At 40.3% G+C, this 234055-nt stretch overlaps 4 protein-coding genes and 1 long non-coding RNA gene across 13 annotated transcripts; 3 read left to right on the top strand and 2 right to left on the bottom strand.

Moving 5' to 3' along the window:
- Positions 1-5021: 5021 nt before the first annotated feature.
- On the bottom strand, positions 5022-87883 carry CNOT4 (CCR4-NOT transcription complex subunit 4). Of its 8 annotated transcripts, none has more exons than XM_065044487.1 (13): positions 87526-87883; positions 51092-51335; positions 43493-43690; positions 41414-41500; positions 40769-40870; positions 39850-39975; positions 34702-34835; positions 31075-31230; positions 28378-28435; positions 27842-28091; positions 25450-25947; positions 7209-7421; positions 5022-6434 (listed from the first exon to the last, which is right to left on the bottom strand). In XM_065044487.1, exons 2-13 carry the CDS (start codon positions 51263-51265, stop codon positions 6133-6135), a joined length of 2298 nt encoding a protein of 765 aa, XP_064900559.1. In that variant the 5' UTR covers positions 51266-51335; positions 87526-87883; the 3' UTR covers positions 5022-6132. The 8 variants fall into 8 exon arrangements, with proteins under 8 accessions (XP_064900559.1, XP_064900569.1, XP_064900580.1 ...); XM_065044497.1 differs by having other exon boundaries at positions 34711-34835; XM_065044508.1 differs by lacking the exon at positions 31075-31230.
- An 88-nt stretch (positions 87884-87971) lies between these two features.
- Positions 87972-91457, top strand: LOC110356861 (uncharacterized). Its single transcript, XR_002410178.2, has 2 exons — positions 87972-88093; positions 88660-91457. It is a non-coding gene; the product is annotated as an uncharacterized LOC110356861 (long non-coding RNA).
- Positions 91458-105668: 14211 nt separating this feature from the next.
- Positions 105669-153809, top strand: NUP205 (nucleoporin 205). 2 transcript variants are annotated; one of them, XM_065044316.1, is made up of 43 exons: positions 105669-105830; positions 111263-111405; positions 111969-112140; positions 113089-113233; positions 114142-114301; positions 116179-116407; positions 116575-116739; positions 117520-117695; positions 118374-118490; positions 120055-120192; positions 121191-121341; positions 122134-122339; positions 123428-123610; positions 124780-124830; positions 125416-125625; positions 126470-126569; positions 128185-128322; positions 128575-128764; positions 129840-129960; positions 130481-130562; positions 130971-131135; positions 132759-132883; positions 133814-133928; positions 134954-135103; positions 136108-136182; positions 136912-137069; positions 138563-138643; positions 139499-139690; positions 140663-140933; positions 141375-141473; positions 142792-142940; positions 143757-143948; positions 144139-144260; positions 145407-145545; positions 145759-145885; positions 146844-146920; positions 148451-148579; positions 149112-149238; positions 149950-150116; positions 150511-150634; positions 151358-151486; positions 152172-152245; positions 153450-153809. In XM_065044316.1, the coding sequence occupies exons 1-43, from the start codon at positions 105803-105805 to the stop codon at positions 153600-153602; spliced, it is 6045 nt and encodes a 2014-aa protein (XP_064900388.1). In that variant the 5' UTR covers positions 105669-105802; the 3' UTR covers positions 153603-153809. The 2 variants fall into 2 exon arrangements, with proteins under 2 accessions (XP_064900388.1, XP_064900396.1); XM_065044324.1 differs by having other exon boundaries at positions 105754-105830; positions 111263-111506.
- A 1983-nt stretch (positions 153810-155792) lies between these two features.
- Positions 155793-162054, top strand: ARL1 (ADP ribosylation factor like GTPase 1). Its single transcript, XM_065044337.1, has 6 exons — positions 155793-155963; positions 158182-158319; positions 159668-159749; positions 160728-160839; positions 161326-161504; positions 161666-162054. The coding sequence occupies exons 1-6, from the start codon at positions 155960-155962 to the stop codon at positions 161694-161696; spliced, it is 546 nt and encodes a 181-aa protein (XP_064900409.1). The 5' UTR covers positions 155793-155959; the 3' UTR covers positions 161697-162054.
- A 534-nt stretch (positions 162055-162588) lies between these two features.
- On the bottom strand, positions 162589-228005 carry UTP20 (UTP20 small subunit processome component). The gene is made up of 62 exons (XM_065044305.1): positions 227843-228005; positions 227215-227295; positions 225379-225445; positions 225055-225187; positions 224397-224585; positions 222426-222507; positions 221235-221372; positions 220677-220832; positions 218943-219089; positions 218316-218450; positions 216816-216893; positions 215890-216068; positions 213768-213923; positions 213200-213288; positions 210979-211084; positions 209614-209764; positions 209128-209187; positions 208646-208804; positions 207535-207611; positions 206610-206689; positions 205682-205925; positions 204508-204714; positions 202663-202753; positions 201228-201313; positions 200526-200651; positions 199803-199969; positions 199087-199295; positions 195981-196124; positions 193326-193405; positions 192238-192464; positions 191116-191260; positions 190589-190676; positions 189076-189219; positions 188391-188441; positions 188146-188298; positions 187499-187654; positions 186971-187111; positions 185911-186048; positions 184488-184627; positions 183921-184000; positions 182661-182950; positions 182150-182289; positions 181544-181700; positions 180667-180765; positions 179919-180086; positions 178335-178501; positions 177281-177422; positions 176880-176996; positions 175899-176069; positions 174986-175114; positions 174320-174430; positions 173454-173533; positions 172647-172716; positions 171408-171590; positions 170338-170469; positions 168745-168877; positions 167385-167584; positions 166977-167048; positions 166274-166546; positions 165493-165619; positions 163712-163857; positions 162589-162910 (listed from the first exon to the last, which is right to left on the bottom strand). The coding sequence occupies exons 1-62, from the start codon at positions 227885-227887 to the stop codon at positions 162755-162757; spliced, it is 8388 nt and encodes a 2795-aa protein (XP_064900377.1). The 5' UTR covers positions 227888-228005; the 3' UTR covers positions 162589-162754.
- Between the last annotated feature and the right edge of the window lie 6050 nt (positions 228006-234055).

Raw genomic sequence — 234055 nt, 5'->3', positions numbered from 1 at the left:
TCTCACCACATTACTCAGTGGTTCCTGTTGGAGCCACCATCTACCCAACCTTTCCCTCACCAGAGCAGCACGAGATGCTGCCCTCCCCACCATTTATTTCCCCCTTGCAGACCATCAAAGAAACTCCAGCTTTCTCCACGCTAGGGAAGGGGTTTTCCAGCTGTCTTAAGATCCTGGCCTCTGTACAGGGAAGATGAAACTCCAAGAGGTTTCATTGTTAATGTTTTATGCTACATCAAATGCAATATCCCACTATGAAATAAATTGTATAATATACTTCTATTTATTTTGTATTTAAATTATATGCATGCAATATCCAACAGAAAGGCAGGCCCTGGAACTGGAAGAAACCACCTGAAGAGGGATGGAGATGGCTGCAAGGCCAGCTCATTGCCAATTCTGTCCCAGGCAAACCTCATAAGCAGTCGTTTTCCACTCTGTGTCTGAACAAAGAGAGAAAGCACTCTTAGGGTTTTTTTTTTTTTAAACAGGACTTTATACTTCAGACTCCACACTAGAAACCTCAGCCTTCATGCTTCTCTAGAAAGAGCTAAACCAACTTTAAATTCTTCAGTGAAGCTCAGCGTACCAGGCTCCTAGCACTGTCGGTACCAACTGAAAAGGTTTCCGACCCTCCCTGAAGATCTGGGCAAGGATAACACTGGCACCTGTAACATTCAAATGCTAAAGCCATGAAGCTCCAAAAATATATTGTGATCTTGAAAAGAACAGCCACCTCTGCCAGTACAAGCTTTCTAGACCACCGCATTAAGCATTGCTCTGCTGGTTGGAAGAGGAGAGAGCTGAGTGTGTCCCACCCTCTCTCCAAGCATCTCTGAAATGGAAATCTGCCCAATTTGTGAGTCTGAGGACTGGGGGAAATAGTGATCCAGCAAGATTTCACAAGACAAAACAGCACCTGCACAATGACTGTGTCCTGCTGAAAGCCTCCACCTCACCTGTGCTGCAGGAGATGGGTCCTCCTGACCACCACAGGTCAGGCAGATCACTCTGCCATCACATTTACATTAATAGGGACTTTGCTGTTGTTTTCCTCCACAGTGACACCACCCCTGTTCTGATGACTTCCACACCTCGTACCACTGCATCAAGACTACCCTAAACCAGTGCTTTTCATCAGCAAAGCTCATAACAAATCTCTTGCTGTTACGATCACCCAACTCACCTCAAACCTCCACCATGGAGCAGTGCAGGCTTCTGCATCCCCACAAGTCACTCTAACTCCCTGTACTTGCGAGGCAAGAACTTCATTTGGACATTTCAGTCTCAGGAGCCTTCACTTTGCCATAGAAGCATAACAGCAGTAAGCCTAGGGCAAAGGCAAACCCCAGAAAGAAGGGAAGATGAAGATCTTGCTCATACAAGGCGCTCTCGCATATAGATTAGAGCATGCTGGGGCTACACAGTTTCTTACACTGGAACCTGAAGCTATGACAATACTTCACCTTTTTTTTTTTTTTTTTTTGCCTCTTTAGAAGCTTTGTTTACAGTTCCAGCCATAAACAGAAGAGAACCTGAGAGCTGTTTCCCATCAGCGAAATGTCCCAAAATAGGGAAAAAGAGAAGCTGGGATTTGGGCAAAGAGGAAGAAACACAAGGTCCTACAGATACTACATCTACAGTCAGCTTGAACAGATAATAATAAATCAGAGAAGCAGAAAGCAGTCCTATAGTTAATCATATAGCCACACACTGCTGGAAGATGTAAAGCAACAACTACGCTCAATGCACGGATTCATGTCAAACAGCACTTTATTTGCTCTGTGCGCGCTAAAAATTCCTGTCACTGGCAGCTTGACAAGAGGACAGTTCATTCCCCTCAAGAAGTTACGAGAACTTACAACCCCTTCAAGTAGGGCTGGTGACAACCCCAGTGCCCTAGCCCTTCCAGCACTGTGCCACCCTCAGCCTCTTGACATACCTCAGTTTTGAGCAGTAAGTTTTTATGCCAGCACTACAGCTTTCCCCAGCAGGAATTAGTCCCAGGCAATACAGCACCTGCCACAGGATGGATTTACATGTGCTGGAGGCCAACACCAAACCTAAGCTCCTCTGGAGCTTCAAACATCTTCCACGCGCCCTGAGAGGAGACACAAACAAGAAGCACCCAGGCAACTGTTCTACAATCTTCCCAAGTGTATTTTTCTAAGCCCCCTTGCAAGGGTGAGGGAGGACATTCGTGCATGACCCATTCTGTCCCCAGAGAAAAATAAAAGGTGTTCAAGCCAAAACTCTACACAGCTCTACCAAACTGTAAAAAAAAAAAAAAAAACACAATCAAACCAAAACAGAACACCCCCCAACCCAAACAAATTAACAAAAAACCCCAAAACACAAAGCCAAAAAGCCCTAAAACCACCACCACAAAAAAACAAAACATGCCCAACAAAAAACAAACTACCCCCCTAAGAAAACTCAAACACCCTGCATCTTCCCTTAAATTCAGCATCTTGAGTGCCTATGATTAAATAAGCATCTCAGAAGAAAACCTTTTTTGGACAGAGTCCATAATGGAGGGAAAGGAAAACAAAAGTTCGGAGTTCAGGAACTAGGATACAAACCCAACTTCATGATTAAAACCTGTCCTGGAAGCTGGCAACATTGTCTGACATGTAGTTAGAGCAGCCTTGTCAAGACACTACATTTATAAGGGCAGACACCTGCTCACTCTTGACTTGCAAGTAGAAAACAGAAGTTATAAAAGGAATTTATGCAATGGCTCTTCATCTTACCTAAAAGGTAACATTATACTCCTTGCTGTAATCCAGAGAAACATAATTCCCTTATTAGATATTAAAAAGGAAAAAGAAAAAAAAAGCACACAGTATCAGCCCAGCACTGCCGACCCCCAATTACTATGCTTGAATTGAGAATTCTTTGAAAGTGCAACACAACTTCTTGTACCAACACATTCTCGGCTAACAACTCTTTTCCTTCCCTCAACATGCGTCTGTATCCGTTTTGCAGGAGGAGGAGTCTGGTCCATCCTTCTCTAGTTTCATCTCCACCAGACACCACCTACCTGAGTCACCAGCCTTTTAATCAAGGACTATTCTGCACTTAATGCAAAGAAGAGCTGCAAGTGTCCACACAAGATGTAAAACAAGAGGCCACGCACTGAGAAGATCACATGGACACTCTCCTTTCAGTAAAGGTTCCTGTACAGAATTTTTGCTGCAGGAAGAGCCCATCAACAACAAAATCCTTAGGAGAAACTAATTGAGCTTCACATGATTGGACAGAGTGAAACACCAGGTTGCTTCCCAACCTGGGAGGGATGCAAGAATCACCATCAGACAGCACATAAAACTAGGCTAAAAGAGGCAGAAGCTGCACCCACACATATCAACCTGAACATGGATGTATTTTAGTAACACCAGCATTACCTACCCAATAAGTCTAATGTGGGGGGGGGGGGAGCACCCTAAAGAGAAAAATCATTCTAGTTACAAACCTTTTCCTGAAGGCTGAGTCTGTCAGTAGGCCAACCACACAAGCTGTTGTATGGCAGCAGGGAATAAATGCTCTCCAGATCAGCAAAAGCTTATTTTCTATTGGTAGCAGACCACAGGCACAGGTTTCCCTCAACATGTCCTACACTTCAACAAAGAGACACATCAAGAACCAACGAAGGCGCAGCTTCAGGAACTGCTGTGGTACAGAGGAAGCAGTTACAGCTTGCTTGGGAAGATAGCTTATTTGCAGGGTTAGGAGGGGTACCCTTCTAAAAGAGAAATGTTAGAAGTCAAAATATGTCTGTCTTTAACAACTGTGGAAGGACGAAAAGAAACCAAGCCCATTGCATCTTCCCCAGCACCTTCAGCAGACTGTTCCCACTGGACTGCAGACCCAGTGCTGGGTTAGCAGCAGGCACTGGTGCAGGGGAGGACATTCACAGTCCCAGTGATCAGCACTTCTCCTTCCACCACCAGCAATGGCAGCGGGGGATCATGCAGGGGCTTGACTGGGTGACAAAAACTTCTTTGCTTTGCTGGGGAGTGTTGGCATCAAAGGGTGTGCATGTCCTCCCAAGTAATCAGAGCACATGACTGACCTGCAGCAACGATACCTGTCCAGAAACAGTTCCTAACACAGGTGGTAAATACAACACTACACAGCAACACAGGTAAGAGCAGAGCAAAAGCAGCAATTGTCAACAAGTGACATTTTACAGTGCAGCATATTCAGAGTCCCTTCACGCAGATTCAGTGCCTGGTTCCCCTGTCCAGCAATCAATTCAGGACCTGCTTCCACCCCCTGGACTGTGACAGGCCAGTCCCCAAACCCCAGTTAGATGCCCACAGGTCAGCGGTGTGAAATCACTTCCATGGCCCCACCAACAGCAAACAGGAGGGCAGCCAGCCTGAACCGCACAGCTTGCACGGGGTGAGATGTCCTCCTGCACCGGCACCCCTAGGATTTCAGGCACTCTGCCATCCTCGTGAGCTGCACCAGCACAGCACCCCAATCGATCACAAGGTTGCTGGTTTTAAATATCTTTAGTTGGAAGTATTTGAGCTTGCCAGAGGCCCTTCTGTATGTGAATAGCTCTTCACCCCCTGTTGTGCAGTGACAATATTTTACAGCTTTAAGCGAGGATGCTGACAGAAACAGAGTCATAAGTAGAATTCTCTGCCACACTTTCAGACACATTTTTGCATGCTATCTGTCCCAAATGCCATGGCATTTAATTCGGAACGTACAAAGTTGTTTTGCATGCTTCAGATTAAAAGAATACCACCACTAAAGAGACAGCCAGCCTCTAGCTATTGCCATGAGTAAAGACAACAGAATCCCTTTAAAAATTTTAACATGTGAAGTGTGTATGCTTTCTCCACTCTTCAGTATAGAAGTCACCATGCAAAGTAATATTTCCATGAAAAAGTGCTCCAGTTTAGATAAACAGGAAAAAAAACCACAAAACATGCAATGATATACGGTTTTACCAGATGCAGTCATTAAAATTCCAAGTTTTTAAAAAAAATGAAAAGCAAACAAAGTCATCATCAAGTTTTCTGTTTTATTTAAGATTTTAGTTTTAATTCTGAAGAAAGAGGTACATTTCCTTGGTTTTAGTTTTAGCATCAGGTTATAACCATGTTTATTTATCTGTTTCTCTTTTCCTGTCTTTTCAATACTGCACAAACGTCCAGAAACTACAGGGTTAAGTAAAAGCTGCAGGCAGAGGAGGTCAGAGGTTGCTCCTGATGGTGATCATGTGGCCCCAATGCAGTGCTATCCCAGAGTGCCCTAATCAGGTGAATCTTTGTTTTTTTGTAAAAAAAAAAAAAGAAAGAGAGACTGACAGAGGAGACAGAAAGACTGAAGTAAATATCACTCGTGTTTCAGCTGCTAATTATATTATGTATATGCTAGGTATTAAATCTGTGAATACTTTTAAAACATTAAAGTTTACTTTAAATCTAAAGCCAAAATTAAAGAAAAATCTTGTTCTCCCCTCTTTAAACCACTCTTTAGCAACATGCTGGTTACTCTTAGCTATAAGTGTTTTGTCTTCCAACACACTTCATGTCAAACTCTGACACAATAAAATCCCCTTTTCAAAAAAAAAAAAAAAATAAAGAAGAAACGTAGCAATTTCCCTGTGTAGTGCCACACTGAATGCAAAATAAATGCCAGGCCACTGCTTGCCCCACGTATTCAGTAACTTCATTTAAATTAGATACGTTTTTCATGTTTCTGCATTTGATTCTGCATTGCATTTTTCCCCTGCTGCAGATTGACTCTTTCCCACTAGGCAGAAATACTCATGTGCAAAAGACATAAGACAGTAATATTCTCCTTAAGCATTGAGACTGCATTTTGATTTCTCTCTCTCTTTCTTTTTTTTTCCTTAGAATGGTCAGAAGATATTTCGAACAGTGCATTTCAAACACTGGCTCAGCAGAAACTTAACGAAAAGATACAGTCATGACCCTGTGATGGCATTGCATTTGGGGGGGAGGTTTGATCAGGAACTGGATTCTTCAGAAAGAAAGATATGACAGGGAACAGTAGGTGGGCATGGGGAGGAGTCAGGGTGGGACACTTCCTGCATTTCTAACGTTTTGGGTTTTCTTTTTTTTCTTTTTTTTAATTTTTCCTCCTTTCCTAATGACGATCCAGCGCTGAGCTCTGTAGTAGATCTGTGGGGGTTTTACTGGGGGGTCTGAAGGCTGTCTGAAAGCCTGGAGGTGGGGAATGGAAGCTGGCGGGGTTTGAAGGAGGAGAGTAGGGATTCCAGCTGGCTCTGTGCAGAGGGATCTGTGTGCCGAAGGGGTTACTGTGGTGCGTCTGTGACGGTGCTGCACTGGGGCCGTCCACCTCTGTAAGGGCCTGAAGAGATTTTAGCCAATGTGGAGGATTGTCATCTTGAAGGGTGTCTAAACTGTTTCCTGTGGATGCTGGGATACCTACGAAGAGAAGAACAAACAAAAACAGGGATACAGGCAAGTCAGAGCAGAAGCAGTAAGCTGAGCACAAAGGAGGTCAATTTAACCTTACAGAAAGCAACAGTGAGAAAACATGATTAGTTTGCACAGATAATGCATTTTACATTATTATAAGTAGTTACCCTGCCCGCAAAACATTTAACGTTAAATCCAGATAGGAAAAAGTTCCCCCTCTGAGCACTTCTTCATAAAACACACATTTTTCTGTCAAACATCCTGTGCAAGAGTGCAGCCCTGTTAACTTGACCTTACAACACCAAACTACCAGTACACTACTCTTCCTCTGCCTACTTAAATCATGCTTCAGCCTCCCTATCAGGGAAACACAACCAGACAGCCTTATAAAAGAGAGCTTTATAAACAAGTGGAGTACGTCCCTTTTTAAATAACAAAGTCCAGTGAATGCCTTCAGTGCCTCAGGACCAGCAGCGCACATACCGGACATGCCACCCAGCAGAAGGGACACCTAGGTTGACCCTAGAGATAAGCACTGATCCACCTGACTGCCTGCCAAGGTCCTGGGCATGCATTGCAAAGGCCTGAGTGACGCTTTGTTACACCTAGCGGTTCCACAAAAATTCCTGGACCCTCGAGGTTTTGTGGATGGAAGCTGGAAGAGACCACCGCATACTGACTTTTTTTTTTTTTTCTTTCTTTTCCAGGTGTAAATCAGTTTGTGCCAAATACCCATTTGTTGGTTTGCCAGCAGAGCTTGAAGGAGTGAGAAACAGTTACCTGTGATGATTGCGGGGTCCATCCAGCTGCCAGGGCTGTCCCAATTCAGGCTGTCGGTGGTGGCAGTGTTGGACGTTGGTACACTGTGGTTGGCGTTGGAGGGGGAAGAAGCATTGGGCAGTCCACCAAAGTTGATGTTAATGTTCGGTAGAAGTGCCCTTAGCCCGTCCTGCCATTCCTTCATATTTAAACTCTCTACAGAACTGCTGTTGTCTAGGAGATTTACCAACAAAAAAAATGAAAGATAAAAAAAAATAAAAAGCTGAAGTTAGAAACAGATGTCTTTCTTTGGTGGGGTACGGGATTTTGTTTTTACTTTTTAAGCTAAGCATTTAAAACTTTCCCTATCAAAAAACTAGGGTCAATGTTTATATGATTGATGAATTACTCAGAGGGACTGGCAGGTTTTAAACCAAATGTAAGGGAGTGGGAGAAAGATTTAACTCCTCCCCCAATTCATATTTCCCCATTTTTTTTCAGTTCAGAGGCTTGAATAATAACGGGCACAGCCGCTATTTCCCCTATTACTAATAGGGGAAAACCTACCAGATCCTTTATGAGAATACCTCTGTTGTAACCTAAATAACCCAATTCAGCTGCATTATTAATGGGCAGCAGGCTCGAAAGGGTTGTTTTCTTTGTAGTATATTAAAATGAAGAAAGGCTAGGTAGGGCTTTGCAATAGAAACCGAACATGAGGAACCAAAGAGGCGGAGGAATATCACAGAAGTTTTTTGTTTTGTTACAGCTTGCTCATTCACAGCCCTACAGATGTTCTTCCGAAGGAAATGGTAATTAGGTTCTCATGAAGTTGGAGGGAGGGCAATTTCCTCTTGCAGTTGAAGAACAGTAGCGAAAATTCTTTAGAGACCTTTTGGAATAATTCCCGACAGCAACATCCTCAGAACTTTGGTTAGAAGCAAACCAGCTGGACACCAAAACAGTCAAGTCTCAGCTATTTGCCTAAGTGTTTCAGGGCATGTATTGAAAAAGGACAACAGGATAATGTGGCTATTTGCACTACAGAAAATGAACCCTGAATATAAATGTTACACCATGCTGTCTAGAATAGACTATCAGGTTCTACAATCCATTTCCTGCTTTAGGTATCTCAAAGCAAAACAAACCAGACACAAGCTTCCTAGTATTTAACATCCGATACAGAAAGTCATAATATATTTGAAAATAAAATGTTGGGTAGTAACATTGCCAGTACACTCTTTTTGACAAAAACCTGGCATACTTTTTTTTAACCATCTCTGGCTGTCCTAATTGAAGAAAGGACCTTAATGTCAATCACAAGTGTTACAGTGGTATACTTATATAACGCTGCTACTTCATCAGTAACGGAAGAGACTTAAGTCTTTCTGTAAAGTTAGAGAATATCACTAACTTGCAACTCTGTGTGTTGGAGAATGAAGAAAGCAGCTTCACTTGCTATCAAAACCCGCCTCGGCCATTTTTGTAAAGCTGAATGCTCAGAAAGAACTGATGGCTCAAGCAATTACCTTTTTGTAACCGGAGGGGAGGAAAAAAACCACCACACAAAAACCAAAACAACCAAACAACAAACCAAGTTCTTGAAATCCTGTGCTTTCATGCAGAACTTCCCTTCATCTGGCCAGAGCTTTTTTAGAATAAGATTCTGCTTCTGTACAGAATTACAGCAAGCAACTTCAATCACAAATCACAGCAAGTTACACCTCAGTCCACGTCACCAGCTGAACTCCAAAACAAATTACTATGCAAATCTACTATACCTGCTTTGCCTACGATGACTGTTGGAGCAAAGAATTCATTTCTAATCTAATGCAGCTGGTTTAACACAAGCATCCATCTGTACACATAAACGTCCCTATGTAGCAAGATGGCAGCTGACACCTAGAACATCCGCAGCCAGACAGACTGATGCTGTGCACGGAGCCTGCACATGGATAGCAGCACAGACACAAAGAGTGTACTAGGAAAGATCATCCTCTGTGCCCAGGCAAGTTTGCAGAATACATTTGACCACAGACTCTGGGAGGTTTGCAGTCAACTGCTGTGATGCCCACTCACTGTCTGGGGCTGGGGAATTGGTCCTCAGAGGTTACACCTTGAGGTACCTCCATGGGGACGACAGACAAACCCTAAGCGTTCCCATAAGCAAAGAAAAAACAGCTTAAAAATCACGTAGTGGATGTAAACCGAAAAGCCTGTCCATTACAACATGCATCATGTTACATCTAAAGATTAAAATTTTAGGTGCTACAAGAGAAAAAAAAAAAATAGCAATCACAGAACTGCAGCTCTGCCTCGAGCAACTTCAGATGAGCTTTTTCTTAGCAGCTCAGCACACAGAAGCAACCACGTCTTCAGACATGAGTGTGACTGTGTTCACACACTGTGCACAGCAACGTGCTCTACAGGGCCTGCTGTGCAAGTCACTTTGGGTAAAAAAAAGACCCAACAAGAATCAGGCTTATCTGTGATTTGTTTTGTGTTTGTTTAGCATGAAGTCATAGTGCATACAACCAGCTTTCACTTCTACTTCATTTCTCCTACTGTAAATCAAAGCTACTTCCTGTTCCTTCCAGAGCTCCTACTTCTTTATTTGCAGTCCTAATGCACACAATAAATAGCTTTAGAGAGTTTGGTACAATACATTTTTCATTCAAAACTATAAAAAACTTCTATTTAAAAAAAAAAATCTAGTTACATGATCCTGGGGTTAAATAAATCAAAGTTTTAAAAAGTAATAGTCAGAAATATTCTTAATAGATATTTGCTCACAACTCTGATGAACATCCATAGCCTATTTGAGACAAGTTCTAAATTCATTTTTTTTGGAACAAGAGTAGCCAGCTCACCATCACCAAAATAACTGGGCAAAAGATTCTGCATTGAACACCACCAGCTTCCGCTTTATTTTCTCACCGCTGCTTCCAACAGCTTGTGCAAAGAAATGCAGCTGTTTAATTACTTGCTGCTACTACAGGGCAAAAAGCACACACAAGATGCTGACTATGACCATGCATTAGTGAACAAACTTATCGCAGTGCCTGCGAGCTGGGGACCTGTAAACTCATTATGATCTTAATCATGGACATTACTGACCCCCAATGCGCCCTCAAAGCTCATGTGCATGAAAATAAACGTGTAGCAACGTACACACCCACAACATGTCATTGATGAAGTCTAATGAAGACAGAGCCAGCAAGATGTGGTGACTAATAAAATACACATGCTTTTGTGATGTTATTCTCCATTTTAAAGGAGACATAATACAGCATACATGGGAGTCCAGAAACACAGCAAGCAGTTGAGATACAAGATTTTCACAGAATGGAAAAGGCTGGCACTGTTTGGTGAGGAGACAACCTGTAAGGCAGCCATAGAGCACCACTGCTGTGTTGTGCTAACATGGAACAAAAGAAAGTTAGGAGAAATTGAGGAGGACTGCCCTTTATCTCAACTATCAGTACAAAATTCACTTGGAATCACAGAAAAGATGAAAGGCCTAAAATGATTCAGTATCTATAATACCTGTATTATTTGCTAGCAATAAGAAAGTTTATTTATTAAAATCTTGTGCTTCTGGGTACAGAAGTGACAAATTAAAAAAAAAAACTTACTGTCTTTTCCAGACAGCTGGGTTTGTGGGGCCAAAAGGCAAAAACATTGCCCTCTGACAGCAAAGAAAACGGAAGCACCACATTACTTGGGTGTCTCTAACAGGGTTTTCCAACTTGGCCAATAAATGCAGAGAGTTTAAAAAACATAAAACCAAAGGAAAAAAAAAAACAACACCACAAAACCAAACAAACAAAACCACTACACCAACCCAAACAACCAAAGTTTCATAGCTTTGTCAGATTCCCAGCCTCTGAGGAGAAATGCTGCAAACAAATTATTCTTGTAATATGGGATGTGTTAAGGGATTAAAATCACAGAATCACAGGATGTTAGGGATTGGAAGGGACCTCAAAGATCATCTCGTCCAATCCCCGTGCCGGAGCAGGAACACCTAGATGAGGTTACACAGGAATGGGTCCAGGCGGGTTTTGAATGTCTCCAGAGGAGGAGACTGCACAGCCTCTCTGGGCAGCCTGTTCCAGTGCTCTGTCACCCTCACTGAGAAGAAGTTTCTTTTCAAATTTAAGTGGAACCTCTTGTGTTCCAGTTTGAACCCATTACCTATTGTCCTATCATTGCTTGTCACCGAGAAGAGCCTGCCTCCATCCTCATGAAACTCACCCTTTATATGTTTGTAAACATTAATGAGGTCACCCCTCAGTCTCCTCTTCTCCAAGCTAAAGAGCCCCAGCTCCCTCAGCCTTTCCTCATAAGGGAGATGCTCCACTCCATCATCTTTGTTGTCCTGCTCTGGACTCTCTCCAACAGTTCCCTGTCCTTCTGGAACTGAGGGACCCAGAACTGGATACAATATTCCAGGTGTGGTCTCACCAGGGCAGAGCAGAGGGGAAGGAGAAAGCAGACGGGATAAATAGAGAAAGCCATGTTCTGCAGCACTACCTGCACTGCTCTCAGAGGCCTCAGTTACTGGCTATGACAGGTAAAACACCCAGTCAGAATTAAGTCCTAATGTAACCCAGTACATGAGCAATCTCCAGGCTCCACACAGTTATACCCAAACCAATTAAATCAGCATGTCTGTGCTGGAGTCTGACAAGTTTTAAACCAGAGGCTAAGTGAAAATGTAAGTCCACCCCAGAAGCAGGAGTTACTTCCATCCCCTGAAGAACATAAGTATCTTCAGAAGAAATTACTACTCACCCCTGAGCTGTTTTGTTCTTTTTGTTAATTATGTTTCACCTTGAAGTCAGTACCACAGTTAAAAATGAGAAACGGTTAGCTCTCAGTTAATACAGATCTATTAAAAAGGGCATTTGCCTATTATCTTTCCTTACTTCTAAACTTAATTGGCCGAGGAAGTAATTTTTTGACAAGCTAGCAGACTTCTCAGTTGGATGTCGTAACCCAGGAATGTGAGAACCAACACAACATGCTCTCCCTCTCTCAAGTAGTGGGAACTCTGTCTCCTTCCATAGCCTCATCCTAATTTTAAGTAGTATGTCCACAGACAGTGGGAAAACATAGAAGAAAACAAGTTAAAACCCAATTGACTGCAATTAAAAGATTTTTACACATCAAGATAAACTGGTGATTCCTCCCCCCATGCCCCAGCCTTTCCCCATTGAAAGCACCTCTATTCACATGAAAAACACACTCAAATACACATCCTGATCTGCAGTCTTCCCTTGATGTGCATTTTATAACAATACCTGGCCTGGTGGAAACTTGTGTTTCCAGAGGTGAACAGATCCCACAGTTCTAGCACTGAACTTTTTCTTGTGTTTAAGGCAGTATGTCAACATGAAATAGAAGCACTTTTATGTATGAATACAAATTTTCAAAGTCAACCACCGTATTAAAGTGAGCAAAGGGAAGGAAAAAAGCTTAATCAGAAACTTAGCTTGTCCACCCAATTTAAATAAAAAATGCTTACAGTTACATTAAAATAAAATATGACTGAGAAGACTGAACATTCATCTGGTCATTTAATGGATTTCTAAATGAAGTCATTGCCCCTTCATGACATTGCACAAGACAATCTGGTGGTGTTACTTCAACATCCTCTACCTGCAATGCCTTAATATTATTCCTTCACATCAGGCAAAGCAGCCTGTGTTTGGGGGAGGGAGGGCAAAGAGGATGATGGCCGACACAGAAACACTGTTCTGTTGTACATAATCAATACTTTAGAAGGTGTCTGCACAAGCATCGGCTGTATATTCTGTGACTTCATAAATTCCAAGAAATTACACCACAATGTAGACCCAAAGGTGTTTCAGATCTGCCTGCACCACCTTTGTGATGTTGGCACGCTTGATCTCTTATATTGAGGGTAATGGGGGCATGTCTTACCATTTACTTAGAGGTAGACAAGCCCACTAAAATGAATGTCCTACAGAGACTGGACCATTCCAAATTATTGCCCCAATTCTGATACAAGTCTATGATCAAATCAATATCAAAATTCATACAGTACCTGCTTAAATGGACTGAAAGCAAAGCTCACAAGACCATCACATTAAGTAAATGTAAAGCAAGTATAATTCTTTACTCTGCCAAAATTATATTACAAGTTATTACAAGAGCCTGATTTGGTATTAATTGTGTAAAACCATTAAACATCTTTATGGCAAGAGTCCTAAATATTATAGTCCTGCTGAAAAGCAAGCAGTCCTGCAAACCTAGGTTGCAATTATTTCTTTTTTAAAAAAGACTTATCAGTATGCCATGTGTGTGGCCAAGGCACACAACAGTGCTACAGGAAAGCTTCAAATAAGCAAAATAAATTCAGCAATTCAGAGGAAAACCATTGTATAAGAGAAAAACCAAACTTACTAGCAATGTCACATACCTGACTGCACAGAGTAGAAGCAAAGAGACTATCAAGGTGTATTTGGTAATAGAATGGTTATCACAATGACCTGCTTATAAGAAGACTCCTGCGGAATCCCACCAGGAAGAGTTTACCAGGAGTCTTTCAGCTCTATTAGAAACAAATAGGGCCACCAGAGAAGCAGATGCTTTGCAGCAACATCCCTCTTAGTCCCAGCCTGTACTTTGTGCAACCATATTCACAGACAGCCTGTGCTTTCCGTGAAACAGCCCATTACCCTATTCTGAGAAGTCACCAGGCCTTCCCTATTTTCATCTGAAAAATGACATTCCACTATGGGTATTCCGGTTTTTCAAAAAAGTTGTCCAATATTTCATTCTGAGGGGGAAAGAGAAGGAAAGGACTATTTGCCACATCTTAAAATTGAATGATGCCCATCACATTAGATAAACTCAAAAAGCCTTTCTCCCAAAGCTTATATACTTAACCAGGAACAAAACAGTTCTGATAAAAACTGTACCTGTGTCACTTCAATATGAATAATAAGCTTGTTTGCTCATGGAATTTTTAACACCATGAGTAAAATCCCATTTAAATCGTTATGGTCTGAAGGATTTAACTCTCAGACTTCATTGATTCTGTGTATCTACGATTTCTAGGAATCTCACAATGCTGAAACTAAATGATGCAGTTTCACCCATTCATGGAGGGCTGAGAATGTCACCGGCAGATTAAAGAAGATTGAATCTGTCCACATTTAAACAGCAGTGCCGCCCATCAGGAATACAAGTAGCAATTTTGTATTGGGGCGACATCAAATGACAGGAGCACGAGAAGACAAAGCTGCTTGAAGGGAACATTTAAAAGCCGCACTGACGTTCTCTACACACTGGAAGCAACTTGGTGGCCCATGAAAACAGCTTTCTAAGTGTCATTCCACAGCGTGGATTTCAAATGAAAATCTTATGGTCATGAGCTCTAAGAGCCAGAAAACAAAATATATATACATACACACACCCCTCTCTGCACATATACACACACTTAAAATACTGGCTTCAGTAGTCAAGAGACACCAGTTCGCCCTCCACTTCAAAATAATGCAAGTAAATCAGCTTTTATCTTGATTTCACATCGCTTTCTATGGTTATATTAATTCTACGTGTATCAAATTAAAAAGATAGCCACATGAACAAGCCACTCTTTTTCAGTTTAAAATAATTCAAGTGCAACTTAACATGCCAGTAGGTCAAGCTGTCAAGTAGAAGAGGAATATATCACATTCTAAAGTATGCTCTTCAAATAAGATTTGTTTTTCTAAATAGCTTGCCTTTTTGCTGAAGATCTGACAATGTAACTTCTATGCTTTCTGTGGCTAAATAAGCATAAAGACTCAGAAAATTTATTTTCAGAGGAAATCCCTTTTACATCATCAGTGAGGGAACAGCTCATCTTAGATATTCAATAGGAAAATTCATATTTGCTTGTATGTACAGTATCAGAATTTTATTAGGTTTGAGAAAAGCAGTTTTACATTAAGTATTCTGCAGAGTTCTTGTGATTGACTTACACTTACCATGGCTCAAGAGACCAAATCTAATACATAGTTATAGCAGACAGCCAGCCAATTTTAAGCTAGAAGTAAATTTCAAATTAAGATCCTAACTGGCTTTGAAAAACATGCCTGACTTCATATCAGATGTCTCCACAGTATCACACCTTTTTTTATTACTGACTTTTTAATCGTTTATTGCAAAAAAAATGTATTGTGGTCAAGTGCAGGACCTCAATCAAGTTGGAATACACTGTACTGCACACAAAGACGACAATATGCACTGTAATGCTTCCATCTTAGTCAATAAATAACCTTTTTTTTGTGAGAGCTAACAAGACACTTCCCATCCAGAGAAGGATCCCATAGAAAATATCCAGTTCTCACCACTGATTATCTTGAATATTAACATAAACCTAAACCGAGCACGCAAAGACTGTTCAGATACTGAAACAAAGGAAATGGATACCTGAATCCTACGTATAGAAGAGTTTGATTAAAAAGCCCAGAAACACATGCAATTCCATTCAGCTGAGAAAACAAAGTTCGTCTTGAGTATCCCTGCTGCTTACTCTTTGTTCCTGCATCAGGGTTCAATCTCACCACATTACCCTGCCTGTCAATAAAAAGGCTTTGACCTAAAATGAAAATCCAAAAGTGTATTCCTGGGACATGCATATATATGCATAAATAAAAGCAAAACATATGGAATTTGCCCCACAATCAACACAATAACTAGAACTGGCAAAGAAAAATTAAATCTTCAGAGATGTATCAACAATTACCAAGAGCCTATCTAGTCAGGTTCTGGATTCCAGGGTGTACCAAACCAACCCTCTGACAAAATCATTAGAATATGCATTCAGTGTACTGAGAAATGATAAATTACTTTTTAATTTTTCCACATTTGATTAGATACTTCAATCATTCTGTGGGAAGATTAGATAAACTGCAGGAAAGCTGAGCAGAAAAACAAACCTTCCATGACAGTAAATGAATTCTGATTACTAAATGCTGTATTCCAATAAAAGTGACCCACTTTTTTAATGCTTTTGTTTTTTTAAGAAATTAATACCTTTGGGAACAAGCTTAAGTTCAACTGAGGTTATGATGTGGAAGGAACCATGAGATAGCAAAGGAGAGAAAAGATCAGATTCTCTCCCTCCTCTCAAATGTGATTTGGTATCACTGGGAGGAGAGAAACATTTTGTAAAGCTGCTGTTTTAATTGCTGTTACCCCTTCAGGATATTTCATTTACACTCCTCTCCCAGTACAATTCTTAAAAAGCTTATGTTTGACCTTTCAAGTTGGTGCATTTAAAAATGCATTTAAGCAGAAAGCCTATGAACTGTCTGCTTTTTGCAAAAATTCAGTCATAATTGATATTTTGTGAAGTGGACCTCACCCAGAAGAAGCCGAAGTTTCAGGTCTGTGCCTTTTGTTAGACACTGCTCCTAAATGGTGGCACTGCCAAGTGTACCAATTTCCAGTCTTTAAAGGGAAAACACCAGGTTTTTAACATCACCAGGTCAATTACATGTTTTAACTCATGCTAGCAGTTAACTACATGTTTTGAAGTACCAGTCTGTATTTTGGAAAAGCATCCGAGGGAACACAGCAGCTTGAGGAGAAGCATCTGCTAGCCAGAGGAGGGAGACAGATGCTATGCCAGCCCACAGAGCTGCCTCTGAACTACTGCAGAGCCCTCCTGAGATCTCACAGGTTACCCGTGAAAGGAAACACCCTTTCTAACTATTGGTGAACCAGCCCTAATGAGGAAGGGAAAAGTTCTTGTTCTATAAGCAATAAACACAGCCCTCCAACCTAAAACACAGGCAACGGCCCAACAGGTAGTACCCTTGAAGCTCATTTGGTGACACTACTACAGACATGAGCAGACTGGAAATTCGATGTGAAATACCTCCCATGTGCTTGTTACCTTGTTTCTGGGGAAGAGTTACCCAAAAAAGCTGTAAGGACTGATGGTCCAGCCTGCAAACTGGGTCAGCCACTCAGGCCACCTATTTCAGCCAACACTGCATTTGTTTTCAGGTCTAGCAGTGTTAATGTGCTTAGTAATTCCTCCAATGTATCGCAGCCAAGAAGAGTTAGAAGACTTTTTTTTTTTTTTTTTTTACACTTTTTTCCTTTATATTTTTTGTCACACTTTATTCTTTCAAAATAAAATTACACGTTTAAAAAATAGGCATCTTACTACTCACAAAGGTAGGATGTCTGTCTTTCATTGCCATCCCTAATAATCTTACAATCAAAGATTTTAAAACATTCATAAGAGCTCCAGACCAAGCTCCCAGAAATGAGGGTACAGATATTTATATATAGAGCTTTGTATAGGAGATACTGTCCCAAATAATCATAATAAAAAATACCACAGGGTTTCAAAAACAGTTGCAATATTAGCACTCAAAAAGCACGGGGAGAGAAGGGTGGGTGTGTGAGATGAGATTTTGGAACAGATGGAGAAGTAACAGGACATGAAGGACAGGTGCTGTGGATGAAGTTCTCTCAGAGATTGTGGCAACATTACACTAAGGCAGACAGGCATTAATAATAAATGTAGAAAGTGTATGGAGTTAAGGGGCAAGACACCAGAAGTAGGACAAGGAATGTCCATAGCAGATTTCAAACAGTGTGACTTCAATCTTGACACTGATTTAATATTTTATAAATTACTCCAAAATCCGAATTCCATTTACTTTATTTTAGCAGCAGCAACACCCAAGGTGCATTAGAAAACAAAACAAAAATAAAACCACCAAGACCTCCAATGTGACAGAAGCAAGCAAGCCAAAACTTTATTTTCAAATTGAATTTGTTCCATATTGTGAACACTTCACATCTTCACCCGTGAAACAGAAAATTAGTTATGATTGGAAATAAAAGGAGAATTAATTTTGGGGGTGAGGAATACACAAAAACACAAAGCACCTCCTAAAGAAGAGGGGACAGAGGCCCAAGAACCTCCATGGAAAGAAATGGGATGCAATGGGCATAAGGACTGAGAAGAACAAAATATTCAGTGGCAAAGGCTGCACTAAGAACTTCCCTCATCTTTGATGAGGAAAACAGGACACACAGGGTCTATGCAATGGTGAGGGTCATTTACAAACAGTACTTTTCACTTTATGATTTCAAAGCAGTGTTCAGGCCTTCATTTTCAAATAAGGATTGACCTTGGTGTCAGGGTAACACATCCACTTTCTGCACTCTGGAAAGATATGGGCCTTTAGAGGTGCCACACATAGCACCTAAAACTAATAGTTGTATCAGCCAAGATTTTTGCCAAATTTCCTATTTTCCATTTTTATACCTAATCAGAAAAAGACTTCAGCTACAGGCAGCCACAGAAGAGATGATGCTCAGTTGCCACGCTTTCTGTCCAGCTGCTGTTGGGAAGCCAAACATCAAGGAAGACCATCAAGTGATCAAGCAGTCTTCTTTACAGGATTGGAAAAACAAATAATTGACTAATGAACCTCTTACTGTTAAAAGTAAGGCCATCAATACTTAAAACCAGCATTAAACCTTTCACATATTGTCAGGTCAAGAGGAAAAAGTGTAGCAAAATGCTCTTTTAACCGCTGCATCCAAATAAAGGGATGTGAGCAGTGCTTAAGTCATATTGACTGTTGCTATGGTATGGGATTAAATGCATTTTGTACACAGCATTTGGAGAATTAAGTTTCACAACATGCTGAATTCAACAGCCATACCACATGGGTCAGACCCTCTCTTAAAAAGGCATAGTAGCTGTGGTGGCTTGAGCCTGGCTAGATGACAGGTGCCCACCAAAGCCACTCTATCACTCCCCTCCTCACCTGGACAGGGGAGAGAAAATATAACAAAAGGCTTGCAGGTCAAGATAAGGACAGGAGATCACTCAGAAATTGCTGGCATGGGCAAAACAGACTAAACTTGGAAAAACTAATATATTACCAATCATATCAGCATAGGATAATGAGAAATAAAATCAAATCTCAAAAGCACCTTCCCCCCACCCCTCCCTTCTTCCTGGGCTTAACTTTACTCCTGATTTTCTCTCTCTCTCTCTCTCTCTCCTTCCCCTGAGCAGCACAGGGGGTCAGGGAACAAGGGTTATGGTCAGTTCATCACTCATCATCTCTGCCACTCCTTCCTCCTCAAGGTACAACTCCTCACACACTCTTCCCCTGCTCTGGCATGGGGTCCCTCCCACCAGGGACAGTCCTCCATGAACTTCCCCAACATGGATCATTCCTACAGGCCACAGTTCTTCACAAACTGCTGCAGCATGGGTCTCTTGCATGGGGCGCAGTCCCTCAAACAGACTGCTCCAGAGTGCAAGGCCACAAACCCTGCGAGCAAATCTGCTCCAGTGGGGGCTCCTCGCTCTCCATAGGTCCTGCCAGGAACCTGCTCCAGCACAAGCTTCCCACAGGGTCACAGCATCCTTTGGGCATTCACCTGCTCCAGTGTGGGGTCCTCCACAGGCTGCAGGCGGGTATCTGCTCCACCATGGACCTCCATGGGCTGCAGGGGAACAGTTGGCCTCACCATGGTATGCACCACACGCTGCAGGGGAATCTCTGCTCCAGCACCTGGAGTACCTCCTGCTGCTCCTTCTGCACTGACCTTGGTGTCTGCAGGGCTCTTTCTCTCACATATTCACACTCTTCTCTCCAATGCCGTTTCCACAGCAGTTTTTTTCCCCCTTCTTAACTATGTTATTCCAGAGGTGCTATCACCATTGCTCACAGCCTTGGCCAATGGCAGGTCCATCTGGGAGCCAGTTGGCATTGACTCTGTCAGACATGGGGAAGCTTTCTGGAATCTTCTTACAGAAGCCACCCCTGTAGCACCTGCTGCTACCAAAACATTGCCACACAAACCAAATACAGTAGCAGAAGCAGAACCCCCACAAAACCCCACAGTAAATTATCCTAAGATCACAGAAAAGTGCTAGCTACTATGTTCTGATTTCAATTTTTTGGGTTCTATGACTCTGTGTAAAACAAGCTGTGTTTTCCTTTGTTCAGTAAACAGAACCAACTATTAAGAACCAACCCGGAGAGAAGAGACAAAGCCAAAAGGACAAGGGTCAAATAAGAAATGTGTACCCCAAATGGAAATGAGGTTATGTTTTAAGAAAATACTAAGATAGATAAGGACTCTTAGTATTAAAGGCAAAGCACGTCAGTACTAATTCTGATATCTCACCTTTTGCTGTGGTCCAAATAAAGTCTTAAACAAGATGATCATAGCAAACATGTAGGGATCTTTGCTTGTTTTACTAAAATGTTGTCCAAAAGGTAGCACTGGGCAAGAAAGGATTCGATGCTCAACACTAGTACAAAAGCTGGGGGCACAGAGACCAGAAAATTGAAAGTGGGATAAGATGCAACACCATAAGTTGTTTCAATATGTAAGAGCTCAGGGCTCAAGTGTGAAGAACTTGGACCTTCTTAATATAACCTTAATTGCTTTGCCCTCCCTGCTACCAGTTGTTGCTTCACAAAAACTAAAATGCAGGCAAGACTCAAAAACATGCCTGCATACTCAGTGTCTCGATAAAGAATGCAAAAACACCACTAAAATCATTGCTGGATGGCACCCAAACTTAATATAACTGCCTACCTATTTATTGCCTCAATCTCATCTTTAAATACACATAATCCCATCAATTAGGCTGTGCATATTCAAGAGATAGAAGCCACAACATCAAAACAAATAGGTATTGAGACAACAGTTTTTGATTTGTCAATTATATTTTAACTACAAAGACCTACAACATTCAAGCCCCCTGTTTTGAAGTTTCAGGAACAGCGCACAGAAATCTACTGCAATCCCCACATCAATGGGCTTCATGGCTAAAATAATTTGATGGATTTTACAGATGTTATCTTCATGAACAACAAGTAAAACTTTCTTCTTCCTCTACCCTACGCAGGATTTAATTTTTCATGCTTCCTGTCTGCCTCTGCGTCCACTTGACTATTTCCTCTTAGATTTCTGATACATGTACAATATACATAAATTGCCTGTGTTCAATAAGCATTTGGACAACGCTCTGAGATCTACGTTTTAATTTTTACGCTACCCTGTGCAGAGTCAGAAGTTGGACTTGATGATACTTGTGGATCCTACCAACTCAAAGGGTTTCAATGATTTATATAGGAAGAATATACACACAATATTTTGTAGCATTAGTTTTGGAATTCCGAGTTCAAATTTCAAACTATCTCATTATTATTACTGAATTGATAAGTTCTTACAATTAAGTTCTCATTTGGAATTATGTTCAGGATAATTATGAAATTAAGAAATGAAGTAACAGCCGGTCTTTGAAAATGTCAAGTATTTCATCTTGCATAGAACTGACAGGAAAGGCAGACTAACAATTTACAACTTTTTCCTCATACTTTTAATGGTGTAAATTTGTTCTTATACTTCTTCTATGTAATAAAATCAATAACAATCAACCATTCAGTAAGCTCAAGAAAACACAATTTAACCTTTCTATTTTCCCACTCTTAATATGCATGACCCTCATTTTATAAGCACCTGTCTCAAAACACACTGTTAATGTAAGACCTGCTTTACTCTATGATTCAATACTATACCTACTATTTTAAAACACAGTACCAGGCAGTAGGGTAGCAAAGATGACAGCGTATTAGCTATCAAATTACAAAGAGTTTCCTGCTATCCTAAAGTAATATAAAAATAAAAGCACCCACCCACACTGCTGTCAGCGGATCTTTCCTTTGGCATTATCTGCAGAATAAGGACAGCCACTGTCCTATATTCTTAGTACAGATTGCCTACAACCTGGAATAAGACTGCTTTTAGCAACAATCATGCCGTCCATAGTTCTCCTGAAGCACAGTAATACAGTTATAACCACACAGTAAATCATCTAATCCATCCCATGCCAGAGAACAGCAACAAGCCTAAATTGTCCTTTACAATGAAAATGTGTAACATCTGTGATGGTTTGCAAAATCATACTGTGGGAGAGAAAGAAATTGCTAGTTTGAGAATCAGTCAATCAGAAAGTTCATTTAAATATGGGCTGGGGACAAACGTATGCATGATGAATATGACACATTTCAAGTCTCTATATATATAATAAAATTATGAAGTCAATCATGTGTCATACCACTGGCAACTGCAGAATGAGTTCAATAAATACTACTTCCTCTGAGAAACAGGCTACTAAACTCCATTCAGAAGTTATTTTTAAATGAAAGCTTAAAAAGAAAAAAAAAAAAAAAAACAACCAAAAGGTAGGTAGTGCCTGTGTCCCTCCATTTAAATCTGATGCACATCACAAAAGAGCTCTACCTTGAGCTGTGTGGTTATGAGTACAGCACAACAGCTCTGCTTCTCAACTAAACAAAAGTTAACTTCAGAACATTACATTTAAATATGTCTCATATCAGCATTTTGAATTCATGTGAATACTAATGCCCACCTAAAGCAGAAGCAGCAGCAGCCTAAAAGATGTCATTTTCTTCATACAAGCTTCCAAAACACAAATACACCTGGTGAAATCAACTAAAATTGGGTTTAGAAAGCCTAGAAAATATTATACTATCTTCATATGATATTATAAAAGTTTGTAGATCTGCTTGTTTTCACATAAATGAAATAGAAAAGTTGAAAAGGGTTGATTAAATAGAGCAAACACACAGAATGAGTGGTGCTTGCTTTGTGTGTTGGGCTTTTTGGTAGTTGTAGGTTGTGGGTTTTTGTTTGTTTTTAATTACTTGTCCACTATTATCTGCTTTTGGAATTTCTAGTCCTGGAAAAGGTTGCGATCAAAGATATTTGGAAACACGCAACTTCAACAGCAGTTGAGAGTCCCTACTAAAAGACAGACTGAAGCTTTACCTGCACTAGGTTTATTTTGCTGTTACATCTGAAACAGCTGAGTTGATGACATTTTCTAACACACCCTAATACAGACTGACAAGAGAGCTAACAGAAAGGAGGTTCGGGTATACTGCAACTAATCTCTCCGTACTGCTGAACGGCTATTAGGGTACACACCACCTTTCCAGCAGGTCAGCTAGAGTCTGTTATAAAGCGCTGTAACAGAGTCCCATCAACATTATTTCTTTATACACCACTTTCCTCTCCCAACCCCACCAGACAGCTCTATCTGTAAATCAAATGAGGAAACTAGTAAAATTCTGTAATTACATACCTCCTACTGATAGATTAAAAGTAAGCATAAAGAACAGGATTTATTCTTTCAAAAAGAATATAAAAGGAATTCATTGAGACACCTGTACACTAGATAGGGATTTGAAAGACGGAATAATCAATAAAATGGTAACTATTAAGTCACTACACTTACATACAAAAAAGGTATGAGGGCATCTCCTGACTTTCAAATTATTTGTACTTCTGAAGCAGATCACTAAAGAAAACCCTAGGCACTAAATACCAAATAAACGATAGAAATCCATAACCCATCAAACAAAACGTGAACTGAGACTTCAGCTGATTTCTGACAACAACAAGAAGTAGTCTGTTTGTGCAAATGATTCTTGTTTGAAGATATATCAAAGCCAACACGTAGATTAGCTGAGAAGCGTTTGCACTGCAGCAACTGCTATCTAATTGTCAGCCAGGCAACTCACAATGTTTTCTATGAGAGATTAAGACCAGCTCAAAGGAACTTTCCTTAGAGACTACAGCAGATGTTTATTTTCTGTTTTTAGCACTGTATCTGCCAAAAATATTTTGAGATTAATTGGTTCTAGCAGTCACATACAAAAAAGGATATACTTAAATATCAACTCTGTGTTGCCTTAAAACATATGGGGGAAAACACAGCACAGGCTGTGCATCAACCACACCACGTAACTGGCTCTTCAGGAGTTATACCAAGGATCTGTGACACAAAGAGGTCCACTTTCAAACTGCGGAAGGCAATTAAATTAATGCTATTTAAAGAACACTCTTGCAAACCTAGAATCAACCTGTACTACAAAAAGGTCTTTTTCAACACTAAAGGACTTTTCAGGTGTCTGTAGTCCACAAGATAGTCTTGTTACTGGCCCCCTGAACTAGCAATTTTTAGAACTAAGTGGTAAAGTTGAAACTTTATGTCTTGCATTGTTTCTGGAAATTCTATGTAGTTTAGGGGAAAGTGAGCCACAATTTGCAGCGCTATGTATGCTGAATTTTTGATTCCATCTCAGTCATTTTAGTCTAAAAACTGCCACTGGCAGTATAAAGAGCTTTGAACTATTTGCATTTGTAGTCTGGACCAAGTGTTTATACGATGAATCAGCCTAAGGACCCTACAGCAGCACTGTAGCTTCAACAAGTCTTCAAAGTGGACAAAGTACAGGGAAATAACATCCAAAAGTAGCTCTGGTACTAGAGCATCAAAAACACAGTCACTTTTTCTACATAATTTTCATGTACTATGGCTAATACTTCTCAGGACCATGAAAAGAAAGTAACACTGGCAACATTTCAAGTAGTCTTCTCCATCTCAAGGCTACAAAGAGCTTACAAAGACTTTCCACCTAAAGTGCATTATACTCATATTTTTTTTCCCCCTGTTAGGAAAGGAAAATCTGTTTGGGCCAAGCTAGATTGGAAGCATGGAAGTACTTCAAACTCCAGAAGAGATTTTAATCAAGACAGTTATTGTTACAGTTAGCTGGCCTGACTGCACATTTTCCCCCAACATCACAACCTTCTTACACACGTTGCAAGCATCCATTCAGTGAAAAATTAGCATAATATTAAGGCCATCTGAAGTAGAGAAATGAACAGCACTGAGTGTTTTATTGTGCAGCCATTTGGTTATGCGCAAGAGGGAACAACCCAGCCAAGACATCTGGCACAAATTACCATCATTACAATTTTTTGCACAATTTTAGGAACTCTGGTCAGCACCTGCATGTTGATGAGGAAGTCACAATGCGCTTCCAAGGCCTACTCTTAAGGAAAGCCAGTCTGGCAAGACTGAAGAACCAAAATATCAATCTCCTTTGGCACAAAATTAAGCGGGCACAGAATACTCCACCTTCCTTATAAAGCTCAATATTACAAGGCTAAGCATCCAGACACAATTTTTAAAAAATGGAAAGGGGTTATTTAAAACAATATCCCTCCCTCCCTCTTCTCAAACTTAGTATGACAGTCAAGAGATACCACTCTACCACTTGTAACTGGCTATTCCCCCTTTTCCTGTCCTGGCTCAGAGAAGCTGAAAGCATGAATTAAGTCATATTCAAGGCTGTCTCGATTCACCTACCTGATATAGGGATCCCTCCCAGACCTGTGCTATGTTGTGGTGGGAGATTCAAGTCCAAGAAATTACTATTTGAGGTGGGATTTGCTGTGTGGTTCAAGTGCATGATGCTATTGCGTGGGAAGGCCATCCAAGGATAGCGAGCTGCTTGGCCTGGAAAACTGAAGGAGTTGTAAACTGCTCGATGCTGTTGAAACTGTGGAAACCTCTGTGGCATGACTGGAAAGGTGCTACTGAGAGAGTTGGCATTTGTGGGTGCAGCAGGATGCAGGAATCCAGAGCCTGGCCCTTTGGCAGTTGTAGTGTGTGGGTTAGGGTTCTGAAGAGATGTGGGCGAGAGGGAAGGTTGGTCTTGGACTGACAGTTCCTTCTCAATCAGGTCTGCTAAGGCTTTGCGGGTGATGTCAAAGGGGTCAAACCCTAGGTCGTCCTCTTGCTGTTTGGAGGAACCAAACCCAAAAGCTGCTTGCCAGTCTGTGGAGGAGGATACTGGTATAGTTTCTGTCAAGAGGAACACGATTAAGAACGAGAATTAGTAAGTATTTATCTATATAAAATTTCAGCCTCAGTGTATCTGAATCTATGTTGCCAGTTATCTTTAAGCTAATACTTTACACATTCCCCAAAGACACCTTATTCATCAGCTTAGAATGCCATTTTCAGATCGAGCTGTCATCGATTTCCACTTAAGGTGAAGTGGCAGAAGTAAGAAATAGTATTTTTACTGCAGAATTGCTCTGTTCCTGAACTGAAGAGAAGCCTTGTCAAATAAGTAGTTTCAGTAATAGCACCAAGTAGAAAGAGCAAACACTTGCTTAGAACCTTCCTTACACCCATATTACTTGATGTAATTACTTGAAGTGTGACCAAGCAGACTTGAAATAAGGTTGTTATGCAGTTCAGTATTTTGCTTTCAGTATTACTGCTGTGTTTCAACTCTGCTGTACATGAAAGGTGGAGAGATGCTTCCTCTCAAAGAGGGATCCTCTGAGTAGCAGCTAAAAAAACCTAAAACAACAACAAAAAAAAAAGCCCCAAACACCCAACTGTCTACCATTAAGAAAAACAAGCCAAATTCTTGAGTAGACACTTCGATAAAACAAAAGGAAATAAGGAACTGCTTTACAAGATATTGCAAAAGGCAGTGTTTGCAAAAAAGGGTTATCAGGCTTTGCCTGCAGTTTCAATTACTACTTCATTTCATTATAGTGCTTAAGTTTCCTATTCAGGTTCAGTGAATGCTGGGTCTAGTTTCACAGTATTTTTCCTCAAAACTGCGGTAACACAAGATGGTAACTAGCACAAGGTAGCATCACTCACAACACTGACTCCCTCTGCTGGCAGGGAAACTAGTCTGCTGCTTTAAGTAGTTAAAATTAAGCTCAGTATCTCAGAACAGAAACCTATACTTATATTTTCACTCTAATATCCATGACAATAGATAGAGTTGCTAGACAGGCAAAAACTTGTAGTTTGTATTCTTATTTAAATAGAAACCATACAGTTGATATTAATTATGAAACAAACAAGATGATCTCTACTACCTGGAAATTGTCTCTCACTGCTATTTAATCCTCACAAAATTGGCGCATACAGTACCTTAGCAGCAGGTGATTTTCTTGGTAATAAATATTGTTTACAAACAGGATTATGACACCCAGAAGTCAGATAAACATCAAAAGACGACTAACCACCAAGTAAACTGTGTCCTAAAGTACTGTTTACATTCTATTTATTACTGACAGTTTAATTTTTCTAACAACTCTCTCAGATTTAGAATTTGTGAGTTCTTAAATACCATTAACCATTCCCAAGACTATATAAATACACCTTAGATGATGTTTCACTGATATGAAGTGGTATTCTACAGGAAAGTACCTGGAAAGCACAGGTATCTTTCAGTTGATACAATTTAATATATTTTTATCTCTTCTGAATGTATATAGTCTCACTTCAGAAAGAGGAATATTGGGCACCTTCAGATACTAAAGAAAATTCTGAATTCCACTGCATATCTTCTAATGTTAGAATTATAGATTGTAATGGATTATTACACTGACACTGTATATTTTCCCCACTCTCCCCTCACCTATAACATTAAGCATACATGTCACATCTTAATACTTAGATAGGCACATGGATAAGAAAAACCAAAATAAGCACTTTGATAATTTAGACACACAGCTGGAAAACTAATGTTTCTTTTAGAAGAAACCCTTACATCAGTGCAATTCATTTGTAGTTAAGTGACAAATTTTAATCATCAGTGAAGGGGGGGGGAAAAAAAAATCCCACAAAACAGTACAGAGCAAGTCCTAGAGTTTTTTGCTCCACGCAGTTTTAGAGATGAGTTGCAAAAGCAAGCAACACCCAGCCATGTAAGATGTGCACATACCTGATGTGAAGAGGCTCTGTGGTTCTGGTGCTGTGGGCCAGTCATTTGAAGTCTGTGGAGAGCTGGGGAATGGAGGAAGCCCACTAGGGATGGGGTTAGGGTGCCGAAAGTTGTCAGAGAAGAGCGACTGTGATTCTGTTACAGCCCCTTCAAAAGGAGACCGTGCACTGTGATTAGATGAACTGATGGGTATGACTGGATTTGGTTTTGTTAAACCAGGTGGTGGTGAAGGTGTGTCACTGTTTGTTATCTATAGGCAAGAGAGGAAGAGAAATAATTAGGACATGAGTGTTTATATATAAAATACTCTTCACTCATACTGTTGAAAAAATTCTTAAAAACTTTCAGCTGCAACTGGGTTAGTTAATATGTAGCTCAGTACAAGGTGAAATATAAAAATCAACTTAGCAGTAGCATTTTTTAGTTTTGTTTAAAATTATGATACACTTCAGAAAGTACTTGCTTCTCCAACTGCAAGTTGCACCAAATCCTCAAATTCAATTCTTATTTTCATAGATTTTATCTTTATGTCTTACCTGCTGGGAGCTGTCACCATTTCCTATACTGAGGGAATCTGAAGGTTTGTCGACAGGGCTGCAAAAGTGGGAGGGGAAAGAGACATTGAGACGAATATTCAAGTATTCCACATGAAAATCAACATTTGCTTTTGTAGTGATAGAAAAGCCTTGATATAAAGACAAAGCAAAAATATTTAGGAGGAACAGAGAAGGAAAACAAGTCCACTTATTTATGAGTAGTTTATTTAACCATAAGCATTCCATTAATTTGTCATAAACTGTAATACTTCTTCCCACCACTCTCCATTCTGCTTGTTGACTGCCCTGTTAAGGAGCAAAAGGAAAGTTTAAAATGTATTTATAGTAGCTCTGTATGATTCAAAAAAACAGGAGTTCTGTACTATAGCAACATTTAGTAGTAGTCAGTTCCATCTATGCTACTACTGGAGAGAAAATTTGGATCAGATTTGTTTCCCAAATACCTAAATTGTCAGTTCCCACACAAGTCCTAAATAAATCTGGGGAGAGATTAAAGATTAAATTAAGTATTTAGACCTGGTGGCAAGTTAAGCTTCCCACTAGCCTTCAAGCTTTAACTAGCAGAAATTAGCTCTAAGGTAAGAAAACCGAGTTGAGATGACAGAAGGGGAAAAACACAGAAAAAGATATAGCATAAAAAACTGCCAAAAACTGTAAAGAAAACAGAATATAAGACACAGCAGAAAACCACCTCAGAAAGCTATTCACTGAGAATTAACATGACTCAGCTGAAATGGCACATCTCAGGATTCAAGATTCTGACACACATTAGTGAGTTGCCCCAATTACACTAAATACTAGACTAATGAAACTTTGTTAGTTCAAGTTGAGATTAAAATCTCCACTTTACAACTTCAAGGTACTTTCAATTTTTATCTACCTATAAGAGAAGATGCACAAGCATCAGGCTGCAAAACCCAAAACACCAGTCCTACAAACAAGGACCAAAAGTAAGAACAGGAATTTCAGTTCCATCAAGAGGCCAGAATGTAATAGGAGTCAAACCACAGGCATGACAGGCATAAGGCAAATACATATATAGTAATTATTTTAACTGGGTGCAACTTCAGATTTTAGCTACACCTTGTTATCAAACACCCACCCCTTGCTGCTGCAAAGTTTAAATATTGCACAGAGCCACATATCGAGGTCAAAAATTCATAAGATCGCTTCCCTCATATTTGTTCTCCCCATCCCAGAATAACTAGAGTCAAAACCCAGGAGAACGAATTCTTCCCCATTCTAAAGAAACTGTATAAGAGTAATCCAATTTTTGTGCAAAAGAACACTGAGTCAGTATCTCAAAAACATAACTGAAGTTCAAGTATTTATGACTATAAAAGAAAAATCAGGGAAATATACTTGCAAACAAGCATTACTCCAGTGATGATTTAGAAATACTTTCTACTCAGTGGCTGAACAGCATGAATAAAGTACTTGCAGCTGGAACAAACCGCCTTGGGTTAGTAATTTCTGAGTACCTATAGCACAAAACTTGGCTGTAGACACTTCACTATACAATCATTTTGACTGTCAAGTTGATGTTCCAGCCAAATTATTTTCCCAAAGCTGCTTACAGAAAGTCACAATGCTGCAGTTTAAAAAGCTATGTGTAAGACAAATTTTAATGACAATTTAAGTGCTGAAAATGTTTAATACACTGGAACCTGCCTAAGGATGCTTACATTGTAGACAGGCACCCAGCCCTTGGGAATAAACAAGAACCATTATCTATTTGGTACAATATTTTTACCTACTTTTAGTACATCCTTTTGAGAAAAGATACAGAGGCTGAATGTCAGTACTGAGATGCAACCATAGGATCTCTGATCACATCTCAATGGTACGGCTTTCAACAGCACTCACAACATTAATGCACTAGCATCAACAAAGATCAGCTACCTAATCAGCAACACCACCTCTTTAAATATTACGGTTTACCTTGTTATTTTCCCATCCAACCTCCGCATGAGCCCAACAGAAATTACCTAAGGAGGTCCCCAAACAAAACCAAAATGCCATGACTACAGACTACCATCAGAACTGCAAATAATGCTTACAATGGAAGAAGACCCCAGTTCTGCTCAAGGAGGGCACCAAAAGAGGAAGAAATGTTGGTTAGCAATGAGGAAGCTATTGCAAGCAGATCTTTACTTCCTCTGCTCAAAGAAGCCTCAGTTGAATCTGCTACCCTGTTGTTCCTGCTACTGAGTGATAATCAGGGAACCTTTTATCTCTGCAGTTGTGTTTCTGGAACACACCACTGTAAAGAGATGACATATACTCAGCCCTAACATTCAGTTTCCTTCTGTTGAAGCTTTTCCAAGTGACAAGCCTCCTGATGTATAGCAACTAGCATGTTACTTTGTGGAAGCTTCTGTATAGAAATGGTGGGCTCAGCTCTGTGTCTGGGACCGCCACAGCTATATAAACTGTTGATCCCATGATTATTCAGTTCCCCTCAGCCCTTAAGTGTGCCATTACATTAGGGTTTTCCTGCACAATCTGCCAATCAGTCTTTTTGACATGGGATAGGCTAAGCCCAGCTTTTTGTGATTTGATCAGGATTTGAATCCAGCTCTCCCACCAGAGAGTGAGTCTGGAAAATCATTCCCTCCACACCAATTAGTGAGAGAGAAAGCAAGCTATCTGAAGTATAAAAGGCAGCACAATTACCCGAAATCTGAGTCTGCACCATCTGGAGTCATGTGTTCTGGGTCTGTGCCATTTTCTAATATAGGAGGCGTTTTCCTGTGTTCCATTGTTAAACCGTTGGCTGATTTACTTGAACTCTGTAATGATGGCCAGGCATCTTTGTTATTACTGTTGGGTCTGGAAAAAGGCAAGAGCAAAAAAAAAAAAAAAAAAAAAAAAAAAAAGAAGAGTTCAAGTTATGAAGAAAGTGTCTTTAAAAATTTTAAGCACTGAGGAAATGAATCCTTGTGCCAGATAATCCATAAGGATAGATGTATCTGGATATTCTCAGATTTTAAATGGTGATGACTTAAAAAAAAAGAATTAGTAAGGTAGGGAGAGGATTGAGAAAACTGGGAGGTATAATGTTTTCTTCACCGAATATATAGCTGCTCTGCCAATGCTGAAGTCCAAACATCCATTTGGAGGATAGGAAAAAAAAATATATTAAAAAAAAAAAATCCATCAACAGCTTCAAGTATCCAGACCTACACACACCTCATTCTAAACTCTTTGCTTTATCCTGTAAGCATTTGCAAGTTCTGAAAATCATGGACTAAACTTCTTTTTTAATAAATGTTTTCTATCCGAGGCCCTATCAAGACTGGCCCCAACAGATTAAGTTTGTGTTTTATGTCTACACAAGAGTCCACAGTTTTACTAACAGATCATGAGACCAGTCAGACCAACACACTGTTCAGGCAAGTTACTGCTCCCTTCATTTCTAGTTTAAAGCCACAAATACTTCCCTTTTATAATGCAACATGAAATTTAACTTCAGAGTTTACATTAGATCTGAAAGAAGTTCAAGAGAGGGCTCAAAGCCCAATTTTTTTCTGAAAATAGTTAACATCTTATACAAATTGAAGTGAGCTGGGATGTAATATCTATAACTCAATGCATTCAAATACAATGTCATTTGCTAACCCTATAATCTTACCGTAAAATATTTGCCTTTCTGTTCTCCAGTTCCTTCATATTAACTCTGGCTTTTAATTTTTCAATTAAGATGCCATTTTTAGTGTCCAAGTGCTGTCTTCACAAGATACAAGCTTTCCAATTTTTTTTTTAAATACCTATGTTCCTCCTGATGCCCCGTTCATTAATATGCTCTTATTATATGGTCCAACATGTATTTGACATCTCTAGGTCAATTTAGTAAGTTCACAGTCAGAATCTGGAAGTTCCTATAGCTGCTTATAGCAACATAAGTGTTTCCTACACCTATTCAGAAAAAAGCAGTATTATTAGCTACTATCAAATCTCAATATTGCAAGATTTTATGTTCTACCTCAATCTTTTCTCATATACCTACTCAATATGTACACAGATGAGAGCCTTGACCTGACTTACAGATCTCCGCTTTGTCCACAATTGAAATAAGTTGGAGAGTTGATCAGATACTGAACATCAAGGAATAAAGACACATCATCATCAGTGCAATGCCAGCCATTTAATATTCTGACTCTCAGAAAAATGAGCTGTAATCTAGATATAACAAGACTTTCAATCCATTAACAGATGGGGGCGAAGGGGGGCAGGTTTTTGTTAAGTTCGAAGCTGCATATTTCTGAAGGGCTGTCCTCTAAAAGACCAGCAAGTGCTTCACAAGCATTTCCACTTATAGCTTAAGAAAGCATCCATTTCATTTCTTCAGGAAAAGGAAATAAAAAAGAAAAAAAAAGAGCTTGATCTGTTTTAAATGGGGAATATACCTCTAATTGTAAGAGAATGTACCAAGAGTACCCACATAAATCAAGTGGCACTGGGGGATTTTAACATTCACCTTCAGGAGCAAGAAAAAAGGCCTGACCTTTCAAATTAGGACAAAATCATGAAAAACCATTTATGTACAGTTTAAGAAACTGTTATTCACTACTGGATATTTATAATTAAACAGCTACTATTTAGAACTCCTGTTCAAATTCCTGAGTGAAACTGAAATCCTGCACCCCAGAAACACAAGAACCACAAAACCGTCAGAGGCTCTGACAAACTGCCAGAAATATTAATATTATATCAACAAATCAGAAAAATGAGAACTCGATTGGGTAGGAAGCTGTGAAGAACACACATTCACTGCTCACAAGCTACATTTTGTATTGATGAGACAGGACTTGAAGAAACATCTAAAAATCCCAGCTACAAGAAATTCACTCTTCAACCCAAAAGGTGGTGCTTAGCCATTAGCAAAGAACAGCGTCTATGTTGTGATGATGCTGTTCAGCTGACAAATTAAGTCCAGACCACTTGTTGCCTTTAGAGTAATATGTTAGCACCACAGACTTCCCAAACTCCCATTCATAATCGCATTCTGAAGGCTGAAAAGTTTGCTGCACTTTAAGACAGAGCATTCTTTCCTTACTGGTATCATTTGTTTTACTGAGAGTAGTTCAGACTTAGAACATAAAATAATACCCACATGCAGGAAGTAGTGTCTTTTCTTTACTTACTGCACTTTACCTTCCAAGTCCATATTGAACCAGTGCCCAAGAAATAAGAAGTGGCATAGTCCTCAAGAATTAAGATCAAATAGGAGATCCTGACCCCTTGCAGTCAAAGAACATAACACTTCCTCCAGAAGTTAAAGAAAATAATCCCAGTCCACCAGCTGGGATACCAGTTTTCAGAATTATATTGTGCTAATTCAAGCTTCATTTGCAATATTCTAGGTACAGTACCCACTTCCTTGCTTAAACTGTTGTGCAGTGATGCTGCCAGTGGCAAATTATTGTCTGAAAAAATTCAGCAGTGGATAAAGCAGCACACAACACAAATCCTGATTACAGAAACAAGGTGCATGCAAAGTGCAATCTAACTTTTACATTCCACTCTGCACACCTCATTATAAAAATCCTAAAACAGGAGTGAAGGAAATTGTTCACATGACATTCTATGATTTGAGTGCATAATTCACATAAGGACTGATGACCTTAGGCTTTCATTTAACTTTGTATGACTATGTACTCACATGGACAGAAATCCTTTCATAACTTACTGAACTAACTACTTCAACAGTAATAAGTGATATCTGCAATTACAACATGGTGAAAAATACGTATTTTTTGTTTACTAGATGAAAGCAAGAAGTCTTTTATTCATATTTTATGAATTCTCACACAAAAGAAAAACTGACTTTACTTTCAATTTCCAAGGTCCTTACACCTAATGTAAGGCTGCACTTATAAATCATGATCTTAAAAACACAATAAAACACACATAAAGACTGCAAGGTGTCTCAGCTGTGAGAATACAGACTGCATTCATCACGATACCATACCAAGAAAGCTGATATCTCCTCTTTATTAAATATGTGTTTATGCAAATATAAAATACAAAGTCATCTTTCAGAATAGGAATACCTTATTCTGAATGAGTGATCCAAATGCACATAGCAGAAAAACATTTATTTACCAAGACTCACACTCGCTTTGTATTAGAACAAAGTGGTGCATATGTCTATGAATGAAGAAAACGGATGTAAGAGTTCATCGTAAAATAGCCACTACAAAAAGAAGTCAACCCACGCAACACAACACGAATAAGAAAGTTGTCTTTGAGAATAACCAGGAAGAAAGCATATTCAGGCAGCCCAGTATCAGTACTTACGTATCATACCTCTGCAGTGCTGTCACTTTGTTTTTGTTCTTGTCAACTGTACCCGTAGATAATTGGAGAAAGTTGGGGTTTAGTTTGTATAATTCTTGCAGTAGTTTCTGTTCGTATTCCTGGTGCTTACCCGCCTAAGGGAAGAGAAACTCACGGTGAATAAATACTGGTTTAATATATATTTTATAGACATTAAATATATATTTATGTAAATGTACATATGTACTTTCCAAAGCTTAGTAACTGAGCTTTAACAATTAACAGGTCACAGTATCACAGTATGTTTGGGATTGGAAGGGACCTCAAAAGATCATCTAGTCCAATCCCCCTGCTGGAGCAGGAACGCCTAGGTGAGGTCGCACAGGAACATGTCCAGGCAGGTTTTTAATGTCTCCAGCGAAGGAGACTCCACAACCTCCCTGGGCAGCCTGTTCCAGTGTCTGTCACCCTCACTGAGAAGTTTTTTCTCAAATTTAAGCGGAACCTCTTGTGTTCCAGCTTGATCCCATTACCCCTTGTCCTATCATTGTTTGCCACCGAGAAGAGCCTGGCTCCATCCTCATGGCACTCACCCTTTATATATTTATAAACATTAATGAGGTCCCCCCTTAGTCTCCTCTTCTCCAAACTAAAGTCACTCCTGACTGAAATTCAATACAGTGCTTCCCTGCTCAGCACAGATATGATCTCAACCAATATCAAGCCTGCCTAAAAATCAGATGTATTTACCAATTTATATATTTAAGATTTCTAAAGCAGAAAATTTTTAACCTTATCAGAACTTGCTCTTCAGTTCTAATCAAGAGCCTCACGATATACCTTCTAAATCACACACAGCTAAATCCCCAAGGCAGTCTATATTTGAAATCTCAACCATACTAAGCTTTTCAGAAGATGGGAAGGAGCAAAGAGTCTCTCTTTTAAACCAAAAGTTTAAAAATTGAAGTAATTTTGGTTTAATGAAAACACCTGAGGTGATTTGAGCAAGTACCATATGACAAGGAGTATATTCTGAGTGATAACTGATAAATCATATTCTTTTTAATAAAATAGTATTTCAAATTTTCAGTTAACTAAATGAATTAATTGAGAACAACTTCTTGTGTTCAGAAATTGAGGAGGCCCAATCCAGCTCCAGAATATAGAATCTGGTGAGTGAAATAAGAGTATTTTTCAGTCTACTTTAACTTTCTATGGCTAAACATTTAAAACAAAACCAGCAAAATCCACCCCCACCCCAACATTTAAAGTAACATCTGAAACAAACTCAAGATGAGCATTCACATTTTTTGAAGGTTGCTATGCCACTCCAACCTAAGAATTACTATTTGCAAGTTCAGTATTGCAATGAGTTGAATTAAGGTGAAAAACCGAACAGGGAATTTGAAGTTGTCAATAGCTTTTATCTAGAGTTTCCAGATACTGAGAGATGTCCTTTAGCAAAGGAAACAAGTGCAAAGACTTATGGTGAGGCCTTCCGAATCTAAAGTCTGGAACATGTATATTATTGTCTGTCACATCTTCAGCATCGATTTTAAAGCTCTCAATATACTTGCACACTTAAAAATTAACATTTTTACATTACTTAATTCCCTTTAGAAATGTTTTGTTGAGACAGGAATGGAATTGATGTATAGGCAATATTGTCATCTTCCTAGAAAAATATTACAGTCTAAAAGAAAACTATTACTTGCCTTTTTTAAAAAAAGTGGGAGTATTTGTCAACATTCAAAAAACAGTACTGCTGAGAAACTAAACTCCCTTACAGGCTCCTTTAGAAGAGCAACTGCATATCCCATTTGCATACACCAAGTCAGTCGAACACTGTAAATATCCCCATTTTTTTGCTACTTAACTCTCCAGTTCTCCATTACTGGTTGATACTAAACTGTCTTCCTCTACGTAGCCAAGCTACACAACCCTCAAAAAAGGACACAGAAACACTTTTGTCAGTGTCTACACCCAAGCTACCACCTACAGTAGAAAAAAAGCGTGGTTCTGGAGTGTGGTTCAGCTATATGCAACTTTATGAGATATAATGCACCTTGGAAATGCCTTTTTTGCCATCCACTATGAACACAAGTAACTAGCTCAATGGCACAGATCCGCACTGCAAACATTAGGCAGCTGACTACGAAGAAACCTCCTCAGATATCTTAACTCGCTTAAGACTTCAGTGGCAAAAGACTGAACGTCATGGCCAGAAACATCAGGCCAGTCCTAAGCTTACTTGCCTGTCACAAAAATGTGGGAAAGAAATAAGGTTAAAATCCCATATAGGAGCTTGCAGTAATCGTATCCTATAAAAAGCAGTCCAGGGGCCAAACTTGGCATCTTCAACATACCTTACCTAAATTCCAAACTTCAGTTTCAGGGACTTCCTGGAGCTCTACCAGTTCTATTCAATTTGTCACAATGTTTAGGTCTATTAACAATTACTGAACCTAGAACGTAAGTTCATCCATTGACAATTTATTTTTTTTTTTATTTTTAAATAGAGACAAAGCCTGTGACAATGAACATTCAGTCTCAAACTGACCTGTAAATTCACTAACGCAAAAAACTAACCCAAACTCCAGAAGGCTGGTGCACTGAAAGCACAATACACTTTTCAATAGTTATGTAATTTCCAATGATTTCCCAGAAAGATATGAAATCAAAAAGAAAACTTAAGGAATGTAACAAGAAACAGGACAGGAAGATTCATTTAAGTCACCAAGATCAACTATAATCCACTGAAGACTTCTGAAGGAAGTCATATGTGAAACTGAACTCCTGACCAAGGCAAGTGGCCTATCAACTTAAAACTGGCAGTTAGGCCAGAGAACTGACAGATTGCCATTACTTTCTACAAAAAGGGATGTAGAAAAGATCCTATCTTTTAAATAAATAAATAAATAAATAAATAGAGAGAGAGAGTTCATGGATAAACACAATCTGCTGAGAACAAACCTGAACAGTAAAAGGGAATCCTACCTCACTAACATGATGGAATTTTATGATAGTCTCAACAAGCACAAATAAAGAAGATCCACAAAATCTTCCAAAAAAAGCCTTCAATAAAGATTTCACACCGGAAGTTATTTGCAAAGCTGCCCTGGGATAGAGGAAAGGTTCTTGTGTGGACTGAAGCTGGTTCAAAGACAGAAAAGTAAAGGTATGACTTTCTGGTCACTTTTAGGGTACAGAAGCAAGCAGTGAGGACTGACGACTGGCATCAGTTTTACACAACACTGCCACCATGCATGAGAAATGAGTGAAAAGCAAGTTCTTCGCTAACCGTATCAAGCTCTTTGTGTAGTAAACTGCCCTGCTGATAATGAACAACTCAAAAAGAACCCCAGAGAACTCAAACAGGCAAAAAGGTAGCGAATAAGTTTCAGAGACATGTCAGGTAACACACCAAGGGTAAAGTAGCCTAAACCATACTAACACATTACTGATCTGTGAACTGGATCTTACAGCTCAGAGAAGAGACACTGAGGTTACTGTCAACAGATCTTCAAAACTGTTGGTTGATTATACACTGGCAAACACACACAAAAAAGTGTGCTGGGCATCACTAGGAAGGGCACTTAAAAAAAAACCCACCAACCACAGACCACACTACACACAAAACACTGAGGAATACTAAATTAAACTCTGCTTCCCTGACATCATGAGTGTGATGCATCTGACCTCTGCATCTTAAGAAGGGCACAGAAGGTACAGAGAAGGGCAACATAAATTATCACAGAAACTAACTACTTCATAAAGAAACTGTGTGTGATTTGCAGAGAAGGCTGAGAGAGAAGGAAGATCAAGTTTTACAATACCACAAAAGTAACAGATAAGGAGAATAAGAGTTTTGCTTTCAGCAAGTATTACAATGCTAATATTAGCGTACACTTGACAAAACTAGCTAGAGATCGGCTTAACACAGGCAAAAGAAGCACTTTACAAAACAGCTGGTGAACTTCTGGGGCTTGCAGCCACAAAAGGCTTTAGGGCTGACAGTATCAGCAGGTTCAAAATGGATTAAATAAACGCATGTCTGACAGCTCTGTAAGAAAAACTAACACACCTAGACAGGAACTTACCCTCAAACATGCATAACATAACAGATGTAGGTAGTGAACAGGGAAGGTGGCCTGGTTTGCAAGTTCTCCTTGAATTTTACCTCCTATTGCTATTAATTGTGACAAAATATATACTACAGGGACTCTTCATCTGAACCAAAGTACTTTTTTAATTTATGAAAATGTACCCAAAATCCTCAGAAATAACCTCTAGTTTGTGGAGATGATGTTTTTTCCTCATTCTCTGGCTTACATCAGACCAAAACATGAAATAAAAATCTACTTGTACAGCATTTGTGTTAGCACTAGGGGTGGGGACCACCTGCTTCATGGACAGACCACGTGGAAAAACTACAGCAGGGATGCAAGGCTGCCATAGTTAAGAATGAGTTTAAAAGCTTTACCATACTTCATGTAGAGGGAAAGACCCAGACCTAAAGACTTCACAAAATGCACTTTTTAGAGAGTAAAGCTACCTATCTACTTGCTTCCCTACTCTAGATAATAAGCATTTTGATCTTGAAATAGTAAAAAAAAAAAAATCCTGCATCAGTATTTATGCACTATTACAGTCATCTTTAATATTTTATTTCCAAGTGGTTTCTATACCCTTCACAGGGTAAAAGAGATATCAGAATTCAGATAGCATGGCCAAACCACAGTGCAATAGTTAAGTCACGATAACTGGCCACACACACACATACACACACAAAACCTACAGGAAAACACTGATCTGCACTAACTTCTTCCACAGAGATTTAACATTACATATATTACCTTGTATCAGTATGAACAAAGGGCAAGTAGCAAACTCAAGGTTATTTGAATTCTTGCCTAAGAGTTTCTCTCCATCTCTTTGACTCATGAACACTCAGTGGACTTTCCAGCCTTTAAAAGCAGCATGTAATGAAAAAAAGTTCACTAACTGTCCACTTCGAATATTCAACTGGTTAATCACCGTTTGGATTTCGAAATTCCTCTCTGCCATAACATTCACCAAAAGGCTACATTATACACATATTAGACTAAATTATATACAATAAAATATATACATGCTACATTTTATATGTTTCCCATTTATTACACTTACCTGCATTTCCTCTTTTGTGAAACTGGCTGCTTCATCTCCCAGTTCATGTAGATACATGCAGTCTGGTTTTGGACACTGCATATTTTTTAGAAAGTAACTGCAATATTTTGTTGTACCTAATGATGCCTGAAGAAAAGAAAAAAAAATCGTTACTTAATAACTGGAGGCTAAAAATGCCTTTTATAGTATAAGAAAAAAGCCCTATGTGCAAAAAAATTTTCATTCCCAAGATTTGGAGTTCCATCATAATGCAATTTTTGATGCATACAGGCTAGGAGGTCCATTTTTAAGAAACCTATATGCTTAACAATTAGATAATTGGGGTGTATTTCTATTTTAATCCAATCTAAATAAACATCAGAGAACCTCAGTAAATATTTGCATTCATAATCATAAGCCAAATAAGTGGTTGTGAGTTTGTACTAAATGAAATGGGTTAATGTACTGTAGCAGGTTCAAAAAATTAATATTAACTAGATGATTTTCTACAGCCACTAATTTGGTCAACTTAGCCTGAAAATCTGTTTACACAGCTATCAAAAGGAAAAAACAACTTTGCAGAGAACCTTTGAGAGTTGTGGTGTTTGGACTACAGAAATGCTCTGTAAAAGTGAATAATCAGATTTTCACACTGTGCTATACAGCAAAAAAGCCACTGTGGAAGGGGGAAGGTGGTGCATCTCTTTCTTTGTCTTAAACTTTTGCTCTAAGAAATTACCTGCTAACCCCATAAAATATTGCCTACTGGAAGCTCACTGAACTTCCATGTTGTGATTAATGCTAGGAAAACAGGTCAGAATTTAAAACTGGACATATTTATTCATCAACACAAGCATATGGATAAAAATAAAATGTTATACTATACACTGATCTATTAGTGTCCTAGCACATACACATAAGAACATAAAAATATTACCACCTTAAGCGTTCTGCCGTCTACCACCACATTATTGACGCACTGTATGGCTCTGAGAGCATCTTCTGACCGGATGTAGGTTACATATGCACTGGCACTTGGACCCTGGAAAGAAAATATACCTTTTTTTTTAAATCTCCAAATCAGATCTGACCATTAAGTTGCTTTTTTAGCACCTCACTTCATGAACTGGTATATTCACGGCTAGATGCTTTTAACAGGAAAACTGACAAAAATTGTAAAATTCATAGAAATTTAGATGTGATGCATAAAGAATGAGGAACAGAAGAAATGCATCTAAATGTTGCTTAAAAGTTTTTAAAATACTTAACATATTTTATCCCTGAAATGCAGATCAGTGTATAAATACGACATTACTGCTTCTTTGAAGGTTCTCATCCTGTCTCCCAGTTTTAAATTTTTCTACTTTGCATCTTACATCCAGCTCTGAGCTTGGTTGGACAATGTCTCAGTAACTTAACAGCAATTTGATTTTTGTCATGGTGTTTTTTTTCTTTTTACTTCTATAATCTATTGGTTAATCTGAAATAGGGAGCCCCAGATTCACTCCGCACACATGTATTTTCTCTAAAGGAATAAATAAATAAATAAATAGAATAAAATAAATCACAAGGGCCTCTTACTTACCTGTGAGCCTGCATATGATGTGCTGTTATTAATGACAACTTTATGTATTTTACCAAATTTTCCAAAATATTCTGGTCGTTTCAAAACCTACAAGAAAAGAAAATTAATGTGGTATACTGGAAAGTTAATTAATATAGGGCTGTACTTATTCTTCTGTGTAACTGTGCAACTAAAGCCTTTAAATAGTAAAACCCATCTCTCTTCTACAAAGAGGAGGAGAGAATGTAGATGTAGATTTGTTTTCCAACATAAAACATGGTTACTTGCAATACAGAGTACACTGCCACTGCAGTAAAGAACTTAAATGAAGGATATTCCACATTTTATGTTGTATTTTTCAAATTTCTTTCAGTACTCAGATCACTCAAACCCTACCCTGGCAAGATACAGGAATATTTCATGCTGAATGGGATATATGTATCTATCTATTTTATAATCTGAAGGAAGGGGGGGGGGAACAAAACAAACCACCACACCAAAACACACACATTAATTCCAGTTTCAAAGTAGCCATGTTAAACTTGCATCCAGACATATTAACTACTAGGAACAATAGGGACAAAGCTGAAACCTCAGTCACTTGCCACACTGCAGAGAGGAAGAATAAACAAGTTAGCTTGAGATAGCCTCAAGTTTTCAGAAGACCAAACTAAGTATGGGAAGACAATACACAACTCTTCCCAGGGCAAGAAAAAAACATTTCAGAAACACCACCATGCTGAAATGAATGAGCAAATATCACATCCCTAAAGAAAAAAAATACTCCTGTCTTGCTCTTCCCTGCATCAGCTAGTAATAGCCCACCATTTAGGGACCCTGTGCCAAGCAGAAACATCTCCAGCATATTAAGCAACTCTCTTGAATAATGGTTACCTGTGTGCCAATGGAATTGGCAACGCATCGGACACATTTGGTACCAAAAGCTTTTATTTTTCTATCCCTGTGATGGAAGGAGGTGCAGAAATACTGACTACTCAGACTAAAGCTAGGTAAGCTAAGGGTATTTCCAGCTCTAGACAATAAGCTGAGAGGTTAAAAAGGAAGATTTGTTTCCCCAGCCCCATCTTCATACCACATCAACACCAGACAGTACAGCTAAACTATACTGATCTAAAAACTTATTTACCTAACCACCTCCTTTCCCTTCTCAAGGGAACACCAATGTCTTCAATACCTAACTGCATTAATCACATCTGGAACATCCTGTAGAACCACAGGGCACATTGTATAAACAACCAGTCACTCACTGGTCTCTTCTAACTGCTCTTCACTTGATCTACAACCTCTTGAAAGATCCTACAACCACCCTTAGGCATCATTCTAGAGGAGACTACAATCCTGAGTAAAGCAGAAGAGTTCCTTCAAGGGTCTTGCAGATTATACTCCTGATAAGATATGGCAGCATGGCCTTCACAGTTTCCACAAGAACATGCCAACACAAGAGGATCCAAAACACTTTTACTTACTAATTCCATTAGCCACCTGCAGCTCACTGGTGACAGAAGCAAATAAAACATTCTAAACACAATCAGATTTCTGAAATTAAAAGCTTATTTTTTATGATGCAGAGTGGCAACCCAACTCTTTCCTGGGTTTTCCTCTTACCTTTTTTTTTTCCTTTCATTGACATCACCCTTACACTCCTTCCTAGTTACGCTACAAGTATTAGCTTTTTTCTTCTGTGCCTACAGGTTTGTGCTCCACTTTATATTTGTTCTTTATAATCCAACCAAGCTCTCTCATTTTAGAATTGGTGGTGCCTGACCCAGCTATATAGTGGCAGCAGATCCAGCCTAGAAAACTTAGTACCTAAAAAAAATCTTAGGCTTATTTTCAGCTTAACAAGTCATTTTTAAGCAAGCATCTATACTCCCAAAAGCAAAGGCAAACACTAATTGAGATTATTTTGGAGGAGGAAGCTGAGTGGGTTCCTTAAGAGGGGGCCTCAGCAGCAGTGAACCTTTTCAATGCTGCTTTGTTTTGTACCCATCGGGGAAACAGACAAGGGTGGCACAAAGGTATTCCAATGGTTCCTTGACAGTAAGTTAAGAGCAAGATCTGCAAGTGCAAACCGCTCACCTCCGGATCTGCTAGGCGCTGAGATAGCCCTACCACGAAGACAAGGTTCTTCTGTACAACCCGTACGCTGGCCAAGTGTTTGCGATTCTCTGATATCTTCTGTTTCCTCTCATTTTGTTTCTGTTTCTTTTCATTTTTTATCCTTTGCAGCTCTTCCTGGGAGAGTGGTTTGTACACTGCTGGATCTTCTGGATATGGCTAAGTATAACAAACACCATTAAAAAAACATATAAGCAACAACATATTTGAAAATCATAAGTCCTGATGTTTTAATGCACAAATTTATTTCTTCGGTTATACCATTCTGATTGTTATGGCCAGCCACATCATAGAAGTAGCATAATCAGTCCTTCGGGAAAACTCAGCCTCTTGCATATTTTCATGGAATTCTCCTATTTATAGACATAATATTGATTTGGGCAATAGCTACATACTAATCCAGCTGCCTTGTCAATTTGGTAACACTACAAGCAGCTGCAACATGACAGCCAACATATCCTGTCGAGATTTCACTACTATAGCATAGTAAGCATAGTATAGCATGCTTTTGCCCTGCATGTTCACTTGTGTGATACATATTTGGATATTCAAGTGTATTAACAAACAAAGTAAAGACCACAGGATAAGAAAACAGAATACAAATGTAATTTCAATGACCCGCCAAATTCAAGACAGTAACACCATTACACAGCTCAATGTTTATGTGGTTAACTTCTCCCAGTGAAGAAGCAGATCCCAACACAGTTACTGCATACTGATTTCATAGTATTCCTGCCATGCTTTTGTACCAGTTTGAAACTTGGTCTTTTTCTTCCCTGGACAAAGGTGCATTTTTAACCTCAAGATTATAATCTACAGGTAACTCTCCAAACAGACGTAACACTGGATTTTAATCTCAAAAGTATACAGTAGAAGTACAAGTGTCCTCAGAGTTACCTAGAAAGATTGCTCTATTCATGCAGGGCATTGCTCTAAAGGCACTATTTTAGCCTGGTCTTGTAGGCCACAGTGCACATCTGACCCAGATTACTCTTCAAAGCAGTCCCATATTCCTTACCTGTCCCAGTTTTCTCAGATTGAAAAGTTAGATTGTATACTTTATATACAAAGCAATGCTAAGCACAGAAGCAAGTATATAAAAATATATCTCAAACAAAAAGAAGTGTTTTTAAACACTGAGATGAAGTAAAAAATAAGAAGAGTACAAGAGATGTGCATTAAAGACTTTAAGATAAAGAACATAAGATCACCAATATGCTGAACCAAGTTCTTTGCTTGTACTATGATAACCAAAGGTTTCAGGGTGCAAGACCAACAAAAATGAATTTAAGTTTTTCCTGACTGTCCTCTGTTAATAGTAGAATACAAAACTAGTTGCCATACTATATGACCTGTGAGAAATCTACAGCAGCTGATCAAAATAAGGTTAAAAGCATATATTCCTCATACTTGCACGATGCTACTCAAAGAGCCACTAAGTGCTCAGACCTGATTGTCTTCAGAGTTCATTCACAAACAAAAGAAGAACCATTTTACAGTTTAAAGTTCAGCATCATTGTGCTATACATGAGACATCTCCTGAAAACATGCTGCAGTCAATTTCAACAGATGGCATCTCATGGCTAAACAAGAAGTCCCCCAAAACACACTTTTGGTATCACAGGGAAATTTAAACTTGTAAGATACTTTAGCAATAGTCGAAGGTACACAACTCTGTTCTTATCACAAAAACACAATAAGGATTCATATTACCCTTGAAGAACTGTTAAAATGTACCATTTCTTAAAAAGTTATGTTACTCACAAGTAACACTGAATACCTTATACAGATATCACAACGTTCTTCATGAACAACAATGACATGTTAGTAAGATCATCTGAGATTAGCCACACCCAATGATTAGCTTGAGTTTTTAACACAGATACACATGAGGACTTCTAAGAATAATTCTGCAAGGCATTTAATTTAAAGAGCTTCTCAAAGTCTGTGTTAGTTAATCACACAGAATAAAGAAATAGATATTGTTTTGTTTAGGGGACAAACTGCTCAGTAAAGAGAGAGTTAATTCAGTTATCACAGTCAAGCTTTCAGGTAGGAATGGGAAGAAAACAAGTGCAGCAGTACAAAGTAGATAAAGTTCCAAAAATAAAACTGCTCGCCCTATATGAAGTGATGTGGTGTCATAACCACAATCCATCCTTTCACAGATTAATTCCTTTTTCATATCCCATACTACGCAAGGCAAGCCTTGCAAGTGTGCTCCTCTCTGGTACTGTGCAAGAAATGAATTAATGGTTGTCACTAGGTTTAGTATGACCCCAGAGGTCCAAGAAAACTAGAACAAACAGTGTTGCAGTCCACCAGCTTCTTTCTTGACAAGTATAGCCACATTTAGAGCATATTCTCAAATGAGAACTAAGACAGTATGTTCCTTCCCTGTACAGCTATTTGCTACTGAAGGTCCTGAACATTAGTCAGGAAACCTTCCAGGTAGCTCAAGCATAACCCTGAGCAGAATGTTTGTTTGTCTACAGTAAAAGCAGCAGTTTGTATTTGGGCAGGAGAGCACAAGAACTGCTGAGAGGCACACACTAAACAACTTAAGAATCAGGGAAATGTCTTAATCTCAGGAGAAAGTATATGCTTGAATAAGGACTTCAATCATTTAAGAAGCAGCAACAGTTGATTTGTCACCAAGGTTAATAGCACTTGTTTGAGCAACAGAATCATCAAAAGTTCTTGCTAGATACTGTGGAGCTGTATTACATATGAAATGTTCCATATGTATGCTTATCACTCTTATGAGATGTTTAATGCTTCTAAAGAATGAGTAGTTGGATATCCTGACTCGCAGGACTTGTAAATGAATCTGTGTGTACCTCTTGAATCCCAAGAATAAATGAGAAACCCAATCCTAAGAAGCAGTAGATGATTTTCCTATCCTTATATAACGCATGGCATGATGACTGACAGGTAAGAGATGTTGCACATGTAAGGAAGTAGAAAGCCAAGTAAGCACAGCACAAACATTTCAGAAGTTAATTCTAAAAAACAGTATGAGAAATTCTGTTCCTTTCAATTAAGAATGTAGAGTCAGTATACAAATACAACAATAAATTATTTCGTCTTCAGAGTGCTTGCTTCCCACAATGTTGATATTCATGAACTCCGTTAATAGTTCCACTACAGATGGAACATATGCAGGGAAGGCTGGTGGAACATGGCTCTGAAAGCCAAGCAAGGTGGATTGACTGCTGATGTATCTCACAGTACCATTTCATCTGTTGTCTACCCTGTCCAACCCTACAAAACAGGTCTCAGGTCTTGCAACAGCCAAAGAGGCAAGGCTACTGACATGACCACTTTTCTTTCCCCCCACCTCAAGAAGCATAAGACACTTGTTAAACCTGCTGTCACGGATTTCTTATCTGGTAGAGGATTTGAGATCCAAGCAAAGTAGCTACATCAAGTGTTATCAGTATTGTGTGTTTTCAGATGCAAGACATTAAGAGATGTCAACATTGCTGATTCACTAAGTTTAGCTGACACCCTCCACTGAAGTTATACGAATTCTCTTTAGCAAAAAGCACAGAAACCATCTAAAGATGCACCAACACCGAAAGTGACCAGATTTTGGTTACACTAACTGCAAGTTGCTGGTAGTCCTACAAGAACTTCATCAAAAGTCCAAATGTCTCTTCTGTAGCCTCATTTCTTTAATCAGAGATGGCCCTTGATGAATTCTCAGTCTTCCTGACTAAATTTGTCTTGTTGTTTATGCTTTGCTTTCTTTCAGACTTTCTTCCCCACATTTTCCCAACTGTCGAAAGCTGAGCTGGGATCTATTAAGTATTTTGCTTTTGTCACTCCCAGCTGGGTCACATTCCTTCCACACAATGGACGTACCAACATTTCCCAGTTGTTGCTTTTCTACTGAATAGGTTCTGAAATGAGAAATAGAGGAAGTCAATAAGGTTTATGCATAGTATACACCATACTACTTATATCAAGAATAAAAAAAATAGCAATTTCCTAAGTATTTCTAAATATCAATTGTTGCACCAAACTACTCAGTTGTGGCACTAAAAGCAGCAGAGAAGACAACTGATATTCTGAGACTGTGCATTAAGACCAGGTCTTTCTTTTGCACAAAAGCAGGACTAGGAGAAACATGGACAAAAACATGCTTAAAGAAGTTGGTTGCTTGGTCATAAATGTAATATCTCTCCATCTCTAACACAAGGTACCAAGAGGAAAAGCTCACTAAATCAATGAACTGGAGAATGAGGCAAAGTCACACCACAGTATCAGCTCTGTATCAAGTTATATTATGCGCTAGAAGGGCAAAGCAATTAAGAAATGCAAAGGAGCCAGGCTTCTTTATTGTTGGATTTAAAAATTGCAACAAGTGACACTAAGGTCTGAGTGTGCTATGCTGTATTAAAGCAACGCAAGGGACTGAAACAGTACATATATTCGTATGACAAACAGTACTTCCTGAGTTTTCAAGAAAACAAACAAGAAAAATCACTGCAAAGATAAAAATTACTGGCTTTACAACCAGAACCAGTGAGTCTGGTGACCTGTAAACCAGCTTTTGGCTACAGAAGTCTCTTTTGAGGACAGCATATTTTCGTTCTAATTTGACTAGTTAGCAGCTATTTCACTCATAGTTAAGAAATCAATTGACTGGAAAAAACAGGAAGGCTTGCTTAGCATCTTACAATTGACTACACCTACAACTCTGGCAGGTACCAGGAATTCAAAGCTGGTCAGTTTTATTTTTTAAAGAATTATTTTTTGTAGTTAATTAAACACAAACAATTTCCAAGTCTATTTCAGAAGATGCGGACAAAGTTTAGAAGGCTTTTAATGTCTTAAGACTAAGAAGTACTAGTCTACAACGAGCAATCAAGTTAAATTCATACTAGCACCTTACTTTCACAAATGAAAACAAAGCAATTGTTGATCTAGTACTGTTACTAGCAGGAGGGAACTTAAGACACATTAACTCAATTGACTACAACAACATGAACATATGCTGCACTTGCAAATGTTAACGTACATAACAATTCAAGCATGTGGAAATACCTTCCCCTTGGTAGAAAAAAAAAAACCTGCAAGCCAACCTCTTTTCAGTTAGAGATAAATTTAAAAAGGTTAGGAAAAGAATGGTATTCACAGTTAAGACCTATCAAACCACTGTATAGCCAAACTATCTTATCACAAACTTTTCCAAGATTTCCCCCAAGCCTTTCAACGAAAAGCCCTGGATAATAAATGTCTTCATTGCTCCTCTCCACAGACTAGTGATCAAGTCACTGGAGAACTTGCAATGCATTCAATCCCACTGGCATAAATAGCAGTTATCTATTATGTAATTGTGCATAACATACTCAGCCTTGCTTTAATATACATTTATTCATAGTCCATTTTGCAATAAGCATCCTGCCGTGGTATGTATGCACATTATAAACTTGCCATACCTGCTGAAACCATAGTACATACTATAAACTCTCCTGCAAAAATTTTGTTGCTTTGCCATTTTCTGTGCTTCAGCATTTTAAGTGGTCACACCCAATACGTACCATAGTAGATATAAATTAGAAAACTGCTTAGATCTTTTGCCCACAAACCTTACTACACACTGATAGGAACTGTTTAGACACAAAAACACATACCTGGTTCAGAAGGTCCAGTACACTTCAAGAGGTGGTTTCTTCAGACTTAGTTGATGCTGCCATCAACTGTGTAGCTCAAAATGATTTATTCCCAAGATCTTGATAGGGTCTCTGTGCCACAATGTCTTTGTCTATGCCACGAAAGGAGTGTATTCCTCAGCCTCCTCCATGCAAATCTCCTATAATCCAGCGATACAGCTGCAACTCTACTCAAGAGCATCTGGCAGTCCACGGATGAAGAAAGTACCAAGAACATAATTCTTGCCCACTGCAAAAGAGGAGGTCTCTTTCCCCTCCCAGAAAGGTCAGTGTGCTTCATGCTGATGGTAGCACTCATTCCGGCTTTTCTCCCAAAACTGTTTTTCTAAGCGAACTGTATCCAATTCAGCAAAATATCTGCACATCCAATCATATGCCAGGCTATTCCATGTTTAAAAGCTCAGCTGTGGCAGCATCCATATTTCACAGAATTCAGATACCCAGAGGCAGCGAATAGCTTGCTGATGTGATTCTTCAGATAAATTCCACAAATTTCCAATAATGAGCAGGCACGGACGAATCGAACAGTTGTTGGCAAAAAGCAGTGTAATAAATCCAGGTAAATGAAGCGACTTACACAGACAATGAAATTCCAGAAATCTCATGTTGTATCAGAAAAGCAGAAGTCGTCTTGTACTATGAAAATTACTCTACAGCATGTGTCATCTACAGCAGGTATCACACACATGGAGACTAATTGGGATGATGTCAGGTGGATCTTCCTTGTAAAACATACAGCTCAAACACTGCAGCAAATTTGCACCCTTTTTAATAAACGTATGCTGCTGTGGAATAGCCTTCAGGCTTGTGGGGACGTCCAAACAGGTTAGTAGTGATAGCTCCCACACAGCTGAAGCCCAACAACAAGAAAATGTGACTGGAAGTGCTTATAGAAAGCTGTGGCAGTGAATAAAGATCATGAGACCAAGTAAGATTACTTGGGGTCTGAAAAGGGAGCTATAATGAGACAGGAAGCCAACAAGGACATACACTAAGGATAGGATCACAATTAAATAGCAGGAGAACGAAGGGACATAAGTAGCTGTGATTAACAAAAAGAAGAAGGTGAGGCAAGAAAGTTATAATCCAGGGAAGTCATTACAGAGAATACGATATTGAGAAAGAATTTTGTTAAACACTGAAGATAAGGAAATAATGAGGTTAGGCAAAATACTAAAAGAAGAAAAATAATTCAAAGATAGAAGAAGACAACTTAGTGAAGCTGAAGTTTATAGTTGTGGGCAAAGTTATCAGCCAGACATCAATTAAGAGACAGGGTGAAACTGACTTTCAAAGGACTACCTTGAAGCGTTTGGCAACAAGATCAGAATACTAGACAAAAAGTCTTAGCCTCTGTTTTGAAATGCTTTAAAGTTTAACACCGTTGGATATATCTTCTAAAGGTTTTACACGTTTAGTGTCCAGAAAAATATGGATTAGAAGCTCCAGTGCCACAAACAAAACAAGCAGGTGCTTTATAAGCTTGCCTCAGACAGCTCTGACAGTTTAGCTGAACCTTGGCCCTCAGCAAACCCCTGATGCTGGAATCCTCACTTTCTTTCCTGAAAAGACTTTGTTAATGGGTGAGCACCCCAACTCAAAGGATTTTTTTTGGCAGTTCTCCTAGCATCAACATGCCTTGATTCTGATCCACAGCATTCTCTATTAATCTAGTTCTGAATTTAACAAACCAACACTAGCCATTGCACAACAGCTTTGAGACATACGTAGGCAGAATCTGAAAGATCCAACACCTCACCCTTGATCTAGGCCATAATTAAATGAATGCTTCCCTGAAGGAAAAGGATGTCTTTGGTACCAATACAATGCAAGAACCTTGTAATATGTGCAAGACAAGCTGCTGTTCCAGGATATTTACCTTTCTGCAAGCAGGACAAAGTCCATTCTCGTCAGTGCGGATACGATGCCAACAGAAACGACAAATTTGGTAGCCACAGGTGCAAGGAAAAAAGTTGATGTCATCAATTTCCAGAGGCTCCATGCAAAGAGGGCATTCCACAGGGTCTTCCTTAGCATCAGGGCTGCGAGACATCTTTATATGTTCGCAGAGCAGCAAAAGTTTATAATAACTTAATAGACCAAGAAGGTCAGCACTTGAAGGTCTGTAAAAAAAAAAAAAAAAAAAAAGTTGTTAGTACTTTTAACAACCTTTCTTTTGTACCTTTTAATATTTCAGTTTTTCATCACTTTCCTTCTCCCCACACATTAGCTACTAACACACACGCTACTCCCTAATAAACTTGAGTGTCTCTTCCTACTTACGAGTCATACAAGTAATACGAAAGATGGCACTGGTGATGTACATTCCGACCTAGACAGGCAAACACTTCTTTGACAGTTCACTAGCCTGTTTGGGTTTCAAACTATATAGTTGCAAAGAAAGGCTTAACAGTGTACCCCATACATTGCTTTTAAGTTCTGTCAGCTCCTTTAACTATTGCTTTCTTGGCATCTTCCAGAAATCCAAAGTAAATCCTTGAATGTAGGACTTCATGTTTAAGGCCCATTTATTCCTTCGTTCAGAGACTTAGAATAACATTTAGGCCATCCATTCAGACTTTTCAGTAGGGTTACAGAACTACCAAAGAAAAACATGGAAAGCTTCTTACTCAGGAGGATTCATTTTTTGGTCATTTTTTTTTGTCCAGAGACTGATCTCTGAGATCAGCCTTAGGACTATTAGCCAAGATTTGTCAGGTAAACACCTTTGCACATGTGTCAGACAACTTTAATAAAGCCATTTATGCTTTTCACCAGCCCTCAATTCACACCAAAGCCCAAGTTTATACATGTGGTCAAACCCATCCCCTACGTTTTAAGTTAGAGTGCAGCTACAAAAAGGTGTTTCTGGATCAGAATTTTGAAGAGAACCAAAATTCAAGTCACCATCTTTTAAACTAATTTCTTCACCTCAGTCATTTGAGTATGCTTCTATTCTGTCAGTTTAAGAATGAGGCACAAGGTAACTTCCAGACTCAAAACAAGGAACATACAGTCATCACTGAGATACTCAGTTTGGGGTATTTTTCTTCCTTTCTTTCTTCATTTAAGTACCACTCTGGATATTTGAAGTTGTATCTAATGTCAGCAAGCTGTCTCCATCTGCTGCATGGGACACATTTAGATGGGACAGAATAAAAGGGCAGGAGTAGAATTTTTAGGTGGAGCTTTTAGAGGTAACAAAACCCAAACAAACTAGAAACCCACTGAAAAAGATGTGACCAGAATTGATAGTTGGATGGTTATACTATCTGTAACAAACTACACCACTTCCTTACAAATAACTGAGCTCACAAGTTTTTTAAAAATCCAAGATTCTTTTCACAACTATGCGACACACACACAACCAGGAATCCCTTCTGCTTTCCCGGAGAATTTTCCCCTTCGTTTCTAACAAAAAACTACTACATCATGTACCATCCAATCTTTCTCCAGGCTTTTAGAAGCAAGTCCAGAAACAAATTCTCACATCCACCTACTTGAAGAAGAGTGACATTTACTCCTGTCCCTGGAAATGAGATGACTGAATGTTTTGAGAAAACGCTTGCTCACAGTTTTCTCTATGTTGTATTATTAACCTAATGTATTTATGGTTTGATACTTCAACAAAGACAATAACAAAACAGTCCTGTTTATAATCTTCCACACTCAAAATCATACTTCCTTGCATAAAGTCTCTCTCAAAGCCCAAGCGGTTCCAGCTCAAGGATAGGATCCCTCTAGCATCAGTCTGTAATACTTGTCCCTGTCCTGCACATGTCATCAGGGATAGAAATTCCTCTGCAAGCTGACAGGAGAGAACCCTGAAGGTGAACAGCATACACACACACACACAACCAAAGCACCATCCAAATAACACAGCAGAGAATATATAGCTTTATACAGGAACAGCTGCATTGTAACTAGATTAACCTGCGTTCACAGGCTGATATCAGGAGCCATGGGTAACTGCAATTTTGAGTAGTTTGGTAGGGAGCGTAGCCTCTAGGCACAAAGTGCTGTTCTGGTAAACATGTACCACTGTCCCAGAGAGAGAAAGTTCTACTGGATACTCACATAAAAGTAAGGATGAGAGAGAAAGGATTTTACATGTGCTAAGCATATTTTCTTTTTATGGCATGCACTAACAACACTGTCCTCTTTCTGACCTTCACAATGATTAAAATCAAAACGTTAAAACTCCTACAATACAGCAGCTTTTACTTCATTATCTATGTTTTCATTAGTGCTATAATTACAATAATTTTGACAAGCTTAAAACTAGGTTCTAGGACCTTACCAGTGTTTTCTACAGAGAACACTAGCAGAATCTGACCTGAAGGAAGGAAAGTATTAGTTTGTTTGGGAGCTTTGTCTTGTTAAGAACACATTCCCACTGGCTGAAGAGTGGGAGGAACTTTTATAAGTCCACAGCAAATTATTTAATTGCTTATTATGCAGATAACTTAACACACATTTCTATAGCAACCCTTACATTTCCTGTAAACTTCTCACACTTGTGTAGCAGTAAAACCATCACAACATGGAAGTGACATTAAACTGAAACATAGTATAAACTCAACAGATTTTCTGCAGTTTAGATTTGGAATTGACTTTGTCACAGATCTCCAAACAACAGGTCAGTAAACAGACACCATATTCCCTTCAACCATGTACTCATTCCACCACACGCTTAGCAACTTTGAGCCTACTGAAACATGTCTAAACAAAGCCATACTAGTTAGTGCTAGCAAAGCTGTACTTAAAAATGCAGTTTGGAAGAAACTTCAGCCACCACAGTACAAGTACTGAATTATGAAGTTACTGTTTGGAATCTCCACTAAGAAATATCATCAGTTCATGTGGAAAAAAAAAAAGTGTGACATATTAGCAAGTGTCTCTGGGATATACAGACAAGCTCTAACAAAACTGCAACATGATTAACATTTATGAGCTGTTTAACACTAAGGGTTCAGCAGCTGCTAGCAATAATGCCAATAGCTTGATTCTGTTAGCAAGTGGCCTGTTATTTTACAACAAGGAGTAAAGAGCAGCTGTGTGCCATGTTTCTTGAAACCAAGTAAGAGGCAATATTTATTTATTTGGAAAAAGACCATTCAAGCATCCCATTTAGAAATCCTCCACTGAAATGCGTCTCCATTTTAGGAGGGTTTATATACCAGTGTCTGTGTTTCAACTGCATCAGAACAATGCTTGTTTTTTTCAAAACTGGAATAACATGCACAGTAAGGCATCATTAATGCATTGTTCATATGGCAGTACTGAGAAACAGAGTAACTAGTCAGCTCTAAAGCTGTTCCAAACAATTCAAGATTAAGGTCACAGGGAAAGTAATGCAGCCATGGTAAAAAAAAAACAAAAGGCAGTTTTACGTGCTGTGTTTAATCCAGAGAACTTGGTCTTTCGGATCAAATTCAAAGAGATAAAATTAATAGCATCTTAGGAGAAGAAAGGAGGAAGGTTGCGCACATGTGCACACGCGATACAAGCAGCTAGAATTTGTCCAGTCACTTTCCAAAACACCAATGACTGCAGCCAAACGGGGCTCCGACAGCTCCACATCCTGTTTACAGCAGCCTCTGCCAAACCGTTCATGCACACAGGGATGCAGCCGAGGTGGGCAACGTCCAGCAGCATCTTTCAGATTCAGTGAATTTGTAATAGGTTATAACCAAAATATAGAAATATATAGTTGTGTGTCTTATCTCCTCCACCACACCAGTTAAGTTCCTTTCTTCTTCAAATACATATGCAAAATGAAAAAAAGATAATTTTTCATCAACTCTGAAAAGTGCTTACTTAAGTGGATTTGACAGCTGTGTCTAATCAGCTTCACTGTACAATTGTTTCTCTTGATGAAATCCTCCAAATATTGCAGCCAGGGAAAACAGATCCTACTATTTGAGGGTACTTGCCTAAACACAATTTTACTTTTAATATAGCCAGTGATTTCAGTCCATTTAGGATGCAAACGTTGCCTTTCCCTTTTTCAATTGAGGTGAGCAAGTTTAGCTTCCAGCAGTTTATCTTCCCTTCTCAATTTTAAAAGGATCCATAAAAAAAACGGGGGGCACGGGAAAAACAACTAGCTTCTTATCCATTCTTTTTCCTAAAATGTACCAGTTAGAGACTTGGCACGCACTCCTCCTCATCTCCTCACAGCACACACCAGAACATCTCCACTTGCTAGCAGTTCGTTTTAGTAAATGTGTCCCTTAAAGTTTAAGTCCTGCCCCAGGAGGGCAGACACGTTCTCCCCCTCACATAATGGACTGAATCCTGCCTTGTTACCTGCTTTAAGACACCAAAAGCATCACAGCCAAAAGTTGTCAGAATTTAGTCATTAAAAACCTGAGCAAAGGACTTGCATCACAGAAAAATATTTGGAGACTTAGGGCCTCTTGAAGGAAAGAAATCCAGATGTGTTAGCTAATGTTTCACTTAAAGTTCAAACATACCTGACACTTGAAGTGAAACAGGTCAGAGTCTATGCACCAAACCTTTAGTAAGGGCTCATTAAACTTACGCAAACAGAAACTCATACTTTTTTTCACGGCCTTGTATCTTTTGGAACTCATCAGCCCCAACCAGTCTCAAGAATATGCTGTGGATGCTGCCTGTCTAACACCATGGGGAAGGCAGCTCCTACCCCGAGACCCCCATTCCAACCCTGACAGTCCCCTTTCCACACTTCACCTGCATGGTGATCCCACATCCAAGCTGAAGACCAAAAGGCAAGCAGACTACAAGCAGCAGCTGTAAATGGGTTATCTCTCCCTTAAATCAGGCAAGCACAGCAGCACAGCGGCACCCACTTGGACGATCTCCTCCCACCAGTGACTCTGCTGAAAGGAAAGTAGCCTTCATGGTCTTGGTTTCTCAATGTTTTTAAGGCTATCACCTCATTGCATTGCAGTGACCACTGGATGGTTTACATCAAAACCTTTTCTAGGCAGGCTGCAGAGAAGAGTCCATTTTTACTTTTCTAAGCATGCAGAACTGAGGGAGATGCAGCAAGTTAATCATTCAGGGCCCCACAGAGAACCAATATAGGAGAAAGTTCATATACGTGTGTCCCAAATCATGGACGGATCGTCTAGTCATTAACACATCTAGTCCTGGGTCTTAATTAAGTCATCCCCATAATTCAGAAAAAAATGGGGAACTTCCCCAGATCACCTCTGACATGCTACCCTCTACTTGCCTGTCTTTTTCTGAAGTACTACACAAGGAAAGTGATCCCCTTCTCCAACCAGCCCTTCACTCTCATCAAAATACAGTGATATTTTACAATCATCTGGTTAGCAACACTGACACGGGAGACAGCACGAGTGCTGAAAATGGGCTACGCTTTTCTGAGTTTTATGGTGCTGTTACTGAGAACAAAGACACCTCAGTAGCAAGCAAGCATGCCCTTGAATTCATCCAAGTTAATTTTCATTTGAGACAGAGGGAAAGTTCACTTCCTACTTCTTTTTCCTGACTGTGCTGAACATTTAAAGCAAACTGTACTTCTAATTGCAAAATCACGCCCAGTAACTACATGATCTGTTTTCTCTCAGGAATAATGTTTATTAATCCGTCTGAGGCCTGCACCTACATCTTGGTGACAGTACAAACAACATGTAAGAAAAGTAACAAGTAGACAAAGTCCCAAATGTTTAGAAAGTATGACCAGAAATCAGGTAGCCAACTCAGTATTTCTAAAAACAGTGTTAACACTGACTAGGATTATCCCCAAGTTACTTAGCTCAAAGAGGTCAAAACTGAAGTCTCTAGAGCCTCCTCTGCTTTAAGCCTCCCTGCAGATGCTTGGGGAGCTCACTCTCATGGTTTCAGACTTCGAATTCTGCCATCATAAGCAGTTGTAATGTCACTTGAATCAACGAGACTAAAACATAACTATTATTGCTGGGTCATATTTTACCTAAAGCAATCCTCCATCCAGCTCATCACACAGCCATGCAGAAGCTCACACCAGCACAGGGAAGACTTAGAAACAAGCACCTGGGGGTAGCAACTGTTCAAGCAGCATATTCAGCAACAGTGCAAAAAACAGCCAAAGAATTCACTAGATAAGTTTGAACTTAATGCCCTGAAGGCACGCTAATAACAACAATAGAAGAGTCAGATGCCATCTGCTAAATGAAAAGGGAACTAATTATTCTTTATAAATCCAGTGTGAACATGAACTATTTCAAGACAGTTATGTGGCAAAAAAAAGATTCTTTTTACTCATTTAAACTGAACCAAGAATTGGTCACTGTAGGCTTGTTACAGGACTCAGAGCTTTCATACATAAACAGTTACATTCTATCAGTGACAAATAAATGCCAAGATGTTATTTACTCAAACAAATTACTTTCTTACAAATCGTGAACAGAACCAAGGTGTAAAATTTTATTTGGAAAGAGAGTAGGCCACATAAGATTCTGACAAGCTCATCCACAAGCACACAAAGCGTTTGACACAATTATTGAAGACCACCACACTGTCTTAGCATCTAGGTCAACTCATTAAATGAAATTAAAAGCATAATATTGCTATATAATTGTCCAAATTAATTCTCCGCATTCATTCACATCAGAACTTGAATGCTAGTTTCCCTGATTTTCTCTTTCTGCATGTCTCAATTTCATTTTTGTACCTATAGCACAACTATATATAGACATAATATACCAAAAGCATTTGTATAATGAATTAAAAGTGGGTTATACAACTATCAGTTTAAATATCTTAAGTCTATGTCACAGATAGTGACCATCTCATATTGGTATACTGATTCCAGCATGATTATTTCTGGCTTGTCAGGACACAAGCACAAGATGCTCAAGGAACAGGTGAAACAAAACAGCCATACCTATATAGATTTGTATATAGCAAATTATAAATCACAAATTGTTGTCAAAGAATGTTGCAGAGACCATAACTTATCATGCAAAAAAAAAAAGTCAAAAAATAGATCCAACTGCTGTTAAACATTAAATACGTTAAACCTGAACTATCCTTATTACTGGGAAAACGGGTGCTACTCCACTTCTTGTACTTTTTCTTCAGAGCATCTGCTACCAGTCACTATCAGAAAAAGGATCTAGATAGATCAGCTTGCCAGTCATGCAGCAACCACAGGCAGCTATTAAACAGACTATTTGGGGAATGGAGAGTCTTTATTCTGTTCACGCAGCACTGTAGCACAAAACACTCATTCTGCAGTCGGGGTACCTACACACCAGCGTACCATAGTTCAATTTTTCCATAATGCTGTGTTCTATTTAGTCCTTAGTAAGGTAATGCATGCTCAAACACACACTTGTCCTCCTTGTAAATCTGTGAAGCACTTAGAGCATTGGAAAACCCCTATTCTTTCCACGTCCAGTTTTCTCCTTATCTGAAGACTAGCATATTGATTTTCTTGTAGAAGACTCACATTCTAGCACAGCAGCATAATCAGACAGCTGGAACAGTGTTTTGTAAAAGACAGGCAGCTTAGAGATTAAAAGTTTTGTTAATGCATATACATACAGTAATTTATGATATGACAATATTTACTTGTAAAGGCAGTCACTAACATAATAACACGTACTGCACAACAGTGCAGAGTACCCCAGTAAACTGAGTGCTTACTGGTAATGAAATGAGCGAACGCTGTGCAGTCACTCGCACTCCAAAGGCACAGAGCCCAGGTGAGCAATGGCAGCTCCACCTCACCGACCTGTGCTTCCATCTGTTTCACACAAGTTTCCAACCCCTAGTTTCTCCAGTGCTTTTACCTCCGCAGATTAAAAACTCCAGACATAGATGTTTCACTGGTGCTATCCTGCGTAAATCTGCAGACACGGGCTGGAACAGCCCATGTTAAAACCTCTGAAGCATGACTTTGTGCATCTCACTGTCCTGGTTTTGGTAAAAACAAGTATCTCTTTCAGTGAATTTGCCTGTCAGCTAAAGCCTTCATATTGGCTGTATTTTCCTGGAGAACCAGACACATGTTTTGGTAAACCTAGCAATGGAATGCAAACTTATTGATAAGCACAGAGGGACATCTCGCAAGAGGGGCGACGAGAAGAAAGAGACCAAGAAACTGACCAACTGTGTATAACATTCCATTCACGTGAATACTTCATATAAAAGTGGGAGATCACGAGGATCTCGTGTGGCTTTTTTCCCTTTTCCCTTCTGCTTATGGCCGACATTAGGAGAGGACCTTGCTAGTCGTCCCTGCGAACTGAGGCCTAGTGACAGACTGAATCCAGCTCCTATTGGCTGCGGAGTCTAATCCAGGACTTTGGTTGCCGGCTCTGCAGTTGCTGAGACTTTCAAGATTGGTTTTGTATATTTTGTATTATTTTCTCTATTCTTATTAGTAGCATTAGTAAAACATCTTTAATTTTTTCCAACTCTCTTCACTCTGTGCTTCTTTTCCTCCCAGTTGCCTCTCCTTAGTGAAAAGGGGGGAGAGGGAGGGGGAAGTGTAGGGAGTGGGGGAGAGGGGATTAACAATACATCTGCCAGGGTTTTATTGTCACCCCGCAATCTTAACCCTCGACACTCACTTATCTATTAATTTCTCATTTTTCTGCTGCCTTTTACTCACTAGGACTTAAAAACCACCTATTTTAAGACAGACTGCAAGTTAACCCTATTGCCAATTTAAGCCAATTTTTATTTTTCAACTATAAAGTATATTTTCTTCTCTAACTACTAGATATGTTGATCTACAACTAAATAAAGTGGTTTTTTTTAAACTCAGTCTCTGCATTACCCATACTTAAGTTGGTGCTGTTTCCATACATAACATGTTCCTCTAATTTTTAGGGGTTTGTTTCTTAACTCAGTATCACTGGTACATTTAATAACTTCTTTTAGGAAAAAAAAAAAATCTACACAGACTTTTAAACTAGCAAAGCATACAAAAGTCATATGAACTCTTAGATATGCTTGTAATATAAGACAGTATGTTCGCAAAACTTGAAACCAATTAAAAATATCTAAAAGTAGCAATGTTAACAGTAGGTTATATCCCCAAATCCTTCAAGATTTAACTAGTATAGCATATCCTCATTTTCCTTTCCTGAGGGTAATACAAGAAAAAAGCTTTTTCACCTTAGGAGAATTGTTTCCTCCGGTGAAAATGAACACATCATTGAACGAGTAAATTAAAGTGACATGGCATGACCACCTTTAAAAGGTGGTACAGCTGGTAAACAGATTTCAGTTCCTTGGCTAGTGAACTCCACTAGGGTAATTAATGCTAGAACTCAGTACTAGTATCAATCAATGAGTATTGATTGTATGTTGAATATGATGAGTACTAGAGGAAATGCTAATTTATGTGACAAAGATCACTAAGTAGTAGACTTGCATTATAACACCTGTCAAACTGATTTTGATAGGGGAGTTAAGCAAACAAACTTATTTTAAGAAACATGATCTACAGAGCAATTTAAAATTTAAATAACAAACCACAAAACACACAACTCAAAAAGAACGTGCTGCCCAAGTGACCACACCAGTGCCACCCTTCCCCTTTGCGCAGCAGTCCAGGCTGCTCTCCTTCAGCTGTGCCTGTCTCCTAGGCAGCCCTCTCACCAGCTCCCACTTTTCACCCGTCCCTCTGGTGTCATTCAGCCTATTCATATTTTCCTAGGATGCCTTCATCCAAAAGAGGAGAAAACCAGTGTCTGCTCCAGGCTTTCGGCTACCATAGCTCTTATCAGTCTGTTTCTTTCTGCACTGGAGAGGTAAGAACGTGCCATACTGTAACAAAAACTTCTTGCGCTAGCTTGTATTAGATTGCATACTTAATAGTGAAGGCCAGTATTCCCAGGCCCAATTATAAAAAAAAGCTCAGCTCTTAAGAGTTCCACAGCCTTTAAAGAGAGACAACCCAGAAATTCTCTCATACACCAGGGAGAGAGAAAAAATAAAAAACCACCTTACTTGACGTTGCAAGGCTGTATTTGAATATAACCCAGTTTGCAACATCCTGCCAGCAGCCATCACCTTCTGGATAATTCACCAGAAGGACTTATTTTTGACCTGCTGCTCCAGCTGCATTAGTTCACACACACTTAATACCACAACTGGTCAGATCTGAAAGGATTCCTGAAGAACAAGAGCCATACGTACCATCGCTGAAGTACAATCTAGCACAGAGCACCATCAATGCAGTATCCTCCGAAAGAAGCATATGCAATTTTTTTAATATACTTGCATTAAAGGGCAGCTCAGCTTTTGCATTGAAAAACCTCTCATTTGCATTTTCATGGTGCAGCACAAACAAGACTGCTGCATCTTTAGAAGCCCTAGCCTGCCTATCCAGCTGTACTCATCGATTACAACAGTTGTACTATCCAGTGCAAAAACCCTGTAACCAGTTTTCTTAAGAATTCCTGGATATTTATGTTATTCAAATGAAGGAAAAAGAATATTCAGTTAAACCTCCTGCAAACAGATTTCTGGAGGTTTTTTTATTACCTATTAGATAAATATCTTCCTCTATAGCAAAAAGATTTTTTGTGATCTGCCACTGAAGAAGCAGTTACAGAAACTTTACCTTCCACAGAATGCATAACTAAGGAAAATGCCTTGGAACCAAGGCACACTACACATGAAATTTCTCTCTTTGGATTTTTTATTAAAAAATCACTGATCTTTAATAATTAAAAATGCAACACTACCTTTTGCTCTTAGTGAAACAGTATCCAGTAGTTAATACACACACAAAATCCTGAAATTATTTAAGGAATAATACTAAAAGTTAGAGCTGCTGGGGGCAAGGGGGTAGCAGCACAGAAAAGGTGGATAAAAGGTGATCACACCAAAGAGAAACACATTCTAATTTGCATTATATGCATTATAAAGACACACACATATTCCTGTGGCCCATAAGAATTATCAAAATGACGTGTAGAAAACGAGACGTAAAGCAAACCAGGACCTGCAATCAGTCTTTTCTTGTTTCTGTCTGTTAAGTATCTCAGGAACCTTCCAAATGTTGTTGAGACCTCACAGCAATATTAAGTGATAACGAACTGGAAAAGTGTATCAGTCACATCTTAGTACTATTAAAAAACCCTCACACAACACACGTGGCAAGCAGTAAGTTTTCTGCTCATTTATAGATGGGGAGGATTGAGTACCCCACCTGCCTTGCCTCTAGCTGAGAGCCCCCTTGAACATTGTTCTTAATTCTACAGACTGCTCAAGATGCATTTCTTAAACAGAAAAAGTAAAAGTGAATGTACTAGGTAACTCTCTGTTACCAAGACATAAATAAGCTTCAGAGTGAATAATTGTTTTAATACCACAGCTGAATACACTTCAGATTTAGCAAATGGGAAATCCAAGTCAGTGTTCGCAACAACCCCTCAGTTCCCTTCAGTAACATCCTTGAAATTAGGAAAGCATAAACTAAGACACCAGGAAAATCTAAGAACACGTTTTAAATAATTCTTATCAAAGCTCTTTATGTAAGTGTTTAAAACTTGCTTAGAACAACCTTCAGAAAATGGATGATAAAATACTTATTGCTGATTTGTTTTCTCCGCACCTTCTCAATTAAGGTGTATTTATTCTACGCTTCAACTCCTGCAGTTATTCAACATTTCCAAAAGAGAACAAAAGGATAACTTGACCTTTAAGTATTACAGACCTATTATGCACTTTTCCAGTCATTTTAAACAGCAAACACGAAAATATCAGCCTAATTATTGTTTTCTTAGCAACAACAGTATTAGGTCTCCCACGTTTTTCCATAATCCATGAAAGAATAAAGACTACTTAGCTGGGCTGGGGGGAAGAGAAGTACCAAAACAAGTCTAAGACTGAGAAATGTGCACAGAGAAAGCCTTATACAGCTCATCTATAAGTTCTGGATGAACAGTGATTCCAGCTTGAGTGCTTCTGCTAATCAAGTAATAATGCAAAGCATTGAGCTCAGAAGAATAAAACTCTTTGTCAAAGTCCATGCACTCCTCAGTGCCCACAACTCTATCGTGAAACTCTGGCAGCTGATGCCAGAGATTAGAGGGCTGGCATGGAGTACACTGTGTGACACATTGATTAACAAATCAACAGCCACATACCGCACTGAATTGAACATGCCTGATTATTCTTATACAAGTAGAACACAAACTTCATCACTTCCCTGGTCAGAAACTGTGAAGCACCTATGCCAGTGCCACCCCTCGCTTGTACTTTAAGTGTAATCTTAATTTATGAAAAAAAATAAACCACAGCAATTCCTTATCTTCATTTCATGCTGGAATTATGCTTTACACAGATCTCAAAACATCTTCTGATTCTCCAGGCTACAGCTTTAATCCTGACTACTTGAAGTGTCCTATTGGATGCCATGAAGCAACAAAGTCTTCACAGGATTTATTTAATAAGAACTGTGATAACCAGAACAGTCTGCATGGTATAGACACAGTATCAACAGGATGCATGCCTCACTCCTGAAAGTTTCTATAGACCACAAAAGAAAAAAAAAAAGAAAAGAAAAAAAAGCAAGGGAAGGCAGCACAATAGCACAATCTTACATAAAAAAATCTACATTCTTTGAAAAGAGTCACAAAACAATGGAGAGAACTCCAGAGACACCATTCCTCCAGAGCTAAAGCTGCCCCTCTGGAAAGCGAGCAGTAGCCACACATTACCTCTCTCTTCTCAAGGCAGAAGCTTCCACACCAAGGTCGGCCCTATAAGCAGAACCATCAGCACATGGCCAACTAGACCTCGGCTTTAACTGGAGAAGATAGCAAGAGAATAAGAAAGAAGCAATAATATGACGAAAAATCAACTGCTCATTGTCATACAAGCCATTCTTGAAAAGCTCAGGAACGAAACCAACAGTTTCTGGATCCAGAGATATAGCGTAGAAGCTGTGATTCTGTGTGCTGCTATTCCACTGTATAGGAAAGAGTGCAAGGAAAACTGCTGGAGCAGTAACAGCCTCTGACAGGTTTACTCTATCAGATTTTTTTGTACTATAACATTCAAAATACTTCCAAGTCTGAATCAAGTACTCTGCCTTTTAATGACTCTGGTTACACACAGTCAAACCAAGATGAATAGCGAGTCTTCCTCACCCTTTTCCTTTTTTTTTTTTTTCCAAGTCAGGTAACTCAGCCATAATTTTTCTTCATGTACATCACATTTTTTGAATACACTGTGGTCTAGAGCTCACTTGTACTGAGCAGACATAACACGCACAACTGCAATATATGACAATGTGAATTTCCAAACTCAGGTCTGATGGGAAAATAAGCCATTACATTTTGTACAGTCGTTTCTTGAAACGGGGCTTAGGAAGGGCAAGGGAGGGAAAAAAAAAAAAAACCCAAACAAAACACACAAAACCACACACAACAAACCACAATCAAACCGATCCCCTGGTTCAAAGTGTTCCTGACTCAGCACAGGAAGAACAAGCCAGAATTTTCTCTTTAGGAGCATCAAGCCAAAGTTAATGAAGTTGCATTTTGAATTTTCAAGGAAAACACACAGTTTTGGAAAGATCGTGACAATCAGCAACCAGTCACAGAATGCTGACATACAAATTGCCATTCCCAGTCATTAAACATCACAAAAATCTTAAATATATTAAGCAGGAGTCTAGAATTGGGATTTCTTGCCTCCATTTACTAGAATATAATTGAAAAATGCCCAGTGTCTTAATACACATAGCCTGTAAAATTGGCAAAAATAGTTTTTCCCCTCAATCCCTGCACATTCATTCTTTAGCTGATAGCTCTTTTCAATATAGGCTCTAATTGCTACAAATGAGGAGTGCAAATTTATAAAATCAAATATAATTAATGCTTGATTAGACAATTTTGAATCAAACTTCAGTGGGGTAAAGGATAAATCTCTTCACAAACATTTTATGCAAGAGAGCTATAAACTCTAGTTCACATTTATTTTTAATGCCATTTTGCTTAAGAGTTTGGCACGCATTTAGTTTAGAAATTATTTGCAGGTTTACTTTCACAGTCTGGTCAGTCACATATCTTGATCAGGCAGCCCAGTCCCTACATACCGAGCCTGTACTTCAAAACTTTTGCTATTGAGTTTACACAGATGCTTTTTAATGGGTAGCTACAGTAGCATATTTTTAGGAACAGGAATTGATAGTAAAAACATCTTAGAGGAGAGTTTGCATACTCATCCTTTACCGAAAGGGAATGTTTTGCTTCAAAAAGTATTAAGATACTTCAGAGAAAATAAGTACATTGAATTTCTTTGCCTCTCCTCCTATTGGGTTTATAGAATCAGAGGTACACTGGTACTCTCAGTACTGCACGTTAGTTCAGCATCTAGCCAGGTATTAACCATCCAAATAAGTATCCATTCATAAACAGAAACACATCAGATTCTGCAGGTGTGAACAAATACCACAAAGCCTGTAGCTTTTAAGATTTAGTCTATAACCAAGTCCAATGACCATGCTAGTTAGAGCTCGAGTTAGCAGACAGAACAAGAAGAGGAAAAAATATCCAATTGTCCACAGAGAGACATGTCGGCCCCATAAATAATTTGAGTAAAGTCAGAATATGTGGACCAGAACAATTTCGTTTTCTCCTTAAATTTAAAAATGGCTTTCAATAGGGTTCTGCTGACCTCTCTAAAGGAACTAAGCTGCCATAAGAAGTGTCTGTCCTCTCATAGTTTAAGAACTGATTTTAAAAAATTGGGAAAAAAAAAAAAAAAGAAACAACAAGGGAAGTCAACCATGGGATTCTCTGGTATCACAAACATAAATAATTCTGTTTATTAATGACTGGAGAAAGCAAGCAAGGGGGAAGTGGACAAAAGTTACTACACCACAGGACTTGCCATTTAAGACTAGTATAGAAACCTGAAGGATCTAATGAGATTGATGAGTGATAAAATAGTATGAATTATATTTTGCTAAATGCCAAATGATGCAACCAAGGAAAAACAACTTCTAAATGAGCACAATGACGTGCCAATCTACTTAGTAGTTTTAAGTAACAAGCTCTCCAAGCTGTCATAAGTATCTCCTGTAACATCATCTCAGTAATCAGTCATAAACTAAATACAAGGAACTATGAGGAAAAAACTACCAAACAATATCACTGTAGAATTCTACAATGCACCTGCATCCCGTACTCCAAATAACTCTGCTTTCCTCTCCCGACATGCAGAAAGAACTAGCAAGTACAACAGAAATAACAGGAATTACTAAATGTATCATAAAGAACAAAACTGACTCACTGGAAAAAGGGTACTGTGGGTACACAAGTAAAATGGAAGAGGTAAACAGAGAATATGCATATATTCACACTTATATATGTTACATTATATATGTGTATATAAATAAAACACTGTGCTTGGTTAAACTGTGAAACTCCCTGCTATCAAAGGTGGCAGATGACAGAATTTAAACTGTTTAAAAATAATCAGACAAGCTGAGCAGGGTGGAAGATACAGTATAAAGTGAGTAGTTCAAATACCATTAAGCAGAAAACACACTGCCAAGCAAGTGGCTGGGCTGGACACTCCTGGGCTGTAGAAGCTCATAGACTTAGGGACTGTTACCAGAAAGCATCCTAGAAAGTATCACTATGTTCACCTTGATCTTAAGAGTCTTTTCTAGAGCATCTGCTGCTGGCCACTAATCACAGCAAGATACTGCGATAGACAATTTTATTCTGATCCAGTACAACGGTTCTTGCACATGGTATTGATCTAATTTCTTACAAAGTTCCACACTTTTTAGAAGCCTAAAAGGGGAAAAGAACCATTAACATATACCACTGAGTTTGAGTGGTTTTGGACACTGGTATCCTTCCACATATTTTTAATTTTATTTCCAATCCCCAGAGCTGACTTGAGCATTTTGATAAGCATGCTTTTACAGCAACTAGAACCTGACAGAGCACAAGCAGTTATTCACCTGGCATCTGCTAAGCAGAAGGAAGTGAAAGAAATGCACCACACAGAAAAGACAGTGTGAGTACAGAGATTTCCATGTTTAATTTAAATCAAGAAACTTTCTCCTCCAGTAACTTCATCAGAAGTCCTGAAGCTGGTTACCAGCAGCTAGCCAGGCAACAGATACACACAGCACAGTTTTATCCTAAAGAGTGACTGAAGTGTCTCTGAAGGGAAAAAACAAGAGCAGCTACATCAGCCCAGTTTGAGCAGCCTCCAGGAAGGTTCCTGCTTATCACCTGCTGGCAAACCTTATCACATCAACATTCCCACTAGGTGGAGAAAGATCATCCTCAAACACTTTCTGCTTGTATCCTTTCAGCTAGTCAACATAACCAGGAGTTTGAATATGTGCATTTTCACTTTGCCATGGATACGGTTTCTGGGAAGAAAATTAGTTAATCATGTATTTGTTCAGATTAAGAGTTCAAGCCCACTTCTACCAATAATTTAGGGCTGGACTGTACAGTAATGCTATACTTACAATAAAGTAAATCACAGCCAAGTTACAAGAGCCTGTATCCCAGTGCTCTCCCTGGTTTAACTGCCAGAATAAGCTTGTTCTCATTGTATTCTGCCCTCATAGGTATAAGACAGAGGAAGGAGGCTGCCATGAATCAAAATAGACTACTCAAATCTTAAGGATCCAAAACATGTGGAATACTCCACAACGAACCAAAAAGCCATGGGAAAGACTTTATAGGAGTTCTGCTGTAATGGGAAGCATAGCAGACGTATAGAGTGCATCCTCCAACCAGAATCAGGAAACACAGACAATCATCATGTGCGGTCTGAGCAGGTTAAGAGAAAGCCCGTATCTCCTCAGCAAGGGCAAGCATCCCAGGGAGCTCAGTATCACAGGGAAGAAGTGTGAAGAAATTCTTCGCTTCTTCTGGTGAAGATCAAACATATAACAATAACAACCAGGAATTAGAGATAAGTCGCTAGAAAGACATTCACACAGCCAACACACAAGCATCTGATCATCTTTACAAAACTAGTTCTATCACAGGAATCTGAGAGAAGACTAAGTCAGTTCCTTGGGACGAAAAACCATAATCACAACACAGAGCCACAACTCAAAGAACTAATTCAATGTGTTCCAAAACTTTTCATTTACAAGAAAACCCTGCAAAGAAGTATCACAAAATTTCTCCAACAAGGGAAGGTAGTACACAATCATTTTTTTTTTAACATTTAAGAGTTAGCCCCACCAGCAAAATGGCACCTTGCATCAAGGTGAGGTCTTTTCCTTGCCTTTCCACAATACACCTATCCTGGGAAATGGCAACATTAAACCTTGCAAGTCAGACATATTACTCTGAGTTGTAGGCTGTTTACACAATTTGTTTCACAGAAGAATCAGTCACTTCTAAACAAGGTCCATTGTGCTCAACCATTGCATTAGACATACAGGAGATATCATTCATCCATGTCTACAGACCATGTCTTGCAGAAGGGAAATTCAGAGGGCTGGTGCTAACACCAAAGCTGAGAGGACTGTAGTAACATTCCACCTCACAAGAAAACCTCACAGGTTTTCCCCGAGATAGGGCTACATAAGATTTCAAGAACAAAGGAGGAAAAAACATTTGCTTGTAAGGAAAACATTCTCTATGGTAATTGAATGACTAGACTGTTACTGAAGCAATTAATGTTCAAAACTACAACGGAAATCTCACACCCATGTCAGGTACCACAAACCTAACATGGACAGAGTGAACTTTCAGAATACATTAGCAAGTATGTTAGAGACTGATGCAAATAGACTTAGGAGGCCAAAAGTTTAGATCGCTAAAGCCTGAATGCACTTGTAAAATATTTATCTTTCTACAAATTAGGCTGAAAGAGTTTGCCTCGTACAATTCCCCAGAAGTCGAGATCCTTGCCTTTGCAAAAGGTAGTTTACTGCATTAAGGTTTCACACTATTCAAGCTACTATAAATGAAGACTGTGGAAGCATTAAAAAAAAAAAAAAAGCAAGGTGGGACGACTGAATAAACCCACAAAACACCTACCCACAAACCAAAACTCTAGTATGCTACCATGACTTCTCTGAAGCTCCCTTTGAAAATCCTTAGCTTGATTATCACTGCCCTTTTTCACCCTACGGGAAGAAGCACAAGAAGAAACACAGCTGTCTTCCACTACTAATGGTGCAAGGGTTTTCTTTTTTGTTTTGGGCCAGAGATATGTCTCAATTTAGGAAATAAATTTTTTTGGCCTATACCCTTATATTGGCTCCAAATTTCTCCACTCTCAGAGACCACTAAAAAGCAAAAAGCTTTGTTTATGGTGATCTGTTCCAGCACCAGACCCTACACAGTCAGCAGAGTGATAATCAAAGTCCTCAGTGCAAAACAGTGTCAGAAGCATCATGGTCCTGTCTAGATAAAAAGTAAGGAACAGAGATTCAAGAGAAGTCTCAAAGTAGTTGGCCTAGAAGATTAAATGCAGCAAGAATACCTCTGTTTCTTGATCAGTATAGCAATCCATCATAAGCCTTTGAGCAGAACACTCTCTTTCAAGACACTGGTCAAAGCAAAGAGGCCTCTATAAGCTCAGGGAGGCTCTCCTGGCATTCCTTCCAGAGAAGCTGAACCCAGGCAAACATGTATCAAAGCAGCCTATCAAGAAAGAGTCACAAGCTTCAGGAATTTCTTCATTAAAAATAAAATTTTAAAAAGATGCAGGTGATTTATTCTGAAAGTCATTAGCACCGAACAGCAATCTGAATGAGCAATATATACCAAACAAGCCTCATACTAAAAGTAGCTGTATAATCCATCACACACATCTGAATGTTAATTCCTGAATTCAAGCAATCCAGAACCAAGAAGTGGCTGCACCCTGATTTCTTATTCTTTTAGCAGCCCAGGCCAAGTACAGCTGGTCCTCAGGACAGACCTGTTCAGCACATCCAGACTCAGATACAAGACCCCTGAGAACAGAATCCACCAGGCATCAGAACATCATCCTTTTCCCTTGCTATGATCAGGCATTTGAGATGTGCTGTTATTGACTCTCAGCCTTCAATTTTCAGAGCTCAATCATTTACGACTACTCTTCCGACAACATCATTCTCTTTTCATTAGGACATTCCACCTAGTAAGTTTTATGATATTTGAGTCTTGGACTTAACTACAGCATATATCCTAGCACATATCCTAAAATTGATTCTCAAAACTCCAACTGATGCTTCTGGTTTAGAGAATAATTTCAAATCCAATTTTAAAAGGGAAAATGGCTAGCATACACAGCTATTCTAAATAGCCACATACCCCCACTAATCAAGGTATTTGAAATATTAATATGCAAATAAGCCTAAATCAGCTCACAGTCGCATTGAACAAGAAAAATAATCCACCCAGTCTACTGGTTTAGTGTTTAGAATTTCAAGATGCCGAGTAATAATGAACCAGAACGAAATACAAATGTGTGCTTTCTACATTTATGCTTATTTTGTGTATTAACTACGGGACAGACAGCACTAGATGGTATTTGACATGCTATATTCGCTTTAGGAGAACAGTTGAGCACGAAGCTTAATTTGATGAGAAGAAGTCTTCCAATATTAGTCTTAAGACCACAGAAGCTCCATTTGAAATGTGCGTGCAGAAATAAGAAAATAAAACAATGGGTCACACTGCACTACCACTTTTGTGTGGGCTAGTATGTGATTACAAACCCATAGTAAAAACGTTATAGTGTGGTTTAGTTTTTATTTGCAAGGTGCTGAGTAGTAATTAAGCGTTTTAAAGAGCAACCAGAAAACCCCTAATAGTGTTCCTACATCAGAGTGGAGTAATTTCACTGTCTCTAATAGAAACGTTCACTTTCAAAATAATGCTAAGTCACCACACCAAAGACTTACTCCCTGGGTTTTAAAAATATATTTATCAACATTTATCCAGTAAACAGCATAATTATAGAAGCATCTTTCCTGGAGACTTGGAGAGGGAAGGGGGGTATCATATTATTCAGGCACATGGCACACAGGTTATCTGCTTCCTGACACATGCTATAGCCACCTCAGACAGAACAGACTACACATTCCAAGTTCTTTTAATTCCCATCTTCATAAGGGCCAGATCCATACAATAATGAAGACTGTGTAAAATAATCTGTACAGACCACAACACCAAAGTATCTTTGCTCCTCTGACTCAATAAACTAAGACAGATTTTACCTACTTTTTAAGAAGAGACATCTGTCTTTGAAAATCAGGTTAGTGCTTTCTCCCTTAGCTACTGTAACAGAAAAGGCTTTTGATCAGTATTATGCCTACAGATACCTAAATCAGATGTTATCAAGAGTTTTAGTTGATAACAAAGCATATAGAAAGACGCAGGTAGTTAAGACTGCCCATAAAGCATTAGCATTGTTAGCTAACAATGAACAGACAGGGTGAATAAATGGCACCTTTGGTTTTGTGGTTTTTGATTTGGTTTCCGTTGTTTTTTTTTTCTCCCTGTTTTTCATCCATTCTGTTTATTAAAACTTGGCTATTCATGCATGTCTCAACTACGTTCCCAGTTCTACACTAGAACATCAGTCGGGTAAACTCCCAGCTCTCATACAAAAAGCAAACCTTTGGAGAGGGATGAAGTACTCCTGCTGCTGCTAGAACATCAGCAACTCAATTCCCAGACCCTCTGGAAGGAAATGCTCATTGGGTGGAGCAGGTAGTACAGAGAAGAAATCCAAAGTCAGAGAATAACAGAGAAGTAACCTCTGCTCCCAGGAGGAAGAAATGGCAAGGTCAGCAGCAGGGACGTGCTTCCCACTGCCCAATTCCTTAGGGTTACAGATTACAGCAGCTGCCAGGTTTGCTGCCTTCTCTGCAAGGCAACAGCTCCAAACTCACCACATGCAGAATTCACATTATTTCTCCACTGCAATGAGCCCCAAGGTAAAGTGCTACTTACAAGAAATCACCTTTCAATGAAAATGCCTGTTTATTTTTTCCACTTTCATACAAAATAGTTTCACTGAAAGCCTGAAAACTGCTCTAAACACTTTTAAAGTGACATTTGTAGCCACAGGGTTTTTTATTTTGAGATGTATTGCCACACATAAGACTAAGAATGCTGAAGTACACAGAATATTCTATCTAGATTAAGATCATAGTGTATAAAATAGCATAAGATATCATCACTACACAGAAGGAAGGTTTTTGACACGAAATCACAAGTCACTTAGTTACACCTGAACATAGAGGTATTGATACCAAAGACAAAGCATGTGCCCATAGCAGCCTTTACTTAACTGCAGCACACAGATCAAGGACAGACACAAGACAAGAAAGATGGAGAGAAAGGAAACACGTCTTCCTTCTCGCACTGCGCACCTCCGCAGCGTCCGGAGGCTGCCAAGGATGGAAAAGCCACAACTCCTGCATGCACCCTCCTCCAAAGCAGCCACAAATTTTGTAGGCTGAGATTATATCTTTTATTAGACCAACAAGTATAATGAGCTGGTATACTGGTCTAACGTAAGATACTACCTCTGCATCCCCCACTTTGCAAAGGGGGACAGGACGACAAAATCTGACACTTCCAAAATTCAGTAATTATTGACTGACACAAGTTATAAATAGGCTCTTTAACATATTCAGCACTCAATCCAAAGTTCTGATGTCCCAAATTTTCATCAAAATTAAAGATAAGTTTGTTAAATTAAATAATTTTTCTTAGCGTGTGCATAAGAAATAATAGTCATTTACCTTGCTACTCTAAGCAAACAGCAAGAGGCGAAGTGTGGTCATTTTGACACTAAATTAAGACAAAGAATGGCACAGCAGCCAACAGCTACACTTTGGGGGTGGGAGGAGTAAAGAGGTCTTTAAGACACTCTTGCAACAAAACTCATAATATATTATCCACTATACAAAAGTATTTTCAGACAAGGCAGAAGGAGAAAATAAAGCCTTACATGTACTATATCTGAGCAGTACAATAATCATCTTCCATCAGTTTAAAAGGGATAAAAAACATCTCTGAACTACCTACTATACAGTCATCACACAGTGTCTGTAACAGGAAGCATTGTGTGCACTGAACATCACAACTACATTTGCTTCCCATTTAAGCACATTTACAAAACTTGCATTTAGTCTTTTCTAACAGTTCAACACAAATTTGGGGTATAGATGGCAAAATCCGTTACATATGGCTACGTAAATCATGCCAAGTATTTTAGGTGAAATTGCAGTCATGTACTCCTAGAATCTGTCATCACAACACACTTTGTGAAAGAAAAAATATTAACTGACACAAGCTTAAACTGAAAAAAGCTTAGGAATTTACTGCTTTCCACACGACATACAAGGTCTGCTTCTCAACTTTTTCAACCTTTAAAAGGCATTTTGTCTTTCAGAATGGTTCTTACACAGATCATCTATAAAACTACTATGATGCAGAATTGTTTATATGGTATAAGTAGCTTTCCCCCCCTCTACCCTTCAAAAATCTTACTCAAGATAAAGGTTACACTTGCATTTTTAGATGGCAAAAGGCAATATTATTTAGATTTTATTTTCAATATATATAGCAACAGTCAAAGTACCTAATGTAATTCACTGATAAATTATATGAGGAAAAATAAAAGAACTTACAACAACAGAAAAGCTACTGTTACGTTCAACATTTCCAAGAAGAAAAAAAAAAAGGGGGGGAGGGAAAAATTATACATTTAGGTGAAGAGCCTGTTTGTCATCTCTCCTCTACTTAAAACAGAATGACAAATCCTGTTGTTTGCAGAGCACTACTTCTGTAGTCATTGAATATTTTGGAACTCTGACCTTCTAGCTGGCACCTAGTTCAGGGTTAGCGGTCAACACAACATATAAACTATTTACTGTACCTGTCAGCTAGAGTCCAGGTCTCTGGTACCACGAGTATCCCAGTTTGCTCATACCCCCCACTACACTACAGTTGAGGGGAAAAACAAAAAAAAAAGTCAACCTGAAGAATGTACTACCTCCACATTCCTCCAAGCCAGAATTAAAGTACACTTTCAGGATTATTTATATTACCCCCGCTAAAATTGTTTGACTGACAAAAAGCTGAAAAACATTACTGGACACAGAAAAAGCTCTCACAAACACACTCAAAGCATTCTACAAAGGTATTGAATAGTTTACAAACACATACATTAGTTTATCAATCCCTAATTAGTTTTAGTTTGCAAATGCCATTAAACCATCAGAAATCTTAGTACATAAGAGTGAAAATGACTGTCTAGTGTTTTGTTTTTGAAAGAAACACAAGTACTAAAGTACTGAAAAATGATGTGTCCTTCACCTTTCATCTAACAGCAATATCAACATAACAAAGGGTTAGTTTAAAAACATTTTTAAATTACTCATACAGAATTCCTATGCTTGAGAAAGAATACCTACAAAATCTAGAATAATTAGTGTAAATGACACTATCTGTAGGTACAGTGCAAAGATGAAGAAAATAAGTTTGGGGTGCTAGACTCAGATTTCTTTCTTTGCCTGCATTCTCCAAGGGGACACTGCTCAAGCAGTGCAGTTGAACGATGTTCAACACCTAATTTTATCTTTCATGTGCGACTCTGTTCATAATCCTGCTGATCGCCAGGAAGCTACCTAAAGGTCTTTGTTTAAGCATAAAACTGAGACTTCTAAATTCTGCCAGAAGACAAATTATAGTATACTTGCAGATACAAATTGCAGAAGAAATTTGGGAATATCTACTATAAAAATGTGATTTTTAGCCAAGAGAAGCAAAGTGTGTTTTTCTCCTGCTTTTCGCAAAGACACGAACAACTACAGGAATGAGCATTTAGCCACATCCAGCACTGTTACTATTCCTGAGGCTTTGAACAGAAGTATCTAGCCTGGAGAACAAAGGAAAAGAAAAACCTTACAGGAGAGAGATAAAGAAAAATACCCACAAAAAACCAACCGTATGCACAACTTGCCCCATCTTCAATCCTAAACCACTTATTCCAACCCATTCTCAGCCTGCCTGCTGCTGTGGAAAGGCAATGGAGGGACCTGCAGTACCATGGACAGGGTACAGAAAAGTTGTTGCTTCTGGGAATTTCATCTCTGAATTTTAAAGTGACCAGCTCAAATTTTAGGAAGACAAACAAACAACCTTTGACAGTGCAAGGGATGCAGCAGTCTTCTCTATTCTATCCATAAGCTTCGGTGTTTACATCGTGGAGTACCTTTAAGTTTAAAAACCTTCTTGCATGTCCACTGAAGCCGCACTTCACATATTTTAAGGCATTTAATATAGGTCCATTACTGATACATGGCTTCAACCTCCAATATAGACAACTTCATGTCCATCAAGCTGATGATTTTTACATTTTTTGCTACAGAGTCATAGAATAATTCTAGAGTTCTCTAGTCAACCTCCTGCTCGAAGGAAGGTCAGCAAGATCAGTCTAGATTACTCAGGGCTTTATCCAGTTGGGCATCAAAATGTTCAAGGATGGACACTGCAGAACTTCTTTCACCTGTCCCAACGGCTGTTCCACACCATGGTGAAACATGTTACTCTTAAATGCAGTAATTTTAACACACCTGCTGTAGCTCGCCTGTCTTCCACACACTGCCACAAAGAATCTGGCTTGCTACTCTCAATAGCCCGCCCATAGACACCAGACGGTTACTATTAGTTCCTCCTGCTTCCCAAAGCCTTCTCTTCTACAGGTTGAAGACCCATTTCCCTAAGAACTGATAGAATTTTAGCAAACTGCTACTCCTCATATGCATCTGGATCTGCTAGACTTAAAGTCTTCCATTACAACATAAAGTTTTAATTCAGAGCGGCTTTTGATCTTCATCCCTGTACTTCCCCAGATTAGACTGCAGGAGCATAGACCTCATACTAAAACCTGCTCTAGTACAAGCTGAAATGAGTTGTACACTGCCTGCCTAGGCTCACTGTAATCCCTCTCTGGGACATACTTCAACCATAAAGAGAGAGCATCTCCTCTTCAGCCTGTGGCTGTTTCTGAACTAGAAGCAGAACTCTGGAAAAACTCCTAAAAAACCCACACAAATGACAGTTCTGTCAAGCAGAACAAAAGTTCTACAGGATTTTATATACATATATTTATATATACACACCCCCCCACTTGGATACATAGGAAGAAGTTGCCCAGAACCAAAGGCAGGGTGATACCAACAACCCACCACTCAAAGTATGTAGATCAGAAATGTATCAGAAAGGAGGATAAGAGTACATTACTAGGGCTGCTGTTTAAACCATTAAGTTGTTATTCAAAAAGTGAAATACATTAACAAATAAGCCACATGCATTCAATTGACTAAAGTAAATTTCTAGTAAGGTACAGTGCCCTACTGACAGTTACAAAGTTCTTATATCGGTTTTCCCAATCCTCCATCCAGCTGTACAAAGTTACTTGTCAGGCTAACAGCATGATATTTCAGGACAGTATCAGCTCTTCAGACATAGAAGCTCACTCTTTGGTGAAGCAAGTAACATCAGGAATTGTTAACTACTGGAAGAAAAAAAAAAGGCTGGTGGGCAAGGTGGTGGGAGCTAAAGATACTGGAAGAAGCAGCAAAAAAAAAAAAAAAACACAGTCTTCTCTACAGCCCTATATATAGCTCTGGAAAATCCATATTCTTTCTTTCATTCCCAGATGTAGTAGAGCAAATATATTAGAGAAAGGTCTGTACTCCTCATCCAGCCTCTGTAAAAAAAAAAAAAATCCCTACAAATAAATTAAATCTTTGTGCCTACTTTAAAAAAAATGTTCAGAATCCTTGAGAAGCTACCAAGAATCACACAGGAGGAAGATCTGGGCAGTCTCTTCAACCTCATCCTAAAACTTGGGAAAAAGCACAGTCACTGCCCCGAGATTCACTCTCATCCATTCACACTTAATACCTCTTCACCCACGTGAGAGAAAAAAAAAAAAAGGCCAACTTGACTTTTGCAAAAAGTGACAATGCTTGCCTCTCATCACAGTGGAGTAGCCAAGTCTATTTAAGCCACAAGCAAATGAACACTTAACAACCTGGAGACAGAATGTTAAATTTAATAACTAACAGCATAAGAAAGACATGGAACTGCTCGAGCAAGTCCAGAGGAGGCCACAAAGCTGATCAGTGGGCTGGAACACCTTCCATATGAGGACAGGCTGAGAGACGTGGGGTTGTCTGCCCTAGAGAAGGCTCTGGGGAGACCTTATAGCAGCTTTCCAGTACTTAAAGGGGGCCTAAAAGAAATATGGAGAGGGCCTCTTTACGAGGGAGTGTAGTGATAAGATAAGATAATGGCTTTAAACTGAAAGAAGGTAGATTAGATATAATGAATAAATTCTCCACCATGAGGGTGGCGAGACACTGCAACAGGTTGCCCAGAGAAGGTGTGGATGTCCCATCCCTGGAAGTGCTGAAGGCCAGGCTGGATGGGGCTTTGAGCCACCTGGTCTAGTGGAAGGTGTCTCTCTGTCCTTGTCAGGGGGGTTGAACTAGACTATCTTTAAGGTTCCTTCCAACCCAATCCATTCTATGAACTTGCCTACACTTTGCACTTTAAACCTAAGGCAACACAGCAATGCATTAGAACTTGACTGCATTTAGGCAATGCTCAAGACAGAAAACCTAAATATTAGAAATTAAGGTCTTGATCCTACAAACATTTAAGTAGTAAGCATTATCCAATGGAATAGATCTATTGACTATAATGAAACTACAGGATGTGCTTGAACCACAGAACCAAACCTACATTTGCAATATTAGATGCAAAAATTTAAGTTTTCTTAAAACAATTCCCTAGCATAAAGACAGCCGTTGCACAATATAACAGTCTTAGCATGTAAATCCATGTAGTACAGTGGAACTGTAAAGTTACAATAGAAGTTTAATGTATACAAGCCCATTTCCACTTTAAAGTAATGTAACATCTACACTGAGGTACTTACACTTAGAAGTTTTCAAGTGTGCACGAGTAACTAAGGCATTAGCCCCTATGGCCAGTAACTGCAAAGCCTGATGGGAAAAAATAAGTGTGAAGCGTTTCAGCTTTCTTGATGGATACCTGGAAGGTAAAGTTGATGGTAAATACAGCACATATCTCGTGTCCAAATTTGTGGCACTATCAGTAAGTAGGTGGAAATTAGGCCTCTGTTTTATTTCTTGTTTTATGCTGAAAATGGCAGAGGGTGAAGCTCCTCTAAAATCTGAAATTCTGTAACACACATAATTTAAGACAAAGTATCTCTTCCAGCAATTTAGAAAACAGTTGGATAAAACACAAAGTACATCTAATTAAAATGCAGCATCAAATAAAGCAAATGATCTATTTGTTCTCTTGGCTGAATAAAAACTTGACTCAGAGTTCACTTTAAGTACAGAAAACAAGAATATTGTGCTTAGGACATAATCTGCTTGGGGCAGACAAGAGCAGGATGCTGCTTCAAAAAGATTCACCACCAAAAAAAGGCCACCACCCCACACATGTAGAACTGGAAAATAGAACAGCAAAAAGAACCCTAGATCTCTTCCCCACACTCATTTTTTTCTGGGTTGTACTTCAGAAGCTTACACACCCCAAAGACACTAGGGGACAAAAACATGAATTTTAGTGTGAAATTCACTTCAGAAGTAGTCACTCCATTTCCAGCTTTCTACTGCTTCAGCATACATTGTAGTTTTCTATAAAACACACCTTTTGCAAGCTAGAAGACTACAGTTAATTCAGCACTCTTTAGCCAATAAGATTGCCATCATAACAAAAATCAGTATAAAGCAGATCTTAGACCTACAAGCCTAAGTATTTTAGGCAACAACTCTTAGAAATTATTGATTTTGGCTTACTTCGATCAGACAGAAATAAGGATAAGAAATTCTAAAATCTATGCAAATTAAGCTAGAAGTGAAAACTACATTCACAAGACTGTCCCAAGGGTCAGAGTTACATTACATGGAACTAAACTCCATTCTTTTGAGGTAGGAATTAGGAATGACCTTAAAATATTTAAAAGTTGATATTTATTATACCCAAATACTGGCATTTAAAGACTCCAGCTAAGAATCTTGCATCGCTGCCTCCGAGTGAAGGCTGCATCCCCCAATGGGATAAAACCTATAAAGTTTTAAGGATTCACAAGTTAATAACAAGATATAACTCGCAGGTACTCGAGTCTAAAACTGGCCAAAATAAGTCACAGCATTACTGTAGACAAACATTTTGTATGTGCAAAAAAATTGAAGTTAAGTTCAAAAAGCAAACCAGAGTTCAAATGTTTAGCCTAGAAGCACAGGAAAACTGCAGAGGATGGAAGAATCTTGATATCATTCACTCCACAAACATGCTAGAAATCCAGAAAGGTAGCTGTTTCATGCAGTATTCACTCACATCACAAATCCCAATTCCCACATATCTGGTACACAAGCCACAATCTTCTGCTTCTACTTTTCAGGGAAATAAATACTTATTACTGAACAACAGCAGTTGAGAAAGATCAGGACCTGCATTTAGGGAAGTACCTTTATCTCCATGGGGAACAGAACATGTAACTGCTCAAGGATAACCTATGTGCTGCAGTAAACAAATTCTAGAGACAGACACATGCAAAGCAACTTTCATAAAAGAAAAAGAAGAGCATTAAGAACTACCCCAGTGAAAGAGTCTGCCCAGCCTTTCTAAAAAATTACCTGGAAAAAAGAGAAGACTAATTTAGTATTCTAAAAAGAAACAATCTAGTAAAAATACTCAAAAGCAGAGCATTGGCTTCTACAAACTTAAGTAGGATGTGCCGTACTGGTTTCAGATAAATCCCTTCTACTGCTACCTCAGTTATACAGAGGTGCATTAAGTCAGGCAGGTGAAGGTAAGGAGTCATTTGATTTGTACAAAGCACTGAATTAAATCCCAAACAAATAATCTGTCAGGCTATGACAAATGTATGTTGTAAAAAACAAACAAACAAACAAACAAAACCAAACACACACCCCAGTTCAAGTTGACTGCAAGCGCACCTGCCCAGCATATCCTTTAAATGCTATGACTTTTTAATACTAACAGAGACAGTTCTGAGTTGTTACTGATCAAGAGCAGCTGAATGCAGTTCCTTTGGAGAAGCCTAAACCCACATGAGATGCAAATTAACCAGAACCCATAGGAAATTCAAATAACTGCCTTAAGAGAATGAAGAACTGGCTAGTAGATTTAAGCGTCTTTAAGGAAAGAAAAAAAAAAATAAAAAAAAAAAATGAAGACAATACTAAGGAGGCCTCAGAAACATTAACACTGATGTCAGCTCTGTTTGAGGAGTTGCTCATATTTAGGAAGAAGAAACAAACAAAAACAAAAAACATTAATAAAAAAACCACACCACCAGAGAGTGACATCAAGTCCATCTCCTTTCTTCTAGTTCCAAATACTAGGGTCTTTCCCGTGTCCATTATAAGCGTCAGAAAACAGTCAAAAAAACTGTCAAAAGACACTACACTTCATGGAAGTTACCTTCACCGTGCTTTCAGAGGAGTAACACACCAAATACAGCAGAAACAGCAGCTGGCTGCTCCTCTCAGCCACTAAGTGGCTCATTTATTAAGCATGGATGACTACAGCACTGCAAGTGCCAAAAGGAACCTGTCTCTCTCACCTCATCCTACCAAATTACATTTGTTTGAAAAGAAATTCTGCTTCACATCTACTTGATAGTTTCATATATATATGTATATACACACACACAGCATTTCAAAAAGATGGACCCAATCTGAAATCACTATACTGCTGAAACTGGGTCCATCTTTTTGAAGTACCCTATATATATATATATATATATATATATGTATGTATGTCTGCAAAGAACTTAAAAGAAGGCCCAAAGTAACTTGCATTAATTATCAGTAAAGAGAGAATAAACATTTTACTTCTAAGTGACTGTTTTCTCATTCTTCACCCTAACTATACTCTATAACTAAGCTTAAAAATTAAAAGCCATGCCACTGCAAGGTCCCTTATAAAGACAGCTGTATGAGTTCTCTTTTTCGTCACCAAACTTGAAAGCAGTTAGCTGGTTTCCCAGAAAAAGACACTGTTGTCTCCAGAACCAATTCTAAGTAGTTTCTGCCTGGGGTATGTTTTCTTGACACTGTCAGAGAGTCATATGGCCACACAACACAGCTGGTTCTTACCAAGTTTCACTGTGCTATGTATTTATATAGTAGTAACCAGAGCAATACTTCTCATACAAGGTATGACGCTGCCCCACCCCCAGGGAATCACGAGCGTCAAGGTTAAATTGGAATGAGACCATGAGCAAAAGAATTAAGAAATTAATAGCTCTAAAAGGGCTCAATTAGAGCAGGAAGCCACTACACTAGTGAAGACATGAAAATGGACCTACCTTGAATCATGCTTACAATTTTAACTATTATTGAAGACAAAAATGAAACTGTAATCCAGAGTGAAGACGACACTATCCGTGTGCAGAAGACAGTTTGATGACTAGACTATAAGAGCTGATATTTCCTTAAACTTCCCAGGTGTTCTTCCATACTTTCAACATACACTAAAAGTTATGTAAAAGAAAATCAGTGATCATCCTCTAGTTTCAGACTTACCACCTGATGTTCTAGAACCAGTTTGCCACTAACTGAAACCACAATATGTTAAATATATGCTTTACTAAACAAAAGCATTAGCAAAGAAGCTTCTAAAGACAGGAAGAAGCTATAATTTCTCAAATGTGGCTCCTCAGTAACTTCCTTGACCCTCAGTCTAGGATTAAGTTTTGTAAAAGGAAAGCCTGCCTTCTCAGGAGAAGGGATACAACTTGCTAAACAACCAACAGAAGCACATGCAAACAAGCTCCTTCAGAGGAGCAGCAGTTATATGATAAACAGCAGTAAGATTAAGTCACTAGACAAATTGGATTAATACTACTGGGCCTCTCTCTTTCGGCCCAGTGCTTTTAACATAACTGCAGCCCCTGCAGTTCACACTGATTAGGGGAAATGCATTCAAATTAACTATCAGGCAAGTCGACCCATAAACACTGATTTTGACCTAGCAAGTTTTGACCTTTCATTTTCTGCTAGTTTAGGAGCTCTCAGTGGACACTTCTTATGAATGAGATAGTGAAGACTAATTCTAAATTTCATTCAATAAAAAAAAAAAAAGGAAGTTGTCACATGAAATGAAGCAGTAGCTATTCAAAGAGAGGGAATAGTTTCTATTTTTGCAATGTCCAACAGTCCAAAGTAACTACTGCAGATCATACAGATCTTTAACTGACAGGCACAGCTATAGTGACATATATCTATCTTCATTCATTGTATTTGGAGAGAAGGCAGAGAAAGAACAAAACAGTAGCTGAACACTTTCTCCACATATCTAGTGATTACTGCTACATACTTCTTTCCACAACCCATTTTTCTAAATTTCTAAGCTATACTGCAAAAGAGAAATTCCGAACAACAGTCACCACATGCTTACCCAGCTGAGATGCCACCTTCATCAAAAAGTCTATCACTTAAACTCCCTCAGGAAGGCAGTTCCAAAGCACATATCAATATAATTTAATTACTTCCTCCCATTCGTGCACTCAAATTCCATTATTTTTTGTTAAGATGTTAAGTTATTGTAACATGTAATAAGAGATGGGTATAGAAGTAATAAAATTACTAAACCTGCAAGTAGAGTGTTTCACACTCTAGGTGTCTTAACCCATGGATCTTGCAATTTAAAATTAATATACACCATTCAAAAAGGATTCACATTAAATCTCCACTGGTGATAGAAACTTTAAACCAAAACACAACATGTAGCCTGCTTTCAAATAAATCTCATCTGTTGAATTCAGTGTTCCTGAAACAAATTGCCCAGCTTCTCACTTTTCCACTGCATTAAGCTGGAAAACTGGTAGCAAGTGCTCCTATGCAGTTTATTTTGTCCTAAAATGAGCAAGACTGCTACCCTTTTACTTACTACTTTTCTGTATCAAATCTCACATGGAGGAAACCATTTAAGAACACCCACAGTGGGCAAAGTAAATGCCTCTTCTGTTAAGTGAGGAAGAGATTAGAGCTCAGTAGCCCAAAATGTAAGATTAGGTTGCAATCCACTACAAACAAGGCCTAAACATGTGCCAAATAAAACCAAGGATGAAGCACTACTTGAAAACCATAGTACACTCCCACTACCATCACATTTTTTGGTCATTCCTACAAAGTTCCTGTGATTCTGTTCAGAATTTGAAGAATGAATTAGAAGTTCAAAGCCAAAAAAGGGAAGTGCACTGTCATTCTTACAGTTTCTTTCTCTATCCACTTCATCTCTTCTAAAAACAACAACAAAAGAAACCCACCACCACGCCAACTTCCTAGTGCTAATAATTAATTAATACTTGCAATCAAACAGAAGATATTGCAATGTTACCTTCCAGCAATGAAGGACTGCTAAGCTGTGATGAGTAAAACACCCAATGCCGAGAAGGGGACAAGTCCAAGGATATATAATACGACAGAGGACCCTCCATCTCACAACCAAGACATGCAGAAGTACAGTTACTTTATAACAGATATTGTAGTCAACTGGAAGCCAGTTCATAATCAGGCATCTATTCTTCTTGAGATATCAGCAAGATAGAAGAAACCGATGCTGGGAGCACAGTATGTTAGAAAGCCATCCACAGACAGCTGAAGTTTTCCCTTCTTCCCCTGCAAGAAAACAGAACCTGATCAAAAGCAGAGAGCACTGCTCAGGGTACAAGCCTCAGCCAAAAGCTAAGCTCCCTTTCCAGCAAGTTCAGTAGCATGTTTGCTTGATCCCTATATCCACCTTTATTTTTAACTCAGTGACTAGAAGACAAAATTCCCCCTTACACTGACCCCAACCCACCCTTCCCCAGTTTGAAAACCAGCAACAGATGAAGTACCTAATAAAAACACACAAATGACTGATTAATCATTATGAAATTAATACTAACGTATTCTGCTCCAGAATAGAAACACAGTACATAGCTTCCAGAATACACAGAAAGGGACAAGCAGTGTCTTTCTCTCAGTCTGTATTTTCCTAATGCTTTTGGATTCAGGCTTCCTCATATTGTTAAAGCATGTATGTAAGATGGTTTATGAATGCATTATTTTGTACATATGTGTTTGGAAAACACTTCCAAGTTCCATTTAAATGACAGACTCCAAGAAATACCTTGGAGTTGTCACGTTCCCAGAACAGCCAAGGGGAAGGGAAGGGAAGTAAAGGAAAAAAATATCACCACAAAACCTACCTGATCTTAGTACTATGTGGAAATCACTAGTTTAAACACTAATTCTTTCCTTTAAGCTGGTGTAGCCAGTCTAATAACAGCTAGCCAGAAGTGAAGAACACGCATTCTGAATACTCACTAAATTAGTAGAAACTTTGATACAATTTTGAAGTAAGAAAACAATGAGGACTCCCTTTCCGAGCTCACACAAGAAAATACCATCTGACAAAACAAAGCATATCATCGAAGTTTCTGGTATGACATAAAACCCAGTCCGATGAAAACATGCACATGACTGAAAGAGTTTAATGCAAAAATGCATACATGCTTTTACTTAGAGGTTACATTCATATTTCCTGCTAGATACTTATACTGTCCTCCCAATTTGCTTACAGGAAGAACCAGAAGGTCTGAGCAGCATCTCAAGCCAAGCCAAACCATTTGCTACTATAATTCATTTTCAATGTCTGATAAGTGTTTATAGTGGTTAAAATGTTAACAAATGTTAACCAGTCTCCTAAATGGAATAAATTCCTGGACTATCCTCCAAGAACCAGAAGAGGTATGGGCTCTATTTATTCACGGATCCCTTACGTTGCCCTCATCCAATAAAAACGGGAAAAAGCAGACAGAAAGATACACACTAGAAAGCAAAGAAAGCATCAATGTATTTAAAGAGCTGAAACATACAGGACATTAGAGCAAGGTAAGTTATGTGGCCTTTCACACACACGCTTACTCAAGGTATCTCAGCAATACCACACAACCGCAAGTGGGTCAAAAGGTAGTTTGTACATCCTAAGACCCCATTCACCATGTGAATCTTTGAGAAACCCTGATCCTAGTCGTCTTGCTGAGCAAGTAATTTCCTTCCAACATGTGGTAAGGCCTACATATCAGCGTCATCTTACCAGAACAAGAATCTAGTTGTCCAAGGCCTAAGAAGCAATCTTTGATCAGCCACTTAGCAGCTATCTGTGCTTACAAAACACTGTCTGTTTGAAATAATCTTTTATTTCAAAGAAGGAGGCAAAATTTTGAGAAATGGTTGCCAGAGTTAAGGCTTCCAGGCCCATACTTAAGGTCTTGGTCAGAGTAACTTCAAAATATTTCACTCATAAAGAATACCCTAACTTTCCTGAACAACACCCACGAAGGACAACATGTATCTGCTTATAATGAATATTTTTAATTAAACATGAATGCCACATACTTGTGTACATTCTCTCACCAGCTTTAACCCAAGCCTTTTATTTAGTGGGCACTGTATAGCTGTTGTTCAACTTTATGAACAAAAGGTACCAAGAAATTAATAGAGCACTATTCCTGACAGGCACTCACCACCTTTTCTCTGTAAAGAGAAAAACTGTTAGGATCCTCCAAGACTCTTAATTGTAAAAGCTAATAATGAGACACCTGTAGAAACATGGAAGTTAAAAGCAGAGATCAGTTTATCCTTGTATTCCCCCTTTCCAAAACAATCCTTTCCCCTAGACTGAACGCTGTTTGCAATTCAGCCAACTTCAACTGCCAAGCATTTCTAAACGCTTGCATGTGTTCATCTTGTTTATGAAACGGAAACTCTATCACAAAATCCCAAAAGCCTAAAATACACCATACCTGAATCCTGGACCATGCTCTAGTTGACCACATTATTAGAGAAATGCTAAGAAACAAGAAGTATATTTAAGTATTTATAGGCCACCTAAACTAATTCACCTCTCAAGCCAAACAGTTATTTTATTCACTGCTCTTCATAATCCTGTATTTTTCTTTTTCTCTTTTTTTTTTTTTTTTAAAGCAGCGAGAGAAGGGCTGTATAAACAATTTCATTCTTCTACATATTAATCTTTCAGTACAAGTGTCCCTTCTGTTAGTGCCCGTCACCACATTTACAAGAATATGAAGTCAAAGTACAGGGATGCTCAAGTCGAGATATTTTAAAACTAATACAAAATACAGACAGTTAAAACACAAAGTCAGAAATCTGTACAAGCTCAGTAAATGCATAACTGACCAACACTAACTTCTAAAACTTTTGGGCAGAAGTAAGCTAACATCTGCAGGTCTAGAGTTCCCACAGCTTTAACAAGTTGATAGTTTTTGCTTACATTAACATATGCTCTAGAGAGAATTACTTCTTCTATGAACTACATACTTGATATTACCATACTGACTCAAATATATAAGCTATAGCCAATTAAACCCTTTCAGGTACAGTAATGAAACATTTAAAGATAATTATCTAGCGTATTTTCCCTCCCTTTTACTGTACAGACCAAGGCACCGGCAGCTCACTTTCAGACTGGCAGGTAGAGCTGTACGACCATCACTGGAAGTAGGATGAGAGCACAGACGCAGCCTTGTCATTTGCTTCTGCTAACGCACAAAATGGAAAGAGCCCCTAATATTCTGTGAGTATGAGGCGGAAAGTTACGTACCAGTTATTTTATTGACAGACAAACCTCGGGAGGTTACACGGACCATCCAAAATAACACCAAAAATAAGAGGCTGCCATTTACCATCTGTTTGCCTCTCTCAGGAGAAAAAAAAAGTGCAGATCACAAGAACAAATGGAGCCTGGCTCCGGGAGAAGAAGAAGGGGAGAGAGGAAATTTCCACGCAAATCCTAAGTGAATCACGCCGCGGTTCCCGCGCGCGGCCGCGCCGGCCTCCCCCAGCAGAGGTGAGCGGCTCCGGGGGCACCGTCCTCCCGCACCCCCGGCCGGCGGCCCTGCCCGGCCCAACGGCTCCGCCGCGGCGGGGCGGCAAGGAGGAAATCCAGCAAGCCTCCCCCGGGCAGTGGCACGGACGGAGCCCCCTTCCCCAGCGCCCCCCGGGGAGGAGCCGCTCCTTCGCCCCCTCGCCCTCCCCACACGGCCCGGTGCCCTCCGCGCACGGCAGCTGCCCGGCGCGTCCCCCATACCGCCGGGGCTGGCACCGGGGGTTGCGCTGAGGCCTGCGCCGTCCCAGCGAAGCCTCGGCGCTCTCGTAGTCAGAGCGGCCCGGCTTCCCCCCGCTCCTCCTCGCCTCGCCTCTCCTTCCCTCCCTCCCTCCTTCCTTCCCCGGCCTGGCCTTCAGCCTGCACTCACCCGCCTTCCTTCTCCCTGCCCGGCCCGCGGTGCGTGTGCGCGGCTCTCCCTCACGCTGCCCGGCGCGGCGGCGGCGGCCGGGCCGGCGGGGGCGGGCGGGTGGGTGGGTGAGCGTGCGGGGAGGGAGGCGAAGGGAGAAGGAGAAGGGTGGGGAGGCAAGGAGAGAGGCGGCGAGGAAAGAGAGGAGAAGCGGAGGGGGAGGAAAACCGCAGCAACGCTCCTGGGGTGGGACCTGCGGCGGCGGCCGGCCGGACACTTAGGCGGCTGCTCCGACGACCTTTACGCGAGAAACGGGTAATCTCCGAGCTCGGGGCGCTCCGCTGCCAGCCCGGCCACCATCTTACATTAGGGAGACTTGCCCTGGACGCCGCCTCCCCTGCGCTTGCGCCGCCGACAGTGGGCGGGGAGCAACGGCGGGGGACGGGGCGCGACGGCTGCGGCCGCGACGGCGCGGGGCACGACGGGACTTGTAGGCGGTGGCGCCGGCCAGGGCAGCGCGGGAGGAGGCGGCTGCTGTGCGGTCCTAATCCGGGGAGGGCCGGTCCCTTTCCGTCACCGCTGCCGCTGGGTAAGGCCGGGGACGCCACAGCCTCCCTCCAGGCAGGGCCGACCAGCTCCTCCCGCTCTGTGGAGTCCCCGGCCGTAAATCCGCTGCAATTTCAGCCGCCTGTTGCTGGCAATTAAACCTGCAAGGATTTAGAGCACTGGATTGATTTTTATTTCCCTCTCGCTGATGTTGCTTTGTTTTTTGTCTATTTGTTTGTATGTTTTTCTCCCTCGATGTCGAAGCGACCCCGTCTACATCCCCACTAGACTGTGCCGCTTGTTGGCTGTAAGGTCTGGGGCGGGGATGTCCCCGCAGAAACCGGCTATCGGGGCGCCGGGGTCGGGACTGGATGCGGCTCCCGCTAAACGCAACCTGGGCAGCGGTTTCTCGCAGCGCGTCCTTCCCCTCGCAGGCCGGGAGAGCGGGACTGTGCCCTGCGCTGCCCCGGATCTCCCGCCCGCGGGCGGCGACCCCTGCCATCCCCCCGGCCTGGCAGCTTCGTCCTCCGGGAGGGGACCCCCGTACCACCTCCCCCCTTAGCTTTCACTTCTTTCTTTTTTTTTTTTCTCCCCCCCCCATCCTGACAGATTCGAACCGCGAGGACCTGGTGTGACAGGATTGCTTCGCTAACAAGGACATCTGTTTCTGAAGCTGCAAAATTTGGAGAGCCCTTCCATGTTCCCCCGGTTCCCAGGCCGCTGTGCTGCTGATCCGCCAGGCTCAATTTCGGGTAGCCGAAGCCTCCCTCACCTGTCTGGAGCATCTCTGTTCCTCCCGTGGCAGCAGGCGCTCACATGGTGCTGTCCCTTTCCGGAACAGATTTTTGTTATTGTTACTATTATTATTAGGATTTTCCCGAGTACATTTCCCATTTGGAACAGAAGCCAAAGGCATGGAAAAAAGGTGTTTTCTTGTTTTGTTTCTTTTTTCTTCACTAACAAAACCAGGCAAATTCTCTTTTCATGCGTAGGGGCTGTAGGTAATTTTGACAGAAGCAGCTTCCTGCAAATTCTCAAGGACAGGATCTCTCCCCTGCCAAAAAGACTTTTTCTTTTGGTGTTTGTATTGCCAGAAATTTACACTTCTGTCTCCTCTTTCTACCACAGTCACCCTAGGCTGTGAGCCTGTTAAAACTGAACCCATAACTCTTCCTTCCTTTTTCCTGTAATCTCTGTGCCACACAAAGGACCACATCACATCAGCTAACAGACAAAAAGAGCGCTTTTACTCACTGCCTCTGTAGCTCTGCAATGGCTTTTCTGCACCAGCATCCTTAGTTCTCCAAACAGGCAGCCTCATCCTGGGTGTTTAATTATTAGTTATCTCCAGTGCACAAGGCATTACTACTTTTACGATGAGAATACCCACCTGAGAGCTTTACTTATTTCGGCAACTGATAGGAAAGAGAGGTGTTCATCACAGAGAGCACTGGCATAACTATTTTGTTTAGTGGCATAATGTTTTTCTTCTTTACTTTTGTGGTTTAGATTGAAGTGTTATACTAGCGAAGTATTATATTAGTACAGCCTCATACAATATGCCAGTTCCACTAACACTAAACTACTTTCTGTTTGCATAGCTCATTCTCCTTCCACAAGTAGGTTAATGTTACCTTGTGCATATTAAATTTGATATTGATATATATATATCCACAACAGGAAAGCTCTATGAATTAACTTTACCACTTGGCTGCAGGCAAGACGCAGGTCTACATAAAAATAAACCCTGTTTTCCATAGTAGTCTTGATATGTGAACACAAATACAATGCCTTTTTGAAAACAAAACATAACAATGGAATATAAACACCTATATATGTGAGAAATTCCATATTTTTCTGCATACATATTCAACTGTAACATATACTTCATACATATAGCTATATATTAAACAAATTCAGGTGAACATATAAAAACCCAATATATTTCTCAAAAAGTGTATAGTTTTCAAATTTTCATAACCTATATATAAACCTTTAGGCTCCAGAAGTACCCATTATGTAAGTAACTTACGTAAGTAATGTCATTGTTGACACACATAATACCTGGCAACGTTTCCTGTTGAATAAAAGCAAGTACTCTGACTTGGAAAGAAAGATTAAAAACAATATATCTAAAAGCTGCAATTCTTGGGCTGAGTCGAGGCTGTTTATTAAGTGAATTCTGTGATTTCTTTCAATCCAGTATTGAAGAGTCTTCCTCTCAATAAGAGTCTGTTCATATCCCTTTGTTAAGCCCTGCATGAACACAAATTTCAGCATCATCCACTAATAACACAGAAAAAAACCTACATGGCTGAAGATTATTTTGGCTGATATTACTGAAGCTTACCCATAGTCCTGCTTCCACCTTTGTTTTAATCTGGTAAGAACAATTCACTAGGCCATCATGTGGCCATTGTAAGATTTAAGATGTCCTTAAATGAATTATATTTTTGCTATTATTGTAATTATTTTCATTAGATCAGTCTTAAATAGCCACATTTTGACACCATTTTTGCTTTTGGAATTGTTTGGTTTTCATTTGTTTTGAATAGATCATAACTGAGCAGGACTGTTTCTAAGAAATCGTTTCCATATCTACAAGGAAAAGCTTTCAGAATACATTTTCTTGGAAATAACCAATGTGTACCAGCTAAAATAAAAATGTGTATCTATATGATTGATTTATTGTGGTTCAGCCCCCATTTCCCTGTGACTTGTTGTGTACGGACTGTTGTGCATTGATCCACACCACGTGCTGGGAAGATGTTCTCCCAGCCAGTGCTCCACAGCTACTGTCTTGTGGAACCAATTTAGGAACCTACTGGTATTCAGCAGTTGGGGTGAAACCAAGCTATTTCAGGAACCCTCCAGTATTAAGTCACTACCATTTCAAACGTCTGCCAAGGTATGTGCAGGAAATGCAGTGGAGATCGTCAGTGGAACGTCCTGAGAAGGGATTAGAAAGACACCCAATGCTGGGGTACTGATACTGGTAGAAAAGGAGGAGATAGAGATGGGGTAATTCACATGCCTGGTTGGGATGAAGAGTAATTATGCTGGAACCTAAGGATGCTAAAGTTTGCAAAGCATCTGTACAGATTCCAGTCTGAACATTTGATAACAAAAAACGAATACAGCAGCAACTCTGCATGTGGACACGTGTCACCATGAGTGCCTCATAGCTTGTCAGCAATCCAGTTGGCTTGCTGTTCACTGGATTGATGCTTGTCTACCAGTGTGCCCTGGAAATATGTATTATGTGTTTGTTTCAGTGTGCTGGTACTGAGAAAATGCTTCAAGATTTGGGAAGTTCATGATCCCAAGTTGTGGTGGAAGCAGTGGCTGGACTTGTGTGCCTCTTATTTCAGACTGAAATAGAAATAAAATAGATTTTTTCAAGCTTCTGCAAAGCCTCATTGATTACTGTGGAAATTTCACATATATTAATGCAGAATGATATATAATAGTTGACAGATTTTTTAGAAATCCAGCCTTATTTACTGCAACAAAAATAAGAATTGCTTCCCAGACTGTAATGGATGTTAATGATGTGCTCATTCCTTTTGTCCCTCTAGGAGATCCAGACATCTTTCTGCTTTTCTGGCTAATGATGCCTTTTAGTGGGCAACTATGTTGGAGAAAGGGACTGTATGACTGTTCTGAGTAACTGTAGAATAATAATGAAGGGCTTTGTCTCAGGAAATTGAAGGACACGTAGATGAGTCTCACAAACACTCTGATCAATATTTGCTGCAAGTGGCAGATGTTCACCGCGTCTTGTTTGAAATCCATGGGAGAAGGAGCAGGTGTCTGTGCTGCTCAGAGAAACAGGGTGAGGGATTTGTCCTGTTCTTTCTTAAATGCGAAAATACAGTGGTGAAAAATAAGTGTATTGTAGCCTAAGGTATGAAAGAGATGCACCTTTTTATATGTTTTTGTGTTATTAGGGGAAAATGAGAACTTTAGTGGGATGCTTCAGCCAATTTTTTTCATGATAACCTTTACTTACCTGGCATAACTGGCACAAAGCACCTTATCTGCTAAGTGCACCTATCTTTGCAAATGAAAGCAGAATTCACCTCTGTTTTCTGGAAAGGGTGCAGTGGGGACCTCTGGGAACCTACCACTGCTCTTGTAAAACTCTGGGTGCACTTGAGGTAGTGGCATAGCATCCCAATATTCTTCAGAAGTCTGTTCCCTTCCGTACAATTTACAACAAATCTTCCTGTATGTTGTTTTCCTTGTCCCAAACTCCCCTGAATGTAGACACGCATGTGAAAGTCAATGCAATTTGTCACAAGCAGCCTTCCAGCTCATTTTTTGCCTTCCATTCACAGAACCCTTTGATTTCTTCCTATCCTCCTTTTTTGAAACATTTTTTATGCACCAAGCAGCTTGCAATGCTCATATTCCTCATCATAATGATGCCTCAGTTCCAGAGAGAAATTGCAAATATTTGTCATTTCTACACTGAACTCAGCACCAGTGACAATAGGTTTCATTTTTTTTCTCATTTTTGGAATGTCATTCCCATCTGTTTTTCCAGTCTGGGCTTCCCTAGGAAATGGATCTTCTCAGGGAATCCAGTAGTGTGTAATAAGATGCCTCCCACTCTACATCTCCTTTCTGTAGAAATCCTGGTGTTAGAATGGGAAGGAGGGAAGAAGACACTGGGTTCATGAGAGGTGAATAGTAACCGGATTCAAGTTTGCAGTTCTATGTGCACCTCTGTAGCAATGTTACTTTCAAGTGTGTTTCCAAGAGATGAGAAAAAGTGTTACCAAAAAAGGCAACGGATAAATCAGAAAACTAAGCAGCATTGCACAGAAGGATACTGAAATATATTCAGTTGCAGAAGTGAGAGAGATAAGATGCAGATAAACAACAAGAAGGTTGCATTGTTTTTTTCTGTGGATAATATTAACAGAATGGAGCACAGCCTTTGTCATAAGATCTCCTATAATATACACAGGTCAGCATCATGTGCACTAGAATGGAGCAGACTTTAGAGCAATTGGCCTGTATCCAAGAATTTTATATTGCTAAAGATTTGATTACAAGTGTCTTATAATCTCAGCATTTTGAAATGTTTAATTTTGGTAATTTGTCTCATAAAATGTAACAGGAGCTAAAGAATGCTGAACAAACTATGAGCCAAAGTATATTTGCTATTGCTTTTTCTCCTGCATCCGCTGTTGCAATAAATATGCCTGCCCTGCAATCTGTGTTCCCTTTAACTCATATGGTGCTGCCACATTCTTTGAGCGGTAGGAAGAGTAGCAGTGAGCCCAGGTGTGTAGTCAACCAGTGCAAGGTGGGGACAGAAGATGTGAGCTCTCGTTTGTGGAGCACCACAATGACCACTCTAGGGAAGGTGGTGTCAAATGGATGGAAAGAGGCTCATAGTTCATTTCCACCGCCAGGGATGTGATCTAGATAGTACCTAGTGTAGAGATGCAGAGCTACCATACAATACAGGACATCATAGGAATATTTTTCCTGTGCAGCGTTTTTGAGCTGACTGTCTATCTGGGTTTCAAACAGTGTTTTTGTAATTTCAGTCTTTGCATTTCAGTTTAGTTGTTTGAAAGAAAATACTAGCTCTACATCTCCTGATTTGAAGTGACGTTATTTGACAGCTGTGATAAATCACCTGGGTATGTTACAATATTGGGGTTCAGTGGTGAATTCTCATGGATAAATCTTTCACAGCTCAGCCTATTCTGGACAGTTAGAAGTCCTGAAGATTCTGTTCACATCCCTTGTCCTCTTGTAGACGAGCCAGGGTTATTTTGCTCTATGGTGGCACTGCTGCTTTCCTCAGGAATGTCTCTCTCTTGCATTCAGTTTGGCCAACACTCACAAATCCTAATATTTGAGTCATTGTCATGGAGTAGGGACAGGACATGCTACACACAACCCATGAGACAATACTGGGGAGGAAAAGAGGTGCTAATCTAAAAGAATGTGTGAATCTGCGGGGGGCTGGGGGGGGGGCACACAGTGGAATTGCAAAGGAAGCCATCAACATTCAGTGAGAGTGATAACATGCCTAATCCAGATGATCTTGTAACAGAAGAGGGCACTCAGGGGCCAGACAGCAAATAAATCTTATCGCATTACACAATGAGGGAAAATCATTCAAAAACGGACAGAATCCTCTTATGAGCTTGATGCAGCTCATAGCTGAAGGCCGTGGGCTGGTGAGCCTGGGTTTCATTCATGCAAAAAGCAAGCCCAGCCACTCTAAAACAATCTTTGTGAATGCACTCAAGCCATCTCATTTAAAATATTTGAAGTAACATTCCTGTGTAGATGGGTCTTCATTATGTCACTTGTTATTGTTTTCAGGGAGTCGTCACCTGCTCTTTAAAGTGCAACATACATTATGAGAGAGAATGATTGCTCATTATTGTTGTATTCCTTAATTGCCTTCTATATTACTGTGTTCAAAGGAATGTGTTTTTCCTCTTCTGCCCTTCTCTACCTGCATCTGACAGGACTCAGCATTTTCCACAGAGCTCAAAATTGCTCGCATTCTTATAAAAACGCCTTAGCCATATGGGATTTGCTGAGATGAAATAAAAAGTGCACAACTTGAGAAAATGCAATACTCGATCCTGCATATTGATTCCATGGCCGCCGTATAAACAGGAACTGTTAGTTACAAGAATTTCCGTGAACTTTATCAGCATTGAAGCTCATGTTCTGCACAGGCCAGGTGTGATGGGAGTTCTCCTGTCAAGAAAGTATGACGTTGCGTTAAAGGATTGGGGTGAACTTTGATGCTTGTAAATATATTGCACCAGCCAAGTTCCAGCTGCAATCTTGCAGTTTTCCAGGCAGATCTACTTCCTTTTTTCCAAAGGAATGAGAGCTACTGCAACTAATTTTGTGCTATATAAATAATGCTGATAGAGAGACAAGCCTGAAATTGGGTAGGTTAGATAGGCAAAATAATAGATTAAATAGGAAAGTCGAAGCATTTGTTAATCAGAAATATGAGTATGTTCCTTAAGGAGCTGCAGGAACCCAACTGTAATGATGACAAATGAGAGATCCCAGAACAATAAGATCAGTCTTGCATATAGGCAGCACCGTAACTAAGACTCTGTATGACATAGATGCACTTGTTGTACAGAGAAATTGGGCCCTTATATTCTGAGAGAGAACATTTCCTCTTCTTAACAGCCTGTGCTTGACACGCTGATAGAGCGAAGGTTGTGCTGTGTGCCTTGTGCTGCTCTGCTCTCCTCCTCCTTCCGCTCCATCTTCCCGCCAGCACGCTGCAGCATGAAAGGGCCAGGCTGAGAGCCACCAAGGGCAGGGGGAGCAGTGACCAGCCTGGTATCCCAACTGTATTGTGTGGGTTAACCAAGACACCTAAAGGATGGTAGATATATTTCTATTTAAATGTATTTTTTTGTTCTTTCATATGTGTTTTAAAATTTTACTGTGTTTTCCCCTGCAAGATTTAAAAATCATTGGCATATTATTGTGCGAATAGGAGAATTTTCTGCTAACAGGCCAGACATAGAATTAAAGCCCTGAGTAGACCTAGTTTGTTTTACTCCTAATAATCTAGCACTTGTTTTTTTAAGGAATGATAAATTGCCCCTGATTCTTAAATAGGTTATTTTAAACTGTAGATAGTCAGCCTCTGATAGGAGCCAGATTTTGCCAAACCATCTAAATCATGTGCTTATTTTTACTTTAACTTACTTTCATTTTGTTTTCTTCTCCTTACTCTCTTTGTATGGTATCACACCTGGGAAAACAAAATGACATTTTACACAGCAAGCTTCAGCACATATGTGCCATCAGCACTTCCACTGATGGTATATTGTGTCACACTTGCCTGAATTGCTTATAATTTGTTTTATGCAAACTCACTGTATGCTGGGCCTTAAAATGTACTGCACAGTTGTTGGACTGACATGGGGAGGAAGAAGGATGTGCTGAGATTTTTGTGCAGTTTTAGTCCATGCCTAGCAGTATTTCTCCTAGCTAGTAAATAAGACAATGTAATGTCTAAAAGCCACAACTTTCAAAACTTTTAGGTATTTATATCTGTGTGGGATCGCATGATAGTAGCCTGATTTCAAAAACAGGTGAGCATTTAGAACTTCTCCTGAGATCAATGAAAACGCATGTCTGAAAGACAGTTCCATTCTGCAAGTTTCCCACACAGGATTTCCATGTTGAATATTAGACCTAGACTGTGGAAAACACTGGGTACAGTATTATGATACAAAAAAGAGCGGAACCGACTAGATTCTACCCAATGTATCCAGAATCTTCAATGCTTAATCTCTTGGGTGTATGGAATTGAAATAAATTTTGAAAATACTTCAGGTTTAAGCTATGACTAAGCAGAATAGTAGGTAATAAAGAATCTCCTGAGAGATGAGAGTACTGCGGAGTAAGATGCAGAGGGTGATGCTTGACAGTAGGTTCTGCCATAAGCATGTGGACAGCTTCGTTGTCCTCAGAGGAAACCCATTTGTTCAACTGACATGGTGAGTCATCATTTTCTTCAATCTCCACTGCAGAAGCAGCAGAGTAAGAGCATTAAGATGAGGTGGGCAGTCAGCTACTTCCCACCTGAGTTAAAAGACTTTGTAAAAATTAAGGATGAGAGGGAAGTGAGTTGCCAGTTGCTTGCTTCTTCAACCCTTCTCTTCGCAGATATGAATCTAGACACCGGACTTTCTTCCTTCTGAGTAATAGATACCTTTCCTCATTCTTCTGAGCAGTACATGCCTTGACTCATTGCAGGCCTACTTCAAAGGTGCAAAAGTCAGAAGGAGCATCCTCAGACCTTTTCTCACTAGAGTGAAGTCATACATTATCACCTCAGGACAGGTAAACAGTAAGTAGTCTTAGCTGAGGTCTTAGTAAAGACAAGGAAGTTATCTTTTCCTCTTCAAGATCTAGTTAAAATCCAAGCTTCTTATCCAAGCTTATCTCAATTTAACCACGTAATTGAAAATACCTCTGTGGGTTTTATTAAAAAATAGTTAAGTAGGTGCACTACGTATTTATGGACTTATGACTACTTTAATGAAAAGAGCAGAAACAAAGAGTGCAGGTCACAAAATGGAAAGTAAAACCACTGAAAGAATAACAGTGGTTCTGCTGTACTCCTAGACAAAGGAGACGGTGGTGGCCTAACTGAGTTTTATTAGGCACTGCTTTCTAATAATTATGTGACCGAACATTCAAAACTGTAAAGGGTGCTTGGCTAATATTCTAAGTAGTGTACTTGCTTAAGAAAACTTAGACACAACATAACATTTGCCTTTAATTGGTACCTTTCATCTCAGATAACTGAGAAATTAAGAGGATAAATAGAGCCACCTTAGGTTTTCATGGTTCATCTGCATCTTGTATAGACCTTTAAAGTTTAGTAGCATGTTATGTCCTCCTTACATTCAGATGAAAAAGCTCTGCATGCCATGAAGCAACTGGTTCATGACAGAAGTGTCCAAGAAATTCAGAACACAAAAGTTCAAAAGGAAGGTGGCTCTAAGCCTCCTGTTCAGGAAGTGCTCAAGTGCTTAGGCTTTTGCACCTGTGAAATTCAAGCAGCTGTTTTAAATAAAAGCTGTAAAAGTGAGCCTTGGCAGCTTCCTCTGTAGAGGACTGGCCAACAGCTGTGGAGCAGACTGATAGCATGATTACCTGTGAGGTGTGACACCGCCCCCTGCCAAGGAAAATGCTGAGTTGGGACAGTTTGTTTGTGTCATAGCATGTGACAAAAGCTTACCAGAAAAGTGATCACTCTTGTCCTACCGTAGCAGTTTTTGTGTCAATTGATTCTAGCAATGAGAGCCAAGGCTTCCCACTGAAGAATTTACTATGGCATGGCTGACTCCAGCTGTGATTTGGATCAGAGAAGGGTGTGGGCAGAGAAGCATCATGTGAGTAAGAACACATGCTGTACTGGGTGACACTAGCTGTGTATGTATTTACCATCCCCTTGTTTGTTCCCCTTAGATATCAACAATTAATACTACTCTCTTAACTTTCTCCAAGTCTATGTTTACACAGTATTTCAAGAGGAGGTAAGTTGTTTATGAACAGGGTGTCCTAGCAATGAGGGAGGCAGCTTGAAAGGGAGAGTAATTCCTCAAAAAGTTATTTTTTTCTGGTGTTATACATGAAAGTTGGTGGGAGGTAACACTTGGAGTTGGCTTATTATTTCATGGAGCCATGAATAGAGAGAAAAGACACAGAAATTTCAGACGAGAAATCAGTTTATTGAGAGTACTAGCACTAAATGACTCACTGATTTATCTCAGTAGGAAAACAAAACAGAAAGTGTAAGAGAGTGACTCTGAACAATACAAAGAAAAACATGTTTTTGTTCAGGTGTAAAAAAGAAAAGAAGATTAAAAGATTTCCTTGGTTTGAAACATGCACAAGGAAAAAAAGTTTGTGGCTGATCAGGCTGGCAGAGCTGGTGGCAGTGGTGTCTCCTTTCACATATGGTTCAGACTTTCAAGAACTCTCCAAAGCAGTAGACACTTAAGCTATGTTTCTTCATGATTTAGGCAGAAAATGAATTAGTATTTGAGGCTTCCATTACTTGAGAAAATGTTCTAGACAGCTGAGGGCCTTGGATTGTGCTTCCCTCAATTATTTTGGTTGATGCTGAATCTTTTGTCCAAAAGACTTAATCAGTGAGACAAATCACAGGAGAAATATTCTTTATCTGCTGGTCAGATTAATCATTTGAATAGTGGGATTATCTCCATGCTGCTCCCTGGCAGGTTCCGGTTCCATATCGGGTGAAAGTTAAATTATTTTTGCAAAATGAAGTGGCACCACTAATGAGAGATTGAGAGCATACAATGCCAAAGTCCCCTCCAACCTTTACAGGAGGTAGGAGATGCACGTTAAGATGGAGGGGGGTGTGGAACTTAGCAAATCTCTCACAACCTGAACAAGAGATCTGAACTCCTCAGTGAAAGGGAGGTGTTAATCTTTCCTACAAAGCTGCTTGGGGTTTCACCTCAAAATTGACACTAGAATTTCTGAGAAGTTCTTGGAAATCACACATTAAAGCATATTTACCATCTGCCAACATAAAATAATGTCCAACTAAGCCACCCAAAATGGCACAATCAAATCTTCATTAAAAATAAGGCCACTTCATTTTTAGGGGTTTCTCATAGCTTAATGTTCTTGTGTAGTTACAGTCTGCAAGTAAACATTTCCCTCAGTGTTTCAGAATAAGTCAGTACCTCAAGCTCGTCCTTGGCTGGACCTCAGTGCAGCTTCTTGTTTCTGTAGACAGCCTGTGCATTAAATAAGACTGAGAGATGCATTTAAAAAAACCCCATAAATTATATTATTAATAGGCAGATGCCTAAGAATGCAGCTGAGTGACACACTCTGAGTGTTATTTCCAAGCAAATATTGATCGCTGTTTGTGAAGAGATAGCACAAGATGTAAAGCCATCCTGCGATCACAATTTACTGCTGTCTGCTTAAAGAGAACTGGTATGATCCTTTATGCAGAGATCAACCTTAATGATGAATGTGGGTCACTACTTTTTCCTGCATGTTCTTGACCTTCAAATCAGTATTTCTTGTATGCATGCTTTCAATATGTTATTAACTTTGGAATGAACTGTTCTCCTACCTATGCTTCATTATAATTCCACTCAAGTTAATCTACAATACCAGTAGTTTTGGCTTGTGGAAGGACATAAAGGATTAGTATTCCACCATGTTGGACATCTACAGACACACACAATTAACTCTGATAATTTTGTCATCTCCATTGGTTAAGTCTCATTTTATCTGAGTTCAGATTAGCTGACCAGCATTTTTTCAGCACTACATTTCAAAGACAGAGATTTAGCTTTGTCTGATTTGGAATAGGAATGTTCTTGAATGATGAGGGAAATTAATTTTGGCCATCTGACACCATCTAGAAGAAACGTACGAGAGTTGTATGTGCCAAGCAGCTCAGAAACCTGTGCATAAAAGAAAGGTTTTCCACTATTCTCCTTTCAAGCACTGAAGCAACTGAATGAGCATAAGCCATAAACTCCAGCCTTGATCACTCAAGCACATAATATAGTTTAGTGCTCCAATGTCTAAGGTGTCACCTTGGCAGAAGTTATTGAATATGTGGTTTCAACGATTGCCCCATTAATTGTGAACAGCTAATATTGTTTTTCATTATCCTTCTGCAGCACAGTCATAACCAAATAAGGCAGGAGGAGACTTAAACAGATATGTGACTTCCAGTGAAATATACTGACACCAGAGCCAATTAATACAGCTCCCTATTTCAGAAATCAGATTTGTTCAGTTCATGTCCTTCTGATTCTTGCTCTTGAGGATAATTCTTCCTGATCCTCAGGAAACTTCAACAAAACAAAAATGGACCAGAGCAGAAAGAAAATCTTGTCTTATGCTACCTATTTAAACAGAGCTTTCCTTCCAATAGGCTATCTCAGAACACCAGGCCAGGGGAAGTATTTCAGTAATTGGCCATCAGAAGTACATTGGACAAATTCTGCACACATCTTTGGTGTACAGGAGCTTCTTATCTTGTACCCAGAGAACTCTAAAGAAATGGACAACACTGGGAAAATAATTAACAAAATGGTAGTATAATTTGTGAAGCAATCTCAGGTTGCAGTAGAGATGACATTGTGTGATACTGTTTTTCCTGAGTCTCACTGGTTCCCGTATCAAATCCACTCAGTTTGTAAGTAAAAAGTAATTATTTTTTAAAAAACGTACACCAGATTATGACTATCAAGATACTTTCTCTCCCATCCCCTGTATTGTCTCCGCTTACAGAATCCCTGTGCTTTACATTGGTAGCACACATTTTTGTGCAACTTTACACATCTTCAGTGTTGCCCAAGTGACCTCGTTGCACTTCTGTAGCTTCACACCTACTCCAGCACAGCCATCCTCTGACGAGAACCCAGAAGGATGCAAAACGCATATACTTCAGCCTGCAGGATACACACAACATGCTTCCTAAAGAGCTCAGTGTGAATTTCAGGACAAAGTCTGAATTGGAGAGACTGGCAACTAGCAAAAACATCAACCATCTGTAAATCTGGTATGGAAATTACTGAACAGAATGAATATCAATAAGGCAGTTGATGTGCCAACACTTCTACACATACTATATCAAATATCTCCACTTTGCTCGTACTTTGTCTTTCAATCATTTCCTCTGTTGCACGTTTCTCCATCTCTTATTGTTAATTACTAGTAGCTACATCATGACAATAATCAGATTATCTCCTGGGCTAGTAACTGCCTCATTCCCTTCAGAAGCTGAGTAGAGAAATTATTACAAAAAAGAAAAGCTATTCTTCATTCTGGGACAGAGAAGAAAGAATAAAAAGACAGATAGCTCTAAGGGCCCCAAAGCAGGAATTAGGAAAAAATTAACTCGTAGTACATCACATGGCCAAGAACAGTATTTTGATTTTACCTTTGAAGCCTGAACAGGGCTTATAAAGACCCAACTGTCAAGCAGGAAAATTACTGATACTTTTTATCTAGGCATTCATTTCTGGTTAGATGCCTGTAGTCAATAATAGTTCTCACCTACACAGGAAGGGCAGCACCCACCATTGTTCAGCTCCTCTCCCCCAAGGAAGGTATTCATGTAACTTTGAGAATATTTAGCTCTTTGTTGCTTTGGACTAGATAAACCACTTACCCAAGCTAGCAACAACCTCACGCAGTTTCTCTGATGAGCTTAGATACCATGGTGACAGTAGAAGTATCTAGGATGGAAGACAGAGAAATTACAGTTATTTTGTTGAGAATTACTGCAGATAAAGGTCTTAGACTTTCTTCTGAGATTTGACACCAAGCTAACTATCTTCATGTATAAAACACACTTTTTGCAACAAAGACAGGATTATAGCCAGCTAAGAAGTTTTCAGGAAAGCCAGCCACCATAGGAAGAGAATTAAGTTTGTTTTTTTTTTTTTTTACTCTGCCAACTTAATGTAACCCAAAAACACATTCTTTTTCTCTGTTGAGATGGGGCCAGACTAAAGATCCAGTCGATCGGCATTCCAGGCCTGCTATGAAATGTTATACCCACTTTTACAGACCAGTAAGTTGAGATGCACAGACAGAGTTAGTGTCAGTCAAAATAAGAGCTCAGGAAGTTTTACGATCTAATCAGTAGCAAGAAATGCTTTTGACTTTTTGGGTAAATGGGAATATTTCACAATGTAAAGACTGATCTATTTATGTAGATGCACTTCTAGAAGGCATCTTTTTCAGCTGCATTGCAGAAAAGCCTTTTAATTTTCATTTTACTCCATCAAGCACAATGTGATGACAATGACACTCAAGATTAAAGGTGGGAAATTATGCATGGCCTCTTGGGCATTTGAGTAATATTTTTTTATAGCTCATAATTATTCTTCCTGATCACAATATAATGTAAATAAAATAAATTATAATATCATTATTTTCATATCTTGGTGTGACATTTGGCTATGGACCACAGTGACTAAATGTAGTATTATTAAAATTAAGAATGTTACACCTGTAGTACATGACAAACGACCTAGAAGTTCCAGTCAAACAGCACGTTCCCATTATGCAGCTCATTTTAATTGTTACTTTAGTAACAATTGTTAGTAGTTATTTCCACTTACAGAAAATCATATATCTTACACAATGGTCTCGCACCACGCAAGCAGAATTCACCACCCCACAGGCAATCTGGGACCTTCTTTCCCTGGAATCCAGAAGAATTCATATCTGTCCCAGGTGTTTATTGTCAGCCTACCTTTGAGACTTCACAGATTTACATCTTCTAATTAAGGATGAAAGAAGCTGGTGTCCCTCACTGAACCCAGCTGTATTGGAGAACTTGCTGAGAGTTATTGTTAAGAAGAGGAATGAGGTATTCTTTTCCTTTAGTGACTTGGCAAAAATAGTCTACCAAACCAGCCAGTGATCCCGGGTAAACAATAAGATCCTAAATTAAAGGACAGCAAAGAAAACAAGAATAAGCAAAGAGTTCATGGACTTGCCTACTCATCAAAGCATGGATGGATGCAGTTATGCCAATATAAGTATGTGCAGAATTTATAGTATGGTGTATTTAGATATTTCTCTTACTTCAGCCATACTTGGTGCTGCATTGTCACAGCTATTTTGCATTAAAATATCGCATTGCTGACTGAGAAAGGAAAGACTGTAGTAAATGCTGTGCAGACGGAGCTAAATGTGGTATTTTTCTTCTGAAGTTCAACTGCCCAGTGACTTACCCCATGCCATCCACTCTTCTCGAGGTGGTTTTTTTCTTCATGTTGCTATGTGACTGTTGGCCAATTGACAAGGAAGGAAAGAATAATCTGCAAATTTAAAATATTAGATCTGCAGTGGTTAGAAAGGATTTTTTTTCCTCCAACAGAGATTTTAAAAAAAAGTGTGTGCAATCTGGCTGCATCTGAATGCCAAAAGAAATATGACAGCTCTTAATGCCTGTGAAAGGCTGTTTAAACAAAATTGATTCATTTATCTGTATTTCTCTCTCTTCTTTTTTAAATTTTTTCTTCCCCCCGCCCCCGAAGTATTGTTTCTTAAGGCAACAAGGCTTAGGAAATCACATCGTGTCTGCCAAATTTTTTCAGTAACTTTTGAACCTGTTGTAACTCCTGAACCAATTCCAACCTAATCTGATCAAGGGCTAAAAGGAACAAAAAAATATGTCCTCACAAAATTTGTGAAAATCAGGGGATGTATAAAGGAAAAAGACAAAAATTAGGACCCCTGTGGTTGGAGAGGCTGAAGCAGAAACATCAAGCTGCCCATTAGGTTCACTGTAGCCAACTGATAAGCACGTGTTTCTGAATTTGTCCCGATACCTGCCTCTCACAGCCTTTGGTCTTGGGATGGTATGTGGACAGAGTATGAACAGAGCTATGGCTACATGTGGATGGGTGCACAAGAGAAGATCTAGAAATGTCATACCCAAGCTGCATTAGTTCTGCTGCTTGTGGAATAACTTATTTTGTGTTATACTTTCACCCCTTGTCTGGCACTCTTCCTCTCCTAGAATAGCATAAATAATTCACTGTCTATCACACTCATTGCAATAGCTCTGTCCTGGTTCATGGCTAAGATTGGGAAAGGGGAAATCTTGAGGAAATATGAGCCCTTTGACTAGATGAACACATTAGGCCAAATTAATGAGAACAGATTCATCTGTTGAACTCTGAAGAGCTGTTCTTGTCAGGACAGAATTTTTTCCCCTCCCCTTTTAAAATTGCCTTTTCTCTCCCCTCTCTCTCGTGGAACTGTTTCTCTGGTTTCTGTCTCTTTTTTTCTTATAGTTGCCAATTCACTCTCACCACAGCACCACTGTTCTCTCTATATTGCCCTCTCTGCCATCCCATTATAGGCAAGATCTAGTGAAGCAAAGATAGCTATTTTGCCAGTTTCCTGTGGGTCTAGTTCATTTGACATGGTTTTGCAACCATGAAATATTGTTTTAATAAAGTTCAAGAGGGGAAACTATTGGCACGAAAAATGAACACATACTCTTGATACAATCTTTTGTCTTAAAGATAGGACAGGAGGGAATTTTTGGAGGAGACTTGATTACTAGTGGGACAAATGGCGGTACAGGTATGGGATACCTCTAAGACACTATTTGTTCCTTAGCTCCAGATACACACACACTAATGTCCTTTTTGCTTTGTTTTCTTCATACGTTTTTCTTGCACATACTTTGTGTTTCAACGCAGCTTTCTTCACAGAATAAACCCTGCTGCTTTTTTTCTATACAAGATTGTAAACGCTGGTTCACCACTCAAAGCCCAAGAAATATGAGTTTTAAATGCTGCACAGCTGCTAACAAAGTTGAACACCCCACCCCCACCCTTAGTTTACTGGTTGTAAGTGAATAGTGCTGCATTAGTTATCTGCATTTTAAATAAGGACCACCCATCATTGAAACATTTACTTTTTTAAAAAATTTTTGTGAAGATTTCCATCTGAAACTATAGAAAGTGTAACTATTCCTGTTTTGAAAAGAAAAAAAAAATAGTAGCACATATTTTCTTCTTTTCTCTTTTATTTTCTTTTTTTTTTTTTCTTTTTTCTTCTTTTTCTTCTTCTCCCCCTTCCACCGAAAAAAAAAAATGAAAACGTTCTAATAATTTACCGCCTGGTGCAGCGTCTGACTTCAGGCATTTTGCCATATTTAATGAATACGGCTTATAGGGCAGAGCTTGAAAGGAGCATGAAGTGGAAAGCGAACGGGGAAAGCGAAACTGAGCGACACAGCACTGATTTTGTGTTACTGACAACAGACAGGAGCGCAGAACTCCAGCGCTCCCCTTGTTCCGCAGCCACCTCGAAAGGGTTTGAACATGAAGGCACCTGAGAAGAACTATCGGTCCGCACCTTTCAGCGGGACAGGCCGGTGACGCGATTCCCAGCCCCGCCGGGGCTCCGCGCCCCCCGCGACTACAACTCCCGTCAGCCCGCGGCGCAGCGGCCGCCTCACCGGCCTGCGCGGAAAACGGCCCATTGGCAACTTTCCCCAGCTGGGCTGCCCCGGAGTCAGGACAGAGAGGCGCCGTGGGACCCGCTCTCCGTCCTCTGCGGCTGGAGGGGCCGGCGGGACGCTGCCCCGCTCCTCGGGAGGCGCCGCCGCGGGCAGCCCGGGCAGTCGGCGGGCCTTCCTCAGGCGGCGGCGCCGCGATCACGCCTCCCTCTCTGCAAGATGGCGGCGCCGTTGGCGGTAAATTCGGGTAAGAGGAGCGTGAGCGCGGGGCCGCGGTTCTTCTTTCTCCTCCGCGGCAGCGCCGCTCGCCGCCTGCCCCGCTGTCCGCCAGCCGGTCGGGGGGCAGCGGCCCAGCGCTCCTCCTCAAAGCCCGCGGAGCCGGGGGCGGCGGCAGAGGAAAGGCCGGGCGTGAGGAGGCGGCGCGGCCCGAGCGGGCGGCGGGGCAGCGGGTTGCGGGGGCCGCGGTGGCGCTGGCAGGCGGCGGGGAGAGCGGGTCCGTGCGGCGGTGCCTGGGGCGCTCGGACCGCGGAGAGGCGGGTGACGGAGCCCGGCCGTCGGAGCTGCTGCCCTGGCCGGCTGGTGCTGGCCAGGGGGGCGTGAAGCCGGTGACATGAGGTGGCAAAGGCCACCTCGACTCGAGGGGACTATGGTAACTCAGTGCGTGTGCATTCATCTCTTAATGCCGCCCGTAATAAAATGCAAATAAAAAAACACCTAATTTTGCTCTGTTACACAAGAAGCCTGGAAACGTTGAGCTGGTTTCTCTTGCATTGAGTGGATTAGGAGCAGCAGGATCATCTGTTGTCCTTTCAGAGTCTGTCACAAAGAGCTGGTTTTAGGTTACTGAGGCCATGTTTACCCAATATAACTGGGGAATAAGTCTAATATAAAAAGAAAAGACTGGCTAATTGGAAAATCACTTAGGAGGTCATCTCATCTAACACTGCATTCTTGCACTTAAAACTGGGCCAATTCAGTCAGGTGGCTCAGGCCCTTGTCCAAAGTATAATAGTTTTGAATATGTTTAAGGATGAAGATTATCCCAGAGGCTGTTCTGTTACAATATGTGACCACCATCAGAGTAATCAGAGTAATATTTTTTTTTTCCTGATGGCTAATTGAAAGTTTCTGTATTGCATCTTCTCTCAGTTGCAGCTCATCTCCTAGGGTACCTCACCATTTTCTGTGTACAGTGCCATTCAGTAGCTGAAGACAAGAAAGCTCCCATCCCACTTTAGCGTTATCTTCTTAAGGCTGAAAATCACAGAATCACAGAATCGACTGGGTTGGAAAAGACCTCAGAGATCATCGAGTCCAACCGTTGGTCCAACTCTAGTCCGTTTACTAGATCATGGCACTAAGTGCCAAGTCCAATCTCAGTTTGGACATGGCAAAACCTCAGTTTGGAGGTTTTTAAACCTCCAGGGACGGCGAGTCCACCACCTCCCTGGGCAGGCCATTCCAATGCCTGACCACTCTCTCTGTAAAGAATTTCTTTCTAATATCCAGCCTAAATTTCCCCTGGTAGAGTTTAAGCCCACGCCCCCTTGTCCTGTTGCTAACTGCCTGGGAGAAGAGACCAATCCCCACCTGGCTATAACTTCCCTTCAGGTAGTTATAGAGAGTGATGAGGTCACCTCTAAGCCTCCTCTTCTCTAGACTAAACAACCCCAGCTCCCTCAGCCTCTCCCCGTAGGTCTTATGTTCAAGTCCCTTCACCAGTCGTGTTGCTCAATTCTCAATTGACCTCAAAAGGTCAATTCTTTTAGCCTCTTCTCATTCACTATGTTCTCCAGTTCCCTATTTCAGTGTCTTGCTCTGGGGAGCCCAAAATTGTGCACAGTATCAGAGTGAATGACTCAGAGATGCCTAAAAATCACTTCCCCACACCTGCTGGCTGCATCTCTGTTAATACAGCCTGGTGCTTAGAGGCAACCTTTTGCTGTGAGAGTGTGCTGCCAACTAATGTTCAGCTTCCTGTCTACCAGAACACTGGGTGTTTTTCTGTAAAGCTGCTTTCTAGCTGCTTGGTCCCCAGCCTGTACTGTTCCTGGAGTTATTCTGTCTCAGGTGCAGGATGTTGCGTTTGCTGTTGTTGAGCTTCATTAGGTTAATAGAGGGAGAAAGAGACTCTGTGAAAAGCAGTTGTGACTGGAACATAGGCATGGCCAGAAGGTTTGTGACTAAGGTGGTGTATGTCACAGTGACTAGTTAATAAAATTAAATAGCTCCATTTCTGTGTCAAGCAAGGAGTGAATTTCACAGGGAAGATATTTTGATGTAACTGAATCAACTGCATCCCTGCTTCCTCACACAAAAGTGGTAATAAAGCAAAGACCCTTCATTTGAGAGAGGATTATTCCTACCATTCATAGTATCTGAAATTTGACTTCGTTAAAGTGAAAACTGGAGTGGTTCAAAGGAGACTACACTTTGTTGTATAAATTACAGGGCAAGAGATTCTATAGCCTTATAATTAAAAAAAAATAGGGGAAGAAGCAGTTTTATACATGAAAGATGAGATAAAAATTAAAGCAGAAGTGACACGAGAACTAATAAGGATTTAAGTTATAGTATATTGTTGGTTGGGACAGATGTAGATTGGTTATGTTTATAGTTTGGCAGAAAGTTCAAGCATAAGCATCAACAACTATTATTGCCAAAAGAAGCAACTCAGCCTGTCCTTCCTTGCTGTCCCTGATGGGAAGGTCAGCCTTTCTAAATCTGTAGTAATAGTAGAAACAGCCTAAGGGGGAAAAAGTCAACATGGTTGCTTAAGTCCAACCTTTTTTCCATCCCAGTTGCCTATTCCTTTCTCTGCAATACTCCGTCTTTGTGCCAGCACAGCTTGTGCCTTTACAGAGTAAACTCCGTTGTAGATGTGATCCTGCTGAAAAGAAACTCTTTTGGATTGGTTTTCAGTTAGAAAAGTTAGATCCTTAATTTGTTTTAATTCCTTACAGTACGTGTAGTTGGGCTGGTGCAAATACTTGAACAGCTTTTGGCAGGCTCTGTGGATTGCTGCTGTTGTTTATTGGACTTGGTAGTTTAATAAGAGTGAAAAGACCATTTAGAGTGGAAGTAAATCTCTGAAACCTGAAGTTATGTGGAGAGCCAGTTACAGTCTGGAGCATGAAATTATTTGTCCAACAGTAGCTATCTTTAATGATTTGTCTAAGTACAGGCAACATGGTATGATTAAGATACTTATATTTAAAAAGGACAGAGGATTTGTCCTTTTTACAGGCTCTCCTCTCAGGTATGGCTACTGGCACTGCTTGTAAATGACAGCATATGAGACCATAGTTCTTATTAGAGAGGGTTTGATTTGATTTTATTATTGTTTTATGTGATTTCTTCCTTTGCATGAAAACAAAACTGACTAAACAAAACTAAGTTTTGCTTAGTTTGTTGCTGCTTCCAAGACACCTCAGGGAATGGTAAAGCAGACTGAAACTAGGGGTCTAGCTCTCTGAGACCTGCCCTTGTCTCTGTGCTCTCTGGCTACACTTCGACTTGGCTTATGCTACCTTATTGTTCAGGTCGTCCACATAGCATTTTGCATTACTTTGAGGTGGCATCTTGATTGTATGAATCTTCACATCACAGTAGTTACCATTTGCTTGCTGTAATCAGCCTGATTAAGATGAGGTGTGGATGCATTTGATGTCACTGGTCAGGGTTACTTTGAGGGATGGAGCCAGCTAGAACAAGTTACAAGAAGATAAAATGTTGCCTCTGTACTTGATTTTGTACCACAATATTAACTTATATGTTAAAGAAAGGGGGGAGGGGAAGTTAAGTCAGTTGTGGGTGAAATGCGATTATTTGTGTATTTAGGCTAACCTGCACGGCATAGTTTCATTTTATCGCTTATCCAGAAACAAAGCTAATTTCAAAGGTTTCTGCCTTTGACGACCCACTTGTTCTTTCCCTCTGTGCTTCAAGTGTTGCTCTTTCAGGTTTTTTTTAATGGTTGCCAGGTCCACTTTGTAACCTGTGTTAATGAAGTAATCTGATTTTTAAAAACAAGCCTGAAGAACTCTAAACAAGATGGAAGAACTCTGTAAAGTGTTGCTGTTTTTTTTTTCTTTTTTTTTTCCCTTTATTTTGGATCATTTGACTACCATGACTTCTAGTGCAGTCCATCAGAGTTGCAGGGACATTGTTAATGAAGAAGGTGTGTGTACGGTTGGGAACAAGTGGCTCTGAATGAAGAAGGGCAGTGACCTCTTAAAGTGTCTTTTCCACTAGCAAATTTATAGCATGCAAAAACCACCGCTAGTTTATAATAACTTCGGGTGAGGGGCCATATCAGTAGATGCTCAAAAACATACACCACCACCTGACTGTAGGTAGTTGTTATGCTGTACCTTGTAGACAAACTGAATACAATTGATAATAAATTTATCTGGTATGTTTAGCAGTGACTTATGGTGTGTAGAACCGGGAAGTTTCAGAAATACAAATAATATCTAACAAGGGAAATGTTTGGATACTTCTGTTTAGTGCAGGTCTTAAAATGCTGAGGGTTTTTTAACGGGATGTTAATACTAGGTTGGTCAGAATAATTTTCCATTTGTAAGGTTTTCAGTTTAGACAATGATTCTGGCAGAAGTCTGAAGACTAGTTTGGCACACTGTTTTCATGAGACTTGATGCAAATAAGGAAACTTCTGGTGCAGTCTTAAGGCTACAGGCTTTGGATTCTGCGTGATACAACTTGTAGTGTGGAAGAGAGAATTTCAGCTGTAGCGTTGAACTAAGATTTGAAGTATGCAGAGGACACTTTTTTCCAGCGTTGAGAAGAAGGAATTGTATTTCCAGAGTACAGTCAGACTTATCTTAACTAATAATACGTTTATGTTTACTAGACCAGAAATAATCTGATCTCTTCTAAACATAGTGAGGTGATTGCTTATATTGATCTGTCTGTTTCTAGTAAAGGAAATTGATTCCTTTATGAAGCTCTTGTGCAGAATCTTAGCAGCAAATGTGCCTTAGAGATCAGAAGTCCTTGTGTGTTTTAAAATGAAAATGAGATGAGTAAATGTGAAAGAAAGTGTCTTTAGGCTTATTTTTGTTTCTTGTGTAATATTGCCTTTAATCTTATGACTTTGGTTTCTAGTATATTTTGTTCTGCATAGTCTGACGCAATGATGCACCAGATCATCATGGCACTGCTGTTCATTTTCAGCTCCTCATGTATTATGTATTCCTTTGTTTTGGAGTTTTCTGTAAAAAATGGAAAACAGGAAGCCTGCCTTGCCAAGTTCCATTCAGATTCATGGTCTGCTCTCCAGTTCTTAGTTATTCTTTAGTTTCACTGAAGTGAGGGGAATTTCTTGGGCATATAAGGATGTAAGATTACACTCAGTGATTGTATCAAATATCTTTGTAAGATGACTTTCAGCCCAGAATTTAATTGTGTACATCACCTTTTTTGCTTCTTTAGCTCTCTCAATGCAATTAAGTTTTATATCAGACCATCGTTATTTTTTTGTGCCTTAAGAAGGGAAAATATGCTTTGTTTGATTCGCATAACAGTTTATAGTGTCAAGCTTAGACTAACAGTAAATTTTAAAAGTCTGCTTATTGAAAATAGTATATAAATACCTTGTTTTCCTTGTTTCTTTCTCCTTTTCAAATACATTTTCTTTTGTTTTATTTCTTCCTTTAGCTGCCAGCTTATGGGGTCCATATAAGGACATATGGCAAACTGTAATGAATGCCATTTGGAAAAGACAACCTGAAGCTATTCATCGCCTCGACCAGGTTTTAAAGAAACACAAATCTGACTTCATTTCCCTCTTCAGAAACCCGGTACTGGACTACTGCTCTCTTGTGGAATGAGTTGGTGATTTACTCCATCTTGCATTGTAGCAACTAGAAACATGTCTTCTTTCAGTGGTGTTACTTCTGAGGTAGTAAATGGCTTTTTAAACTGATAGGTCACAAAATTTAAGTCAGTTGTAGAGTTTTGTCAGTATATTTTAGCATCTGAGTTTAATAGAAAAAAAAATTATTTAGAAAATAGTGCTTTGGAGTAGTGCAGCACATGTCTTTCATTGAGCTGATACCAATTCCTGTTGAAAATTGTGTCGAAATTTACTTTCAGTGTCCATTATTCTGAGTAAACCCAATGTCAACACCAATTGTATAAGATTATTTTTGGTACATTTCCACAAAGAGACCATTGCTGTGCAAGTGTGAAACATTTTTAGGATGCCTTTACTATCTCTGTGTTTAAAAATACTACCTTTGTTTTTATGATGACAACCTAACCTGTCAGAACTGTATTTGTGAGGAAGGATTAATGTGTAAAGCTTTATTCAGTATTTGATCTTACCATTTTGAATAACTTCCAATGCTTGTTTCTCTTGCAGCCAAAGAATGTTCAGCAGCATGAGAAAATCCAGAAAGCAAGTACAGAAGGGGTTGCTATCCAGGGTCAGCAGGGAACGAGGCTTTTGCCAGAGCAACTCATCAGAGAAGCCTTTATCCTCAGTGACCTCTTTGATATTGGAGAGTTGGCAGCTGTTGAGCTCCTTCTAGCTGGTGAGAAGGGAAAATATTTAAGAGCTGGAAAAATACAACTTAAATAGGGCCATCTTATTTAAGTATATGCTTAACATGAATGCATGGTTCAGTCAAGGCCTTAGCTTCCTAACATAGAATATTTTTAAAAAGAAATCTGCTGTCACTGTAATGTAATCTGATAACAGTGTTCTGAACCTTAATGTTCATATTTGTGCAGCTATTGCAAAAGTGGGAATAATTAGAGGTTTCTTTTATGATGTACTTTCTCTATAACTGAACTTAAAAATAGTTTAAACATGATTGAGAGTTTTTTCCATAAAGCAGCGTAATAGATATTGGTTCTTCAAATTATGAATTATACATTGATATGTGACTGTATTTGGATCATAGTCTAATAACTGATTAGTAAGAGAGGTATTCTGGAAAGTGACACGTGGTTTGCATGTAGAAAATTAATTTCAGTGTTACTGAAGTATAATTGCTAGTTATCATCACTAGCTACTCTTCATTATTAGCTTTTAAATTCATTTAATAAGTAGCTTGCTAATTTGTGACCTTTAGAAAGCCATCTCGAAGCCAACCTTGATTTCTGTTTTGAACATGAATTTTCAATATAAATTCAGACAGACAATTTCATTTTCAATAAAGAAATTTTAGCTTGAATTAATTGTTAAGATGGGTAGATATCAGTTTCAAATACAGTTTGGACTAGGATACTTATGGACTTGAATTTATATTTATTTTATATTTGTGGATGTTTTAATAGTTTGATATTTTAATAATAGCACCCAAAATTTCTGTGGTTTTTTTTGGAAGTGCCTGAAACAAATCAAAGTGGTAGTGAATAACAGTGCTTGTTTTGAGTGCTACCTTTGTATTTCATTTAGAAATATAAAGATATAAAGCTGTTATCAAAGCGTGTATGTTCAACTTTCGGTGACTATTGTGTGCATTTTCATTCAACAGGAGAACACCAGCAACCTCACTTTCCTGGCCTTACAAGAGGACTAGTGGCTGTTTTGTTGTACTGGGATGGAAAAAGATGCATTGCCAATTCACTACGAACCCTCATCCAGTCACGCCAAGGGAAGACGTGGACGCTGGAACTCAGGTCTGTAGTAGGGTGATGAGCTGATCAAAGCTCTTTGCTTTGAGTGCTTTTAGGACTAATTAGACTCATGAATATTTTCAAATCTGGGTTTTTTTCGTAACCTAATGCAGCTGCTTTCATGTTTGCTTTTAAGCGTAAGATTCTTTTTTCTTACACATATTTTTACTAGATCATAAAGGTATGCACATTACTTTCAGGTATTTTGTGCTACTTCACCTTTTGACAGTGTTTTGCTTCGGACACCCTCCTAGTCAGTGTTGCTCTAACTAATGAGTCTGAGTTTCTGCGTTTGCTGTGCTCTCACTTCCTGTGTCCAGCAAAACAGAACTGTGCTCCTGCCTTTGATTAAAATGGATCTATCTACTGGCAAACATAATATGCTAACATTTTTGGACTTTAAAAGAAAACAGTACACACTGTTTCCTGCCAGTGCACAGTGATTGCTTGACTAGAGAAAGATGAAAAGATGTGTTCTGGTGTAAATATAAATTCTGAAACATAAGATAAATTATTACTTTAGAACTAGCTCCACCACTTCAGTATGCTGTATGTAACTGAACAATTGCAATTACTGGTAAGAAGGAGGCTGTGAGCTTGTGAATTATGTGCATCTTGTGTATAGTACTTTTTGATAGAAATCTTAACTGGCTGATCCATGTTGTAGTCTCATATTCCATGCTCTTCAACCTACAGTTACCTAAAGTCTTTGTTTGCATTCAGTATAATGTTTTGAGAGGGCACTGCTTACTGATTAGTAATGCAGGGCTAGTTGCTTTATGTATATAATGTAGTTGTACATTTTCTGTCAGCAAATATTAATGTATTTGATGACATTTATTATTTTAAGACTTCCTCTGTGACTGGATGTAGTATGATTAATTGTTACATTTATATTTTTTCCATTATAGTCAAGAGTTAATGTCCATGACAACACGCTTTACAGATGAGCTAATGGAGCAGGGTTTGACTCAGAAGATCCTCACTCTTGTGTCTCACATTGATTTGAACAATGAATTTGATAAACTCCAGCGAGAGCGAGGCTTGGGCAGTGAGAAACATCGCAAAGAGGTAAAGAAGGGACTGGGTGTGAATATTTTACTTGAGTTACTGCTCAGATTGGAATACAGTTAGACTGCCAAGAGATATGGAGTGATTTTTTTGTTATTAATTTCTAATTACTGTTGTTTACCTTTGCAAGCTCTGTTTCTGTCTCAGGCATCATAGTGACTACGCCACAGCTTGTGCTGTATCAGTGTGGGATCCAAATTACTTCCTGCATTTCTGTTTTGCTGTTGCTCCCTGATGCTTTTTAGTGAAGAAGTGTAGTCAGAGACAGTAAGAAAGTAAGCCTAATATTTGCACTATGTGTAAATTTATATTTTTTCCAATTTTATTCTAAAGACTGTATATTAAATCGACTGCTCTCAGCACTACTGTTACCAGCACCATTGGAATAAAAATAGCAAACTAAAATTCATAGATTATTAAACCAGATTGAAACCAAGTCTAGTCAGGCAAATAATGCTCTTTTTAACAATCCAATTATGTTAATATGAACAGAAGCATCTCTAATATTGAAGAGTGAGAATTGCTTGAAAATTAGTTTTAATTTTTGTAATCCTTAAACTTAATTGAGACTGTGACTAACTGCAGAGTGTATTTCTAGTACCAAGATTTTGAACATTATTGTTTTAATTTCTGAAACTCTTGCTAATGAGTCATCTGTCTAAAAAATATTCTATGTTATAATCAGTCAATTTGTTTTCCATCAAATAAAGAGCTAGGTTTTACTTTTTTGCTATTAATCTAGAAACTATGCAAAGAATATACTTCTGATTTACCTTAAATCACCTTAAGTCACTTCAGTTTTACCTTAAAATTCATTTCATGCTTAATGTTGGAGGGTTTCTTTCTTCCTTTTAGGTGGACTACCATATTTCCCTCTGTATTAATTAGAATTATTATTGTGCTGGAGCCTGTCCACAAGTCTCTTACTGTGTTAAATGTTGAAAAGTTTTTATCACCATGTATGTTATTTTACTGGAGGTGGAATGTCTATAGCTCTTTATATTTTTATTTAACAAGGTACAGTGGATCAAGGTCAAGAACATTATTAAGAAGTTCATAATTTAGCTAAATAAATTTTTACAAATAACATTATTAAAAACCATTTGTGGCTTTTTATTTCTGAAGTTATTGGGTGGAGTGTGTGTAGTGTGTGTTGGTTGGTGTGGTTTTGTGTTTTGTTGTGTGTTGTTTTTTTCCCTCCAACTTCTACTGTTTAACTGCTTTCAGTCTTATAAAAAACTCAGATTGGGTGAAGGAATGAAGTTAGCAAATGAAATAAATGTCCTTGTTTGAAACCAGAAATTTCTGGTGTAATTGTTAGAAGAAGGACAACTTTTTTGTTTTCAAGAGTCAGTGCACGTTATTGTATCACGTTATTTTGCCAAATAAAACGAGAAAATATTTTTAGTATGAAAATGCTTCATAACTGTTGCATAGGGCGTGATATTTATTCCCTATGTAACAGACGGTAAAAGGTTTTGTTTATGTTTATATTCTAAAGCTGATATAAATATTTCATCTGGGGAAAGAAAGTTCTAATTTTAAATGTTTCATATTTCTCAATGCCTTAAGGGTTGGGTATTTGTATAGTCAGTCAGGGCATCTCTTTTGGGGCAAGGGAAAGACTATGACCGTATCTGGATATATTATAACTACCAGCTGTACCTCACATGAAATGCCTGGGAATATGAACACATTTAACAAGCAGAAATGTGCCTTTTGTTGTTTAGCAATTAAAAAGCCCCAACATTTTCTGTAGTTGCTGTCTGTAGAGTAATTTTTAAGTTACTTCAGTCACAGTGATTGACTGAGAACAAGTTGAACATGTTGCCAGAGTATCTATATTCACTGGTTTTTATTTGGCTTTTCCTTTAAAGGTTTCTGACCTCATTAAAGAGTGTCGACAGTCCTTGGCTGAGAGCCTGTTTGTCTGGACCTGCCAGTCACCGCTGAGTAAGGATGACACTCTAATCCTCATAAGTTACCTGGAAAAAGTAACAGTGGAAGCTGATGGCTCATTGGACGGCGTGAACTTGTCTCTTCTCATGGCTCTGCTTTACTGCTTTGATGTCAGCTTTCTGGAACAAGGCACAGAGGATCGTGATGGTAATGCTGGCAGGTTTCCCAAAGAGGTTATGTTGTGTAGATGGGTAAATTGTTATTTAACCAATTTTGTTACTGATCAGTAACAAATTTGTAAGATTTTGCATGTTTGTTTCCATATGAATTTACTGGGTTGTTGGTGTTGACGCCTGTTTTTGTTGTTCTTCAAGATTTGATGTACCGGCTCCCTCTCCTAGCAGAAAGACAGTATATAGCAACAATACACACTCGTCTTCAGGAGTCTCAGCCTTGGAAATTACCAGGCCTGCAGGCTACTGTTAGATTAGCCTGGGCGATGACATTACGAGGAATATCCCAGTTATCCGATGTGACAGGTAAATTACCTTAAAGTGCAGTTGCTGCACGTTAGTATTCAGAGCTTGCAAGTGGTGTAAGTCAAAGTATCTGTTATCTTTTTGAAGTGTTAGTATTTACCTTTGTGATAAAATTACTGTTGACACTCCTTTAAAGCTTTCTCAGTATGCGAGTTTGGTTGTCAAGAATTGAACTGCTCTGAAATGTACATGGATTTAGAAGTAGTTAATAGACAGTAATATTGCATAGTGTCTTCATTGAAGTGAAAGAGATTTTAATGTACTGAAAAATGTGAAATATTCCATTTTAGCAACTTTTGTATTATTCGCACACTGACATTAAGAATAGATTTATGCTTATGACTTTTTACCTCCTTAAATGTTAAACCGTAGTATCTTCAGAGGACAAATCGATTTTTAGGTTTTCTTTTCATGCTGCACTTCGTAAGCTTTCCAAGTTCCCTACTGGGTCAGAATTAGGTCTACTCCAGAATATCTATTAAAGAAAATTTAAACATTAATTATAATGTTTAATTAAGATTGGTTTGCGATTCTTAGTTCGTAGCCTTACATTTGATTGGGTAAATGGATTATGAACTTTAACACTTATTAAAGAATAAAGTTGAGATAATCACCCGACATTAGCTTTTCCAGTGTCTAGCGTTTACCTGTATGCTAGAAAAAACATAGTTGATAGAAGCATGTCGATTTGCACGTCTGCCAGGTATTCTGAAGCATGTTTTGTGTGGTAACAAATAACAGTAACTTATTTTTTCCCCTCATGTGATTTTTGTTGCCCAGCTCTTGCGGAATTCACTGAGGCAGATGAGGCAATGGCAGAGCTCGCGGTTGCTGATAATGTGTTCCTGTTCCTGACTGAATCTGTTGTGGGCTCTGAAAATTTCTACCAGGAGGAGTTTTACATTCGCAAAATCCATAACCTTGTAACAGACTTCCTTGCGCTTATGCCAATGAAAGTAAGTTGCTTGTGTGAACAGCAGTTCTTGAGAAACGTGGGCTTCTCTTCTATATTTCTGACATGAGTCCAGGTAGCACAGAGATGCAGGTGTGACCATCAACTTGAGCTGCTGCAGTTCAGAAGACTTGTTGACTTTATGGAACTGGTATGGTTTGGGGTTTGTTTTCCACACTGAAGTAGAATGTGATATTAAAAACACTTGAGTGTGGTGAGATTTGCAAAGCAAGCTTTTGTGGTGGTAGATCTATATAGAGAAAACATTATTTTACAGTGTTTTATGTTTCTTTTCACTCCTTGTGGACGATGGTCTGACTTTCTTTGTTTGACGCTAACCTATTTAGGTTTCAAAGTAAAAAGAGGAAAAGAATCCACATTTTGGGGCCAAACCAGAGGATCTGGTGAAGTCAGTTGGGAGAAAACTCCCCATGGTATAAGTTCAGGGCTTTTACTACGAACTGAGGACATTGTCAGTAAGAAAATGATTGAATATATCTTTGAATGTAAGCTGCTGGAGGGAGGAGACTAAAAAACCAAATTAATATTCTTGTAATGTATGTGCAAGTTAATTTCCTTTGTTAGTTTTTAATAGGCTGTTTAGACAACTCTGTTATTTTTGTTCTGTTTCATCTTAGATAAGTGTAGACTAATATTTTTCTCCACTTTATAAATCGCATAGGTGAAACAGCTGAGAAACCGTGCTGATGAAGATGCTCGCATGATCCACATGAGTATTCAGATGGGTAATGATCCGCCTATTTCCCTTCGGAGAGATCTGGAGCATTTGATGCTTTTAGTAAGCCCTATTTTCTTTTAATTTACTGTGTCAGAAAGTGTGACTTTATTCTTCATCAGATAGTCCATACCTGAATGATAACATACAGTGCTGGATTTCTCCCTTTTTGAATTAGAGGGATTTTTTTTCTTAAATATAGACACCTTCTATAAGTTTTCCTGAAAAGAAATTAATTTACTGCCTTGTCTTCTGATGTTAATGAAGTGTCATGTAATTATTGTTTAGTAAGTAAATACTGCATTGTTTCTTATCTTTTGAAGAATTTTTGAGATGAAACTATTTTACCAAATATTTAAATACCTAAAATTTAAATTATAATAAGACTATTTAAACATATCTATTATCTTAATCCATCTTGTTTTAACATAACTTAGAAACAGGAATTTTAAGACTTCAGGCTACCACTGCAGTTCAGATCTGCCTAAATGCATGGAAATTCTTTGGAATAGAACACCTTTGTGTATATAGACCTTAAAGTTTGTGCAGTGTTTTATTTCTGTAAGCTTTCAAATTTCTCTCTATTTACTGTGGGTAAACTATAATTAAGTTTTAGGGGTTTGCCACCTCGATTGACAACTATTCTGATAAAGGATTGAAATGTTTAAATAGTTTTCATGTGTTGACATGTTTGTAATGAGAATTTTGGAAGACTGTTTTGTATTTGCTGTAGAAAAGCTTAGGCAAGGTGACTCCATTAAGGCTGCTGCAATTACAAATTCCCTAATTTCAGTAGAATTTTGACCACAAGCATACATTTAAAAGAAAGATCTTTCTGTTTCTGTCATCTTTTTCAACGAAAGAAAGAAAAGGGAAGGAAAATAAAATGGAAAAAAAAAAGGTTTATTTAAATATTACTTATTAAGGTTACCTAGCTACACTTTCAAAATAACCTCACATCAGAAAAGAGATTTGCGTATTGAACTCATGCATTTTGTACTTTCTATTCAGGAATAAATTAAAAACTTGGCTAATTCCCCTTATTTAGCATGAAAATGTTTGAGTGTGCAACTTTCAATATAGCAGTCTTTAAGGTAGGGATTACTTGTCTTTTGCAAAGGTAGTCCTTTAGGTTGTAGAACATAACAGGAAAATTCATAGTGAAATGCTTTCTTAAGTAGCTCTGAGATATACAGTAAACTTAAATGAAGAACTAGAAATGAGAATTGAGAAACTTGTATTTTCAGATAATGGGTAAGATTTCTGATCCTGGTACTGGATAACTTGTTTTTGAGTTAACTATTTGCATGCCTTGATGTATTATTTAAGGAGAAATGAAACTGTGTTCTTAGCAGTGATTTAATCTATAATATTTAGATAGAAGGTATTATTTGAAGTTATGAAAGATTCACTTATGTGTGCACTTTGAATTTCTCTGGTTGTTCTTTGTTCCGATATTGCTATTTAGAAGCCATCATTTTCAGAGAATTTTAGGGAATGGAGTACCAGCCATGGGATGCTTTACCTCACATGTGTTTAGCTTACCTAGAAGCCGTGCTTATTGTTGAAGTAATTGTCTTTTCTTTATATAGTTGATATTTTTCTAATGCCTTCCTTTCTCTGATAGATTGCTGAATTGTATAGGAAAGACCCCTTTAATTTGGAACTTGCCCTTGAATACTGGTGTCCATCAGAGCCTTTGCAGACATCCAGCATCATGGGGTCCTACCTTGGAGTAGCTCATCAGCGACCACCTCAGCGCCAGGTTATCTAGATTTTCTTGAGTAGTTACTAATAACTTTTATATCAAGTAATAAAAAAACAGGCAACAAAACAAAGTTTTTGGTATCCTTATTATAGCTAGCCTCTAATAAGACGTTATCTTTTATCAGTGGTTTATCTGCATGTGTCCTGCTCTGCCTGACATGGTTGCTGTTGCTTGCTCATTGAAAGAAGAGTTCTAACAGACCTCTTTGAAAATTTTGTTTAGGTCTGATTTTGTTGCAGTTGCTAAATGAATTCTGATAACAGTGCTCTTCTGTTTTCTGTCTGACCTTCTGATGGCCTCTACACACCTTTTTGGTGTAACTGAAAAGTTAAATTCCTTAACTATAAAGACTTTATTAACTGTAGTTGACAGTATTTTGGGGGGTAAAAATCCATAAGAGTGTTGTAATTATTTAAAGCCCAAAGGCTGTAGCCCATGAGAGACAGATCTTAAAATTAGAATGAAGCAGCAATCTAAACAGATGAAGCAGATGTTCTGAAACTCTTTGGATACCTGGGAGGCTGTCAGTGGTTCTTGAAAGACTGTGCAGTGTGAGACAAAACCCCATACCAGACAGACACAACCCAAAACCCACCCAGAATACAGGCAACCTAAGTGAGGTTGCAGTGGTGCAATCTGCAAACACCTGAGTGTTACCCTGGGAGGAACCACTGTGTGTGTGATTACTGTGCAGGGATATAACAGTCATAGTGAATTCTTCCCCAGTATTAACTTGCACTGCTGTGCAACAGTTGTGAGCTGAAGTAAGTTTTATCACTAGAAATACAGAATTGGCAAATGAGTATACTTTGCAATAGCTTGAATTATTTTGTTTTGTTTATTTTCTCTTTTTTTTGTGATACTACCCTCCTGTGCCCTCCCTCCCTCAGGCCTGATTACATTAGAATCTATTTTCTGACTTTGGCTGCCTATTGTTTTCCTAAAATAATCTTTTTTTTTTTTTTTTTTAATACACTGATGTTTATTTGTTCTAGGTGGTCTTGTCAAAGTTTGTTAGGCAAATGGGAGATCTACTTCCTTCCACAATTTACATCCCGTACTTGAAAATGCTGCGGGGACTGGCTAGTGGGCCTCAGTGTGCTCATTACTGCTTTAGTTTGCTAAAAGTCAATGGCAGTAGTCATGGTAAGATAAGTAACACTTCAGCTCTTTCCCAACTCTTTTTCTTTATAAAAGTACAAAGGCTCATTTGAGATGAATTGTGGCTTCATACTTTTAACATTTCAGTATTAGCACAAAGATGAAATTGGAAGGCTTCACTTGGAAGTGTAATCCGGAAATGAAAGAGACTGATTAAGTAATTAAACGTCTGAGCGCCCTAGCAAGTAAATCACATAATTAAGTAATGCATTTTTTTTAAAGCTGTGTTTTAACACCATAAGCGATGCAGAATATCAATACTGCTTATTGTAAAATCTAAAATGACTAATGTCTTAAAGTTAAGTTCTGTATTTTGCAAAAATAGTTATCTTTCCTGAGCCGACTTTTTCCACAAGCACTTTGTTCCATTAGAATTTTTTGATATGCATAATATGACAGCACTTTCTCAAAGTAAAAGATGCTAGTCAGTCCTGTGTTTTGCATTAATTTTGCATTGATCAAATTGGAAAAAAAAAAAAAACAAACCTACTTTGGACATATAAATAATACTGCAAACATTCTGATTCATAAAGTGAAAAGCTTATTTGTACTGGCTTTTCATATTAGCACCTTTCTGTCTCTGTTAGAAACCAAAACCAAACAACCTAACAACAAAAAACCCTGAACCAGAGCCACTAATTTCAGAAATATTGCTGTACTTTGAGCTTTATTTTTTCCTCTAGATAAGAAAGTTGTCTCTTTAAATTTTACTACCCTGCTTGTCACCCTGTGAAAGAGTAGAAGGAAAATCTTGTCAACTGCTTGTAATTTTTCTAGCGGAAAACATTCAAGGAGCAGGTGGCAGCCCTGTCTCCTGGGAGCATTTCTTCCACTCTTTGATGCTTTATCATGAGCACTTAAGGAAAGACTTGCCAAGTGCTGACAGCGTCCAGTACCGTCATCTGCCCCTCCGAGGAATCACACAGAAAGAACAGGATGGATTAATTGCCTTTTTACAGCTGACCACTGTTATAGTAAATTGGGTGAGTAACATTTTATTTGGTTTTCTTTGTTCATACTTTTTTTTTTTCCTTGCAAAACATCATTGCTCAGCTGTGAAGTTCACTTGACAGAAGAGGTATGTAGGGCAAATTTTCCTAGTAGTTGTTCTAATTTGATTAGTGAGCTTCAAAAGTATGGAAAGTGTCAGGAATAACTATTATCACCAAATACTCAGTCTGGGTGAAGCAGGAGGAGATGACACTTTGTCCTGTGTTTCTGGTGTTACTGATTTTCTTGCTTTCTTGACAATTTGGTGTCATGGAGATGTCTTTCAGAAAAAAGGACTACAGAGTAGGAAAGTTCTTTGCATTTAATTATGAGTTAGTTTGAAAAGGCAAAAATAATAGGTGAATTTAAAAGGAAATGGTAGAAATTTGGCAAGTAGACTGATCTTTGGTGGTGACAATGGGACATGCCTATGTGAGCTGTCATGTCAGCATTAGATAAGCATGGGGGAAAAAGGAACCCTTAAAACCAATATTTCTTGACATTATTGAACCGTGTCCTGTGGAGAAGTAAATTTGTTCTGAGGATGCAGGGAACTATCACTTGATGGGGCTGGAGGCTTATTCTTGTCCAGTGGTTCATCTGAGAGTCTCAAGTGAGTTTATGCTGGTGATGACCCTGCTCTTAGACTTAAATTCACATAAGTTCCTAACAAATGTCCAAATGCAATTTAATTTCATAATAGAATTATTGGTAAAGTCCCTCTACCAGTGCTTGAAGAAGCTGTCTGGAGTGTAAATACTTAAAACTTATTTAAGACTAATTCCATGAATAAGTGTCTACTAAAAAAAGAAAATAGTTTAAAAAATTGCGTTGTAAGAAGCTTAAATTATGCACTTAATTTTTCTGCGTGGATGGGCACAATTTTAGTACTCACAAGGTGTTAAATTGGGCTTTTTAAATTAAAATGGTTTGATTTGGAATGGTCTGCTGTTCTTCCGATGTTTTGTATACCTTCAAGTACAAAGCAGTCATTGATACTGAACTGTGAATTATGGATTGTAAAACATGAAAAATCTGGAAAGTTATAATCTGCGGTTTTGTTTTCTGTTGAACTCCATAGAGTGAGAATGCTCGCTTGGCTCTTTGTGAGCATCCTCAGTGGACACCAGTAGTGGTCATTCTGGGACTCCTGCAGTGCAGCATTCCTCCTATTTTGAAAGCGGAGCTATTAGAAACCCTTACTGCTTTTGGAAAATCTCCTGAAATCGCTGCTTCTCTCTGGCAGTCCCTGGAATATACACAGGTATTTTAGGATTTGCAGCGCTTAGAAATATAGCATCCCAATCTGTTGAAATTGTCAATGTATTTGAAATAGTAGTGCATTTCCTCCTAAATTTTCTTGTTGCCATGTTGAATGTTATTTTTTTTGACTTAGTTAACACAGTTCTTACTTTAAAATGATTTTGAAAATATCAGTATGGCTTCATGCCTCAGAGATCTCATTGACTGCACTTATTTTTCATAAATACAGGTTTCCTAACAGACAGTCCTGTGTGTTCAATATGTTTTTTCCACAGTGTATGTCATCAGTAATAAATACTCTTGCAGGTTACATTTTTGTTGTTGTTGTTTTGGGGTTTTTTTTGTTGGTGTTTTTCATGTGTGTTTGTAATATTCTTCCAGTGTGAGTGGTGCCCATAGAAAGAAGGAACTGGCTACAAAGCTCCACTTCAGGCATTTAACATTCAGAGGAAGTTAATTGTAATTCACAGGATATCATTGCCAACTTCCACATTTAGATGGCAAACGCCAGATACATATTAAAAGCCCAACCTTTTAAAAAAGTGTTTTTTCCCTTCTGTCTTGATTTCAGAGGAGAATTTTAAATATGAATCCTAAGGAAGATGAATACCAAATGAAAATGCTCTCTGTATTGCAATTCAAATAATAATGGAATGGGCTTATTCAGTAGTGTATGTGTTATGGTTCAGACTAATTACTGTTTTATTTGGAAGAACTTAAGGCATTTGAACTGCAACTTCTGATTTATTGTTAAAAACTAATAAAAAGACCCTGACAGTAGCGACATTAAATGCTCACAACCATTGCTTCCTAATTTATGATATTCCTTAAAATATACCGTTGTAAGAGATAACAAGGGAAACATCTTTCTACTAGCCAATATAAGACAAAAATCATTAATGTGAAAGTATTTCTGTTCTTTGTTTTGGTTAACAATAAAGATGATGCAGATCTCTGAGGATGTGAAGCTAGAAGCGTACAAGCATACAACATATAATCCAGCCTTTCAGACAGGAAAATGTTTTTTTTTTACCTTTAAAGAGGATTTAGGAAATCTCTTATTTCAGCTAAAAAGTGACACGCATGTTTTAGTCGCGATAGAAATTGTGTAGATGCACTTTGATTATGTGAAATGTAATGTTTACCTGTCCTAATTTCTCTTTTTTGAAGATATTACAAACTGTGAGAGGTCCAGGCCAGAGACAAGCAATTGGCATTGAGGTGAGGGTTTCCTTGTACCTGGGGCAGCCACTCTGACCATCTGCATATGAGTTGGGGAAACATTTGCAGAGGCTGCATCTGCTGCTGAGTCCATGGAATAGGTGCTGTCATTTCACTGCTGCTTAATTTACTCTCAGGCCTGCTTTTAATTTCTGGCAATTTCATCCATTTATGAATCTAGTCCAGCTTCATACCTAGTAACAGAGCAGGATCTAAACCTTCAAATTCCTTATGAGCACTTCTTATGAAAACTACTGTTTTTCTAAATTGGCCTCACTTTTGTTACATCTTACTACAGCTCACATCACCTCTACTGAAAGTCGTAAAGAAAAGCAAAGTATGTAAATGTTGAGGCATATCTTGTAGTTGCTCAGAAGTGCATGAATGTGTATTGCTGAACTGAGACAGTGCTGTTGCTTCACTGCTTTTGCTTTGTGTGTGGTGTACTGTAGACAAAAATGCAGCAAAGTCACTTCACTGTAAAGTAATTCACAGATGATGCCATTACGTTATTTGTTCTCACATGTTTCTTCCTCCCTGATATTATTTTTTTTCTGCTTCTGTTTTTGCTGTCTTCTTGGGAAGGTTGAACTGAATGAGATTGAGTCCCGATGTGAGGAATATCCTTTAACCCGTGCCTTCTGTCGACTCATCAGCGCGCTGGTGGAGAGTTCCTTCCCCTCTAACTTGGGAGCAGGTCTCCGCCCACCAGGCTTTGATCCCTATCTCCAGTTCCTCAGGGATGCCGTGTTTCTCCGATTCCGCACCAGAGCTTACCGGAGAGCTGCTGAAAAAGTAATTTTTCTTAGAAAATATACTTTTTTACTTAGGATGTAGTTAAAATGGTTTGGTACTGCTGATGTGGCTTAGATATGTTTGAAAAACTGTGCAAGTTTGATGCAGTATAGATAACCCGTAGCAGTTCATAGTGTTTTGATTCTGTGAACAGAATTTTCAATCAATTGGTCGTCAGGATCTGTGATCTGCTTCTCAGGAATCTGTATGAAGTATGTTAAAAACCAAATAAAACCAACAACAACCACCAAACCACAAACAAACAATCAGAAACAAACAACAACAAACCAAAATAAGTTTATATTATTGCTAAATTTCAATTAACTATACAGGATTCTGCAACTCTACTACTTGGCTAATGTCTTCTGAACATCACATGCCCAAATCTGCAAGTCAGATTTGTTATTTCCTCACTGTTGCTTCAGAGAGTATGTCTGACTTGCTGAACCAAAGAATCTGAGTTTCCTTGGTTATCTTTCTGGATGAGAGTGCATGCTAAACTGTATCCTGGAGGCTATTAATGATCTGTTCCTCGCCATATAACTATTAAAAACTCTTTACTGCTTCTAATTTCAATATGCTAACGTGTGTAATAGAGCCTAAAAGAGTCAATAAATCCGTTTTAGTGTTCCGTTTTACTTCAGAAAGAAAGCTTGGCCTTCCAGATTATTTGATGTGTAAAATTATAAGTGTTGTTGGGTAGTATTTCAGAATTAGATAGTCATACCATAGTTCTCATCCATCACTGCACTGCCTGTTGTACTCTTTGTCATCCTGGTCTTGTTGCTGCAGTATTGGTCTTATTCTATGTGTGACTTTTCCTTCCTTTTGTTATTATCTATAGTGGGAAGTAGCTGAGGTAGTTCTGGAAGTGTTCTACAAATTGCTGCGGGACTATGAACCTCAACTTGAAGACTTTGTGGACCAATATGTGGATTTACAAGGTTAACTTGTTCATTTTTTCACTGACAAACAGAATCATAACTTGCTTTGCTCTATTGCTTCTATCTTGTGATCTTGTTTAATATTCCTAGTAAGTTGACAGAAATCTAGAGCAAGGCTTAAAGATAGGAAGATGTTAAAAAAATGTCCACATATGATCAGGAGCTATGTTGCTGATTTAGTAGGGCTTCATGTACGCTGTTTTCTACTTCCCTAGCTCTACTAGGAAGGTGACTTCTGTCTCTTGCGTTGCTGATTCAATTAAAGAGCACCATTTGACACTTAAAAACCACCTTCGTTTGGGGCTTCTTCCTCTGGCTTTCTTTGGTCTGTATCTAATTCACAGGGTTAATTTAAAGGTGTCAGTGTATTTGATATATTGTCTAATAATTAATATTAATTATTCAGAGCAGACAGTAGCAGTGGAATTATAATCTGAAGTAATTTAATTTTGTACATCTATTCTTTAAAAGGCCAAAGTAGGTGGCAGTTGCCTCATTATAAGAAATTTAAGGCTTATTTGGGCTGCAGAATTTTAATATGAAGTTTCTTCTTAACCTTGAATGCCAGCCTGATGCCTATGGCTTTACTATAAGAACCACTTCCTAAGTGAACAACAACTTTAAGACATAGCTCTCCAGTGAGCTTGCCTCAGTCTGGGAGGCCTCTGTGCCCTGTACTTTCACAAACCGTTCTTGGCAGCTTAACTGGATTGAGGAATTTCTGCAAGCTCCTTCCAACTCTCAACCAGTCCTTCAGCTTGTGTGATTGTTTGCAGTTTACAGGATATATTGGAGAAATGAGTTAAACCCCATCTTTTTGACTAGATCCATTTCTTGAGCTGATGCCGTGTGTGGCTCTGCAGCGGTATGGACTGTCTGGCGTGTTAGGGGCTGCACAGACACGGAACAAATGGATGGAGAACTGGGATTGTTTAAGCTGATGCCAAAAGAAACTGCACTCTCATTCTCACTTGCATATTAAAAAAGATTCTTACTGCTCTCCTGCTTTTATTCACCGTAGTTTACTAGGAGACTAAGTAAACCAGAAACATTACTCTTGACTTTTATTTTATAAGTGTCTTTGAGTTTTAGGTTAGTAGTTTTATTTTTGCAATACGTGGTTGCAATAGACATGCAAGTGTCTGTACCCTATGAGCATCAGGGGTTCAGTGAGCCTTCTCAGCTTTCATTTCTGGGAAGTGCTTTTTCCTTCATCCAAGGTCTTCATGCAGGTTTGTGGGGCATGTAAACTTTTTCTAGTTACTTCTCAGTCTTGCAAAAACTATGAAATGTATCTCCAATGGGGTGTCAAGTCCTTGTATTGATTTGAATCCAAGGTCAGATCCACTTAGGGAAAGTCTAACTGGTTAAAGTTGGAATTGTGTTCTTGGATATTGAAAAGTAATGGTAATTGCCATTACTACTCTTTCCAAACTTCTAAAATTGCCGAAATGGCTTATGTGTAAAGAAAACCACTGAAGAGTTTGTATGCTGTATGTTTCATCTATTTAAATGTTGCTTGCAACAAGGACTGTTATGTTTTGTAGCTCAGGCAAGCTTGAGTAATGGAAGTCTTTTCTATTAGATTTTTTTTTTTTTTTCCCCCCCTCTTTAGGAGAAGAAATAATAGCATATAAACCACCTGGATTTAATTTGATGTATCATCTACTGAATGAGTCCCCAATGCTGGAACTGTCCCTTAGTTTGCTAGAAGAAGGGGTTAAGCAGCTTGATACTTATGCTCCATTTCCAGGTATGTGCCTAGAATTAAATTTTTCATGTGAAATTAAAATGCATACTAAGAATATAAAGCTGATATTGCAGATGTTCAACTTGGTCTTGTTTCTCTTGCATATTAAAATTGTGTTTTGGGAGAATTTTCCCGGTAGTAAACAGCTGACAAGCTCTTTCTTGGTGCAGGGCTTGATGAATGAAGTTTACAAATGTAGTCTGTTTAACTGCTCCTTTGTTTTTCTTATGATTTTTCATTGTTTGTACACTGCAGGGAAGAAGCATTTAGAGAAAGCTGTGCAGTATTGCCTTGCACTTCTAAACTTAACCCTACAGAAAGAGAATCTTTTTATGGATCTGTTGCGAGAGAGCCACCTTTCCCTTATTGTCACACCACTGGAACAGCTGCTTCAAGGAATCAATCCTCGCACTAAAAAGGCAGATCATGTAGTGAATATTGCCAGGTATGTGCAAAGTACAGAGAAAGGAGGAGTTTTGGAGGCACAGAAGTGTTTGGATCCTGGTCCTTTGATAAGTTTTACTAGCCAACATTTCTCTTTGCACACAGCATCTCTGAAATTTTTTCTTGGTGGGAGAAAGTGTCTTCACAGGTGGTAGGATCTGTGTGTTGTCTAGTCCAAGACTGGGATCTGTGTTTATAATTTTTCTTTCTGAATTCTTTTTCCCTCGTGATTTCTTCCTGGTTGCCTTACATGCAGTGATTCCTTTGCATATGATTTTCAGTTTGCCCCAGAGTTTGGTTTTCATAGGGTGGGAGAGTTTATTTGCTATTGGACAAGAAAAGTGTTTTACAGTATTGTCCATTAGTTACTATATTAAAAGTATCAGGCTAGTAATCTGAACCTCCATTTCAAATGTGAAACTTTAGGATTTCCATATCCCACTGACACCTTCTGTTACTGTTTGTTTTTTTAGAGTAACTTTACAGGTGAACCAACATTGAATAGTAGAATTGAGTGCATAAAAAAAGCAGTGATATTCTGACATGGAATGTAACAAAAAATGGAACTATTTCTATATACCTATTTTTGTATTTCATTCATGTTACTTTTTCATCTAACAGTAGTTGACAAAGAGTTTTTAAAAAGCATGCCTTTTAAGATGCTCTTACATTTTTTTAATCTCCTATTTTGGGCACATGCAGTAGTTGATTGTTGGCTAGTTTTGATCCTCAGTGACACTCATTTCTGCATGATCTGAAGGTATTTTCTCCATGTTTCTTGTGTGAGCCTGTGACCAGTTGTTTCAACTTAATCCTGCAGTGGTTTAGGTAGATTTTGGATAAAAAGAATGGTAAAAATTGCAGGAGAGATTGTTATCCCTTCTCAGCCGACTACTCTCCTTTCGATTTAAGTGTGTTAAGTACTTTATGTAGAGTAAAATTGTAGCTTCAACGTTTTATTTACTTTGATTTGTAAGTCTTTTGGTTCTAAATGTTTAATTTCTCATCTGTGTATTACCATCTTGAGATAGTAGAATTCTCAACAATTGCCTTACAGTTATCTTGTATTTTTGAAGGTATCTTTATCATGGAAACAGCAATCCTGAACTGGCTTTTGAAAGTGCCAAGATTTTGTGCTGTATTTCTTATAATTCCAACATCCAGACAAAGCTAGTTGGTGATTTCACACATGATCAGGTAAGTGCCAGTTTCTTTGGAATTGGGAAGAGAAACTGGTAGAGAAATACTGGTGCTCCATAATGTTACTTTAACGGATAGGTTTCTAGATCCAAGTACATTACAACTATATTTTGTCTTACATCTACCTACCTCTAAAAAAGTCTTTTACTGTGGCGTTGTGAAAAGCAACTACTTGATTGATTGAAGAAAAAAAAAGTTATTTAATATTTTTTAATATTTGCAAGAAGGAAAAGGACAATATTCTCTGAGATACTTAGACTTCTTCTTGGCTTTATATTCTTCAACCTGTGAGGATAATTTAGTATAGATAACAGCAGTAGATTTTTTTTTTTCTGTTCAGTGGCTAATTACTACCCTATGCTTGGAACAGCTGCAACTCTTAACTCTTGCCTATTAACTGGGTTATATAAATTTTGTCTAGAACTTCTGTCAACTTATATGGAGGGAATTATGAAATATATTATTTTTAATACTCTCAAAATCCTCTTTATTTCCATTCTTCCATTGTTGAATATAGAGTATTAGCCAAAAGCTGATGGCTGGATTTGTGGAATGTTTGGACAATGAAGATGCAGAAGAATTAATTAATCCAGATGAGGGTATGTAAAAGGCTTCTTAAAAATGGCCTGCACTTTTGTCTTTTGCATAGAATGGAAATAATCCAAGACGTGAAGAAAGTGCTGTTAAGTTAGAAAACCCTTTTCCTTGTAGTATTTTCTGTAGGACTGGACATTTAACAGAATGGAAAGCACCAAGTTAAGATATGTCCAGGGTATGATGACCTAACTACGAACAGTGTCTCTTTTCAGAATACAAGTATTTGACATTGCTCTGGGTGTATTATTTAGAGCTGTATTAATAATAATTTAAAATTTTGGTCTTGTATCCCTCTGTACTAATATAAGTTGATGCGTTAGCTTTCTTGTATTCAACTTGAAGATTCTGAGGATTATTTCATTGAATGGATTTCTTCACTTCATCATTTACCCATTTTTTTTTCTGTCAAGAGCTGGAGCCTGAAAAGAAGCGGGCACGAATCCATCATGAAACAAGGATCCATATTCTGAATCTCCTTATCACCTCTCTTGAGTGTAGCCCTCCCAGCCTTGCACTCTATCTCTTGGGTTATGAACTAAAGAAACCCGTCAGCACCACAAATCTACAAGATCCAGGTATGAAGAGGAAAAGTGGATCTGGCATTTGATCCATTCTTTTACCAACACTAAGAATACTTATTGGAAAATTCATGGGGAGAAGCAGTTCCTTTTAATGTTAAGAGTAAGACAGCAGGCCTTGTTCTAATCCTTAAAAGCTAAATTTAAAGATGTGTTGATATCCAAGTGCTACACTTAAACACCTTCAGGATTTGCTCCTTTGTTTATGTTGAGTTTTGGAAGAGACTTAGAATTAGAGTTGTGGGAAAAAAATATAATTTAGAAGTGAAACGTTAATTTATTTAGTATTTTATACGGCGTGGTTGTGTCCACAGTAGAAAGAAATTGATTTGATCAACCAAGAAGTACCTACACATGACAACATGGGAATCAACAAAGTAGATTGTCTCTTTGAACTAGTTATACTACTTGACTACTATCTTGTCCCTCCTCAAGATCCTGTTTTGAAATTAATTATAGGAAAGAAAACGCATATTTGTATGAACATATTTGAACAAACACTTGGTTTTAGTTATTTAGAAAATTTATCTATCTTTACATTTTTATTGGATACTGTATCCCAGCAGCTTTTAGTCTTTTGCAGTTCTAAATGAAAGGTAGACAGCTTGAATTTTATTTGGGGAAAAAATAAAAAAAGGAATCTGAAAGTTATTTGATATATCAGAAAGATTTTTTTAAAAAAAAGGTGCCAACCTGTTTTTTTCATCTGCAAAGTAGCTTACAATTGCAGACCACGTTTTGGATATTTTGAAATTCCACAGTTGTAGAATATAGGTGACTGAACTGCAGCCTCACAATTTTACAGGTTACCATACATTAGGTCAGCGATAGGAGACTTTGTCTCAAAGCCACGAGAGAGCCTTGCACACTTCCGAATCATCTCATTATAATGTGAAGAAATAATGACCATCAGCCATTTGCCAAGAGATAATAATTTCCTACTAAAGCATCAATTATACATATCTGAGCACAGAAGATTATTTCCCCTGTAAGAACTGCAGTTATTGATGCCTTTACTGTTTCAGGACATGTTGCTGGGTTGTTTAAAGAATTAATTGGCTAAAGGAAGAATGCAAAAATACAGGATTTTGACTTCAATATTAGAATCTCTTGCCATTTCACCTTGGTTTCAGGGTCTGGTGCCTTTAGGAGCATTAGTCATAAAATGGCTGTAAAATAAAGACAGGAATTTAAAGCTCTTCTTTGAAATTGTCTAATGAGTATTCAGTTAAAGTTTAAGAGCAAGAATTCAGATTTTCATTTGTTTCATGCAGAATACTAAAGAATCAGTTGATTTTATTTTATTTTTTTAAATAAAGCTGATGAACAAGGTCTTAAATAAGTTTTGATTGCATAATTGATCCTCTTTCACCAGCACCTCAAAAGCCTACAGACTAATTATAAATGTTTCATTAGATTTTTGCTGAAACACAGTTCCATCTTTTATTATAATTAACAGAGAAAACTTTGCCAGGTATTTTTGCTGCAGCTCTGTGGAGCAATATAGTCCAGCACAAAGTATCTCAGCAATTTAGTTTCTGTAATTCTGTGTGCTAACCTATACCTGATATGGAGGCAAGTAAGATCAAGAATATTAAGAAACTGTTTTTGTATTTTAAGGTGTCTTGGGTTGCCCACGGACTTGCCTTCATGCTATTTTGAACATACTGGAGAAGGGTACCGAAACAAGGAGTGGGCCTACAGCAGTTCAGGAATCTCCTCATCTTGCAGAACTCTGTTACCAGGTATTCAGTGTATTTTCTGTTGGCATATACTGAAAGTAGGCTTAAAATAAAATTATCTACTTCTTGGTTGGTTAACATAGATGGTTGATGATTTTGTTTAAAACGCAACTGTCAGGTTTTTATATGCATTGAACTCTTTCTAGTCTACCTTTTTCTGTATGAAAAAGTGTTATCGTGTAGCAACAAACAAAAGAAAGAATCTGCACTCATGTCAGAATTTGGAATTGGGATAAACTTTAAAACTGATGCGCTGAGTATTTGTGGTGAGCTTTTGAATCTGTTGTGACTATATGCCTTTTTTTTTTTTTTTTTTTTAAAATTTTGGAACTGCAGTTTGCCAACAATAAAATAACATAATCCCAAATAAGCCAGCAAAACTATCTGCTTTCTTCTGTAGCAGTGACAGAATATGTATGTCTGAGGGAGTGAGGTGGGGAAGACAGCTGAATTAGGTGTATGTGCAAGGTAACTGATATTTGGCCTTAAAACATATAATCATCTGATTACACAGCTGTATCACGTTGAAAATCTGTGAAGTCTAGAAAGGATTTTAAAGGTTATTGGAAGTGAAAGAAGCCATACTGTAGAAGGAGAAGAAAAAATATTACTTTTCCTGTGTTGGTGAACCTGGATGCTGAAAAAGACGCTCCTTTTTAAGCGAGCTGAACAAACAGAAAGGCTTATGTAGTGTCATGTTGAGGACAAACAGCCCTTGGAATCATCCATGTGGTGGTAGTTGGTAGTCCTTAAATGTCACGTGTCTGTAATAATTAATATATTCAGCTTTGGAGTAAGCTGATGGAAAACTTAATGTAAATACAGGTAATATTGTTTGAGCAGTAAGACATTGTTCGGCATCTTTCGATTTGGTGGTTGGTTTGTTTTTAAAATAACTTCCATAAATGAGTATCTACTGTTTTTGGTTGTCAGGTGATCTATCAGTTGTGTGCCTGCTCTGAAACGTCAGGTCCAACTATGAGGTATCTGAGGACCAGTCAAGATTTCTTATTCACTCAGCTGCAGTACTTGCCATTTTCTATCAAAGGTAATTTTTATGCTAGGATAAGTTTGTGCATGCTTGAAGTTCAATGCATCTTTTGACTCCCTAGGAATCATAGAAGAAACAGAGGTAGCATTATTAAACTGAATTAATTACTGCCTCTGCTAACCTTTTAGTTCTGCAAAGATGGAACTGCCTGTTTAGGAAGTTATTAGAGCTGCACTTTTGTAAAAGAATGTTAGTTTTGGAATGCATCAAGTTTCCAGAAGCAAATCCTAATCTCTATTTTAATTATCATGGTAGTTTTCTTAAATTATGTTACAGAAAAAGTTATATTTTTGAAAATTAAGAATGGTATGAGAAACTGAGGGAATAGAAGGCTGGTGGTTGTAACCACCTGTATCTTCTCTTCCTTTGAATACAGAATTTTTATTTGGTGATAGCAGTAATTCTTAAGTTAATAGATGTGTTTTTAATGTTTCAGGCCAATATTTCTCAGGTGTCTTAAACTGAATAAATGTACTTATTCACTTTATTAGATGCTTGACCACTAGTCCTTTGTTAAATGATAATGAATGTAGCATTCAAATACATTTATCTAGTATGGGTAAAGCACTTTAGATGATTCTTATTTAACTTAAGAATCTAAATCAGATGAGTATAGAATATGAAGATCCTTAGAGACCCACATTCAAGCCTTATCAACTTTGTTTAAAATTTTCATTCATTTGGGGTAAGTGATTATTTTAACTGAAATTATAACTGACCCTATGTGCTCATGAAGCATGTGTTGCATTCTCCACAGTGACTGTTAGTACAGGTTATATCCAGATTTTTTGTGTATACTCTTAATGGGATATATATGTATGGCTTGTTTTCACAATAACCACATACATGTTCATTTAATGGCTTTTGTCAGATCTCGCAGCCCTGTTGTCTCATAAACAAATGGTGAGCAGATAATAAGTAATGACATCCTCTAAAAGCTTTCCCAAATGAAAAATGCTTTCCTTGGAGTAAGTAATTTTATTTATATTGAATTTTATAATTGTTTCCTTATCCCCACCCAGAACACGAGATTTCAACACTGAACCAAATGTCTTGGCTGATGAAAACTGCAGCTATAGAAATGCGAGTGACATCGCTGAACCGCCAGCGCTCCCACACGCAGAGGCTGCTTCATCTGCTGCTTGATGACATGCCTGTGAAACCATACTTGGGTAAGAGGAATTTGTTGTGAGGGTAAATAAGCTTGAATAATATGAGAGACTTGATTTGAATTCTTTTCTCTATGAGCTTGTGACAGTTCAATTTGCGATTGCCACTGGAGATTTGGGAAGAAAGATTATGGTGGTTGTAGACTCCAAAGTGAAAGAAATCAGGGTATTTTTTGTTCATTGCTGCTTTGTCTGTGTTATGTTTTTGAAACATCCCAGTGTATACACTGATATAAAAAATAAAGAGTTTGTGGAATAGGAGAGGGGAATATAACAATTAAAATTATAAAACAGTTTGAGATGCTATCCAGAGTTGTTACCATGTAGGGAAGGTGGAGGGTCATCCTTGGTAAACAGTTTTAGACAAGGTTTTCTCAGTCTTAACTTCTGTCTGACATGCATTTTCAACCCTATCTCACAGAAGTAAGTAGCTACGGGTCAATTTGACTTTTGATATAACAACAACACAGAACTCTATTTCATCCGAATGTGACATAAAATGCAACGTTAGATAAAAAGGCAAGATTTCAGAGTTTCAGAACAGAGTAGAAGCAAATCAAGGGAAATGGGAACAGGTGGCAATAAAACTCGTTACATGAAGAAAATAAACAGAATAACTGGAAGATATCATAATGGTGTGCAGCATTGTGGTGTTTCCTGTCACTTTTATAAGTCTGAACACTGTCTCTTCATCCTTGTGGGAGTGCAGAAAATTATGTCTAGATACCATAATCATTTTACAGTGTTCATCTAGCTGCATTATTCATACTGGACAGTGGGGTGTCTTTTTTAGGCATTTCTAGTACTGTCTAGCGCATATTTGGTAACGGGCTAGCTTCTGAGAGACAAGTATTATGTTCATTTTATTAGCAGTCAAGGCTGTATTTATCTTGGAAGACTTTCACATGAAAGGCGTGTTAGTGTGTCCTCTTTCAGGATTAATAAAGTAGGTAATTTTATATTAGACTTTTTAAAAAATAGTTTATTTATTATTTCATTACCTTCAGCTGATGGTGAAGGAGGGTTAGAAGATGAAAGTCGATCAGTCAGTGGGTTTCTCCACTTTGATACTGCTTCCAAAGGTAAGCGTTATGGCTTTTGATTATTTCTCAGTAAAATTTTTCTGATCCTGAATGGGGGGAGGGCTGCTTCCATAAAGGGCACTTTGAAAAAGAAACTAATTGACTGTCTAAACATCAGCAGTACACGGAACAATTTTATTTAGTGTCGGAAAAAGGAATTTTAGAACCTTGGCATAGATGGTTGCAGTGAGTGGAAAATGTTGGACTGGAAAGGAAGTTAGAAGAGTCTGTGTTAAGTGTCTGTGAAGGGCGGAATGGGAGGATGTCAGTCTATAAATTTGTGCCTAACAGTAAAAACAGTGAGACTGTTACTAAGGCTGAACATATTAGTATTTTCATGGGAAAGAATAATAAAATCCAAGTAACTTCAGATTCCTTCCAATGATTCTAATTCTTAACAAAAGACTGCATGGTTCTCATTGAAATCCAGCCTGCTTTTATTTAGGAGAAAAAATCAGAATCTTGTATTTGTAAATATTGAGTTACATGCATTTGTAACAGGAGAACAATACAGTATAACACAAATTATGAACTTAAGGCTCTAGAAAATGTTTTTAATCCTCTTACATAGATTGGTAGTGTTTTCTGAAGATTTAATGTTTTCTTTTGAAACTTTACACATGAAGATTTGGATTTAGAAAAGTAAATTAGGCTCCTGTTATCATTTTTTTTGTTGTTGTTTTCCCCTTGATATTTCTGAATACAGTTTGAATTGATTTACATTTCCAGTACGCAGGAAGATCTTAAGTATCCTGGATTCAATTGACTTCAGTCAGGACATTCCAGAGCCTTTACAACTGGATTTTTTTGACCGGGTTCAGATTGAACAAGTCATTGCTAATTGTGAGCACAAGAATGCACGTGGACAAGTGGTCTGCAATGTCAAGGTACGCAGTGGTCTGTGTTCTCAAGTTTCATGTGATATTTTTTATCTTGATGGTAATAATAATGATCAGCGTATTAATAATACTTTGAAACTTCTTTTCTCATAAAAATCATAGCTGTTTCAGACGTCCATAGTTTATGCAAACTATTTGGATAAGTTTATTTCTCCTGCATTGCACACACTGATTTCTCATTTGCAGTAGACAGATGCATCAGTTTAAGACAATTTCAGGAAATATTTTTCTCTCTGAATGTTTTTCCAATCTTGCAACACCCAAGTGATATTGCAGATATGACATTTACCTTATGTTATTTGATAAGAGGAACAAAAGTATTTTAGAAGCTTGACTAGACCTAATGTAACAAGACTAGGCATAATGTAATAAGAACTTAATAGAGGAACAATAGCTCTATAGAGACTGGACTTGAGGTAAAGTGGGATGTCCTTGGTTTGCAAACTGGGCAAATGGGATGTTCCACTAAATAAAGAAAGAGCTACGTGACTTTTGCTGGGTAGTAGCACAAGACAACAACATGCTCACTCTAGAAACCAGTTCAAGGAGAGAATGCTTGTAATCCAAGGGGTACCAGGCTGCAAAGACCACTCGGGGCCACTAAAGACCCCAGATGAAGACCCTCAAATACCAAAAAAGGACTAGCAACAAAGGCTGTGATTGCGTAAATAATCTATGTTTAATGCATGAACTAAGTGATAGAAACAAATTAATATTCAATTGGTATGTGTAGTAAATACCAAGAAGAGTGAATCATGCGCACACTTGATTAGAGGAAGGATCCTCCAAGTGCCCAGTGCGCTGCAATACAAGGACCTGCTTTTTAACACTTTCAAAACAGTGTGAAGGAGTCATTTTGACAACTATTCAGTATCAATTTCATTGGTCTCCAATACACAACTATGTAATACTACATGTGTGTACACAATTATGTACACAACGTAGTTGGTACTGCAGTAGTTCTTAGAGGCTTCAGTTAAGATAATATCACGTTGTGATGAGTACTTGACGAGTAATACTGAAAAATTTGTGGTCTGAGAGACAAGGGATGGAGCAGGAGCAGAATGTAACATAGAAGTGATCTTGGTGGTGGTAGGAATGCAGCCATTCCATATTAAGAACCAGCTAGTCTATACTGTAAAATACAGGGATCAAACCCTTCCTTCTGTGCAAGAGGACTATAGTGGAAGTTGAAGAGGGAAAGGAGTGTGGTATGTTAGAAGAGCTTATGACAGAACAACTTAGGACCAGGAAGAAATGAATGAGTGCAAAAATTAGAAGTGCAGGTGAGAGACCAGGCAGCTAAAGTAGTGCAGCTTGAGAATGAACTAAGGGAGAAACCTAAAAAATTAGTGAAACTTATTTGAATCTCGGTCCTTCAGTTGCATCTGCCATGTAGCCATCTCCTAATTATGTTTATGAGGGAAAAATGCATCTTCCTTGTCATTAAAGTTTTTTTTTTTTAACTTTTTTAATTTCAGTACCTTCACAGAGTTCTGGTTGCAGAAGTCAATGCCCTTCAGGGAATGGCAGCAATAGGCCAGAGACCTTTACTTATGGAGGTAAGTATAGAAAGAGTGAACTACTGGTGGTTATTGCTCTTGCTGGATTGCATGTACTGTCAAGCAGTAAGCTTTACTGGGAAAGCTTGTGGATTTGGGTCCTAACTTTGAGTTAGTAATTCTTGAAGAAAAAAAAAAACAAGACATTAAAATTTGGTAAGGTAAATTAGTTCTTAACTTTTTACTGTTCTCTAAACAGCAGACTTGGAGTCTGCTTTCTTTTTTTTCTTGAACCTTTTTGCTTCCCATTACTGATAACAGTTGCAGCTCCCACCGCACTGTACAGAAGGCAGTACATATTGATGTCAAGATTGGCTGTTGACAAGTACAGTATGTAGCAGCCAAGTTCATCTTGTCTTTCACAGGGGGTGCCAATTTATTTCTCCTTTCTTCTACACAGCTATAGTTTCAGTGAACTTGGAGCTTAATTATTTTCTGAGGTTACTGCCATCTTTTTGATTTAGTTGAAATTGGCTGAATGGACTTGAAGGATGAAGGAGAAATGACTCAGACTAAAATGGGAAGAAAATGCACAAATAGGTTTTTTTTTTTTTCATAGTTGTTTTTGTTTTGATTTTAAAGTGTATGCTAGGAAAGAATTCCTCTGGTTAATTTTTCTTTTGTTGCTGTGAGCTTGAGACATTCATTATGGCAAAGGCCTTGTGAAAAGCAGCTCAGAAATGGATTGACCTGTCATGTTAAAATGATTAATAGGTTGTTTCTGATAAGCTCAAGACTTACTTTTTTTTTTTTTAAGGCTATTACTAATAGATAAACTTGTAATCTTGAAATCTGTCTTTGTCATTAAGTTCTTTTAGCATATTGTAAGTCGATTTCTTTGTTGTGGGTGTTCAGGAGATCAACACCATCCTGCAGTACGTAGTGGAGCGGAACAAGCTGCTGCAGTGCCTCCATGCTAAGAGGCATGCTCTGGAGTCATGGAGACAACTGGTAGAAATCATACTCACTGCCTGCCCCCAGGACCTCATACAGACTGAGGACAGACAACTGATTATCCGTGATCTCTTGCAGGATGTGCATGACAAGGTAAAGCTAAACTGGAAATCAACCATCTCCTTGAATTTCTCCTGATTAGACAAGTTGTGTTTTGACAAATAGATACAAACCCATTATATTTTTCAAGCAAACAGTAACTCTTGGGGGTTTTGTTGCTCTTATTTCCATTATTTTTTCCTGTGGGAGTTACCTACATGAATGCTTTATGTAAACAAAATTTAAAAAACGAGAAACAAGAGAAGCCTTTACTAGCTATAGGAATTTCTTTCCTAAAATCGTTACAGAGCAGAAATTTCAGAGTCTCATTTTCTATAATACTTTAGTGAAGATTTTTGTTTATTTGAGGAAAAAAAATATTGTTATTTCATTTTGAAAATAATTGGACTACTATGCTAAATGACTTTATTATTATTTCCTTAAAAGGAAAGCTCCGTGAGTGTCAGTGATAAAAATACCAGGCTTACCTTTTAAATGATGAAGTGTCCTAAATAGTATGTACCAACTTCCTGTTAGTGTTTCTCCACATTTTCTTAAATGCTGCTTTGCTCACTTCTTTGATGCTCACCCCTTTGAGTTTTCTAAATTATATCTTTACATTTTTAATGATGATAGTTTTCTTAAATAGCTGTAAAGCCAAGAGGGTGTTGGTTGTTCTTTCCCTAACTTAGGTTTAGATATTTAACTACTGAAAGAGCTTGAATGTCAGCCCATTTCTTTCTTTTCCACACCCACATTTAATTATCATCCTGTCTGTAACTTGTGTAAAGAAAAAACAGAAAGCTAATGATCTTCTCAATTAAAACGTGTTCAACTCATCTTTCTGAATGAGTTTCTGACACTTCTGATTTTGATTTTTAAATAGTACCATGTTAATGAAATCCTTATAGATATATAAATGAAATAGTTGAGAGTGTAAATTAATTGCTTTAATAGTTAATGAATCTAGACATGTTTCTACTGTTTTCTTTTGTTTTCTTTTTCCCCCTTCATCTCTGTATTAAGATCCTTGATGATGATGCAGCTCAGGAGCTGATGCCAGTGGTGGCAGGGGCTGTGTTCACCCTGACTGCCCACCTGAGCCAGTCCGTGAAAACTGAACAGAAACAGCCACTCGCGCTCCCCATGGCGGGACAGTCCCAATATGTCTTGATGCTGGATGGTTCTTTCACCTCATCGCCTGGCTCTGAGAACATATCCATGGGTTTTGCTTCCATTGGTGACTCCTCCCTCCACATCATCTTAAAAAAGCTGCTGGATTTCATTTTGAAAACAGGTGGGTTGACCTTTGCAGGGGGTGTGTGGGAATTCAGACTGCCAAGAGTAAAAAGATGGTCTGAGCTGTGAAGATTTTTACTGCAGTCAATTAGGTGGATCTTACATGATTAATATAAATAAATCTGAGTGATGTTACTAACAAGAAAAAAAATAGTGAAGAGACATTATTTTTTAGATCTGAACAACAAGCAGAAGAGAGAGGTGTAAATAACTGTAAAGGGAATTTTGTATTGCCACTTTTTTGGAGCAGCATAAACATGCTGAATTTACTCATAAATACGCTTCTATGCAAACACTGGAACTTTGACTTAAGAAATCTAGTTGTTTTATTTATTTCTGCCAGCACTGCCATAGGAAAGTTAAATTAAGTGCCAGTGGAAGATGGCATTATGGAATTTACATCTATTTGTTTTTAGTTGTGAATGTTTCTTTTTAACAGGTGGTGGCTTCCAGAGAGTGAGGACACACCTTTATGGATCACTACTTTATTATTTGCAGATTGCGCAGAGACCGGATGAACCAGACACTTTAGAAGCAGGTATGGTCCAACCATATTATGGAAAACAGGAATAAAAAAAATGCTATTAAATCCTGAATGGTAGAGTTTCTCCATGCTGAGTTGTCCTCTGGAAATAGATTATGTAGGTAGAAACCATCTTACTCCAAGAGCCTCTGAAATTAGTTGCTTGTGCTAAATGATGCCAATCTTCCCCTGTTAAGACCCGTCTAGCTACATATGCCTTCAAAATGTATTGTTCTGGATGAGGTTATTTAATTTCCGACTTCAGCACTAAAGTTGCTTCATTTGTGTCTATTTAAAGCTATGCTTTATCGTTACAAAATTGTCATAGGACTGGAGACTACTTGTAATTAACGGTTCTCAAGTGAGTCCAACTGTAGAAATACACTGTCTCCACATCCGTATGTACATTCATACCACAGTGGTCCTTTAAAAAAAAAAAAATCCAAAAGAACACAACAGAAAACCAAAACCCGACACAAACAACAAAGCAAAAACCACAAACAAAACCACCACCACCAAAACAACAACAAAACCCACCACCAAAAAAGAGACCCAAAACACACCAAAAGGATATTTTTTCTGTTCTTTTAGCTGAAGACCCCTAGAGAGAAAACAAACAGTCAAAAAAGCATCACCCCCAGCCCCCCCAAAAACAAGGCAAAAAATTGCTGCTTAACCAAGAGAGCTTATGGTAAATATCACATTCTCTCTGTTAATGGCTTGATACCTGATTTGTCAGTGTTTCTAATCATTATTTCATAGAGCTTGGACCAGTGTTGAAAAACAAACTAGCACCTGTGTATGCAAACTCTTACTGCTATTACTTAGTCAGCATTTTGAGGTACAGTAGTAAAAAACAAACAAACCCAAAACAAACACAAACAGCAAAACAAACAAAACACACCTATAAATTTGTTACGACCACTTCGTCATTTCTTACTGGCTTTGGATTCAGCCCTTTCCCACTTAGGATACCTTATTTATTTCCTTCAAACAGAGTGTTTTGATCCCAGGGAGAGTTCTGAGGCCTAACAGTTTTTCTACATTTCATGTACTGAATCTTAGAATTATTTTAAGCATACTGTTTGCAAGGGTGGTGTATGTATACAGCCACACACCTTTTTTGTTCTGGCTGGCCTCTGGGTGATAGGAAGGAATGGGTTTGTAGGAAAACATTTGCACTTCAGTTGAAAAACCCCTGTCTCTTACTTGGGCATTTAAGGTAGAGAAAATGCCCTGAAGGATGGTGTAGCCTCAGCTGTGCTGTAGCTAAGCTAATGCTAAGCTGACAATCTTTGCATTTCTCACTTTTTGTTTTGTTTGCTCTTTACAGCTAAAAAAACAATGTGGGAACGTCTGACAGCTCCTGAAGATGTGTTTAGTAAAATGCAACGGGAAAACATGGCAATTATTGAGAGTTATGGGGCAGCTCTCATGGAGGTGGTCTGTCGTGATGCTTGTGACGGTCATGAGATAGGCCGGGTACGTAAATCTATTCCTTCACAATTGCTGTTCTTTTAGTTTTGAGGAACATTTTACTCCTGTGCAGAGAAGGGAAATTTCATGAAGTAGAACTAGAACATCTTTTGTAGATACTTAATCTCTTTCACATTTCTGTCCTCCCACTCATCCGTCAAGCTGTGGAAAGTAGGGGCATACATGCATATACATTTTTTTTCCTCAAAAAAGCTGTGTGTCCTATTGCTTAAAAATAAGGGTAGCAAGCACTACTACAAAAAAATTGTAGGTATGAACTGCTGCGGCATTTACTTGTTAGTGTTTTTAAATCTTGGACTTACCTGTTTTTTCTTCTCACTTGGGGAAGATTTGGTGACTTCAGGAAGAAATAATTTGAGATAATAACTTCAGTAGACAGGAATCTAGTTTTAAATAGAAATAGTGCTTGTAGCAATACTTCATTAAAATATTTTGGCGTAGTTATTGGTCAACAATATCTGTAGTATTTTGTTAAAGAATAATAGAGGAAAGGTATTTGGCTAATACTACACTAAAAAGTCAGGAAATCTTAAAATATCTTTCACATGAAGGATTGCAATTGCAGTGCAGAAATGCATTCTGATTTTAAGAAGCCGTTAGAAGCACACAGAATCACAGAATGTTAGGGATTGGAAGGGACCTCAAAAGATCATCTAGTCCAATTTCCCAACTGCTGAGCATTTCATATTTCTATGTAGTTGTTAAAAATCTCATTGTTCTCACAGATTTATTTCTGGTTTGATTTATTGTTGTTGTTTTTTCCTTTTTTCTTTTTTTTTATTTTTTTCTTCCCCATCCCAGATGTTGGCATTGGCTTTGCTTGATCGTATTGTTTCAGTAGACAAGCAGCAGCAGTGGCTGTTGTATCTCTCCAACAGTGGCTACCTGAAGGTGCTTGTGGACAGCCTGGCAGATGACGATCTGACTCTTCAGAGCTTGCTCACACCTCAGCCCCCTTTACTTAAAGCGCTGTACACCTATGAGTCCAAAATGGTAAGAGTACTTCAGAAAGGATTTTGTGGTATGGTGTTCTGTTGTTTGTCTATACTTCACATTGATTGTACTCAAGAGATGTTTTACTAAAATAATAGTGTTTGAAATGATGCTGAAATCAAGAGAGAAAATAGTTGCCGTGAGTCTCGTGGTGCATCTCCAGTACTTACCCTTCTCTGCTCTTCTCCAGGCGTTCCTCACGAGAATAGCTAAAAGTCAGCAAGGGGCATTAGAGCTGTTGCGGTCTGGAGTGATTGTGAGGCTGGCACAGTGTCAAGTGTATGACATGAGACCCGAAACAGACCATCAGGGGTAAGTGGTGGTTCTCTAGCTGATTTTGAAACTGTAATGTCGCTTTGGAAGCGTATGATGTCTTTTTTTATAGCCACAAGTCTTTTCAGTAATTATTTGTGGGTTTATTCTTTGTGTGTGTGTGTGTGTGTGTGTGTGTGTGTGTGTGTGTGTTTCTTTAACATATCAGTTCAGTTTAAAGCTCCATTTTATTGAGAGAAAAATTCCAAATAAATGGGTGTGAAATTGTACTTAGTTACTTAACCTAAGTAAAAATGTATTTGTTTGATACTTTAGATAGGAATGGTCTATGTGTTATTAAATAACTTAGACTGTAATGTCTGAAAAACAGCCTACACTGTCAACTTATTTTAGGGGCTTTGCAGTTGGTGAACAAAAAGTGCAGAGTTCATCTTCCGCCATCAGGCACGAATGAGAGAGCAGTGAAGTAAATGTTATTTCAGAAATATTTTACGATGTGTTTAGAAAATGCTTCAGTTATATATTCCTTGGCAAGTTTCTTGATGTGTTGCCATGTTGTTAGTCATTGTGAGATGATCGAGAGAAGATCTTGAGGGAAGGAAATTGCGAATTTAGAGGAAATCACCCTGTCTGATTTCAAACCTTGGTCCTTGCTTTAAATTTACCATTCTTAGTGACACGCCTAGGGTTCAAACACTTTGGAGAAATTTAAGACTTAGACAAGTACTCTGTTTAAAAGTGCCGGTGACATGTATAAGATTGTATGAAACTTACAGGGCATTTTGTAGAGGACTGTATTCAGCAGTTGCTTTAGAATTAAGAACACTTCTTCCTAAAAATACTTGAGAATATTTAGTTCTATATCTAAGTTAAGAAAACAGGTGTCACATTTCTACAACAAGGTAAGCTGATTTAATGTAGTGTAGTACAAATAAGTAATTTTCTCTGCTTAGAGAAAATGTCCGGCAGCAGCTTTCTAGGTAAATTGCAGCACCTGAGTATCATAAATTTGTTGCTTTTCCAATATAAACTCAGTTCAAGTACAGACCTGTTACTGAAATATAAATGTTAGCAGGTTCTTGAGGGTGATTGTATGCTGAGGCTCTGCCGTGTTAATGGAATTCACTTTTCTTGCACTGTTCATCTTTTTCTTTTTTTTCCCTTTCTCTTTTTAAACTTCTTAAGAATGTATGGAATGAGAGATCCCCCAGTCTTCATTCCTGCTCCAGTGGAACGTTATCGGCAGATCCTTCTTCCAGCTCTTCAGCTCTGCCAAGTGATCCTCACATCCAGCATGGCACAACACCTGCAAGCAGCAGGACAGGTAAGTTCCAAAAGCTGCAAGAGTATCACTGCTACTGTTCATTCATAGAAATTATGTGTCCTTTTGCTCTGAAAGTAAGCTTTTTTAAAAATCCCATCCTCGCTGGTGTGGGATATTGCTTTAAAATTCTCCAAAAGCAAAAGCATTGCTTCCCCTGTGCTCACTACTAACTTTGGAGTCATTCATATTTTCCGTTTTCTTCTTGTGGTACAGGTTTTGCAGTTTCTCATTTCTCATTCGGATACCATCCAGGCAATCCTGAGGTGTCAAGATGTTAGTGTTGGGTCTCTGCAGGAGCTGGCTTCCCTGACAGGAATCATCAGCAAGGCAGCTTTGCCTGGTAGGAACTGCAGTTTTGAAGTCTCTTAGCCCCATCTGCAAGAATCTCAGGCTTTGTTTCCTGTAAAGAAATAGTAAGACACATAAGGGAATATCTATTACAATACAGAATTTTCTTGACATGTAGAGCTCTGGGAAAGATGAAGAAATGTTAAATAATTCTTCTTGAAGTAAGTGTGGTGGATTTGCAGTGGACATAGTGCCCTTATCAATATGCATTTGACTTCCCATTTTCATTTTACTTGACAGTAAGTACTTTTGGCCTTTGACGTGACTTGCAAATACTAGTGTTCAAAGTGCACGTGGTATCTTCAAAAAGAATTTTTATTCAGCAAATTATATGACTGAGGAAATGAAGACCAAAAAGTGTTTGCATACCCATATCTTTGTTAATGTCTTCTCCATTTTTACTTACTTAAAAAAGAAAGCTTCCAGGGAGGAGTACTGTAGATTAGCATACTGACCATTCTCTTGGGTGACTTATCTTCACAGACGGCTAATAATTATTGTGATGGATACAGTGATTTCCTCTGCATGCTGGAAGACTTGCTCACCATTTCAAAATAACTTCTCTATTTAGATTTAATGGCATTCTTTGTTCAGGAGAGTTGTCTGACTACAATAGAAAGGAGGGCAGAGTCTGTAGGTTGAGCCCAAATGTTTCTTTGCTTACAGTGTACTGAGCTTTGCATAACAGATGCAATTTTCATGCTAAACTCCATTCCTCCCCAAGCCCCACCTTTTAATGACTTAGCAGAACAATGAGTTACGTGCTCTCATGCGGCTCACAGTAGCTGCCTTCATATCTGAATGTTTTCCTGAAATAGTGTGTAAAATATAAGCTGTATGTCTGGCTGAAATTTTTCTGATCAACGCTTGTATTTAAGTATATAATTTGCATAAATCTGTTTTCTTTTGAAAAAAAAAAAAGTTAATTTAATGGCTGTATCTTTTATCAGGAGTGCTAAGTGAACTGGACATTGATGTTAATGAAGGGACTCAGGTGGAGCTACAAGGACATATAGGCCGATTTCAGGTAATAAAGTTGTATTTTAACACTTGTCCTTTTGGAATTGTGTCTGTGAGTGAGTTTATTCCTGTTTTTGTACTCTTTGTAGCTGTTATGAAAGGGATGTTTTTCCACCATTAAGAAGAATGTGTGGTCTTTTTGAGGGGGTGGGGGTGGTTTGTGTATGAGCGTGGTGGTTTATGTGGTTTTGGTGATTTATGTGGTTTGGTGGTGGTATGGTTTTGTTTGTTTGTGTGGTGGTGGTGGTGTTGTGTTTGTTTGTTTGCCCCCTAGCCCAGTAGGAAAGATAACATTTGGCAACATGAGAGTTGCATCAGGGACTTTGTTTCCCTCCCTAGTTTAGGATTTATGGTACGTGGAGCAGAAGAATTTGAGGTCAACATCAAAGCATATGAAGTAATTCAGAAATACTCTTACCACTTTTGCCGCAACCACATCTCCTGCTCAGCAACTCAGAGCATTGAACGTGCTAGTTTTTTATTTCTTTCTTCCCGTTTTAAAAATAAACCTTGGAAGCCAGAATGAAAGCCAAGGTAGAGTAAGTCTTGCTCAGAAGCTCTGATTGCAGACCTCTTTACAGCTCAGCATTCAGCACCCAGCAATGCATTTGAAGCTTTGTGGTTCACATGAACAAGGACTTTCATAAAGAAATATTTAATTGAAAATTATCTGCGGAATGGGCTGCCCTGTCACATACTTCTGGTCGCAAGGGAAGGATGTGTTCTCTGGACACTTTGATAGTAACTGTTAGGCTGACCAGCCCTAAGCGAAGTAGCAAGCTGTAAATGATTGCTGTAATGCTGAGATACTCAGTGTTCTGCTGCATCATGTCAGCAAGAAATTCCCATGGGAAAGCAGAAAGACTTTTAATTTGAAAAATTAGCTGTTCCGAGTGAAACTGCAGATCAATCATCTGTTATTGTAACTTTTCTCTCTAGTTTGTCCTCTTTTTTTCATAAAATAATAAAAGAATTTAAGTGTTTTATTCTTTCCAAAAAATAATTACAAAAAATGTTTTAATCTTTGATATCTTTTTTTGCCATTCTACACAAAACTGACTTACAGTCTGAGGTACTTTGGTGATCTTTACAGCCACATGTAAACTAAAAACAAAGGTATTGATTGTTACTTCTTTTTCTGCAGCCTTTGCACTCTAGTTTCACAGAGCTTTTTATCTTCATATCCAGATTTTGTTAGTTTGTCTATATAGGTGACGGTGATTTAAGTGGGAATGGGTAAACCTAAACTGTCATTGATGCTACTCAGTGTAATGGTCTGGAAGAGACATAAGACAAAGTTGTGTATTTTTGAATTGCATTCATTTCTCAAGGAACTGTTTTAAGGTGCCTTTCATTTTTAAATTAATTAAAGGTGATTTAAAATATTGTGTGTTAAAAATTTAAATTTTGTAGACAAAGTACTAAAAGTTTTCTCTGCATTGCTACTGTGTTTTAAGGGATGTGTATCACTTAAGTGAAAAGAATCACGCACTTCGTTTGTTGAGACACTAATCAAAATGTTCGTTTCTTATGACAGCGCCAGTGCTTAGGACTTCTGAGTCGGTTTGGTGGTTCAGACAGACTACGTCAGTTTAAACTGCAAGATGATAACGCAGAGGGGGACAGAGTGAACAAGAGGGATGAAATTGAGTTGGCCATGCAACAGGTAAGGACACAAGAAGCTGCTAAAAACTTCAGTCTCAAATTGTGACATTTTACCTGTCGTGCAGATTTGTTGTCACCCTTTCATGTGGTAGTGGTAATGCTCTACACTGTGTTTTAGTTTGGCATAGGATCCCGCATTTCATTTCTATTTAAAGTCAACCTTGAAAGTTTTGTTACTTAAATTTGCATTAGCAACCATTGTTATGGGTACAGACTCTGTGGACTTTGCAGCCTTGAATTGATCAGAAATTTTCTAAGTGAAGGCTGGGAATAGAGGGCAATGGCTGAGTTAGAGCCAAAGGGGACTTAAAATTGACCAGAAATTTTAACTAGCAGGTTTAGGAAACAGGCAAGGTTGCAAGTAGTCTTGAAATAGAAAAGAGGCTGTAACTGATCAGAAAAAACAATCATCCCACTCTGATGAGAAGAGAGGGAGCAAACCATGTTGTTTATTAACATTTATCCATTTAAAATTTAATGCCTCAAAGCCTGTAGATATTGTAGCTGACATGCTGTCATTTCTTTTTTGGCAGATCTGTGCAAATGTGATGGAATACTGCGAGTCACTGATGTTGCAAAGCGCCCCCAGTTTTCAGCACACGGTTTGTCTGTTCACTCCGAGTCTGTCAGAATCAACCAACCGAGATGGGCCTCGTCAGGGTGAGATTTTTGGCCTGTTCTTTTACGAGACTGAATGGTGTAATGTTTGAGCTAGTAGAAGATAATGAACCAGAGGCTGTAGTTTCACATGCACTTTAAGGTCACTTTATGCCAGTACTGTGGCTGCCCATTTTCTAAATCTGGAATACATGCTTGCGCATGCTAAGCCAAATCAGGAAACTAATCCAAGTTAAAACAAATGTGACCAAAAAATCCTTTTTTAATTCATTTCCCATGGCAGCTCAGTAACACATGTATCAGTAAAAAAATGTGTATGTAGATAAATAGTACCAGGCTGGGGAAGGTGAGGTTTTCTTTTTTTCACCATCTGTGCTAGATTACATTATATGAAACTAGAACCTCATTTATGACGTGTAAGATGTATTTTGGTGCTGACAGGAGCTCTCCATTATGCCACATGGCAAGAGTTTACAGTGTGCTGTTATGCAGCTGAGTCGTTAAAATATTTAAATAGTAAGTCTTCTGGTCTTGCTACATTTCACGTGTTACACTCAGTACTGTACTACACTGAGTGCCTTCTAGTAATCCAGCCACAGAACGTTTTGCTTAGACATTCATTTGTATTATTTCTGACACTGAAGTATAAAGTACATGTCTTTTGCCGCTTTATTGACAGAGAGCATACCTTATTGGTTTCTTTTTTTTTTTTTCTTTTTTAATCTATTATAAATTGTTCATCATCTTTTCTAGATACACAAGCACCAGTGGTCCCATACTGGCACTTGCCTGGCTTGGGCATTATTGTCTACCTGCTGAAACAGAGCACTAGTGATTTCTTCAGTTACTATGATAGCCATCGTCAGAGCGTTAACAAACTGCAGAATGTGGAGCAACTCCCACCAGATGAAATAAAAGAGGTAATAGTTCTTCTGACTCTGTAGTCTCTGTATGGTTTGTAACTTAGACTTAGCTATAAGAGAGACGCCAAAGTACTTAAGATACTAAACAGTTCCAGTTTTTGTGCATATTCCTTGCTACTGTTGATGAAGGGGTCCACAGAATGAGGACTTAGGGGAAAATACTTGGTTTAACTTTGCAAAAATTGCAGTTTTCATTATATTTGTTTGAGGATACATTTAACTTCTCAATTTTTTTTTGGTCAGAAAGGTTATGCAAATTCAAAATATAGAGCACAGTTCTGAAGAGATAGTAGCTGACAAGGAAGCTCTAGATATTTATAAGTAATTTTATTTGCTTTTTCTTTTGGTGCTCTGTCATTTGCTACAATCTTCTTGTTTCTCCTTTTCGCAGCTGTGTCAGTCAGTTATGCCAGCTGGAGTGGACAAAATCTCCACTTCCCACAAATACGTTTTGGCAAGGCGACGCCTGGTGAAGCTGATAAACAACCGGGCCAAGCTGCTCTCTCTCTGTTCTTGTATCCTTCTAAAATGGAAACGACCCTCACGGTGATTCTCCAGAAAAACAGAGAAGTAGGAACAGGTTCTTTTTACATAGATTTCTGACCACTTTAACAATACTTTTTGCAAAAAGGAAATGTGAAATACCCTCTTACTAATTTAATTTTCAGCATTGTTCTGCTGTTATCAGAATGTAAATATTTCCAAGTTAGTAGTTCCCATTATGGAGACCCTGCTAAGGCTTTCTGCAGTGTTACAATGGAGGAGTTATTACAGCTCAGCTCTTCAATTCAGTATCCAGACCCACTAAACATTCACTTATTTACAAGGGTCATGGAAGAAATGTTGCGAAAAATAATTTTGAGGTGCCTATCTGAACAGCTGGTATTTCCAGTCTCACAGTCAACCTTGCGTAAACCCAGTCTCAGAAACACCAGTAATTCTATGGAACTAACTAGTCATGCACAAAATAATTGTCTCCAGTGGATCAAATTTTTCTCTGAAACCTACTTTGGGAAAATGGGCTCTTGCAGACTTACCCATTGCAATGTGCTGGAGCAGGTCGGGAGCGCAAGTGACCTCTTACCAGGACACAGCAGTAGGGTGAGGAGCTTCTGAGAAGAGGGGACAGATGGCTGAGCAAACATCTTCAGCTGCTTCCAAGTGCAAATATGCTCACGTAGTAAATGTATAATCTAAAGACAACAAAGTTAGACTCCTTCACTTAGATGTGTCTGCAGATATTATAGAAACATGTCTCTTCGTTCTTTGGCGTCATCTGGAACACTATCTACTGCACTGTATACCTGCTGACTCCCAAGACCCACTGCTGTCCTCCAGGATGTCATTTAAGAAAGGGAGGCTGCAAGGTAAAATTTCTCAGACACCAAGGTGCTTTTGAATAACTACTGATGGTTAACTTTAAAACCAATTTGCTACTAGTAATATTTTGCCGTTTGTATTTTAAAACAGATTTTTTTTGGATTTGGCCAAACTTTGGATTTTCCACTGGAGAATTGGCAATACAAATATTGTTGAGTCAGATTGTGGCGTTTTGTCTATTATATATAACCTCCAATGGACAGTAATTTTAAAAATTTCTGTAGTTCAAACCAAGAGAAGTTCAAATAATCAGATCAATGAGTCAAAACAATTTACAGGAAAATATTTTAATACAATAAGATGAAATTAAGCATTAAAATTAATATTGGTTGTTTTAAAAGTATTTTTAGAATTGTAGGCACCATTGATTCATCAGAAGATTTTAAGTGTGAAATTTGGTTTTAAAAAAAAATTTCCATAAGGACATCAGACAAGATGTGATCTGAGGAGGAGGTTTTTGTTTAAAGTGCCATGTTGTGTGATCAAAATTATTTATGGCTCTTAAGTTATTTTCTCTAAATCATCTAAGTAAAAAAATTAGCGTCATTTCTAATCCACAAGTTTGCCAACCCATTTGAAAACACTGTGTTTTAACCTCATTTTATAACTATATGTGGAGAAGATAGTGTAGAGCAGCCAACGTAATTTTAACATCTCATTTTCTATCACTAGATTCCTTTGGTTCAGATCCCAGCTTGGATTTCAGTATTGGACTGAATCGAGTGAGCCAGCATGATATAGAGCAGGTGAGATGGTGACAGCGTGTTGAAAAGTACAGAACGTGCTTGGTTATCAGAGCGATTGAGAGTGGTCTGACTGTAGTTGTCGCACCGCTGAACAACCTGTGGTAACACCAACAGGTTATAACTTAATTTAGGATGAATTAAATTTTGCAAATTTCGGGGGGGGAAGTTTTGCGAAGCAGGTAGCAGTTGTGCTGCTGCACGCATATTTTCAAGCCTTAATATAAAAAATGTATTAAAAATGAGCTGGAATTACAAAAATATTAATCATTTTCTCTTGTAAACCAGTCAAACTGTATGTATTTTAAATAAGTTTTCTGAAAATGTCAGTTATCCTTGAAAGACTTGCAATAGGAGGGCAGGATTCCCAGTTTTCTGTGATGCTGTAGCTGTTCAGTCTAGGTCGGCTGCAGAGAAATGAGATCGAAAAGGGTGACAGAAACCGAGGAGACTATAAAATGTGAATTCTAGCAATGAAGTAATTTCTGCTTACACTGTGATTTAGTAGTTTGTGTGAATTTGATGCAGAGGTGGCAGAAAAAATGATCGTTATTAATAAATCCCACTGACATTTCTACTGCTGTTTGTGCAGGAAAAAAACTGTTCTCAAAAACCCGTGCAGCCTCAAGTACCTTTATAACATCTAAAATGATAAGAGCTATTGTGGTTTTTTTATGATGAGGCATCTGTCTTTTATTTAATTTGTTCAAAAGTAAAATATACAGTAACATCTTGCTAAAATATTTGGAATATAATTAATTTTTTTCATTGACTTTTTACCTATGTATTAATGAAAAAAAAATATTGTCTGTGCACATGGACTCTGATTCCTAAACAGTCCTTAAAGCAAAATTTTAATTGGAACTAGTGTTTGTATGACTATAAATGAAGAAGGTGAATTATGTAAGACAGTTCAATCCCTAAAACTTGGAGGGGTTTTAAAGTGGTAATATTTGGGTAATCTTTAAATGCTGAGTCACCCAAAAACCTCTGTAGAAACTCTATCTGTTATGTGATTTAGACAGAGAAACGTAAGGGAAGAATGCAAGTAGTACTGATCAGAGGAGTCAGGAAAAAATGTCCTTTCGAAAGTGGTTTAGAGAACAAATCATGGTAAAAGGGTTGACAGGTAGTTGATGATGGATAAGCTGATTCCAGAAAGAGAAGCTTTGATATAATTGATTGCAACAAATCTCTTGTTTCTCAGCTTCAGATTGAAGCCGCAAACAGCTTTGGTGAATCGCTGCAAAAGAAGCTTCTGGACATTGAAGGGTTGTATTCCAAGGTTCGGTCACGATACACCTTCATTCAAGCTCTTGTGAGACGTATCCGTGGACTGCTACGGTTATCAAGGACCTAAAAGACTCTGATACGTGTTCCGTGCCTCTTGAAGCAATGTGCTAGAGCAGGCTTTCTGGATCATCAGATTTTGTAGATCATACATTTTCTAAATAATGTCAAAAATATTTTGTTACTTTTTTTTTTCTTACCCCTATGGATCAGTTTTGTGTATTCTTTCCTACTGCTCTCACCTCGACAGGAAAAATAAAGGATTGTTTTTAACTGAGTTATGATTAATGTAAAATTTCAAGCAAGAAAGAATTCTAATGGAGGACATAAAGGAAACAAAATAAGTTCTGCAGTTGTGATGATATGACACTTATGGTTGCTTCCAGAGAAAACTGAAAGGTTTTTGTCTGTTTATGCTGTTCCTGCTTTGCACACAGGTTTAATGAAAACATGGGGTTCAAGTTTCAGCACTTGCAGACTCCGATCACAGAGGTGTGGATGCTGTGTGAAAGGTGATCGTTTTCCACTGTGAATGGTTTGTCCTGCCTTTGTTTCAGCTGACAGGAGTATGAGCTGCTTCTCTTCAGGCAAGTCTAGATAAGAGGAAAAAAAGAAATATGGGGAAAGTCATAGAAGGTGACAGCCCTAGGTTTGGTTCTTAGGGCTTGGGGGAGTAGTTTTTTGTACTGTTCTTGCTGGAACAGGGGCATAAAGACAATAAAATGCATGAGGAGGGAGACAACATGCCCGTGTGATAGATTAGTTATGTACTTGCAGATTGTTCTCTTAAGAGACAAGGATATATGAATATCTTTTATGTAAAAACAAACACAACAGAAACAAAACGCAAACAGACGAACAACAACAAAACCAAAAAACTGCACAAAAACCAGTCTAACCACTATTGACGTGAGCTGTTGGATTTCTCGCTTATTATAGTCTGATCTTAAAGCTGAATTCTCCATGTATGCCTTGCATATTCTGTCTACCCTGTGCTTTCATTACTTAGTATTTCACATTTTTTTACTATTTTATACCTATTCATCTGCACAAACTGATTACATTAGTTACATTATCTTATCTTCAGTGCAGGAGCTGCTGCTGGCAGCGCGCAGGTGGCAGTGTGTGGCGTCACCAGCAGCCGTGTGGGCTGGTCACAGAATCACAGACTGTCAGGCAAAAAGGGACCTCGAAAGATCATCTCGTCCAATTCACCCGCTGGAGCAGGAACACCTAGATGAGGTTACACAGGAAGGTGTCCAGGCGGGTTTTGAATGTCTCCAAAGAAGGAGACTCCACAGCCTCCCTGGGCAGCCTGTTCCAGTGTCTGTCACCCTCACTGAGAAGAAGTTTCTTCTCAAATTTAAGCGGAACCTCTTGTGTTCCAGCTTGATCCCATTACCCCTTGTCCTATCATTGTTTGCCACTGAGAAGAGCCTGGCTCCATCCTCATGGCACTCACCCTTTATATATTTATAAACATTAATGAGGTCCCCCCTTAGTCTCCTCTTCTCCAAACTAAAGAGACCCAGCTCCCTCAGCCTTTCCTCATAAGGGAGATGCTCCATTCCCTTAATCATCTTGGTTGCCCTGTGCTGGACCCTCTCCAGCAGTTCAAGTGTTCTGTTCACTGTTCCAGTGTTCTGTCACCCTCACTGAGAAAAGTCTCTTCTAAAATGTAAATGGAACCTCCTGTGTTCCAGTTTGTACCCATTGCCCCTTTTATTATCATTGGTTGTCACCGAGAAGAGCCTGGCTCCATCCTTGTGACACTCACCCTTCATAAACATTAATGAGGTCACCCCTCAGTCTCCTCCAAGCTAAAGAGCCCCAGCTCCCTCAGCCTTTCCTCATATGGGAGATGCTCCACTCCATCATCTTCGTTGCCCTGCGCTGGCCTCTCTCCAGCGGTTCCCTGTCCTCGAACGGGGGGTCCCAGAACCGGACACATTCAACACTCAGGTCCGGTCTCACCGGGGCAGAGCTCCGGGACAGAAAAAAGCGAAAGCCCCGGGGCGGGGGCGCGAGGCAGGAAGCACCGCCCCTGCCCCAGGCACGCGCCGAGCCGATCACCGCACCTCCCCGCAGCCCCGCGCTTCCGGCGCCGCAGATTCGCCACTTTTGCGCCCCATCCTGTTTTCCTATTTTTTTAACTCCTTCCTCCCTTTCTGGTTCCCGCCGGGTGTGTCCGCACAGGGCGGGGCAGGGGAAGCCCCGCGCTCGGCCCCGCCGAGGGCGGACGGGCGGGAGCGCGCTGACCCTGCTCCGTGTCGAAACGGCGAGGCCGCGGAGGGGGCGGGGGAGGAAGCGCCTCGTTTACTCGCCGCGGCGTTCGACGTGGAGCCTGCGGGCGGCGGCGCCTCGGCGGGGCCAGCGAAGCGGACCGGGGCCGGGCGGTGTGGCCGCGGCGCGGCGTAGCGGCTCGACATGGGTGAGGAGCGGGCGGCGGCCCCGGCGGCCTCAGCGCCGGGCACGGGCACCGGCACCGCGGCGGCGTGAGGGGGGCAACGGGGCTGGCGCGGGGCCCGTTGAGACGGGGGAGGGAAACATGGGGCGGGCGGGAGTGGCGCCAACGGGGCAGCCAAGCGGGTCGGTGCTGTGCGAGGCGGGATGAGGGGAGCGGCCGCGGCCTGAGCGCCAGCTCAGCCGGGCGGCGGGGAGAGGTGAGCGCCGGGCCCGGCCGCTGCCCGCCCGCCCTCAGCCGGAGCTCCGAGCTCGGTCCGTCTCGGCGGGCGGGTTCCCGGCGCTGGGCGGTCCTGGGGCAGGAGCAGCGTTTGCAGCGGTTCGTTACCCCCGTGCGATGGCGAATCGTATGAGCAGCGCAGCGGGAGCCGGCGTGTGCTCAGGGGCCGCGGCGAGCTCCCGAGACCGGGCTGGATTAGGCAGGGGCGTAACTGGGTGCTAGAAAGGAATTAATTGGAAGAGAAGGTTATGTTTATAAATAATATCTATGTTTATAATTAATGTTTATAAATATATAAAGGGTGAGTTTCACAAGGATGGAGCCAGGCTCTTCTCGGTGACAACCAATGATAATAAAAGGGGCAGTGAGTATAAACTGGAACACAGGAAGTTGCATTTAAATTTGAGAAGAAACTTCTTCTCAGTGAGGGTGACAGAGCACTGGAACAGGCTGCCCAGGGGGGTTGTGGAGTCTCCTTCTCTGGAGACATTCAAACCCGCCTGTGTAACCTCATCTGGGTGTTCCTGCTCCAGCAGGGAGATTGGACTGGATGGTCTTTCAGTGTCCCCTCCAGTCTCTGACATTCTGTGATTCTGTGATGGAGAATAGTAAATAAAGCACAGGGAATACTAAGAAGTATCTGGGAGTTAAGTGATCAACACAAACCTGTCCTATAACAGATGATATTTGAGCAGGGCTTTAGTGTGGGAAAAACATAGCAGGACATAGAGAGAGGGAATGAGAGGTGTCTGTTAGTAACTGACTGACAGGAAAGAGTTACTGTCTCTTAGAGCTCCATGGATCACACAGCAGCCTTCTTCTTGAAGTGCTTATATTTAAATACCTTTTGCAGCTGAGTTCTGTCAAGGTTATTTGCCAGTGTCACAGTAAACAGCACTATGCAAACTGGCAACAGATGGTCCCTTTTACCTTCTCTTTGTTTTTGGGTCTGTAGTGTGTGTGGCTTCTGTGATGGGATGGGCTTAGAAGATGTGTAAAACCTGTTATCAGTTTGAATTCCTTCGGAGCTCATTGCTTCCTCCTTTCCCTGGAGAGGCATCACAGATGCTGAGAAAGGCAAACACAGGGAGTAATTTTTATCGGAATCCCTTTCAGTAAGATTTTGGTTGCAGATCTTCTCTGCATTTGCCTCTTTACTGGTATATTTATCAAATGTGATTCTAGCTTGTTTGGTTTTTACAAGGATTAGTTAGATTTACAAAATTATCATTAGATGTATTTGTTATAAAAAATAATTGGAAAAATGTGATTGTTACTGGCTTAGAACATTGGTATTCTTTCTACACTCAAACACCTAATAGGCACAAATCAGTTATTAGTCTGGCCACAACTACTCTTGCACACATTTATAGAATAAATGAGATGTTGTGGCAAGGCACTTTTTTTGTTTGTTTTTCAAAAGGGCATTTGAAATGGGCTCCTAGACTTCTCTGTAGCATTAACGTACTTACCGAAGTGCAGCTTCATAGTCTGTAATGGACTGTGATTTAACACGCACCTACTGATTTATACTTCATTTTAAGTAAAAAATAAGTGGGTGGTCCTGTGGGAGGGAGATCATAAACATCAGAAAGAGTTATTTCAGGCTTCAGTGTGCCCTTGTATAGTCTCTTGTCGAAAAGATAGTCCAATCACAAACAAAAAAGAAGTTGGCTTAGATTTTGGAAAATGAGAGAAAAGGAAAAAAAAAATCCTAACCACAATGAGGAAGCTTGATGCTGCAGCAACGTGATTTGGTTGGACTGAGCTACCATAAAATACCAGCATAAAACCATGAAAATACAATGCGGTTCAGCACACAGATGTCTGGGTGACAACCTGAACTTGTCTGTTTTCACTGGAGAGAAGAAACATCTTGTTGCTCAGTAAGAGATGAGGTTGATCTGTCTGCCTTTCCGTATTGCCAGCTGGCACTGAAACGCCTTTCTGTTCTGTTTTTTTGCAGGGGGCTTTTTCTCCACCATCTTTTCCAGTTTGTTTGGAACTCGAGAGATGAGGATTCTTATCCTGGGGCTGGATGGAGCAGGAAAAACAACCATTCTCTACAGGCTGCAAGTTGGAGAAGTTGTTACCACCATTCCAAGTAAGTGATCAGTCCCTTAGTGAAAATAGTTGATTTGCCGGCAACTCTGACACATAAACTTTAGCTGAACTTGCCACATGCTTCCTTCTTAGACAAAAGTACCTTATGTTGTAGGAACTTTGCACTGTTCTGTTTAAGAACTTCCTTGGAGAACAGTATTACAGTGTGCTATACAAGTACTGCATAAAGGAATATTTTATGCTGCTCTGCTGAATGCAAAAAGTATTTGACCTTAAGCTTGTTACCATGATTTGGAAGGATTTTCTTGATAGATAAACGTTCAGTAAATGGTAACTGTTGACTATGTAAGTATTTAGTTTCCAAAAGTAGCTATAATGTGAATTCTAGAGATCGTTATTATTGTACAAAAACAAAGTAAATAGGATGGTGTCAGTGAATTGTACCTTTTAAATTTTTTTTTGAGCAGGGTCTTCAGTTTGTTATATAAACACTTCTGTTTTAACACAGAGAAGAAGAAATCAGATGGTTTAACTTTATGTTGAAAGTGTAGCAAAACTCCGTGGGAGGTCTCATGGGAGTAGATGATACTTAAAAAAATGTAACTGATTTCACCAATTGTATTAGCATTAGTGCAGCTGTACCTGCCTATTACAAACACCTAAAAGGGTGTGCAGCAGTGGTCTGGCTTGGATTGCTCTGTGTGACACAAAGGACATGGGACACTTGGCTGTTGTGTCTCTTGGGTTCCTCCTGAATGGCCACGATAACCTGATTTGGTCAGGTCTTTTTTACCTTTTAGAAGGCAGCAGTTCCCTGTGCCACAAGCCTTTTGCCCTGGCATTTTGCTTATTGAAATAAGCAATCCTCCATCATTTTTAGGCAGCCTTCATCCATCCCTCACTTCCCAGGGTTGTGTTTCGCTGTAACCCTATGGCCATCTTCCAGGTGCCACAGTGTCAAGTCTTCTGCTCAGAAGTTGGTTCTGCTATGCTCTGTGAGAGCGCAGACCAGGTGTGGACACAAAGGACATGTTCCTTAGTGTCTTATGGCTGTCACTTGTGTACTAGGTTATCAAAAGAGGCCATTCTTTTAGCCCTTGTTCTGTTTCTTTTGGTGATTTTAAGACGTGCTTCTGTTTTTAACAACCTTGGCATTTGTTATAAATCTCTGCAATGTGTTTACAGTGTGTTTTTATTGTTCAAAGAAAAAAATCGCCACATTATTTTGAGCTGTAAATGTTTGTTGGGGCAACTTCACAAAGGGCATGAGCTTCATTATGTAGCCACTGAGAATTTTCAGACCTGAAAATGTTAAACTAAGCGCTATAATGTTCTTCAGAAAAATAAAGAAAACTCACCAACAGTCAAGTTGTTCAACTTTGTTTCAGCCATTGGCTTCAATGTTGAGACAGTGACATACAAGAATCTGAAGTTTCAAGTTTGGGACTTGGGAGGACAGACAAGCATAAGGTAATAGATCTCTTGAAATCAAAATATATAATTACATTTCTCTAAAAAGTGCTAATAAGTTCTTGGCAGTCTCATAGCTGGCAGTTCTGAAAACTGCTTTAGTTTTAAAACCAGCCCATCATCAGGAGAGCACTTTCATATGACAGAATTCAGTTAGTAAAACCTGGTTTGGACTACAGATTGGAAAAAGTGAATGTTATTTTATACCAGTATATAGTTTTGCTTTGAAAAACAGGTTTACTTGTGTAGTAGGTGGTTGTGTAGCATTCTGAGAAAGGGAAGTGAGTGACGTAAATCCCCAAAATATTTAAGTACTCTTAAGGATGTAAAGCTAGGAAGTTGAATTTAGGTATAATAATTTTTCTTTTAGCAAGCTTTACAAGTTTTGTAGTGATCTCTTCAGTACCCCTGAATGATGTTTTTGTGATTCCTTTTTGAAAGGGTAGGTAGTAAGGTGCAGTGTAGTTAGTTATTAAGTATGGTGCAGTTAGTAAGATGCAGGATCCTTCCCATTTTAGTTTCAGTAAGATAATTGTGAAAAAGGTGGTTTGTTTTGATCCTTGGTAATTACTTGCCTATATGAATTAGTCATTTACGATTTGTGTGTTTGTCCTTCTTTGGTGACCACAGTGATTACCTACGGCAGAAGCTTGTGTGTTTAAACTTGCTTTGCTCCTCTCTCGCTCAGTTATGGACCCCTGATGTCGTGCAGGCTGATTGCCAAATAAATCTGTCCCCAGCACTTCTGTCCTTTCCTTGTTTTCAAGCTGATTATTTTCTTTTCTGCTATTGAGAGTATTTGTACTGTCTGTTCCTTTTTGTAGCCTCTTGAAGGTATCTGTCTTCTACTTGCTTCCTGGGGCTTTTCACCCCAGCGACAGTTTTTGCTTCCTCTGGGTAATGTGGGTTTCATTATCTAGTTAGAAAAGACAGCTAGAATTGCAAATTATATGACTGAAACTTCTCTTTCTTCTGCAGGCCCTATTGGCGGTGTTACTATTCAAATACAGATGCAGTCATTTATGTAGTGGACAGCTGCGATCGAGACAGGATTGGGACCTCAAAATCAGAGCTCGTTGCTATGTTAGAGGTAAGAAAACAAGGATGATAATGGTATCAGTAGAATGGAAATTGAGAAATTAAAACTTTTTTTTTTTGAGTTAATGTGAAATTTGATTCAGTGAATCAGATGGAGCTCCACTTGTGGAACTTCAGCTTTCAGAAGAGGACTCTGCAATGCTCCTGACCGAAAAGCACTAAATACGCTGCCAATATTTCAGTGTTGTGCAGCGTTGTCTGGGCAGGAGGTGAGTTACACGCAGCCTTTAGGTCATTTGAAAATTTATCTGTCAGCAGGGGTGGCTGCTCAGTACTTCAGTGGTGGCAAAATCAGGCCCTGAAGGATTCACAGTAATTAGTATCCTACCATGTTTTAAAGCTGAAGAACATACTGAAAATCAGTATGAGAGCTGCTGAAGTTCCTTTTCATTCTATTGGTTTGGTTTTCTCAGCTTATCAGTGACATTCTCTGCAACAACCTGCATGATTTCCCCCCCCCCCCCTTTTTTTTTTTTAGGAAGAAGAGTTGAAGAAAGCCATTTTGGTGGTGTTTGCAAATAAGCAGGACATGGAACAGGCCATGACTCCCACAGAAATGGCAAACGCACTTGGCTTACCAGCTTTGAAGGACCGAAAATGGCAGATATTCAAAACATCCGCAACTAAAGGCACAGGACTTGATGAAGCAATGGAATGGTAACACTCTAATTAGAATACTGTATTTATATTGGGTTTTTTTTTGAAGGTTGGATCTGTGAAAAGTCTTGTGTGATAAAAGACAAAAGTTCCTTTTTCTTCTCAAGTCTCAATATAATTGAAATGACTTTTCACTAAGCTGACTTCACTCTTTTTCCTAGGTTGGTGGAGGCCCTGAAGAGCAGGCAGTGATACAAAGGTGGCCACTGCAAAGAAGTTTCAGCGATATCCAACATCCCCCTTTCTGCAGGCAAGTGTTTTCAAGCCACAAATACTTGTAAATAGGACAGATTTGACTCCTGCAATGTGGACGCCTCCCTTGAATTGTGAAACTGAACCACGTGAATGTCTGTGTACATTATAATATTCCATTTCTTTATTTCTGTTTAAAAGATGTACTTATGTTAATTTGTATGAAAGTCTTACTGGCCAGGAAAGTGGGCTTTTTTTTTGTTTTGTTCCTCCCTGTGCCCCTTCCATGCACCCTTGATGGTTTTGAGTGGCTACTATATTTGTGCAATTAAAACACTAATAAAATCTGGAACTGTCAGCTGTATTCCTAGGTGTTGCTTGCTGGAGGCTGCCTGCTCACAGAAACAAGTCCAACTCCTGCTGGTTCTAACAGCCACAAAGCTGAACACTTAAAAAGGTTTCCTTAGATTGATGTTGTTATACTTAAGAATCCTCAGTATAGATATGCTGTTAAAATGAGGTACAACAGAGACAAGTATCCTACCTCTAGCTGGTAATGTAGCTTTGGTTTTCTGAAAGGAAAATAAACGTCTTAAATAGCCACCTCCCACCCTAGTGGGCCAGGGCTGTAATTTGAATTAACTTCCACCTTGCCGGGGTGTTATTCCTACGCTCAGCTCAGCCAGAAAGGACAGTTATGTTGCTCAGTGTAGCTGTAGAAGCTGAAAGACACACGAAAGTCAGGAGGCTGATTGTTTTCTCTCCAACAACCAGCCTCACAGGCGTGAATGCAGTCACCATATAACCCATCATTAAAAAAGAAGTAAAATTTACTAAAAAATAGATCAGGCATTGTCCATTTAACTGTACATGCTCTGGTAAATACGCAGGCTTGGAAAAAAAATGAAAAGCTTTTATTTAAGATCCTAGATGAAAAAAGGACATTAAAAATACTAATAAATACAATTAAAATATGTGGGTTTTTTTTAAAACAGTAATTAGTTCTTTAGCTTGAAATTACTTTTTATAAATTAATCCTCCAGGAAGGAAAAGCCTTTTCATTCCACCATTGCTAAATCTTTCAGTGCATGACTTCGAGGTCTCTTGGCCTTGTATGCAGGGCGCAAGAATTCTATTTTTCTCTTCCTGGTTTCTGCTTTATTCTTATGCCTCTTCAGCTTCCTCCTTGCAGCGATGTCAGGGTTTGCCACAGTCTAGTGAAAAACAATACATTTGTTTAGTTACAACCAACAGCTGTCCCTGTAAACACCAGAGAATCACACAACCATAGAATTGTTTGGGTTGGAAAAGATCTTTAAGGTTATCAAGACCAACCGTTAACACTGCCAAGTCCACCACTCAACCATGTCCCTAAGAGCCATGTGTACACGTCTTCTGAACACCTCCAGAGATGGTGACTCAACCACTTCCCTGGGCAGCCTGTTCCAGCGCTTCACAGCTCTCTGAGTGAAGAGATTTTTCCTAATAGCCAATCTAAACCTCCCCTGGTGATACTTGAGGCTGTTTCATGTGCTCCTTTAGAGAAAAGACCAACACCCTCCATGCTGCAACCTCCTTTCAGGTGCTGCAGCCAGCAATAAGGTCTCCCCTCAGCCTTCTTTTCTCCAGGATAAACAGCCCCAGTTCCCTCAGCTGCTCCTCATCAGACTTGTGCTCCAGGCCCCTCACCAGCTTTGCTGCCCTCTCTGAACTTGCTCCAGCATCATGTGCATTCTAAGAAACTGGTGGCTGGTAAGACAACACATGGGTTTGCTTAGGCTCATGAAAGCTGGGTTCTTTCTGGCTGCTCTGCCTGGCTTTACCACGCTCTCCAGAAGCAGGAAAGCATCGCTCAGACAAAACCTCCCAAGAGTCTGATCTTAGAGGTTCAGAAATGATAATGGAACACTCCCAATTCAGGATGATGTTCTTCCCCAAACTCACCTTCCTGCTCAGCTCTCTGGCCTTTAGAGAAACCCTATTTCTTTTTCCCAGAAGAGAAAAGAGAATCTTACCTGCAGAGCCCTCTGCTTTTTCCTCATCACTCTTTTCTGGTTGGCCTGTTTCTGCACAGCAGAGAAGGCAAGCGAAAAAGCCTCCAGTCCAACTAACTTCTTGAGCAGTTCTATGATTTCTTGGGAAAGGTTCTTCAGTGTTGGATCTAATAAAACAAAAATTAACTTGCTTAGTCTTTTCAGCATACGGAATGAAAGCTGAGAGCCCAGTAGGGATTTATCTTTCTTTAGTAAAGACAACTGTATTGATTCATCTTGCTTAATATACTGTAGAGACCAGAGCAACAGTGCTTATGAAATCTGTTGGATCTTTACCAGCTTTCCCAGAGAACCACAAGTGGTGCTTCACACAGGTAAACAAAAAAAGAGCTTCTGAGAAGCAATTTTTTTTTTCCAAAGGATAACAGTTATTAAAAGTGGCTCACTGTATAGAGCCACCAGGGCTCTTTTGGAATAGGCTTTGTCGGAAATAAGAGATGATTTCAGCCTTGTCAGTCAGCATCTCTGTCCAGTAGGTACAATAAGGCCTGGCTTAATGGTTAGCACCACTAGTTAGTTACAATGTTAGTTACAACTACAATCACTGAAAAAAAGCCAAAAGATACTGGTGGGAAAAAAAGGCTTACAAAGAGATGCTGAGGGAAAACTGAGCGCAGGACAAATGCTTCCCCCGTTTTTCCGACAGATCCTTCTTCCAATTCCTTCAACAGCCTCCAGAGAAGGTTGTGGAAGCTGCTTGCCTGCACAACACCCTTCAATGACAAGTTCCCTGGGTCTACACCCCCTATCAGGTGAAAAACCATCTCTGCAGTTATTCTGAAAAATCATTAGAAGGCCCCTGGTTCTTGTGCTGGCAGAGAAAGCAAAAAGTCGATCTTTATCCACTCACAATACTGTCAATCTCTACTGCATCTTTTCCAAATCTCTTACTTACTTAGCGAAAAGAACCTGAACTGGTAGCCAAGGCAGCTGTTCCTTACCTACAACACTGTTACTGCCTCCTCCGAGGTTTTTCAGTTGTTTTCTGTCCTTTTAAACAAAGATCTCCAGGGAGAAACAAGTGGCATTGCTCATTTAGGATCTAGCAGGACAGAGTGACCTGCACTCGCTCAGGAGGATGGGAGAAGTTCTGTGCACAGTTCAGTGGGTGCACATCCACTTGCACAGGTTCCCCTCTTTCAGTCACTGCACACATGCCACGCACTAATGGTCATTTTCTCTATTTCAAAAGGAGCAGCTTGGGGAAAACATCAAACAACCACCACCAAACTGGCAGTTCCAACTCGTACAGCCCCTTGCTCTACAGTAACACGAGCTGCTATAAAATGCACCGTTTTACATTAAAACTGGAACATGCTTTTAACCATAGGGCAGGGATCTTCATGCCCCTAAGGCTTAGCAACACTTACAAACAGCCCTGTTCCAGCTCCCTTAACACCCACACTCTGTTCCTCTCCTTGGCAAGGGCTCCCTGAGTCTTGCCAGGAGTCCACCCTTGATTACTACACTTTTTCCACTACATCACACACTTGAGCTTTATCCACTCGCACGTAGGACCCTGCCTAACTTTAGTCCAGTCTTTTTCCTTTTCAACATATAGATTTGTATGCCAGCTGTCAAACACACTCCCCCTTCCCTGGTATTTTAGTTAAACTGCAAGTAGGTGAGATTCACCAATTATGGCATCTGCGTCTCAACAGACAAGAGGAATGACAGGCGGTGTTTGTGCCGAGGCAGAGCTTTGACACTCCCCGTTAGTCTTCGTGAGAGGAATCACTTACCTTGCTCTGCGTAGGTGCTGTTCAGCTCCCTGTACAGAGGGGTGAGAATCGTCGGGAGGTAGGGCTTGATCCTGTCTTTCCCCAGATCCACCGAGATTGCTCCCAGGAACTTAAAGATGCAGCTTCTCTGAAAATGAGCATGTGGGACATGAAGTAAGGAAGGCTGGAAGGAAACTGCCTAACTGAACTGCTACAAGAGGGCTGTGCACCACTGTTCTCTGTACAAGGTGTTGTTTCAGGCACCCAAGTCAGAAACTCACTGCTGTTACAAGCTCTTACTGCAGCCAAGTACAGCCGTTAGATGAGACACAACCCCAAGGGATCTGTAAACCCGTGAGCTGTGACTTCACTGGGTTGGCAGCTGTTACCGCTTTGAACAACAGCCTTGTTCTCACTGTCCTGTACTGAGGCAGGTGAAGCTCAGCCTCTCTAACTCTGCATCACAGAGAACCACAGTGCTTTTCCTGATGGTTTCCCACATCCTCCCCTTTTCCTAGCAAGTAACTCCAGGCTGCTATTCCCCCAACCTGGGCATTCAAAGGCAGGGCTGTCCCCTTCAGTGTGGTGCCTTTGGCCCTCCCACAGCCACACACGAGGGCTGGAAGCATCAGCAAGGAGAAGCAGACTGGCACAAGCCTTTCCTGAGAATCCTCTTTGGCACCAACTAACCCTCATTTCAGCACTCTCTGCAGCCAGTCCCCTGGAAGCAAAGGGCCAGAGCAACACTGTACTGTGCAAGCGCTCACCAGATCAAAAGCAGCTGGTCTAACCCTCTTCTTACCTTCAGAGGGACCTTAGGGGAATACGCTGCTTCTCGCTTTGCCATGAGAGAGAGCTTCTTCATTAACCACAGCAATGTAGCTGGCTGGCCTTTCTCTTCTGTGTCTTCTCTTCCTCCCTCTCCTTGAGCAGAAATGTCTTTCTCTTCCTCAACTTCTGAGGTCTCCTGCTCTTCCCCTTCACAGCTGAGTTTTCCTTCAGCCTCTTTACTTTCTTCTGAGGCAGGGGCTAACAAGTAAACAACTTTGGCCACAAAAAGCAAATTCTTTATAACCTGAAGTGTGAAAATAGGGTAGTCAGTCACTGAGGGTTGTCAGCACCGGGGCATGTAAGAGCCAAGACTAGATCTGAAAGAGGAACGTGCTAACCTAGGAGTCTGTAATGGCTTTACCCACTGCCATGTGAGCCACGAGACAGAGCATGTTGCTCCTAACACAAAGGCCCACCTCAATATCTTCCTGCAGTTTGGGAGCATCTTTCCCCATGAGCTGCTGTGCCTTTTGGGCCCCAGCAGTTCCTGAGGCAGGGCTGCTCTGAGACACCCGCCTGCTCAGATGCTCTCAGCACAGGGCAGGTGGCACTGCACTGTGTGTTTGCCCTGAGCCACCAGCAGCGTCACTGTCCTGACAGGGACGTAACATCCTGCTATGGGCCAGAGCCTGCTCTGGGCCCTCCTGTAGCCCCAGACCTGCTCCTGCTCTTACCTGCTCTCCCAGAGACACGTCCAGGAACTTGGACTGCAGCTGATGGCAGAAAGCAAACGCAAGTTCCTTCATCTGGTGAGAGGAAAAAAGAGAAGGAAAACACTCCATGAAAAGAAGTCAATAGCAGAAACTCAAAGCAGTGTTTTGCAGACACCTAAGCTTCCCAGGAAGGCCAAGGTATTGGCTCAGCAAAACTTCTCCCTGCATCTTCCAGACTAGAGGGGAATCTTTGTGCTGCTGAGAATAAGACCCCAGAGAAACCCCCTCCCAGTAGCAGAGACACTGCCTCAAACACTCAAATGATCAGGATTAGGCAGCAGACGAGCAACTAAAAGAGAAATGTGCATGCCAAACTATAATACTACTTTTATGTCCCAGCCAGGGAAGGAATAGCACAGACATCATTACCTTTTTGTCCAGTTCAGCAGTCAAGAAGACTGTGGATGCAGAGAGCTCTGCTGATGACTTTCTCCTCTTCCCAGCCTTTCTTTTCCTCCACTTGTCGACAAGATCTTCTGGCTTGTTAGATGCAAACAACAGGCCAAAGATCTCAGCAGCTGTCAGCCATACCCAGCTGTGAGGATACCACAGGTGAGACTGGACATGACCTAGGGGAAAGAAAACCTCTTTCAGTACAGGAGCTGGTCCAGTGAGAGCAGAAAAAGAACCAGGTACCTCGAAGAATTATCACAGCACATGCTACAATAAAAACGTGAAGGAAAGAAACCGTGCTCATCCGCTCAGAACATAACCAAAGACTTCCTAGCAACTCTTATCCAGCCAAAGCAGAGGGCTGCAAAAAGCTACACGCAGCCAAATATCCCCATTGTGACAAGGCATCCTTGAATGCACCCACAGCACTTCCAAACATCCAAAGACGAGGTCACTGCTGGAAAGTGATGGCGACTGGGCAAGAAAAGTGGGCACAGTAAAAAAGTCACTTGCTCTGATCCTGGCTGACATGCCATGTTTCTGCAGTAACTGTGGTCCCCTCAGGGACTCAGTGCCACAGCTCATCTGCCCGTGATATCTGGGAACTGGCTGCTGTGAGACACAGGTGAGCTGGTCCTGCTGCAGATGGTCAGATTCAACCCCTGGGTTGAATAACCTCTTGCCCCACCTCTGTCCAAATTGCACATGACCAAGCAACCCAGGCTTTACAAGGGTTATCTCCTGTCTCACTGAAGGCACCTGGCAGGTAGAACTCTTTATAGACAGTAACTAGCCAGAACCAGGCCTTCTGATAGCAGCAAATGAGGCAATTAAAAACAAAGCAAGAAAATGCCAATAAGCCAGCCCAACATTGTATGGTCTCTCTCACAGGGAAACTGCTTGAATCAAATAACCCCCAGGCCTGAACATTCTGGCAGATGCAGAGTATTTACAGAGCTATTACCATGTGTCATCACTTGCTGGCTGGTCTGTATGATCTCATCAAGAAAATCTCATCTTCCCAAGAGAACCAAACAATTTCATCCAAGAGGATGTAATTATGGTAGAACACGCAATAGTTTGCAACTATTTGCTCTTGGGATAATAGAAAATACTTCCCAGCAATTGAGACAGAGGGTGTCTTGTTTTCATCAACCACATAACTCTTTCCATTAACATCTTCTCTTTCACTGCCCAGTACCTGCTATGTATTAGCATCTTGCAGCATGCAAACCTTGTACAACGAAGTTCAGTTGTATATAGTAGGGTGTGAAAAAGCACGTAGCACACAAAGAATCTTCCTTGCAACACATTTGTAATAATTCTTGATACCTACCCCAGATATTGCTCACAACAGCACTGTTCTTGGTCAACTGAATGAAGTTGCACTCCGTGATTAGCTTTTTTACCAGCACAAGAAAGCTGAATAGCAGCCTGTCTGCAGCCTTCTCTTCCTCCTCTTCAGTTATCTAATAAAAGCAGCAAGAAAGATGCTCATGAGAACCTGAAAACAGAGCTTGTTTACACTACTAGATAAATTTGAGATCAACCCTGCAAAGGAACAGAAGATTGACTAGTACCCAGTTCCCAAACCAGACAAACACGAAGCAACTCCACTAAAGCATTTCCTCTGGAGACTCAACCTCTGCAGGAGATTGCTATTAGAATCATTCTTCTTGTTTTTTATACAGATGTTACTATAACAAACTGTTAGGTTTCTAGATGCAAGAAATTACACACAATATATATCATTTATGTCTAGACATGTATTTGTGCAGATTTGGTTTTCATTCTTAGAGCCAAGATGAGTGCAGATTTGCCTGTGTCCCCTGGGAAGCCCCAAGTTGTTATAACACTGTGTGCACTGTCTTACTAAATTGCCTTCAGGTCTTCACCCTGCCTGTAATCACCAGGTGGTTTGGTACAACTAGTCAGTGCTTCACCTACATGTCACAGCACACGTGGTGATTACACTGAATTTCTCCTCACTGCAGGTATTTTATTTTCATCTCTCGCCAATTTACACACTCTGAGGTTGTTCTCTCTTGTTCAGCATGTTGCTCTTGCACATTAGAAACATATATGGTCACTCCCAGGTGCAGTGACTGGGATCCCTTTGGGATTACCACATGGCAAACAGAATCTGAGGCAGCCTTGTTATTCTGAGTCAATCATGTGCACTGAAAAGATATCCCATAAAACAAAACTGCGTTCTGAAGTACAGGAAGGGAACACCTTTGAAAGTGAAAGCTGCAGATAACACTGAACAAAGCAGACAGTCATGAGCAACGCACTCCGGAGCTTCCACGCTTGCACAAATCTCTGCAGCTGGCAGATGTTTCCCAGTTAAATAGACATTGTCAGTGTGATCATCAGGCTGTTTTCCAACTAAAGAGATTCTAGCCCATCCCACCTGTGCACCCTGCCATTCTTTCTGATGGTGGTTTTTATAGCTCCACTTTGAACAAAAAACAGAAGTCCCTCCTCTCCTGCCACTGCAGGAAAGCCCAGAAGCAGGGAAAGCTACCTTAACACACATCCTGCCACATGCTGTCGACTCACCAAATCACACAGGTAATAAACAAATGCCTGAGACTCAAGGGCTGTCTCAAGAACCCCTTCCACCCACAGAGATCTTGATGGAGGCTGGGGCAAGGAGCAATATATCTGCTGGTTACACAGTATGGCTGCAGGTTCAGGCCAGGTTCCTCTGCCCCCTCACGGCCTCAAATTTGGGCTTACAGACAAAAAATATGGTTCTAGATTGGTGAGGTTCCCTTCAGAACAAATGTGTGTATTTCATGCATTTCCTTGGTCCCAGACAGTAGGTCCAGCTGTTAAACAACTCCTACACTTCCTCCCTTCTTCAACTTTGTTAATTCTCTTAATTCTCTTTCCCCAAGCCTCACACACGGGAAAAACTACTTACGTGTTCAAATTTCACTGGGCTGATTTCTTTTTCAATCAAGGTGAGGACAGCTTCAAGCCGCCGTTCAAACATTACTCCCTCCACTTCAACAAACAAACCACATGCCTGGGCAGCCAACCTCCTGTGTGAGCTCTGCCAACAGAACGAATAACACCCCTTGTTACTTCTTGATAATCAAATCTGCTGCTCCCATCTGCAGGAGCTTGTAGCAACCCTCACTTTTGCCTATAGCAACAGCATCTTAAGACAGGCTGGTTTTCAGAAAAGGAGTTGCTACCAGCTAGGGACAAAAGCATCTGGCAGCACAAGTTATCCCCAGAAACGCACCCTAAAACTGAATGCCAAAAGGTCTTTTCCAGCCCAGTTAACAGCTGTGATGCTCCGGGAGCTGCTCTGCACTCTTTGATTCTTCACAGCGCAACAGACATCTCACAGCTATAAACAGGAACTCAACACACTAGAGATGAAAAGGATGAAGTGATGAAGAACATCTGCTCCTCTAGTGTAAAGAGACAGAAGTCGAGTGCAGCTGTAGAACAACTAAACACCCAGGCACCCAGATCAAAACAGGAGACCTATAAGACTAGGTTTGCCACCTTGCAGCTGCTGGTGACAGAATGAAACAAGTATGAGCTAAAGACAGCACAACAAGCCAATTACTGGGACCAGAAGAGCTTTAAAGGAATTTGCTCAAACCTTTAACCTGAGCAAAGACTACACTTGGTGAAATACCTGACCCAGAAGAGGAACTGTTAGAAAGCAGCACCATGCAGCTGGGAAGTCTGCAGACTGACCTACATCAGCAGCAGTTCCCTACATTTGTGCAGCTATATGAAGCTGTATCATTTATTCCTCTTCTTACTAGCAACAGCTATGGTGCTGAGTACAGCTTTAAAGAGCTTTTATTCTAAGCTGAATCTTGCTCATACTCTTTTCCTAAAACTACTAATTCAGGCATAATTGAATCAACCAATCAACTTGACTTGGTATTAGTAATCTCTCAATTGCCTTAGCCTTACTCAGCCCCCAAAAAAAGTCCAGACCTGGTTAATGAAAAGACCACAGAATACCTTCTTGCTGTGAAACCACTCTGTAACCAGAGAAAACATCAGATCTTGCTTTTCACTGCTTATCTTACTGAGGAGAGATTTACAAGTCAAAGCCGCCATCTTCTTGCATTTGGCAGAGTCATCATTTATCATCATCATACAAAGGGAGAGAAAAAACAGCCCGCAGTATTTGTGGAGGAGATCCTAGAAAGAAACAACCATTAGTCAACTGCACATCCCCAAGGAACTTCTGGCATTTAAAGGGGAAAAGAGGAGGATTTGTTGCGCCACATAGAGGAACATCAGCCCTGAGAGGGGTCCACATCAAGGCAGGTGAACTGAAAGGAGGGGGTGACCCAGTTGTTGTTGGAGCACACGGGGAGTGTTCAGCAGCCCCAGCCCTGCTCTGCCTTTGACTTATAGAATCATAGAATGTCATGAGTTGGAAGAGACCCACAAAGATCACTGAGTCCAACTCCTGTCCCTGCACAGGACAGCCCCACAGTTCACACCAGGTGTCTGAGGGCTTGTCCAGTCTCTTCTTGAACACTGTCAGGCTTGGGCCCGTGACACCTCCCTGGGGAGCCTGTTCCAGCGCTGCACCACCCTCTGGGTAAAGAACCTTTTCCTAATATCCAAACTAAACCTCCCCTGGCACATCTTCCTGACATTCCCTTGGGTTCTGTCATTGTTCACTAAAGACAAGAGTTCGGGAGCATCAAACCTTAGAGGGCATTTTCATGCCCAGCTCCCACTGAAACAGGCTTAAATTCCGCAGCACTGCAGCAGTCAGCCCAAAGGTCCGTCTCTCATAGACAGCAGCTCTTTGGTGATTTACAGAGTTGCCAGGAACCAAGCTGAGATACTAAATCTAATCAGGCACTGGTGAACCACAGCTTACTGTGCAGAATTTCTCTTCCTTCCTCCCAAAGTCTTGCTTGGCTGCACTTCTCTTAGTCTCCTGAATGCTCAGTCAAGCTCCAGCTGCAGAGCTTCAAGGCACCTTAGCATTTTGTGTATGTTATCCTGCACAGATGCACAGTTATTTTTTCCACTTTCACTTTGATCCACCCTTCTCCAGTCAGGCCAACAAAACAGATATGGTACATCACACACCAGTTCAGTCAACAATATTTCTCATGAATGTTGAAAAACCCCAACAATGAGAAAACTCCAGACTTCACTTGCTGTTCTGAAAATGCTGCTACTGCAATCTGCAGTAACTGCTTGAAACTCAGAACACCAAGGGGTGCTTGTTACCTGTGGGAACATGTCAAGGAGGTACGCGATCATCTCCAGCGCAGATTCCCTTCCAGTTTCATACTCGTACCTGTGAGGAAATTATTAATAGTTAAGGCTGGGTTAATACACTAGAAAGTTGCTAACAGTTTACAAGAACAGTCAATGTCAGAAACACACACTGACAAGGATCTTTCTACAACAGCTACCAGCCCTGGTCTGGTACTTAGGAGAAGGGAAGCAGCTGACCCATCACCTCCACCTCTCAGAGAACAGGCACAGGGAGACAGGCAGAAAACAGCCCCAGTCAACTTGATTCAGCACAGCCACACTGTGCTACAGTGCTGGGGAATGTGGTAAACTAGTGTCACCTTGAGCAAGGGAGGGGACGTGCTCAGAAGGAAGTTTCAGGCACGCTGCTCCTGCTGAAATGCTGCAGTTGATCTCAACTGTGCCTGCAGCTGCAGGTGAGACCATTGCCATGGGACAGCAGTCATATAAGGCACCTTCCTGTATTCTTTCTGATTTTCCAGTTAGCCTGGTTCACAACCAGTGTAGCTGGTTGACTACTAAGTAAACAACAGAACCTTTGCTTACAAAGAGATAAAGAACAAAAAAACCAGTTGTAAAACAGGGAAGAGAGAAAAGAATTGCTTTATCTAACAGCCTGTCTCTGAAAAAAGGAAGTGTTTTAGAGGTAGGAAAAATCAAGACTTCAGCCACACCCTCTGCTACTCATAAACAGCCCGTTGACACACAAGGTGGCCACTAAGGTCATATTGAAGCAACAAGGTTCTGTTCTGACCGATGTCAGGAATATAAACTCACTCCAGTTGTGCGAGTATGAAATCCAAATTGGGTTTCAGCTTGTCACCAAGGGGGTAGTCCAGAATATATTTTAAGTAAATCTGGAAAGAAAAAAAAACAACAACACAGAGAGAAGTTACACGAAACACTCAGGAAAGCTTGTAAAAAGGTTATGAAGAAAATCTAGTGATGGAGCAGCAAGTTTATAAGAACCAGCCCTCTCATCCCAATACTATTACACAAGGGGTCAACAGCTGTTCCCAAGCTCTGTGCCTGGAACAAGACCTGCAGGTGGTGGACAACCACCAGATCGGCCTTCAGAATAATACTGTGATTTGTGCAAGTTTCCGATAAGAGAGATCCTGCATCCTGCAAAATTCATCCTGTAACTGTGGACATGCAGCTCCTGCTGCATCTGTATCCCAGCGCTTGAAACAAAGCAAACAATTCAGCCACTTGGTTGCTTTTAGCTTGGAAAGAATGAGGAAGTAGTGGGAAGGAATCCTGGATTTGTGGAAACTTCTGCTGGGATTCAGAAAAGGGCAAGGCTCTTAAGTTACATGGGCCTAAAATCCTCCGAAGGATTTTACTACTCAGTAAACTACTAGTCACTACTACTCAGCAGTGAGCTCAGTAGCTCACTGCTACTGAGCAGCTCTGTGGAAGTATGGCATGGCAGGCAGTCTGCGATTGCTGCGCACCAGGCACAAGAACTAATCTCAGCCAGATAACGAGGGGAACAAGGATTATTAACAAGGGGAAATGAAGTTAGGGGTTCAGCAGGGCTAAGGCACAAGTCCATGAAAGCTGAGATGGCCACACCGAGCCCTCTAGGCTGTCAGACAGCTTTAGGTGAAGTAAGATGAGAGACTTTTCATTCCACTCACCTGCCTGCACTGCACTCGCACCGGCTCACTCTGACCTGTGATGGCCAGCTGGGCAACCTTCTGCAGCACATCATCAATTTCAGGGACAATCAGCTTCCTGGATAAAATAGCCTAAAAATGCGGAAAGCACAGCTGGAGTTATGTCATTTTGCTTTCACCATGTGAGATGCAGTACTATAACCTGGGACTACACTGGTCTCAGGTGGTACATTAACAATGACTTTTTCACATGTTCAAACGTAGCCAGAGCAACTTAAAAAAACCCCAAAACAACAAAACAAAACAACAATAAAACAGACAAACAAACAAAACCCACAAACTAAAAAAAAAAAAAAAAAGGAGTGGCTTACGAATCCATTTCTATTTATTTTGAATGACAGAATACCTGGTCTAATGATTAGGGATGTTGATCCTTCAGCAAAAACATCCTCAGATTCAAATACAACCTCATATGCATGTGTATAAAACAACCTCCTGAACAATTTTAAAGAGTGACTACAAGTCAAATAGGAGAGCTTTGCTGCTTTTCCCCCACCTACAACAGCGAGCCTTAACAGCATCCTGTGGCCTGTTCCTGACGTGAGACTGTACAGCCTTGCACCAGGAGGCAGAATCACTGCCATTTCAGTGGCCCACAGAATCCATATGCCTGTGTCACAGGAATACCTTGAGAAGGCCAAAGGCAGTGGCTTGGCGCGATGAATCATAAATGTCCTCTTCAGCAAAGCCAAGCAACACTTGGAGCTGTTTGCTTGTTATCTGGCTCTTTGAGTTCTTGACAAGTATTGTTACACACTACAAAATAAAATTGCACATTGTCAGTACACATGGAGTTCTGTAAAATACAAACCCACACAGAAGCCTGACTCTGTTTATACCACTTAGGTTTAAAAAGACAAACTGCTACTCTGAAACATGCAGCTAACACTGCTCTCACCACATTCTGCTTTCAGTTGGCAATTTTGAGCACAAACAAATACCCGAATTCAGACTGGTCCTTAAAATAAGTGGGGATGCTCCCAGACATGACTCATGATGCAGAAATGCAGCCAGGAAGAGGTAAGAGTGCTTCTGGTACTGGCATTCCACATGAGTTACGGTAACTTTCCCTTATGATCATGAAGCTTAATTAATCCAGCAATGTGTTTAGAAGACAGCCACAGAAAGACACTGCACACTGAAACTGTAGTTAGCTATTACTATTATTAATTGCCCCCTTCCCTTGTCTCACTTCAGCTGCCAGGGTTTACTCCAATGAAATATGTTATTATAAAAGCAAGCTATTCAAATACAAAACTGACACCTCTCAAAAGACAGGGTGGTAACATGATACTATTATAAGGAGGAAAGAAAGCAAATATGCTTCTATAAAAACACTTCTTCAGATCCAAGCTGTGCAGTAATTGGGGGTAACTTTCTTTAAGTTTGCACCTGGGAAAGAATCAACAAGGCCACATTTCCCTTGCTACCTTGTGTTCTCCAAGACTGCCTCTCCAGGAGATTGCAGGAGTGATGTGAAGGGTCTCATTCTGCAAAGTTAATCCTAAAGTAGGAAAGAGCAGAGCTGGGTCTGACTTACTTTGAAACAGCTGACAACCAGGTGGAAATTCTGGCCTTTGGCTATTCCTGTCTTGGCAAATTCTTTCAGCAAGAGGAAAAGCTGCTTAATCAGTGGCTCTAGATTTGTACTGACAGAAGGCAAAGGGAACTTTAAAATCCATACCAAGGACTGCAGAGCACCAGTTATCACCTGTAAGAAAGAGCCAAAGGACAGCGTGTGGGTACAATGACGGTGCTGAGAGAACTCTTTCCTCACTCTGTTACAGACACGGCCATCTGCAACTGTGGTAAAAGCCAATTAGCTAACAAAATCAACCTCTTTCAAACCATTCACATAATGACAATGCAAAGGGTTTCTCAGCTCTAAAAGCACTATCTGCCACTCCCCAACTCTCTAACTTTGATTTTACTAGGTAAAAACATAAACACAGTGCCAATTCAGTGAGATGACAGGAACTGTTTCTGAAGCTGAGATGCCTTCAAGGCACAGAAGTAGCTCTGTCAAAAACCCAGGTCACCTGAAAGCCTTGCTCCAGATATCTGATAGCGTATGAGGCATGCCTTCCATTCCCGGGAAACTCAAGGTTTAACAGCTCACTCAAATGCAAAGCTGCTCAAAATGGAGGCTGCTGGTAATAAAGACATTAGAGTTGCATCAAAAGAAACCACAGTTGTGATGACACTGCTCCCAGCAGCCATAGGACCTCATGAACCTCCTCACAGATAGCCTACAATGTCCTTGTATCAACATGCTCCAAGAGAACTTGTCCATACTTGAACCTGCAGCACATGGGGCAGAGCATGAAGCCCTCCAACAGCCACAATCCTTCCCGCTTGGGACATCATGTCCTCAAACAACCTAATTGCACACCTATGAAATCAGATTTGAGCACTGGATGACTTTCTCTTCTTTTGCAGATCACCTGCCAGATGATATTTGTGGGTAGGACCCTTTTTAGTAGAACAGACAGAAAAGACAGACTCCAGCTCAGAGCTGTACCTTGACATCCATAGATTTCAGGCAGTCTATAAGCAGCTGAACAAAAGGATCCAACATTTCTAAAGCATGTTCCTCAGAAGAATTTACTTTGGACCTCTTCAGGCTCATGTGCAGCAGCTGGTGTAGAAAACACAGGACATTCATCTCAAAGTCAGGCAAGGACTCAAGTCAAGGAAGGTCCCACATTGTTTCAGGATATAGTAAAATTTATGCCACACCCTATTCAAATATCTGCAACAGGCTGAGCACTTTATACAGTTCTCTTAAGAGGTGCCCTTGGAGTTACCACATGCAAAATAAAATTAAGGCTAGGCACTCTGTTGTAAGCACAATATATCCAAAATACCATACTCTTAACAAAAAATTTGATTGCAAAGCTTGGTATGTGAGGAGATCCTTACCCGAAGTCCTGAATCAACCAAGATGTACGTGTTAGTCCTGCTGCTGACACGTGCCTTCTGGCCTCCTCTCGTGGGAGTGGGCTGGAGCAGCAGGCAGCTCTCTGGTTGCAGCCGAGGATCTGGAGGAGGCGCAACTGTTTTTCTGAAAAGCAGGGTATGGCAAAGGAAGAATACTCAGATTTCAACCCTCTCCACAACAAGCTTGCTGCTAGGAGTGAAGAGACCTGGACTGAGGTTAGCTGCTCCCCACACAGCAAGGAAAAGCAAGTCACAGCGAGAGTGCAATGAAATAAAAACAACTTGAGAACAGCATGACAGATGGCACTCTCAGACTTGAGAACAGTATCACTATTACAAAGATAACAAATGCACACTGATCTGCATAACATCCCCCCTTTTTTTTTTTCTTCTCAATGGACAGATCAACCTTGGTAGCTCCTTCAAGCAAATTACCTCCTGCTGCTGCCCACTGCACCTCATTTACAGATACTTACTTGAACTTCTGATGGCTTATAAAACTACTCCGAGAAGCCTGCAGACAGCTGTCAGATCCTAGAACAAGTCAGCCTACCTAACACAGGAGATGTAAGACATCCAGGCCCAACTCTGAGCAGTGACACCACCAGATGAAGAGGAAATCTGATGTTTCTCCCTGGCTTCTGCACCAAAATGATAAAGTGACAGCCCACAGTCTCTCTTGTTCCTGACCTCATGAAAACATCCAGGACCCAAACATGTCTTATATGGCAGTTAGTAGCTTGCTTCCAAACACTGCCCCTTGTCCATTCACCCAAACACTAAAATGCACACTTGCTGAAGGCCCTGAGCACTTGCAAGAGTAGATTCACATGAATTCTGTAAGTGCTCACTCCCATTTCCAAACTTTCTTTTTGCCCTCTGACTGCCCAAATAATTCACTTACATTGAAAGCAAAAGACAAATAAAAGCAAAGGAACCTCTCATACATTTGATTGGTTGGTTTTGAGAGCTACCATTTCTGGAAACAAACCTCCCAACCGATTACAGACTGTCTGGATAACATCCTGGAACTCACTTGGCCTTCTCAGTGAGCAGAGGCAAGTTTTCACTGATGAGACCATGACTGAGGAGGAGGAGAGATTCTGCATTCATGTCAGAATTGAAGATCAGTCCTGCCATGATGTGACGCAGCGCCTCATGCACCTTCCGGACTATCTTCAGGCTTGTGGTGCTCTCCAGAACCTGCAAAAAAGCACAACCCTGAGAGGTAGGAGGGCAACATGAGGGCAACAATCTGCTATCTGTATTCAGAAATCATGGGAAAAGCCAGAGCAATTCCTCCTTCATCAAATGGTGCCGCAAGTCCCCAGCTCCCTACATGAACAGCATCACTTTGCTTCAGCTCTGCCCCAGTGTCCCTCCCTTTCTCTCCAGCCAGTTCACCTATCGCCACCAGGACACTCCGGAGCTCACGAGCAAACCAGGGCTCCACTTCTGCATCAGCTTGCATCCTACTAAAAAAACTGCATCTCTGAAAAAGCAATTATTGCACATGGACAGACCCAGAATACATTTTGGTGACATTTTCTCCATGCACAAGTGTGCTGGTTTGACTGAAAATGCGTTAATTTTCTTCATGCAATTAGAAACCTTTCTTTTTCATAGCTAGCATGCTCATTATTTGGACTTAATTTGAGAACAAGAGATAACACCCTAACACAGAGTAAATGTTTTTAATTGCTCTAGTCTGAGAGCTAAGGACACTCTGAGTGCTCTGCTCACAGGTGTGAGACACTGAGGAACGGGGGCATGGATGGGGCAGAGTTTGACTGACATCCAGACTGATCCGTGAGAGTATTCCATCCCATTAGCATCATGCTTCAGACTTAAGAAAAGTTAGGACCTTCCGAGTCACTGTGTCTCTCTCTCTCTGGGGTGCAGCTGGGGGAGTTTTGGTTGGGACATTTAATCCGGCCTTTTGCTATTTTGCAGAGGCCTCTGGGCTTTTCTGCCTTTTTTTAATCTCTTTTGGATCAGCTGTTCAGGACTGGGGTATTGCTTCCTGGGACTGGCTGCTTAGTGGGGGAATTGCATTGAGTATCTTTTATTCTATATTCTATTTATATTCTATTTCTATTTTACATATATATATGTATATATATATATATTCACTAGTAGTGTGTTAGTATTTTGTTATTTTATTAAACTGTGTTTATCTCAATCCAAGTTTTTCCCTTTTAATTCTCTCCCCTATTAGGGAAGGGGGAGGGTGTGAGTGAGGGGCTATTGAGGCTGTATTCCTAGCTCAGGTTAAACCATGACAAGAGATCAAACCACAGAGTGGCCTTGCAGGACTTTGGAGCTCCAGAGAAAACAAGAAATGGCAGAGGGAGAGGGCGTGGAGAACTCACAGTGGGATGCTTCCTCTCTAGCAGGGGTTGAAAGCAGCCCAGAATGCCTTTACCTGCCCTGGACATCAACAGTAAAATCTCATTTTATGAACTGGATGCATACTACTTTCCAAAAGAAAAATGGGAAGCCAAAGTAGTATTATACAGGTAATTTCACAGTAGCCACCTGGAGGCACTAGAGTTTATTTTAGACGATACAGAACTGAGAGTGCTTAGAACTGAGAAAGACTGTGGCTGACTTTTCTTACCTCTTTCAGTGGCAGAATGAGTTTTGTCACCTGGCCCTTTCCTATGAACTTTCCAAGAATTTCATAGGAATCGTAACTCTTGCTCTTGCGTGCTTCCATGACCTTGGAGACAATTCCCTTTACTTCTTTCTCTTCAGCTATATTCCCAAACAACTCTTGGTTGAAAATCTTTGGAAACGAGGCAAGAGAAGTGAATGAGAGGAACAGAAAAGGTTCCTCCAACAGCAAAACAACACTGTTCCATCACAGAAAAAAACCAATTCTCCAGTTTTCCCACAAATCATGTCTACCTTTCCTTTGTCAACATAAAACACCTCAGTCTAAGCACACCAGATGACAACGCTGTTCTCACAACCGTCTGTCATGTTGTGATACAGGGAATGGGACTGCAGGCAGACCATGGCATACAAATATACCCTGTGGCCAGCTGAGCTCCTGGTCTCCATGCATTGACTAGATGTTTGTTGACTTGCTCAGCCATTTAGAGTACATGGAAATATAGTAAGGTATCTCAATCCTTAACCCATTCCCTCTCAGAATGCAGGGCTTAGGATATAGCCCCAGAGGTACTCTGCCACTCTACAAAGGCTCTGCTGATGCCTCAGTAGAAACCAGTCTCCCTTCTTTGCAATACACACACAAGTAGACCTGTATACCACCAAGTCCAAGACAATCTATACAAAACCTTCCCAGAACTTGCCCCAGACACTTAATGATGCTCTTTTCTTCAATCTTGAATAGCTTTTACCTCAATCAGGATATCTAAGCAGGGGTCCAAATCACCAGCACTGAGTCTGGTAGTAAGGCCCTTCAGTAACAGGTTCACGGTGAAAGTCAGCACATGGAGCTAGAGAAAAAGAGGACAGATCATGTTTCCCAACCCCTCATAGATCTCTTCAACAATACTGCATGGGGAGATTCCCATAGTAGAGATACCACAACTCACACACTGCACATGAGCTCTCATTATAGGAAAAAAATCACTGGGAGAATGAGAATCCATGTACTGGCAGCAGGAAGAGGACCCCTGTCCCTCTGCATACTGCCAGGAGGGCTGGAATCTCCTCTTTCCCCAGTGCTCTTATTGGTATTTTTAGACTGTGTGGGTTGGCACTTTCACTGTCACAGCAGCTAGAAGCTCATGCTATTCCACTGTGGTAATTCACATAGAAAACTTTTCTTAACCTCAGCCACTGTGGAAAGAGGAAAGATGGCTCTGGATCTAGGAAGCAAGACTTCAACGAGCTTCACCACATACACTGTCTGTGCAGCCTCTGTGCCAACTCATTTCAGATGATGCTTGACCCTAATGACCTTACTGGAAAGATTTCTACCTATCTTATTAGAACCAGAAATTCATCCTTCAGCTCCATGCCCCAACTCTTCAGTGGGAAAATGGAGATCCTCTCTTCTTCCCTGATTAGACTCTTCAAGTTCTTTGGGTACAGACCCTCATTGAACACTTTGCAGAACAAAGACTGATGTAGGCACTAGCAGTAGTATTTAGTAATACCATGCTATCCTACCAGTGCAAAACAATTTCAGTAGCAACTTCCTTTGGATTCTCCTCCTAATACATTCAAAAAAACCTACAGAGAGCAGAAGAAGAATAATTTTAGCATTACCTGGTACCCATGGACAAGAGTGGACTTCATTTCTTTTAAGATGTACAGAAGGTACTGCACTCCCAACACTTCCATGATTTTAGTGAGAGTGTTACGGGCGATGTCCCGAATTTCCTGAAATCTGTTCCTCAGAAATGTGCAGACTTTCAGCAGAATGCTGGAAACAAACAAACAGTTTAGTTCACCCCCAAACACAGCAGAACTAGTAACACTGCTTTTCACATCCAGAGCTGTACTCAAAGCCAACCTTGCAGAAAGGCTTTATGTCATACACACACCTACTGTCCTTCAAGATTTTTTTACCGACTGTCCTTTCTTTCTGTACATTATTCTTTCCACAGCTCTGACATGGCTGACCCTGCACCTTGCTTCACATCTCTGCTCTTATTTCAGGATTTACCAAGTTCCTTTCAAACTTAGCGTACAGAAGTCAAATGCTGACAGAAGGGAATGTCACTAGGAAAACGAGCGTCCAAAAAAATGTATTTAAGGACTTTTAAGATGCCCCTCTTGGATTTAGCCTTGTCCTAACAACAGCCTGAGAAAGGTGCCTACACTCATTTCCAGCACAATGAACAGCATTTACAGAGCTCCAACGGGATTTACCTTGGCAGGTTGGCTTCCATCACCTCTTGGGGAAGACACTGCATCATCCTGACTATTGCAAAAGCTAATGGAATGCGAACTACCTCATCATCATTCACAACGTTGGATTTCACAAGCTTGTGTTCCTCATCTCTTTTTACCTTTTTAAGAGAGAAAGACACAATGCACTTTTAACTTAGATAAACAAATTCTGCTTTTTCTCAACAAACCCTAGAAGAGGTCAACAAGGCAAGATGCTACCATCTGCTGATTACAGGAAAAACCCAGACAGCTAAAGGACAGGTAAGATGAACCCCAGTGGGTTCAATCAGAAGCTACACTGGGTGCCCACAAGGGGCTGGGAACTTTCCAACAGGCTGCACAAAGTGAACCATTTCACTTGCATAGTTCAAACCAGTTGTGTCTATATGGTTTTTGTGCGCTGCTTTTCCATTGGGCTCTGAAGTAGCACCTCAAGCTTCATAGTTGCAGCACAGGCCTGCAAAACACCTTTCCCATGCCAACTCCTCACCTTTGCAACAATACACCTGTGCAATTTAGGCAAGATGTTGACTGTAACTGTATCTTGAATGTGCTTGATCAGACACTCCAGCTCTTCTTTATTTCGGGGTAAGAAAGTAACAGGTTTGGTCACTTGCTCAGCATCTTCAGGTGTCTCAGCTGCTTGCTCAGGTTCTGCTGGCTCCTCAGGCAGATCCTTCTCTTTCTTTTCCTCAACAACCTCCTCTTCCCCTTCACTCTGCTCCAGCTCCATGGCTTCTTCAGCCTCCACCACCGGCTCAAGATCCATGGCAGCAGCTTCTGTCAAGCAGTTGTCAAAAGCACAGGTAAGTATCGAAGGCCACAAAAACTGAGCCCTTAAAAGAGACTCTTGTGATGGCTTTCTTCTGGACAAAGCTCCTACCTATCATCAGTGACAGCAAAAAAATCAGTAAGGATCAGTGTTGGTTTATTGCACAGTTGTAAGCTCTGACATGCTGGTTTCTGATAATTACGCCCCAGGACTAGGCTTAAAGCAAGGACTAGGTTACTTTTCAGCTAAATTTTGGCTTAGCAAAGATCAATGTGCATGAACCTTCAAGAACTGCCATTCACTTACATTTGAGAACTTCATAAGGCAAGAGCTAGTGACAAGCACAGCTGTGAGATCTCTTCCTCCTTCCTCAGAATATCCCAAAGGCCACAACATAGGTAACCACAATGGTGAAGAAGCCAAAGATATCACTTCTTCCAAGGCCAGGCTGGGTGGAGCTCTGAGCAATGTGATCTAGTTGAAGATATCCCTGCTCATTGCAGGGGGGGTGGACCAGATGAGCTTTGAAGGTCCCTTCCAACCCAAACTATTCTATGATTCCCATGAAATGGCAGGGGAAGCAAGGTGAGGACGCACAGCACTCCCCTCAGGCTGCAGATAACCATGAGAGCAGCCAACATCAAGGACAAAAAACTCAGATGTATCAGCAGCCACATAAGTGGATGCAGATCTTGGAGAACCCCAACAGATTTGCATAAACCTAGCCTGGGCTGTTTGGGCTTATGGAAGCTTGGGATAGAAGAGGTAATGTGGAGATGGTTCCCCTCACCTCACTTTGTCAACACACAGGAGGACAGTCTGCATTGCTCCTGAGGAGGCATATCAAAACTAGCTTCCAATATGCACATTTTAAAAAGCTGGGAGTAGCTGACCACAAGAGTGAAGCACAAAATAACAATTAGCTGCACTTTGAGTACTTAGAAGTACCATTTCTACCATCAGGAGCAGAAAGCTCACCTTCGCTGTCAATGGTCACAAGCTGCTTTTCAAGCGTTTCATGGTCAAAGTGAAAGGCTTCCAGCACTGTCTCTAACAAGCTGTGTAAGGGAAACATGAAGAGAGATCAGCCCTCTGCACAAAAAGGAGAAACAGAAAATCTCAAAATGCTTTTTGGAAAACTTCAGACTCAGCGACAGTACAGCATAAGGAGGTTTACCCTGAAATAAAAACTGGTTGCTTTTCAGCTAGATGCATTCTGTGACCTGGCTCACTGTGAAACCTCCCATGCAGTGATGCTGGAGCAACGTAGGTGTCCCAGGAGCAAGGACAGTCTGACAGAAGCAGAAGCTGCTAATCCTGGCATGCACTCAGTGTGACACAGCATGAGAAAGTAATGACCTGTTATTCCTTCACACCTGCAGCCTGCAAGGCCTGTGCACTTTCACTTGCATAAGCCCACCTCAAAGTTGGCAATCTCTCATCCCAGGGAAGAGGCTGAAATCCATGTGACGCTCCTTAGGAGCACTGAATTTTGCTTTAGCAGTCTTTGGAGAAACCTTGAGTGGCATTGCTCACAGTACCCACCTGACTCCCAGCTTTGGACTGATCTGTCCTGTTTGTAGGACATGGATGAAATGCTTTAAGTGGTACAAGTACGCTGACCATGAGAGATGTCGGCAGACAGCTCCAATAAGTTCAGCTGAGGCTGTAACCATATTTTCATGCTGCCCAAAAGACAGAAATACAGTTGCTGTTAGCATTCATAATGAACATGTGTCTAAAGCATATTTTACTCAGAGCAACGAGACCCAGAATAAATAATGTCTGCCTAGAGGGGACACTTGGTATTCATCTCTTTCAGATCTTCTCCTGATCACCAGGTAAAAAAAATAAAGTAAAATAAATCATAGCTCACCAAGCAGACCTCCAGACCCATTTCCTCCAAATACTTCTGCAGACATTTAACTTTTCTCATATAACTAAATCTATGGGCTCATTTGTGTGAAGAACTGAAAAACAGTCAAGATATCTAACCACAGTCACATGAAACACTGCAGGGCTACGCTGATCTACTAGAAATACATGTCATTAACCCATTTCTGATGTGAAATAAAATGCATTTGTTTCTTCACCAAGGTTTCAATCAATGCATTTTACCTCTCATTGGTTAAAAAGCAACTGCAGTCACTCTACTTGGTGAGCACAGTCTGTGTGGCTGCAGGTGCTGGGTCTTGTGCCTAAGCTCTAATTGTTTCAGCTTCAGAAGAGTATTTCTGACTGTACGTGAATTAGGCATTTGCTTCATCCAACATAAGGAGCTCCGCTGTTCTCCTGATGGTGTGCAAGGAACTACAGAAGTGTGAAACTTTGCTTTTTCAAGTCACAAGTAGGTAGTCTAGCCACATTGACATTACAAGTAATTTCACTGCATATATTTTCTATAAAATGTATAGGAAGTGACTAACAAAATATCACCCTTCAAACTTTTATTACAAAGCTGCTAACAATTTCAGAGATTTTTTAGACAATTCTTGTAGTTCTCTCACAACTCCAGAGAAAACAGTATTTATTCCCACCTGAATTACTAGGCGCAGACTGTTTCTCACTACAGACATTCTGCTGTCAAGTAGTGACTAATCTCACAACTCAACAGGAAGAGAGAAATTCAGAGGCAGAGGGAAAAAAAATAACAACCTGATTACAAAAAATGCAAACCAATGTAACCTCAAGTAAAAGATACAAACAAAAAACCCCCAAACCCTGGACAGTTAAAGAGATCCACCTTCAAGAACCAGGACAGGTTTAGCAGATATAGGATTATGCCCAGATTGCATCTATACCTTCCAAACCCTCCTTCTGCCACTGAAAGCAGCACAGCACTCTTGCCTGAAAGGAGAACACTCACTTCACAAACTTATCAGCCTTTTAAAGTGGTAGTCTTTTATGGAGAACGGTGTATCAGAAAGACTAAGATATGCAAACGGATGCACTCCATTTAAAAGCTTACCTTAAGCATTTTTTCATCAAAAATGGCAGTGGTAGCATAAGGCATGATGTAGTTCTGCAGGGATTTAGAAGACAGCACAAGCGTTCTTTCAGTGAGCTGCTTAGCCAGTTTCCTCAGAGCTCGTGCCCTCCTGTGGATCTGAGACAAACATGACAGTGAGTGAGTTGGTGCTCGAGTCACAGCTCGCACAAGGGAGCACATACATTCTGCAGTTCTGAAAATGCCTGTTTTAAGTCATGACATAAATATATTATGGTAATTTCCCAAGGACAGGCCATGCCCCTTTCCTTCAGCTTCTAGGCTTTCCCTAACCTTTTTGTCTCAATAAATATTCTAACTCAATGGGATATTTTACTGTGAATTCACAATCATGAGACTATGCCATCTTCAGGTATCAGTCAAGGGATGCAACTGATACAAGATGAGAAGCCCTGATAAAATTAGAAGGAAAATAATGTCGACTCTACATAAAACTACAGATATAGCAAAGGCGCTCTTTGATTGCATCTACAAAAGCAGGAGAAACACTGTATTTTCATACTGCAAGAAAAAAACAGGAGACCAGGCTTTGTGCAACGTTTATATTACAAAGGTCTGTGAATGAAAAGGGGATGCAGAACCTGCAGGCAGAGAGTAGCAGGGAACAGGCTAGAACAAACAGAAGGACCTGTTCCCTGCCTGTGTCAGAGGAATCCTCACGACGCTGTTGCTGACTGCAGGCTGGGTCACACACAGGTTGTAATGTGGAGTTGCCTGATCAAGATCAGGAACAATCACTTAAAATGAAAGTAATTATTTTAGATAAATTAGGAAGAGATAAAAAACAGTGCTCCTAAAGCATAAACCAAATCTATTTCTAGACAGAAATATGACTTTGATTCACAATCACCCATGTGACGATGCCCGCATTTCTTTTTTTTTTTTACCAATATCTAGTGACACAGGTTCTAATTCCCTGGAAAGATAGCACATATATGCTTTGGAAAACTTTACTGCACAGAAAAACGCTTTTCATTTGGGAGGGAGAGAGAGGCACTAGGGAATGCCTGTTGCCTTTTACCTGCATGTGTTTCATGTTCTCAAAGAAGTCCATGTCGGGATCATGGTGGTTGGTCAACTGGACCAAATCCCGGAATTCAGGATTTGCTGGGAACGTTTGAATGAGGCAGGAAAGTAATGATGTGTACTCCTGTTGGATGCTCTGCAAGCAGCAAGAGGTGAATGTTATGTAATCCTCAGAGAGGTTGTCACATACTCCTCAGAACAGCAGTGCTGCCATTTACAAGTCAACAAGTCCTATTCTTTGGTAACAGCAAATACAGCAGTAATTAGGACTGCAGATAAATTAAAGTCTCCCCTCCAAAGAACGAGACACAACTAAGAAAAGCTGAACAATGGCAAAGAAACACAAGACAGCTAAGTTCTATAATTTTTCAGATTTTTATAGGATTTCAAACGAAGGGTAAGTTTACAATGGGTACCTGCACTTCTTACCCCAGCAAGAGACTCAGAGAACTCAATCCGTAAAATGTCTCATATACCTTGGTGAAGACAGCTGGAGATGTGCAATCACATAGCTCTGCCTTACCTCAGTCTTACTCTTCAGCCCCCTTCTCACAGACTCCAGGAGAGTGTGCTGGATTAGCTCCTTGTAGTCATTCTCTGTGTGGTTGATTTCTGCCAGTCGGTGGATCAAACTGGTCAAGCAAAGGCTTGCGTTGTCACTGAGAGCCATATCCCCCAGCTGAGGGGATGAAGAAATTGTACCATGTGAGTCTGGATAGGACACCTTTTTCTCCCCAAAAGACTGGACCGAACAGTACCACTGAACACAACAGAACAAAGCCTGTAGAGACCCAGTTACTCTTGAGAGCCTCCCTGTAGAAGTTCTAGTCCTGAATTAACACCCACCCTACCCATCAGAACCAGAACATGCTGCAACAAAAAGCAAAGCAGCCTTTCAAGACTGTAATATGTCTTTTATACAGTAAAATTGACCAAACAGTTCCGGGGCTCACCAACAGAAAAGCGTGCTGTGCTTACTGGGTTTGCCCTTCTGGACACACAGATGAAGAACCAAGTGGATAAAACTTAGAAGAAGGTGTTTGTATGAAGACTCAAATATGATCTCTGAATGTTTTACAGTGTCAAAGAACAGCCAATGGAAATAATTTCGAAATTGGATTCATCACAGACACATGGTGCACAAAGCAAGAGAAGGAACATTCAGCCAACCTGGATGGTATAGAAGCAGTTGTGCATAACGGGTATCAGGAAATCGATATCCACCGCTTGCATTTCCTTGATGCGGGCTGTGATTGACTGGAATGCTGACAGACGTACATCGAAGTCTATATCATCGAGATGTCGTTGATCAAAGGCATTCAGCTAAGAGAGGGCAACAAGTCATTCATGAAAAAGGCCAGAAACATGGCAATACAATGTTGGGGGAAAAAAGTGAACAAAGAAACTGTGCATACCTTAACAACATCGGTAATATATTTCAATTCACTGTCCAATTCAGATAAAGTCTAAAAAGAAACATAAAATAGCATAACTGTTACAGTTGTTAAAAAGTCAAAGAACTCAAGACTTTACCACCAGAAACAAAAAAAAATGAAGAAAGCAACAGCATTAATCTTTCTCCTCTTAGAAGTTTAATAAGAGCCATTCTTCCATAAAATGGAAGATGTGTGTTTTAAGTTCCTAAGTCTCTAAATATCTACACTGAGTGTCTTCTAGGTTTTCCTGCTGAAAAAAAAAAAAAAGTTAGTCACTTTAAAGAAGTACAAAACATCCTGGCTGCTCTAAATCTATGAGAGAAGAATACAAATACAAATCACATTCAGGATGCTGAAATCCATTCTTATTTCATAAAGATACAGGATTTGTTAGGGATGAATTGTGCTTTATTTGGCTTTTCTTACACAAAAGAACCCTGGTGATGTTCATATCAACCAGGCTGTAAGCCAAAACTTTCACAAATCTTCATGCAGCTCATTAATTTCTATCATATACAATTCTGTTACTTTTACTTAACAGACGATGCAGATTAAAAAGGTTTTTAAGCACATATACAGAGAAGTTAAATACTGCTATTCATTTTGTTCTTGAGCTCTTAGAACAAATAAAAAAAGCACAGAAAGACACACAAAAATGCAATACCTGAAATACCAAGCACAACTTATGTCGAGACAGTTTGTTTCGGATGACAGAAAAAAGCTTTGCCAGTGGCTTGAGAAAGCTTGTAGGGTTTGAGCAATGCCTCAGCAAGTTCTGCACTGTCTCCAGAATGTCAATCTCTGTACCCTGAAAGAGACAGATAACTGTCAATAAGTACTGAAACCTCAAGAGATCTTTTCATTTCCTTGGGAATGATTTCAAAACACAGAGTGAACTTAACCACTTTGCTGTATTTGAGATCACAGATACTGAATGAGAACAACGAATCAGGAGGACACAATGCAATCATCAAATCTCTCAGAAGCACTTGCAACCTTTCAGTTAGACACAAGCACAGTGTTAGAGAAGAGTGCTATCATGATGAAGACTTCTTTTTTGTGTCTTGACTCAAATGACTCAAAGGTCAGGAGAACTAATAGAGCCTTATTTAACCTTAGTATTTATTTAACCTCTGAAACAACAATTAGCAGCACCATATACCTGTATGATGTCCCTGAATGGAAATCATATCTGGTCCCACAACGATTCACAGATTTAAAACCCAAGAATCTTCTGTGAACAATTAAATGACCACTTGCAAAGCAGAAACTACAGGTTACTGCCTGGCAGTTCTTTCTACAAACCTACAATCTCTCATTAAGCAACTGCATGTCTTTTAAGAAAAACGAGACCCGAGCAGCAATCCAAGGGCTCAGGCAACCGAGCCGAGTAACCAACAGATTCATTCACTGTAGATGGGACTATGTTTCTGAAAACAAGGTTTGGTAGTGAGGGAAACCCAGACAAAACAGTCTACTAATATCCTCAGTACTTGATTTATTTAACAGTTTACAGAAGCCTACGTAATGGAGACGTCTGCTTCTTGCAAATGTAGCCCATATGATTTGCATTCCTGAAGAATTTAGGATTTTAGGGAAGTTTCAGTTCTGAGATATACTTCTGTACCACAGATGGATTCCTTGAGAGTGGGAGGAGAATAGAATGGAAGTGGGAGATTTGGGAGCATGTTGAGAGCACTGTATAATGTTTGCCTTTCATCCCACAACAGACCAATGCAGCACTGCCCATAACACAGCATGTAGTACATACTCAACCGTATGTATTCATATTGCTGCCCAGATGCTGTGGCTTTGGATTTGAGGTACATAAAATCCACAGCGATGAGCAGCATTTGTTTCAAATGCTGCAAGGAATTTGGTGAATTGACTACAGTGGCAAAGGATGTAAAGACTGCATAAAAACTTCTGCAGACCTTCCCCACGAAAACGGGGAACAGAGTCAGCCTGGGCACTGGCAACCCTGCGAAGTATCCAGTGACTCGTACACATCAACATGCAATGGCACAGTGTTCTGAGCTGACTACAAACACGTGAAGACTTGATTACAGGCTAATCATGAGAAATGGCCTGCAATCAATAAGACTTATCTGCATCTTAAACAAATATACATTATTAAAAGAAAAATGTTTAATGAGGGTGAAGTAATTTCTACCTACCTGCTCCATGTTACTCTGATAAAGGAAAGGGAGGAGAAGGCTCACAAGCACTGAATTCTGACTTTTTTCTTGTATAAATTTGCTGATCCTGCACAACGAGACAAGGTAGTTTACTATTTTATATCAGTCCAATCATCGGTACAGAGCAAAGAAGAACTCAGTCAGCACTGATGCATTATCACAGCACTTTGTCAGCCCATCCAGGCTAATAGAGCGTAGCCACCAAAATCACGGTATCAGCCCAAGTATTCAGTTCCACATGACCGCAGGCATTTCTGTACCTTTTCTGACCCCCCAAGAGGCATTGGTCTTGAGTACCAGCAACCAAAACAGCTAGAATCAATTTCTGAAAACTTTCAGTCACCAGCAACTTGCAAGGTCAATGACAGATATAGGTATTTTCAACTGTTCTAATTTAACTAGTCTGAGATGTAAAGTTTTTTAATTTGGAACCTATTATGAAAAGCCTCTCTCTTCTTCCCTCCTTCCAACTTTTTAACTGTTTTGAGCTCTAAAGAATCACTTACTTGGAAAGTATACTCAGCTCTTTGCTGACTTGAGCTCTATACTTCTTCTTTTTCACCTTCTCCACATTTAACATTGTTTTGCTGAAGTACTGAAGTATGGCAGGAACATGAGGCAGAACCAGGCGGCAACCGACGCTTAGGGTCTCTGTAAGGGATACAACAGTCAGCAACATCCAACTCTCTGCTGCAAGCAACAGAAGGGAGATGCAATCCTCCGCAAACAAAGGGGAAACGCAGACAATGAAGGTTTCACCAGTGGAATTAAAAACTAACAGGAGCTAAGAATGTGCAGGTCATCTGGCTGCTGGGGATACACACCAGCACTTGCTGAGACCAAGTCTAATATGTGTCTGAGGTGGGACCAAAGAAACCACACACAGAGTACCAAAGTTCTCACAGATTTCAGTAACAGCCCCAGCAAGTGTGAGCTTCGCAAAAGGTACCAGGGACACTCCTCAGGGGTAGTACCTGTATTCTAAATGACTGGAGCATTTATAGATGTAGTTTTCTTTATTCTACCACTGACCTCTTGTGCAAATCAAAGCTGCCATAACGAGGGCACAGCGATAAGTGCTTTACTTTTCACTGCCTTGGAGCGTTACAGGTGAAAGATCAAACACAAACACCAGCAAAACTGCAGCATCAAACACAGCACACCAACCTTCCTCTCTACTGCCACTCAAAGAAATCAATGGCAGGTCTTTCTTGTCAGGGAGCACAGACTAAACATCAAAGTGATACGTGACCATGTGCGTATGGGGAGTAGGCTTTTATATAAAAGTTGATGTTGGACTCAGAGTCAAGTCAGCAATGCACTTCTTGAAGTTATCGTATCAGTCAAAGCTTCACAGACAAAGCAGGTCAACAATACATTTTCCTTCTTCATAAGGAATTTCTCCATGCTCAGCACCCTAACACTCCAATGTAGATCTCACCAGTCATTAGACAAACAGGACTTGACAGTTCTTGAGGCCAAGACAAATTTGTACACTGATGTTTCCATCTCCACTGGGAGCTCTCCTTCCCTGGTGTTCTCGGTCAGTGCAAAGACCACCTCATCAAAATCTAACACCTCCATCCAAAGCAACCAACAGGCTACTCATGAATCCTATGCGGACATACCTTCTGTCATGTCTCCAGTGACCATGACAACACAGTCAGTCACGCTCAAACTGGAAACCTGCTCCGTGGGTTCAAAATCTGGGCTGTTGAGAAGGCTATCAGCTATGTCCATCACAAGACTGGATGTGGCCTCAGACAGATTCTTGGCTGACAGCACAGCAAACACATTTGTCAGTATATCACACTCTGGGTGATCTGGCTTCTGCTTGGCCAGCAAGGGGAAATACCTGAGAGAAAGATTATAAAAAAAGGTTGGCTGAAAATTTAAGTTCAGAACTTCATAATGCTTTTGTACAAAAAGTCACACAAAAAATAATGACTCTCTTCTCCTTCAAAAAAGGAGAAAGTGCAAAAAAAATCACAGAATGATAGTGTCATGAAAGACAGAATGAATGGAGGTTCAGAGGTCATCAAGTCCCTTTTCCTCCTTCAAGATAGCGTCATCTAAACCTAACCCTTTCTCTACAGATGTTTGTCTAAGTTTCCTGCTAGTCTGCTCATAACCTAATGATCCAATACAATTTTTTTAGAGGTTTGTATATAAGTTCTTCATACCTACAAATAACATGTCTTAAAACAGACACTGGATACTTTAGGAAAGGAAAAGCAGTGAGTCTGTGAAAGAGGCAAAAATGACCCAAGACAATCAAGCTAGAATTTCTTATGGTGTCTGCCTCAAAAAAAGCTCTCTTACAATTTTCAAGACAAGAACCTCAGTCACAGATTCTACGCTGAAACTGTCCACATTCTTTCATAAAATAGAAAAAAATAGGGAGACAAAAAACATGAATGAAATTATATATTGTAAAACTGACTTCCCATCACCCAAGACTAAGAAGTCATTGGTCAAGACACATACATATTCTAACAACTCAGCCTCCTCCTTGCCCATCAGCTGGCTTTGGGCTACATATGTACTTAGTTGTTAATATATGGGAAAAGCAGCCCACTAAAAATAACAGTCTAATGGAAAAGGAAAATATGGGGTTTGACACAATTATTCATTCATAATCTCTTAGTGTGCTCTTCTTCTCTTGAATTTTGTGTACTCAGAAGTACCTGTGCTTCTTTGCAAGAGGAACACTTACCTGGGAGTCTTACTCCAGGTGTGAATAAGTCTGAGCAGAAAAGTTGGAGAATACTGACTCTCTGAAGCCAATCTGCAGACCTATAGGAGATAAAAATCAAATACCAATGCAACATGAGTAGTTAAAGCCACTTAAAAACCTCATCTCTAACAAAGACCTCACTATAACCTATAGTTTACCTTTTTTTAGAAAGTAGTTTCATCATTGTTTTTCCAGCTTCTTCAATATTTGTGGAATCACACTTAGATTATCTTACTCCTATTTATACACCATTTCAGCTACCATTTTTTGCCTCTCTCTTGAAACTGGCTCCCCATGGAGCCTCACATGTGCCACAGAGACCTAGCAACCTCTCCCGGACATACCTACGAGATCTCAAGCACAACACCAGGACACACTCCTCCCACACTTCCTATGCCTTGGTGGCACCATCTGCTCTGTGTCTCCACGGCCTCACTGCTAGAAAAACATCCTCTCTGCTCAGGGAGAGGCTTGAGCACTGCATCACACCTCTTAAGAGGGTTCTGTGTCTGAAACAACCCCACCTAAGAGCTGCCCAGTGTGAGCCCCATGCAGTAGCTGCTGCTCCTTCACATGACTGGATCCAGGTAAAAGAGACACAGTGTAAAGGTCTGGCTCTCTCCTCACTGCCACTCCACAACTCAATGGGCTGCACACAAGTCATACAGCTGGGTTTCCACCCTGACCACAGCTGGATTGTCAGCAGGGCACTGTTAGCGAACACAAAGGCAGCAGAGGCTCCAGTGCATTCAGGGGTAATAGCCAGGATGGTGCCTGTGGGGTCTGGACCAGCTCAGTCTGGGCTCAAGACCTAAGCATAACAGAAAAGAAGGCAGGTGTGATAGTCATAGCCTGGGTCTCATGAAAATTCTTCTCCTGCCCCCAAAGGCTGTTGATATTATTGCTCTGCGTAAAACAGAGCTTTTCTGAATGATGTACAATAAAGAGTAAACTGTTAATCCAATCCTGCAGGAATGCTGCTGTGCAATCTAATGATATTGAGCCTCTGCAGCAAACTCCTGGGGTATGAAGAGCAGCAAGCTCCATTTCCAAGTACAACAAGCTTAAAACGATTTTCCCTCTCCATGAGTTTTAAACACCTCAGTTCCACAGCCTTAAGAAAAAAGAAAGCACAAAAGTCAAATGATTCTTCTGCCAAAACCAGATCTTCATAGGGCTCCCTCTAGAGGGAGCTTCTGGATTGCACTTGCATCCAAGCTCCAAAACCAGCTGTCTTCCTGACATCTATAAGGACAACAGGAACTCTAACTATTTAACAACATTTTGTTCAGATTTACTCAGTGTTTCCAAACACAATGCTTCCTGAAAGCATTAAGTGTTTTGCTGACTTAAAGCCACGTGCTTGAACTGCTCTGGGACTGCAGTAAACGCACACTGCCTGGCACATGTGGCACCCTGGCCTTCAAAAGACTCCATGGACAAACCAGCAACATATAACCCCCTGTTGCTCAGGCCAGTGAAATACAGAGCTACGTGCACTGCCTGAAACTACTTTATGTACTGTTTGTCCACGTACATGTACTACAAGTATTGTTACTGGTAGAGCAGAGAAACAAAGTAGGAGTAAACAAACACAAAGTCTAGGGCAGCAAATCTGGGGTTTCACAGATGACAGCAGTTGCTCCTGGTGCTCTTTGACAGCTTTTCTGCTGCAAGGAAGTTGGACATTTGGATACTTCAAAAGCCTCAGTGGAAGAGCTCTGTTGACCTCAGCCCATCTTGCTCAGTCACCCTTTGTGTGGAGGCAACTGCCTTTAGAGCAGAGACAACCCACAGTTGGTACACGCATTCCCTGACAACCTCAGAGCCCAGTGCAACTGACACAGCCAGCACAGTTTCATTTTAAATACTGTGTGTTCTCTCATTCTTTCACAATGGTGCATTTCCCTGACTCAAATTACCTGAATTTCTCTGATGAAGGGCACAACCCTCTGCTTTTTTGCTGTGCTCACACAGGACTCCCAGCAGGCAGGCACAAGAGCTCACAGCCCACTGACAGGTCCTGCTGGGTCCTTTCTTTCCCGCAGCAGCATTTGTTCCTGCAGTCCCCTACTACAGGCTCAATAACTGTCACATAGAAAAGTAGCAAAGTGCACCTAAAAGTGACTAGTATTATTTTGCTTCTCTGAAGCATCCAGGAAAGAAGTCTACTTCTGTGGTTAAAGAAAAAAGAAACGGCATTTGTTTTATTCAGATGAATTTATTTCTACTTTAGCCTGTGACTTGATTATTCCAATAGTAATCTGACATGAGCCAAGAATGAGGGTGGTGAAACACTTGAACAGGTTGTCCAGAGAGCTGGTAGATGGCCCATCCCGGCAAACATTCCAGGCCAGGCTGGACGGGGCTCTGAGCAACCTGATCTAGCTGAAGATGTCTCTGCTCATGGCAGGGGGGTTGGACTAGATGACCTTTAAAGGTCCCTTCCAACCCAAACCATTCTGTGATTCAAGAAACTTGCCTTCCACAGACACATCAGAATGCCAGAATCTGTCTGAGGCCACATCCAATCTTATGACAGACATAGTTGACATGATGGACTCCCGTGCAGCTGAAGTTCTCTGCATGGTACATGTTGCACACAAGCTGCTTGGAAGAACAAGAAATACTTACCTGAGGCCACACCACTGCATGGAAAACTGCGTCAATCTCATCCACACTAAAGCTGTAGGTCTCATAATCAGAAAAAAACTCCCCCACAAGCTTGAGTCCAAGACGTCTCAAATTCTTCAGTGGATTAATCAATCTAGGTTGGACCTGTAAAAGGGAAACAAAAACTCCTCCAGTAAGACCTTTGCAGAACAACTACTAACTACTGGCTCTGAAATTAAATATAGTAGTTCACTGACCACAGATATAACCTTTGCTGGAACTATCACAATGACGTTCTGTTTTCTCCTGTAAGTTGTTCACAGCAGCAATCTACCTCTCACAGCTGACCTAATTTTTTCTAAGAGGTCCCTTTACCTGCACTGACTTAGTTACACAGGACTCTCTCAACTCATGAAAATCCATGCTGACAGGTTTGAAATAGCATTTGCCCTTTTTATACAAAATGCAGAAAGCTACACCACAGTTACATTTCCAGCCTTGACACTTTAAATAATTCTGTTTTACACAGCAGAGGAGACAAATCAGCTCTTGAAAGCAAATTTGTACTTTGCACACTGAGATCTACTGGGAAGAAATCAGCAGACAAGGAGACGGGGGAGGAATAGAGAAGGCAAGGATGTGAATCACCTCCTCCAACAGCATGCAGGAGAGTACAGCATTTGGTTACAAGAGGATGCTTCCTGTACACATTTAGTGGTTACTTTCCGCAGCCTTTCTTGGGGAAAACATTTCAGCAGGGAAATCAGCCACAGAGCTAATTGTGAAGTTATTCGTGCACTGCTGCATTCTGAGTCTTGCCTTGAGTAACCTAAATTATTTCCACACTCTGCAATGCAGCTCACAGCACAAACACATGAGATAGCTTCACAGTGCAGAGGTACTGATCTCCTGTCTCAGAAACAACAGAGGTATATCAGAGCAAATACAGGCTGCTCTCCAAGACTGGATCAATATTTTGGGTTCTTCAGGTCTCCAGTACGTAATCCATCACACAGAACAAACACTTGTATCCGTTATTTTGCAAAGCAGCTTTGGTGTCAAACCTCACTGACAAACGTCACGACTTTTTAATTTGATGTACCTAGAGACTTCCGAAGACGCTACCCATGCCATATACTTCTATACTCCCTTTGCACCCAAAAACACAGCTAAGAAGACAAAGAGGACATGGTGGGAAAGGAAGTAAATGTGCTCTTTGCCTAGGACCCCCCAAGTTGTGCTGAACGTGTACTTATGGTGTGCAATCAGCTTCCAGGAAGCAAATGAGCTGCTTGAAGGGCCAAAGAAAGCACAAACCAGGCTGCCGTTGCTAATGGTGACATCCAAGCAAAATAACTTTGGTCTCCCACTGCCCATAAGAGCAGTCCTCTGAAATCAAGTCTTTAAGAGGGCAAAGGAACTCAATAAGGAACACAATCAGTAGGAAATGGTAAATTAATAACTTGGAATAAAATAGTCAAAGTTGATGTTTAACTCTCTAGACAGTATCAGCCTGCAATAAACTACTCTCAAACTCCAAGAATGTCTTCTAATCATTAGCCAAGATAAACAGATTTCTCACACTTTTCCTTGAGTTTTTAACATCTCACAGGGTAATGAAGTGCTAAATTAAGTTCAGACCAATGACTGACTGTCACTCCACACATTACATGATGACAGGATTACCACAGTAACCCTGGCAAAATGTGACTATCCTAGCAATGAATTAATCAGATTTTAAAACTCCTTTCCCAGCTTGGAACACGTAGGCACCTGCAATCCATTGCTTAAGTCAGACTATGGGATGCTGCTGTCCTAAAATTTGCTCATCCCCTTCTTAAATGGGGACAGTTACCAGGTTCTCTGAAGCCTGCAGGCAACTATGGGACCTTGGATGCCACCTAACTGCACGCGCTTGCCTTGTCTGATTGTTTTCAAGGCAATTTCTAACCTCGAGTGCTCGCAGACAGGTCTTGGCAAGAGCACAGGCACATGGTGACAAAACATTCATTACCTAACACCATTTACTCAGTCTATCATCACATAATTCCTTTCAACAAACCACTTGCTCAGTCTGTCATCATTCCTTTCAACACCGCAGTGATGATGACTGTGCAGTTTGCTTGTTTTGCACAAATACATGATCGGACTCTGCACTGGACCAAACTTGAGCTTTCCTTTTCCTATTTGCATCGAAGTCTGACAAAGGCACTGCTTCCAAAAAGACAGAAAAACCTGGCTCAGTGTCACAGTGTTCCAAACAGCTGGCACAAGAACCCTTGGGCTACAGCTCAGGGACTTCTGTGCTGCTCTCCTGGGTACAGGGCAGCAGTAAACCAACATACCCCATCTTTAGCTGCAGCCAATTTTTAACAGAATGTTCTCCTCACCTGACCCTTTCTGCATGTAGAGCCATTGCACAGCAAGGGAAAAAAACCACTGGCAGTGCTCTGCAGATACCTGGCTGAGACCCAAATTGTGACACTCCTGAACATGCTTCTAGTGTGCTGAAAGCATGACTGGTAGCCAAGTTCTCCCCGTGTCCCACAACAGGAGACCATCACTGTAGATAATCAGTGTGACCATCCACAATGCTGAGCTCCCCTGGGGTCTAGCAGTGCAACAAGACACCTCAAAGACAAATTTTGCTCTGAAGTCCTCAGGCAAAGAACTTCAAATCCTCTTCTTCCCTCAAATTTACCCTTGCAGCCAAGAAATCAAATCTTTAAGGGCAACTTTGACTTCCAGCCATAAGATCTTATGTCTTTAGAACAAGTCATTTAGCTTGCCTTCATGCCCGTCTCTCCACAGAGCAGGCAGGTAGCACTACACAGAGATCACCTTCAACTCTCCCTTCAGTAACTCAAAAACAAAAATGCAGTCCAAAGTAGCTTTCACAATACATTAAGTCCACCTACACTGCCTGAGCCCTGTAGGACTTTCAGTCAAATATCACTGGCCTCTTATTTTGACAGACACCTAATCACTGAACTCCACTCCATACTAGCATTAAACTTAGCTTTACCTGAATCAGTGAAGATGTGTGTAATTGTGCAAGCTAAGGGGAAGAGAAGGGAAAGGAATTTAATCTCCATGTTTGTTTGTAAACTGCTTGTGTACATTGTACCTTTTCTCTTTGCTGGAGGATGCAGGACACCACAGCTGTCATGCAGAGCAGAATCTGTAGAATTTCAGGCAGGTACTGGCGGATCAAATGTCCCATGTTTTTCAACACAACTTCGAGACCATTGAAGAGGCTATGCTGACGTCCAAGAGGCAGGACTTTAGCTAAATCCAGCTCCGACATACTTCGAAGCACTGCAGTCTGGCAAGGCCCTGCGACAGGCGGAGACAACAAATTATCTAGAGAAGCACCATGAAGATAACCACTACTGAAAATAATTTTCAATGAAAAATAGTATAATCTGGTCCTAAATTACAGACCCTCACATTCAGCTTTTTAAATAAGGAAAGCTCTGAGACTCCATCTCCCTCTGACACCAACATTTCCCACTGCTACAGTATCAGAGGACTTTACAACCCCTGTTTATTGCCATCATACAAAGGCTACAACACCAGCGATTGCTCTTTTGTGGCCTGCTACAGCTTTCTTGCACAAGCCTGGCAAGTCATTCTGCTTTTTAGGCCTTGAACCCATAAAACAGAGCAATTCTGCTTTCTATGGACAAGCCCAAGGGAATTCCCATCCTTATCAGAAGTTTACTTCCATCCTTTCATCCTTCTAAGGCAACGACACACATAACAGTACTAAGCGTATTTATCCTCCCACATCTTTACAGGTCAGGAAATATCACACCCCCACATTCTACCAGCTGTACCTACCATTATTGAATTGCTTCACAGCTTCAAAGAGCAGATCCAAGAACATTCGAATCTCTTCTGGCAGGGAGCCGGCAAGAAATCGCAGAACAATTGACATGCGAGTGCTTGCTGAAGACTTGCCCTGCGTTTTGGTCCCTGTTTTGTTTCTCATTCTGCCATACAGAATTCTTTAAGAGCCAAAAAGATGTTGCATTAGCTTTCAGCAAGCCATCTGTTTCCTAGACTCTTATTCTGCAGGAGAAACTCCATTTAAAGATATTCTCTAGTGAGAACAAGCTGAGTGCAAGTCCCATCCTTCAGGATCTCCACAGAATTACTACACATCGCCCAAAAACATCCCAGTGAAACATCAGCTTCTGCTACTACAAGGGAAGCTTTGCTAGGGGCTTCAGGTATAAAACTAGTTATCTGCATGACAACTTGTATCACTGTATCTCAATAACACTAAGTGGCAATACTCAGTGAACTGAAATGTTCCCACAGTTCTCTGTAAGCCTTAGCAGAAACGGTATTTACCAAAATATTGTTTTTAAAGAAAACATAATTTGCACAATACATTTCATAAATGCGTTAATAACAAAACCATACAGAACATCACAAACTAAGTCATCAAACTATACTGTTAACCATAGGTTTAACTCAACTGTTTAAAATGCAGCAGCATTACATCTCTGCTCATGGTACTTTGATGTGAAACTTTTAAATCCACACTCCATGACACACCTCATAAGAACAGGGATGAGATCTGGTCGATGCTCCATTTTTACTACTGCAGTCTCCTCAGAAATACTGAAATGGACTATCTCTTCTTTAAAACTCTTGTCCTCCAGTAGCCTTTGCAAGTTCTCCCTGAGAGCAATAAATATTACTCAAGGGCAGGCAGAGTTTATAAAAACAAACAGACACACACACACCCCTATAATTACTTACCTACCTAATCTATGCTGTATATAAAATATTAAAGAAGTATGTTTCCACTCTTTTATCAAAAATATCAAAATAACCCGGAAGTTCAAGCTAATTATGTAGGCAAGTACCTCCTAGACACATTCTGAAGAGATTATTTAACCACAACTACAGCTTTATGTTGTCACTTTCTCTGAGTAGCTATGAATCATCAATACAAGAGTCATCTTTGAAAGTGATGCAACTACTAAGCACACACTATTCTGGGACAGAATGGAAGTGTTGCCATTTTCCTGTTAAAAAAAAAAAAAAAAAAAAAAGAAACACTGACCAACCTCAAGACCTTGTTTCCTGTTATTTCCTGTTATAGAGAGGAAATATACAGCTGGCTAAAACCAAAATTTATACATATGTTTTCAACAAATAAAGAAAAGGCTTTCTCTTCGAGGCAACTGACTCTAAGCAGGCTTCTGATATGACACCAGGCTCATTCACAGATGCTAAAGTAAAAGCTCTTACCTGTATGGCAGTAAGTGAGGATGCTTGTATGTCATTAGACAGTCAAGAGCTATTCTCTGTACATTCTGGTCTTGATGGGACAGTAACTGCAAATGACAAAAGAAAGTAAATTAGTCCCTATCTAGAAGACAGAAGTGCTTACTGAAAATAGTGAAACAACCCAAAGGCTCCAAGCTCAAGTAGGTTTTGGACTGACTTATCAACATGGAAACAGAATATACATGTTGCCAATATAAAGCCAAGATGCAAATACACAACCGTCATTCATAAAAAGCAGACACAGTTGCTGGTAGTTCATATATATTTTCCCCCCATCTACATAGGACAGTTATAATATTTGGCTTTTCATAATTGTATTTTGGATCACTGCCAGCTTGTGTTTCCAACCTCCAAAGCCAGTTATCAGTTGTGTATCAGGGAAGACAGGATTAAAAAGCAGATTACCCAAATCATCCCAAGACAACCGTATTCTTTCCTATGACAAACATAAAATACTCATACGGAAGACGTGATGCGCAAAGTCTCTTCACACACTGTTTTGACCTGTACACACCTGTTCAATATTTTCCTAAGAATATAGGCGAGGAAACACAGAGACCAACTCTTTTCCTAAGCAAAACTGCAACAGAGTGGATGTTCATTCTAATTCGGGGACTAGCGAATGGACCTTCCAGCTCTCACACTGGGTACCTGGTGAAACGCATGGAACTAATGGGTTTGTACCATTTAAAACAGTTCTACAGCCCACTGACCACAGCCTCAGAGAGCACAAACTGGGAACAATTAGAGCAAAATGCAATGATCTGAACAAATCCACAAATCAGGAACCAACAAAACCCAGTCAAATTAATAAAATACCCTTTAAGGAGTGTAGGATAAAGACTTAGAATCTCTCTTCAGAGTCATATTTTTGACAATTCCTTCAGGGAAATCCCTCAAAAGGCATCTTATCAAACTGAATATTCTTCAAGAAGAAATTGTTTTCTTTTTTTTTTTTTTTTTTTGGATGCAAAAAGATTCGCTGCTCACACTGACCATACTCTTTGTAGACACAACACTGTACAACAAGGACAAATCTCCTCAGGTCTTCCCCAAGCTTGGGTTCAAAATCCTCTTTCAGATCTTGCTGTGCAAGTGGAACAGACTCCCTCTACAGCCACTCAGAGCTCCACTTTGCCAAAGAAGACTTGTCTGCTGCCAGATCTGTTTGCATGAGCCTCTCCTGACAAACTAAACCAGGCATCTCAAGCAGGTCTTTGCTAAAGGGGCTCATTTCCAGTGAAGCCTGCTAGGAAAAGCCCTCTCAAGGACAGCCCCTTTTTCAGCTATCATGGCTGCATTCACAAAATGACAGGTTTCTGCAGTCTCAGACACTGCATTCAAACAAGAACCTTTTTTACTCGCATTAATTCTAAAAGCCAGCACATAGCATCACCTGGGTATATAATGCGTACAACTTCTGCTCCAGATACAATGCACGAGGATTCGAGAATTTAGAGAAAACTTGTAAGTGGGCTATTAGTTGCCTGTAAAACAAAAGAAAACAATTATCTTTTAAAATGACCAGAAGAGACAAGCTTGCATTGTCATAAACAAATTGTGAACTTTTATTAACAAGATATTAAAAAACCAAAAAGCAACACAAGAGGTTCCTAAGTCTACAGGTCTCCATTTCAAAGACACAGTAAGAGGTATCTTGTTCCCTCTTTTAAGCAGCTCCTTCCAAATGTCACTCCACTGCACAGAGAAGGATGTTTCTTCAGTAGCACTAGATGGGTTCAGCTTTTGGTGAGAATGGAATACAAACAGTCAGAATGTAGCTTACTTCTCTCTGCCAGCCCAGCCTGGAACACCAAACAGGTCGATTTACCTCTTTCTTTATTCACCTGTCCTTAACCGGTGCCCATTTCACTCCTATCAATATGATGGGCTGCCTTTAGCCACAGACTGTGCTGGACTTACACTGGGCTGAAAGCACAGATGGGAGCCAGTTCCTCTAGAGGTGTCTCTATCACCCCACATCTGCCCCAACCTCCAGTTTGTGGGAGGGAAGGTAGGTGACCAGGATAAGGAAGGTGTGAGATCTCCTTCACCGTACGTGGGGCTGGCAGAAGCTGCCCTCATCCAGCTGCTCCCCATGGTAGTTGACACTCAATTCTCCAGACACTTAGCTGGGCCACCCTCCTCCGTGGCTCTGCTCAGCCAAAGGATGAGTAAGACGCCATCCAGCAACCCCACACTGAGTTTGGGGCAGGTCTGGGTCCTCCTGCTGACTCAGGCAGACCTGTAGCAGCCCCACGGGGGCTCCCCTACCACAGCATGGGCCTGACTGCACAGAGTATCCAGGGCAAAGATGAAGGAAGGTCACTTCAGAACTCATTAACACGTCTCCAGTAAATCTTTAATGCTTTTATCACTGCTACCAGGAACTAATGTTTCCACATGGGCATTTTGAGACGGAGGTTGGGGGAAAAAAAAAAAAAATCTTGGACTGTCACTGTATTTTAGTTGCTGCTAATTTGCAGATACAAGTCAGAATCTCTGAATAAAATGAAACACCTACAAAACACCTGGGATTAGATGACAATTCAGGTTACACATCAAATACACATCATGTTCCAACAGGTAAGGTGACATTTTGAACTTTTATGTCATTACAAGTGCCATCCTTTGCAGAGAAGGTGGCAAAATACAAATCTTTGTGATGTATATGCAATGGTCATTTGACAAAGGTCATCAGGGTAAAGACTCTGATTAGAGAAATCGTGGAGAATTCATACAAAGAGTCATTTTCTTCATGTATTCAGCACTGCAAACTGTCATTTCAACAGCATGCAGTTTCAGTCTAACACACCACCAAATAAAAATCTTTGTCCCCAAGACCGCCAAGACCAAGATTTATTAATATAGCAAGGTATGCAACAGTAGAATCCAAGTATTAAAATACCTAAATGAAAAGCTAATTTTTCAAAGTGCTTGGGAATGTCCATGGTTTTAAACGACCAACAGATACACAGAGAGAAGCCAGGGGACTGCAGGTACAATGGCCTCCAAATACTTCAGAATACCACATAATTTTTGCTTAAAGTAACACAAACCACAGACTGTTAGCAGGTAATGAGATAATGGAAAAATCTGGGCAGGGTCTTCAGATGTTTAGTACTGTGCAGGCACAAGAAGAAAAAGGAATATAAATACAAACACAGCTTTCATCTCAACATGAGCTGCTGAATCTGTCTTTCTGTGAAAGCACGACGAAGGGAAAACTAAAAACACTTACTTAGCAGCAGCTCTTCTTGTTTTCTTTTTTGGTAGTCCTATTGTAATTGGTTCCCCTTCTTCCTTTTCTTCTTCCTCCTCCTCCTCCTCCATAGCAACATCATTTACCTCTTCACCAGATATTTCTTTTGCTGCTACTGTACCACTAGTTTTCTTTCTAAGATCCTGAGATGGAGCCACTAATGAATCTGCTGGGTAGTACTCATTCCTGTGTTTAAAAAAAAAATAATAATAAAAGAAAAAGGAAGTAATTAAGAAGCATAGCATTTTTCAGGGTTTCAGGGCAAGAATTACTAAAAACTCCACAATCCACCATTCTCATTATTAACATCACTGTGTCTTGGGACACTATACAGCTAAAAATTCCCAAAGCAGCAGCATATTTCAGCAAGTATGTGTTTCTTTGCCTACAAGTTGCAGAGATAAAAGGCAGTGACCAAATACACTAAATGAGACTGGAGGTACTTGATGGAAAGGACAAGAAAAACATGAATCACTGAATTACTAGAGGTCTGTAAAGAGGTTATGTGGAGGGCATAGGGGTTCTGTTTGCTTGAGTGGGAAGGTGAGCAGTCAGTATAGAAGTGTGAGAGTGAGGAAACTAAACTACTAAAGTATGGTTCAATTTTTCCAGGAAGGCAAGCAAAACATAGGTTTTCCAATAATAGAAAAGGAATATCAGAAACAGTCTCCTGCCATAAGATCACATCTACTCCAGGTGCATCATACTATCTGATTTGCACACACATGCAAGCACACCACTGCTTTCCCTCCACGGGCAGAAACTGAGTCATCCTCTAACAAAACCAGTATCTTCCCCATCTTGGGAAAAATTCTGTGATTCCAAATTAAAATATATTTTCATTTTCAAAAGGGAACTTTTATTTCCACTGAAATCACTCCCCAATGGAGCGATGAGGCTGTGATAGTGGCAAGTCAATAAATGAGAGACTGAGCAGAAGAAATGTACTGCCAGGTTCATTTCAGCCTGCTTCTTGTGTGGTGTTTCCAATGGAATGTGTATTTCAATCAAAAGGTTACCTTAGCTGGAAATACACATCTCATCAGCCATGCATTCAGGAAATAAAGTCTATAATGGGATAGTCATAGCGTTAAAGCTCAGCAACACATTTAAAGCAATGTGTCTTCTCAAATTAAAAATAAATCTTACTTACCTAATAAATCTCAAAAGAAGTGGGGAAAGTTCCCTTGATCTAGGCTCAACTCTGTCTGGAAACTTATTCAGTGCTTTCCACAGTAGAAAACGGAAGTTTGTGTGGTCCAGCCGATCACTGCTATCTGTTCTAGTGCTCAGCTGCTCCAAGAAGACAGTCCCCACCCTTCCTTCTGGCATTTTCTCTGTTTCCATTTCAGCAATGCTTTCTTCCTGTTCATCTAGTTCATTTTGCAGCTCCATTTCTATAGAACAGAAGAAGAAAATCTCTGTGGGTTATTTCATTATTGCCAGTAGCAAGGTATCAGTGCCCCATTATGAAAGTAATATTTTTGGTGACAAGTATCTGTTTAGACAACTGCATTTAATGCTGACTTGAAAGACCCACAGTGCTTAGAAAGTATTCTAGGATGTCTTACAGCCTTGATGCATCTCAGTTAAGCTCAGTTCTCTTGAATAACAGAGAAGTCCAGAAATGGCTGCATGCTCACAGCTCTATTGTGAAATCCTAGATTCCATACGCCCACAGGCACACCCAAGAAAGACATCTGTTTGCGGGAATTCCACTGAATCTATGGAGGAGAAAGATGATCAGCCCCGTTATACAGGTTCTGTCGTTGCTCCTGATCAGTCTGGGCAGAGGAAGCCTTAAGCAGGGACAGAACAGCTGCACAGATTGATTCCTGCAACCTGCAACTCCCTCCTGCAACACCGGGGCCTCGTCTATCTACTTCTTGGTGCTTCAGACAGAAGGAAACGGAGTCTTCTCCCAAGCCTCTCCATTCCTGCACCAAACATGACGCTGGTAGTCAAGAGCCCTGGTCCTGACTTTCCCCATCATATGTAAATTTGGAGCACGTGAAAACAGTCATGTCATGCACAATTAGCTGGGTTACCCATCCTACCAATCTTTAGGAGCTGTGACTTACCAGCATAGGTAGCAGCCCTCTCCAAATGTTCATGTAAGACCTTCCAGAACTGTTTATTCTCCATTTCCTTTGCATGAGAACTAAGAAAATGTAAGACAGCATGAAATTAAAAGAAAAAGCTATGCATCACTAGACAAGCTAACACAATCAGAGGCTTTGATCACTGCTTTAATGTGGGTGTCCGAAGACAGGACTTCTGCATAATACAGCTGTAGCTCTTCCTTGCCTTTGCTCACAGATCCCAAATGTCGATTGTTATTAAAATAATGAACTCAAATTGAGTAAAAATGTTCTCAAGCTTTCCACTGACTTCTGTACAATCATATCATCTAGAACTAAAGGAAGAATTAGCATGGACATATCTTTTGAAGAGCTGGTTTAATATTTTTTTTATTAATTCACTAACTTGAAGGAGAAAATCCTATCCTTTTAAATCATACAAGAGAGGAAAAAAGCCAAGGAGATAAAGTCAGGCTGAAAGCAGACACTGACTTGAGTATTCAGCTCAGCTGTCACCATGGTAAGTCTTCCCTACTCTTTAGTAGGATTTAGAAGTTTTCCAGTAAGGACAAAAAAGTCAGAGACAGGGAAACTGAGACGGACTTCTTGCTTCTTTAAGCATTTTCAAAACCCTAATGAAATTCTGCTACCTTTGACTCAAAACTCTGGTGTTATTTGACTACATTTGTTGCAAGTTCCCTTTAATTGCAAGAATAAATCAGAAATTAAGTTAAAAATTAAGAGTCTAACAAGTTGTCATTTGTTTTGAGAGATCAGATCTGTTTCAGAAGATTTCACAGGAAGGTTCTGATGTACAAGTCTCTTCGAATCAGACATTTTTACCTCAACTTCTGTTCACAGAACAAAGGAAAGAATTGTTCTGCAAGAGAACCAGAAATTGCAGCATCCGACCGCACATACTCACGTTATGAGTTCAATTACAGGATCCCAGAGCGGGCTGAAGTTAATATAAAGCATTCCCAGTAAATACCGAAGAGGCACCTAGAATGACATACAATACCATCTTGTTGAGATGTAAAAAACAATAGCTAAAGACCAACTGACCTATTTTCCTCTCAAAGAGGAAACTTTGATCAAATAACTTCTCCGAAGTACTACAAGTAAGCAAAGCAAGGCACACACATCATCATTACTTGTCTTATAGCTGCACAAGCCCATTTACTGTACGCTGCACTGTGATCTGGTCACCATATCATGAATGAGCAAAAACCAGTTCAGCACAGATGATCTGGATTGCCTGCCCTCCCTCTTGAACTGCAGGACTGCCACAGCAGCATTAGGGACCTCAGAAAGAGGAAAGTTTGCCCCAAGGAGTCTTCATTGCAGTAGGCCTAGAAGTATGTCCTCTGGACTAGCTCCTAGCTGACCTACATGCAGTAGGACTGACCTATAACCCTTCTACACAGCAGCTTACAAGTCAAGTTAACAAAAACCCCAACAAAACGGGTACAGTAACAGCCCCAAAAACAATTTAAAAAACCCTCCTACCCAATCCATGATCATTGAGCTAGAAAAACTGTGATCCTTCCATCATCTAGAAATGGAGGCCCCCTTTAAGCCCACAGCAGTGGAGATCCAACAGCCACAGGCATACCAGATTTCTACCCTGCAGCAAGATCTAGAAGCTAGGCCGGTACCGGGCCAAGGGGATTCCTAACAATGTTCAACCATGCTGACGGCATGGCTAGGTCGAGATTTTAAATTTGCTCAGGACTAATTTCTCCCTGGAACCATTTGTCTTCCTTTCCATGACACCGAAACCTGATTAATCTTGTTGTGGATCATTTATCTGGATACCATTGTTGCTCTACTAAATATTCAAGAGAACACAGTAGTCTCAAGTACAATAGGATCTGTGATCCCTACTAACAAGAAAGTTTTCTAAAACCTAATCTGGGAGATAATTAATTTTTTTTATGAACTCTTCTTAAAAACTCTGCAATCCATGTGATGGAATAAGGATGTTATCCTGGACACAGGAATGTGACAACTGCTTTTTGACAACAGCTACTTACCTCCTGCAAAGATCCACTTGGTATTGTAGACTGTACTATATCACATCTTAGTTTCCTCAAATGGAGAAGTTTCTCTCTGTAATCATTCACTGTTGCTGGCATAAGTTCTGCTTGAAGCAATATGGCAAATACTGGCTGGAGCTCCCCTGTGCCATCACCCTGAACAAACACGTGACATGCGTTTTGTTAAGTCTTGTCTCATTGAAAGGTATTTCAACAAAACTACACAGAGTCCCAGCCATTTTGGATCACAGAACAAAGCCAAGGGACCTGTGCTAGTTTCCTCCACTCAGGGATGAAAATTCACACATTTGAAAACATCAGGAGGCAGTGGGACAAAGAGAGAAAACTAGAATGTGAAAGCACAAAAGCATAGGACAGGCTCTGCCAGCCACATGCTTTGCTTCTGAAAAGTGGAAGAGTTAATGCAAAAATGAAACACAGATGACTTTGAAATGTTACATGAAAAGTTTTAGGCCTACCTCAATCTGTGCAGGTGGATTCTCGAAATGGTTTAGAATTCGAACAGTCAATAGCCGTACCTGTCCAAGTAGAAACATATCTCAGAGGCAAGAAGGAGAATGCAGGCTACATAGGGAGACACATACACACCCACACAGAAGTTAATGTTTTGCACAGGAGGCTGATTTCACTGGGTTCCTCCTAGAGCTGAGAAACAGATGAGCTCCTGTGGTTTGGCAGGCAATTCAAAATGAATTCATTAGGCTTCTGTTCCAACTCACCTTTAGGGAAGAAGCAAGCCTTGCAGGGCTAAAAGTTAACCTCTGTTAACTCGTGCCCCATGGCAGCCTCTTAGAAATGGATATAGTCCTAAACAGATACTATGGGAGTAATAGCTTTACACAATCTCATATTTCTCCTTTCAGCCTTCGTTATTTAACTCAGTTTACTTAAATTACATTATTAAAATACAAATTATCTTGCATGTACTCAAAAAAGCAGGTTACCTTGGAAACACCAGTGGAAATATTAGGATGTAACTTCTCAAACAAGTCCATTAGGTTCCCTTGGGAAAGGGGTTCCTGGCAGCCACACAATGCCAGCCTCGTGTAATAGAGATCAGCCAACAGCAATGCAGAGGGATCTGAAGGAAAAGTACTAAAACAACAGTATTTTATTAGCATAGAAATATCACTGCAACAATACAGATATTCAAAAATAAGGCAGTAGTGACAGTATCAGTATTAAGAGAAAATTTCACATGACTACAGACTGCGCTGGCACCAACAGGCCAGTGAAGTTAGACTTCACCAGCACACTAGCTTGCAGTCTCAAAGCCCAATTAATTACCCACAACAGTCCAAGAGGCACGAGGTTCCTTCTTTGGGCTAATCAGGCCTGTCAAGCTCGGGCCAGCAGGCTGGACCCGCACACACACACAGAGCTGCAGAAAGCACACCTGCATAGGTCAGACAAAGGCGGCTGCTATTGCCCAGGTGTCCAGTCAGTGATCAACTTCAACAAAAAATAAATAATCTGGGCTTAGATGAGACACCAGGAATCCTGCATGCCCACATAGAAACTTCCTTCTGCTACCTAACACCCCTTGCACCAAGCAAGTTTCGCACCCCCTGCCCAGAGGTGGCAGAAAATTCCTAGGCTGGAGCTCCATGACGAGACCTCCTGCTTGATCTGGGCAAGCTGTTTCATCTCTGTCGTACCTCAGACACAGACACCGCGGTTTCCTAACTGAACAGGAAGTTTTGAAGCTCAAGCCACTCCAGACTTGGAGATGCTCCAGCCCAGCAGTGATGTGAGATGATAGGTTCAGTAGAATTTGCTGGAGAGAGATGAACAGTCTCCCTCAATCCCTCCAGCCACTAAGTTAGCTGTGCTAATTTTAAGTAGAAGACAGTCAAAAGAAATAAAATGGAGCATACAAAACCTCTTCCCATTGTGGAACAAGCACACACCTGTATGTAAGGACATGGTGGAATCCCAACACTGCCAACAGACTGCAGAAGTTCAAGCTTTTGACACAATTCAGAAGGCACCATTCCTGTCACTTTTATGATTATAATGTAATGAAGTTACTAAGTACAGTGCTCCCAGGCAAAATGAGAACCAATGCATTTGACACAATACTCTGCAGCTAAGAAAGCTTCAGTTTGCAGAGAAAAATGTAACTAACTACCTGGTTCCCCAAGCAAACAGTGCCTACCTCACATAACTACACAAGTGAAGCAACACAATGGCCTCACAGAACGGGCAACACACAAAGAGGCACAAAGAGCCCCCACATAAAGGCAAAGTCAACACTGCTGTGCTAAGGAAAATCATGAAGGATCACAGAGCAGGCAGAGTTTACTTACGTCACCAAGCTCTTGACACGCTCCACAGGTAACAGATGGAGTATTTCAGAAGACTCCACCAGACTAAGAAGAGTACTTACAGCTTGGCAGGCCACAAACAGGCTTCCTGGAGCAGAGAGAAAACAAGAACAGCCTGTATATTTACTCAGCTCCCAATGACTTGTGTTTGTATGGTGCTTGCGCACCCTTAAATGGCTGGAGTCACAGAAACAGGGTAACATATGGATCCCAGAACCATCATGTGCATTTTCTAACCATTATCATAACCCATGAAAGAAATGCTCCTCTGGCCATCAAAGTCAGTGCCTACTCCAGCAAGCTGGCATTGAAAAGACATGAGAAGCTCCCAGTTTGCATCTGTTTCTGTCACACTCATGCACACAGGGAGCAGAGATGTGGAACTAAGCACTGTTGCAGGAGTCTCAGACGGCTCTATGCTACAAATGGCACTCAGAAATTAATAAATGCTGCCCAAATTGATATGACTGCAGCAAAAGAGAAGCAAAAATACGTACTGATGCTACCACACAGGTGCACATAAACTTCGGCACCGGGACAACGCACTACTGTATGAGATCTTCAAACCCATACCATGTACTTAAAGACTGAACATTTGTTAGTGAATGGAAGGTGGGTTTGCTGAATTTTGTTACAGCAATCATGCCTCCTTCCTAAACCTCTCAACCTCCTTTAGGGATGGAGGGTTTCCCAGAAGCACAGGAGAGCCAGTGTCCTTAGAGGCAAGAAAGGGGAAGGGCAACTCCTTTCCCATGCCACTCTAAAGTCAGTAAGTAGGTTGTTTTAAAAAAAAAAAATTAAAAAATAAAAGATTGCCCTCTCCATCATCTCTTCCCAAGCAGAAGAAATACTGTTCCTAAATCAGGCATACAGAATAAAAGTGTGCCCCTAGGTGTGTGCTGAATCCTGCTCACCATTAACCTCTGTAAGGAGGTCCTCAAAGAGAGGAGAAGAAACTGCAAGTAATGGCAGGATGAAGCTTTCTGCATCTACAGTGGGTGTATGGGCACAGGTTCCCAAAATGTAATCTGCATACCATTTGGTCATAGCATGTCACAGAGGGAGCAGAGGGCTTGGGGTGTGCCTGGCACAGGCAGTGAGGAGACTAGAGTCATAGTAGGCAGTGAAGAGATTGTGGAGATCGTGCAGCTGGAAAGAATGCCATAGAATGAAGAAAGTGTCCAGGAACCCTCGTTTGGGAGGAAAATCAAGCAAAGAAGGATTGGGCAATAGCAGGCAGGAGTGCAGGACTGAGGTTGTATTTGTTTTCTCTTACGGGCAAAAGAAGAAATAGTAACATGCCCCTTGCATACACAGAGCTGGTGCAAGGCTGCTACTACTGCCACTAAAGACGAGACCCAAGAAAAGAAAGTTTGGGTATTCTTTCTTTAGAGTAAGTCCATTATCACTAAAATAATCATGACAGCATGCAAACTCTGCAAATAGCATAGAAGAAAGGGCTAAATCTAAAAGGATCGCGCTTGACAATGACTAGAGAAGGAAAAGCAACAGAGCCAATTGGCGGATGTATTTAGGTTTGTTAATAAAGGGATTATAAAGGGAAAAGGCCGGACTCTAGACAAGACCTTTCTAACCAACGAATGATGAACACTGAACCTGGGGCATTCCAATAGTTGCCTATACACTGGCACAAGGCCAAATACTCTTGAGTAACAACTGCCCCATCCAACGCAAGCTGAGCTAAAAGATTTCATTTCTGGCCAGAAGGGGAAGAAAATCAGTGATCAGCCATGCCTGGAGGAAAGACGCAGCATTTCAGAATTGGTGCTGTCCCTTAGGTAAGAGATGGTAATGTCCCAAACTTTGCAGTATAGATTCAGAACAGTGTAATTTGAGCTTGTGAGTCAACAGTCTCTCCCTCACTTGACTGCTTCAGCAGTCTGAATTTGGTTTTCCATTCTGTTTTTTCTCAATTTCTTCTTTTCCTTCCCAATTATCTCTGTTCTCCACTTCGCAGAACATCTGCCACCTCATTATTATTAGCCGTAGCAAATGCAGAATCATTTCCCAGGGAGTGTTTTGTCCCAAGCTTTGCTTTTCTACTTTTTCTTGAGCTGTTCAAAGAATTTGGATATAATACTCTTGCTATTCATTTTCATGCTCTGGGTCATCACAAAAACCGCTTTATATTTTTTTTACATTTCAACCAAAAGCAAATAAGCAGGAAATAACCATTACTGACCTTTGCAGAGGCTTTCTTTGTCAATGGCTGTGAAGAGAGAGTCTATAAAACTTGTCACATGGTGCAAAATGTTTTCTTTGTCCGCTGGTCTGTCCAATATAATTGGGAAGACTTTTAGCATTATGTTACAGAGACCTACACATCTATGAAAGCTTGCTTTCACATCTATCTTGTATTAAATTACAGATAGCTCACCCCAAGTCTGAAACCAGCAGCAAACCACTTTTGCTATTTCCAATTCACAATATAAGCTGTAGCATTCATTGTACCTTCTTTCAACTATTACTTCCACGTAAGAACATCATAATTATTGAAAAAACACTCTGTCTAGAGAGGACAGTGCTTAAAACACAGAAACTGAAACATGTAATGAAACTGGTATTCTATTCCTGACTTTACTGTTGACTCATAGTGTTTCCACGTAGCATTTTTTTGCCTTCTAACCCCAGTTTTCCCAAACTAGGGTTAGTATTTATCTCCCTTCCCTTAGTAAAATTATTTCTGACTGATAATGATCTAGGCAGTATTACAGAACTACATGACAATAGTACCTTAGAATATCCCTTACCTAATATGTGGTAGTACAACCAAGGCAACCCAAGGCTGTGAAAGGTCAGTGATGTCTTCCTTCTCTGGTAGATGAATTAAAGACAGTACATGATCCAACACCGGTACTTTTGCCTTTTCTCCTTGTCTTTTACTTGTTTGTTGCCTTGTATTAGAGCTAAAAATAAAACCAGGTTTTTTTTAGTAGCCCACCACTGCATATCAGAGATTGTTCCTTTTCCTCTCATGCCTTTCAAAATTATGTTTGCTACTTCTAGCAAAAAGGACTTGGACAACCCAAGGGATTTAATGTCCTCCACAGCACCCAATATCATCTAGTTGTGCTGAGGAGCACAAAACACAGCCCACAAGAAATCTCAGGTATTTATTTCAAGTTCAAATAATATTTCTAGATGGAAAGACACCAGTTCTCGGTTGGACACCCTCGCAACTAGGGCATGTGGCCTCTAGAAGCACCTGAGAGTCATCTCTGTGATTATTGTTAATAAACTATGATCACACTGACATAGACCAATGGATGACAGAAAACAACCTGTAAGGTAAAAGTTTGGGGACTTAAAAGGAATCACAAGTTGAGCCCAAATTAACAAGCCTATCTGCAGGCAGAAAGGGTTGACACCATGCTGGAACATATGAACAAGAGTATTTCACACCCCATGGACAGCAATCTTTTCATTCCACCTGGTGCTTGCTTGCAAGACCACAGTTAGATGACTGCATAGGCTCCACCCTTCAAGAAATAGAGAAGCTATCAAAAGGACAGCATCAATAGCCAAGGTTTAAGAAACAAGATGTATGACATAAACCTCAAGTAATAAGGATTGTTGGTCCAAAGAAAAAAAATATTTCAGATGTTTCTGATGATCAAAGACTGATACTTGTAAAAGCTGGATGCAAAGAGAAAAAAATAATCCGCTCTTTATCTTCCCTTCACAGAAGATAACCAGCAATGGATTTAAACTGCAGCAAAGTAAGTTTAGTTCACAAACTGAGGACTGGGAAACAAACAAATAAACAAACAAAACCCAGACACCTGTGTAACCATAAAGACAGCAAAATACTGGAACAGACTGACAGGGGCAGCTTGGGAACTTCCAGAATTGGAATATTTAATAACAATTTGGTCAGATATCTTTCAAGACTGGTTCAGGACTTGCTATTTCCATCCTCCGCAGGAGATGGGGTATGCAACTCTTTGAGATGTCTCCCAGCCCTAACCTCCACCACTGACATTTCAGGAGCCCAAAAAATACCCAAGTAAGACCAAGGTCTTCTCAGCTATTGTACTCCATACCACTGAAAATCCAGAGAGATCAACAGACAAAGAAAACAAGGGAAGAAAAAAAAAAATTATTATTTTGACTCAAACGTCTCTTTCCTAAACCTTCACTCTATTAAATAAAAATAGGAAAAAGTCACAGAGTGGATTGCTTTTATTAAAGATAAAACCTTGCATAAAAGGCAATGCAAGCCACCACTCTGCAGGTTAAAGTTTTGAATTATCTGAGCTAGAGTGATTAGAACAATCAGGATCAGTAGATTAGCAATGGTCATTCTGTGCTTGATGATGGTTACTCCAAATCTTTCTCAAGAAGCTCCAGTGGGAAAGCAACCACTTCAAGCAACAAAGCCAGCTTTGCAACCAGAAGCAGTCAAGCTGTGCCACCACAGTGCTATATCTGGATTAATTACACGCCCTTTGGTACCCAGCTCTGCTCTATGGTAAGAGCATTGTAGGGCTGCCAAGAAAGCTCCTGGACAAGACATGCGCACACAAGGAAGAAAGATGGGGCACAGTCCGGAGATTTGTAATGAGGAGAGCCTGGACTGTAGCACTCACTACAAAGACTAACTGCCCAAGGATGCAGCACGCACCTTGGTGTAACAAATCCTCAGCACTTGTTAGTCTTTTTATATCAGTGATAAGCTTTCCAGGGCAGTATCTCTTCTCAAATTATCTTGGAAAGAACACTGGGATCCTACCATGTCACTTGGTTGCAAATCTGCCAGAAACATTGCCATTTACACAACCCTGGGGCGTAACTTTTAGGTAGCTCGGCACTGCCCTCAGGCCTGCAGCCACCAAGACATATCCAGTGTTCACTAAACTTGAGAAGCCTCACCTGACAGACGATTCAGTGAAAATGAGAGGATACTTTTCAAATGCCATTGAACCAGTGGTAGGAGGCTCTGCTTTCACCAGAATGAGTTTAGCCAGAATTGCCATGGCCTCATCCTTTGCGAGGGTATCTGTGTCAGAGAAGCAATGCTCAATGTATTCTAGAAAGCATGGAAGAAAATGCTGAAGGGAGAAAAAAAAAATAAAAATCAAGGATTGATAAAGTCTTTAATCATGATAAAATCCAGACAAAACACATAACACCAGCCACAGAGGAATCCAAACACTCACAAAAGAGCCAGCAAAACACCAGTCTTATCAGTCCTGGTGGCCCAAATCACTCCCACACAGCCATTCTCTTACTCCAGCAGGGACAGTGATTTGACGTAAAAACTCAAGTTTGCCCCAAATCTAGTCTCATCAGGACATTCAAGATCCCTGACTTTACTTTCACCTCCCACTCTGTTTCATTAATTTGATTCCTCCCAGATTAACAGTTCCAGGCTTGATCTATCAGACATCCTTTATTCTTCTCTTCATTTCTACTGACCTTCTCCAGGACTCCTCTCCATCCCATTCATAACAAGCGCACCCTTTTAATTGCCAACAGACAAGCTCCTTTTTGTGAGCAGAGATACCTGTGACCTTCTCCAACCCTGAGCACCACTACAGAACTTCAACACAATGGTATAAGTAACCTCTCACTCTTAGCACATCATGCCGGAAGCTTAAATAAACATCATGTCAATGCACAAAAAAAAAATGCTTCGGCATATAAGGAAGGTAAATATACTAGGGATTTCCCAGTTCTTCCCTTTGGCAACAAAAAAACAAACCAAACCAAACCAAACACCAATCAAACAACCAACAACCAACCAACCAACAGCACAAAAAACCCAAACACAAAACTGCATGAAAGCTTCCACCTACCCTCTCAAATTGCTTCATTGTGAACATTGCTTCAGAGAAGTCCAAAAGAAGGCTTCGTTCAAATCCACTTGCAAATACCTGCGAGATGCAAATCAAAAGTTGACAGGAACACATTAGCAAGAGACATTTCATCGTCAACTCTCCATTACCCATGGGACATTTTTTCCAGTTTATGAATCAACCGTGCTTTGAGCTCTGAGACACCCAGCCTGGCTCTCTGTTCACAGCCAGCAGGGCTTGTTAGTCCAGGCACACACAGCAATACCATTTCCAGTGACAATTCAGGTGCAGAAAAGCACAGCTTTTTCAACAAACCCTGCTGGATCCAAGCTGGCTCTGTGCAAAGACAGCTTAGGTATCTCTTTAGTGTGATGTAGAAAATGTGACCTGAAAGTTCTAGGACTGCAGCACAGACACACCAATCAGCAGGAAAAAGCTTAAGCCCAAAAGATCTTTCAACTCAGCATTTTTCCTGTGTAGAGGGCTGCATAAGATTACCACCTTATGGGCATAGCCAACCTCTGTGCTTCTGAAAAAACAAGAACAGTCCTTTGAGATACACAGGATCAGTGTTTCTCTAAGCCAAGACGTGCAACACCCAGATCTCCCTTTCCCAGACCCTTCAGAAGACAAGAATAGCTTTAAGCCTCCTTCAGTTTAACACAAGCACCACACAAATATTGTCAAATGTTTCAAGGACCATATCTCCTGAGCAAAAGTGGACTCTTGCCATATGCAGAACCAATCTTAGTTCAACACAAGCCAACAGTGAAGACCAGGTGAAATTTGATCTTTTTTAAACAATCACAACAGCCTTGTTTTGCCATTGTAAATCATATTTTCTTTTGAATATTTTTATATACACTGTAAGATTATGGTCCACATGGTAAATTACAAAACTATAATATACAGTAACAGGAAAATTGAAGAAGCAGACTCCGTAGTAGCATCTCCTACCAATCTTTGCACCACTGCTTTTGACAGGACTGTATGCAACTAATCCTGTCAACACTTCAGAAGCAACAGTAGTACTGAAATACACCCACATGTGTACTTCCTATATCAAACTACACTTGCCTGAACCCTGTTCATGAGGCTAAGACATGCTGACTAAATGTCTGGCAGCTTGGTGAAAAATGTATTTTTTTCACTAAATCCAACTTACTGACCTGCTTTATTATTAAAAGGAGGACATGTCCCTTCTTTTCTTCCCTCACTTCTCTAAAGATGCTATAGGTGGTTGAATCAGAGCCTGGTTTTCATGGTAAAGATGTCTGCCACAATGACACTGCTACATTGACAGTGTGCGTGAGGCTGTCAAGGAGTCCCAAGACCATAGCAGACATTATTTAAGGCACTGGGCAGCTTCTCCCTTATTTGTGCAAAAAGGCTAACAGGAACCTTATCATCTACTTCCTAGCCTGAAGTTGAATGTCCTGAAATCAGCCTACTCTAGGAAACTTGAATTCTGGGATTTCTGCTACAAGCAGCAGTTGTTACCTTCTCAATAGCCTCCTTGGTCAAAGCATCAGGCAAGAAAACATTCTCAGCCAGCAGCAATGCAGAAATGGTGTTCAGCAGGGTCTTGCAGCAAGATGATGAGAGATCTGGTGTTTGCAACATTTTTATCAAAATCTGAAATGAAAGAGAGACGATGTCTATCTATGAAGGTAGTGACTGTCTGGTCTGAATGACCTGGACAGTGTCTGGAGCAGGAGTGCATGGTGTTCTAAGCTTCAGCCCACAGAAAAGGATCCTAATAGTTCTGCTAAAGTTTGAAAGCGCTCAACTTACAGCTGAACCCAAGAGTGTCAAACATATGTGAATGTGGTAGAATTCCTCTACCATTTATATGGTGTTCGAGGTCTCCACAGTGGCAGTTGCTGCAGCTCAGCACAGTCTCCAGCAGAAGCAGCCTAATTTTCCCCTTGCTCATTTAAAAGAGCATTACAGTAGAGGAAAATTTTCATGGGATTACAGAGGTAGCAATACTCCAAATGTATTTTTTCACTCAACTCAAATGGCAAGCTCACTGATGCATCAGAAATTTATGAGTGCTTCAGCTGTCCACATGTCTTCCATATTCAAGTGATACTTCTCTGGCACATCAGGCAAAGTCTGACCTACCTGACAGACATCTTCAGGCACTGAGACTTTGGATCCATTTGCATATTCCACTAGGATCAGATAAGCTTGCAGAATCCTTTCTATCTGCTCTGAAGCCATGCAGCAGTTGGCCTTAGTTATTTTCCTCTGCAAGTCTAAGAGTGACTCCTGTTAAAAAAAAAAAATAGCAATCAGACTCCGTTCCACTTACTGCTATTTGAAAGGTATTCTAAAGAATCAGCATCTCAGTTGTCCAAACTACTGTTGACTCTCTTGTCCATGTTCAACAAACTAAACCTTGCAGAAACACTATGTGATTCCCTTCATGTAAAATCACACATGCTGGACTCCTTGGACAGAAACACAAATACTCCTAACATGAGGGTCTTCTGAAAGGCCAACACAAGATACACAAAATAGGAAAGAGGAAGAGAAAAAAAATCCTCGGCCCCAGACCCACAATGGTATGGAAGTACCCAGCTTCCACTGGAATCATCAGAACTTTTACACTTTATGCCTCATTATGCTAATGTGGATACTGATAAGCTACTCATTATCTACATTATACAGACAATGGAGCTGCTCCGGATCACTCCCGTTAGTGTCCCTTTCTGTCCAGAGGATATAAACGCCCATCCTTGATCCTACTGGTTGAACCCAATTTAAAGAGCTATCATAGACTACAAGAATATTCCCCCCTGAGAAAGATATCCCACGCACATTCACTGGTACCCAGGGTAAAAAAACAAGTCTCATTAAAAATAAAGGCAATTATGTCACCAATTTCAAGACTTCATCACAACTGCAGATGCTAAGTGACTCAGATCCCAAGGATACAAACAATTCTGTAGCTAATGGCAGTCAGGCAATAACTGCTATCATATTGGGTGAGGTAGGATGAACGGGATGAGATTTTGTGGGAAACTATGGATACCCACAGGGAGGGAGTTTCAAGAAGGAACAAATACAACTATTTACCCATGCTGGAAGGATTACCCTAAAGTTCAGGTTTTCTTAATGTTGCCATTTCACCCATCTGAGGAGCACAACTGACACCGTTGTCCATTGCAAGAGGTTTTGATCCCCCTTAGCAAATCCCAGTTGCTGGTAAAAACATCTAAATGTTGATCAGGTAAGTAAAAAACACTTGCCAGACCCTTGCTCATCATTCCACATCACCGTGACCCGACAGAGCACAGCCCATGGGCACTCAGCAGTGCTCCCTCAAACCTCAGTGTAAACCCTGAGCAGCAACATAGGAACATCCTGACTGATAACACTCTATGATTTTGAGTACTTGGCTCTGAGGCTTAAACTTGGCTTTCCAGGTCAGCCCAGGTCTTTGCTGTAAAGAGCGCTGCAGGGCAAAAAGCTTCCCCTTTAGTGTGACAAAGCAGTTTTGGAACCACCAGTATACCTAGTTCAGCAATATAAACCAAGCCCAAGCATTCCCACCCCAGCAAGGGGTCTGCAAAGGCAGATCCTACAAAGCCCCTTTGCCCAGCCATGGGACTGAGCTCCAAGTCTCACACACAGCAGTTCCCTTCTCACTCACAGCACAGCCACCAGGGTCACTCTGAACTTAAAGCAGAAGAGTGGGATTTTTCCTCTGCACATAACACTCTGGTTAATGTTTCCAAAGCAGAAAAAAAAAAACCAGTTCTGTTCCAATAAAACACAAATACTTTTCGTTATAAATGCACAGTGGACTTCTTGGTCTCTCATGAAGAAAAAGGAAGAAAAAAAACAGCGTACCTCTAGGCACTTGAAGACAACATCAAAATGCTCCCTGTGGATATGCAGTACAGCAGATCTGATCATCCGCTCAAAGGCTTCTCCTACAGCTACCCACGGTAGTTCAATTTCTTCTTCAGTAACAGGCCCCAGCTTTAACAAAATTAACTTCAGAGCCTGCACAGGAAGAGAGCACATCATATCCTTATACTTAGAAAACAAATCTAGCAATCCTAAAATTAGTTAGTGCAATACACTGCTAAAATATTCCAGTGATCTCAATTCTTTCTAGAACGACTGCAGGAAGAAAGAAAAAGGCTATCACTTAAAATCTGAAATATCAGCAAGTAGTACTATTTTAACATATCGGAATACTGCACAGGAATTGCTAAAAACAACCTTCCTATCTCAAAGAGTATTCTTACAAGGCATTTTTTCAGATTCTGTTAAGCAATGAACAGCATGCTTATCACCAAGGGTCCACTGAGTTGAACAAGACAACACTCAGTGGTTTCACTGAGCGCTGCCTAAGGCTCTATTAGAGCAACATTTAAACCAGCAATCTTTTCTTGTCTTTACCGTCTCTGCACAAGAGTGGAACATGTTTCGAACACCCTTGCACATCTCAAAAAGTAGCTGTCCTACACCTTCCACCTTGCCAGGGTGCTCCCCCAAGTCACGGAGCATTAAATTGAAGATCGCGTTTTTATCAGAAACCTACAAAAGGTAAGGAGAAAAAGAAAAGTTATCTTCTATTCAGAGCTGCCAGATGGACAGAAGCAATTAAACAGATCCACATCACCACATTACTCTCCTAGTCCTGCCTTCCCACAACAGTTCAAACTTATTATTTCTGCAACCACACAAGGAAATGGAAAGGAGAAAATTATCAGCTATTCAGTCACTGCAGCCCCCCACCCCAAGACGTACATAGGCCTACCGAGGCCACTGCAGCTGAAATACATGGGTTTGATTATTCTTATGACTGTAGAGCTAAACATGTGCAAAAATGCACCATTAAACTGGTCCCAACTGAAACACAAAGGCCACTGCACTGGTGCAAAAAGAGATGTGCATCATCTGAACACAGAATCCAGTCATCCAAAACTACAACCACCCTTGGGAATACTGCAAGGACTTCTGGCCAAATAATTTAAAACCCTCAATTTCTCAGGATTTGAAGGTTCAGCAAGTTTTGAAAACAACTAATCAAACAAATGTGCTTTACTAAGGTCTCTCAACTTAGGACAAAAATTAGGATACTCAAACTTGCTAGCCAGTCTCAGGAATCCTGACTTTTGTAAATTTTGACTAAATAAAACCCAACAACTTCCACTCCCTTTCCTTACTCCATGAAAGGCTGCTCCCTGATCTTGATTGATCTGCTGGGGAACATTATATACTCTGACCTTCAGGAGTACAAAAAGGTTGTCACAAGAATTTCAGTTCTACAAAGGCCTTAAAGCACTAGTGAAAAAGCCAGTGAGCAAATGTGCACTTCAAATTACAGCCTCCCTTTTGCAAGATTACCATACCAACAACAAACATTTGGTTTAAAAAACAGAGAGTGCTAAGGCCTCTGTTTGCCACTGATGATATGATGTTCATGACATTCTCAGTAAAACGCTCACTAAAAATGACAGGTCAGGACATGCTGAATGCCAGTTCAGGCCTTGTTAACCCTTCTTTGGAAAAAAAACAATATTATACATTGAAGCCAAGAGCCACCACAGAATGGAGACATTGTCAAAGTACAAACACCTCACTTACCTTTCTCAGTAGAAAGACAAAACTTTCAGCAGCAAAGTTTCTGATGTGAAGCTTGTGGTGAGCCAGCAGGGTGCTGTACAGGCTACAAAGACACAAAATATTCCACTGTCTTAATGGCAATGCAAGAATTGTCACCAATCCATTTTAAAACTTATGTTTTCAGTTTACATGACTTCCTTCTACAAACACTAAGAATCTGTCCTCCTAGAGAGAGCAAATACCTTCCTCAACTTGATTCCTTCCCACTCTCCCTAGATAAAGAAGAAAGTTTTGCAAAGAAGGTGGAACGACAATGCCACAAAAATTAAGCCGCATTCAGGAACACCTCTAAAATATCTGGATCCACACAGATTCAATTGCAGCACCAATATTTTTCAATATATGTACTTGGCAGCAGAAAGTGAAAACAAAGTTGATTTGATAAGCCAGATTTGTTTTTTCCTTTGAGCCAACAGGCTCTCCTGTGCACTTAAGAGTTTCTAAAGATACAATTTACAGGGATGATAAATATCTGCAATTCTCTGTTAAGTATCAGTAACAGTTGCAGGTGGCTCAGCACATGTTCAGTGCAGAGCAAGTTTGTAACTCAGATTCACAGTCAAGCAGATGTTTTTTCCAATATGCTTGACAGCTTTTGCTGGGTTGGGGAGGAAATCTGTAACCCCTTGTTTGTTCCATCTGTTCCAATCTGAAAATAGGAGGAAACAACTGGACCCACCGGCTGTGACAAAAAGAAGAGCTGTGTTACCACAGCACTTTAAGACTGAACAAGCAGTCATACTGGGTCAGGCCACGGGTCCACCCAGCCCAGTATTCAATCTACAGCAGCCGCCAGAAGGAGACACCTGGTAAAGGTTCAAAAAGAGGGCGAGGGCTTGCAAAAATCAGCCTTCAACCACCTGCAGCTCAGGGACTCCCCAGGAAAGTGGTGGCTCCTATGCATTTGGTAACTCACTCCAACTTGGCCAATTTCCCTTCAAACCTGTGGCAGCCTTCCACATCCACAGCATCCCATGGCAAGGAGTTTTAAAGCATACAAAAGTGTGCACACCTCACCTGCTCTTCCACTTAACAGACAAGAAGAAGGGAAAAAAAAAAAAAGAAGAAAACACTCGGAAAGGAGCAATTAAAGACTCAAAGGAATCCATTCAATGTCATGAGTCTAGGTGGCTGCAACTGGGACAGACAGAAATGATACAACCATAACTGGAGTATTTGACAGATAATTAAGAGACCTGTGTTGAATTTAGACTTGGACACAGGTTTCCAAGACGACTGACAATCCAGTGTCTTTCTGAGCTTTGTTTACCCAGCTGAGGTGGATCCTTCCTCTCCTATCCCCGCAGGAGAAAAGGGGACTGAATGCCCAAATCTACAGCTCAACCCATATCCCTTCTCAGTGGCTCATGAAAGTCAGCAGGATATCAAATGAGCTGCCTATGACAACAAGGCTCAGAGTCTTTCAGCAGGGAAAGCATGCTGATAAGTACACTGAAGGATTTTGTTATGTACTTGTGTGGTATTTACATTTCATACAGTCATTGTGGTTGGAAAAGATCTTTAAGATGATCAAGTTCAACTATTAACCTTGCACTGTCAAGTCCACCTCCAAACCATGTCCCTAAGAACCTCATCTACGTGTCTTTTAAACACCTCCAGGGATGGAGACTTCCCTGGGCAGCCTGTTCCAGTGCCTGATAACCCCTTCTGTGAAGAAATTTTTCCAATATTCAATCTAAACCTCCCATGGTGCAACTTTAGGCCATTTCCTCTTGTCCTATCACTTGTTACCTGACAAAAGAGACTGATACCCACCTTGCTACAACCTCCTTTCAGGTAGTTGTAGAGAGTGATAAGGTCTCCCCTCAGCCTCCTCTTCTCCAGGTTAAATATTATAACCCCAGTTCCCTCAGCCGATTCTATAGAATCTAATAACTGCTAATCAATACAGATATTAAACACAGCTTTTACCTGTATATGTTGTGTATGTCCTTCACCATCAACCTCCACAAGTACTTGTAGAGATAGGAAAGAGAGGTAAAAGCCCATTCCAGCAGCTCTGTGTCCTGTGTATCCAGTAACTTGGTGATGGCCAGGAAAAAGTCATGAAAGTGAGGATAGAAATCAGCCTGAAGATCTCGAGCCAACTGCACCACTAGACTGTGTTTCAGAAAATACACCTGTGTTAGTGCATTTCAAAAACAAACCATAAAAACCTAGTCAAACATTGCATAATCCAGGCTTTCCTATCTTTGGAAAGAAAGACTTCTCACTTTTATTTAAATATCACCTATTTGGCAGCTGTGCATTGCAAGAATCTTAAGATTTATTTTTTTTTTAATCAAGCAGATAACTGTAAACAAGAAGACATAAATGATTAACAACAAACAAAGCACATTAATATTCTGTCTGACACTCAGTAAGCATTCAGGCTAATTTGCCTGCTTTGTCATAGTTCGTTTTTTTTAAAGACTTAGAACCATAAAGCTCTATCACAGAAATACAAACACTTTTGGCATCTCATTGCTCTGTTTTCATCAGGTACAATAAAGAAAAAGACCACTCCGTACACGATTCATGCTTACTTATAATACAATCAAGACTCTATGCTTTGTCACCATACACTTACTCTAACAGAGGCTGATAAGCAAGACTGCCTTTGACTTGCAAATGTGTCTTCAAGCTCTGCACAATGGCACTCTGATAGTAAACCAGCTGGTTGAAGGACTGGCATTTGTTGGCCACTTCATTGAAGAACTGCACTGTTTGAAGCACAAAAGAGAAACTCTGAAAACTACTCAAGTTCCTGGTAAACATGTGAGATATTAATAATAGCTCCCCAGAGCCCAGTCCAAAAAACAGTCAAAAGAAAATCTCCCGTTGGGCTCTGGATGCAGAAGACATATTTTAACAGTTTGAGGAAAGCAGAAAACATTTAAGAAAAATGACGTACCAAAATGTTGAGTGAGGTTCAGTTCCCTCCATTTCCGCAGTCCTTCAAAAAAGTAGGTTTCAACCTCCTGTCAAAACAAAGATAAAATAACAGCTACCAACTTTAATTAATTTAGCCAGCAAAGACAAGAGGTTCAAATGAAGAGAACAATCAAGTGCCTTAAATATTTTAATATTTTGAGAAATCTTGATGACTTCATTTCAAAAGGTGTATGGAATGTTATGGAAAATAAGACCTTTCTATATCCAAAATACATTTGAAAACATTTTTTGGTACAGGATTTGTTTACGTGATTGCTTTTTAGACCTCTGTCGATGAAGAGAAGCTGCCAAATTCATGTATACTATGATTAAGTTACAGAAGATGTACCCATCATTAACCAATTGACATGATAAATGCTTTCTGACCACCTGCAAAACGAGGTGATATTTTTCAAGTTTTAGATCCTTCTGCATGACAGGAGGGAGACAAAAGATTAAGTGATACATTGTTTAGAAACAGAGTGCTTAGTTTATATTTAACTAATAATTAATAGATGTAAGTAAGAAACTAAACAATTATAACCAACATCATCAATTATTTTATAGTATAGATGTATTGTATGTCAAAATTTTCAAAATTATAACGCATATGTAGTAATTATGTGAATATAAGCAACACTAGAGCACCCAGTCTTTGGAGCATTTACGAAGGATGATCCCCAGTACTGATAAAATAAAAGAATGTCACTTAATAGTAAAATTGACTCTGCTGTTAAGTTTATTTCTCCATTTCAATGACTGGCCTGGATAATCTAAGATGCTGAGCCACAGCCCACCCAGCACAAAAGCTATGAGATTTCTTTTGGCATCCTCACAGCTATTGAGTGTGAAGTTCAGAAGAACAATCCAGTAGGCCAGGAAGTTATAACCTGCAAAGCACTATAATCACAATTATGATCTATATAACACATTTAAATGACCCTTCTTTATGATCTATAAAGACACATGTTCATGCTTTACACACATGCTGAGTATTGCAACTACTCAGCATCCAAAAGTCTTTGCAGGTCTGGACCTTGGATTGCTGATCACCATAGCAGCGTCTTCCACGCTCAGAAACACCCACAGGGCCACCAGCTGCAGGATGACACTGTCAAAGAGCCTCTATGGCAATACTGCAAAGCAGGTCAAAACATAAAGGGCAAAAGAGCAGAAAATGAGGCTTCAGGAAACGCAACTCTTGCAGGAGCTTCTTTCCAATTTCCTCCTGAATAAATTTCTTAAGTGAACCTTTCAGGGGGTGTATCTACTTGTGATGCTGTATCCAGCTCTGGAGCCCTCAGCACAGAAAAGACATGGACCTGTTAGAGAAGGTCCAGAAGAGGCCACCAAGATGATCAGAGGGCTGGAACACCTCTCCTACGAAGACAGGCTGAGAGAGCTGGGGTTGTTCAGCCTGAAGAAGAGAAGGCTCCAGCAAGACCTTATTTCAGCCTTTTAGTACTTAAAAGGGGCCTACAAGAAAGATGGGGACAGACTTTTTAGAAGGGCTTGTTATGACAAGACAAAGGGTAATGTTTCTTAACTAAAAGAGGGGAGATTCAGGCTGGACACGAGGAAGAAATTTTTTGCAATGAGGGTGGTGAAACACAGGTTGCCCAGAGAGGTGGTAGATGCCCCATCCCTGAAACATTCCAGGCCAGGCTGGACAGGGCTCTGAACAACCTGACCTAGTTGAAGATGCCCCTGCTCATTGCAGGGGGTTGGACTAGATGACCTTTGAAAGTCCCTTCCAACCCAAACTATTCTGTGATTCTATGCGATTTCAGAAAATGACCACAATTGCTGTTCTCACCTCAGCATAACTTCCAGTTCTGTCAATCCGATGAATAATATCGATATTAACATTGCTTAAGCGCTCCGAAAAGGTAAGAAACTGTAAAACAAAAGGACAAACATGTTTCTCCCTTAATTCTGAGAATAGCCCTTCTATAATAAGACACTCTTAATTGTACCTGCACTGCAAACAGAAACCCCCTTTCTAAAGATGGGCTACCAGGCAGTACCTGGTGATCTGTAAGCAGTCCTACCAGAATTTTAAAGAAAAAAAATGCTTATAATGCCCAGGAGCAGGATCACCCCCCCACTCTGCACCCTAGAGGTCTCCACAACACGATGAGAGATGCAGATAAACCTGACCGGATCTCAACGAGCTGCCTTTCCTGGAACACCGCCCAGGTTAATACCCCCATCGCATGTAATTTTTTAATTACATTGTGTTAGTTTCCTACACTAAGGCTGTGGTGTCCCTGCTGGTGACACAGCCGGTGCCGCGGTTCACGGGGGTGGCACAGAGCGCCGGGGAGAGACCGTGCTCCGGGGCGGGGGGCCCTGCCACCCTCACACCTCAGCACCTCTCCGGCAGCCGGGCGCTGCCACTGCGACAAAAACCGAAAGACGCGGCCACCCGGGCAGGCGCTCACCCGGTGCGTGTTCCCCGACTTGTGGGCGGAGGACTTGCTCTTCATGGCGGCGTTGGGCGGCCTGGGCCCCGCAGAGCGGCGCAGCCCCACACCTGCAGCCACACGTGCGGCACTAGGCGCCGGGCGCCGCCATGCCGGCCGCGGGATGCCGGGAGGAGGAGGCGGGCTCGCCGGCGGAAGGGGCGGGCGGCGCTGGGGGCTGTGCTGTCCGGGACCTGGAGTTAGTCGGGCTCTGAGGAAGGGTGGGGTGGTGGCCGTTCTCATTCTACCTTGGCGGTGAGCGGCAGAGCAGCCCACCTCCGTCTCTGTGCCCCGGTGGCTGGGACACCTCTGTGGCGGAGAGAGGCGCCAGCGGTGCCTGAGGAGGAGAAATGAGAACTAAGGAGAAAACGTGATGGGGGAGAGCGCAGAATTGCTGTTTCGGCCTGGAATGGCCGTGGCCCAGCTCCTACAACTCTGATGTTAGTGCAGAATTTTGTCCGGACCTCAAGAAAGAAAGAAAGAAAAAAAAAAAAGCCGGTCCCTGACAAAGTACACACAAACTAGACCCCCACACAAGAGCAAATGATTATAGACTGATTGTCGTTCACTGCTGTGTTGTCAGCAGCACCAGGGCATGCAGGAGCTTCTGCCGGTGGCTGCAGTTGTGGGAGGTGGAGAGTGTGTGCTGGGGGATGGGAGGTGACCGGGAGCTGGATGAAGGTTTGGTTTGGTTTGGTTTGGGCAGGTGCAGCATTGGACAGCCCAGATCCACACTCTGCACTGGTGCGGCCTCACCTGGAGCACTGTGGGCAGGTCTGGGTGCCACAGCATAGAAAGGATATAAAGCTGCTGCAGAGTGTCCAGAGGAGGGCTGCAAAGTTGGTGAAGGGTTTGGAGAGGAAGCTCTATGAGGAGCAGCTAAAGTCACTTGGTGTGTTCAGCCTGGAGACTGAGAGGAGGCCTCATGGCAGCTACAGCTTCCTCACAAAGGGAGGAGAAAGGACAGCTGCTGATCTCTTTGGCGAGCAAAGATAGGACCAAAGGGAATGTCAGGAAGATGTGCCAGGTGAGGTTTAGGTTGGACACTAGGGAAAGGTTCTTCACCCAGAGGGTGGTGAAGCACTGGAACAGGCTCCCCAGGGAGGTGTCACAGCCCCAAGCCTGACAGTGTTCAAGAAGAGACTGGACAACACCCTCAAACACATGGTGTGAACTGTGGGGTTGTCCTGTGCAGGGACAGGGGTTGGACTCAATCCTTGTGGATCCCTTCCAATTCAGGACATTCTATGGTTCTGTGAACGTTTTGGGTTGCAGCTTAAAAGGTGTGCTAGTTCGTCCCTCCCTAGCCTGCCTGTTACAGACAACTCAAGGCCACTCTCAGGAACCAGGCTTGCAGGTTATTCAGGCAGCAAGACACAAGGCTGGATTTGAACAAGGCTGAAGTTCACTACTAGGAGCACGTAGGGACTCACAAGTTTTAACAGACCCAACAGGTTAAACACTGCCAGGTGCACCCAGAAAAGCTGCCCAGGGGCAGGCAATAAGCCATTAACACGATAGCCATCTGGACAGGCAGGGGAGCGTGATCACTCCAGCACCTGTGAAGTCAGAACTATGGAGACAGCCGTTAGCTTGCTCTTCTGCAGCTGGAACAGAAAAGACTTCTGGCATTTGCATTAAGTGGGAAGAAAATGTCTAATTCAAGCACTTGAGTTCAAAAAGGTTGGCTTAAGTGTTTTCAAGCCCAAATATCTCCATGAGAAAGTGCAGCTAAAAGCGTGTGGAGAGGTCTAGATCCACAAAAGAGCTTAGGCACCAATATGCAACTGTTTAAAAGCACAAATACTGCTCCATATGTGGTTAGTAAATTCACCTAATATGCCTCCTACATATTGTGAACTTGTGAAAAAGTTCACAAGATCTTTTTTTCTGTTATGAATAGCATCTTGTAGAGATGTGGGATTTCCTGGGATGCACACGCATCAGCCAAGGGAATGAGTGACATTCTAACATTCATGGAAAGCAATGAGGAGAATAGCTTAGGTGTGCTCTGCCTGTTGCAAAAGAGGAGTCACCAGCAAAAATAAAATACGTTAGAGGAAGTTTTTAATAGGTTACAAATGCTGCTTTGTGTTTGTAAACTGGCAACTTCTCAGAAGAGTGAGACAGGCGAGACCTGCAGCTGCTGATGTTCTTGAGAACCTCTGCCCAAAAGAACTACTGCATTTTCAGTCAGCACTGAATACAGCACTTCAAGATACATCTGAGTGAGTCTCAGGGTAGTAACTCAGGTTTCAATACCTGTATTGCCATGACAGTAGGTCTGGTGCTTCAGCTGGGAAGGTTCAGTGACCCAGAAAGTGCCTGCCACACCTCTGTATGAGCTACAGCTATGCTAACAATGTCCTTTCTACATAAAGTCCTCTCTGACTGCAATGCCTTAAGCCTCAGGCCTTATTCTTTTACTTTTCCAGGAAGAGATGCATCTCTCCCATCTCTGGGTAGGCCCCAGCTCCAACACCCTGTGATTATCTGGTGGACCCAGCTGTCAGCAAGTCTCCTCCAGAAATCCATGCTAATGGCAAGCAGATGGTTTTCTGAAGAGTGGTGGCTTGTTGGTAGTAATACCTGTAGAGTCATGTAGAGGAAACCATTGTAAACAAGCACATGCATGTTTATCAAAGTATTTACCTATGCAGATCTGATTACTTCAAACACTTGCTGTGGGCTACAACTACCCGTCCCTGACAGTAATCCATCAGCACTTCTGGGGCAGGTCTAAGATTCCTATGTCTTAATTTCTGGGCCTTTTAGTCCTGCTGTGCAAAATCTATTTGCTGGACTCTGCAACAGTCAGAGCCACTCTACACAAAAGCAAAAGAGGCTTGTCCTCTGGAAATGTGTCTTACCTTGAGTCAGTCTTACACTTTCCAGTTGCTTTGCTTTTTTTATTTTGTTTTGGTGGTTGATCTTTTGTGTGTGTGCTTATATTTTTTTTTTTTGAGTGTGTTCTTTGGTGGTGGTGTTTTGTTTTGTTTTAATAGGTACTGTCAATTTAACCTAATAATAGTAATTTGAGTAAAATACCTCAATATTCAAACCACGATGGCCTCACAGGGCAGAATTCTTCTCATAATCTGCAATGTTTACAATGCACATCTGCCTCTGAACAATCACTTTAGGGTCCTTTTATATTCACTGCAGATCTAAGAACATTCTTGTACTTGAAACATCAGTGTTAGAATAAAATGAATCATGCCTAAAAACTGGTAGTCATAGAGAGTCTTGATGAGCCCATTATATGTGTATATCTGCAGCTGACCCTGTGAATGCTCCCCATGACACGGCTCAATAACTACATAAATACATCGTATTCAATTTATTGTGGAGTTGCCCTATTTCCATCATAGTTTTATGTGTATTAATCAGAAGCACAACACATATTTCTGAAGCCTGGATGCCACTGAGTTTCTAACCTAAAGGACATGCTATCTCATACAAGCCAATGGGAATCCAGGACAGCCTATTTTTAACCCCAGGATATTGTAGATTGCATAAGTACACAGGTGTAAGGTCAAATTTTCATTTTTTCTACTCTATTCATATGGGTGTGGTGGAGTTGTGTCAGGAAAAGAGTTCACATAGGCAATTTCACTGTGAGGCGATCTTGCTTTTTGAAATGAAATATAACAGGCAAATAGATTAACAGAAATTGAGTTTAGCCAAACAGCTTCCAAGGTCAGATGCCCAAAGGTAGGTTCCTCAATTAATATTAAAGACACTAAATAAGTAACTGGACTCCTGAAGTGGTGAATGTTACCTGCCTTGCTTGTGAACCCAGAAGCCCTTCTCTTTGCCTATCTTGAGTCACCTCACAGAACAACTTGGGGTGCATGGGCTGGGCACATGTGCCTGGAAACCTACTGCATCACAGGAGTTCTCCGAAATCTTCATTGAGGGAGAAGCTGGCATGAGTTTGGAGGCAGGTTATGCAAGTGCCTGATGTCTTTGGTGTGCTCTTTCAACTGAAGCAAGCAGATTTTCTTTTTTTTTTCCTATAAAGTAAGAAGAGCCCTTTGAAACACAATGGCATATTTTCACTGCCAGTTTCCTCCTCAGCTTCTAGCTGGCATTTTGCCTTGCTTTGCAGTAGAAAAACCCACAAGATTATGTAGGATGTTGTTGAGAGCACTTGCATTTTCAAAAGCAAAGCAGACAAGATACCGGAATCCTGTTCTGCAAACTGGTGGAACTGTTTGGCCACATTTTTTCTAATACGCCTGAAGCACAGAGATTCTGCAAATAATGCAGCTCCAGGTCAATGTAGCTGTGTCCTGTGGAGAATTACACCTGCCCTTAGGTTTGCAAATCAGAGAGGGCTTTGGACAAGGAGCTGGAATATACAACCCAGATTTCTGCAGCTATTGGGGGGTTGGGGGAGGGAAGCATTCATGCCTCAAATATCCTGAATTTGAGGACTTCCCTCACAGAAAGGGGCTCTGACAACCTGATTAACCCCCTTGAGACATCTAGGCCAGTGGCTCCTGTGTTGCAAGTCAGGGTCCTGCATCAGAGCTGGAGCAGGTGGGCTGTATTAGCTCAATCTCTAGAAGTAAACTGAGTAGTGCCAGAGCATAGGGATCGTCCACACCAGTTAATCATCAACACAATCCCTGACACAATTTTGGTTCATGCCAACTAGTACTATTCCAAGGTTTCTGCCCAGTAGGAAGCCACACCTTTCACTTTTTTTTTTTCTTTTGAGATGGGGAAGAAAGCTTTAGACTTCAATTTGTGTTGGAAAGAATGAGTCTGATTTCTGCACAGACAGGATTTAAACAGATGGCCCTGGGGCAGGAAGGGATTGCAGGGGTGGCCGCTGCTGCTTTTCTTCATCCCATTTCTCTGCCACAGTGGCAGCAGCAGAACTGGCTTCAGCCTGGTTGAAAGCAATGGCAACAGTCAGCAGGACACACAGAGGAAGCAGGGGACATGGAAAAGATGGAGGCTTGTGCCCCAAAAGGGGCATGAATTCTCTCCTACATTTCACCCTGCACCACTAGAACAGGGGGCATCTGGATTTGCCAGAGACCATCTGGATTTTGGACTGTCTGTCATCTGTCTAGCACTACTAAACCTCTGATTACAGTATAACTCAGACTTCTGACAACTGTCCTGAAACTTAGCTGTTTGGCATGTCCAGGAAGAACATATAAAGCCTTTCGCAGTGAATCTGAAACTATGCTCCCAAGTATTTCCTTCCACCCCACCCCAAATCCCTCTTTGTTTGGAAGCTTGAAATGACAGTGTAAGATGACAGAATTGGGGCTCAGGGATCACAGTTGTAAGTTTTAAGGTAAAATTAAACCTTCCAAAAAAGGGAAGATTGAAAATGGTGAAAATCTCTTAGAAACAGGTGCACACAAGGGAATGCTTCCCTCAAAATCATTGCCATCTCCTGTATACCTTTTTTTCCCCTCTTTTTGTCCTCTTTTTCTTGCTCTTTAGTGGTCCCCTTATCTGTAAAAAGCCACTGAGGAAATATGAAATCAAGAATCCAAGACAGCAATGTCTCACAATGATCTTGAGAAGCTAATTGTGAGTAGAAAACATGAAATTATAGAAAGATGGGGTCGAGGATATTTCCTTTCTCAAACAGTTTCTGCTTTCAAACTTGCAAAGTCAGTTATGCATGAGATTCAGGGGCAGATGGGGCCAAGCTCAGCATTTTGTTACTGAAAGGAACGTGATGTTCCTGCTGTTGAACAGAAGGTAACATACAAAATGATACTATTCTTCATGTCTGCATCCATCTCATTCATACAACACAGATCCAAAATATAGGTACCTAAATTTGAGGGTTTAGCTAAATAATTTGCCTTTTTTTTTTTTTTTTCTTACTTGAAGCTTGATCTGTCCTAATATTCATGCAGCTCTAACTGTTCTCACATTCAATAGACAGTACCTCTGTTAACCATTCCTGGCCTCATAGATCCAAGTGGCATAGGGTACAAAACCTGAAACTCTAAAGAAAAGGTCTAATAATCTCAGCACTGCAGAGCCCTTTAGGCAAAAATAACATTTAAACTGATACATATTCTTAAGCTGAGACTGGCATGAAGCAGTCTAATTTTGGTGTGTACTCTTTGATGAAATATTTGTGGGTTGCTTAGAAAAAGGGAAGAACTTATACAACATCGAGAGACAAAGCAGCTCTTCTTGCCACTTCCA

Source organism: Columba livia, chromosome 1 (assembly GCF_036013475.1).
Source record: "Columba livia isolate bColLiv1 breed racing homer chromosome 1, bColLiv1.pat.W.v2, whole genome shotgun sequence".
NCBI lineage: Eukaryota > Metazoa > Chordata > Aves > Columbiformes > Columbidae > Columba > Columba livia.
The sequence above is the reverse complement of the archived record's forward strand: the minus strand, read 5'-3'. Positions and strand labels throughout refer to the sequence as shown.

Coding starts and splice junctions, on each gene's coding strand:
- UTP20 (XM_065044305.1), bottom strand. CDS start 227,887: ATGAAGAGCAAGTCCTCCGCCCACAAGTCGGGGAACACGCACCGG. Junction 225,446..227,214: donor GAACTGGAAGTTATGCTGAG/GTGAGAACAGCA, acceptor TTGTTTTGACAG/GAGGTTGAAACCTACTTTTT. Junction 224,586..225,054: donor GCTTATCAGCCTCTGTTAGA/GTAAGTGTATGG, acceptor TCTGAAACACAG/TCTAGTGGTGCAGTTGGCTC.
- ARL1 (XM_065044337.1), top strand. Junction 159,750..160,727: donor GGAGGACAGACAAGCATAAG/GTAATAGATCTC, acceptor TTTCTTCTGCAG/GCCCTATTGGCGGTGTTACT. Junction 160,840..161,325: donor AGCTCGTTGCTATGTTAGAG/GTAAGAAAACAA, acceptor TTTTTTTTTTAG/GAAGAAGAGTTGAAGAAAGC.
- NUP205 (XM_065044316.1), top strand. CDS start 105,803: ATGGCGGCGCCGTTGGCGGTAAATTCGG. Junction 105,831..111,262: donor GCCGTTGGCGGTAAATTCGG/GTAAGAGGAGCG, acceptor TTCTTCCTTTAG/CTGCCAGCTTATGGGGTCCA. Junction 116,408..116,574: donor AGGCACAGAGGATCGTGATG/GTAATGCTGGCA, acceptor TTGTTCTTCAAG/ATTTGATGTACCGGCTCCCT.
- CNOT4 (XM_065044487.1), bottom strand. CDS start 51,265: ATGTCTCGCAGCCCTGATGCTAAGGAAGACCCTGTGGAATGCCCTCTT. Junction 39,976..40,768: donor TAGACGGCAGAACGCTTAAG/GTGGTAATATTT, acceptor TCTTTTCTTCAG/GCATCATTAGGTACAACAAA. Junction 25,948..27,841: donor ACAGAGCCTCTTCACATCAG/GTATGTGCACAT, acceptor TCCTCTTGACAG/AAACTATACCAGTATCCTCC.